The following is a 288358-nucleotide window of genomic DNA, read 5'->3' on the forward strand; positions in this document are numbered from 1 at the left end:
ATTCCGCGATAAGGCAGAAAACACTGCAAAGCCAAGCGGATGACCCTGGTTTTCGGGTGTTTTGTTTTGCGACGGGGTCTCGCTATATAGTCCAGGCTGGCCTCGAACTCGCCACGATCCTTCTGACTCAGCCTCCCAGGTGCTGGGATTACAGGTGTGTGCACTACCGAGCCTAGCGACCCAGTATTTTAAAGGAAAAAAACGAGCCTCGGCTTTCAGGAGTTCAGGAATCCCTGGGGCCAGGGAAGGGCTGGAAATCTTCCCGCAGAGCTCGACGGATAGACAGCCCGAGAGAAGTCAATCCCCGGATGGGGCCTCCTGCTTTAAAGCTGCCACATTTAGGCCATCAGGTACAGAGCAGGGGCCCGGCCTTGTCCAGAATCGAGGGTGCAGGACGCACCCCGCAGTGAAAGGGTACCTCACTGCCGAGAGTCAGCCACAGCAGACAGTCCGGCGACCTTGTAGAAAACTAAGCTGTCCAAGACGTGCGCCTCCCCACCGACTGGCCCCACCCCGGAAGTGCCCTCGTACTCACTTCTGCTTTCCCAAGCATCTGTGCTCTCGCGAGAACTGAAAGCGCTATGTGACCTGGACTAAGCGGAAGTCGGGTCTCTTTTTCGTGGCGCCTAGAGGGCGATCGGTAGCTTCGAGATGAAGGTAGGAAGTGGTGGTAGGTGCTGGACTAGACTTGGGGAATTTGGGTCGAGCCCCAGAACGTAGTGGTGCCACAGTCCCAGCGCTCCAAGATTCTGGCTTTAGGTGGAGTAGGGTCCGAGGCAGAATCAGGCTTGCTCTCCAGGGACTGGATGTCCCCGGGAGCGCGGATGGCGGTCGATTGCGCCGGAGTCGCGCCCGTGCCGGCTCGCCACGGTGGCGACCCGCGCCCGGCCGGGCAAACGCGGGCCCAGCTCTCGGTTGGCTGCCAGCCTGTCTGCCCCTCTTGACTCGCACGATCTGTCGGGCTGCTTGCTCCGGGACGGTGAATGGTTGCGCGGTGCCGTTGCCCCGACTTAATCCGCGGGGCTGCCTGGAAAAGGTGTCCCTCAGTGCGGTGCTCACACGCGCTTCGTAGTGGATAAAGTCAGCGTCTTAGTTTTCAGATTGTGTCAATGACATGAGGATTTTTTTGCAGTGAAAGTGTTGTGGGTGTTTCTGCAATTACCTGTTTAGTAATTACAGAAACCTTTCTTCAATTACCGAAAAAGCTCTGATTCCCCTTTCAACCGTAAGATTTCATCCTAAATTTTCACCCCCTCCCCTTAATCCTTAGCTGAACATCTCCTTCCCAGCCACTGGCTGCCAGAAACTCATTGAGGTGGACGATGAGCGTAAACTCCGTACTTTCTATGAGAAGCGTATGGCCACAGAAGTTGCTGCTGACGCTCTGGGTGAAGAATGGAAGGTGAAAAGTTGGCTATCGAATTACTGTGCCTACTTTAGTGAGAAATAGTAAGCGTTGTTGGTAAATGGACTTGGAACTGTCTTCTGACCATGTGTAATTCACTTGTGAATGTTACCTCGGAGCACCTGAAGGGAAGTGGTGTATATTTCCTTTATGACATGCTTTCAGGAAATGTCAAATACCTGTTCTGATTGTCTTCACGGAATTTTAAGTGCCAAAAAAGAATTTTTTTATTTGTTTATTGTTCATTGATTTCTTAAATATTTTTGTCTTCTTAATGTTAACTTCTAGTAAAACAGATTAGAGATGTAACGTGAATGAAAGGAATTTGGAAATGTAGACAGTTTACAAACTCAAAATGGTCTTACCTAGAATTATTCCTGTGATTAGTAAATGTTGGAATAGAAATAGTGAATGTTTGTCATTGTATATTCACTCGTGCAGGGCTATGTGGTCCGAATCAGTGGTGGGAACGACAAACAAGGTTTCCCCATGAAGCAGGGAGTCTTGACTCATGGACGAGTTCGCCTGCTGCTGAGTAAGGGGCATTCCTGTTACAGACCAAGGAGAACTGGAGAGAGGAAGCGCAAATCTGTTCGGGGTTGCATTGTGGATGCCAATCTGAGCGTTCTGAACTTGGTTATTGTAAAAAAAGGTGAGGTTTGTGTGCTTAAAAGTTTGATTTTCCTTGAAGTTGACTTACAGATGCTTTTCCATTTGCAGTGTCTGTGCACTGACCAATGGACTGGCTTCTTAACGAGTATAGTTAAATGAGTAGTCCAACTTTACAAAGGAAGTTATTGAATTAAAATATTTTGTTTACATTTGTTTCCTCTCAGGAGAGAAAGATATTCCTGGATTGACTGATACTACTGTGCCTCGCCGCCTGGGGCCCAAAAGAGCAAGCAGAATCCGAAAACTTTTCAACCTCTCTAAAGAAGATGATGTCCGACAATATGTTGTCAGAAAGCCCTTAAACAAGGAAGGTAAGAGGGATTGTGCAATTTATGACTTCATTTTAGTAATTTCCTGTGCACTTAGAAGGTATAGTCATTCCTTTTGGATTTACGGGTGATGGGAAAGATGGAAAATTGTGAGACTGAAAGTGTTTTTACCGTAAAGTATTTTAAGTAAAAGGGAGTGGGTGTAACATGGACCAGTGAGGTCCATGGCAGATACATAACATTAATAGTGAAATGTGTAATGTTTACATTAATAGGATGGATAGCATATTTGGTTTTCAGGATTGTTAATGGCTTACGCCTTTGCATTGTTACCTTGGTTTATGGACTTAATTTTACAATTTTGGGGAGGTTGGGTGCATTTGTGTTTGTGTGGGGGAGATGGCTGTAGTTATGATGTCACAACAGCCAAATTGTTTGCAAACAGAAGAGTTCTTGAACCAAGGCATCACAGTATTTAGCATATTCTGTGTCTGCACTGGCCTCATTCCAAATATTTGAACACCTGTCATATGCCAAGTGCTGAAGACAGTGATATAAGTAGTTAGGTTCCTACCTTTAGGAAGTTTATACTGCAGGAGATGTAACTGGCAAGTGCATTGCAGTGCCCCATAATCTGGAAACAACTGTTAGTGTTACAGATCTACTGGTGGGTGTTTTTAAAATGTGTCTTTGTAGTAGGTATAATTTAGTAGAGCCTGGGTAACTGAGCATTTACTTTTAGAACCTAAAGTATTACAGGTGACCTTGAACTAAAACTATATCTGAAAATTTTCTGCTCCAGAGTGCATTTACAACCCATAAGCAGTTTGGAGTACAAATCAGAAAGACTAAATGAAGGTGTAGCCACACTTAGATGTTTCCCCAAATTGACAAGATTTGTCATAGGAAACAGATTCAGGCCTATATGGGAACCTGTGGTGTCGGGTGAATGCTGTAGGTAATGCTTTTTACATAGTTTACTTCACCATGTAATAAAATGTCTAAAAATAATCCCATTTAGTACTGACACATGGTAAACATGTTAAAAGTATAATAAATTGAGGGCTGGGGATTTAGCTCGGTGGTGCTGCGGCCTGCTTCGCAAGCACAAGGACCTGAGTTCGATCTCCGGTACCAAAAAAAAAAATTATAATAAATTGAGTACTCTTCAGACAGATTGCAGTTTTCTATAATAGTATTTAGCTTATCTCAGATTTTTGTTGATGGGGCAGTAATTAAGTAGTACAGTACATCAGATTTAATTTAAAATGCCTCAAAAGTAAGTTTTCATAGTGCTACTAACTTAAGGCTTTTATGCCTATATGTGTGGGGATTCCAGCCAGGGTCATGTGCATGCTGAGCATGCAGTCTGCTGCTGAGCAAAACTCCATCCCTGAGTTTTTTGAGCAATGACTGCGTCACCTAAATTTTTAGGTAAGAAACCCAGGACCAAGGCACCCAAGATTCAGCGCCTTGTTACTCCACGTGTCCTTCAGCACAAACGCCGCCGTATTGCTCTGAAGAAGCAGCGTACTAAGAAAAATAAAGAAGAGGCTGCAGAATATGCTAAACTTTTGGCCAAGAGAATGAAGGTAAGTACAAGGTGGGGAGGGGGTAAAGCAGGAATAGCTTTGAATTTGCACTTTTCACCTGGACAAAATCTGAGTTGTGTTTTGTATTTTAGGAAGCCAAAGAGAAACGCCAGGAACAAATTGCCAAAAGGCGCAGGCTGTCCTCTCTAAGAGCTTCTACTTCCAAGTCTGAGTCCAGTCAAAAATAAGAATGTTTAAGTAACAAATAAAGTAGATCTGACCTCAGTTCTCCTTTATTGACTTTTCATTGGCGATGTAACTAGAGAGTAGAAGGAAACATGAGTCGGAGGAAATGAAAGTATGTATATAGTAACCCAGTAGGTGAAAGGATCAGAGTTGACACTGGTTGTTGAAGGAGTGTCCAGAACACAAGTCAGTCTTCTTTGGGAGATGAATGGCTCAGGAAAGAATTGTTAGGCCTTCACTGAGCTACATTCCCAGTCTTTGACCCAAACTTCTTGTGATCTTCCTGCCTCTCGGTGTTGAGATTACAGGTATGTGCACCACCATGTCCACCTTCAAAAAAAGGATGCGTAGCATAAAACACCGCTTCAGAAAGACATGTGATAATTTAGAAAAAATAAAGACTACCACTGTTAATCTTACAGAATTTGAGGATTACAGTTCAAAGATTTATGCTCAATATGGAAAAGGGCCCTCTTAAAAATGCATGTCATGTTTTCTGAAGAGCTTGTTAAACTGGAGTTAATGGAGAGTGGTTTTTATAACAGTTCACAAAAGCTTCCAAACCAGTGTAGATGTGTTAACAGCATTTTAGCTATGGTTATTTGTGCTTTGATTTTTTTTCTTGTACTGAAAAAAGGAGTTGCCCATCTATATAAAAAACTTGGAGGGCTAGGGCTATATATAGTAGTAAAGTTATTTGCCTAGAAAGCACTGGGCCCTGTATTCTATCCCCTACAGTATACCCAAGACTTGTATCAGTGAAAAAAAAATTTTTTTTCGTAAGGTAACAGTTTGTAGAGTAAGCTATGGTTCATTTAATTGCAATGTCTTGAATTGGGTCAAAATGTCTACCTTTCATGATCATTGGCTGGGAAAGGGCCAGATGTGGATAAAGAGACCATCATTTACAAGCCAGCCTTTCTGTTGGATGGCACTCAATGGCATCCACTACATTTTTGGAAAGACCAGAACTGCTTCAGAAAAATGACAAGAATAAATGTGTTCAAAGCTAGGGAGAGTATTTGAGGGGGATTAATGCCATTGTGTCTTACTCCAATTTGGGGAAAAAATGTAAACACCATATATTTTGATCCCATCATATATTTTAGCAGATAAGTAAAATTTTCAAAAAGCTTTCATCTTTTGGAGCCTAAAACTGCTTCACAACCTGAATGTATATAGGAATCACCTGGAGGAAAGGCTGAAAAACAACTAAGTAGATGGGTACAGGGTTTTAACGTAAGCTCCCAAGTAGGCTAATACTGTGACTATACTGCAGATCTCCATTTTTAAAATACTGATTTTTTTTTTTTGATACCGGGGATCGAACTCGGGTCTTTGCACTTGTGCAGCAAGTGGCAAAACCACTGAGCTAAATCCCCAGCCCCAAATACTAAATGAGAATAAAGCAAAAGGGAACCAGCATTTCTTGAAGTTACTCGAAAAGGACTGACATTACAAAGGGGTTAACTTACCACAAGAACAGTATGTGTGACTGAGTAATGTATTTAACCAGTACATCAGTTGGGCACAAAACGTGAAAAATACACAACATTGATTTCAAAGGATACAGCCATGAAAAGCAGATGTAACTCCTTGTAGTCTTTGTCCATGAATTGGGGATTTCTGGTCAGGATGGATGAAGATACTTTTATTATGCTGCAGAAATACTCAACACTGTACAACAGAAGTTAATAGCCTGTTAACAGTGGACCTTCAAGTTACAACTGGCCTGGTCACAAACAACTTCGGTTGTAACTGGACTTTTAACTGTTTTAGTCTTGAGTTGCAATCCAAATGACAGCTGCTCAGGCTTCCAGATGGTCTCAGATACAGATTTAACCCTTAAAAGAGTTCTGGAAGGAACACTGCAGTGTCCTTTCCTGTGGGGTTAATTGAGAAATCCTAGGCCAATGTCTAAGGTTGCTGAGATACGCCTGTAAGAAAGTATGGCTTAAAATTACACAGAGTCTGAAGGCAATTGACCCAGCTTGAGTTACAAGCAGCCCTCAGGAACAAACTGAGTTTGTAAGTCAAGGGTTCACTACCTATGTTCATTACGTTAGTCATTATGTAGTTTACTATGATCAACCTACAAAATGCAACTAGAGGCAATATCGAAGCCTAAACATTTTGGGTTTTTTGGTACCAGGGATTGAACCTGGGACCTTGTGCTTGTGAGGCAGGCGGTGGAACCCCTGAGCTAAATCCCCAGCCCAATATAAGATTTTTCTGAACAATCTGAACTAATTTGAAGGATTTGTGTGTGTGTTTGCTTGTGTGGGGTAGTGCTGACCACTGAGCCAAGGTCTTGCACATGTCAGGCAAGTGCTCATTACTGAGCTATATCCTTGGCCTGAAAGATTTCAAAGTTAAATCAGGATTAAAGCACCTTAGAGTGTTATGCCATTCTAGAGATTTAAGGTTTTGCACACACTACATACCTGGTAGGTTTTTTCCTGTAAATTTTTACTGTTTGTATAAGTGAAGAAAGCACTTACGAGATACAATACAGTCTCTTGCCAAGTGGAGTGGTGAATACCTGTAATCCCAGTACTCAGAAGGCTGAGGTAGGAGGATCACAAGTTTGAGGTGAGCTTGGCTTACACAAATTCAAGACCAGCCTGGACTACACAGACTGTCTCAATCCCTACCTCCCACCCCAGTCCCTACAGACATAAACAGCAATAGGCTAAGGTTTCCAAGATTATAAATGCTAAATCATTTAAAATGTTATAAAACGACTGTCAAAAAAGTTGACACCACTGAATTCTTTAGCTCACTATCACTGCAAAGCGTAATTCTTTTCCTATCTTTGATAAATGTAAAAGCTTACTACCTTACAGTTGATACAGCTTTTAGCTTTTAAATGTATAAAGATCTTCACAGATTTCTTTAAACAGGAAGTATTATGACAATTTTGTTCCACTTATGAAGACAAAAAAATGGCAAAACAATACTGGAATTCTAATAATCACACAAGTTCAGATTAATCCTACAAGATTGCAAGAACCTTAAAAATTTAGGCAACCCATCCGGGACCACGCCTGTCTCCCAGGAGTTATTTTATTCCTCTTATTCCTCAATAAATTTTCCTACTCTTTAATCTCTGTTGTTCCTTAGACAAACGCAGTATATCTGATATCTAGCATGATGGAAGTAACATCTATTCCCCCTATATCACCCCTTCTGTCTCTCTTAGAAGCTATCTTTCAATAAATCCTTTCCTAAATATATACATAATGAAGTACTATGCTCTAAAGGATAAATGAGTCATTTGTAGAAAAATGGAGGCACCCTGAAACCATACTATTAAGTGAAATACTATAAAGCAGACACAAGCTTAAATATCACATGGTTTCTCTTACATGAGAAAGCCAAAGTATAAAAAATTTAAAGAGCAAGTTAAAGATAGTTAATAGGAAACAGCTAGGTTTTTTACAAATGGAAAAGGTACCAAGAGAGATGGAGAGGAGAGGAAAAGAAAAGGAATTAAGATGTGTTTGTTATGTACAGGTACCAATTCCCCACGATGAATATAATGTACTGCGAACTTGTACTAATAAAAAATTTTTTAAAATATAAAATTCTTCCTCTGTTGTTCCTAGAATTCATTTTTTGAGTTTAGAGAACACGAACTCGGCATTTCAGATGTCTAGCAGGCATTGAAACCAGCATGCTTCAGGGATACCCGCATATCCACATTTACTACAGCACAATTCACAGTAGCAAAGACATGGAGCCAGCCGAGGTGCCCACAGACAGTTTCAGCAGATACAAAACACTGCAGCCCTCAGCAGACACGCCACTCCTTAGGTGAAGGCTGAAGACCAGGTATACATTCTGCCATCTCCACCTAGATGCAGATGTGCTGTGTCCTCGCACACACAACGCTTCAAATGGATGTTATAGAAAGGAGAAAAGACCACAAAGCACAGCACATTTTCCCAGTGCCAAGTGACCCGACAACACCCACACATCTGCCCTGACCAGTGCATGGATCCTGGCCACAAATATTTGCTTCAACCCCTGTACGTGCCAGACCCATTCCCGATCCCCTATAAAAATCCCTGCCTGTTCTTCGTTCACCACTGATCAGTTGCTCACCCTCCATCGACCTGCCCCTAGGTGAATAAAGTCTGGACCTCGTTGCCTTCCAAAAAAAAAAAGAACCTTAAAAATTTAACAGACAAGCACAGGAAATTTAAGATTATTTTTCATTTTATTCAACCTCAATTTTTATATGCAAAGTATTCCAAAATTTGTTGGGTCAGTAAGTGTTAAACTGTTAATTGCAAAAGTATGTACTCTTTATATAGTGCAAAAGGTCTACTTTGAAGATAATGAAGATTGTATATAATTTCTAACAAGACTTCACTTAGCCCTGACAGTAAATTCAGACTACATTGTGCAGGTCAGATTAACACTTTCAATGTTGAAAGATCCATACAATAATTTTTTAAAGGTTGTAACATGTACATATGAAAGTAATTATTTTGTGTATCAACATTCTTTTATGATTTAGTCATCTGCAGAATTACTATAAATGCACATATTCAACAATCAGCATTTTAAACCATGCAGAGAATTAAGGCAAACTTGCTCTCCTAGTGGATGCTTGTAACAAAAGGTGTGATAAATGTCAAAGTAAGGCAGGTGAGGCCATGATATTCTTAACCTTACAGGCAGTGAGCTCAGTAAGCTTTAAAATTTTAAGACTTCATTGATTCAACCTAAAAAACAGTATTTACAAATACACATTTTTACTCATACAAATTAAACATTATACATGAATACAATTTGTGTGTGCAGTGCAAGTTTATCCCACAGGTTGTTTTGCTTGTTTTGTTTTTTGAGACAGGGTCTCACTATGCAGCTCAGGCTGGACTTTAACAATGTAGCTCAGGCTGGCCTCAAACTTGTGGCAATCCTCCTGCCTCAGCCACCCAAGTGCTGGGATTACAGGCATGGGCCAACCACACCCAGCTATCCCACAGGTTTTTATGAGTGACCAATAGCAACAATTTACATGCCTGAACAAAGATTTCAGGACTGAAGACAATACACACCTTAGCATTTTAAGCATAACTTACCAATAAGTGTGACTTACGACATTTATTTAAAGCCATTGCAAATTAATGTGGTATTGGAAGAGGATAGAAGGAGGGAAGTACCTGGATATTTAAGATATAATTCATAATATAAAAGATGAAGATATATATTAAATTTAAGGTCAGAGGGAAGGCAGTTGTCATGATATTCAGGTAACTGTGAGATTAATGACTACAGATGATTTTACTAGTAGTCACCAGTAGGCAGTAAGACCCCTACCACAAAACTACTGTGACACGCAGTCTAAGAATTTTAATAAATACACACTGAAAACACATAACTACAAAGCCCCACATTTATAGTGTCACACAAGTAGTTGCTCTTGTGCTTGAGATATCCCATTTGCTTCGGGGGTAGCAAGTTTCCTTTGCCATTTCCCAAACCCAACAGCTTCAAATATAAACAGGTGCCTTGCATCAGTACAGTTGCTTATTACTTCTACCAACCTACTGCAAATATGAGAAATCCAAAAACAGTTTTCAGAACAGGCAGAGTTCAGGAGTTGAGAATCTTCAACATCAATAAACCTCAAGGTATTTTAATGGCATTTTATATTTTGAGACAATTCAGTGAATTACAATTCATTGTATATCATCCCCAAGTTTTACTTCATTTGTTTTCACCAATTCTTAGGACTGAAAAAGCCTTGAATGATTCCATATCAACTCCCCCGGCACTGTGTCAAACCCTAAAGAATCCTATTTACACAAGAGGTGCTCCGAAACACTTCCTACACCACTCCACACTGGTACTTAGTGGGGTGTCAATCTTCTGTAACTTTTCAAGAATCTGGGAAGATAGACTGTTGTATGCCACTCCATATTCATTGTCGAAAGCCTCTGAAAAACATTTTCAAAAAGCAGTAGTAATTTAATAAAGAAAAAAAGTGCATTTAAAAATGGTACTGAGTCAAAATATATGCATTTCAAGTACATATTTAAAAGGTAGAACTCTTTTCAGAGGCAAGTACTCACACACACCAGATACAGTCCTCTCCCCAGACCCCTTTGGTGCTGGGTCCTGAACCCGCAGCCTCAGGCAGGACAGGCAAATGCCATACCACTGGGCTCTTCCCAAGCCCACCAGCTACATTTATACTGTTAATTTTTTTTTTAAGGCAGGGTCTCACTATGTACCTAGGCTGGCCTTGAATTCACTATGTAGTTCAGAGTGGCCTCAAACTCACAGTAATCCTGCCTCAACCTCCTGAATATTAGGATTAACAGGAGTGCACCACCATACCCAGCTATACCAGCTACATTAAAAAAAAAAAAATTCTTTAGAAAATAAAACTAAGAACCCCTTTTGTTAGTGAATTAACCAACTTACCAATATCAATATTTTCTCTTCCAAGAGACACTAGTGATAAGAAGAGGATTTCTCTGTATAAACTCCTATAAAACAAATGTTTTAAAAGTTAATGGGTAAACAGCATACAAATACATGTACACAGACACAGGGTTGGTTTTTTTTGTTCCCTTAAATTCTTTTATTGGTACATTTTAGGTATACAATACATTTACATTTATCTTTGGGTGCTTGTATCTGTATATGATGTATCTTGGTTCTTATTTTTTCCCCATTACGTGTGCGCCCTTCACCCCCTCCAACTTTCCCTATTTACAAAGAATTTGTTTCCATTTTTTCCTTTTCTCATAATTTTTCCTTTCCTTTCTTTCCTTTCCCCTTCCCCTCCCACTTCACCTACTCGTTTGGACCTTTTCTTCCTATTTCAAATTATCTATTATTTATTTTAATCATTTTAATCCTTATTTACACTTTCAGTTTCTCACACTAGAGAAAATATTCAGAATTTAAACGTGTGTCCTATTTATTTCACTTAAGAGTATGGCCTCAATATGCATCCATTTAGCTATAAATGTCTCTAGTTTGTCATTCTTTATGGCTGAGTAGTACTCCATTTTAGAAAAAAGCCCATCTTCTTTATCCAGTTTCCAGTTGATGGGCACTTGGGCTGTTTCCAAGCTTTAGCTATTACGAACTGTGCCGCTATAAACATGGGTGCACATGTATCACTGTGGTATGATTCTTTTAATTCTTTGGGGAAGATCCCCAGCAGGGGAATAGCTGGGTCAAATGGGACCTCTAGTCCTAGTTCTTTGAGGTATCTCCATACTGATTGATTTCCACAGTGGTTGCACCAGTCTGCAAGCCCACCAGCAATAGAGAAGGGTTCCTTTCTCCCCACACCCTCGCCAGCATTTGTTATTATTTGATTTCTTGATAGCAGCCATTCTTTCTGGGGTGAGCTGGAATCTCAGCATTGTTTTCATCTGCATCTCTCGAATGACCAGTGATGTTGAACATTTTTTCATTTGTTTATTTGCTATTTCTCCTTGTTTGTCTGAGAAATGTCTGTTCATCTCAGAAGCCCATTTTTGGACTAGATCTTTAAATCTGGGAGGTCTGATTTTTAAAAGTTCTTTATATATATATATATATTTTTTTTTTTTTGTACCAGGGATCCAACTCAGGACACTGCGCTTGTGAGGCAGGCAGAGGAACCACTGAGCTAAATCCTCAGCCCTTTATGTATTCTACATAGACCTTTGTCTGAGGAAATGCTGGTGAAAATATTTTCCCACATTATGGGTTGTCTCTTCACACTGCTGATGGTTTCCCTTGCCGTGCAGAAAGCTTTTTAATAAGAGATCCCACTTGTTGATTGTTTGTGCTAGTTCACGTGCAACTAAGGTTTTGTTCATAAAATCTTTTCTTAAGCCAATGTCTTCTACCTAACTTCTCTTTCAGCTGGTTCAGTGTTGTTTTAATATTTAGATCTTTAATCCACTTGGTTATGTATGTTGTACTGGCATTATCATTTACTTGTAGAAACTCTAACTTCTTAATTTACTCTGTGACCCATTGGTAGTTCAAGAGGGTGTTATTCAATTTCCATGTGTTTGTGGGGGTTTTGCAGTTTCTTATGTTACTGATCTCCAATTTTATTGCACTATGGTCTGATAACATATAGGGGGTAACTTCAATTCTTTTACATTTACCTAGACATCAGACACAGGGTTTTTAAAATGATGAAAGCAGGTTTAAGTGCTGAAGTCTCTTTACCAGTTTTTTAACACATCAATATCCTGGCCTCCTGCTGGGGATTTAGCTCAGTGGTTCTGCACCTGCCCCGCAAGCACAAGTACCTGAGTTCAATCCCTGGTACCAAAAAAAAAAAAAGGTTTGGATTGTTCTTATTGGGCCAGGGATTTAGCTCAGTGGTTCCGCCGCCTGCCTCGCAAGCACAAGGACCCAAGTTTGATCCCCAATACCTAAAACAAAAACAAAAAACAAACACTGGGCTGGGGATTTAGCTCAGTGGTTTCACCTCCTGCTGCGCAAGCGCAAGGACCCGAGTTCGATCCCTGGTACCAAAAAAAAAAAAAAATATCCTGGCCTCCTGCTACACTAGTGGTACATGAAATCATAGCTCAGCCGAAGAAAGAGCAAGAGCACTGTGTAGTATTTTTGCACCCCCCTGAGAGTCCCTAAAATTTAAAAAATTTTGGCCAGGCGTGATAGCATACGCCTATTAATCCCAGCACTTGGAGGCTGAGGCAAGAGGATCACAGTGGGTTTGAGGGCTACACAAGCAAGACCCCGTCTCAAAACAAGAATAAGAAAAAACAAAAAACAAGAAACAAATTTTTAAAGTTTTACAAAAAGTTAATAGAAGCTGGAGGTATAGCTCAGTGGTGGAGCACTTGCCTAACATGTGCAAGGCCCAGGGTAACAATATAACACATAACTGTTTCAAGTCCAATTTCTAATTAAAATTGACAAAAAAAGAATTTTCTCTCATCCTTTGCCACTTAAGAAATTAACCAATTAATGTACTGAGTCAGGGGTCTAAAACCAATGAAATAAAAACAATGTGAAAAGTGGCCTTTTTATTATTTAATCCAGCAGGAAAGAATAAACCACATTTGGTTTGTGAACATAAAAATGTTATAAATGAACATTAAAAATGAGTTACCCACCTCAGCTGTTAAAAGATTTGGGGGAAAACTTAAGAAATGAATAGATTTACAGGGAATACATTAGAAGGCAATACCAATTCTAATAACAACTCGTGTAGCTTTCTTTAGAAGCTTCAGAGGCCATAATGTGAACTCTCCGACACTATTTTCCCCTGAAATCACAGATACACAAAGCAGGCTGCTTGCTACACTATGAAGGTCATCTCTACCTCAACAGTTGGGATCGCAAGTGGATTCATCTTATTCCATTATCAATGCTTGCCCTATCACTTCTGAGATTATCTTCAAAGATGCCATTTTTGAGGAGACTTTGAGACCCAGGAAATATTAGTAATGTTTGAAATGATTATATCTGAAGATTCTACTGCAAAATTTACTTATGCTGAAATTAGGATGAGCAGTGATCCAAACATGTTAGCAAACAATAATGAAGGGATCCAGACAGCTTCACATCCTATGTAATTCTCTTTTTTTTTTTTTGTACCAGGGATCAAACTCGGGACCTGGAGCTTGCGAGGCAGGCAGCGGAACCACTGAGCTAAATCCCTGGCCTCTTTTTTTTAAACAATTTTTTATTTTATTTTTTTGATGCCAGGGATTGAACTCAGGACCTTGTGTTTGCAAGGCAGGCATCGGCACCACTGAGCTAAATTCCCAGCCCTGCTTTCTTTCCTAAATCTACTTCAAATCTCAATTATTTCAGATCCAACAAGAAAAACTGTGTGGGTATGTATCACAGGACCTGAACAAGTAGTACACAATGCTAATGAAGCCACAGAAGGTTTCCAAGGAAGAGCAGCGGTGGTGTTTGCAAAATACACACTACATTGTAGATACCTGATTTAGCTTCCTAAAATTTATTCTACCAGACATTTTATTATGTGTTTGTGCTCAATTACAAATGCATATTAGGGTAGCGCTTATCATTGTTTTGCCAAGGAGTATATACTTGTTTTACAACTAGAGGGACAGTATTTACTAAGGAAGTAAAGGGCAGTACCAGGAACACCTGCCAGCTAGGCATGTGCTCCACCACTGAGCAACATCCCCAGGCCTTTCTGAGACAGGGTCTTGCTATACTGCCCAGGCTGGCCTCATACTTGAGATTCTCTTGCCTTGGGTTCTCAAGCAGCTGGGATTACAAGCGTGTTCCCAGCTAAAAGAGCACCAAGAAGAAGATACTGGACAATTACCTCTGTCTTCTCACATCTGGCTTCATCTGCTGGGAAAGCAGAGTGATGGGTTTAAGAACATCGTTGTGCTGAATACTCTGTGTGATAGTCTCTACTAAAGTGCTCATTGCTTCTTGTTCCTCAGACAGAAGACATAGTTTCTTTTCAGAATCTAATAAAAAGAACACAGTTAATAAGAGTAAGTTTTCCCCAATTATTAATAAAGTTACCTCCCCAGCACTGTCACTTTCTTTTTCTCTACTGAACATCACCTCTCTCTTGCTGTTATGTAACAATGTGCCAGCTAGAAAATACTCTTCCTGCTCCCTTTAGATAGGAGAGATCTGCCCCTGTCCTTCTTCCCAACTGAAAACTTCCTGAGGCTGGATGTGAAAGCTGGTACTCCAGCAGACACCTGTGACCATAAAACAAGCTTTATGGATGGTAAAATGGACACTAGAAGGAGCCTGGGTCCCTGCAGACAGAAGAATTGCAAGCCAGCCTTAGACTAACTCATAACTTCTTTTTTTTCTCATTTTTTTAAACTTGTAAATAAAAATAATATATGGTGTACAACATAATTTCTAACATCTTTATGTGAGAATATTTACCTTAATTTAAGCTTTTGTTCTTTTCTATTAAAATACTATTTAATCCTAATTAAAACACGAATAACTATAGAACTACTAAAAACACATTTATATGGATTTCACAGATTATAAAACTTTCAAAGCCAGGCATGGTGGCACATGCCTGTAATCCCAGTACTTGGGAGGCTGAGACAGGAGGATTGCCATGAGTTTGAGGCCAGCCTGGGCTACACAGTAAATTCAAAATCAGCTTGAAGTACATAGCAAGGCACCATCTCAAAAAAAATAAATAAATAAATCAAAATGAGAACAAAACACAGAAGTGTTTTAATGGTAGAGTGGAGCTGAATCATATATGAATATTTAAAATACAGAAATTAAAACCTGTATGCTTGGTCTGGACAAAGTGACCAACAATACAGGCAATTCCAGGAACCATACAATTTTACTTATACCCATTTTAGCATAAATAGGAAATATGTATCCAATAGTCCCCAGTCAGCTTCATCCTGAGTGCCTGTGATAATGTTGTATTTTTCATACTACACAGCTCCAAAATAAACTAGTAACACTTTATGACCAACCAAAGAAACAGCACAATTCTCTGATAAGACTACAAGAGGAAATACTGGCTGCTGTGGATTTTGATCTTAGCTCTTCTAGCTAAATGATGTTCTTTGAATAGAACTGATTTTCACGCTATGTATGACTTTAGAGCCTAACCCAAATATAATAAGCAACTCCACTATTTCTTCAACTCAATTTTTAAAATAGTATTTTATTAAAGTATAGTTCTCAAACCATACAATTAGCCCATTGAAAGTGTTCCATAGTTTTGTTTTATTTTTTTGAGATAGACTCTCACTACATAGACCAGGCTGGCCTTGAACTTGCAGCGATCCTCTGTTGGTACCACAGGCGTCCACCACCAAGCCTGGCTATAATGGTTTTCAAATGTGTAGCCATCAACATAATCAATTTTAGAATACTTTCAGCACCCCAAAAAACATGAACACCCCCTTCAACTTTCCAGCCATAGGCAAGCACTAATCTACTTCCTGCTTCTGTATATTTGCTTCTTCTAAAAATTTCATAAAAATGAAATATCGATGCTTTTTTGTGACTGGCTTCTGTGTTTTCAAGATTCCCCCATGTTGTCCCATGTGTCCGTACTTCACTACTCTTTTTTCTGTCACATTAAAATTCCACTGTATGGCTATAACATATTTTATCCATTCAAGAAATGAACATTTAGGTTATTTCCATTTTTTAGCTATTATGAAACATGCTACCAAGAACATTCGTGTATTAGTCTCTGTGTGGACACAGGTTACTGTTTACCATTTTGAGAGCTGTTGTTTTCCAAAGCAGGTACACCGTTTTGTATTCTAATTAACTAACAGTATGTGTGGTTTCCAATTTCTCTACATCCTCACCATCTCTTACTGCTTTTTATGTTTGTGTGTTCTGTCTTGTTTTTGTGCAATACTGGGGACTGAACCCAAGAACACTGGGCTACATCCCCACTGTGTGTTACCTGCCTATCAGTCACTTAGTAGTTGGCTTGGTTATCAGGCTGACTACTGCATTATCCAAATGCTTGTGTTCAAATAACCCTTATTTTACTTAATAATGGCCCCAGAGCCCAAGAGTAGTGATGCTAGAAATTTAGATATACCAAAGACAAACTGCAAGAGCACAGCAAGTTGTGGCTAAAGTGCCCCAAAACCTTGCTGTTTTTAATGAGTTTTGGCAGATTTTCTTGAATAAACGTTTCTTCATTTGCTCTATAGCCCTAAGACAATAATAATAATGTTCACCAGTTATGGTTGTTTCAATAGAAAGTGGGTCTGAGGAGCTCTTCATATTGTTATTCCAGAAGTCCCCTCTCCCTCCCTCCCTCCCTCTCTCTATATATACATATATATATACGTATATATACGTATATACGTACGTATATACGCGTATATATGTATATATGCGTATATATGTACGTATATACGCGTATATATGTGTATATATGCATATATATATAATTTTATGTGTTAATTCATCACTTAGAGCAACCAAACAAGCTTTTTTTTTTTCAAAAAGCCATTCTTGAGAGATATACATTTTTTCACCACTAATTTTAGGACATTTTACAATACTGCCTCTTCCAAAAGGTACAGAAGAGTGGGCATCGGTGGCATACGCCTATGATCCCAGCTTCTGGGTGGCTGAGGCAGGAGGATCACTGAAAGTTCAAGGCCAGCCTGGGCCACACAGTGAGTTCAAGGCCAGTCTAAACTACAGGGGAGGCCCTGTCTTATTTTAAAAAAAAAGGAAGTACAGGAAAGTGACAGAAGAAATGGCAGTTCCAATTCTATTCTTTTCCAAAATAAATTTCAATATCATTTTGCTCTTTCTGCTTAAAAAGCATTCAAAGGCCAGGGATTTAGCTCAGTGGTTTCGCCACCTGCTGTGCAAGCCAATTGAGTTCGATCCCTGGTACCAAAAAAAAAAAAAAAGCATTCAAAATTATGACCAGAATAAAAACCTAAAGGCAAAAATAGCTCATATTTAATCATATTTTGTGACTGGTATATTTCAAGGGACAGTATCAGATTTTTTTTTTCCAGTTTTAAGTTAAAAAAATTACATAGTGGTAGATTATTCAAAAAAGTTGCTCAAAAAATGGATCTTTTTCTTTTCCTGAGTAGTCACTATTAACAGCTTTAGATATATAGTTTTAGATGTTTTTCTTTTCTTTTACCATACTGGAGGTTAAACTCAGGGCCTCCTGCACGCTAGGCAAGTCTATGCTGCTGAGCTACAGCCCAGCCCTTTTTTGTCAGTCTCACTAAACTGACCAGGCTGACCTCAAATGTATCACCCTCCTATTTTAGCCTCCCAAGCAGCTGGGATTATAGGCATGCACCCTCGTACTCAGTAGTTTTAGACATTTTTCTATGAACTCATACATATTTTTTGACCCCACCCCACACTGAGGATTGAACCTGGGAGTTCACAGCTGCTGTACAAGTGTTCAGTCACTGAGCTAGACCCCAGTGGCATGCCTTTTCCTTTTTGAAAAGAATTTGAGGCTGTGTCTTACTCAGTAGACCAGCATGCCTTGAATTTGTATTCCTACCACCTCAGCTGTCTGTGGCTGGGATTATAGGCGTGCACCACTGAGCCCAGCTCCTATGGATATAATGAAACACAGATAAATATTTTTGGCTTTAGGGGCCAAGGATTTAGCTCAGTGGTTCCACCGCCTGCCTCACAAGTACAAGGACCCGAGTTTGATCCCTGGTACCAAAAAAAAAAAATTTTTTTTGCCTTTATTTTTCTACAACAAAGGGAAAAGATAATGTACTGTTGTGTAACTTGTATTTTTCCACTTAGTAAGAAAACAGGCTTCCACCTCTCAGGCACCTATCTGTAACGATGCTTTTTCTCAGCTGCCAGTATTTCATAGTGTGGATTTCCCATAATTCCCCTGTTGAATATGTACCTTAAAGTCTGTCACTATTACACAAAGCCCTACAGTAAACATTCTTGTACTGACAATTTCCGTACTGCATTTCTACAGAAGGGAATTGTTACTGAAATTCCTGAGTTAAAGCATACGTACACATTAAACTTGGATGTCTGTCACACTGTTCTTCAGAAATGTCTCATTTTACTTTTCACAGTCTTATCAAAAGGTCCTTCCCTTACATCTTCAACAATATTAATTTTTAAAATTTTTTGCCAAGCCTAAGTTTAAATTTCCTTTTTTGTTTGTTTTTTTGAGACAGGTTCTCCCTATGAGTTCAGGCTAGCCTTAAACTCACTATGTTCCTCAGACTGGCCTCAAACTTGCACTTCCAGCAGTCCTCCTGGCTCAGCCTCCTGAGTGCTGGCATTATGTACTGGCATGCACCAACATGCTTGGCTACATTTTTTAAATTAATTTTAAAAAGTAGTATTTCACTAAAAATTAATGTGATTAAGCATCTTTTCATGTTTATGTTATGAAAAAAATTGTGCCCCCAACCCTTCAAATTCACATGTAGACACCCTAACCACTAAAGTGACTGGATCTAGAGATAGGGCCTTCAAAGAAGGAAGGTGAAAGAAGGCCGTAAGAGTGGGAGGCTCTAATCCAAAATGACTGGCGTCCTTGTAAAGAGAGAAAGACACCAGGTGTGTACTCATGTGCAAAGGCAAAGAGAGCCTCGATGTGCAAACAAAGCAAGAAGGCAGCCATCTGCAGCAAAGGAGAAAGGCCTGGGAAAAGTCAACCTTCCAATGCGATGGTCCTGGGACTCCAGCCTCAGAGCCATGAAAAGTTAGCATCTCGGGTGCTAAGCCCAGCACTGTCATGGAGCCCTCGCTAACCAGTGTGCAGTGCTTCCCACGAGCTACCTGTTCATGTCATGTGCACACTTCTCCACTGGCTTCCACTGTACTTACTGATGCACATACTTCTGAAACATGGATGACGATGATTCTTTACACCTTTTAAGAAATCTTCTAAATATAAAACATTAAAAATGAACCCAGAATCTTTGAAATTATACCCACCAACATAAGTGAAATTATGATCCTATACCAATACATCTATATTACTCTTTCACTATATAAAATTTACCCTTGAAATACTCAAACAGAAAATTACTAAAAAAGTTGCTCTTCAACTTAGTTGAGCCCTGACACAGTTGAACAGGTCTATATAGTAGTAAACCAATTTGAATTAATTAAAAATTTAAAAATAAAGCAAAAAGAATTTTTTTTCTCATCTCTTTAATTCTATTCTTTTTTACTCATTCTTTTTTTTTTTTGGTACCAGGGATCGAACTTGGGTCCTTATGCTTGCGTAGCAGGCAGTGAAACCACTGAGCTAAATCCCCAGCCCTTTACTCATTCTTCTAATGAAGAATTACTATGTGAAGGGCCGAAGATTTAGCTCACACCTGCCTCATAAGCGCAAGGTCCTGAGTTTGATCCCCGGTACCGAAAACAAAAACAAACAAAAGAATTACTTATGTGAATGGATTGTACCACAAACCACAATTTGCTTATCCATTACTGTGAAAGAATATTTGAGCATGTAGAAGTTCATTCTTTTTCTCCCTTTCTCTTTTCTTCCTTTCTCTCTTTCCTTAATAAAAATTTCTCTCTCTCCCTATCTCTCCACCCTCCAACCTACCCTCTTCCCTCGCCTTCCTTTTCTCTTGCTCACCCTCCCTAAGAGGACAGATTGCCCAGGCTAGATCCAATCTCGAAGCACCCTGCCTCAGTCTCCTAGAGTGCTGGAATCACAAACATGTGCCACCATGCCCGGCTGAGTCTGCATCTTTAAAGTCATGTCTTCAGTTGTATTTCACTTACTAAAATTCCTCCACGAGACATACAGAGGTTCTCCTGGCTCCTGATGAAGGTTGATATTATCCCACAGCAGCTGAATATATACAAGTTTGCTATCTTGGGACAGAGACGACAGAGGAAGCTAAGAGAGCAATAGAAAATATTAGTATCCTGAACACAGTAATTATCCATGGATCTAACCAGCTAAGTAAGACAGATGTGTTCTCTCAAAACTCTGGATCTACAATTCTAAATAAAAATTTTTTAAGTTTCATTAATATCTGATGATAAACACAGGTTTCTTTTCTTCCCCTCCTTATCCCTTCCTTCCCCCCTTCTTTGTGTCTCTGAGTGTGTGAGTGTGTGTGGGTGTGTTTCACTGGGAATTGAACCCACTGCCTCATGTAGCCCCTTTTAAGTTTTATTTTGAGATAGGGTAACACTAACTTGCTCAGGCTGCCTCAGCTTCTCAAACAGTGACCTTTATGCTTGGCTTGACTTACAGGTTTCTCGGTTTGCCTTTCAAGGATTAGAATGACAACTTGCTAACTGGCACAGTAGTCACATAAAGCATTAACCATCAATCATTACAAGAAGACAAAGTTTAAATTCTATCTTACCAAGTAATTCTGTTTCATCTACTCTACTCAAAATAGTGAGTCAAATTACAGTTTATAACACTTTTAGAGTGTGTGGTGCCCCAGCTGTGTCGGTGATTTGGTATCTGTCATTATTCAGTATAATAAAAAACACTATACTCCAATGGAATCAGAAATCTCAGTGGAAGAGTAATTGGAGTTTTCAGAGCTAGGCAGTAGGACTGTGATATTAACTTTCCCTCACTTATTAGGCATGTGACCTTACAGAAATCACTTAACTTCTCTAACTTTTAATTATAGCATCTAAAAATATGGATAATAGGAGTCCCTTCAAATAAGGTTGTTGTGGGGATCTGGGTGAGAATATGACCTTCTCCAGCTCCCTTGTCAGCTCTATATGACCACACAACCACACTCGTGTCGAAACTCTATGCACAACCCCATGCGCTGAGGGTAAGGAAGACACACTGTCTCCATTCCCTTCTCCTTCCTGCTGACTGAAACATGACTGTGAGAGTCTGGAGACAGTGTCAGCTATCCTGGACCAATGCTGACTTGGGTAAAATGGAGGTGGCACACAGAGAAACAAAAGAAGAATGTCAAATCCTACCCAGGGACTTCTATTCAGCCTCTAATGCAAGAGAGAAATAACCTCTATCATGCTAAGCTCCTGTTTTTATGTACTCTCAGTAGCATGAAGCCTCAGCCCAAATACACCAGTCTAGTACATGCAGAGAAATCAGTCCCTACCTGGACACCTTCATTACAATGCTCAGACGTGAGGATGAGTCCTGGCAAGTTACTCGGAAGGTCCAACCGCCTGAAATACCAAACGAGGTTCCAGAAAATGATGGGGTGCTGATTGATGAAAGAGGAGGAATGGATCACCTGATCGCCTTCATTTTCTAGCAAAGATTCAAGTTCTTTACGAAGCACGAGGGGACTCAAGTAAGGCACGGAAACAGGAGAAGGATTGGGCCTCTTTCTCAAAGGGTCCTTTTGAACAATACAAAAAGAAGTAATGTTATGTTTAATTTTGTGTGCTTAACAGTATTTCTCAATGAGATGTTTCTCTATGCTGTTAAAATCAATTACTGCAAGATCATGTGGCACAATATCCTAATAGTTGATACTTTTGAGACAACTGGAAATTTGAGCAAAGACTAAATAACCTAATAATATTGTTTTTCTTTTAGTAAAATGGCATTGTGATATTTTTTTCTTAAATCCTCAGATACATACTGAGATATTTACAAATGAAATATAAGTCATTTGAAGTTTCCTTCAAAACAATCTACCAAAGGAAAAGTGAATGAAGATTTATGCCCCAAAACTGAAAATTACTGAAGCTAGATGAGTTGAGGGACTCCACTACCCACTTCTGTATTTGTGCCTATTTGATATCCTCTATATTAAAAAGCTTAAAAAGTTAATTTATTTATGGAAAATTGTTTATCACTTTTCATGTTATTAAAATGAGTGTACCCAAGAAGAATTATTTTGTACTACTATTAAATACATACAGGAATAGGCAGTATGATTGCAATATCACATACCATAACTTCCTGCAGACTATTTGGAAGACTAATTGTTGAAACACCATGAAAGGGTCGTTGGGAGAAGTCAATGTTTTGCAAAGGACCTCCAACACTGTGACTTCGAGTCAAAGATACACTTCGCTTGGATAAACTGGTGGGCACTGATGACATTTTCACAGTTTGGACATCTCCACTGGGTTTCTTCATTGTATCACTTTAAAAATGAAGAATTGCTTGTGTTAAAATCTGTAGAGACAGTATTATCTACAACAGGCTTTGAGTCTACTACATATATCTGAAAAAGAATCAGCACTACCTTGTAGTAACTAAATTTGGGACGGGAAGAATAGCTCAACAATAAAGTGTTTGACCTGTAAGTGAGAGGCCCTGAGTTTGCCCCCAGCACCACTCCACAACCCAAAAGAAAGAACTCACTTTTTTCTAGTACTTCTGTCAAACTGATCAGAAGAACAAATGGACTGGATGACTGGTGAGGGGTGGGAAGTGAACACATGGTATAACTTAAAAGATTAAGCACCTTTTCAGTTGCTTTACTGAAGCATTATTTCATTTTTATTAAATAAAATCATCGAGAAGTATACTACTAGATCCAAATGAGTAAAGTAGATTCTCTGATGTTTAATCTCTATTAGGCTATTATCCACTTAATGGTACAGGCCAGGTCTCATTTATTTTTTTTTTATTTTTAGTGCCAAATATAATGCTTAACATATAAACAGGCTCTCAACAAATGTGTGACTCAACCAGTGCTGAGGAGTAAAATATACACTTTACACTAAAAGAGAGTATGTCTCTGAAAATTGGAAATGACTACACAAAGGGGAAAATTATTTTTTACTGTTAAGAAGTTCAGTTTGTAAAATATCATTGAAAAGTCTTTGACTTAGTTCAAAAATGTTTTATCAAGCCAGGTATGGTGGCACATGCATATCATCCCCACACTCTGGGAGACAGAGGCAAGAGGACAGCCAATTTAAGCCCAGCCTGGGAAAACTAGTGAGTTTATGAGACCCCTCAAAAATAAAAAATGAAAATGGGCTGGGGCGGTAGCTCAGTGCAAAGGTCTTGAACTTAATCCCTTTTATCAGATTCATTCATTAGATATTTAAATACTATGTGGTAGTAAAGTGTCAAGATTAAATCTCTTTATAAAGCATTATCTGCATCTTATGGTACCTTGACTCAGTTGTGCAGCTTGTCTCTTCAATTATAGTCTCACTTTGTTTTGGGAAATCCATGAAGGTGATCAAGTCAGGTTCTGCTGAACTGCATACAGGTTTGTGCTCCAATGGTTCATCTGCCAGTGGAATGCTGGCACTCTGTAAACTATCACCAGAGGTACTCGGTTTCAAGAAAAAGCTAAATAGGGAGCAGGAAAGGGGAAAAAAGCCATTACTACTTTATGGTGAAGCAGTCATTAATGAATTAACTCATAAGGGAAATACTGCCTATTTCAAACATATACACGCTTCTACTCTCAATTCCTCTCTCCTTGTATCCTAATATTTTCAAAGGATCAGTCTGAAGTAGTCCAGTATAAGACTGCTTCAGTATTTGAGAACTATTAAAGAAAGCTATGAACGAGGGATAAAAGCAAAATATTTTACTAATTTCCTAAGTTAGAAAGAAAAAAAGAGGGAAGGAAGAAAAGAGAAGGAAGAGAGAGAGTGGGAAAGGAGAGAGGGAAGAAGGGAAGAGAGGGAGGGAAAAAAACAGCAATGTGTTAAAATATATCAACCTGTAATTGCTTATAATACCCTTTTTTTTTTTGGTACCAGGGACTCTACTCAGGACCTTGCGCTTGTGAGGGAGGCGGCGGAACCACTGAGCTAAATCCCCGGCCCTTCCTTTTCTCTTGATTATAAATCTCTGGTTTGTCTCTAGTCATCTCTGCTCATTATTTTATTTTCATCCTCTCCTTCTCCTTCTTTTGGATACTTAGGGTAGGGCTTCCAAGGGATATTTGAGAATTTTCTGAGATTATGCTACTGTTATGTATCTTGATAAGGGCCCGATTTGCACAAATGTTATGCATTTACTTTTCAAAATGATATATAAGATTTGTACATTTTATTGTACAGAATACTTGACTGTAGTTAGTAATATACATGCTGAAGTCTTTTGGAGAACAATACCTTCACCTCACTTTGTTGTTGTTCTGAGACAGGGTCTCACTAGGGGCAGCCTCGAACTCAATGGGGAGCCCCAGTCCAGTCTCCAACCTGTGACACTCCCAGACTCCCTCGTACTCAGATTATATGCATCCACCAGGGTTCATCTTACTTTTTAATTAATAAAAAATAAGATAAATTGCTGAAAGATGAAGAGACAGGTGGTAAAACAAGTATAGTAAGATGTAAACTGGAAAATACAGGGATGAGCATATCAGTATTCACTGTAAAAAAAATCTTTAACTAGCTAGGAGTGTGGGTCACTGGGGTAGAGCATATGCAGAAGATGCACAAGGCCCTGGTTTCAATCCCTGCCACCTCTGCCACCCAAAAATGGTCTCTAAACTTTGTTCTAAGTTTGACATTTTTCATTATGACATACTAGGAGGAAAAATCAACAATGCTGTATTTACTTAATGAGAAAATATGTTTAAAAGGTCCTTGTAACAGCTTAAAAAGCACAACAAAAAAAGGACAGGACACATGGAGAATAATTTAAAACTTTAATAAGAATCTATCTGGGGCCAAGGATTTAGCTCAGTGGTGCCACCGCCTGCCTCACAAGAGGAAGGTCCAGAGTTCAATCTCCGGTATCCCCCCAAAAAAATAATCTATCTGATAAAAATGAAGATACATTGTATCATACTCAGATAATACTGAAAAAAGGTCAATTTTCCTCAAATTAATCTATAAATCTTGGGCCGGGGATTTAGCTCAGTGGTTCTGGTGCCTGCTGCGCAAGTGCAAGGTCCCAAGTTCAATCCCCGGTACCAAAAAAAAAAATCTATAAATCTTATGCAATTTCAATGAAAACTCTAAATGGATTGCGTGTGTGTGTGTGTTGTGTATACACTCAAACTTACTCTCAACATTTATAAGAAAGAAGTAACTAAGCAGGGAAAAAAAAATCCAAGAAAAGGAACCTCCCTCCCATGAAGATAGAGCCATACCATGAAGATAGAGTGATAGAAACAACAGTGTGCACAAAAAGGACAGAAGAATGCAGAGCCAGTGAGGCATGTAAGGCAACCTAGTACCACTGAAGAAAGGACAGGTTACTTATAGATGATACAGGGATACCTGGCATGTTGTATGGAGAAAAATAAAAGCTGGATTTCTCCACACAAAGGTGGAGTTCAGGTGAATTAAACATCTAATTATCAGAGGTAAAATACAAAGAACATTCAGCATAGATGCACAAAGCCTTGCATTTAATCCCTGGCACTATGAAACAAACATAAGACAACAATACTCAAGGAGAAAATCTTAATATCTAGTCATGAGGAACACCTTTTTTTTTTGAGACAGGGTCTTGCTATTATATAGTTCAGGCTGGCCTTGAATTCATTATGTAGGCCAGGCTGGTCTCGAACCTGCAGTGATTCTCCTGCCTCAGCCTCCCCAGTGCTGGGATAACTGGTATGCACCATCACACCTGGCATATGGGGACAAACTTTTAAAATAACAAGACTCCAAAAGCACAACTTATAAGTAGAAAATTAATAGACAATGACATCAAAACTAATGGTTTTTCTTCATGGAATTAATACCGACAATATTCAAGTCAGACCAACATGAAAAGAAAAAGCTCAACAGAAAAGTGGACAAAAAATACAAAGAGTATAAGCAAGCAAGTCATAGAAAATGCTGGAATAACAAGTAATGAAGGTCTGGGGATTTAGCACAGTGGCACCACTCCTTCCTGGCAAGTGCAAGGTCCTGAGTTTGATTCCTAGCACCGAAAAGAAAAAAAAAAAAAAAAAGTGAAGACACAAACTTAATAGTATTCAGAGAGACTCAAACAAAAACAATGAGGTCATACTTTATACTCCATTAGAATGTGAAAATTAGAAAAGTGATAATATCAATTGCTGATAAGGTTATAAAGCAGTAAAAATTCTTGGGTACTAGTAGGAAAGTAAGAATTGGAAAGCAATCTTCCAGTTTTACTGAAATTATGTATAAAAATGACCCAGTGATCTCACTTTTGACCATTTTTTGGAAAGAAACTACAAGTCCAAACAAAATATGTATTTCATCATCAAAGGAATGCATATAGTAAGAGTACTAGATGCAACTGAAATGTCCAACACTAGGAATGGAGAAGTAAAATCATGTATTCATTTCATGCAGGAGAAAAATAAACTAAATGTACACAGAGTAGCTCAGATTTTTAACTGAGTAATAAAATGAAATTGACCCAAGGTCCCGAGTTTGATCCTCGGTACCAAGAAAAAAAAAAAAAGATACTGAGTTTTTTAAGCATTACTCTATTATATAAATTAAAATACACAATCATACAAAAAACTTCAGATTTTTTTTTTTTTTTTTTTTTTTGGTACTGGGGATCGAACTCAGGGCCTTGTGCTTGCGAGGCCAGCACTGGAACCACTGAGCTAAATCCCCGGCCCCTCACATAGTTTATACAAATATATAATCAAGAATAAATACTACACAGCAGAGTTGATGTCTTTGTTGGAAAGGGAGTAAGTGGGAATGGAAGAAAGAGGATCCATAAAAGAGGGGCCAAAGGGTCCTTGCCCAGACACAATGTTAAGTATGGCAGGAATTAAACAGTATGTTCTGTCCCTGAAACCAAAAGGAAAAATAGAAAGGAAACATCTCTACAACTAAAGTTTTATTTTAGTTTTTGTTTTGGGCAACTAAAGAAGCTCGAGGTAGCTCAGGGTGCATGTTTAGCATGTGCGAGCAATGCCCTGGGTTTAATTCCCAGCAATCAAAAACAAAACAAACTGAAAGTAGACAATAGTATAAGCTTTACTTGTTCTATGAAACAAATAAAATTTATAAAGTATAATTACTTAAGTCAGTATACAGTTACCAAACTCTCAATTATTTAATGACTGCTTACAGACCAGCTGGTCTCCGACTGCCTAAAATTCAATCATTTCATTATACTAGACAATGGTAGCAAGAGTGGAAACAATAATTTAAGAGGTCACCAAGGCAGAGAGCTTGAAGTAAAGCCTACACTTGATCTTACCCAAAAGGCCGAGAAGCGACTGAAGTAAAGCCTAACATTAGAATTTTGAGTTAAGTATAATGAAAGTTTCGTTTGAAGAATCAGCTGCTACTAATAATCATACATTAAATAAAATGGAAAGGCAGCCAGGCACCGTGGTACACTCCCTAATCCCAGCACTCAGAGGCTGAGGCAGTAGAGTATTGAGTTCAAGGATGCCCTGGACTACACAGGGAGATTCTTTCAATTAAAAGTTAAAAAAAGGAAAAGTAGTCTCCTACATTGCTAGTATTTTCTACTCAAACACTGAAGGTGAAGGAGAGGAAGAAAGGAAGGCCTGGAATATACTATGAATGGTTCCCTTTCGCCCTAGGAGTTGTGCTGATTTGAGGGTACTTACCTCTTGAAGGAGCTTTTATAATACTAACCTTGCAGAGCCTCTCAAATCTTTAAATTCTATATTGAGAAGAGGCAAGAAGTTGCTTTTACAAAACGGACAAGTTGTGTTCAAATTTGAGTCATCTGCTGTCCATCCAGCCATAATTTCTTCATCATAAACTAGAGCTCCGCAAGCTCTACATAGTGAACAACTTGACATCAAAACCTAAGAATAGGAAAATAAGGACACTGAGATCGCTATAGTGAAACAAATCTAACAGGACATTCTGGGCTGGGCGTGGTGGTGCACACCTGTAATCCCAGCACCTGGAAGGCCAGCCTGAACTACACAGTGTAACCTTGTCTCAAACCCCAGCTCCAAAAGGCCATGCTTTTCAGATAAACAAAATTTTTAATCTTCTGTTGATGAAATTTGGAACAGTTATACTACAAGCAAAGATATCGCTTGGTTCATGGCCTCACTTACATAAGATATCAAACAATTCAACAAAATGACATTTTATCTGTCCACAAAAGTCTCACAAAATTTTTTTAAATGCTATCATTAAATTAAAATATTTCTATAGCTTCTTTAGAATTGGCAGCATATAGAGCTTTTACCTCCATTGCACAATTCTGGTCGATGCTGGACATGCTGGTATTCTGAGAAGAGCCATGGTCTGATCTTTCAAAGCCCTGTCCCTTTGTGCCTCTTGGAAGTGGAACTTCACCTAGAGGAGTGAACATAAGAAGATTGAGTCCAGGCCAGGGATGGAGCTCACTGGCACTGGGCCTGCCTTGCAAGCCCAAGGTCCTAAGTTTGATTCCCAGTACCCAAAAAGAACAAACAAAAAAAAGAAGAGTATGTCCTCACGCTTTGGAAATACATGTTGAAGTATTTATAAGGTAAGTATCATGATCTGCAGTTTATTTTCAAACAATTCAATACAGAAACACATAGAGATGTATGTGTACACATAGATAAATTTAATATAAAATTAAATCTAGGCAGAGGATACATAATTGTTCATTATACAATTCAACTTTTCAGGATAATTGGAATTTTTCATTAAGAAGTCAGAGAAAATTTTTAATTTTTTAGAATAACAAAGCTACAAAATTTCAATGGTGCAGCCCAGAGATACTTAAAATCTGGTTCAAACACTGATCCACTCAGAGAAATAATATAATTAAAACTATAAGGGCCCACCCCACTACTTGTCTTAAAAGTTTTAGCCTAAGGCTTAGACATGTGTGTGCGTGTATATACATATATACACATATATACATATATACATACATGCACACACATACACATATATATATTTTTTTCTCTTTCTGGTACTGGGGACCAAATTCAAGACCTCAAGCTTGCAAGGCAGGTGCAGCGCCACTGAGCTAAATCCCTGGCCCACTTGTATTTATTCTTCTTTTTTTGGTACCTGGGATCTAACTCATGACCTTGCCCTTGAGGGGCAGGTGACGGAACCACTGAGCTAAATCCTCAGCCCACTTGTATATATTCTTAATCAAATTCCCTATATGATTTTAATGTATGCTAAACTTCAGAACTAATGATATAACCCACAAATATATATAATTAAAGTTAAACACAATTAGGTGACTGTACTCTTGGAGAACATACAAAATCAGAGTAATAGAAAGGTGTGGCTATTAAAAAAATCTATTATCCAAAAAAAAGAGAGGGCCAGGGATTTAGCTCAGTGGTTCCGTTGCTTGCCTTGCAAGCACAAGGACCCGAGTTCGATCCCTAGTACCAAAAAAAACAACAACAACAAAAAAAGAGAAAATCGCTTCTCGGCCTTTTGGCTAAGATCAAGTGTAAAAAAAAAGAGAAAAACAAAAAAAAATCCAACATCTCAACAAATGGGAAACACAGGGGTGGAGGGTAGTGGGCATTTAAACAGGAAGGAGAGGGATGGGGGGATGAAAACCCTTTCCCATACTTGTTGAATAATGTGGTTTTCCAATGTCTCCACTGCTGCTACTACTGCCAAGGCTCGTGTTGCTCTGGGTAAGTTCACTGGAGACCAATCCTGAGATACTTGTGTTGGGAGATACATTCTCCCCCAAAATATGGTCTTCTAGGCCAGCAGGGAAGCTGTAATCTTTATTTGTTTCTTCCTGGAATTGAAAAGAATGAAATTTCACATACATAAATGCATTCTCGATGGGACTACACTGATTTCACTTTTTCCAGAATTAAACAGATCTTAAAACAAATCACCTTAAATTTTCAAAATCAAGAATTTTCAACTCATTGCTACTTGAAACATCCTTTCCACTCTCGAACATTCAAGAAGTAATGTACAATACTTTACGACAACCTGTGCTATGCTAAGTGAGTGTGGAGCCAGAAGCTCAGTCTCCAATGGAGCAGAGCAGGCAGGCGTGGAGACAGCCTGTGGGTGATAATCTGGGTGCTCCATCAGTTGTTAGCATGTAACTGACAGAGATTACTGAGCTTCTCTTGTAACTTCACGATTTAAAACATGCAGGTATATGAACCTGTTCAAATATGGCTGCTCAGAGAACACTGGCTGGGAACCCAACTGTTCATAACAATGCCATCAATGTTAGAAGAAAAAATATGAATAGGGTTCCAAACACTAGCTCTTAATTTCTGTAACTGACTGAACTGTTAGTTCAGATAGAAAATATTTTAATAAGCAGTTTCCTTGTTTTTTCTTTAAAGAAGACAGACTTGTATCTCCTTTGGTGTAAAACCATGTAGATGATTTTTTAATTAAATACAGATACGAAAACAGAAAATGAAAGACATAAAAACAGCAGTCAAAGAGTACAGTCAAAATCTTGGTCTATTCTATTCATTTTTAAATATGCATATGTAATCATATAACAAACTATTACAAATTAGGATACTGAGTTTGGTGTTTTTTGTTTTTTTTTTTACAGGGTTTCACTATGTAGCTCCGTATGGCCTTGGGTTCACTATGTAGCCCACGCTGGCCCGGAACTTGCAGTGATCCTTACTGCCTCTGTCTCTGGAGTGCTAGGATAACAGGCATGCGCCATCACACACAGCTAGGACATTGTTTTTAACCTATATTTCTCATGTAATTTAATGTTAAGTCCTCACTCACTTTATTTTCTTCTGCATTATTAAACTCCTGTAAACTAATCCATAAATCCCCTATTGCTTAAACATTCAAAATTCTTTAAATCTTATATATATAAATTACATTGATGATTCTTTTAAGCACATATTCCTATTTCCTTAGATTAAACCCTGGATAAAATTTATAAACATTTCACAATTTTTACTTCATTCCTTCAGTTGCAAATATTTGTCAACTATACCTTATTTACCCTTTGCCCGTCATTGTTACAAGTGCCTGGCTATAGCAATAAAAAGATAAGATACACAACTATCTGTGCACTGTCACATATGTCAAGTCCAAATGACCATAAAAATATTTCTTGGCTGGGCATGGTGGCATACACCTGTAATCCAGCACTCTGGAGGCTGAGGCAGGAGAATGGCCAAGAATTTGAGGCCAGCCTGGGCCACAGTGACACTTTCTCTCAAAAAATAAAAAAATTGTAAAAATATTTTTAAAATACCATTAGATAAAATTTCAAAAATAAATGTTTCACTCTGTTCTTCATGATGCCAGATTAACATATTTTTGAAGTTATTTTGCCTTTCCTGGACTGGCTTTTGTGAACTCTTTAACACAAAATTCAGGTTTGGGATTATAGCTCAGTGGCAGAATACTTACCTAGCAAGCCTGAGGCCCTGGATTCAATTTCCAGCAACACACACACACACACACACACACACACACACACACACACACACACACAAACACAAACACAGTTTGTTGTAATACTCAATACTGTCGGGGTTTTTTTTCCAGGTACTGGGGATCGAACTCAGAACTTTGTGCTTGCTGGGCCAGGGATTTAGCTCAGTGGTACCGCACCTGCCTCACAAGTGCAAGGTCCTGAGTTCAATCCCTGGTACCGCAAGAAAAGAACTTTGGGCTTGCCAGGGAGGCGCAGCGCCACTGAGCTATATCCCCAGCCCTCAGTACTGTACTTTTAAATGAAGTAATATTCTGCATATAGTTTTCCTTCCAATAGCATACAAGTCATATTTGTCCAATCTCTTTTCCTGTGTCTCTACTTTCCATTTTGAGCTTTAGTAATCTAATATTGTATTATCTTGGAAATGTATGATGGGTTAAGCATCCACGTTTCTTCATACAATTCTCTCAAATATGCCATTCTGCCAGTTTATTGCTTTTACTAACTCAAAATTTCAAATTCATCCTTCAAAGTTCAACATAGGTATTATGTGCTTTGCTTTTTCTAGACAGTCCCTGAACTGATCCCCTTTTTTGGGTTTTCAATGTCATGTTCTAAGATATTGCTTCTAAGGTAAAAAGCATAGACTCCAGAGCCAATCCCTGTGACTTCTAGTTGTGTTATCTTGGGAAATTAATTAACCTCTCTAAATCTAACTCATCTATAAAATGAAGATAAAAGTACTACTACTTCATAAGGCTGTTATGAAAACTGAACATATACATATTTTGTCTATTCATATGAAAAATACCTGGAACATACTATTACAATATTAATAGCATTTACAGACATCTTTTTTCCTTCTAGAATAAAGTAATCCAATACTATACAATTCTATAAATTTATAATTCCATAAATCCATAGATTTCATATTGCATTATTTTTCTGTAAAGCAAGAAAAATTTTCCACTCCCATATTCATAAAAAGATCTAATGATTAACTCTATTTATGATGATTTTTAAAAGACCTAATCATTCTTGTAATAAAGAATGAAATCTATGGATTAAGCTTTGGAGTAACATCATATATTAGGGAGATAACAAAGGTAAGAATTACTTTAAAACGGAAGTGCTATTCAAATATAACATGGCATTATTATTAATTTCAAATACTAATCACTAGCGGTTTCAAATAAATAATGTTTTAGTTTAGAATGATCTATGGAATTAAAAATAATCATAATATTCTACTTCTCCATTATTAATTTCCTTACATATATGTTCAAGTCATCTTAAGAAAAAAACAAAATAGGCATAAAGTTTTGTTTTTTTGTTTTGTTTTCAGAACCGGGGATTGAACTCAGGACCTTGCACTTGCCAGGCAGGCACCATGCCACTGAGCTACATCCCAGCCCTAGGCATAAAGTTTTAAAAACTAAAGTTACCAGAAATCTCTAAATTTCACAGATATATGAAAGGTGCTACACCACCTATGTAAAACGGCCCCCACACATAAAATTTTCTTACCTCATCATCTGAGTAGCTGTAGGCAGATGCTACAGCCACCCACACCTTACTGGCTACTGTTGCTGCCTGTTTCATACTGGATTTGAGGACATCTATCTTGGGACCCGAGAGTATATTATCCAGCTTTAGCCCCGACAAGGAATTTACTACAGAACCCAGTGAGCCATGTGGAGAACGCATCAATGCTGATAAGGATGTGGAACGATCTTTGTAAGTGCGATAAGGAGTCTGATGCTTGAAACGAGCAGTGAAGGTTTTGGACCTGGACACTGCGGGGGGGCTCTTCTCACTCTCAGCGTTCTCTTGTGCTGGCGGAGCATGATCTAAAGGTAAGCTTGATCTCCTCTCTAAAGGGTGAAGAAATGCAGTAGTACTGCCAGATTCACCGTTTCCTTCTCCATGCAATTCCATACTGGAAGATTTACTACCCAGGGGACTTTTTAGGTTCATGTAGCTTTCAATTTCATCAGCCAGATTACGTGTAATAACTGGAGAGAACATCTTATCCTCAGAATCCAGAGTTTTTTCTTCTATACATTCAGTGGCTAAAAGAGACAAAGGATCTAGCCCAGTTTCAACATCTTCCCTCTCAACAGCTTTACCAACACCATGTAAACTGTTTCTCTTATTCACTCGGTCTTCGGTTCCTGGTTTCAAGTCTCTGGACTGACTGTTGCTATCGTTTTGTAGACTATCACATGCAGCCTCTGTCAGAGCAGTTTTGGCTACATTGTCACCATCCACAGGCTCTGGGAGCTCTTGGCTTTCCTCAAGCATCTCCAGCACAGGAGGCGCCCTGTGATCAGAATCCCAAGGGCTCTCAGACCCACGAGTCCGAGAGTCAGTCAGAGGACAGCTAATGTTCTCAAAACTATGGGTCCTTCTAGCACGAGGTGGAGAAATCTGAGGACAGGCCAGGGCTGCTGTGAGAATCTTGGCATCTGCGGCCATCATGATAGCCGCTTCACTTGAATTCAGGTCCAAACTGCTCTTCTTAAGTAACATTCCTGCTCGACTTTCAAAACTAAAACTACAACTTCTCTCTGAAAAATGCTTTTGTCTTTTTTCTCCTTTGTCACCATTCTTCTTAAGACTAGTAATTTCATCAAAGACTATATCTTCAACTGGATTTTGAGTAGAAAACAGCACATTTGATGTACTCCCTAAAAGGAATAGTAAAATATTAAAGATGAATCTCTACTTTCCAGTGTAACTTAGATAAGTTTCTTTTTCTGATTGTGAAAATGATACACATTAAAAATAAGATTCAGAAAATTCAAAAGGTACACAGAAAAAAGTAACCCCAAGAAACTATTCAACTCTGCCTCCCAGAGATAACATTTTAACATAAAATCTGCTTATATCTCCTATGCACAGATGTACCCATTAAAAAAATCATCCAATGGTTTTACTTATATCGTTTGCTAAATATATCACATTTATTAATAAACAGGTCTATTCTTATTTCTCACATTTTGAAGGTCAATTTTTTTGCTTCGTTTGGATTTTTTTTTGTTGGTACCAGGGATCGACTGAGGGTCAATTTTTTAAAAGAACGCTCTGAGTTAAACAGACTCAAATGAAACAATCTCCTCTACCTTAACTTTCATGTATGCAATTCAGCAGACTTGCCAGAGGGCTGAGGAGGTAGCTAAGTGGTAGTGTGCTTGCCTATCATCTGTGAAACCTTGGGTCTGATCCCCAGGCACCACAAAAAAAGAAACCCAATAAACATTTGGCAGAAATCTATTCTACACAAAGAAAATTTGTAATTATGGAGGAATGAGACATTTGTCACAGCCAAAACACTACCAGTCCAAAGTAAAAACTTGGACAATTCTAAGGTTTATAAATCTTGAGCAGTTAAACATTTTTGTTCATATATTTATTTCTTCAGCAAATATCTGAATGCCTAATAGTACTCACTACATGTAGTGCTAGGGCAAACAATAGCAAATCAGAGACGTGACTAGCTGTTAGAGAACAGTACTTGATCAAGTCAGAAAAAGTCCTGCAGTAGCCTAAGAACCTCCCCTTGCTTAAGGGGAAGTAAGTAATCTTTTATTCTTTACTGCTGTCCAATTTTTTATTCTCCAAGATCAAAAGCTATTTCCTATAGTTACTGAAACTTAAGCTCACCTATTAAGGAGGGAATATTTGTGGCCCCTCAAAATGTGTATGTTGAAATCCCAGCCGCCAGTGTGATTGTGTAAGGAGGGAAAGCCTTGGGAGATAATTAGGAGGTAGAAGTGGAGCCTTCAATGGTGGGATTAGGACACCAAGCACTTGCTCTCTCTGATCAGTGAGGGGTAAGAAGCAGGCAATCTACCATCTGGAAGAAGCCTCCAGCAGAACCACTGTGCTGGTACCTAATCCTGGACTTTCCAACCTCCAAACTGTAAGAAATTTAAACTTCAAAATTCTTTTAAACCTTTCAAATTAGTACTTATTAATTAACAATCATAATCCTATCAATCTGAGCTAATAATTTTTAAAGCTTTAGGGGAATTAAACTAACCTGTTTTACAACTCTAAAGTTTATATCTGCTTTGAAAACTACTTCCAACATATGAGAAACAGATCTCTGCACATACTACTGGCCTTCACTGTATTTCTGGGAATTAGCAGGAGACACACCACTCAGCAGCTCACTTCCCTTTCAATATTCTCAGAGGATTCGTGATGGAAGAAAACTTCTGCCCTCCTTTCTCCCACCCTCTTGCTATCAACAGACTGGGAAAAGAAAGATCCTGAATTTATATTTACATATAAATTACTTTCTCAACATCTAGCACCACACCTTTAGAACACTAACAGAAAAAAATCTTTTTTTTTTGGTACCAGGGATCACACTTGGGACCTTGTGCTTGGAAGGCAGGCGCCAGAACCACCGAGCTAAATCCCCAGCCAAACAGAAAAAAAAATTTTTTTTTGGTACCAGGGATCAAACTTGGACCTTGCACTTTTGAGGCAGGCAGCAGAACCACTGAGCTAAATCCCTGGTCCCCAGAAAAAAATCTTTAATGAGCTCTATTTGGTTATCACAGTATAAACAAAGTGAAAAAAACTTAAGATAGTCAATTTTAAAGAAATAAACTGTAGCTCCTACTAAGAAAGGGCGAGGGACACAGACTGATCTCACTAACCTTTAAAATACTGTATTTGATGCACACCTTCAGGGTATTGGAAGGCCTGCAATGTAATCTACAGCAAGAAACCTGAACCCAAGGGAGCCACACCACACACACAGTATGGCTGCTCATCAAAGATCACAGGGGGCTCTAGGTACCTACAACAAAGGTGCCAAAATCAAGGCCCCCTGGTACATTTGTGGCCAGTGATGTGAACCCTTTTCTTCAGCCGAAAGGAATTAACCTGCCAATCTTTAAGCCTTCCAGGATTTGATCACATCATTCCTTGTTCTTGAGTACAGGTGGCCCTTACAGTTCCCTCATTATCTACAATAAGAATAACCAAACTGAAACCAGTAACTATGACAGGGAAGACATTCCAAACAACAAGCATAAATAGCCACTGATGAACAAATTAAATGTAGGTTGTCCCTCCGTATCCATGGGAGACTGGTTCCAGGACCCCTACAAACACTAAAATCACAAATGCTTAAGATGCTTATATAAAATGGCATAGTATTTGTTATATAACATACATCTACTTGTATGCTTTAAATCATCTCTAGATTAAATTACCAAAAACAGTGTACATAAATATGTACATATTGAATATAGATGTAATTTTTTTTCTAATATTTGACCCAAGATTTGCCAGATGTGATACAGAGGGTCAACTGTACTTACTTTTTTGGGGGAAGGGGTGGTGCAGGGGATTTAACCCAAGGAGCTTTAAGCAATAAACTGTGGTCCTTTTAAATTTTATCTTGAGCCAGGGTCTCAAACACTCAGTACGCCTGCCTCGGCCTCCCAAGTAGCTGGGATTACAGGTGTGGTGCACTGTGCCTGACTCCAACTGTACCTTTCAATAACCGCATGCTAACTTTTTCTTTAGACCATTTATAGGAATCACATTTCTTGCCCTCTAGCATGTTCACTATAACTTAACAATTTAGTGTCGTAAAGACAAATGTGTATCTACAGATGTATATTCTAAATATTTAATAACCAATATATAAAAACTCACCAGTACTACTTTTCCTGTTGTTGATATCAAATATGCCAGATGGGGCTTTCACAATGCTGCTGCCGCATGAAGGAGGTTCAGGAGGACTCTGAGGCTCCAAACTAGGTTGTGAATGTCTCTCTATAAGAGCAGAGGCTTCACACACCTCTAGAAAAAAAAATACTTGGACATCATCATTCCTATTTTTGACAATATTGCAGAGAAATCATATATAGTTTTTGGGGGGTTTTTTTTTAATGTGCTTTTTTTTCTTTAAAAAAAAGGGTAAATGTAATTTCTGGTGTCTGGTTTACTTTACATCATGTGTCACCAGTACTGACTCACATAAATACTTTATTTTAGCACTCAATAACCCTAACTTGAGTATTCTTGACTGAATCACTTAAGTCTCTGGCCTTCGGTTCTACTTCTCATCATTCAGCAACCAGGAGAGGGACTTGTTTCTGCATAACATCATGAAAGAACATGGGGGTTTGTGTGAGAGAATAAAAGGGACATCATATTACCACAAACCAAAATGTTCCTCCATATTGCCATCAAGTGATTATAACAATTTATATCTCAATGAATCCCACAAAAAAAAAAAAACCCAGGAAAACACCACAGATTATTTTTAACCCACCCATGAAAAGCATCTACTCAATTATTTGAAGGGCTTCTAGTGAAAAAGCATTTTAAAATAAGAGGAAAATTGAAACACAGGTTTGATGACTCAAAGTTTGACAATGCTGGGTTCACCACACAGCAGCCATACAACTTTAACAAATGCATACCTCAGTGGACTGTACTTTCCTCCAAAAGTAAGGACAACCTACATTCTCTACAGGTCTGTTAAATTCTAAACTTCAGAGACTATCAAAATCTAATAATACTTTGTACTAATAATAGTACATGGTATCTTATGAGATAGACCTCATATTTCTGAAAATTATCACCAAATATCAAATAAGATAAACTTTAAATTATTAGTGATATTCTTCTATTTAATATTCAAATATCAGTACACAACCTTCTTTTCCCACTTTTGTTTTAGTTATCAATTCTTGTGCTACTTCTTCTTCAGGTACATGAATTTCATCCTTAATAAGTTCATCCTTAGACCCATATCCTTGGTCAGACTGGCCACCTGTTAAAAAGAATACAGGCTTATAAATATTTTTTTTTTGGATACCAGGGATCAAACTCAAGACCTTGCGCTTGCAAGGTAGGCACTGGAACCACTGAGCTAAATCCCCGGCCCCTTATAAATATATTTTTAATAAAAAAAAATTCCACAGATCAAGCCAGGCATGATGGCACATGCCTGTAATCCCAGCACTTGGGAGACGGAGGCAGGAGATCCCAAGAGTTCAAGGCCAGCCTGAACTACATAGTGAGACCCTGTCTCAAAAGTGGGGTGGGGCCCACATGGGGATTTAGCTCAGTGGTTCCACCTTCTGCCTCACAAGTGCAAGGTCCCAAGTTTGATCACTGGTACCAAAAAGGGGAGGGGGGCAACAAAAACAAAAACAAGAAAATTCCACGGTCTACACAATTGAATGTAGAGAAAAGGAAGACAATAAAGCTCACAGATACAGATAACATTTTAAGAACAATGATAAGCAAGTAACAGTAGAAATAGGAAGATCAAAAACTGAAGACCATTCTACATTTGAAAGTAGTGAACTTGAATTTCCTCATTTATAAATTGGAAGAGATTTGGGCAAGATGTTTTGAAAAGGCAGCAATCTACAGATACTCTCCAAGGTCTACAGATTGCTACTTATTCAATGAGAAAGAACTGCTTAATTTTACAAAAGAAAAGAATGGTAAATTAGAAAACAAGAAAAATGGTTACCTACAAATGGAAGAAAATAGGATGAAAAAATAGGGAAGAAACTTCATTAAGGATTTTACTGTGCTTTTATCTTTGGTGATGTAATATATTTCTACATATTCAAAAAACAAATCAACAGAGCTAAAACTGAATGCAAATGAAGTCAACTGTATTTGATATGAATTAATATTACCACATTGAAAAGGTCAAGAGAAAACTAATCCAAGTAACTTTTGCATATTAACCCTGTTTCTTACAGGGGTTGGGGGTGATGATTTTGGAATTATTTTATGAATATTGTAGGACTAAGCAAATGAGTAAATGTGATGATGTAGACAATATTCTTATCATGGGAGAAGACATTTGGGTTATTTCCCCCCCCAGTAATGAGAACTGGTCCTAGGGTTTCATACTGAGCTATATTCCCAACCTTTTTATATTTTCTCTTTTGAGTCAGGATCTCGCTAAGATGCCCAGGATGGCCTTGAACTTGCCATTCTCCTGCCTCAATCTCCAGAGTTTCTGGGATTACAACCATGTCGTACTATAACCAGCAGATTTTTGTTTTTTGAAAGAAATGAGGAAAGGTGAAGAAGCTTGGTGAGGTTGATTTGGAATTTGGAGATACTGTACTTCTAAACACACACACACACACACACACACACACACACACACACACACACGAGTCCAGGTTGTTTATTAAAAGTCTAGAAAGAGTTTACACCCTGGTATCAATGAATACAACTTCAGCCCAGATCCAGTTTCTAAAATCAATTCCTGAGATCCAGCTTTAAAATCTAAAAGAAATGTAAGATCCTTGAAGAAATGGCTAATTCCAGAGCTGAGGCTGGAAAAGTACAAAGATGAACCAAGAACAGTTTGCTGTGCCAGAAGGGAAGTGCCCATAAACATCAAACAAGTATATCTAAAGGACACAGGAACCAGTTTAAAGGAGCTTCTACTGGCCAAGATTGGGATAATTTGAGGATCAAATAAGGACAGCAGTAGTTTATAAATTCACTAAGTAAAACAGGAATCCATAATTTCATGCTCATAACAAATTAGAAAAAATAGGGAAGGGCAATTCTTCCAAACATTAGAATGCCATCATCTAAATGTGACAGTAAATCACCACTTTTAACCATCACAGTAAAGATTAGTTAGGAGAAACATCAATAAATCAATAAATTTAAGAGCACAATGAAGAGATTTTTTATCACATGGTCTCAGTGTCCCCTCACAGATAGTTTATCATCTTCAAGGGGTAAGATACTAACAATATACAGAGAAACCAGACTACACTGAGATCAAAACTAACATCCTGAGAGAAAGACAATGTTTCCTCTAGGATGTGATCAACTAGAAAGGATACAACATCACTTATGTAGTATACAGATGTATTCATAACCTAACCTAGGGGCTGGGGATTTAGCTCAGTGGTTCCGCTGCCTGCCTTGCAAGTGCAAGGTCCTGAGTTCAATCCCTGGTACCAAAACATAACCTAACCTAATCGTGTTAGATAATTTCAAATTAAGGAACATTCCACAAAATAACCAAAGTGACTTCTTCAAAGGTCAGGCTCATAACAGATAAAGCGGAGGAACTGTGCCAAAGTTAATGATAATAAATAGTTGAGATTAAAGTATAATAAAAAACATTAGAACAATTGACAAAACTGGAACATAGACTACAGATTCTGGTAGTATATCAATGTTTTTGCTGAATTTAGTTACTAAACTGTAGTCATATTAAAAGAAAATATCATTGAAACACTAAGAATAAAAGGCAAAAAATGTATGTAACCTGTTCATGTGACCTAAAAAAAATAAATGTATTTGCACACAGGATAAAAATCATAAAGAAAATGTAGAAAACTAAAAACCAGTGAATTTAGATAAAAGATATACAAGAGTTTTCTAAATTATTCTTGTAACTTTTTTATATGTGTATGTGGAGGGAGAGGGAGGAGGAGGAGCGAGGGAGGGGGAGGGAGAGGGAACTAACAAACTTCTGGTTTTAAGGGCACTCACTGGATCAGGCCACATCATTACAGCCTCATTTAGCTGTAATTACTTCCATAAAAGCCCTATTTCCAAATATAGTTGCACTAGAAGTTAGGGCTTCACCACATGAACTTTCAAAGTGGGCACAACATTTAGTGCTTAGTTGCCCTGCTCTTATGTTATCCAATGCTGGATAAGATCTTTGTCTAGATGGTGACAATTCATAGCTTGAAGTTATTTCAAAATAAGATTTCTGAAAAATCTGTTTTGGTTTTAAAGTTCTACAATTAAAAAAAACTAGTAACAGTGATAAAGTTATGAACGAAAGACACATAAAATATGCAGTACCTTCTGTTATCTACAACTTATTGCACTGCCACCTAGGATTTAGGTTTATCATATAACAAAAGAATTAAATGTCTCTAAATATTACTATTTCGAATGACTACCTTCAATTGTTTTCTCATTGGCCCTCTCAGAAAGTCTGATGTAGCTACATACTGCCAAGAAATGGACAACAGATTAGGAACAGAGTAAATTACTAAATCCAGATATTTCTCAAATAAGCTGAGTGATCAGTATTGAGTAGCAAGTAGAAAGATTCCACATGATAATCCAGAAGAAATGAGCAAGCTAAACATCTAGGCCAGAAGGCTTTCAAAAAGTACCAGTGCTATCACCTTATGGAGACTGGTGACCACTATGACATCCGTATCTGGGCTCAGTTGTTTGAAATGCTGCTAAAGCTGGAAGCAGTGGTATGTGCAAGGGATCCCAGCCACGTGGGAGGCCAAGGTGGGAAGATTTGGAGTTGAAGACAACATATCAAGACACTCTCCACCCAGGGAGGGACTAAAAAGAAATATATAAGAAAGAGATCCAAAGGTTCTTTGCAACTATAGATTGGGATCTTAATGCCAATTACCTGGATATTCTAGAATATTCTTTCCCATTAAAGCATCAAATTACCTTTATAATGAGACAAGCTTAAAAATATGGAGGAATAAGAGTCAAGGGAGTTTTATATTATCATCACTATTCCTGGTAAACTGGTTTAATACCACAAAATTACTTTCTTTTTTTTTTTTTTTTCATACATGAAGCCCATTTCTTCTAAAGCATTATGAAAACTTACTGGAGAAAATAAAATAAGCTACAATCAAAGTCTCATAAATATCCTATTTACAAGCATGACTGAAAATTTTAAAAGTTAATTATAAACAAGATTGAAACCTATAGCCTTATGTTGACTTCAATGATTTACATATATGCGTAATATTATGGGAAGGTAATTTTCAAACACAAAACTTCAGCAGAACAATTTTAGAAAGCAATGAGTACCTCAATAGCTGGAATAATGAAATTCTTTGGTGCCTACAACATTACATAAAGCAATGGTATTAAAACCAACCTCAAAATAAGAATTATAGCAGGGCATATTTTCAAATATAAATATGTTCTGCAAACTGACCATAAATGTTAGTTTGGTATTTTCATTAAAGACTACATATGACAGGGAGACAGATCTGCAAAAGGGAAGGGGATTTCAAGATGGAGGGAGGGGAGGAGGAGGAGAGGGGAAGATGATAAAAAAAGAATTAAGATGTTCCCCCAATGAATGCAAGCATTATGTACTGCAAACATGTATTAATAAAAATAAAAAATTTTTCAAATTTTTGTACAATTACCAAGGAAGAAAAAAAGGCAAAAAAGTGAAAATTGTTTCCCACCTGCAGTAATACTTAACACTTAAAATACAACAAAATATCTTTCCCCCACCCTTGTATGTCAGCAAAATTTAACCTAATAAATGGGAAATTACCTGAAATGGTTACTATTCAAAGGCAGAGTTAATGCACACGTGTTTCCACAGCTTCACGGCATAAAAGTCTGTCTGCACCCACACCATGACAGCCAAGGACAAATGCAGCACCCAGACAGCACAGAGCAAAAGCAGAGCAACAAAGAGCAGAGAAAAGGAAACTTCAGTCATTGAGACAAGTCCTTCAGATGAAGCACAGGAATTAGAACTCTCTTTAAAGGAAGACTTGAGATTTTAACAACAATGGCAACAAAACAACACAAACAGGAGGATGTGCAACACACATATATCTGCCCAATGTTCCACTTTAATTACACTTATTTCTAACTTCAGAGGACAGAGATTATGCCCATGCTTATGTCTATACAAGTAGCATCTCAGATTTTAAAATATATGTACAGTGTGTCCTTTAAAATAATGGAATACTTTTTTATCATGTTGTGTGACTTATTTTCTTCCCTCTTTAATATTTATAACCTCAATGTCTAAGGTGTATTTTCCATTTAATGAAAACAAGATTTGTGAGTTGTGCCACTAATGTTCAAGTTCACTAACAATTATATACTTTCACAAACTGATGATAAATACAAAGAAGCACCATGCTAAAGCACTGTGCAAAGTACTCCAAAGTTCAAATACTATCAGAAATAAAAGTATATAAAAAAAAAGTATAGTGGTGTAATTTCTTCCCTTATTAATATATACTATTTTAAAAGTATTTCATATTGCACAAACTCAAGGAGGGTAAAAGTTTTTGGAAGACAAAAAAGAAAGATTTAACGTGATAGAACTGAAGGGTTAGTAAAATCCAGATTTTAGTACCTGTGCTGGAGTGGTTGCCAATGGAATCGAGCCTGGCAAAGTCTCTGGCGAAGACCGTGTGCTCCCCACTGTTAGCATCATTAGAGCTATCCATGCTACCATGGCTCGCTGTGTCCCCATCGCTTCCACCTGCAGCATGCTGAGGAGCTAAGGGACAACAGTTCAGTAACTCATGCACTAATAATCTGAACATTAACAAGAACTACCCACAGTCCACTTACAGAACACTTTCTAAATTTCTAAAACGTGTAACAACAATAATAATTTTGGACTATGGTAATGTCATTGATTGTATATGAAAATATGAATCAGAATTTCATTTGTTTTCTACTTAATTAAAACTTTCTATCCCTATAAAGCTCTGGTTCAAAGAGAAACTATCTTTTCAGTCATATGCATTACCTGATATTGAGGAGACCTGTGATTTTTGTATGGTCTTTTTAAGCGGCTGCCTAAATTGGGCCAAGCCCCGTACCACATTCCGTACCTTCGTCCATAAGAAAATACCACTACGTGTGCTTGTAGGCCACGGGCTCTCCAAAACTACCTAAAGATAAAATAAAGGTAAAAATCTTTACTAGGAATATTTGATTTAAAAAATAATATATACATATATATGTCTGTGTAAGCAAACATGATTTTCTTTTCGGTGGTGGCTATTAGTATCTCAAGCCTTCCTTCAAAAATCAGTAATAGAGTCAATACACAGACATACAAAGAATTATACCAGCCAACTGGTAGATGGGAAAATGCTCTGTATCACTAATCATTACAGAAATGCAAAACCTAAATCTCACTTCACATGTTACAATAGGTATTATAAAAAGGAAAGATAACAAGTGTTGGTGAGGATATGGAGAAAAGGGAGCCCTTGAACACTTGGTCAAATGGATGTTAGTATAGCCCAGAGATGGAGAACCTTTTAGAGCTTTCAATGATACCAAACAGCCAGCTGCAGCACAAGTGCCATAGGTTTGTCACCACTGATACAGCAATTACGGAAATCAGTATGGAAGGTCCTCAAAATATTAAAATTAGACTACCATATGATATAGTAATCCTACTACTGGATATATATTCAAAGGAAATGAAATCAGTATCTCAAACAGATCTCTGCACTTTCATGTTCACTGCAGCATTATTCATAATAGCCAAGATATGGAATCAGTAGTGTCATCCATAACGACTGGATAAAGAAAATGTAGCACAGCTGGGCATGATTGTGCAAGTCTATAATCCAGGCTAATTTGGAGGCTGAGGCAGGAGGATTCCAAGTTTGAGATCCGGGAGGAGTGGAGGGGCAAGGGGAGGACTATTCAGCTTTAAACATGTACGAACCATTATGTTAAGTGAAATAAGCTGAACAGAAAAGACAAATACTGCATGATCTCACCTAAACATAGAATCTAAAGAAAATGAACTCACAGAAAAAAATGGTGGTTATGGAGGCTTGGAGTAGGGGCTTTGAGGTTAGTCAAAGGATATGAAATTTCAATTAAATATGAGAAATAAATTAAAGAGATCTATCTTATAACATGAAGACTATAGTTAATAATAATGTATTATACTTTGAAAATCAGTAAGAGAGTAGAATTTCAGTGTTCTCACCATAAAAAAAAATGAGAAAATATTTATTAATTAGCTTGACTTAGCCATTCCACAATGTCCAGTAATACCTTGGTTTACAAATGCTTCTGTTTGCAAACAATCTGGTTCACAAACAAGTGTTTGGCAAAATTTTGTTTCCGTTCAGAAACTCCACATCAGGTGACAACTCGACCATGGTCTTCTTTCCCACACAAACACAAACACAGCCCTCTTCCCCAAATCACAAACAAACTGAGTTCATAAGCCGAGGTACCACTGTACACGTTTCAAAACATCATGGTGTACATCACACATCTGTTTTGGGTTTTTTGTTTGTTCGAGGATAGGGTCTTTTTTTTTTTTTGGTACTAGGGATCGAACTCGGGTCCTTGTGCTTGCAAGGCAGGCGGCGGAACCACTGAGCTAAATACCCAGCTCTGAGATACGGTCTTGATATGTAGTCAAGCCTGGACTTGAATTTGTGATCCTCCTGCTTCTGCCTCCTGAGTGCTGGGATTACAGACATGCTCCATCACACCTAGCTTATATTTGTTTTCTTTTCTTTTTTTTTTTTTTAAAGTTTTTCAGTATTTAGGCCTTCACACTGAGATTTAATGCCAGCCTTATTTATTTTTTTAAACAGGGTCTCACTTAGTATATTGTCCAGACTGGGCTTGAACTTTCAATTCTCAGACTTGCAGACTACTAGGATGACGGGTGTGTGTTTGTGCCAGAAGACATCTGGCAATCTAGACAATTTTTATTTGTCAACTAAGGGAGAAAAAGGAATTATGTCCCTTAAAATTTCTTCTCAGAAAACTTCTGTGAGGGTTAGGGTTAAGGTTCGGGATAGTCTTGGAATTCAAGTACCTGAGTAATGGAGTGTGGGTACTATGGTTAGTGTTAGGGTTAGGGTAAGGTACAGTGTTGTAATTCAAGTACCTGAGTATTGGGAGTGTGGGTTTATGTTTATAATGTTATAAAAATTATCATCCTTAATAAGCAGCATATATTTCCTAATGTCAATCCTACTTACCTTGTTATAATAACCATAAGTGATAGCATTTGGCTTTATCTTAGCAGTTTTCATTTCAAATAAGACTCTCACTGCTAAAACAGGATGACTCCAAAGTCCACAGAGTTGCATTACTACTCGATAGCACACCTACAAGAAATAACACCAAAGCATTTCAGCACAGTGGTCTGTGACTTAAGATTTTTTAAAAGACTTTATTCAATTCTTTTTATAAAATTATAGGCACTATTTTACCTTTCATTCTAGTTTAAGCATCTTAGAAAATTATTTTTAAAACCTATTGATCAGCATTATTACTTCACAAAAGACCTATCAGACCATGATTGTTTAAGTCTACAAAAAGAGAATAACTGTTATAATCCATAACTTGAGAAAGAATTCATTCCTAAAATCAAGTATGATTAAAACAGCTCTCTCCCCAATCATTATGCTTTATATTGATTGTATGCCAAAAGAATTAAAGCCAGTGGCTCCGGGATGCCTGTGTAACAAACTGGATTTGTAAACTCATATCCTGGAAAGAATGAAAAACAATACACTGTAACATTATTATCAGAGATTTTTCATTTTAAATTCTAATCTGGTACCAGATACTATTTATAATTATCTTACCACCAAAAACAATTTCTAAAGGAGAAAATAACAAAGAGAAAAGCTAAATAAGTGCCTCAGTTTCCTCACTGCTAACTGGATAATAATAGTATCTACCTCTTAGGATGGTTTCTGAGGCTTTAGAGAGAATGCATAAAAATGTCTAGCATATTATTCACTGAGTGCTCACTGAGAGCCACACATCATATGTATATCAACTTATTTAACCTTAAAAATTATTAGTATATTTACAATACATAATCATTACATTCTTCTTGGGAACACATACACTAGCATTGATTATTTTTACAGCCCCTCCCCTCCCCCAGATCCCTTTTCTCTCTCCACAAACTACCTCCCTGTTTCCTATCATTTCTCTTTTCTTTTGCTCTCTAAATTATATTTTGGGTTTCTCATATAAGAGATACCAGGTAATATTTAACCTTCTGTGTCTGATTTACGTCACTTAGCTTAACCTGTAGAATGACGAAGGTACTAGTGACTATTACCTACACCAGTGGGTCTCCAGGGGCAATTTTGTTATCCAGAGGACATTTGGTAGTAAGATACTGTTGACTGTCCTGAACTATAAAGGGAAAAGGGGTATCACTGACATCTACTAGGCCGGCCAAGGATGCTACTAAACATTCTAAAATCGGGCCGGGGATTTAGCTCAGTCGTTCCGCAGCCTGCCTTGCAAGCACAAGGACCCGAGTTCGATCCCCTGTACCAAAAAAAAAAAATTTATCAACATTCTACAATCTACAGGTCAGTGCCTCAATATAATTAGTTATGTGGGCCAAATGCCAATAGTGCCAAAGTTGAGAAACTAGGAGCTAAATGGTCCAATGACCAATCTGAAACACAGGGCTAGACAACTCACCTTAGGACACTGGCCCTAAAATGAAAGCCACTTGCAAAAAGCTTACTCCCTACCTGTTCCTTAATAAAGTTACATTAGGAATAAAATAAAGTATTATGTTCTATTCATCGGGCAAACAATCTGGCCTAAGTGGGGAGGTCTTTGCTTTATTCTAAAGCAGTAATTTTTTAATAAATGTATTTTAAGATAAAAAATATAAAATAGCTCCACAAAAGAGCACCTATCCTGATTAATGAAAATATTTGAGCACACTTTAAAGCAACTAAGACCTAAATTTTCTTTCTTTTTGGTACCAGGGCTCGAACTTGGGTCCTTGCGCTTGCGCAGCAGGGGGCAAAACCAGTGAGCTAAATCCCCGGCCCAACCTAAATTTTCTTAAAAGTACAAAATTAGTACTTGCAGCAGTTGCTCAAGTTGTTTTTTTTGTTTTGTTTTGTTTTTTTGGTACTGGGGATCGAACTTGGGTCCTTGCGCTTGCGCAGCAGGCAGTGAAACCACTGAGCCAAATCCCTGGCCCTAGTTGCTCAAGTTGTTTTACTTGCCTCGTCTAGTGGGTCCACATCTGTTTTCCTCATCTTCATAAGTATGTCATATGCCTGCTGAAGCGCTCTGACCTTAGGATGAGAAACTCTAACATATGCTGGGAGACAGATGAACCATAAACTGTAACAATGACTGAACAGACACTTTGCCCATTGTGCTGGATTTATATAACATCTCTTCGCCAATTTATGAGCTGTTTTTATTTCCTAAAAGAGAATAAAAATATTATAGTATCTAATACAATTCATTAAGCCTGGGGAAGGGGAAAGGGAAAGAAAAAATTAATGTAAAATTTGACCCTAAAATCAAGCATTTGTTTTATAAGTATCCTCCTACTTAGTGCTACACAGTTCCCTAAACACTTATTTAACTGAAATACTACTTTATACTATTCTGCAACTACTTGTTGACAAGCATATATCTTCTAATAGACCGAAAATTCTTTAAGAGTAAATATCACAAATAATTGTATAATATAATGGTTTATAAGATTCTCTTCATACAGAAGGCACTCATATTTGATAGATGAAATGACAGCTAAAACCACAAACTCCAAATTCAGTCACTTATGGTTAATTCTTTTTTCTATTCTAATCTTGAAAAGCAATATTCATCTTACTCCTCTCCCTGCTGAAGTTGAAGATGTCCTAGGATACTGCCTGCCAAGATCTTCACTCTACGTATCACCCTCTCCGTCTCTTCCTGGATACAGTCCTGTTTTAATTCTCTCACTAATCCCTTGAAGACTTATTCCTTTGTAGTCAGAGTCTCAGAATAATCAAAGACTTCCTAATACTTTGACAGGCATGCTTTCTTTTTGATTTTCATTGTGACCAAGGTGGAAGAGAGACTAGGTATCAAAATCATTTGCTGGTGATTTATCAAACTACATACTCTGAGAAACTATAGAGTATGCCAGAATTGCATTGTATGCCTTGCAATACAGATTACTCTACTAGAACGTACTCTTAATTTTAAAATATTGGTATATTTACTTTCTTTTCTAACTCTTAAGAGATCTGAAGATACATTTGAAACTACATGCCCTTGTTTTTCTGAGATCCAAGGTCCTTTTCTTTTCCAGCTAGCCTAGGGAGGGGGATCTTGTGTAGTCATCACTGGCACAACAGCAGCCAAAATGGAGTTCAATCCCTTTGTGACTTCAACCATTGTAAAAGACATTTCAATGCATCGTCTCACATTTGCAGGAAAGATTATGCCTTCCCCTATGCCCATCTAAGAGGATAAACTTCAGGTTGTACGAGTACAATATACAGGCCAGCAGAGTGGCAAAGTAGTCCAGGATTACAAAAGAAATGTATCATCTCCACTGAATGGGTGCAGCAGAAAGGACCAATGACAACTGTCCTGTGCACATTCACCCAAGCAAGGTGGTTAACACAAGGCTAACACTCAACAATGAACACAAAAAGATCCCGGAACAGAAATCCAAATTTTGCCAGGCAGAAAAGGAAAAGGACAAATAAAAGGTAGAAGCAACTCAGAAAAAGTAGGACAAAGTAATCTTACATACAGCTGTATTAAAAACTACTAAAATGAAAAAAAATCTGCCAAAAATGAGATTGAGAGGCTGAGTAGTAAAATTATCCCATTTTAGAAAACTGCCTTCATTAAATGGGTCAGTTTTTTAAATTCTTTAGTTTTGCCTTCAGACTCATTGAAAAAAACATGAACTGTATGAAATTAAGGAATATTTCAGGTTCCTCTAGGATTTAGAAAATTACTCAAGAATTAGTAAAACCAAAACTAAGGTTTTCATTCTGAAATTTTCCATATTCTGAAGTACCTCAAAATGTCAGTGTATATATAAAAGTGCATATAAAAGATGTTTAATTTTTATGGAAACTTAAAGTTCTTTATGCCTAAATCAGATATAGTAATAAAACAAGATATGTAGGTTGTCCTAAGTTATCTTCCTTTAAGATGTAATAATTGGGGTATGAAGTATATTTTTACATTAGCCACCAGGAGAATCCAAGTCAAAAACATAATGAGATACCACTTCATACTCACTAGTTGGCTATAATAAAAAAGACAGAAAATAAGAACTGACAAAGATATTGTGAACTGTTAATTCTCATACGTTACTGGTGGGAGTGTAAATGGTCCAGCCACCTCGGAGAACAGCCTTTCCACATGACACAGTGATTCTACTCCCAGATAGATACCCAACAGAAATGACAACATACACCCACACAAACACTTGTACACAAATGTTCACAGCAGCATTATTCATAATAGCCAAAACATAGGAATCACCTACATGCCCATGAATAAATAAACAAAATGTGGTGTATCCATACAATGGAATATTATTCAGCAAGAAATGAAGAAGTGATACATGCCATAAAGTGGATGAACCTTGAAAACATCACACTAAGTGAAAGAAGCCAATCACAAAGGAACACATATTGTACAATTCTATTTACAAAATGCCTAGAACAGATAAATCTGTAGAGATAAAAAAACAAATTACCAGTTGTCTAGGGCTGTCTAGGGCTGTCTAGGACAGAAGTTATGGGGATTCATGGCTAAAGAATTCGGGCTTCATTTCTGGGTGATGAAAATGTTCTAAAATTAACTGTGGTGTCAGGCATGATGGCATATGCCTGTAATCCTAGCACCTGGGAGGCCAAGGGATGAGAATTGCCGTGAGTTCGAGACCAACCTGGGCTATATAGTGAGATCAAGGCCAGTCTGGACTACATAGCAACACCCTGTCTCAAAGAAAAACAATTAACAAATTAATTAATTTAATTGTGATAGAAGTTGAACATCCTATGGACATAACACTGTATACTTTAAATGGGTAAATTTATAGTATATGAATTATATCCCAATAAAGTTTTTAAAAACTATATTAGTTCCCAAAGATTATTTAGAGCATAAACATCCACATTTTAAAAATTCACCCTCAATATCTTAAGGAGGGCAGTTATGAAATCTAGTTAAAATCTGGAACACTCAAAATGGGTCTTCAAGCAGTTGCAGAGGGTGATAATGCTACCCTATAAACTCACAGCACATATACGTATTTTACACTTTAAATTAACATGTATTAGATAAAGAGTCTCTGACCTGTTTAGTTCTTTTAGCCATGAGAGCTGGGCTGTTTGTAACGCTATTCCCAGTAGGGTGTCTACTAAAACAAAGTTTCAACTCCTGTGGTCTGTCAAAAACTTTAAGATCCAGTCTTGGAAAGTATTTGTAACTAAAATAAAAAGCAAAAAATAGAACTGCTGATTTAAAATACATTAACTTTTCATACTGTTTCAATACTTAAGAATTTTTAAACTTCAAATAGTACCCAGTATTATTCTTTAAAATCCTTTGATTTTTTTTTTTTTCAAAACTATAAGATACCTATAGGATATGTATACTGCCTACATGGGAACACTGGCTCCTCATCTTCTTTGTTATTTTCAACCAATACCTAGAAAAGAAATCCCTCACATCTTACTTAACAGAGGAATCAATAACTCTCAACAAAATCTATGTGTTTAATGATAATTTATATTAAATGGAATAGTATAGTTTTTAAAATTTAAGTTTTTTTCATAAAATCATGTTGAGTCGGTATGTAAAAGAAGAAACCATCATATTTTTATTTTAGAGATGTACTATATAATTTAACCAATTCCTCACGGCTAGACATTATTATTATGTTATTTCTGAACTTCTGCAATTAAATATATTTATATGCACATCTTTGTGAATACTTTCTCTTAATTTCTTAGGATAAATGCCTTGTAATAGAATTTGTAGGTCAATGTTCATCAAGAGAATTAAAATTATTAATCACTATCAAATTATGTCCAGAATGATTCTATTGAACACATACTTCGATTAGTAGCATAACCTGTCCTCATGCAGTTAAGTTAAAAATACTTCTCCCCTCATCAGTTTGGTTTGCATTTCTTCAAATACCAGAAAAACTGAATATGTTTTCATATTACAGACTTTGGTTTTCTTTTTGGAAATTGTCCGTTTATTTTCTTTGGCCAATTTTCTTCTAGGCAATATTGCCTTTCCTTATTTGATTTTACCTTGTGTGTCAATACCAAATCATAACTCTATTTTTTGGGTTTTTTTTTTCGAGACAGGGTCTCGCAATGTAGTTCAGGCTGGCCTTGAACTCACTGTGTAGGCCAGGCTGACCTCGAATTTGTGGCAATCTTCCTACCTTAGCCTCCCAAGTGCTGGGATTACAGATATGTGTAACCATGCCTGGCTCCAAATTGTAACTTTAAAAAGTTAAGTGAAAGTTAAAAAAAAAAAAATTCTATTGAAATATAAATAGCTTTTAATTAAGCTACCTAATTCAGATATATATTCTTCATTCTCATGTAGTTCTGTTCAGATTATACATTAATTCTATATTTTAGGAAAGTATTTGTTTTATTTCACCTTATAGGAATTCTAGGAATACAGCCAAAGAAAATAACTGTACATGTTCACAAAAATATAGATAACAAAGAACTACAAACAGATACAGAAGAAACTATTTAAATAATTTCATACAATGTGGTCATTAAAAATTACGTGACAAAGAAGTTTAATGGCATAGAAAAATGTGCAGGTCATATAAGGGAAACAGGTTACAAAGAATATGTGTAAGATGAACTCATACATTCAATGCACATACACATGCATAGTTATTAGAAGTTGTATAGTACTAAAATGATGTATTAAGATTTCTTTTTTGTTCGATTTTTCTAAGTTTATTGAACTGTATATCATGATTATAACAATCATTCATTCTAAGTTCTTAAAGGATTCCCATACAAATCCTATTCTTCAGGTTTATTTTAACAAAGAATGACTCTTAGTCTTTTACTGTAAATTTTCCCTATCTTATTAATTAATAAGAATTCTGGAGTATTCATATTTGTAAAACTTTCAAAGGGAGTCAGGAGCTCACAGAAAGTTAACTTTTTTCTTCTTCAGAAGTGAAATGTTTACAGATTAGAATATGGTCAAATGTTTAGGTGAATTTATGATTAACATCTGGCTTCCTTTCTAACAAGACCATCCAATTCTTAAGTTACAGTACCTGGGGGCATCTCCATATAATATTCGTTTCTTAGTTCACTGAATTAATAAACGTATCTACTAATAACAACAAAAAACTGAAATAAACTATCCCATCTATGCCCCAGGAGCTCGTAAGATTTCTCGCTACCTGTACTTTGGAGACAGGTCCTTTCCATCATCAGGAGGCGGCTCAGGTGGCATTATAAATACAGTGTGCTCACTCTTCTGTGAATCATCTAGTTCTATCAACTTGGTATCTTCTGATGATTCAAAATCAATCTGAAAGTAATTATATCCTCCAATTAACCTGTGTATAAGAGCTAATTCTGAAATTTCAATACTGAAGTTTAAAAAAAAATACCTTATCTGTTTTCTCTATGCCTTTATCAGGAAACAACTACAAAAAGAGAAAAGAAATTCTCAGTGAAAATGTGGACTGTAAATTTAACAGAGATTTTTATCTTAAATCTCAATTTTTTAAAAAAACTATTTTTTTCAGAACCATACAGATAACAAAACATTTCACAATATATTTTCAGGTTCTACACTTCAAATTATAGTATTCATGTTGTGGCCAATATGACAAAATAATTTTAGTTTGATTAGTTCTTTCAAAAACCTTATTCACAAACAAAAGATAGCCAATCATAAGAGTAAGCTGGCTTTTCAAATAAAAAATTCATGGGCCAGGGATTTAGCTCAGTGGCACCGTGCCTGCCTCACAAGTACAAGGTCCTGAGTTCAATTCCTGGTACCAAAAAAAAAACCCAAATAAAAAATTCATCATACTTAAACTCCTGCATTAGTGACTGACATGACCTAAGCTTCTAACTGGAAGATGTTGGAGTATCAATTTTATAAATGAACAAAAATGCCAAAAATCGTATCAAGAGTTTTGGACAGAATGGGATAAAATCATTTACTTCTTGTAAGGCACAGAATTCTTCTAAGGCATATGAAATGACCATACATTATATTGCAAAGAAAATAAAACCTATGATCTCACTACAAAATCTTATGATTCTCTCTCAGCTATCATTTGTGCTTTCTTTTTTTTTTTTTAGATTTTTTTTTTTTTTTTCTTTTTGGTACCAGGGATTGAAATCGGGTCCTTTCACTTGCCAGGCAGGTGGCGGAACCACTGAGCTAAATCTCCGGCCCCATTTGTGCTTTCTTATCTTTTTAGAATGGCTATGACCTTCCATCTAAGGCCCGCCCATTAAAAAAATAAAACATAATATTCTACCTTTTATGGACACAATCCCAAATTTTATGTAATACATGGTTCATGTTAACAACTATCCATAAGATCTACTTAGCAAAAATAAAAACCATATTAAAAATTAGAAAAAAAAATATAAGCAAGGTATCACTCCTAGAAATCCATTTAAACCTCCTTGGGATGGGTAGTAAAGCGTTAAAATTTAACATACAATATTTCCAAATACTGCTCATGAGGATGGAAGAAACATACTAGCAAACGTATTTGGAAAGACATTAAAATAAAACAACACAACTTTCATTACCACTGAAACTAAAATTTTTAATTGGAAAAAAATCTCAGGGCTGTGGATGTGGCACAGTGCTACAGCATTTGTTTTGCATGTGTCAGGCCCTGGGTTTGATCCTTAGCACTGCAAATAAAAAAATGAAATAACGAAAGAAAGAAAACTAAATTAGGGCCAGGGATTTAGTTCAGTGGTTCCGCTGCCTGCCTCGCAAGTGCAAGGTCCCAAGTTTGATCCCCAGTACAAAAAAAAAGAAAACTTAATTATAAAACTAAATCATGCCAGGCACAGTGGTATGTGCCAATGATCCCAGCTATTCTGGAGGCTGAGTAGAAGGATTCTAAGTTCAAGACCATCCTGGGGAGTTCACTGAGACTGTCACAAAATAAAAAAATGAAAAGGGATGGAGAGGCAAATCAGTGCAAGGCCCTAGGCTCAATCCTCATTACCATAAAAAGCAAAAGCAAAAGCATCATTAAATCATACTGTATTCATTTAAATAAAAAATATAAGATTTAGGAAGCTTAAGACAATGGCCTTAGTACTTAATAGTTACAAAACCAAAGTGAATTCAAAGAAAAAATTAACTATGTATAGTGGAGACTAGATACAACAAAAGTAAATGATTCTTATATTAAGCCCAGAATCAATCTCACACACACACACACACACACACACACACACACACACACACACACACAGCCTTACGCTGTCTTTCTCATATTATTTTGTGCTAATAATGATGACAAAGATGATCATGATCATGATCACAATGATTATAGAGGTAAACCAGTCTATTTTTTCTTAACATTAGTATATAGAACAAATTTTTACCTTCTCTATGCAATCATCAAAAAATGCAAATCCAGTATCTTTATCACTCACAAAACTGCATTCTTCAATAAAACGAATGAAAATCTGTGTTTTGGATAAAAGCGTATAGAATTTTGTATATGCACGATCTCTACTTTTTAAAAATCCTAAAGAAAACAAAATTATAATTAAAGTCAAATTTTAAAGAACTAAATGTTGCATTTTAATGTTGCATTATTTTATATTTACCTACATTACATTCTTTAGTATATGTGCTGCTGAAGCGAGCACTACATTACATTCTTTATACAAATACACATTTATAGAACCTTCTAGCAACCACATACAGTTCTGATTGACTCAACCATGAAAAAACTTAGACCACTAACCTTATCCCCGAAATCTGAATCCACTCTGAGGAGCCTCTAGCACCTCGGCTCTCAAGCAGAAATTCTTCTGTTACTCTTTGTGTTTTTGAGCCAATGGGTCAATGTGCCACCAGACCATTAATATTCCTATAGTGTCTTGTAAAAAATTTCCACTCAGTTCAGTATCTGGTTAACCCACCCTTCCTCCTCTAATCAGTTGTCTACTGACATCAGGGACACTGTTCCCTCCCTTTAATGAAGAGCAGGGCTCCTGATTTACAGTCTCCACTAACTCATGCCATCATTATTCCCCTGCTCTGGTAAGCACAAACCATGTAACCCTTGGCTCAGAATTCCTCGATTTTCAATGATCCAATGGTCTCTCTCACCTCCAACCCACTGACTCTTTTGCCTTTGACCTATGCCCTCCTGTCTTTACTTTTCTGCCTTTCTAGTATTGATGTTCCACATCCATATCTATTATTTCAATTATTTCTTATCAATATCCTCAAGCCTTTTTCTCTTTTGTCTTTTTGGTCAAACCTACCTGGCATAATGGAGCTCTGGAGGAATGTATTGCCTGCTTTCCCTGAATCTACACTAGGAATGACTGAACACAAGTTATGGGTTTAAAAAATTTTCCACATTGGCCGGGGATTTAGCTCAGCGGTTCTGTCACCTGCCTCGCAAGCGCAAGGTCCAGAGTTCGATGCCTGGTACCAAAAAAAAAAATTTCCACAGCCTGGCAGATCAGAAACCTGGATTATACCTTTAATTCCTGACCAGCAATTACAACATTTTTGGAATCAATGTAGTCTCCTACCTGTGTTTTCATTACAATTTCCAATTTTTCAATGTTCTTCCATGTCCTCATCCCCTACCCCAAAATGACCATTCCTTTATATTACAAAGAAAATAAAACCCTTAAATGGAAAAAATTCCAACAGTCGTCAATGATTATAATAATTCTATGGGTGCTGTTGACAGAGTCGACCAACATCTAACAAGCTATCCTGTCATCAAAAAGCAAGGAAAACATAAATAAATAAATAAATACATAAATACATAAATATATAAATAAAATAAAAATAAGAACCAAGATACATCATTTAAAGGTACAAGTTCCCAATGATGAATGTAACTGTACTGTATACCTAAAATGTACCAAAAAACTTAATGAAAAAAAAAAAGCAAGGAAAAACTATTTATACATCTGGACCAAACAATATGGAATTGTCTGTCATTTATTCAAAACAAAAGGGTTCAGAAAGTCATTTACAATTTAGATTACATCTAATAGACCAAATCAGGATGGAGAAACACCAACCAGGACGTCCATCATCGACATCTTCACCATTATGTTTAGTGGGTAGTCACTTTATTGAAATTATACCACCCACAGAAAAAGAGGAAAGGCCAACATAACACCATAAAGTGTGCTATTAAAATAAAGACAACAATGCAAAAAGAATTCGGAAAAAGACTAGATTCTACTGTCCAGATTTGTAACGTTGGGATGTGTACTGAATGTTGGTTTTTGGGGTTTTTTTTTTTGTACCGGGGCTCGAACTCAGGACCTTGCACTTTTGAGGCAGGCAGTGGAATCACTGAGCTAAATCCCCAGCCCTATACTGAATGTTTTAAAATATACCATACATTAAAAAATTACTGAACAAATCTGATAAAACTCATTTTTATATTCCTGTTATATTATCTTATAAAAGTTAATAAAAATATGCAATTTTTGATCATCCTATATTTAAATAATTGGACTGGTAAGTGGTTAAATACCCTTCAAAAGCTTCCAATTACTCTTAGGATAAAGACTGAAATTTAACCCTAAAAGATCCTCCATAATCTGGCTAACACTCCCCCTTCCTTTTTTGTTTGTTTGTCTGTTTTTTTAAAAACAGGGTCTCGCTATGTAGCCCAAGCTAGCCTTGAACTTTAGGCAATCCTCCTGCCTCAGCCTCCCAAATGCAGGGATTTTAGGCGTGCACCACCATGACACCCACCCACCCCCATTTAAACAACGGTTTTTGAGTCTCTTTTCCCTCCAGCTTTTACTTGATGCCTCAAGGTATTCTACATGCTGTGGGCCTCACTCCCATCCCCTTGAGACACTAATTATAGAAAAACCATTAAATAAAATAGAAATAGTATTCTCCACAAGTAAGCAGTAGTACCTTTTTTTCTTTTATGCATCTAGATAATCAGCAAAGCTACTACAAACAACTGAGTGAAAGGCTGACAGAAAAACTAAATGAATGAAGCACTAAAAGGGACAGCCAAGCATGTATATACCTCCAGTACAAGGCACGATAAGGAGAAGTAGGAGGCGCCGTGAGTTTTGACACTACTTGCCAAGAAAACCGAACCTGACTGGATCTCCTGGATCTCATCAAGCCTCCAGATCTACACCGATCTATTCACCCACTACCCACATGTGGCAATTCAGCACTTCAAAAGTAACTGATCCAAACTGAGAGGGGCTGTTACATAGAAATTACATGTTGATGTCAAAGACTTGGTATAAAAAAAAAAGTAAATATTTTCTAAGTAATTTTTAAAGTTTGATTATATGTTGAAATACTATTTTGGATGTATTAAGAGAAAGTACATCATTAAAATTAATTTCCTTTAGGGCTGGGGATGTAGCTCAGTAGTGCCGGCGCCTGCCTGGCAAACACAAGGTCCTGAGTTCAATCCCCAGTACTGGGGGAAAAAATTAATTTCCCTATTTCTTACTTTTTTATTGTGGCTACTAGAAATTTATAATTATCTATGTGCCTCACAATATATTTCTACTTAAAAAATTTTATTTTTTTGGATCGGGGATCGAACTTGGGACTTTGCACTTGCAAGGCAGGTGGCAGAACCACTGAGCTAAATCCTGGGGCCCACAATATATTTCTATTAGACATTGTAGCTCTTGATCCAACCACAAGTTTACAGGAAGGAAGTACAGGTGGATAGAAGAAATGTCAAATAATACAAAGATACACTCAAGCAAATCCATATATAAATCCAGGAAATTTCAAAGGAATAACATAATTTATTATAGGAGAAATGATACTGTGTTTGGAATGTGCCTTAAAATGAAAAGGAAAGGGAGAAAAAGAAAAGAGGAAAGAAATGAAGGGAGGGAATAAGGGAGTGAGGGAAGGAAAGGAAGGAGGGAAAGTGGGCAAACACAGATGAAACAAAATTGTTAAAGATGAATGATAACTGTATAAGGGTATATTATTCTATTTTATTTGTAAGAGTATGTCTTATAAAAAGTTAACCCAAAATCACTAGCTAATTCCTATTCATTTTGAGATGCCTAATTTTTTTTTTTTTCTTTTTTTGGTATGGGGATCAAACTCAGGTCCTTGTGCTTGCACAGCAGGCAGTGAAACCACTGAGCTAAATTCCCGGCAAGATGCCTAATCTTGTTATTTCTTCAGGAAAATTTCTCTTACCAAGTTAGCAATCTCATTGGAATTAATGTTTTCCTCATATAATTAGTATTTGTATAATTTTATTGTCTAATATCTATATTCCCTAATCACTTTCCCATCAATAGGATAAAACACCAGATATTGAGCCAGGCGTGGTGGTGTGTGCCTATAATCCCAGCACTTTGAGAAGCTGAGGCAGGAAGATCCCAAAACCAAGATCAGCTTGGGCCAATTGGTGAGTTAGCAAGACCCTGTCTCAAAATAAAATAAAAAGGACTAGGGATATAGGTCATTGTGAAGACCCTGGGCTCAATCCCCAGTACTGGGTGGGCTCAAACCCCACAATTTAAAGGAGAGGTGGATTTTGGTCCCAGGCTTCCGCCAGTTCCACCCTTAGTCAACTGGCTCCAAGGCAGAAACAGCACAGTGCAAGGACCCGGTGGAGCTAAACTGTTCCACTGTGGCAGTCAGGAAGCAGAGAAGGGAGCGGCCAGGGAGAGGAACACCCCCTTCCAGGTCATCAGCTATGTGCCCCCACTTCTGAACACGTGAAACTTCACAGGGCATTTAGACTGAAATAACAACATAAACCAAATGCTGTACTCTTTACTACAAAAACCTTAGGACTCAGAAACTAAGTAAATATCTGTATTTCCCATTGGTAATATCATGTATCCAGAGAGCAAATATTAGTTAATCCACTACTGCCATTAGGGAAAAGTCAATATCCTTAGACTGGCCTTTCAGACTACCCATAACCTGAGACCTGATCTTGTTTTCAGCCTTATCTTCCACACACATCTACGGCTCTTCACTTCTGATGAAATCATACCAGTTTTTTTGATACATGCTGTGATGATGGGTTAAATTGTATTCTCCTAGAAATTCCTATGTTACCTCAGAACATGAGTGTATTTGGAGGTCAGGTTTTGAAAAAGACAAGTGAGTTGAAAGGAAGTATGACTAGTATCCTTATAAGAGGAACTGGACACAAACAGAAGCAGACCACAGGGAGAAAACATTATCTGTAAGCCAAGAAAAAAGTCCACAGAAGAAACCAACCCTATTAGCACTTTGATCTTAGTCTAGCCTCCAGAGCTGTGAGGAAATAAACTCTACTTGTGGTACTTTGTCACGGCAGCCCTGGCAAACCAATACATATGCCTCTGCTTTTGTTCCTGATGTATATTCCATTTTGTTATTACCACCAGTAATACTGTTTTCTCTTCAGATTGTATAAATCCGTCGCCTTTTATAACCACCAACAATACAACTAAATGTTATCACTATTTTAAAGTACTTTTATTAGTTGCTCCCCACATATTTTATTTAAAACTCACAACCATAAAATATTATTCCCATTTATTAATGTAAACCCAGAAAGGGTTTACAAATGACCAAACACATATTCTAAATTAGTTCTGAGTGGTTAATAGCTATGGACTTTTAGAAAGCTTTTTCCATTCCTCTCCATTCATTTTAAGTCTCCCTATGCTTCAAATTCACGTTTTTCTTTAATGAAGTCTTCCAGAATATGCATTTGGGAGAGTGTTTTTTTTCTGAATTATTGTGTGAAATCTGTTTCCTTGAGTACTTGTTCTACTTTTAAAACATTTTAGATTTTTTTTCCACTTAGAATTCCAGTTACATTTTTTAAATTTCTTTCCATCCCTACACAGTAACTAGTCAAACTCAATAAATGGTGACTGAATATGCGAGTAAATTATCCTGAAGCAGAAAGATAAAAGGACAAAAAGATTATTGGCAGTAATATTTTTTATAAAAAGTAACTGCTGAATAAAAGTACAAAAAGTAAAATAATTTTCATATGACTATCGATGTAGATGTAAAGTTGCTACTACATAAAAAAGTAACTGAATAACATAAAAAAATTTTTATAACTCTATAAAGTAACACACTGTAAAGAGAATGAGTACATATTCGCCAGGAAACAAAGTTACATTTGTCAGAATGTTTAAAAAGTGGTGGCCTCATTCTACAAACTAATGGTTAGGGAATCTTTCAAGGCAAGAGAGCATAATTCCAAGAACTATGCAAAACTGAGGAAACAACTAAAGGCAAATCACCAGCTATGTTTTACTAAACAACAGATCATACAGTACTTTAAATATGAACATCTTTGACTTTTCATAATTAAAGTGCAGTTTCAGATTTCTTAGGGAAATAAATAACAGGCTATAAAAATTAAAAGAAGACAGAAGCAGTGGCACACATCCATAATCCCAGCACTTGGAGGCGTGAGGCAGGATAACCTCAAATTCAAGGCCAGACCAAGCTATATAACAAGTTCAAGGCCAGCCTGGACTAGAGTGAGATCATATCTCAAAGAAAATTAAAAGTAAATAAAAATTCTTTATTCATAGATACATTACAAATTCATGGAACTGCATTATATTTTAATATAAGTCTCTAAGAACTTTAATCAACATTTCATGGTAACAATACCAAATAGAAAACATTTTTTACTTCAATCAAAAGGAACTGTATTTTCAACGTTACTCACCTTGTCGATCAAACAAAGAATCTACAGCTGTGGCTTTCTTTGAAGGAGCCTCTGTGATTGGTCTGAGATATGTTCTGTATCCTTTTAAAATAGATGCCATAAATCGCAAAAATGCCTCTTGAATTTCCATCTCAAGTTGCATCATTTTTTTTTGCCAGGAGAAATCTGCTTCAATTGGAGTCATCTCTACTGCAGAACCTTCTTGAGTTTTTCGGTGAACTGACAAAGTAAAAACAAAAAACAACGGCATTAATGCATAAAATTCTATTTATGTAATGACTACTGGTTAAGGAAAGAGTCAAACTACAATAAAGTTCACTACCTTTTGAAACTCCTCTCTGATTACCATAAGGAGATCACTGACAGGCTGGCAAAGTCTCAAACAAGCAGGGCACAGAAAATATGCTCAACATTCATTAATCACACACTGATTTCCTATTACTGGGACTTTGCTACATAACAAGATTTTTCTTAAATTCCACAAAATTGGGCTGGGGTTGGGCACAGTGGTACAGGTAGGGCATCTGCCTACCATGCATAAGGCCCTACATTCAATTCCCAGCACTGTGCAACCAAGCTAAAAACATCAAGTGGGGCAAAATTAAGTTTAAACTTAAGAAGAATTCTCTCATACACATTGTTTCACCTAAAATATTCGTTTTTTTGAGTGAGGCATGCTGGTGCACGCCAGTAATCCCAGCATGTGGGAGGCTGAGTCAGAAAGATTGTCGAAAACTGAAGACGGGCCTGAGCTACATAGTAAAGTTTAAGGCCAGCCTGAACTACAGTAAGGTGAGATACCATCCCAAAAGTTCCTTTTTTGAGTTTGATCCTCGGCACTACCCCGCCCCCAAATTCCTTTTTCCTTACATTTACCTGAAGATAGCTGAGGATATAATTTCCTTAAGGTGCTAAGGAGATTTTTGCATGGCTTTTTGGGAAGCTGCTTCCAGGTCATATTTTTCTTTTCGTCTGATCTATTAAATAAGAGCACAATTAGTAAAATCTGTTAATTTATAATCTGTTTTTACTAAGCAAAAATTCTGATGGCAAACTTAGAAAAAGAAAAGGACATTTGATAGCAGTTATAATTGACACAGGCAATCTGAAATAAGTGATTTTCAAGGCAGTTCTCTTTTCATTTCAACTAACTTCAATCAATTTGGTTTTCTCCAAACTCTCTAACACGGATTTTCAATGCTGGAGTTAGGAATGCAACTCTGAATCGAAGTCTTATTTCAAAAGTTACATTGTACAATTACAACATTTTAAGTATTGAATTAATTAATCTGAGACTTCAAATTACTTATTGGTGGGCTTCTAAAATACTATTGCCTAAATTGAAAGACTATAATTTAAGTAAGCATTAAAGCTATATTTAGTTCATGCAGTTCTATAGTACTTACTTAAAACATATATCACAACATCATTATTCAACATAATAAAACACTAAATAAAAACCCAAAGAGGCCAGGGGATTTAGCTCAGTGTTTCCAACGCCTGCCTTGCAAGCACAAGGTCTGGAGTTCAATCCCCAGTACCAAAAAAAACCCAAAGATACAGAAATGACTATGATATTACTAAAAATTTAAGTTTCCAGAATTTTATATTCCAAGAATATAAACTATAATGGCCATAATGGCTTGAAAAGTGTTCTTACAAAAGTTAGCAAAAATATAAAACATTCCTTTAAATTCATAGTTCAAGGCCAGAGGGAGTAAAAATGATCAAGATGAAATATGATATAACCCAAACTGAATGTAATCACAATGTATTACAAACAGAAACTAACAAAAAAATTAAAAATAAAATAAATGTATGGTTCACCTAGCAAAAATGTCAGTGAAGTAAGTCTTCAGGGTTGGAGAGTAATGCCCAATGCCCATCTGTCTCGAGGATTAACAGCGAGCCTTAGATTTTCTCAAAGGTCTCTAAAAGGTCAGGAGACAATCTTCATCCCTAATTAGGGTGTTGCACTCACACCTTCAAATAAAACAAACCCTTGAAATGCTGACACTATTGAGATTTCAACTGAGAGAGGAGGGATCTCCCCTTGAGAAACTGTAACTACAGGTTGCCAACAGTTAAACCTGTTTTAGGATGTGACTACACATTACTAGCATGGTCCAAAAAAGAAAAACTCCAAGTAAAGATTAACTTCAAGTACTCCCTAACCAGCAATCTCACTGACAGAGAAGCAAACATGATGCCCTGTCCAGAAGGGCAACTGATTAATAAAGTAGTTAACACTTCCTATGTGCCAGGTACTATTAAAAGATAAATATTTTGTTGTTGTTTTGGTTTTCTGAGACATGGTCTCGGTATGTAGCCCAGGCTGGCCTCAAACTTGAGGTGATCCTCCTGCCTTAGCCTCCCAAGTGCTGGGATTACAGGTGTATGCCACTATGCTCAGCAAACATTTTAACGTCTTAAACTGTAATGTATTTTTAAATTGACAGCATGTTACATTTAATTCTGATCAATTTCTTATTTTGTGTATTCTAATATCTTAGTGCTACCTTTTAACCCCCCAAATTAAACACTGTCATTACGATCTGGGCTATCATCGGTTTACAACCTGGTCCAAAATCTCCTATCTGCGTGACGTCCCACAAATCATATAAAGTGTTATTATATAGAGAAAATCTGAAATTAAAAATATGGAAAAATATACATCAAACATTAATTACTGCTGGACATGGTGGTGCACACCTGTGATCCCAGTGCTCAGGAGGCTGTGGCAGGAGGATCGCCATGAGTTCAAGGCCAGCCTGAACTACATAGAGACCCTGCCTCAAAAAAAAATAATAATTAATTAATTACTGTGGTAATGTCACAGAGTCGCACAAAGAACACTAAGGAGTTTTAAAAATCAAGTAGATGGGGCTGGGGATTTAGCTCAGTGGCACCGTGCCTGCCTTATAAGTGCAAGGTCCTGAGTTCAATCGCTGGTACTGGGAAAAAAAAAATAGATGGCAGAAATACACACCGAACTGAAAGAAAAAAAAAACCCAGAAAGTATTATATACCAAACAAGTGCTATGGGTAAAGCTACCCATCAGGCCAATATCATTTATAAACATGAATGCAATCATCCTAACTTCTTGGCAAATTTAGTCTACTTGAATATTTTAAAAATAGTGTAACAGTATGTATTTTGGGAATTCAAGGATTGTTTACTACTAATTTATTTTATAATACTGTGTCATTTACCACAGAGTTTAAAGGAGAAAATTTTAATGCTCATCTCAATATACTGAATTACAAAAAGCATTTGTAAAATTCATTATGTATTATTTTAAAATGCCAGGTATGCCTATAATCCCAGCACTAGGGAGGCTGAGGCAGGAGGATCACCATGAGTTCAAGGTCAGCCTGGGCTAATGAGACCTGTCTCAACCACCCCCCACCAAAAAAAAAAACAACTAACAATCATCTAGAAATAAAAGGAAACTTCTCTAAATTTATTATTACATAATTAAAAGCCTAAGATGGGGTTGGCAAACTTTTTACTATCAAGGGTAAGACAATGAATGTTTTAAGGTTTGAGAACCATGTTTTCTCACAGCTACAGAAACCTGCTATTGCAGCAAGAACACAGCCATGCACCACGTGTGAATGGGTAAGTCTGGCTGTGTCCTAGGAACACCTTTATCTACAAACACGAGCCCTGGGCTAGAGGTCCAACCCTGCTGTACGGCCATAATCATACCTACTAACGGGGAGCTACTCAAAGCATTCTCTCTGAAAGGAGAAGCAAGACAAGATGCCAGCTATCACCATTTCTTTTTTGGTTTGTCTCTGTTTTGGACACAGGGTCTCACTTTGTAGCCCAGGCTGGACTCAACCTTGCTACATCCTCCTGCCTGAGCCTCCTGAGTGCTGAGATTACAGGCGTGTGCCACCACACCTAGCTACCACTTCTGTTCAACATTAGGGGCTGGGGATTTAGCTCGGTGGTTCCGCTGCCTGCTCCCACAAGCGCAAAGACCTGAGTTTGATCCCAAGTACAAAAAAAAAAACAAAACCATAAGGGGCCGGGGATTTAGCTCAATGGCACCACGCCTGTCTTGCAAGCACAAGGTCCTGAGTTCAATCCCTGGTACAGGAAAAAAAAAAAAGAACGTAAGGTAGCAAGCAGTAGGTCTAACAAAAGACATGTATAATCTTTACGCAGAAGAGGTAAAGTTTATTAAAAACTAAAAAGATCAATCAAGTGAAATATTACATTCATAAGGAGACTTTATGTCAAAAAAATACCATTTGCACTAAATCAACCTATAAATTCAATGGAATTCTAAACAAAATAACAACATAGTTTTGTGTGGAGCTTAACCTGATGGATGATATTAAAATTTATATACAAAAGCAAAGGAACAACAGCCAAAACAATTTTAAACAAGAACGGGGGTAGAGGGGACTGGTAATCTCATAACTTTTAAAAACAGCTTCATTGAGTTAATTTACATACCATATAATTCATCCATTTGAACCAATTCCATGGCTCTTAGTACGGTCACAGAGTTGCATAACCACACCCATAGCCAATTCTGAATATTTCCATTACCTCAAAATGAAACCCAGACTCCCAATATTCCCCAGTATACTCTCATCCTCCCCACCCCACCCCAAGGGAACCAACTTACTTCCTGCCTCTCTAGATTTGTCTATTTTGAACCTTTCACATAAGATCTTTTAGCATATTATTTTCAAGGTTCATCCACGTTGTACACAGTCTAACCCTAAACTCATTACGACAGTCTAATACTGGGCAAGAGGCACACAGTCCAGAAACACATACAGACACTGGTGTAGTAGAGCTGACAAGGAAGACCAGTAGGCAACAGATTAACTTGCCAATAAGCAGTCTGGAGCACAGGTCTGTAATCCCAACACTGGGGAGGCTGAGGCAGGAGAATGACCATGATTTGAGCCAGCCTAGGCTACGGAGTTGAGTTTAAGGGCAGCCTGAACTGCACAGCGAGACCCTACCTCAAAAAAGAAAAGAAACCAAGTCTGTATGACAATTGTTTATGTGAAAAAATGGTAACAAGGGTATCACTATGTCACACCGTGTACTCTTATCAAATTTAACTGAATTAAAGACCTAAATGGAAGAGACAACAACTTTGCAACTAAAAATATGCATGACAGTATTTCATAACCTCAAGGCAAAGATTTCACAAAAAGGAATCACAAACACACACTGGGAATATAGCCCAGTGGTAGAGTATGTGCTTAGCACCTGTGAGGTCCTGGATTGGATCCCCAGGACTATAAAGAAAAAAAACAAAAGAACTAGAATCAGTAACCAATAAAGAAAAATTGAGGGTGAAGCAAGAGAAATACTTGAGCACAGGAGTGTGAGGGCAGCACAGGAAACACAGAGATCCTGTCTCATTAAAAAAAAAAAAAAGGAATATCCGACTAAAAAGAGGAATAGAATACCAAAGAGCAAAAATCTAAATGTTTAGCTGACTGGGGAAATGTAAATTCAAGCCACAGTGAGATGCTCTCACCGTCAAATTAGCAAGCAATTTAGTCTGACCATAATAAGTGCTGCAGGCACAGGACATGGGGATTCTCATCGGTGCTAGGTGGTGGTAACCCTGGAGAGTGCTTCAGGTTTGCTTTCTAGGTTAAAGGTGCTCACTCTCCACCACACAACCAATTAGCTCTTCCAGGCATAAGCATCAGAGGAATGCTAGCCCATACACTCTGGAAGTATGTACGGCCTAGTTCATAGCTGCAAAGATACAACCTACATACCCATCAGTCTTGCTGATCACAGAAAATGAATCTGGGATTCGAGTATTGATGTAAGAACATCACGAAGAATGCGGAGCCACTCACAGAAAACTACTGACATACAAAAAGTTTTAAAGCATGCAAAACAAATTCATCTAGATCAATAATACATAATAAATGGATATGAAACACATGAAAATTAACTTTATAGACCAAACCCAAGATAATGGTAATGGCCACCTCTGGGTGGACATGACATGATTGTGGAGGACTATCCAAAGGTTTCAAGTATATTGGTGATATTGCATTTCTTAGTCTGTGTGGCAGACAGATAGATGGGAATTATTTGCATTATTCTCTACCACTTTTAGATATCTGGAATATTTCATAATTCTCTAAGTACAACTCACAGTTAAAATAACTCACAGTTGGGCCGGGGATTTAGCTCAGTGGTTTCGCCGCCTGCTGCGCAAGCTCAAGGACCCAAGTTCAATCCCCGGTACCAAAAAAAAAAAAAAACAAAAAACTCAGTTATTTTAGAAAATGTTATTTTGATTAATAGAAGTTTTAAGTTATTCAAATAACAAAATTAAGAATGTCCACAGTATTATTTAGAATAGTAAATAAGGTAAAAATCTGAGTAACAGATTGGTAGTCGTTTTTTTTTTGTTTTTTTAAATTTTTTAGACAGGGTCTCACTTTGTAATTCAGGCTGTCCTTGAACTCACTATGTAGCCTCAAACTCATGGCAATACTCCTGCCTCAGCCTCCTGAGTGCTGAGATTACATGCGTGCACCACCACGCCAAAGGACTACAATGAAACATCTCAATAATAACTGTTTTTCAGAGTGGCTTACAAGTAACAAAATATATACAAGAAATATTTAATTCATGTAAGTGGTTCATTATTTCCAGGTTGTAAGTAAATCTACGGAGCTACTACAGCTATACTGTATAGCTTCAAAGCAGTGGCAGGTCAATTTGAAACTTACTTTTTTTCAAAATTACAACTTTTTTTTTTTTGACACAAGGTCCCGCTAAGTAGACCAAACTAGTCTTGAACTCATGGTGATCCTCCTTCCTCAGCCTCCCAAGTGTTGGAATGACAAGTGTGCACCTCTACGTCCAGCTTTTATTTTACAACTTATGTTTTTTTCCTTTCTGAAATTATTCTTTTGTTTTGCTTTAATATTGTTTATGATTTAGTAGAAGGAAGTAGACATTTGCTATAGTACTGTTTCACAATTTTATTTTTTTTTTTTAATTTTTGCTCTTTGAGACAGGTCTCACCAGCCTTGTAGTTCAGGCTACACTTGAACTCACTATAAAGCTCAGGCTGACCTTGAATTGGTGACCATCCTGTCTCAGCTTCCCTAGTGCTGGAATTAGAGGCCTGTGGGTCACCATGTCAGCTAACAATTACTTCTGTTGCTCATTTTCTGACATTCCATTCCAGTGAGAGCAGCACACTGTCAGCTTGGCTTTGTGGCTGCTAATAGTCATACTTCTTTGAAATGGAATACATTTCCAGTTGTTATCTAAAACAAATTTTGGTCATTATGTCATAAAAGTTGGGCTGTGACAAAGTTTCTTCTATAGGTGGCACAATGAATAGCCTCATAATTCTTTTATTTGCTCCTCGCAGAGGGTGGCCAGTGGCTGCAGGTCTCTCCTGAAATTATTCTTTTTGATTTATGTACCAATGTCTTCCCATACAATTCTATTCAGGCCTGACCCAAATTTGTAATCTGTTCGTTTTTCTGCCAGTCTCAAAGAGTAAAGAATAAAAGTGTTCCAGGACCTAAAAGTTGGCACCAAATCTAAAGAACTTCTAAAACTTACTTCCTCCCCTTCCCAACTTTTTGGGGGAATTGACTCTTAAGCATCCATCCAGAGATACTTCATTTATAAATGTGATATGCTATGCTTTGAACTCTCAGCTGTATCACTGCTGTACTTATTTTCCTTCAACGAACACAGACTATGATGGGGGGTTGGGTCTCGTATGTAGTTCAGGCTGGTCTTGAACTCATGATCCTCCTAGTTCACCCTTCCAAATGCTAGGAAGGACACCATCACGCTCAGCTCTACCTTCCAAGTGCACCAACATGCCTGGCTCTATGGCTTGTTCTTATCAATATCAATTTCTATGCAGTAAAGAACAGATCCTAGGCTGGCAAAGTAGCTCAATGGTAGAGCACTTGCCTAGCATGTGTAAGGCCCTGGGTTTGATTATTGGAATTGTGAAAGGAAGAAAAGAGGGAAAGAAGGAAGGAGGCAGGAAAGAAGGAAGAAGGCAGGAAAGAAGAAACTTCTATAAAATTCAAATCCTGATAACCAAGAAAATGGTGTAACATCATCCTCTATAGCAGTGACGGCGAACCTTTTAGAGCTTTCAATGACACGAACAACCTACTGTGGCATTCATATCATAGGTTCGCCACCACTGCTCTTATAGCAATTATACTTTACTTCAAATAGGTAAACCTATTTTACTTACATAGGGATTTTGTTTGAATTTTTTTTTTTTTGGTACCGGGGATCGAACTCAGGTCCTTGTGCTTGTGCAGCAGGCAGCGAAACCACTGAGCTAAATCTCTGGCCCAACATAGGGATTTTGTAGTAAACCTAGTAGGGATATCATCTCTTGAGTTCTGAAAGCAGTGATTAACCTTTTTTTTTGAAACAGGGTCTTGTTCACCCTGGTCTGGAACTCAGTATGTGTCCAGGCTGGCCTCAAACTTGCAGTGATCCTCCTGCCTCAGCCTCTGGAGTGCCCAGATTACAGGTGTGCACTACCATGCCTGGCAATTTTTTCAAATCCATATTCCTTTTTGATAAATCCAAATTCTCCTGCCTACCATTAACATTAACTGAATATTTTGAACATTTTCATTTTTAATATATTTTTTTCAAAATCACAGCTTTCCCATATCGATACTTTTCTTGAGAATTGTTGTACTGAAGATGAAGACTTATTAACAACTCCCCAAAACAGCTATTTCTAGATGTTTTCAAAGAGCTGTAACTATGTATGGTGAAAACTGCAAAGGTAGCAGATAATATAAAGTCAATCAACTTACACATATAACATGTTTGTATCCAAGTCAATGCAAACAACATCTTGTGGTGGGTCATGAAGATCAAAGTACCTTGAGTCGACTCCAACTATGAATGGTACAGGTGCACTGAGCACTGCAGCCAGTGACAGAGGACACAAGGGAATATACGGGCATTCCCAATGAAATGGAAAGATCATCTGGGGGAAAAGTTTTTAAACAGTTAACCAGATTTTAATTTGAATGAAAATTACTTAGTTAACTAATATTACTGAAAAGGGGCCCTGAAAAGCAGTGAAGTTCAGCTTTTTAAAACTTCATTCTAAAACTGAACAACTATATTACTAAGCAAAATTATAAACAAATGTGACTAAAAACTTTAAATATGACAATGATCAGAAGCACAATAAAAATGCCAATAGTTCTTGGCATGTGAATTCTTCTAGTACTTGTATAAAGCCCACATTCCCATTTTATGGAAAGAGTGAAAGTACAGAGATAAAACTGTCCCCCAAAAATCATAAAACAAACTTATGCATTTTAATATTTATGTATTCCATCCATCTATTCTCACAATAACCTTTGGCCAAGATCAAACTAAGAGCACTAAGGACTTCTTAAAATCTTGCCAGGCATGGTAGCCCAAGCCTGTCTGTAATCCCTGCACTCAGGAGCCTGAGGCAGGAAGATCGCTATGAATTCTAGGCCAGCCTGGGCTACATAGTAAATTCAAGGCCAGTGTGAACTACAGTGAGACCCTGTCTCAAAAAACCAAACCAAACAAAACACCCAACTAATGGTCCTGGAAGTATATAGCTCCGTGGTAGAATTCATGCTTAGCATGAAGAAGGCCCTGGGTTCAACCCCAAACACTACATTAAAAAACACCAATAAAAAAACAAGTGTGGTACCACACACCTGTAATTCCAGCACTCTGGGAGGCTGAGGCAGGAAGAGCACAAATTCAAACCTAACCCAGGCAACTTAGTGAGACTGTCTCAAAAAAAAAATATTTTTTTTAAAGAGTTGGGGATATAGGTCAATGCAAAGGCCTTGGGTTCAATCCTCAGTATCAATAATAATAATAATAAATTTAAATTAATGATTCTTTTGGGAATAGTAAGTCACTTGAGAATGTCAACAAAAAATTAGCTGTTCAAATAAACATTTAAAATAATCTACCGCCTGCCTTGCAGGCATAAGGTCCCAAGTTCAATCCCCGGTACCAAAAAAAAAAATCCAACTTCAGTGAAGCTGGACATCTCAGAAACAGTCAATACAAATTGTTCTGCAAGAATCTTGATGAATATAACTGTACTTTATATACCTAAAATGTACCAATAAGCTTAATGGGAAAAAAAATACAATAAAAAAAAATAGAATCTTTACCCTTTGTCTTTACAAAGATCTACTTTAATTATAACATGTATTCTTTAAAAACGAAAACACATACACAATTGTCTGTTAAGTTGAAAATTTCTAAATAATCAGCTAATATGAAAATGTTAATCACTGATAATAAATTTTTGCTCTCACAAAAATCTTCGCACTCTTTCAAAGTCTTGCTCAATTCTCTCATCCTTATACATCATCATTCACCCCAAAAGATGCCTCCAGCACTCACCACCTCTGCCAGTTACTAAAAATGGTTACTTAGGATTGGATTCAATTATTACTTTGTATCTGAGTACTTACTAGGTGTCCAGCACTGTTCTAGATGACAAGACCATAGCAGTGAATAAAACAAAGATCCCTGCCTTCATATCCAGGATTCGAATCTTTTTTCTATAAAACGTATTCAATTATTTTAAGCCTTCCAAGCCATACTATCTCTGTCACAATGACTTAACTCATTTGTCTGTCATGAAAACAATTATAGGTAATTTGTAAATAAATGCCTTCTGTTTCAAACAAACTTTATTATTTGGAAAAACAGGTGATAGGCAGAATTTGGCCATAGTTTGACAACACCTGATCTTAGATGAAAAGGTAGAAAACAAACAAAAGATGCAATAAATACAATATGAAGTGATATGATGTTATAAATAAAGTGTATATTATGAAGTGATGGAGCTATAGAAAAAGTAAGGCCATGTGAAGGTAATTAGAGTTTAGACAGGAAAAAGCAAAAGCAAATTATATAACTGTACTGAAACCGGAAGACAAGGGATTTAGCGTAGGGGAAAACATCTATGAGAAGAGTGCTTTAAAGAGAAGGAATAGGGCAAGAAGAAGTAGTACAGGCCTGTAACCCCAGCACTCAGGAAGACACAGGCAGGAGGAGTGAAAGTTCAAACCCAGTCTGAGCAACTTAGTGACCATGAGACCCTGTCTCAAAATTTAAAAAATTGAAAAGGGCCAAGGATGTAGTGCAGTGTAAAGGCCCTGGTTCAGTCCCTAGCACTGCAAAACAAAATCAAGGAATAGCCAGGGCAAAGGCCTAAAGTATAGGGATTGTTACAGTGGTAGCAAAAAAGCCAGTGGTGGTGGAAAGAATGAGCAAGGGACAGAGTTGTGGAATAACAAGTTGAGACAGCTGATGGGCAAACCACTAGAACAGGACTTCCTAAGGACTTACAATTTCCTTGAGTTAAAATTATCTTCTATTCAATAAAAGATCTTACACCCACAACCAAGAAATTTCAGAACAAAGCTATGTAACAGCCACATATGACATCCCTGTCTACTCCTTGGACTTTGCAACACATCCGTAAATAGGGTCATTTTCTAAAAAGCACTTAAAGATTTTTATCAATCTTTGCTTTGAGTCTTCACTCATTCTTTGATATTCAGATCATTTTCCTGTGGAAGGATCTGTCCTGTTACCATTCTTTTCAGTTGTTTGGTCTTCAAGTGGTAACTTGCCTAACGGCCACATCTTGATTTATCAATGATACTGTATACAACTCAGTTCTCCAACATCAGTTATCAAAGGAGTGGGGCGGGGACGACATAAAAAAGATTAAGAAGTGTTATGTACATGTACCAACTCCCCACAATGAATGTAATCATTATGTACTACAAACATGGACTAATAAAAATGGAAAAATTTTTAAAAATCAGTTACCACTGCTGGGCATAATGGTGCATGCCCGTAACCCCAGCACTCAGGAGGCTGAGGCAGGAGGATCGCCATGAGTTCTAGGCCAGCCTGAGTTTAAGGCTGGCCTGAACTACATAACAAAACCCTGTCTCAAAAAAAGAATCAGATACCTAAACCTTATATAACCTTGCATTTTCCCAACTATCCTTGCACTGTATTGCTGAAATCAGTCAAGAGCCTGGGTCAAAAGTTCCTGAAGATAGACACTTTCTGTTGTTTTAAAAGTATTTACTGAATACCTACTCCATGGTAGGCAAGTACAGTAAGTACTGAGAATAAGAAGTAAACAGACTTAAGTTCTTACTTGCAAGAGACTTACACTTATTAAAATGTGGAAGAGACAATAATCAATTACCTTACATTAATAAATGGGACATAGGCTTATAAAGTACTACATTATTATATTTTTAAGTACAATAAGAAGCCATCATAGTTTTAAACAGGGTCTGATTCAATTTTTATTTGTATTTTTTTATTCAATTTTTATTTATTTATTTTATTTGGTACCAGAGATTGAACTCAGGACCTTGTGCTTGCGAGGCAGGTGGCAGAACCACTGAGCTAAATCCCTGGCTCTCAATTATTTCTTGTTTGTTTTTCTGTTGTTTTGTTTTTGATACCGGAGATTGAACTCGGGTCCTTAGCTTGCGAGGCAGGCGGAGGAACCACTGAGATAAATCCTCGGCCTCAATTATTTCTTATTACAGAAGAGCTAAGTACTTTCTTATTATCCTACTCATCATCAAGTCCTGTATGCTACTAGATACTGTGATTAACATAAAATGGGTAGAAATTAACCATGTAGTTCATTTGCATAATTTATACTACAATTGGATGGAGCTTTTTAATACAATCAGCTTCACTTACAAGTTTTTTTGGAGTCAGGCTCTTGCTATGGAGTCCAGGCTGGCCCTGAACCAATGGTGATCCTCTGTTTCAGCCTCCCAAGTGCTAGGATGACAGGTATGCACCACTACACCCAGCTACACATTTTATTATTATGCAATCATACAGTTTCTACTCTCTGGAAAACTCTAAAATGAAAAATTAAGAACTGATATTTCTCCTCAAACAGAAATTACCTTTTTCAATAATATCGATATTTCTTAGCAATCCAATTATATTTATATTAAACATTTATTGGGCTGGCAATTTTTAAAGTTGCTTTCTTTGACGATTTCTCTTTGGAATACAAATTGTCAGTTATTTTGTTACAAAGGAAAACTCTATACTTACAGCTACAACAGCTTCAGCTACCCCAGTCAACACAGCTGGCCTAAGAGAATGCAGCAGAATTTTATTCTCAAGTAAAACTAAAAGCAGCAGTGTTGCACAATTCTCAGGACCCAGATTCATCAGTAAGGTGCTAAAGTTGGCTCCACTAAAAAAAAAAAAAAAGAGAAAGGATTATGAACCACTTTGCTAAAATGTATTAAGATTTGCTTATTAAATCATTTTCTCAATGTTAATAAACTGACAATCTAGTGTTAATTTCGAGTCTAGATAGTAATGACTCAAAAATAAAAAGCAGCAAATTTAGGGAAATAGTATCATGGGTAACTTAAACTCATCCTATGATAGGAGGTCCTGAGTCACACAGAACACGCCCAGTCATCCCGCTGCAGACAGGCAGGTCTGTGCACGCCCTAACAAGGTCCTGAGTCCCGCAGAAGACACCGAATCATCCCGCTGCAGACAGGCAGGTCTGTGCACGCCCTAACAAGGTCCTGAGTCCGGCGGAAGACACCGAATCAACCCCCTGCAGACAGGCAGATCTGCCCACACCCTACCGAGGTCCCCAGTCTCGCGGAACACACGCCGAATCAGCACGCTGCAGACAGGCAGCCACCTGATTCCACACTGCAGAGACGCAGAGGACACCAGACCACCAGACAAAGGTACTGAGACCCACTGTTCCTGGCCCAGAGGTAGGGGCTTCTGAGCCGTCGTCCCACTGCTCCTGGTCCAGAGGAAGGGGCTTCCCGGTCACCATCCCTCACGCTGCTCCTAGCACAGATGAAAGGGCTTTTGGGCCACCTTCTGTCCCGCTGGTCCTGGCCCAGAGGAAGGGGCTTCCGGGCCACCATCCCTCCCACAGCTCCCGGTCCAGAGGGAGGGGCTTCTGAGCCACCATCCCTCCGGCTGCTCCCAGACCACAGCAAAGGGCTTTTGGGTCACCATCCCTACCACTGCTTCCGGCCCCTGTCCCACACCTCACTCAGCTCAGAGGAGGTAATCCGTGCAGGCGTTAACAGCCCCCCGCCCCAGGCGAAATGAGAAAACACGTAAATAAGTCTCAAAACCAGACTTCCAGATCACCTACAGCAACCCCAAAGGGAAATCAGATGGAACACTCTGATACTCAACCACCTGGACCCACTGAACTGGCAACAAACGGGGATCTGGAAAAAACGAAATCAGAAATAATTTCTCAGATAACAGGAGAAATTGTGCCCCTAGTGCAAGACATGATTAATAAATCTAGAGAGGACCTCAGGAACATGATGGAATCCCAACATAAGAAACAAATGGAATCCATAAAACAGATGCAAATAGATTTACAGGACATGAAAAACTCCATTGAAAGACTACACAGCGGAATGAGCCAATGTGAGGACAGAATCTCAGATATATAAGATAAGATTGAAATTAGTGACCAGGAAAAGAAAAATTGCTTCAAAATTATAAGGGAACATGAGAAATCAATCCAGCAGCTGCTAGATGATGTAAAGAAGAATAACATAAGACTGATTGGGCTCAATGAAGAAACAGGAGAGAGTGCAGGTGACATAAAAAAATCTCTTCACAGAAATAATGGCAGAAAACTTCCCAAGCAGGGGAAAAGAGCTTGACATACAGATAAGTGAGGCATATAGGACTCCAAATAGCCTTGATCAAAAAAAATCTACACATAGGCATATAATTGTTGAGATTCCAGAAACACAACAGAAGAACAAAGTTCTCCAAGCAATCAGAGAAAAGAAACAAATCACATACAAAGGAAAGCCCATCAGAATCACAGCAGACTTCTCAACACAAACCATCAAGGCAAGAAGAGCTTGGAGTGACATATTCCAAGCCCTAAAACAGCATCCAACGCAGACTGATGTAACCTGCAAAACTATCTTTCAAAATGGATGCAGAAATAAGATACTTTCATGACAAAGAGCACCTTAGGAGCTTCGTGAATACCAAACCAGCACTCCAAAGAATTTTACACAATAGCCTAGGAACAAACATTGAGGATCACAACCCCAGGAAGCAAAGCAGAATGAACCCATCTAGCATGACAAGAAATGAAATGTAAAGGGGGAGAACCCAACAAAAAGAAAAAGTCATGGCAATGACAAGTCAGTATGTTTCAGTTATAACCATCAACGTTAATGGTCTCAATTCACCAATCAAAAGAAAGAGACTGCCAGAATGGGTCAAGAAGCAAAATCCAACAATATGCTGCATACAAGAAACACACTTAATTCAAAAGGAAACTCATAGACTGAAAGTTAAAGGGTGGAAAATAATACTGCATGCGATAGGAATCCGAAAAAAAGCAGGAGTAGCTATCCTCTTTGCAGATCAAGTAGATTTCAAACCAACACTGATTAAGAGAGATGAAGAAGGACACTACATCCTTGTAAAGGGAAGAATCCAAGAGGAAGAGATGACAATCATAAATATCTATGCACCAAACACTAGTGCACCCAACTATATAAAACAAATACTAACGGACATGAAAAGTCATATATGCACTAATACAATTGTAGTGGGGGACCTCAACACCCCACTGTCACTAACAGATAGATCAACTAGACTAAAAATAAGTAATGAAATACTAGAACTCAATCGAACTCTTGAACAAATGAACTTAACAGATGTTTACAGAGTCTTCCAACCCAAAAAATCAGAATACACATTCTTCTCAGCTGCACATGGGTCATTCTCCAAAATAGACCACATACTCACACATAGAACATGTTTAAGTAAGTGCAAAGGAATTGAAGTTATCCCCTGTATATTATCAGACCATAGTGCGATAAAATTGGAGATCCACAGCAAAAGAAACTGGAATAATTTCATAAACACGTGGAAATTGAACAACACACTTCTGAATAACCAGTGGGTCACAGAGGAAATTAAAGAAGAAATCAGAAAGTTCCTCGGAATCTATGGGACACAATGAAAGCAGTCTTATGAGGGAAATTCATACCAGTGAATACACATATTAGGAAAACAGAACAAGCCCAATTAAACAACCTGATGCTGAACCTCAAGCTTCTAGAAAAAGAAGAGCAGGACAACCCCAAAGCTCATACAAGGGAGGAAATTATAAAGATCAGAGGAGAAATCAATGCAATGGAGACTAAGAGAATGATACAAAAAATCAATGAAGCCAAGAGTTGGTTCTTTGAAAGAATCAACAAAATTGACAAACCTTTAGCCAACCTTGTCAGAAAAAGGAAAGAAAAGGCCCAAATCCATGCAATTAGGAATGAAAAGGGTGAAATTACAACAGACCCAGCAGAAATCCAGGGGATCATCAATACCTACTTCCAGAACCTATACACCAATAAGATGGACAACACACAAGAAATGGACAGATTCCTAGATACATATGAATTACCAAAGTTGAACGAAGAAGACCTAAAAGTTCTGAACAACCCAGTATCAACTAATGAAATTGAAAATGTAATTAATAACTTATCAACTAAGAAAATCCCGGGCCCTTATGGCTTCACTGCTGAATTCTACAAGACATTTAGAGAGGAACTGCTGCCACTACTGTTTAAACTCTTCAGTGAAACTGAAAGGGAAGTAATACTCCCAAATTCATTCCTGGAACCAAGCATCACCTTGATCCCCAAAGCAGAGAAAGACCCAACTGAAAAAGAGAACTATAGGCCAATCTCACTAATGAACATACATGCAAAAATCCTTAATAAGATAATGGCAAACAATGCAGAAGATCAAGAAGATCATACACCCTGATCAACTGGGATTCATCCCAGGGATGCAGGGATGGTTCAATATATGAAAATCAATTAATGTAATACACTATATCAATAGAGCCAAGGACAAAAACCATATGATTATCTCCATAGATGCAGAAAAAGCATTTGACAAAATCCAACATGCATTTATGATAAAAACCCTACAAAAAATTGGAATAGATGGTCTCTACCTCAAACTGATAGAAGCCATCTATGAAAAACCAACAGCCAATAGCATACTAAATGGTCAAAAACTGAAATCCTTCACACTCAAATCAGGAACAAGACAAGGATGTCCACTATCACCACTCTTGTTCAATATACTTCTGGAAACATTAGCCACTGCAGTTAGACAAGAGAAAGAAATAAAAGGAATAAAGATAGGTAATGAAGAAGTCAAATTGTCATTATTTGCAGATGACATGATACTCTATATAGAAGACCCTGCAAACTCCACCAAAAGTCTTCTAGACTTAATAACCAAATTCAGTAGAGTAGCTGGTTACAAGGTCAACACACAAAAATCAATAGCTTTCCTCTACATAAACAACAGACTCACTGAGAGAGAAACAGACCAAATAATTCCTTTCACAATAGCATCCAAAAAACTGAAATACCTAGGAATCATCCTAATGAAAGAAATCAAAGACCTCTTCTCTGAAAGCTGTAACACTCTGAAAAGAGAGATTGAAGATGATATCAGAAAATGGACAGACATCCCCTGCTCCTGGGTAGGAAGGATCAATAGAGTGAAAATGGCCATACTTCCAAAACTGCTATATAGATTTAATGCAATTCCAATTGAGATCCCAGCAGCATACTTCATAGACCTTGAGAAAACAATCCAAAAATTCATTTGGAGCAAGAAGAGACCCAGAATAGCAAAAGCAATTCTAGGTAACAGAGACATGGCAGGGGGTATCACAATCCTCAACCTGCAACTATACTACAAAGCTACTGTGATAAAAACAGCATGGTCCTGGCAAAGAAACAGACTTGAGGACCAGTGGAACAGATTAGAAGATGCAGAAACAACGCCAGACACACTCAGCCATCTCATCTTCGACAAAGGAGCCAAACACCCTCTCTGGAGGAAAGATAGCCTCTTTAATAAATGGTGCTGGAAAAATTGGGCTTCAACTTGCCAAAGATTAAAACTAGACCTATATCTCTCACCATGCACTAAACTAAAATCAAAATGGATTAAAGATCTAAATATTAAAATAGAAACTCTGAACCAGTTGGAACAGAGGTTAGGTAGAACCCTTGAAGACATCGGTGTAGGAAAAGACTTTATGCACAAAACCTCAGTTGCCCATGAACTAGCACAAACAATCAACAAATGGGATCTCTTCTTATTAAAAGGCTTCTGCACAGCAAGAGAAACCACCAGCAGTGTGAAGAAACAGCCCACAATGTGGGAAAAAATCTTCACCTGCTCTTCCTCAGACAAAGGTCTACCATCTCGAATCTATAAAGAACTTAAAGAGATCAGACCTCCCAAATTTAAAGACCCAATCCAAAAATGGGCATCTGAAATGAACAGACATTTCTCAGACAAAGAAGTAGAAATAGCAAATAAATACATGAAAAAATGTTCAACATCACTGTCATTTGAGAGATGCAAATGAAAACAACACTGAGATTCCACTTCACTCCAGAAAGAATGGCTGCTATCATGAAATCAACCAATAACAAATGCTGGCAGGGCTGTGGGGAAAGAGGAACCCTGCTCCATTGCTGGTGGGAGTGTAGACTGGTGCAAGCACTGTGGAAATCAGTATGGAGATTCCTCAAAGAACTAGGACTGGAAATCCCATTTGACCCTGCTATTCCACTGCTGGGGATCTTCCCCAAAGAATTAAAAGAATCATACCACAGTGATATTTTTGCACTCATGTTCATAGCAGCGCAGTTTGTAATAGCTAAAACTTGGAAACAGCCCAAATGCCCATCAACTGGAGACTGGATAAAGAAAATGTGGTTTTTTTATAAAATGGAGTACTACTCAGCCATCAAAAATGAGAAATTAGAGACATTTATAGCTAAGTGGATGCACACTGAGGCAATACTCTTAAGTGAAATAAATAGGACACACATGTGTAAATACCGAATAGTTTCTCTGGTGTGAGAAACTGAAAGTGTAAATAAGGACTAAATGTATAATAGGTCATGTGAAATAGGAAGAAAAGGGGCAAAGGGGAAGGAAATGGGAGGGCTAGGGGAAAGGATAGAAGGGAATGGGATTAATATGAGAAAATGGAAAAATAGGAACAAAATCTTTGTAAATAGGGAGGACTGGAGGGGTTGAAGGGAGGGCTGGGCAAGGGTGAAAAATAAGAACCAAGAGAGACTATGTAAAGGTGCAAATTTCCAAAGATGAATGTCATTATATTGTATACCTAAAATGTACCAATGATTAGAATGAATAATCGATAATGTAAAATAGGAAGAAAAGGTCCAAAGGGGTAGGGGTAGTGGGAGGGGCAGGGGAAAGGAAAGGGAAAGGAAAAAATGATGAGAAATGGAAAAAATGGAAATAAAGTCTTTGTAAATAGGGAAGGGTGGAGGGTGTGAAGGGAGGGCTAGAAATGGGGAAAAAATAAGAACCAAGATGCATTATATAAAAGTGCAATTCCCAATGAGAAATGTAATTATGTTGTATACCTACAATGTACCAATTAAAGAATTTAATACAAAAAAAACCTCATCCTATGATAAAAATGGTAATTAAACATCAATAGTTGGCAACAGAGGGGCATTTATCAGAAGAGATTTTCCTGAAGCACAACCATTTGAGCTGAGTTCAAAAGAATAAAGGTAGGGGTGAGATGGAAGGTGTGAGACAGTAATGTATACCAGGGTCATAACCAAGGACCTGTGTCATAAGGGAAGAAGTGAAAATAAATGAGACCAGGCTGAACCTGAAATAACACCATTACATTTGCAGTCTCAAAAGGATGCAAATAGAGACAAAAGGGTCAATCGAGGTGAATAATGAGCTGGGCCTGGTGGTTCATGCCTGTAATTCTAGCTACCCAGTGAGACTGAAAGTTGCTTGACTGGGTCATTAAGGAGACCCTGTCTCAAAATGAAAGATGAGAAAAGGACTGAGGATATACTCCACGGTACAGCACTAGTGCCTGAGTTCAATCACTAGTGCTACAAAAAAAGAGGTTAATAATGAAGTAGTGCCAGGCATGGTGGCACACACCTGTAATCCCAGCACTCAGGAGGCTGAGGCAGGAGGATCACTGCAAGTTAGAGGCCAGCCTGGGGTAAGTAGTTGAAGGACAACCTGAATTACAGTTCAATACCCTGGCTCAAAAACCAAAAAAAAAAAAAGAGAAAGAAAAAAAGTAGTAGTCCAGGTAAGTGATTATGCTTATGAAGATTACATATGAAGAAAAGCAAATAGATTCAACATTTAAGTTAAAATCACTTAATTTTATACATTTACTTATGAACTAGATATGGGAGAAATTACAGAAAGAATTACCCATATCCAACCTAGCAATTTTCTTATGACCATTTTCAAAATAGCATTACCACTTATCTAGTTATCAAAAATAGAAACCTAGGGCCGGGATTTAGCTCAGTAGTTTCGCCACCTGCTGTGCAAGCGCAAGAGCCTGAGTTCAATCCCCAGTACCAAAAAAATCAAAAAAACAAAAAATAGAAACCTAGTTTTGTAAAAGAATTTAATTTTGTTATCCTAACCCCTAAAATATTTTAAAACATTCTGCTCCAAGTGAATAAATATATCATTTAAAAAACCATTAACCTGGCCGGGGATTTAGCTCAGTGGTTTCGTTGCCTGCTGCACAACCGCAAGGACCTAAGTTCGATCCCTGATACCAAAAAAAAACATTAACTGGGTTATGGGTTTGGCTTAGTGATACAGCACTTGCCTAGCATGCTCAAGGCTCTGGGTTCCACCCCCCGCACAATAAATAAATACCATTAATTACCTTAGTGGTAAAGGTGTAGAAACTGGCTGTGACAATATTAGTGCATCATGGACTGACAGCTAAAAAAAAAAAAAAAGATAAAGTAACCAAACCAATTCTGAAATCTAAATAAATGAAGGATAAGTAGAAAATGATTCAACATGCAGACAAACTCCTTGAAACATACTACGATGTAAAATAACTGCATTCACTCAGAGATACTGCATTAGTTCTGTTAAACTTAATTTTGCAGAGTTTTGATTCAGTTAACTGGTTAAAAGGCAGTTAAAATTTTTAGAATGTAATTTTTGTATAAAAATCTCAAATTTACTCAGCAGGCTGTTAAGCATTTAACAGTTGCTTGGTATATATTAATACTTGCTGAACTGAACTGCATTCAAGATCAGTGTTGATAATCTCTGTGGAAAAACATTAAATAGCTTGCCTCTACCAACGAGTGTAACTCAAACTGCCAATATGCAAACAGTTGTGGTCCAGAAAGATATACCATAAAAATGAAAACCAAAATAATCTGGCAAGTGACCTCATGCCTACATCCAACAAGCAATTCATGCAGTCACTTATAACTAGGTCAGACCTGTTCATATCTACAACATCTCACCCAGTAAGCTGTGCATGTCACAAGTATATGCCTATCTAGCTTTGCCACTTATTAGAAAGAAAAAGAAACAAACATAGAAGTTTGAAAAGTTTCACTGTAGACTGTTTCATTCCCCCACCACCACAGTTCATTTCATATTTATTAGTTATTCTGATATTGAGAACATGACCATGATATAACTCTGGGTTTTACATGATTAAAATTAGCTACATAAAGGCCATGCATGGACCAATGATAACAACGTCATGAATCAAAAATTACAATTATTCCAATTCTGTGCATCCAGGATCCAAAAGCCCATAAGAATGTTGAGTAAAGGGCTGGGGATTTAGCTCGGTGGCACCACGCCTGCCTTGCAAGCTCAAGGTCCTGAGTTCGATACCCAGTACCAAAAAAAGAAAAAAAAAAAGAAAAAGAATGCTCAGTAAAACCATTAAAATAAAGGAAATTCAAGAACTTCATGAGTGTGTACTGCTCATCTCATATTCAAAGGGCCATGGAATTCAGACTGGAATGAACATAAACAGCTCTCCCAAAACAAACTACTTCTTGATTACCTGGACAAGAATCCTTGGTCTTTGTGGTGAAGGAAAAGGGATGTTTTGCATAAAATGTGAAATGTGCCTAGAAAACATTATGAAATAATGACCATAATTATTTTTCTAAGATGTTTCATTTACAGTATTTTAATAAATCTTAAATATCACTACATTATACCAGACACTAAAGCAATCAATTTTCAGGCTGAGATGTAGCTCTGTGGCAGAGTCCTTGCCCAGCATGCTTGAGGCCTTGGATTCCATCCCCAGCATGGGGGTGGGGGAGAATATGATATGGAATGGGAAGGAAGGAAAGGGAAGAAGAGAAGGGAGGGGAGGGAAAGGATTGGGAGGGAAGAGAGGGAAGGAAGGGGAAGGGATCGGGGAAGGGCGGAGAGAGGGTAGGAAGAATTGCAATGTAAATACACACCAAACTGAAATGCATAATGTATTTTCTAATTCAAAGTCTGTATTAACATCCTCTATTATCACCAGAAAAAGCCATAAAAATAAAGAAGTTAATTTTTTTCTAGTACAGGGGATTGAACCCAGGGCCTACACACTAAGCCTTTAAAAAAATTTTTTTTTATTTGGAGTCTAAGTCACTCAGTTGCCCAAACTGGGCTCAGTCCTGCCTCAGCTTCCCAAAGTGTCAGGATTATAGATGTGAATCACCATCTCTGGCTAAGAAGCTAATTTTTACAGCCCTGGTAATCAGTGCCTGGTTATCAGAGAGAAACTCTGATACAACAAATCAACAGTACAGAATTTTTTTTCAGGTCTAGGTATTGAATACAGGGCCTCAAGAATACTATGCAAGCATTCTACCACTGAACTACATCCTCAGCCCTTTTCAACTTGCCAAGTAGCTGAGATTACAGGCATGTGCCACCTCCCCTGGGATTAATACAAAATTTAATCCCAGATTTACTACTATAATTTTGGACAAATATCTACTCACTCTATTTTTCCAAGTAGAAATAATGTTTAAATTTCTCTAAAGTTCTGAACTCTTAGGAGCCATTAAAGACAACATCTTAACTGAGAAAAAAATCATATATACTTATTTTATTTTCACAAGCTATCAATACATTAAGTTTTTCAAGTTGGCTAACTTGTCACCAACACTGAATTTTATTTCAAAATTTTTTAATTAATTTGACAGCTGAAAGTCTAGAAATATGAACCATTATATGAGCATTCCAGGAATATAACATTAAAGTTGAAACGCTTTTTATATACCAACTTTTAATAAGTTTACACAAAAGTCTTGAAACTTTTTACTTTGGTTACCAGGGTACGTAAATTATATACAATAGTAAACAAAAGTCAGGTGTGTGTGGTGGTGCACATCTGTTATCCCAACACTCTGGGAGGTTCAAGCAGGAGGATCACAACAAGTTCAAGCCCAGCCTGGGCAACTTTGCAATTCAGCAAGACCTCTTGCAAAATAAAAATAAAAAGGGCTGAGGATGCAGCTCAGTGCAAAGGCTCTGGGTTCCATCCTCAGTATGGCAAAAGACAAACAAACAAATAAAAGTCAATGTACCAGAGAAATCAGAAAGGAGTTTTAAAAAGACAAAGCGGCTCCACATCTACTTTTCTTTCTTACAAAAGATTTCCATGAAAGAGAATTACAAATCAAAGGGGAAACATGAGGAATTCCGTCCTGTGCTAAAACCAAACCTTACTTACATGCAACATCAATGACTCACCCTAACAATTTCTTCACTGGTTAAATCGTGTATTACACTTAGAATATGGACTGGCCAATTGTATACAGGGTGTATGTGTGTGTGCTGTTATTAGAGAATGAATAGGAACATAGAAAACACAAATTTATACGCGTCACTTCCTCAGCTAAATTCTCAAAAGACTGATACTGGACTGCCCTTAGCACCACTCTTCAAGTTCAAAGGCAGTGATTCAAGTGAAGAAGGGATTAAGTAAAAAGTAGGATGACTATCCTCTCTTTCCCTTTCAATTGTGCTGCTAAAGGTTAGATAGACAATAAAGTCTGTATTTATAGATCCAGTTTTCCCACCGAACATTGCTCTAGTCATTGTACATACTTTTCAATGGGAAGAGGATGTGGTCCAGACACAGAAAGTTTGTAGATAAACATAAGAAATTTTCGAAAAGCCTCAAAAAAAGGCCAGTGTGAGAGTAAACAAATGCATTTGTTTGAGTTGATGGATTTGGGGACCACTTTTCTCTCCACAGGTGTCAACAGGCCCAGCTGCATAAGCTGCTTCTCTGTTAGAAGGTCCCGAGAGTAAGGTTCATAAAACTGGATGGCAGCTCCATAGACCTATAAAGTAAGGAAATTCTGTTACAAGATTGCTTTTAAAAATTAATTTCTTCTTTCTTACAAAGAAATAGCTGCTGGGAATGCATACTGTAGAGATGAATGAAAAGAAAAATCAATCTCACCGAAAATTCTACCCCAGGGATAAGCTGACTTTAATATAAATACTTCTAGATTTTTTCTACTCTAATTATACATTCAAGCATATATCTGATACAAAATGTATGGCGACTTCTTGGAGCTTGCTCTAATTTTAAACTAATAGTGAAATTCTGGGGCCAGGGATTTAGCTCAGTGGTTCCAGCGCCTGCCTTGCAAGGGCAAGGTCCTGAGTTCAATCCCTGGTACCAAAAAAAAAACAGTGAAATTCTGTACCTAGCACCTACCCTACAGAATGTATTCTAATGACCTTACTCAACTTACACTTGTTGTATGTGATTTTCTTTATTGTGAGAAAATACACATAAATAAAATTTATCACTTTAATTATTTTTAAGTGTACACTTCAGAGAGTGCTATTAACCTTCATGATGTTCTACGACTGCTACATTTCAGAACTTTCATCTCCCCAAAGAGACTCTCTATACCTCTTAAACAGCACCCATCACCCCACTCCCAGCCCAAGTCCATGATAATCTACTTTTTATCTATGAATCTGCCTATTCTAATGGTACCTCCTATAAAGTGGGATCATTCAGTATTTGTTCATTTTTGTGTCTTGTTTATTTTACTTAACATAATGTTTTCAAAGTTCATTCATGTTGCAGCATATATATGAATTTCATTTCTTCCTAAGGCTGAATAACATTTCATTGTAGGTACACATCACATTTTGTTTACCCATTTATCCACTGATGTACATTTGGGCTGTTTTCATCTTTCCACTAACGTGAATTATGCTGCCATAAATACTGGTGTACAAATTCTTTCTGATTCTTTGCTTTCAATTCTATTGAGCATGTATGTACCTAGACGTGGAACTGTTGGATCATACAGTAATTCTGTGCTATCTTCTGGAGGAACTGCCAAACTTCCACAGCAGGACCACCCTTTATATTCCCATTAGCAATATTCAAGGGTACCAATATTCTCCCCATTCTCAACAGTACTTATTTCAGGGTTTTTTGTTTGTTTTTTAAAATAACCACCCTAATAGGTCTGAAGTAGTATTTCATTGTGGTTTATTTACACTTTCCTAATGACTAGATGTGGAGCATCTTTTGTGATCTTATTAGCCATCTGCATTTCTTTGGAGAAACATCTATTCAAGTCTTTTACCTATTTTTTAAACTGTGTTGTTCAAGTTTGTTGAGTTGTAAGAGATCTTTACTCCTTCTGTACATAAACATCTTATTAGCTGGCATTGTAGCTCGGTAGCAGGACACTTGTGTAGCATGTTCCAAGCCATGGGTTTAACCCCCAGCACCACAAATTTTTTTTTTTTAATTTTTAAAGCAAAAAAAAAAAAAATCTCCCTTTCTGTGGGTTGTTTTTCACTCTGTGTCCTTCATGGACGAAAGTTTTTAATTCTGAGCAGTCTAATTTATACATTTTTTTTCTTTTGTTACCTATGCATTTGGTATCATAATGGAAATCACCAGCAAACCCACTGTGTCATGATGATTTCCCCTACCACTGACTTACATCTCCATCCCAGAGTGTTGTTTTGGTTTTGTTACGAGCTCAGGGCCTTCACACTGAGCTACATTCCCAGCCCATTTTTAAAATTTTTTTTAAATTTCAAGACAAGATCTAACTTGCTAAACTGCCCAGGTTGGGCTTCAACTTGCAATCCTGACTCAGCCTCCCAGATTATAGGTGCTGGGATTACAGGTGTGCACCACCGAACCCAGCTATGAGTTTATTCTTATATATGGTATAAGCCATGCCTGTTTTTCAGTCACATCTAAACTTTTTATTCCTTTTGTCCCTTCAGTTTCTTCCTAATTATGGGCTCCTATGTAGCCCTAATTACTTTCTTTTCCTAAATTATTTGGTCAAGTACCTTTAACCTACTGAAATCTCTGCTCTTTTGCATTAAGTACCTCTAATTTTTTACCTAGATCCACTACAATCTACTTTCTATTTCCAATAAAACAATCTTAACTCAGATCTCCAATGACTTTCTCGCTGCAATTACCTCCAGGGATTAACTTCTTTTGATCTTTCTATGAAACAAAATATAGCTAGCTGATATTCCTTTGTCTTGAAATTCTTTACTCCTTTGATACCTTTGACAATTCAAATTTCTCTTTTTAGTCTGGCTCATTTTCTCTTCCCCACAGCAGCTCCAATTAAGCTACCCATCTCTTCAACACTGGTATTCCCCAAGGTTCTAACTTCATGCTTTTCTTCTAATTCTCCTTGGAAAATTTTGTTCTCTTAGAATTTTTTTCTATAACCATTATATTAACAAAACACACATCTTTATTTTTGGATCTGTGTGACCCCTTTCCTGAACTCCAGACTCCCATTTCCAAACACCTTGGCAATCTCTCTACCTGGATGTTCCACAAGCACCATAAGCCATTCTTTCCAAAAGTGAACTCATTACATACATACTTCTCCTAAAGTTCTCAATCTCACTCAGTAACAAAGCTTCTCAATCTCACTCACTGACACCTCCCAAGACTCAAGCCAGGACAGCTCAAAGGAACCACTAAGCCCTAATTGCTCTCAGTGAGAAAAGGAAGTATATTTCAAAGTCCTTTTGGGTTAATGATTTGATCCTTCAAAAGCTCCCCATAACAGGTAAAATGTCATAGTCCATGTAAATGGCATGATGTTCTCAATTTCTGATAATATCTGCTGGTCATATTCAACCACACAGACCTATGTATATTATGGGGCACATATACTATTTCAAAATTTTGTGCCTTACGTTATGTTATACATTAGTGCTTCCTTTCACTACAAGGTACAGTGCTGTACCTTGTACTTTCATCTGCTGCTTATTTGTGAAACAAAACCCCAAACATCTTAGGGCCCTAAGGTGGAAAAAGGGGCATGGCAAGCAGGTAGGAAATCTGCCTGAAGATTCTATTAAACACTCTTTTACCAACCAAAAAAAAATAATAATAATGCTAAGGTGTCACTTCATCTGTGAAACACAATACCCATCCCTTCCTCCCAACCTCTTTGTATATGTCTAATTTATCGTTACACATATATTACAGCAACCCTTACTGATACAGATACATTATCAAATACAATTATTTCAAAATGATCTCCAATTTTTTAACAAGTAATACCACAAAAGCAAGAATATAAATTTCGTAAGTACTGACATTTACACTGGTAATCCCTGATTAATGAATGAGCCCAAGCAGACCAGTCAGTGTTCTCAATGGGGCTTTGATGTTCTCTACTGATCAAAATAAATTTGGTAACTGTTAAGTATTTGAAGATTTTTAAATTTTCAGTTATATTTATTACCTTCAACAGGAGAAACTAAATGACTATTAAGCTAAGAAGTTAGTTTAGTTGTAGGCAAGGCAGTTAATATAGTACTGACTATCATTATCTTCAGACACTATGCTGGATCCCCTATATACATCATTTTTAATATATTGGTCATAAACTTACAGAATGAGGCCACAGATGTACTGTTTGGTTCACAAGTCAGCTTTGGTTTTTTCAATAAATTTGCCTATTTTATCCAATTTTCTAATAAAGTTTATCATTACTGTTATATGCTTTTTATTCCTTAATATTTTTATTTTTCTTGTCTATTTTAATCATTTTATGTCATTATTATAGTCCTATACAATATATCTTTTACACAAGCAACTAATATATTTTCTCTATGATTTTGTTTTTTGTCTTTGGCATTCCATGGCTTCACTGTAACATGAAAGGGGGTGGATTTATTTATTTAATTTTCTGCTGAAGGTTCATCTTTAATTTTTTTTTTTTCAGTACCAGGGATAGAACTCAGGACCTTGCAATGCACGCACAGCACCACTGAGCTACATCCCCGGCCCAGAGTGCATCTTTAATCTAAAGACTTCCCATTAATCTTAGAACTTTCAATCAATGCTCTTACGATGTTGTCTCTTTTCTTTTCTAGTCTCCCTTTGGTAACGCAATAAATTATTATTGTACATTCTGATTCTGTCCTGTATATTTTCCAATTCTGTCTTATGTTTTACCATTTTCTGTATCACATTTAGGAAAATCTATCTTCTACTTTACTAATTCTCCCGTCAGTCTATCTTACTGTTGTTTAATCCATTCACTGAATTTTATTCTTTATATTATAATTCCTAGCTCCCCCCAGAAAACTCCAATGCCTTTAGAGTAGTTATCTTTTTTTTTTTTTTTGGCTGGTACTGAAGATTGAACTCAGGGCTTTTGCACTGAGCTACATCCCCAGCCCTCTCTGTTTGGTTTTGAGACAGTCTTGCTAAGTGCCTAAATTGCCCAGATTGGGTTCAAACTTGCAGTCCTCCTGCCTCAGCTTCTCATAGTGCTGGGATTACAGCTTGCCATATTCAGCCAGAGTAATTATCTTAACTTGCTACTAAAACATAATACAATTTTATAATAGAAAGGGAGAAAACTTGGGCTAGAAGAGGGCATTTTTGGTCACCAGAATTAAATTCTTAAAAATTCATTTTGGCGGGGGGGGGGGGGTTACCGGGATTTTTATTTTATACTCTCTATCTTTACTTTTAAATGAAAACAACATCAGCATTTTATAAAATACCTTAAGTTTGAGCCTGTAAAGGATTATTCCTAACAGAAGAGAAAACCAAGGCTTAGAGAAATTGAATATATGCCTTTCTCAGGATCTCGAGCTCACAGTGTTGAATTTCAGACTAGAAAATACTCAGCTCCTGAGACTTGGCCTCCATGTCAGGTTGGCTGCCATCAGCTGCCCTTCTAAATTTCCAAAGTTCCAAATCTCTCCATGTTTATAGGGAAGACTGACACCTCGGGTGAAAGGAAAGGCATGGAAACTCAGGGATTTGGCTCAGGACTGCCATCCCTTGAAAGTCATTTTTGTCAGAATTTAGATGTGCCTCCTCTTAGAAAAAAAGGCTTATTATACTAACAGTGGACGTAAACTTGACTTTTGATCAGAAGGAAGTGGGAGAGCAAGAGATGGAGAGAGGAGGGATGGAGGGGAGGGGAAAGGGATGCAAAGGGAATTAAGATGTGTTGTGTACATGCCCCAACTCCCCACAATGAATGTAGTCATTGTGTACTGCAAACATGTACTAACAAAAATTTAAAAATTTTGTAAAAAGGAAAATAAAAAGGAAGGAAATAGAGGAAGGGAAGAACAAATGGAGATGGCATGTTTGCATATGCCGCCTATAACCCCAGCTACTGAGAAGGCCCAAGTAGGAGGATCAAAATTTCAAACCCAGCCTGAGCAACTTAGTAACACCCTGTTTCAAAATAAAATTTTAAAATAAAATAAACCTGTTCCCTGGATTTTTTTTTTTTTTGGTACTGGGGATTGAACTCAGGACCTTGCACTTGTAAGGCAGGAGTGGTGCCACTGAGCTAAATCCCTGGCCCACCTGGATTTTAATTTTAAAGACAGTATTTCTAGTTTCTATACATTTAATTCATTTTCCAATTTGTCTTTTTTGGGGGGGCAATGCTGGGGATCAAACTCAGAGCCTCACACATGTTAGGCAAGCACTCTACTACTGAGTCACATTCAATCTGTTTTTATTTTCACACAGACTTTTGTTAAGTTGCTCAGCTAGGCTTAAAGTTGCAATCCTCCTGCCTAAGCCTCCTAGCTCCTCCTGGGATTACAGGCCCAATTCCTATATTCATTTTTAAAATATCTTATTCTTTCCCTGTTATTTTGAATCCCTCTATTTGATCTTGAATCATCTGTTACATATTCAATTCACAGCATCTTTTGATGTTGTTAGGTGTAATCCGGCTTTATATATTATGTCATAAGGATTCTTCCTGTCTTCCATTACTGTAATTTCATTTTTAGATCCAGGTTTTGGAAGTGTCCCTCCAGAGACTTTATATTTGCTTCTGTATGACAATTGCATGTTGACTTCACACCTTGGATATTATAGTATAAATTTAAATTTCTTTCTTCCAAGCAATTCTAACATTCAAATAAAGCTGTGTCATAGTAACTAATTTATAGGTAAAAACGGGCCGGGGATTTAGCTCAGTGGTTTTGTCGCCTGCTGCGCAAGCGCAAGGACCCGAGTTCGATTCCGGGTACCAAAAAAAAAAAGGTAAAAACATGGACAAAACAGGTTTAATTAACAAGACAAAATTATACCTTTTCAGCTGAAGAACCTGTCAGGACAAAAGTTGAAAAAACTGGAAGTGGATATTTGGTTTGAGGATCCCAACATTCAATAGTGGCTCCCATAGGAAGGCAGAAGAGGGGTACAGATTCTGAGAGTGGAAAGGACTCATAATCATCTTCTGGATACCTAAAAATTAAACCTTTTAGAGAAAGGAAACAATGATAAACATTTCCTTTAAAGGTTAGTTTTCTATAAGTTATATATGATACATGTTAATAGGATATTTTATTACCAAATTCCATGGGAGTATGTGTTTGTGTGAAATTTCAAATCAAATCTTTTCGTGCTATAGTAGAAATCAAAACAAACTTACCCTTTATATTTTACCTATGAACTCAGTTAAGTATAAAAACACCCTAAATATACTACCCTAGACTTGATTCAACCAATACTGATCAGCAATCTTAATGTATTTTTTCTACATATCCCAACACCTTGTGGAGAATGGTAAGACAGAGGAAAATTTACCAACAATTTCAGTTAGTCTTTGGGAAAAAAAATTCAGGGAAGAGACAAGTGTTATGAAATAATCCCAAGGCAACAGAAATTATCACAACCCCTATGCTCGTGCTGAGCAAGAAGCAGTGTAAAAGGCATGCAACACAAAAGTAAACTAAAGAGAAACCCCTGAGACTGAGTACAGAATATGTGAGACTCAGAAAGTCGGAACAGACAGTACTCTGAGAATGATTTTTAAAAGCCCCTTTACAATAAAGTAGCTCAATGGCATTAGTTAATTAGCCTCTAATGTTGCCTATATACTGATCAATTCTAAGTTAAAAACTTGAAAATCAGGATTTTGAGTCCAAATCAGTCTCCGAAACACGGTATTCTAAAATAAGTGTCTCATATCAAATACCTACTTTCGCAAAGCTTCTTTCTGCAAGTTTTTAAAGTGATACCTCCTCCCCACAAAAAAGACAATTTAAAAAATCACATACAATCAACACAGTACAGCAGTATTAGCTGTATCGTATTTTTAGATGATACTAAATTTATATCATTAGTGTTGCCTTTTTTATATTATAAATTAGTTTAATTCACTCGTATGAATTTTTATACGCACAATCAAGAATTTTCAGATATTTGCCTGACTTCCCTGAAGTAAAACTTCATTTCAAACACTGTGCATAATCAAAAAGTAATTGGCACTACTTCTTTTTACAAAGAAGTATTCCAGCATTTCTTCTCTTTACAACTGGAGCATACCTGTATTTTCAGTTTTTATCCCACCATACCAGTGGGATGAAGAGGTCACATTTAAATCTTTACAGCCCTTGACACTTTATTGTGCAGTAACAATATGGCAATAGCTTTCTCAAAAACTCCATGACAGAAAAGTTTCTCAGGCCCTCCTCTCCTCCATATAGCTGATTCTTTGCAACAAGGGAGAAAGGAAGCAAGTCCACCTTTCATGGCAAGTAACATATGGTTTCAAATCAGACACACAAAGAGAAGGAAATATAAGAAGTAAAGATGCAGTTTTTCACCTTTCTGATTGCCAAAATATAAAAGGTCAGAGAGTAAGTAGCTTTCCATTAAATTGTTAAATCTGTTAGTGTAGACCAAAAGCTTGAATGTTTTTAGTCCACATATGCTTGCTTTGGATAGAAGTTTAAATTTAATTAACAGTATATTTGGGGATGAGGGGACATATATCATAGTATATAATGAAGTAAAGAACTTATACTTTACATGCTGAAATTACAGACAATTCAATTTATGAATAAAGCAATTCCACAAACTACATAAGGGAACATAGTTTGTCTCTCCTAGCTAAATGTTAATGTGCACCAATAACTGCAGTAACAGAGACAAATCTTTCACTCACCAGCTTTATATGCTATTGCATTTGAAGCAGGCACAGACTTCTTATAACACAGAAACACACTGGAACCCCACTGTAAAACAGAAATTAAGTGTAAGAAAAGACAAAAAGGGCCGGGGATTTAGCTCAGTGGTTTCGCCGCCTGCTGCACAAGCACAAGGACCCAAATTCAAGCCCCAGTACCAAAAAAAAAAACAAAAGACAAAAAAAAGTGAAGGGAAATTAATTTTCTTGAATGTCATCTAAATATTTTGATTTTTCAGCAGAGTTTACTAAAAACCTATGCTTACAGGGCTAGGGATGTGCTTAGCATGTGCAAGGACTGTGTTCAATCCCCAGTAACACCAACTACAATAACAAAATCCTATGTTTATCAAACAGACTATATAGTATAAAATAGAGCAAAGCATTGTTGAGAAAACTAAAACAAGAAACACCAAAGGAAAAAAAGAGTAAGAAAATAGGACAGTCTCAAAAAGTTTAGAATTGTGTAATCATTCGGAGACTACTTCAGCTTGAAAAAGCACAAAGTGAGTGAGTACTGAGCCCAGAGCAGGGGAAAATGGAGTCAGGGTGCAACTATGAAGCCATCACCTGCAAGACTGCCATGCCTTCGCTAGTGGTCACAGATGCACATCATGTCTGCTGAACCAACCAAAAGACTTTAATCTGAAGATATTTTTCAAAGTAAATCTGACTCAATAGTAAACTTCAGCTTTATAAAACTATAAACCAAATATATTCCTAATTTTCTTCTTCACTTAAGTCCTTTTAAAATGTAACCATGCAAAAACACAGTATTTAAAATAAATAAATGTTGGGCCGGGGATTTAGCTCAGTGGTTCTGCCACCTACCTCACAAGCGCAAGGATCTGAGTTCGATCCCTGGTACCAAAAGTAAATAAATAAATAAAATAAAATAAATAGATGTAAAGGCACCTCTCCTCCATTGTCTTGAAGTGTCCTTTTGGATATTACTGAACCCAAAGCTAACAAAACTGCTATGTTGATATAACAGACAATATCAGGATTTACCTCCAAAAAAAGGGTAAAAAACTGACTTAAAATATTCTTTTTCTGGATTTTCATTCTGGATTTATTCTAAATCATCAGATAAAATTTTTAAGAATTATTATCAATCATAAAACTCAGCTAACAGTAATAAAAACAAGAATCATTATAAATATGACAAGAAACTATATGCTTAGGATCAGGATGAGCTATGTATATGTAGCAATCCTCCACAATGAATGTATTTACTATGTATTGCAAACATATACAGTACTAATAAAAAAAATACACATCTAATAATTAACAGGAGCCCAAAAAGGTATCCCTTTTGTCTTCAAGTGAAACTGAAAATAAAACAACTTTATTCTTACCATCCCACAATTTAAGTTTTTGTCAACTTTGCAGAAGGTATGAGGAGGAGTTTCTCCTTTGCTGGTCACAATAACACAGATATCAGTTACGGCCAAGGAATTCTGGGGTCGAACTGGAGGAGCCCTTCGATAAGTGATAAAGATTCTCTGTGAAGTGGTCGAACTGTTATTGACATTGGCACAACGACCATAGGGTGTAGCTTGGATCACTTCACATCCTGGAATAAGCCTTTCTTTCCCTTCATATAAAACTCTGCATGGCAGGGAGAGGAGGAAGAGAAACACAGACTTCAGGTTAATGTTAGTTTTCTTCTTAAACAAAAATCAGGTCTTTTCTATTGTTTCTCAAATCTAAATTACAAACCAAAACTAAAATTATTACATTAGGAAATATAAATCTATGAATTTTTTTTCAAAAGCTAGCATATAATTTAAGTATAAATAGAATCAAACCACTTAATTTTTTATTGCTTACTATAAAACACATATAAAAAAATACAAGGGTAACACTACAAACATCTTCAGGTCAATTCCTTTAAGTTAGAACAAGTATACAGATGTTTTCACAAAAAATTTCTTTATAACTCCTTTCACATTTTTTACCTTTAAAAATCCTCTGAAGCCAGATATGATGGCACATGCCTATAATCCCAGCATTCAGGAAGCTGAGGCAGGAAGATCACCATGAGTTCGAGGCCAGCCTGGGCTACACAGTGAGTTCAAGGCCAGCCTGAACTACATAGCAAGACCCTGTCTCAAAACAAAAACAAAAACAAAAAATCCTGACCAAAAACTATAAAACATTAAAGAAATTTTAAGTTATTAAATCAATAGACATCGTATGTCTGTGGAATGAAAGACAATATTGATAAGATAGTAGTATTTCCCGTGCTCACTTCAGGACCACATATACTAAAATTGGAAAGATAGTAGTATTTCCCAAACAGATCTACACAGACAGTGCACTTCCCAGCTGTTTTTCTTTTTTGTATGATCCTAAAGTTCATATGGAAATTCATGGGCCCCAGAATAGCCCAAGCAATCTGAAAAAAGAAGAACAAAGTTAAAGGACTCACACTTCCTTACTTCAAACGCACCAGAAATCTACAATAATCAGAACAATGCGGTACTGGCCTAAGAACAGACATGTACATCAGTGGAAAAGAATGGAAATTTAGCCCTTGTATTACACTCAGGTCATTTCAAAAAGATTTTCCATGGAAAGTCAATGGAAAACGAAGAACCTTTCAGAAACCGGTGCTGAACAACTGGATATTCACATGCACAAGTGTGAAGTTAGACCTCTTCCTCACACTGGAGACACACACACAAAAAAACTCAAAATGGGATCAAATAAGGTTTTGTGTGCCCTTTTCTGTTTTTTTGTTTTTGAGACTAGGTCTTGCTACATTCCTTAGCCTGGCCTCAAACGAAATCCTTCTGCCTCAGCCTCCCAATTATAGTCATGCAACACTGTGCCCAACAGGTTGTTTTGTTTTGTTTCCTTACAGTGTCAGAGATTGAATCCAGGGCTTTTGCACTAAGCTACATCCCCAGCCCTTTTTTTATTTTAAATTTTAAAACAGGGTCTCCCTAAATTGCTAAGTTACCCAGGCTGGACTCAAACATGTAATCCTCCTGCCTCAGCCTCCCAAAGTGCTGGGATTACAGGCATGTGCCACCATACTCAGCAAATGATCTGTTTTAATACAAATATCTAATATATAAACTAACATATCACCCTGTTTAAATTATACTTCATAGAATATAGTATTTGGTATTTCCATGGGCATACCAGGTTTTATAGTTCAACATCTCTTCCAGGAAAAAAAATAAACTATTACAAACATTCCTTGTTTAGTGACTAACAGTCCCGTGCCTCAGTCATTAAATGAATTGGTTGCTAAATGAAGAACTGTATATAATATATACTGCATATAATAAATACATTACAGTATTCAGAACAAAGAAATGGTCAAAGAGAGTTCTCACTTCATGATTTTGCTTTTATTTGCCTAACTCTTACGTGCCGTACTGTAGTGTATAACAGAACATATAACTACAGTACTGTACTGTACAATCTGAAAAAATTACAGTACTGTACAAACAAGGTGTACTGTACAAAAAGAGACATTGAGGGTCTATTAACAAGATGTATAAAACTGTACAAAAAAAGATGGGTTTTAAGTCCAAGCAGTGGGTTGTAAGTGCATTCATTAACTAGGTCCTTAAAACAAGGAATATCTGTATTTTTATAAATACCTCATCTCAATTTATGAAACAGTAAGTAACAAGGCTAAAATGGTGTTTCAATTTAATTGAATAAATAAGTGTGTCTTTTGCTGCACCAGGGATTAAACCCAGGGCCTTCACTCTGACAAACAACCCCCTAAGAGTCTCACTCAGCCACTAAACTGCCTAGGCTGGACTTGAACTTGTGATCTCTCGCCTGAAGTGCCCAAGAGCAGGGATTATAGGTGTGCACTACCACACCCAGCTCAGGTGTGTCTTTAAGGTGGCTGTTAGGTTTTACAAACCTCAAAAGAGTAAGGAAAGAATGTGGGTAAAGTGAGAAGAACATATCAAAATATTTCAGTAGATATTAACAATTATTTGACCTGGAAGAAACATTTATCACCACGGTTAGCTAAATAAAAGACAACCATACACTCTAGCAAACCTATTCCAGTAAACTACTGTATCAGAAAATATAAACCTTAGAAAACTGCAAGATGTATATGCATCACTTGTAACTTGAAAGCATCTAAAAATAATTATTGAAGTCATCATTTTATTTTTAAGTTGTGCCCCTAAAATACAAAGAACAGCAATCTTTCAGAGATTCATATTTATGACTGGTGTAGTGGGGTTGGAGGGTTCAAAGGTGGTCTTTAAAAGATGGCTAAAGAAGGGACAGTAAAGGCTAGAACACAAGCTAAGTACCAGACTGTGCCTTCAACTGACACGGAGAGTACCAAAAATGTACCCTCTACACGCCACACCCTCAGACCCCAGTTACATTTTCAAACCAGGAATGCTTCTTTGTTAAACAAGTTCAGGGCTTCATAAAAATGCAAGGAACTCTTTAAAGCATAGTGTCTTAGCTGGGTGCAGTGAAGATGCCTTAGTACCAGCTACTCTGGAGACTGAGGTGGAAGGATGACAAGTTCAAGGCCAGACTGAGCAAAAAGACAAGACCCTATCTCAAAAAATTAAAATTAAAAGTTTGTTATTATACCTTCTCATTCTTCTATGTTTAATTAATAAGCTTATCTCATAAGTACAGCAGAAATGAATTCACATTTCACAGTCTTCTGCCTTCATTTCATTTCTTTTAAAAGGCAATAATCTAACAGTTCAAGTGCAATGCAGAGAAATTTAGGAAGGATATGTACAGATATGCAATATGTTACTATGTTTGGTCTAAAATAACAAATAATAAAGCCAACAGGACTTCAAACTTCCATTACTATGGCACCAGCTTAAATGAATTTTATTGCCCTGACTATAGCAAAAAAAAAAAAAAAAAAGAAGTCACCATACCCAATATCTATAAGGGGTGGTTTATCTCTTCCTCTCTTGTAACACAGGAAAAGTTCTGGGCTTTTGAGACTTCCATAATTCAAGTTTGCTTGGAGAGCTGTGGGAGTGGCTTCCACACAAGTATACCCTTCAGGTACTTTTTCACCGGCTGATGTGATAATAATGGCAATATCTGTAATTGGAGCTTTAGGTCCAGCTGACTTAGTATCCAAGCGATTTATTTCTTGATCCAAAAGAGTAGATGTGTCAGTGAGACCTGCCACAACAAAGTAGTCTGTCACTCTTGGTCCTTTGTCTTCTATCATGGCTGCTATTGTATTTCCTAAAAGAGGGGTCGGGAGAAATAAAGTCAAATGAAATAGTTTATCATGACTCACTAAAATTAAAACATTCTTGAGTTAACAATAATCAATGAGTATATTCCCAGTTAAATTTATAATCAAACTAACACCTTATAGAATGCTTTTAACATCCTGTCAATTTTTCCTCCTACAAAGCATGTTAATTTCTAACACAACTATGATCGTTTCATGTGCTTCATTCTCTATGAAGTGTCAAGAGATGGCTTATGAGTATTGTCCTTTGAGTAAAATACACTTAATGAACAATACTCAGATCATATTTTTTTTAAATCTTTTAAGTTATAGTAGTCCTAGAGTTAAAACTTCACATTCAAACAACTTGAATGTATCATGAATTAGTAATGAACACAAAAAAATAAAGGAAACGGGGGCTGTTAAATATTAGTTTAGGAATAATAATATTTCCTTTTTTTTTTTTTTGGTACCAGAGATCAAACTCAGGACCTTGTGCTTGTGAGGCAGGCGCAGTGCCACTGAGTTAAATTCCCAGCACTCATTAAATATTTCATTTATAAATACCAAACAGAGCACAAGACACTTCATCCAAAAAAGATAAAATACACATTAAGAGATCAAGTACTACATGGTAGAGAATATGAATGCTGAGTCCAGCTTCTGTGTGTATGTGTGGGGCAGTGCAGTTGAACCCATGGGTTCACACAACGTAGGCAAGTGTACTGCCATTGAATTACAACCCCAGGCCTTTATTTTTGAGATAGGGTCTCAGGCTAGCCACAAACTTCTGATACTTCCTCCCTCAGAATCACAAGTAGTTGGGATTACACGTGTGCTACCACATCTGACAAGTCAAGATTTTTGTCTTTAAACCCAAAACCTGTAAAAATAAAATCAAGCTCCTGAAGTTTTAAATATTTATGTGCTTTATGAAAACAATTTTTTTTTTTGGTACCGGGGATCGAACTCAGGACCTTGCGTTTGGGAGGCAGGCGCCGAAACCACTGAGCTAAATCCCCGGCCCTATCAAAACAATTTTATTAAGATCTCGTTTAAACATATAATATAATGCATATACTGTATTTCTATCTCTCCGTATCCTCTCCTCCCCAGGCAACACATGACCTGTTTTCTATCATTATAGACTACCCTCTAGAATTTGTATAAATGGAACAATAAAATATGTATTCTTTGGCGGGGGGGAGTCTGGCTTCTTTTACTCATTATTAAGATTCATCCATGTTGGGCCGGGGATTTAGCTCAGTGGTTCCGGCGCCTGCCTCGCAAGCTCAAGGTCCCGAGTTCGATCCCCGGTACCAAAAAAAAAAAAAAAAGGCTTTATCCATGTTGTTCCCGTTATCATCTGTGCATTCCTCTTTATTGATGAGAAATATTCCACTATATGAATTACTACAGTAATTCAATTTATCCATCCACTTACGTCAATAAATACAGGCATTTGTGTTACTTCCAGTTTGTGGCTATTACAAATAAAGCTGTAATGAACACACATGAACAAGCCTTAAGGACACATGCTTTTAACTATTCCATTCTTAGAACAGAATGGCTGGATTATCTGATAGGTATATGTTGTTCTGAAAAATATCAAATACATTTTTTAAGTGAGCATACCATCTTAATATTCCTACCAGCATCACATAAAGGTTCACATCTTTTTCAACACTTTATAGTCAGTCTTTAGACATTCTAAATTCAATGTATGTACATAATAGACATGCAATGATATCAAACTGTGGTTTCAATCTGCATCTCTGATAACTAATGATGCTGAGCACATTTCCCACACAGTCGCAAGCCACAGAATGACATATGAGTCAACAGCAAACTGCATGTATGACAGTATTCCCTAAGATTATATCATCTAGTGACCTCATAGCTATCTTAGTTTATAAAACTACATTCTATGACTATAGAACAACAAAATTGCCTACCCAAATATTTCTTAAAATATATCCTTGTTGAAAAGGCTGTACTTGTTTTTCATGTATATATCTTCTTGGGTGAAGTTTCTGTTCAAATCTTTTGACCATTTTTTATCTGCATTGTTTTCTCATTACTGAAAGCTGAGAATTCTTTGTATTCTAGAGACAAGTCATTTTTCTGGCATACACTTTGCAAATATTTTCTTGCATTCTGTGGCTTGTCTTTTTATTCCTTTACTGTCTGTTAAAAAGAAAAGATTTTTTATTTCTAATAAAGACCAATTTTAAAAAAAAGACCAATTTATCAATATGTTCTTATTTGAATCATGCTAGTTTCATACTTAAGAAAGTATCTAATCTAAGACCACAAAGGTTTTCTCTTATATTTTCTTCTAAAGTTTTGTAATTTTAAGTATTCATGCTAAGCAGGCCAGAATAGCCTCAAACTCACGATCTTCCCACCTGAACATCCTGAGCAGCAGGGGATACACAGGCATATGTAAGCATGCCCAGCTTACTATGTGGTTTCATTTTTGTAACTTTATAATTTAGAAATGCCTAAAATCCCATGATTCAAAAAAAATCTATACTGGGCCAGGGATGTAGCTCAGCAGCACAGTGTCTGCCTGGCAAGCTCAAGGTCCTGAGTTCAATCCCTGGTACTAAAAAAAAAAAAAAAAAACTACACCAAGACAGCTAACAATCAAGATTCCAGAAATTCAACACAAGAACAGAATATTAAAAGCTGTTAGAGAAAGAAAAAAAAAAACACCCATCAGAATCACAGCAGACTTCTCAACATAAACCCTCAAGTCAAGGAGAGGTTCGAGTGAAGTATTTCAAGACCTAAAAGAAAACAACCTCCAGCCATGACTGATGTACCCTGCAAAACTATCCTTCAAAATCGATGGGGAGGGACTGTGAGTTCAAGCCCCAGTACGGGGGGAGGGGGGGAATCGATGGAGAGGGCTAGGGATTTAGCTCAGCGGCATCGCGCCTGCCTTGTAATCAGAAGGTCCTGAGTTCAATCCTCATACCAAAAAAAAAATTAAAAAATAAAAAAAATTGATGGAGAAATAAGATACTTTCATGACAAAGAACACTTGAAGAAATTCATGACCACCAAACAAGCACTTGAAAGTACTCTGAAGGACACTCTAGAAAGAGACAAGGACTCACAAACCCCAAAACAAGGAATCCACCACACAAAGCAAGTAATAAAACAGGGGAAAAAAGGGAACCAACAGCAGGAAAATAACATGACAAGGATAAGTCAATACATATCAGTTATAACCATCAATGTTAATGGTCTCAGTATCAGTCAATGAAATTGAAGATATAGTTAAAAATCTACCAACAAAGAAAAGCCCAGGCCCTGATGGATTGATTCACTGCTGGAGTCTACAAGAAATTTAGAGAAGACCTAATGCCGCTACTTCTCAAACTCTTTAATGAAACTGAAATGGAAGCAGTACTCCCAAACTCATTCCTGGAAGTATTACCCTGATATCAAAACCAGAGAAGGATCCAACCACCAAACAGAACTACAGGCCAATCTCCCTAATGAACATAGATGCAAAAAATCCTTACTAAGATAACTGGCAAACAGAATGCAGCAAATCATCAAGAAGATTATGCAACATAACCAAGTAAAATTCATCCCAGGGATGCATGGATGGTTCAACAGATGCAAATCAATACATATAACACGCCATATTAACAGAGCCAAGGACAAAAACAAAAAACAAAAAACAACCAGAGCCAAGGACAAAAACCATATGATCATCTCAACAGATACAGAAAAAGCATTTGACAAAGTCCAACACCCATTCATCATTTAAAAACAAAAAACCCTTCAGAAAACTGGAATGGATGGTCTTTTTTTTTTCTTTTTTTTTTGTACTGGGGACCAAACTCCGGTCCTTGCGCTTGCACAGCAGGCGGCAAAACCACTGAGCCAAATCCCAGGCCCATGGAATAGATGGTCTTTATCTCAATCTGTTAAAAGTCATCTATGACAAACCAATAGCCAACATCATAATAAATGGACAAAAGCTGAAAGCTTTCACTCAAAAATCAGGAACAAGAGGAGAATGTCCACTGTCATCACTCTTATTCAATATAGTTCTGGCAACATTAGCCAGAGCAATTATACAAGAGAAAGAAATGAAACAATAATAGGAAAGGAAGAAGTTAAACTATTATTATTTGTGGATGACATGATACTCTACACAGAAGACCCCAAAACTCCACCAAAGACTAGATTCTAGATTTAATAACCAAATTCAGTAGTATAGCTGGATATAAAGTCAACACTCAAAAATCAGTAACATTCCTGCATATGAATAACAAATTCACTGAGAGAGAAATCAGAGAAACAACACCTTTCACAAAAGCATCCAAAACAATGAAATACCTAGGAATCAATCCAATGAAGGAAGTAAAAGACCTACAGTACTCTGAAAAAGGAGATTAGAAGAGGATATGAGAAAATGGAAAGATAGCCCTTGTTCTCAGATAGGAAGAACCAATATAGTGAAAAAGGCCATACTACCAAAATTGTTATACAGATTTAATGCAATCTTGATCAAAATTCCAACAGCATATCTCACAGAATTAGAGAAAACAATCCCAAAATTCATTTGGAACCAGAATAGACCCAAAATAGCAAAGACAATTCTGGGCAACAAAGGCAAGGCAATGGGCGTTGCAATCCCCGACCTGAAATTATAATACAAAGCTACTGTGATTAAAAACAGCATGATACTGGGGGAAAAAAAAAAACAACAGATCTGAGCATCAATGGAACAGATTAGAAAATTCAGAAACAACCCCAAAAAAGCCTAAAATCTGGAGCCTAGTGCAGTGTGCACACCAGTCCCAGCCAGTACAGTAACTGGGAGGCTGAGGGAAAAGGATCACTTGCACTCAGGACTTTAAGGCCAGCCTGGGCAACACTGCAAGACCCATTCTCAAAAAATGTCCTGAAATCTATTAATGCTGGCCTTCAATTTTGTTGTTTAAACAAAAAACTAAGCTTTGACTATCCTCAATCCTTTGCACTTTAATAAGCATTTTAGATTCCGCCTATTTTTACACCAAAATAGAAAAGCCTACTGAAATTTTTTTAATTAAGGTTGGTTAAATCTACAGGTAAATGTAAGTACTGACGTCTCAGCAATATTGAGTCATCTAGTCCAAGAAGATTTACATCTACATTTATTCAGATCTTTTAAAAATTCCTCAGCAGTGTTTTATAGTTTACCAAGAACAGTTCTTTCACATGCTATGGTTTTGCAAGTGACTTCTAATGACCCATATATATCTAAAGGTCTGGTTGTGGCCTCCAATACTAAAAGGTGGTAGTACTTTTAAGTGGTGGAAGGCCTAGTGGAAAGAAATTAGGTCCCTGGGGCACCCCCTTGTAAGGGATACTGGGGTCCTGGTATGTGTGTGTCTTGTCTCTCTCCCTCCTCCCTCTCCCACCACCCCTTTTCCTGGCTGCCATGAAGTTAACAGACCTCCTGCTCCATGGGCTCCCACCATAATGTACTGCACTGCCATAAGCCCAAAGAAACAGGGGCAAGCGATCATGAAATCTCTGAAACCATGAACCACACCTGTACCTTTATTTGTCTAATTATCTCAAGTAGCATGTTACAGTAATGGAAAGCTGACAAACACACAGGCTTTGTCAGATTTCTTTCTAAGAACTTAAAATTTTAGATGCCAATATAAAATACACTTTTCTTTTAAGCTGAATTTCCAATCATTCATTGCTACCATATAGAAATGTAACTGATGTTTTTTGTTTTTGAGACAGGGTCTCACTATATATGGTAGTTCAACCTGACCTTCAACTCACTACATAGCTGGGGCTGACCTCGAACTCACAGTGATCCTCCTGCCTCAGCCTTACAAGTGCTAGGATTACAAGTGTGCACCACCAAGCCGGGCTGAAATGTAACTGACTTTATATGTGACTTTGCTAAAGAAATCAACTAGAGATTTTTAAATAGAGTCCATTAGATTTTTTACACAGGTAAACATCTGCGAATACAGATGTCCTTTATTTCTTTTTTCTTGCCTTATTATACCGGCTAGAATATCCAGTACATAGAGAAGAAACAGTAACCAAAAAAGAGATAACAAGTGGACAAGAAGCATATGAAAAGGTGCTCAAAATCATTAGTCACATTGAAGCAGGAGATCAGGGCATGGTAGGCTGGCTGGGAAAATCCATGATCAGAACAGTTCCCAAAGTCCTGCACGTGCGCCCTCAGAGAGTGCCTTCTTCACTTCCTCTCAGGTGAGCTTGTGCAGGTTTTCAGCAGGACAGCCTAGACCTGCATGAGCCTGAGGAGTGGGAGATACAAAAGTGCAGTCGTCACTGAGCTCTCTACTACTGTGCTCTTCCTTCCACAGTGATCTACTCTCACCCTATAGAATATACTCTTTTTTTTGGTACAGGGGATCGAACTCGGGTCCTTGCGCTTGCGCAGCAGGCAGCAAAACCACTGAGCTAAATTTCCAACCCTTAGAATATACTCTTTTTCCCTACTCTTACTTAGTTCCAAACTCGCTCTGCAGAGGACATTTTCTTTCCCTACCTTTAATAAATGTAAAACCTTGCTACCTTTTGTGCTTGTCCTGATCAATTCTTTATTTAGGACAAAAAGAATCTAGAGAGCCAGGGGTGATGACACATGCCTGTAATCCCAGCACTTGAGAAGCTGAGGCAGGAGAATCACTGTGAGTTCAAGGCCAGCCTGCACTACAAAACAAGAACCTGGAAACCACCTCTAGAAGGGGATCTAGCACCACAAACTCTAGCACTCCAAAATCTAGTAACAATACCAGTATTATTCAGAATAGCCAAGAGGTGACAAACATAAAACATGTATAAAATTCTGACACATGCTACAACACAGATAATCTCTGAGGACATTACATTAAGTGAAATAAGCCCATTATAAAAAGACAAATATTATGGTTCTATCTACATGAATTACCTAGAATAGTCAAATTCATGGAGAAAGAAAGTAGAATATACTGGAGAGATGGTTAAATATTACCCTTCTTTATCTTTAATAAAAATTAGTCTGTATTAAACAAAATTAATTAGTACTTTCCTCTCACATGAAATATATATGCATATAAAATCTTTAAATTTTTCTAAAATTAATTTATAAAAATGCTGATTGTAAACATTAGTGGTGTAGTGGTAATAGCATTTTAATGGTTTTTAAATTTTAAAATATTTAACTCATAAATAAAAACTATAAATATGCAAGATGTACAATATGATGACTAGTCACCTATATACACTGTATACTCATCAACCAGTCAAGTTAACTGATAAAGTCATCACCTCCATAATTACTCTTTGTGTATAAGGGGAAAGGGACACTTAAAATCTGCTCTTAACAAATTTCGAGTGAACAATACAAGGTTACTAACGACAGTCGCCATGCTATACAGACATCCCTGGAACTTATACATTTTATAAGTGAAAATGTGCACTCTTTGACCAACACCTCCCCATTTCCTTTCTCCCCTGCCCCATCCAAGGCCCTGCAACAAATCCCTGTAATCTCTGCTTCCTTGAACCTGACTTTTAGATCCTGCATGTCAGTGAGAGCGTACCATACCTGTCTGTGTCTGGCTATCTCAGAATAATGTCCTCCCAAGTTCATCCATGCTATCATTAATGGTAGCATTTCCTTCTTTTGCATGGCTGAAAGTTTCCATCACATCATAATTTTAAAAATTCATACATAGTAACTATGTTTTATGGGATACAGTGTGATGTTCCACTGCTTTTATAGACAGGTGATGATCAACTCAGGATATTTAGGTTTATCCATTGTTTCAAACCTCTCGTTTCTTTGCAATAAGAACATTAAAAAGCCTCTCTTCTAGCTATTTTGAATTATAAAATACATTATTGCTGACTGTCATCACCCTTCTGTGGAACACAGCATCAGAACTTAATCTTCCTATCTGGCTATGACTTTGTACCCTTCATTCTACCCATATTCTTCAGGGCCTAATAACCACTATTCTGCTCTCTACTTTTATGAGTTCAGTTTTTTAAAACTTCCACATGAAAAAAATAATAAAACTTCCACATGAGTGAAATAATGAGGTATCTATCTTTCTATGCCTGGTCTATTCACGTTGCCACAAAATACAAGGTTCCGTCCTTTTTGTGAGTGTATTTTTGTGGAATACTATATTGCACTGTGTGTAAGCACATGGTTGTGTAAATATCTCACATTTTCATCCACCCTATAATAGATACTATTACTTTGGCTACTGTGAGTAATCCTGCAATGAACATAGCAGGTCCAGGTGGTTGCAGATATCTCTTCATATATCATTTCCTTTGAATATACACCTAGAAGTGGGATTAGACTGTGGGTCATATGGTAGTTCTGTTTTTAATTATGAGGACTCCCCATACTATTTTTTATGACGACTCACCAATTTACATTCCCACAACAGTGTACAAAGGTTCATCCATCTCTACACCTTAACTCACTTTATATTTTTGTTTTGGGGGGGTTTTTTTGGTACCAGGGATCGAACTCAGGACCTTGCACTAGCGAGGCCGGCACCAGAACCACTGAGCTAAATCCCCAGCCATTAACTCACTTTATATTAACAAAAGCAAGGAGTTGGGGTGTAAAGGGGCTCTGGTGATTCCCTTTAGATAGCATTAAGATCAGTCACAATGGCTGGGTCAGAAAACTACAAAACTGAAGTCATTTCAGATGAAATCAGTTCCTCTTTCAGAACACAAAGCAATGTAATTCTCTGTTGCTGTTACCTGTCAATGAAAAGTTTTGCAAAGGAGTTGTAAACACAAATTCCTAAAGGAAGTCAGGTAGGATATGAGTCCTGGGAACTACAGAACACTGGCAGCTACCAATAGTTAAATGCCAAATGAACTTGGAAAAAGCATTACTTTTTGTTTTGTTTTGTTTGAGGCAGGGTCTCGCTGTGTAGTCCAGGGTGGTCTTGAACTCACTATGTAGTCCAGGCTGGCCTCAAACTCATGGCAATCCTCCGATTACAGGTGTGCGTCACCACACCTGGCTCTTTTTTGCCATTTTTTTTTTTTTTCCTGGTACTGGGCATCAAACTTGGGTCCTTGTGCTTGCGCAGCAAGCAGCAAAACCACTGAGCTAAATCCCCAGCCTTTTGCCTGTTTTTTGTTTGGCCGGTGGTGGTGGTGGGAGGGCAGTACTTAAGATTGAACCCAGGGCCTTTATACTGAGCTACGTCCCATCCCTTTGTACATTTTTACTTTGAGACGGGGTCTTGCTAAGTCACTAAGTCTTTTTTGCCTTTTTCAGAATAGCCAGAAATCAGGACTTTTCTAAATCTGCAAGTTTTAAAATAGTAACAAATTAAAAATTCTTCAGCACCAAGAAGTCCCAAGAAGAAAACTTAAATACAGAAAAAATATGTAGCATTTGAAGCAAACAATATTTACCTAACCGTGCTAGTTTTATGTTTTCATTATTGAATTAACAAAACTGTGATGTAACTATTTTGGGAGAATGGAGGGCCGGGGGATGTATGACAACAAAATCTTTATCTTCTATAATAGGAAGTCAACTGATCATGTCTGAAAGTGATGGCTCAAGAACTAACCTAAGAGCATGGTGCCTCATGGCAGAAGAACGAGCAACAAAGTGAGCAGTTACTGAGTCTGAGGGAGGCTGGGCAGTTCGTGGAGGAGTAAAGAGAGGGAAGAAGATCTGGGTTTTCATAAGCTTTTCAGTATTACTTGATTTTTAAACTTTGTCCATGTAACATTTTGATAAATTCAAAGCCATAAGAAAGGCAGCTGGCCCAATCTCTCCCTTAAAAAAAACTTCAACCAAACAAAACACGAAAGTAAGAACGGTTACTCTGGAGGTTATGTGTTGAAAAGGATGGGAAGAGGATCTGGGGAGGGGGGAAGACAGGAAGGGAGAGGAAGAACCAAAAAGGATCAGTATTCAATATATACACGTACCAACTCCCCATGATGAATGTGTTTATGTATCACAAACACATACTAATAAAAAGATTTTTAGAAAGAACAGCTTCTAAATTCTACAACAAAATATACTGACCTGGTTAAATGCCTAGCTTCATTAAAGATTCATGTGCCATTGAACGTTATAACCATACCAGGGAAACTTAAGAAGTAATCCAAGTAACTTTTGAAAATAGTATTTGACAGAACCGAAAAAAATCTTGACCTTTTTAAAGGTTTGTGATCTTTTTTCTTATTTGTTATTCTGGTCCAGTACTAGGAACTGATCCCAAGTCCTTCACACTGAGCTATATCCTCAGCCTTTTTTTGGTTTTTGAGACAGGGTCTCACTAAGTTGCTAAATTGCCCAAGCTAGGCTTGAATTTAATGATCCTCCTGCCTCAGTCTCTCAGAGTACTGGGATTATAGCCATGTATTACCATGCCTAGCTAGAAGGCTTGTTTTTATAGTAGTATGGATATAGCAATTCTGAAATCATTCTATACCCACTCTATAACTGAACAGGGTTCTGGCTGTAAGAAAAAAAGATACAAATATGGGATAGGAGAAGGCAAGTAAGAATCTGTACTGGAATGAAATTAGAGACATCATGTACATGCAGAATTTTATATACTAAATGTAATATGATGCCTTTAATTGGCTCTTAGAACAGAAAACGCATAATGTAAAAACTGGTAAATCAAAATAAACTCTGGACTTTAATTAATAGCAAGGTACCAATTTTGATCTCTTAATTTTGATAATTATGGCCGGGGATTTAGCTCAGTGGTTCCACTGCCTGCCTTGCAAGCTCAAGGACCCAAGTTCAATCCCCGGTACCAAAAAAAATTTAAAAATCCATAATTTTGATAATTACATCAGTAATATAAAATGTGGACCAGAGAGAAATTCTTTGTACAGTCTTTCCAACTTTTCTGTAAATCCAATTATTCAGAAATTTAAAATTTATTTACATGTATCAACAGTATTGATGATAGTCTTCCCAAAAGAGAAAGATCAAAAAGAAACAGTCCAAATGTCCATTAGTTAATGAGTAGGAAAATAAAATATGCTACTACATATCTGTATAATGGAGTATCATTCAGCAATAAAAAGTAATTAAGTACTGATACATGAAAAAATAAAAGTACTATACATGCTACAACATGGGTGAACTCTGAAAACATTACATTAAATGGAAGCTAATCACACAAGATCATCTATAGTACGCTTCCATTTATGTGAAATGTCCAGAAGAGGCATATTTACAGAAACAGAAAGTAGGTAAGTTGCAGTCTCAGACTGGGGGAATGATTCAGAGGAAGCCAAGGGTGATTGCTAAGGAATAGGAGTTTCTCTTCAAGTGACAAAAATATTCTAAAGTTGATTGTGGTGACAATGGCGGTGCAATTTTCTGACTTCACTAAAAATCCAACTATGATTTGAATTACAGGTAATCTGTGCAGTATATGAATTATTTTCCAAAAAGCTATTAAAAATGCATGTAGGTATGTCTATTTGTATACATCCATATATCTCCTAGTGTATCTCCTAGCTCGCTAGGGAAAAAAGAAAAATAGAGAAAGTGTTAGCAGCAACAAAGATACCTATTACCTAAATCTTTGTTATGGTAAAACCATTCCCTACTAAAACATTTCCCTTAGTGAAATGGCAGCACTGGACAAGGTAAGCAAGGTACATGTAGAAGCCAGGCGTGGTGGCACAATCCTGTAATCCCAGTACTCTGGAGGCTGACGTGGTAGAATCACCCCCAATTTCCAGGCCAGCTTAGGTGACATAGTGAGTTCAAGGGCAGCCTGGAATAGCAAGGTGAGACCGTATCTCAACAAACAAACAAACCCCAAACATGTAAAATATCACATATGGGGCTGGGGATGTAGCTCAGTGGCACAGCACCTGCCTGGCAAGCTCAAGGCCCTGAGTTCATTTCCTGGTACCAAAAAAGACAACATCATATGCAAGGTAGAAAAGAAAAGCACTTTACAAAGACTAACAGAGTCTTGTCAAAAGGACACAGGAATTAGCCTTAAGAGTCTCCCATTGGTCAATCTGTACATTCAAAAATTGGCAAGGAGTAGGCCTATAGCTCAACATAGAATGAATACTTAGCAAGGCCCTGGGCTCAATCCCCAGCACCCCCCCCCAAAAAAAGAGCAGTAATGGATTCATACATTGATTTTTTTGAAGTCTTGAGCCCATACTGATACTATAAAATAAAATGAATAAATGCCAACTGATAAACATAGAAAGAATGACAGAAAATAATCATTTTACAATTACATATCCAGATTTGAGAAAGAATTATTAAGGGATTCTAAAACAACTAGCCAGAAGTGTGTTGGAAAACAGAAAAGTTATAAAAGAAAATAGGAGAGTTATAAAATCTCAAAGTACTATCCAGAGATACAAATAATCACAAAGGAAAAAAATCTATTATAAGAGAAAGTTATTATTAATAATTGCTCAGACTGACATTACAAGCCTTCTGATAAGACTCACTAAAAGCACAGTTATACAGTAACCCAATAAAAATGCAAGGCCATAATCTAACTATGAGCATTTAAGCAAACAAGCCCAAATTAAAAGGGAAAAATTGTGCTCGTGTTTAGCTTAATATAAATACAGTACAAATTCTTACTAAAGGAAGATTTACAGGTGTATGTATATGATGGATGAGCATACACAAGTGTACCTCCCTGCTCTGTAAACCAGGGGGGCTTAGAAGCAAGGACATCTCAGTAACAATAAGCTTACCTAGCAACCAAATCTTGGTTCTAACACTCCAATAAAAGGAATCAAGGCTTCTCGAAGAAAAGGTTGAGTATATGACTCGGTAGGAAATACACAAAAGAGCATTTGCAGTGCCAGAAGAGTGTTCAAAAGTAAATATACAAACCTATATTGATGAGTACATGAAAGAAGCACAGAAGACAAATAAAAAAGCTCCCAATATGCAAAGGTGGAACAATTGAGCAAATAAAGTAGTATTTGGAAGCCAGATGTGGTGGCACACACCTATAATCCCAGGGCTCAGGAGGCGGAGGCAGGAGGAGGCAGGAGGATCACTGCGCGTTCAAGGCCAGTCTGGGTTATACTGTGAGTTCAAAACCAGCCTGGACTACATAGCGAGACTCTGTCTCAGAAATAACAAAAATTAATTAATTAATTAAAGTACTATTTGGTTACAACCAAAAGAATAAAGTAAGTATCAGTAAGTCCATACTGATACAAATTACTCTTGCCAATAATAAATGGGGAATAAGACAAATCTTCGAAGTAAAGCAGTTCTAAATAATTCCTGCCTTCAAGGAGACAAAATGTATCTCCCTGCTTCTTAGGTGTGGAATGAGCTTAATGGCTTCCTTCCAAAGAGGGAGGGGCTGGGGACCTACCTCAGTGGTACAGCACTAGCCTACCAGCACAAGAGGTAGGGTAAATTCTTAGTAGAAAAATATAAACAGTATCTCAGCCAGTTAAGATCAATATCAATGGGGCATGGTAGCACACACCATAATCCTAACACCTTGAGAAGCTGCGGCAGGAGTAAGGCCCAGATTAAGAAATTTTTTTAAAAGGCTGGAAGATAGCTCAGTGCAAATGCCCTGGGTTCAATACCACCAAAAAAATTTAGTATTGACAGTCATAATTGACATTGATAATATGTCACCTTCATATGATGAAAATGGCACTTTTAACTGTGATCTTCCTCACAAAAAACTCTAACACCATTCTGACCCAAAGAAAAGCATCAGGGCCGGGATGTAGCTTAGTGGCACCGTGCCTGCCTGACAAAGAAAAGCATCAGGAAAATTCCAACAGAAGGACATACCTTTGTAACGCCTGACCAGTACTCCTCAAAAGTATTATGATCATCAAAAACAAAGAGTCTAGCCGGGGATTTAGCTCAGTGGTTCCGGCGCCTGCCTCGCAAGCGCAAGGTCCTGAGTTTGATCCCCGGTACAAAAAAAAAAAAAAAAAAAAAAACCAAGGAGTCTGTCACACCCCAAAAAAGCCTAAAAAGACATGACAACTAAATTCACAGCATCTGAATGGGATCCTGGAACAGAAAGGAACATTAGGTAAAAATTAAGAAAATATGCCAGGTCTGGTTGTGCACACCTGTAATCCCAGTACTCAGGAGGCTGGTGCATTGCTGTGAGTTTGAGGCCAGCCTGGACCACACAGTGAACTCAAGGCAAGCCTACATTACAGAGTGATGCCCCATCTCAAAACAAAACAAAACAAAAAAATTAAAATCTGAATAAACTACGGACTTTAGTTAATAGTAACATATAATTATCGGTTCATTGATTTTAACAAATGTACCATATGAATATAAAATATTAGTAACAATAAACTGGTTCTGGGATATAAGAAACTCCAGTTTTTCAATTTTTCTGTAAATCTCAAACTGCTCTAAAAAATTAAAGTCTATTTCTAAAAGGAAAAAGAATGGAAAAAGATATAATGCATACAGTTTAATCATAAGAAAGCTTGAGTGGCCACATTAATAACAAGCAAAGAAAGATTTTAAAGCACGGATTTAAGAAAATTTCATGGTAACGGTAAGAGTCAATTATTAAAGATATAACAAGGAGCCAGGCATGGTAGCACATACCTGTAATCTCAGCACTCAGCAGGCTGAGGCAGAAGGAATACTGAGAGTTCGAGGCCAGCGTGCACTACAAAGTGAGACCCTGTCTCAAAAACTAAAATAATAAATGAGTTTGGTAACAGAATAAAAAATCAATATATAAAAGAATGAGGTCGGGTGTGGTGGCACATGGCTGTAATTCCAGCACTCAGGAGGCTGAGGCAGGAGGATCACTGTGAGTTCAAGACCAGCCTGAGGGGCCGGGAATTTAGCTCAGTGGCACCTCACCTGCCTTGCAAGCACAAGGTCCCGCATTCAATCCCCAGTACCAAAAAAAAAGACCAGCCTGAACTACACAGTGAGACCCTGTCTCAAAAATAAAGACTCAATTATATTTTTATATACCATGAACAAGAAAAAGAAATTTAAATTGGCAATACACAGCATCAAAAAACATGAACAACAACAAAAAACATGAACTACTTAGGGATAAATTGAACAAAATAAGGTCAAGACCTGTAAAAGGAAAATTACAAAAACACTGCTGCAAAAAATTAAAGAGACCTAAATAAATGAAGAGAGGTACCATATCAAACTACATGAAAATTCAAATTATTAAAATGTCAATTTTCCCAACAGGTTTTTTTGTAGAAACTGACAAGACGTCTACAATTTATATGAAAATATAAATGTAAATCTGTCTTCCACAAACATTGAACATGTTGTACACAAAAATGCAAAACAATTTTGAAAGAAAGGCACTATTAGAAGACACATACTGATTGCAAGGTTTGCCCTAACAAGTCAGTAATAATGACAATACAGTATTAGTATAAGGAGACATATAGAACAATGGAACAGAAAAAGACTAAAAATAAACTTATAAAAGGTAAAAAGGAGTCAGAATGCATATAGTTGCCAAATTTTAAAAAGGGAGCAAAAATGGAAAAGGAACAAAGAAAAAAAAAAAGAAATCCTATAGAATAGCAAAATGCTGACAGGCAATAACTAATCTCCCTAACTAGACACTAGGACTGGCTAAGAACTCTGACAAAGCATCACAGAAATGGAAATGGAACAGTAATCAGATAAAGACCCAAGGGAGGACCAGGGATGTAGCTCAGTGGTGTGGCACCTGCCTGGCAAGCTCAAGGTCCTGAGTTTGATCCCTGGGATGGATGGATGGAGAGATAGATAGATAGATAGACAGACAGATACATACATACATACATACATACGGAAAATAAGGCAGAGAGGGGACTCAGAGACAGAATCTGAAAGTAGGCTGGAGGGATAGGTGTACAGTGGAAAATGAAAAAATAAAGCTCAAGGGATAAGGTCTGTATTATATAATAGTGTAATGTTTGTACTATATAATAGTTCTCAATCCTATCCTTTTTTCCCCTACCCTTCCACTCCGGTTCTCAATTCTCACTAAGATCGAGTAAAGATCTAGCTGATGAACCTGTAGCCTCATCAAAAATGCTCTCCCAATCCATCCCTCACAATGGAACCAAAGATATTTAACAGCTTTTCCTGACAATACAGGATCTTCATTTATTTTTACTTTAAGAGCCTTCATGACATAGCCCCTACTTATCCCTCTAGCTTAGTACTCATATCCCTCCAAAATTACCTGTGCCTGACACTAAATTACTTGCATTTTAATACAATCTATTACATCCTTTCACTACTTTGTACCTTTTCAGAATATTCTATTCTTTGAGTTTTACATCAAATATCTCCTAGTAGGTAATCTTAAATCAATACACAAGTGTTTCCGCCTGTTTCACCTTTTGCTTTATTCTGTATGTGTTGTTCTATAGTTATGGTGCTTATTTATAGGACTGTACTAGCTTTCCCATCACTGAAACACAATACCTAACACCCACACCTTAAAAGAGAAAAGGTTTAATTTAGCTCAGCTTCAGAACTGGGGTCCACTATCCCTAAGGCTTGGATTGCTACTGTTCCATGGCCTGTTGGGAATCTGGCTGCACAAGAGGCGGGCAGCAGGCAAGCCAGCAAAGCTTCATTTGAGACAGCTTTAGATCTCCCCATCTCTTGCATTACTGCCTGAACACTGCTTCCTGTCAGATCACCAGCAGCATTAGGATTTCACAGGAGAGGGAACCCTACTGTGAACTCCACATAAAAGGGATCTAAATAGGTTGCATGCTCCTCAGGAAAATCCAGTGCTTGATGATCTGAGGTGGAACTAATGCGTCATGCTAGCACTGGAGAGCAGCTGCAAATACAGATGAACACTGGCAAAAGTGTGACTGCATTTAATGTCTACCCAAAGCCTCATGAGGTCATACATGGATGGGGCTTTTCCAAGGTGGGTGATACTGGGATTAAGGGTGTGTAATTACTAAATTGGTCCAATGATCAGTTTGGCATAGTTCTAGGTGTGGATAATGGGAAGGCCCAGCCTGAGTGGGAGTGCTATCTGCTTAAAGGTGTGTAGCCTGGATACAATATAAAGGAGAAAAAGAGGGCTGCTTGCTGCTTCATTACTTTACTGCTTTCCTGTCTTCTGTGGACTCTTTCTCCTCTGTGATGGCTATCTGCCCTGCCATCTTGGCTTGGAGCCAGCAGACTATGGACTGAAGCCTCTACAAACTGTGAGCTACAATAAACATTTCCTCCTTTAACTTTGGCTGTCGGGTATTTTGTCTCAGTAACGAGAAAGTAAGAAAGACACTGCACAATAAAAATTTAAAATTGATCCCAGACTCGTATCAAAACCCCGCCAGTAAGTAATAAGCTGTATCTAGTGATAGGTTTTATGACTCGATGTACTTCAACTGTACACCTGCATCTGGTGGAAGGCTTTAGGTCAGAATTCAACACTTACTTTAGTCTACAGGGAGTCTACCCAATACAGTACAACTTTTCTGTCCACATCTCTTTCCTGCATTGCACATTGTTTTGGTCAGATTTTTGGTTTTTTGTGTGTAGACTTCCAGGAAGATGGCGGTGTGGGAAACAGTAGAGAAAGAGCCTCTTCAAGATTTGGTGTCCTGACATGGGACTATAGCAGTGCGAGGAGGAGGGAAATGGGTCCCTAGGACCCAAGAAGGATCTCAAGTGAGAACTGAAGTCCACAGGGAGAGAGAAGAGAGAGACTTCAACGAACAGAAGGGAGGTAGCAAGCAGCAGTTTCTTCCAGAGCCCGGACTCACAGTGTGGGAATGGCAGGTCAAACCTGCAGACACAGTAACTACTGACAATCCCAGAGGCCTCCACAGAGAAACACACTGGTGGAACAGGGCAGTGGACACAGTGGGCTGCAGTGGCTGGTTAAGTTATCCAGGTACAGATGTCCCTGAGGAGATAGCAATAGGCTCGTATCGATCTTGGAGAGGGGCCAACTGACCTCAGAGCTCAGAACACCTACTAGCCAAATCCTTCTAGTGGCTCCCAGTGGCTCCCAGAGGGGAGTTCAAGACAGCAGGAGGTCAGGAAGCAGAGCTCAAGTTGTCAGGGAGGCAAGTTCAAGCTGGCAGGAGGCACATGGACTGTCGCAGGCTCAACAAATCTAGTTCCAGCCTCACAGCCAGAAACCCACCTGAACTTCAGGGGAACTAAAGGTGCAGGTTGGCTGGGATTATCCACTATTCCACTGTAAAGCTATGGCTGGCTTGCTAGGATTAATACTTGGATCTGGACTCTGTCTGCCCACGTTGTCTACCAGTGACAGCAAAAATACACCTCAAATTAGACTTTTTTTTCTTTTCTGGTTCTTGTTCTTGTTTCTTCTTGGCTGTTTGAACATGGTTTCTAGTTTTTTGTTCTGTTCTTGCTTTCATTTCTTCCTTTCTCTTTCCCTCCTATCTTCTTCACCAGTTTCCGAAAGTTAGTATGATCTTCCTTTTCCTCTAGCCTTGCTTCTAATCTCTTCCTCTTCTATTTCTCTATTTTTCCCAACCCGTTTTGTGTGTGTGTAAGAGAGACAGGATCTCGCTCTATACTTCAGGCTGGCCTTGAACTTGCAGCGATCACCCTGCCTCAGCCTCCCAAATGCTGGGATTACAGGCATGTGCTTCTGTCAGTTTTGATTAGCCCAAAAACTAACCCTAGCCAAAACAAGCAAAAAAAAAGAAAAACTGGATAGCTTCTTTGAGGAGAAAACAACCAGTGATAAGACAGAAGACTCTAAGACTGCCAACAAAAAGAAACCTCCATTTAAAAGAAAATACCAAGACTCCTACTTGAATTATGGGTTCACTGCCAATAGGTGACTCACTTTCTCCAAGCCCACAGCTATTCAATGAAGCAAGGCAACCCTTAAAACTGCTTCAACACACGGAGACCAAGCACCCTGCCTTAAAAGACAAGCCTTTGGAACACTGTATATCAAAAGGAAAAAATATATATAAACTCACATTCTGCATACTAGTAAAACCAGCAACACATGGACAATGCTAAAGTCTACAGCAAAAGCAGGAGACAGGCCCCCTCGGACCATGGCTATGAGTGCCTGGATGGTGATACAAATCCCAGGAAACCAAATCCCTAGGAGGTCCTTCTCCAGCAGAGGTCTCAAAGGCTTGACCCTCCCTCTCCCCCTCCCTCTCATTCTCTTTCTCTCTCTTTTTGTGTGTGTGTGTGTGTGTGTGTGTGTTTGTCTGTTTTTACTGAGTACTCTTTAATGAAAGTTGGTGCTCATGAGGATGAACTCAATTTAGCAGCACAGCAGTAAATTACATTTTTTCTTCCAGAATAAGTCACACTTTCTGCTTAAGTACATTTATCACAAGTGTGACTTTTCATCCTTTCCATTTTGACCTTGCTTGATCTTGCTTAGTGTCGTAAGCTTTCTCTCCAGATTGTGATTTTTCAGCCTTCTGAAAGCCTTGAGGACAACTGAAGGCTTCTCTACTTTCCTTATGTTTATAAGTTTTCTTTCCACCTTCCTGATTCTCGTAAGTTTTGCATACAGCATCAGCTCTGAGGGGCAACTTCTGGGATGACTGACAAATGAGGACAACCCTAAAAAGGGAGATTTCACATGGTGATATTCAAGAGGGAGTTTTCTTCTTTACAACATGCTCTGGTGTCTGGTTGAAGATTTCTCCACATTGACTACCTTCATTATATTCACCTAGTTTGTCTACATCTAGACTTCTTACAGTGCTCCTGAGATTTTTGTACCCATCTTCAAAGTTTGGGTATTCACATTTTTGTCCTATTGCATTCACATTTTTGTCCTATTGTTCCTGAGGGTTTCTGGCATTACATTTCTGTAGAGTTGCTTTTGGGAAGGATCCAGCAGAGCCCGCTCCCCTAGGGTGAAGTTCACAGCCACATCCTTAAAGGCCACTGGCTCCTGCTAAATATCTGCAACTCAAGTTCATGTTCTCTAAAATTGAAGAATGAATTCTAAGGACAACAGAGAGTTAAGACTAGGAAAAAATTTAATGAGAAAGATGGCTTCAGTCTGAGAGAGACAGAATGGGGACCAGAAAGTGGATTGCCCCTCTCAGTTTTTTTGTTTGTTTGTTTTTTGTACTGGGGATCAAACTCAGGACCTTGTGCTTATGAGGCAGGCTGCAGAACCACTGAGCTAAATCGCCGGCCCTCAGTTGGTTTTTTGAGACAAGGTCTTGCTATATACCCCAGGCTGTCTCAAAGTCCCAGTGATCCTTCTGCCTCAGCCTCTCAGGTGCTAGGATTATAAGCGTGCACCACTAGGCCCTACTCAGGGACTCTTAAATGAAAAGTTGATATTTTATACCCTTGAGCTAATTCCTGAGATGCCCTCAAGGCATCTTTCTGCTTATCCTTGTATAGCACTGAGGCGGAAAATGATTTGAGCAAAAAAAAGGTTTTTCCTTTGGCTAGCTGACCTAACTGAAAAAAAAGCCACCTCCAGCTCATACCCCCTCCCACACCTAACACATCCTCCTTCGCTGTCTTTTGTTCTCAGAAGTGTCTGTATCCAGTGTACTTTTCTATCAAATCATGTAAACTAAACGTAACTTCCTCAACCAATGAACTAATGATAAATGCCTTGCTTCTGTATCCCCATCCCCCTTCCCTTAAACTATATAAACCCGGTTCACTGCCAGCTCTGGGCTGATTGCTTTGCGGAGAAATTCCTGATCAGTCCACTGGCATAATAAAGCTGTACACTTGCCTCCAACCTCCAGGTGCATTCCAGATTCTTCTTGGCCTGATCCTGCTAAACCACTAAGAGCTGACACACTGTAGACTGTAAGTCTGCCATTGCAGTACAAAGTACCATACTTGGTTTCTTTTTAATGGTGCTAATCTTTTTAGCAGCTACAGCTCCTTAGGCTCCAACTTTGCACATGGTTCCTTCTGGGCCAAAATTTAAGGTTTTCAAATTTTTTTCTTCTGCCCTTTGCCCCCACTTCTCACTATACATCTTGCTAAGAGAAGCTAGCAGTCCCCATTACCACAGCCTAAATGTCAAGCTGTCTTAAAATTTCCTCTGTAAGAGGGGTCAAAGGGAGGGGAGGTGAACAGGAAAAAAATAAACTACATATATCATGTACAGGTACAAATTCGCTTTGATGAATGTTATCACTATGTATATCTAAAATACATCAATAAATGTTTTGGTACAAATTCCCTTTGATGAATGTTATCACTATGTATATCTAAAATACACCAATAAATGTTTTGCTTCAAAAATATTCTTCCTCCAAATTAATTGGTCCACCATCCTTAATCTAAGTCTCCTGCAGAGTCTCAGGACATGGGCAAAATGTAGACAAATTTTCTGCCATCATGTAACACATATGGCAGCCTCTAATTCACATGCCAGTGGAGTCCTTGTTCCCAATGGAAACCTCCTGAGCCTGGCTTTTACTAACCCCATTCCTGCCAGCACTCTGGTCTTCTGAGCTCTGATCAAAATCATTCATCAGGCTCTGCTCACAGCATTCTAGGGCTTCTCTAGCCTACACCTCTTAATCTTTCCAAACTCCTCCAGTAAACCAGTTCCAAAAATTTCTACACCACATGGTCAGATACCGTCAGAGAAATAACCCCACTTCTCCCCATGTGAACTTTCTGAATTAGTTTTCAGTCACTGAGACACAATATCCAACATCCACAACTTAAAAGAAAGATTTAATTTAGCTCATTGTTTCAGGAGATTCAGTACATAGTTGGCAGACTTAAAGGCAGAAGCCTCAAGGTGGGAGTGTCGGGGGCAAAGATGCTTCATTCATAGAGGCCAGGAAGCAGAGCAGGGGAACACTGCCAGGGAGTAACAGGCAAAGAACCATATACAGAATTGTATAGTACCAAGGCCAGACCTCCATGACCCAACCAGAAACAGCCAGGAGTGTGCTACACTAATCTGCTAAATTTTTTCTTAATCCAATGAAGTTGACATATCAGGATTAACGGTTATATAAGACTTTATTCTACTTGACCTTAGTATTCACTATTTTATATTGTTATTCTTTTTTTTTTTTGGTACCGGTGATCAAACTCGGTACCTTGCAATTTCGAGGCAGGCAGCGGAACCACTGAGCTAAATCTCGGGCCCTTGTTATTCATCTTTTAATTCCTAGCAACTAGAAGAGTATTTAATAAAACTTTTTTCTATAATTAAAAAAGATGCATACTATTATGGTTTTAGCATCCAAGCATCACTAAATTAAGAGAAATGACCCTCAACACAATACAAAACTAGATTCAAGGAATCCTTTAACATGTTCCTGAGGGCTTGAACTATCAGTGGTACATGCAGGACTGTGCCACTGGGCACATTATACCACCGATGGTACAAACAGATCCAATCACTTCTATCAGTCTTTCTACTAATAAAATTAATAAAGAGCTGCCTGATGGGACAGTCAGGTATGTGCCACCAATGGTTAAAGATCGCTAGCAGCAGGCTGGGGATTTAGCTCAGTGGTTCCAGCGCCTGCCTTGCAAGCGCATGGTCCCGAGTTCGATCCCCAGTACCGAAAAGAAAAATCCCTAGCAGTAAGACATACAAATTACACCCCCATCATGAACATGTGAAAATATTTGAGTCAGACATGGAGGCACATGCCTGTAATGGCAGCACTCCAGAAACTAAAGCAGGAGTATCACAAGTCCAAGGCCAGTTTAGGCTACAAAGCAAGTTCCAGAGCAGTTTAGACTACAGTGAGACCCTGAATCAAATAATAATTGCTATTATTATTCTTGAAAGGTTTTCAAAACTGTGTATGATTTATCTTCCATAAACCAAAAAACAAATCTGGATTTGTAGATATTAGGTTTGATTGAAACAAAGAACAGTAAAAAACATTTAAATAACACAATATTACTGGAATAGAAGAATTAAATTTACTTCTTATATCTTAAAATTAACAGACACAGGGCTGGGGATTTAGCTCAGAGGTTCCGGCGCCTGCCTTGCAAGCGCAAGGTCCCAAGTTCGATCCCCCCGGTACCAATAAATAAATAAATAAACAAACAAACAGACACAGAAACTTGTAAAGAGTTTGTCAGGAGAATTTTTGTTTTGCAAAGTTTAATTAAATAAAGGTAAGAAAAGAAAGAGGCTCTCTAGAGGGCCAAGTAAAAGTAGGAAAAGAAATACATCCTACAATGTGAAAGTGGGCCATCCATGCAAGACAGAACACAGTGACCTGTCAGAGAATTTTGAATTCATAATTTGATTCCTACTCAATGAAATCAGGTCATATATGCACATACAGTTTTTCATCTTGCTTCAATTCTGTTCTCAAATATAAGACTAGTACTAATAGCTCACTGCAAAGAAAGTACTTAAAAGAAAATGTACCTTTTTTTTAAAGTTCAAAAAGTAATTTGTAGCTCAGTGGGAAAGCCAGGGTTTAATCATTACTACCACCCTCCCAAAAAAATTTTTTTTCAAGTGTCGCTTAAAAAAAAGGGCTTCTTGGGCTGGGGATTTAGCTCAGTGGTTTCGCCGCCCGCTGCGCAAGTGCAAGCACCTGAGTTCAATCCCGGTACCAAATTACCAAAAAAAAAAAAAAAAAAGGGCTTCTGGGCTGGGGATTTACCTCAGTTGGTTCTGACACTTGTCTCGCAAGTACAAAGTCCCGAGTTCGATCCCCAGTACCAAAGGGGGGGGCCTTCTGTTAAATTAAAATATGTTAATATTTTAATAATTGTTAATTTTAATTTAATATGTTAAATATGTAAATTAAAATTTACATATGTAGCTCTATTACCTACATATATGAAAAAAAAAATCTAAGCTTATAGCCAGGCTTGATGGCACATGCCCACAATACCAGCACTCAGGAAAGCTGAGGCAGGAGGAATGCCAAGAGTTCAAGGCCAGCCTAAATTACATAGCAAGACTCTGTCTCAAAAACAAAAGCAAAAAAAAACATAAACATCTTCCAACAATACCAAATTATAAATTATAAATACAAGTAATTTTAAAATGCTGTATAATATGATGCTAATGACCTACTGTTTCATACCAGCTATACTATATGAAATTCTTTCCCCAAGTTTTAGCTCTTAAGACCATTTCCCATTCCAACAAGGCATCTCATGACTACAAGTTTGTCAAACTGAGTCAGAAAGCAGAACAATATGTGGCACTAGCTTACAGAAGGTAACATTTTAGTTCATGTAATATACAAGCTTCTTTACCCTAAGCTTCGGCAAGCATATTATATTGGAAATTCAAACTCTAACAGAAATTGTGTTCTGTAAATTAGAAAGATCAGATGAGACAACCTGCCACTGACTCGGCAACTTTTTCACTTTACAACCTATACTTAAAGATGCAAGCAAATGACTGAAACTTGACTTTTAAGCAGCAAAACCCAATTCAAAATCAATATTTGTTTTAGCAGGAAATGCCAATGAAAATACAAGATATTCTGGTTTTAACTGGCAAAGGTGCTCTGTTATTTATCAAAATCCCATGTGGATAGCTACAAATTAGCTTTTATTGCATATACTTAACATGTTTCTTTATAAAGAGTTCCTCAACCAAATAATCTTCCAAGTCTGGAAGGATGAACTGTTACAGTCTTTACACCATTACAGTTCCTTGTAATTTAAAACATTTCCTTTTCAAAAGTCTCCACACACCAACTCTGCTGAAATTTCTTCAGCTAAAAACTCAAGTTGATACTATAACATACTATATTTACTCTCAACAACAGAATGCATTCATTTACAAATTATACAGGATTTAGTCCAACAGACAACTTCAACATTTCTAACATCACAGCTTTTCTGTTATTCAAACTAATAAGTCTAAACAGTTGGATACTAGTCAAAGTGCTAGTAGCTGAAGTCAACTGACATATGATCAATTTCCTAAAACCAATGATACAAAAGATTAGATCCTAATCTCAATGAACTATTTTGCAAAATCGTCAACAAATAAGGATGGGGGAAAGTGTCCACTGCGTGGCAGAAATCTCCCAGCATTACTAGAAAAATGAGTCAAAGCAAGCCTAAATGAGTGGCAAATCAAGTTCATGAATACAAATCTAAGTTTATTTTTGAGTTTCTAGTTTTATACCAAGAAGGCAACTTACGGACTCTTTTAATACAATGAACTTGGCAAGAAATATAGGGGTTTTTTCATGGTTATAGTGATCAAGAACAGGTATCCTTTAAAGTATAGAGATGAGGTTTTCCTTTCGCAACTAATTTTGCTTCTACTGCATGCACAAAAATCATACATTCTGCATTTCCGGTAGCTTAATACACATTATCGGCTCAAATCAAATATTTATTGGGAACTTAGCACTTTAGAAATAAGGACCTCCTTCATCTTAATACACACCCTCGGCTAACATGCCACCCCACGTTACCCCGCCCTATATTCTCTAGGGCGCACTGTACTACTAATTTTCCTCTTTTTTACTCGGCCTAAGCTTGCTCTGCAGAGCCAGTTTCTCCCTTACCCTTCACTTTTACTTTTTTCCTACTCAAATAAATGTGAAATTTTGCTACCGTTAAAAATATATACATATACAGAGCCGGGGATTTAGCTCAGTGGCACCGTGCCTGACTTGCAAGCGCAAGGTCCTGAGTTCGATCCCCGATACCAAAAAAAATACATATAGATAGATCTGTACAGATATATATATATATCCTCTAAATTGGCGTCTGAAACAATCTAACACCGGTGTGTAGACAGTTACGAAGGCTCGATGGGTCCATTTTTCAGGCTACAATTCTGGCAAGCTCTCTAAGGCACGAAGCACACAGCCGGCTCGAGGATTCACTACTGGGGGTGATACTTTCCCTCACATCACCACAAGTAACTACGGTAACTGCTCCAATTTTTTCCCCTGTGAAACAAACGCGAAAGGAGGGGGAACTATCTGAAAACTAGGTCATTCCTTATTTGTTCTGATGCAGCACGGTTTTCGGGAGGGACAATGCCTAGGAAGCAGAAAGAAGTGGGGAAAAGAGACTGCGCCCACGAGCAGGAAAGCTGCAGCTCTCTCAGCAGTCTGCACCTCCGCGGGCTTCCCGCGCGCCGCAGCCCCTGGGGGTGACCCGAAGCCCTCCGCGCAGAGCCGCACCAGCCCGGCCGCACCCCACACCACACCTGCGGGGACCCGCCCTGCCCTCCCGCGCTCCGCGCCGTTGCCTCGCTCTCCCGGGGCGGCCGGCGGCTCTGGCCCGGGCCCCGCGCACGCAGAGGCTCCCGGGGCGCGGGCGGCCCTACCGTCGCCTCCGAGGCTCGGGTTGCCCAGCCCGGAACCGTGGAGAAGCAAGGCCGGACCCGGGACGCGCCCACCCCGCGGACACTCACCTGCCGCGCCAGCCAGGAGCGCCGCCCGACGCCGCTCCACCCGGGCGCGAGGCTCCGCGGCCTGGGCACTGGCGGGGCAGGCCGGGACGGCTCGGGGCCGCGCGCCACGCCGCTCTGCGTCTGCGCGCTCCGGCCGGGTCTCGGGGCGCCGCCGCCGTGAGGGGACCGGGGACGTGAGCCCGTGAAGGGCCGGCGAAAGGGGCAGTCTAGGAGCTGCCCGCGGCACTGCGAGCCCGATGGCCGACTGCCAAGTTCCGCTCCTGCTTTCGGTTCTCCCGGCCTTCCGTCCCTCTCCACAGAGCCGCACTTTCCTCCTTTCCTCCGCCGCTCCGTTCCCTCCCTAAGCGGAGGCGGCAGGGGAGGGTGGAGGCTGTGTGGGCGGGGACACACTCGAGTTCCGCCCCCAGGGAGGTGCGGTCGCCCCTCCCCGCCCTTCCCCGACGGCGACCCCACGGCCAGGCTGCCGGCGGGGCCTCGCGCACGCGCGGAGAAAGCGTGGCGCGGACGCGAAGCTGTGGGAGGCGCACCCCGGGCCGCTGGCCCTTTGGCTGGTGCTCGTCTGAAGGGCCTCAGGCGGGAACAGCTGCTCCGCTCCAAATGTTCAGGCCCGGAAAGTGACGTGGAGTGGGTCGGTCCCTGAGGAGAGTAACGCGGGAACGTAGGACTTCTCCGCGGGTGGAGTGGGGTTCCCGCCTGGGCCGGGGCAGGGGCCGGGGTAGGGGCCGGGGCCGCAGGCCGGCGCTCCTCACGGCCGCGCCCCAGCGCCTCAGGCCGGGCCGCTCGGGCCTCGTTCCTGTGTGCTCGGGCGGCGCCGGTCGGCTGAGCACACATCGGGCCCGCCTCGGAGGCGGACCCCAGTCTGCGCGTCAGTCCGAAGCGAAACGCAAAATTTGCAGGATACTTTTTCACAGTGTTTTAAAGTTATCATAACCGGGCCGGGGATTTGACTCAGTGGTTTTGCCGCCTGCTGTGCAAGCAAAAGACCCGAGTTCGATCCCCGGTACCAAAAAAAAAAAAAAAGTTATCATAACCAACCAGGCGGCAAGTGGTTTGAAATCAATCAGAACTTTTTAAAATTAACTTAGTCCTAGCCCAAAGATACCAGCCAATGACACTGATTCCACCTCGGATCACAGTGGAACTGGTTAGATCCGGGCAGATCTGGTGAGCATTCCCGTATGTAATGATCACTGTCCTGAGATAACGCTCTCTTTAGTCTATAGTTTTGCTTAAAAAAAAAAAAAAAAAAAGTGTGAGTACACCTGGTTTATAAATGCCCTGTTCTCAATTTTTTTTTCCTGAAGTTTACTGCACGTACGGATAATTTGAGGTTTGTATTCAGTAACAGAACAATGTCAGGATTCCGAAGACATGCACATCATTATTTAAATATAGTTTGGTCGGGCTTGTTGACGCACGCCTCTCAGCTACTAAGGAACCTGAGGATCGAGGGTCCCCAGTTTGAGGCCAGCCTGGCACTTTAGTGAGACCTTCTCTCAGAGTAAAAAGGCCTTGGGATGTGTCCCAGCGCTCCCTAAATTCAATCCTACTCCTGGGGAGAGAGGGACAAGAGTTCACAGTCAGTTTGGACCTCTGGAAACCATCATTGATAGTGACCATAGAGACAGAAGTTTTTTAAAGAATCTGATATTTCAAAATTTAGTTTGAACTTCTTGTCCATCCTTATGAAAGTGCAAATTAATTTAAATTGCAAATTAATAATTTAAAAATGTTTAATTGGAGCTGAGGATATAGATCTCTATAGGTAGAGATCTTGCCCAGCACCACACTTGCACACAAAAAAATGACAGTTAACAAGATTTCTTAGTGGGTACGCATCATTAACCCTCAAGGTTGAGAATTCCTCTCTCTCCTATACTGTTGAAAAATGGAAGAAGCCAGGATCATCCATTTGATTGATTTTGCTCATTTTGCAATTTAGATTTTGACAAATTCTTTAATATTTCTTAGTGTTTTAATTGTCCTATAGTTTTATCATAGATTGCCATTTTCTTGCCAAAATTTCAGAGAACAAGTTTATATGCTGTGGACTTAAGTTTTCACTAGAGGTCTAGAAGTGCTTGATTCAACAACCTACTGAACTGCACTGTTACATGCCCAGGGCTTAATTAAATAAGCTTGTTTTTACATTTAATATGTAAATATTTCACTGTCTTAAAAGTACATAGAGAACTAGAGAAGCCACTAACCACTTTACTGTGGTAATTACAGCATCACAGTTCAGATGAGCCTATAGAATGCACAGGAATGGAGGAGAGGGTATAGCTCAGTGCACAACATAAGGCCCTAGGATAATCACTGGAGCCCATTGGAGAGACGAACATGTTCTAGTAGAAAGCTCCTTAATGCTTTCTGATGGGCATGGTCCCTGCAGACTGCTATGGATCTGGAAGGCAAAGGAGCTAAATGTATACATTGAAAATTGTCTTAAACTAAGCAAGATAGTTTTGGTAGCTATCTTTAATGTGGCAGCAGACCCCATCAATTTTATCATTCTACATATTTGTTCTCGTAGCATGGTGGCACAGCCTGTAATTCCAGCTTCTCAGGATGCTGAGGCAGGAGGATTGTGAGTTCAAGACCAGCCTGGACAACATCATAACACTGTCTCTAGAGAAAAATCCAAGCTGGGTATGGTGGCCCATGCCTGTAATCCCAGCACTTGGAAGGCTGAGGCAGGAGGATAGCTTCAATTTTGAGACCAGCCTAAACTACATAGTGAGATCCCATCTCAAAAAACAAAAAAAAACACCAAACATTTTTAAATTTAAAAAATTTTTTTAAATCCTAAGCATTGCCCTGTAAGGGCAGTGTCACATATATGTGTTGACATATCATGTGCTGTTCTAGGAGCCTAGAACCTAGCATGGTAGCACATACATAGTGGTCTATCAAAAACCAATTGATAGGGCCGGGGATTTAGCTCAGTGGTTTCGCCGCCTGCTGCGCAAGCACAAGGACCAGAGTTCGATCCCTGGTACCAAAAAAAAAAAAAACCAATTGATAGGCTGGGTGTGGTGGCACATGCCTGTAGTCCCAGCACTTGGGAGGCTGAGGCAGGCAGACCTTGAGTTTGAGGCCAACCTGGGCTAAATAGTGAGACTTTGTCTCAAAAAAAAATTGATGGAGGTTGAGAGAGGGGTAAGGCTCTTAACTAGCATGTGTAATGCGCATGAGTTTGATCTCTAGCACTGCACACACACACAAAAAATGGGGAATGACGCATATATCAGTCTCCACTCCTGGGCTAGTTTGGTTTTCCTCATGTGTAAAGTGAGTAGAATGATATTCATAAAGAAGACATTTATTAATTAACAATAAGCTATAAGTATTAATCCAGTTCAGTAATACTAAGCACATATGATACATAATATCTCATGTATACAACAGTCTTTGCCTCGTGTTATTTATGTCTCTGTTTTTGTTTTTGTTTTTGTTTTTTTGGTTTTTGGTTTTCTAAGACAGGTTCTCCCTATGTGCTTTAGACTGGTCTTGAACTTACTGTATATCCCAGGCTGGCCTCGAACTCCCGGCAATCTTCCTGCCTTAGCCTTCCAAGTGCTGACATTATAGGCAAGCACACCATGCCTAGTGTCCTAGAATTTGTATCTTTGTGTAGTTTCCTCATATTGAATTTTAATGAACTTACTGTTTTCTGCTACATGGAGTACATTGAAAGTGATAATATCTCTAACAAGATGAAATTGTAAAAAAGACTTCTAAGCTAGGTGTGGTGCACATGTCTGTAATCCTAGCACTTGGGAGGCTGAAACAGAAGGATCACTGTGACTTCAAGGCCAGCCTGGGCTACAGCCTGCACTGCAAAGCCAGACCCAATCTCAAAAAGACCAAAAAAAGAAAAGAAAGAAAAAGCACTTCTATCTTTTTCTCATCCAGAGAATAAGCTCACTGGCTTGCTCTTGGAAAACCAGCTACCATGTCCCCAGGCAGCCCTAAGAATGAGTCTGAGAGCGCGTCCCAAAGTTGAACCCTGAAATGACTATAGCTCCACACAATACTTTGGTAGCACACCCTGAGCCAGAATCACCCAACTAAGCCGCTTCAGAATTCTCTACTCACTCTCTACTCACATGGGATAGTAAATGCTGCTTCTTTCCAGATGAAGAATTCAAGGGTAATGATTCCACAGCAGGTGACCAGTAGTGAAATAACACATTGTGCCTGGAAGATCACAAGTGCTCATTAATGATAGAACTTTTTAAAGTGAATGTAAGTGGGTTTGTTTAGCATTTAACGTAGCATTCTATAGGGCTGATCCAACTTACTTTACTACTTCAGTGATAGTGTTTACAATTGCAATACAAGAAGATACTCGGAAAAAGTGGAAAAATTGATTTCACTTGATCTGCTGTTTGTAAACTACCTTTGTTGAAGAAATTTCATGAGAATGTATTTTACGTGATGTTTACAATTTGCCTAAAAACTGCACAGGGGGAATGAGGGGAGAGGAAGGCTCTAAATACAGAATGGACACACGGAGTGTGCTGATGGACACTTGAGAATTCCTTACACTGTTCTTTAGTTTGCATGTCTTTTCAAAAATTTCCATCATAAAGAAAATTGTTTTTATCTGGGCCTGGTAGCACATGCCTGTAATCCTAGCACCATTGAAGGCTGAGGCAGGAGGATTGAAAGTTTGAAACCAGTGTGAGTAATTCAGTGATTTAGTGAGACCGTATTTAAAAATTAAAATTAAAAAAGGGCTGGGGATGTAGCTCATTATGAAGGCCCTGGATTCGATCCCCATTAACACAGACAAGTTGTTTTAAGTATTTTATGTACTCATAAGTTTGGTACTGAGAGCAATTTTTAGGGATCATCTGTAAAAATAACTCATTTGCTAAGTGCCTAAACTGCTGAGCTAGGCTCAAACTTGTGATCATTCCTGCCTTGGCCCCCAGGTCCAAGAATTATGAGCATGCATCACCACATCTGGTTTAGACTCACTCAATTTCATGACATCTTTTTTTTAAATTTTGATTTCACATATGAGAGAAATGTTTAACTCTTGTGAATCTTATTTTCTGTATACTTCCACCTACTCCTCTCCCCTCTCTGTTTGAAACAAATAAATATCAGAGAAAACCTCCAGTGCGGGAAAAAAATTTTACCAGCTGTTCCTCAGACAAGGTCTACTATCTAGAATATATAAAGAACTCAAAAAAATCAGACCCCCCCCCAAATATAAAGACCTGATTCAAAAATGGGCATCTGAAATGAACAGACATTTCTCAGACAAACAAGTAAAAGCAGCAAATAAACGTGAAAAAATGTTCAACATCACTGATCATTTGAGACGTGCAGATGAAAACAACACTGAGATTCCACCTCACCCCAGAAAGAATGGCTGCTATCAAGAAATCAAGCAGTAACAAATGCTGGTGGGGCCTCTGGGGAGAAAGGAACTCTTCTCCATTGTTGGTGGGAGTGCAGACTGGTGCAACCACTGTGGAAATCCGTATGGAGATAACTCAAAAAACTAGGATTAGAGGTCCCATTTGATCCAGCTATCCCTGTGCTGGGTATCGTTCCAAAAGAATTAAAAGAATCATACCACAGCGATATATGCGCACCCATGTTTATAGTGGCACAGTTTGTAATAACTAAAACTTGGAAACAGCCCAAATTCCCATCAACTGGAGACTGGATAAAGACGATGTGGTTTTTCTATAAAGTGGAATACTACTCAGCCATAAAGAATGAGAAACTAGTGACATTTATAGCTAAGTGGATGCACATTGAGGCCATACTCAAGTGAAATAAGTAGGACACACATGTAAATACCAAATAGTTTCTCTGGTGTGAAAAACTAAAAATGTAAATAAGGCTCAAATGGTATAATTGATAATGTGAAATAGGAAGAAAAGGTCTAAAGGAGTAGGGGAAGTGGGAGAGGTAGGGGCAAGGAAAGAAGGGAAAAGAAGAAATATGAGAAAAGGAAAAAAATGGAAACAGTCTATAAATAGGGAAGGGTGGAGAGGGTGAGGGGAGGGCAGGGAAATGGAGAAAAAATAAGAGCTAAGATACATCACATAAAGGTACAAGATCCCAATGATGAATGTAACTATTTTATACCTAAAATGTATGAATAAACTTAATGAAAAAACAAAAAACAAATAAATATCATTTCAGAGGCAGATACTGTGTTGCACAATTGTAATCCCAGCACTCGGGAGACTGAAGCAGGAGAATCACCTTCAAAGGCAGCCCAGACCACATAGACCAAGGAAGGAAGGAAGGAAGGAAGGAAGAAGCAGAAGAAAGGGAGGAAGGAAGGAAGGTAGGTCTTGTTTATCATTTCTCATGTTGCTTTGGGTTCTTTGGAACAAGGTCTTGCTATATAGCCCAGGTTGGACACTCTAATTTTCCATCCTCCGGTTTGGCCACCTGAGTGCAGAGTACAGATACTGTATACCCTGTGCCCAGCACCATAAGGCCTTCTTAATATGGCCATTCCCAAATTTATTTTAACCACAAGGTAAATTAATGATAACTTTCTTTTTTTTAACTTTCTTCAATAGCAAAACATTTATTGGTACATTTTAGGCATACATAATGATAACACTCTTTGTAGGGAATTTACATCTGTACATGATACCTCCTGCCTCTTTCTTTCCCATTCCCTACCTCTCCTAAGCCTCCCTCCCCTCCCTATATACAAAAGCTTTGTTTCCATTTTTTCCTTCTATTTTCACTTTTTTTTTTTGGTCCTTTTTTACCTTCCACCCTCTTCCCTTGTTCCCCTTTCCATTTGAACATTTTCTTCCCACTTCCCAATATCTATTACACATTTTCGTCCTTATTTCCAGTTTCAGTTTTTCACACCAGAGAAACAATGTGGTATTTAAACATGCGTGTCCAATTTATTTATTTCACTTAAGAGTATGGTCTCAAGGTGCATCCATTTAGATGGAAATGCCTGAAGTTCATCCTCCTTTATGGCAGAGAAGTACTCCATTAGGTAAAAAATCCACATCTTTATCCATTCATGGGTTGGTGGACATTTGGACTGTTTCCAAGATTTAGCTATTACAAACTGCCACTATACACATGTGGATGCATATATTGCTGTGGTAGAATGCTTTTAATTTTTTCAGAACAGTACCAAGAAGAGGGATAGCTGGGTCAAATGGAACCCCTAGGTTTAATTTTTTGAGGAATCTCCACACTGATTGCCACATTTGTTGCACCATTTTACACTCCCACCAACAATGCAGAAGGGTTCCTTTTTCCCCACAGTCCCTCCAGCATTTTGGGGGGTTTTTTTTGGTACTGGGGATTGAACTCCGGTCCTTGCGCTTGCGAGGCAGGTGGCCAGAACACTGAACTAAATCCCCAGCCCCCTTCAGCTTTGTTATTGGTTGATTACTTTATAACAGCCATTATTTCTGGAGTGAAATGGAATCTCAGTGTTGTTTTAATTTGCATCACTTGAATGACCAGTGACGTTGAACATTTTTTCATATATTTACCATTTCTACTTCATCTGAGAAGTGACTATTCATTTCAGACGCCAATTTTTCAATTAAGTCTTTAAATTTGGAGCATTTGATTTTCTTGAGTTCTTTATATATTTTAGATAGCAGTCCATTGTCTGAGAAATAGCTGACAAAAAATTTTTCCCATACTGTGGGTTGTCTCTTCATCCCATTAGTGGTTTCTCTTGCTGTGCAAAAGCTTTTTAATAAGATGATGTCCTAATTATTGAACCTTTGTAGTATTTCCCATGTAGTCTGGGTTTTCTTCATGAAATCTTTGCCTACTCTTGTGTCCCCAAGCATTCTGCCTATTCTCCCTTCCAACAGATTTAGTTTTTCTGTTTTAATATTTAGATCTTTGATCCATTTCAATTTTAGGCTAGTGGATGGTGAAAGATATGAGTCTAGTTTCAATCTTCCACATGTGGAAATCCAGTCTTTCCAGCACCATTTATTTATTTATTTTTCCAGCACCATTTATTAAAGAGTTTATCTTTCTGCCAGTAGAGGTATTTGGCTCCTTTGTCAAAGATAAGGTGGCTGAGTATGTCTGGAGTTGTTTCTGCATTTTCTAATCTGTTCCACTGATCCTCAGGTCTGTTCTTTTGCCAGTACCATACTGTTTTTATCACAATAGCTTTGCAATATAATTTCAGATCAGAGATTGTGATGCCCCCTACCTTGCCTTTGTTGCCCAGAATTGACTTTGCTATTCTAGGTCTTTTCTGGTACCAAATGAATTTTAAGGATTTTTTTTCTAATTCTGTGAGATATGCTATTAGAATGTTGATTCAGATTACATTTAATCTGTATAACAATTTTGGAAGTATGGCCATTTTCACTATATTAGTTCTTCCTATCCAAGAATAAGGGATATCTTTCTATATTCTCATATCCTCATCAATCTCTTTTTTCAGAGTACTATAGTTTTCGATATACAGGTCTTTTACTACCTTAATTAAATTGATTCCTAGGTATTTCATTGTTTTGGATGCTTTTGTGAAAGGTGTTGTTTCCCTGATTTCTCTCTCAGTGAATTTGTTATTCATATACAGGAATGCTATTGATTTTTGAGTGTTGACTTTATATCCAGCTATGCTACTGAATTTGGTTATCAAATCTAAAAGTCTTTTGGTGGAGTTTTTGGGTCTTCTGTGCAGAGTATTGTGTCATCCACAAATAATGATAATTTAACTTCTTCCTTTCCTATCCTTATTCCTTTTCATTTCTTTCTCTTGTATAATTGCTCTGGCAAATGTTTCCAGAACTATATTGAATAAGAGTCATGACAGTGGATATCCTTGTCTCATTCCTGATTTTAGAGTGAAAGCTTTCAATCTTTGTCCATTTAGTATGATGTTGGCTATTGGTTTGTCATAGATGGCTTTTATCAGATTCAGGTAAAGACCATCCATACCAATTTTCTGTATGGTTTTTATCATGAATGGGTGTTTTGTTGATTCCCTTTGCCAGTATCTTAGAGAGGAATTTTGCATCTATGTTCATTAGGGACATTGGCCTGTAGTTCTGTTTTGTGGTTGGATCCTTCTCTGGTTTTGGTATTAGGGTAATGCTTGCTTCCAGGAATGAGTTTGGGAATATTGCTTTCCTTTCAGTTTCATTAAAGAGTTTGAGAAGTAGCAGCATTAAGTCTTCTCAAAATTTCTTATAGAATTCAGCAGTGAATCCATCAGGGCCTGAGCTTTTCTTTGTTGGTAGGTTTTTTAATTACATCTTCAATTTCATTGACTGATATTGAGTTATTTGGAATTGTTATATCTTCTTGATTCACCTTTGATAATTCATGTGTATATAGGAATCTGTCCATTTCTTCGGTATTTTCCATCTTATTAGAATACAGGTTCTCAAAGTAGGTATAAATCTTCTGGATTTCTGCAGGGTCTGTTGTGATTTCACCCTTTTCATTCCTAATTGCATGGATTCAAGTATTTTCTTTCCTTTTTTTTTTTTTGATAAGGTTTGCTGAGGGTTTGTCAATTTTATTTACTCTTTCCAAGAACTAACTCTGCGATTCATTGATTCTTTGTATTTTTTTTTTTTTAGTCTCCATTGCATTAATTTCTTCTCTGATCTTTATAATTTCCTGTCACAAATGACCTTTGTGCTTGACTGGCTCTTCTTTTTCTAGAAGCTTGAGGTTCAACATTAGGTTGTTTATTTAAGCCTGCTCTGTTCACCTGATATGGGTATTCACCACTATAAATTGCCCTCATAGGACTGCTTTCATTGCATCCCAAAAGTTCCAGTATATTGTACTGGCATTATTGTTTAAGTACAGAAACTGTCTGATTTCTCTTTTAATTTTGTCTGTTACCCATTGACTATTCAGGAGGATGTTATTTCATTTCCATGTGTTTATGAAGTACTTTTTTTTTGGTATCAGGAATCGAACTCAGGACCTAGTGCTTGCAAGGCAAGCAGTATGAAGTTCTTGTAACAGGAGGTTTTTTTCCCATTGATTTCCAATGTCTTTTTTTTTATTCTTAAGTTCTTTTATTGGTACATTTTAGGTATACAATACATTTACATTTATCATTGGTTGCTTGTACCTGTACATGATGTATCTTGATTCTTATTTTTTACCCATTACCTGTGCGCCCTTCCCTATTTACATAGACTTTGTTTCCATTTTTTATTCTTTTCTCATAATTTTTCCTTTCCCTTCTTTCCTTTCCCCTTCCCCTCCCTTCACCCCTACCTCTTTGGACCTTTTTTCCTATTTCAAATTATCAGTTATTCATTTTAATCATTTTAACCCTTATTTACACTTTCAGTTTCTCACACTAGAGAAACTATTCAGTATTTACATGTGTGTCCTATTTATTTCACTTAAGAGTATGGCCTTGATATGCATCCATTTAGCTATAAATGACTATTTTCTCATTCTTTATGGCTGAGTAGTACTCCATTTTATTTTTAAAAACCACATCTTCTTTATCCAGTTTCCAGTTGATGGGCACTTGGGCTGCTTCCAAGCATTAACTATTACAAACTGTGCTGCTATAAACATGGGTGGACATATATCGCTGTGGTATGATTCTTTTAATTCTTTTTGGAAGATGCCCAGCAGGGGAATAGCTGGGTCAAATGGGACCTCTAGTCCTAGTTCTTTGAGGCATCTCCATACTGATTTCCACAGTGGTTGCACCAGCCTGCACTCGCACCAGCAATGGAAAAGGTGATTTCCAATTTCTATGTACTATGGTCTGATAATATACATGTGATACCTTCAAATCCTTTACATTTACTTACTCATGTTCTATGAGCTAGTATATGATCTATTTTGGAGAACATCCCCTGTGCAGCTGAGAAGAATGTGAATTCTGATGTTGTAGGGTGGAACACTCTCTAGACATCTACTCAATCCATTTGTTCAAAAGTTTGGTTCAGTTCAAATATTTCACTGTTAATTTTTTGTCTAGATGATGTGTTTATTTGTGACAGTGGGGGTACTGATGTCCCTCATTATAACTGTATTAATGCTTATAAGATTTTTCATGTCTGTTAATATTTGTTTTATATTGTAGGGTACACTGCTACTTGGTGCATATATATTTATGATTCTTATCTGTTCCTCTTGGATTGTTCCCTTTACAAGGATACAGTGAACTTCTTTGTCTCTCTTAATCACTCTTGGCTTGAAATCTACTTTATGTGCAAATAGAATAGCTACTCCTGTTTTTCCCCGGTTCTTGTTGTGTGGAATGTTGTTTTCCAGCATTTGATTTTCAGTCTATGAATTTCTTTTTTAATTAAATGTGTTTCTTGTATGCAGTATATTCTAGGATCTTGCTTCTTGATCCATTGTGTCAATCTATTTCTTTTGATTGGTGAATTGAGACCATTAACATTCATGGTTATAACTGACATGTATTGTCTTATCTCTGTCATGTTATTTTCCTATTATTGGCTTCCTTCTTTCTTTTTCTGTTTAATTTCTTGCCTTGCCTAGAGAATTCATTTTATTGGGGTTCATGGAGTTGTATTTTTTTTTGTCCCTTTCGAGAATATCCCTCAGAACACTTCAGTGCTGGTTTAGTTCTCATGAATTTTTTCAGGTGTTCTTTGTCATGGAAGTATCTTATTTCTCCATCAATTTTGAAAGATAGTTTTGCAGGGTATATCAATCTGGGTTGGAGGCTGTTTTCCTTCAGGACTTGAAATACTTCACTCCAAGTTCTCTTTGACTTGAGTGTTTGTGTTGAGAAGTCTATGATTCTGATGGGCTTTTCTTTATAGATTATTTATTTCTTTTCTCTAATAGCTTTTAATATTCTGTTCTGTTAAATTTCTGAAATCTTGACTGTTATATGCCTTGAGTAAGATTTTTTTTTTTGGTTAACTTCTTTTATTGGTACATTTTAGGTATATAATACATTAACATTTATCATTGGTTGCTTGTACCTGTACATGATGTATCTTGGTTCTTATTTTTTCCCCATTACCTGTGCACCCTTCACCTCCTCCACCCTTCCCTATTTACATAGACTTTGTTTCCATTTTTTTCTTTTCTCATAATTTTTCCTCTCCCTCCTTTCCTTTCCCCTTCCCGTTCCCCTACTCCTTTGAACATTTTCTTCCTATTTCAAATTATCAGTTATTAATTTTAATCGTTTTGATCCTTATTTACACTTTCAGTTTCTCACACCAGGGAAACTATTTGGTATTTACACTTGTGTGTCCTATTTATTTCACTTAAAAGGATGTCTTCAGTATGGATCCATTTAGCTATAAATGTCTGTAGGTTCTCATTCTATATGGCTGAGTAGTACTCCATTTTATTTTTAAAAATTCATCTTCTTTATCCAGTTTCCAGTTGATGGACACTTGAGCTGTTTCCAAGCTTTAGCTATTACAAATTGTGCCACAATAAACATGGGTGCGCATATATCACTGTGGTATGATTCTTTCAATTCTTTTGGGAAGATACCCAGCAGGAGAATAGCTGGGTCATATGGGACCTCTAGTCCTAGTTCTTTGAGGTATCTCCATACTGACTTCCACAGTGGTTGCACCAGTCTGCACTCCCACCAACAATGGAGAAGGGTTCCTTTCTCCCCACAACCCCGCCAGCATTTGTTATTTGTTGATTTCTTGATAGCAGCCATTCTTTCTGGGGTGAGGTGGAATCTCAGGGTTGTTTTCATCTGCATCTCTCAAATGACAAGTGATGTTGACATTTTTTCATATGTTTATTTGCTGCTTTTACTTGTTTGTCTGAGAAATGTCTGTTCATTTCAGATGCCCATTTTTGAATTGGGTCTTTGAATTTGGGGGGGTCTGATTTTTTCAATTCTTTATGTATTCTAGATAGCAGTCCTTTGAGGTACAGCTGCTAAAAATTTTTTCCCATATTGTAGGTTGTCTGTTAGCTCTGTTGGTGGTTTCTTTTGCAGTGCAGAAGCTTTTTAATAAGATGAGATCCCAGTTGCTGATTCTTTCTGCTAGTTCCCGTGCTGCTGAGGTTTTGTTCATGAAGCCTTTTCCTATGCCAATGTCTTCAAGAGTTCTACCTAACTTACCTTCCAGCAAGTTTAGTGTTTCTGTCTTAATATTTATATCTTTAATCCACTTTGGTCTTAGTTTAGTACATGGTGATAGGTATGGGTCTAGTTTTAATCTTTGGCAGGTTGAGATCCAGTTTTTCCAACACCATTTATTAAATAGGCTATCTTTCCTCCAATGATGGTGATTGGCTCCTTTGTCAAAGATGAGGTGGCTGAGCATGTCTGGAGTTGTTTCTGGATCTTCTAATGTATTGTACTGATCCTCAGGTCTGTTCCTTTGCCAGTACCATCCTGATTTTATCACAGTAGCTTTGTAGTATAGTTTCAAGTTGGGGATTGTGATACCCCCAGCCATGTCTCTGTTGCTTAGAATTGCTTTAGCTATTCTAGGTCTCTTCTGGTTCCAAATGAATTTTTGGATTGTTTTCTCTAGTTCTGTGAAGTATATTGTTGGAATTTCAATTGGCATTGCATTGAATCTATATAGTAGTTTTGGAAGTATGGCCATTTTCACTATATTGGTTCTTCCTACCCAGGAGCAAGGGATGTCTTTCCATTTTCTTGTATCCTCTTTGATCTCTTTTTTCAGAGCCTAGCACCATTTATTAAAGAGGCTCTGTTTCCTCCAGTGTATGTTTTTGACTCCTTTGTTGATGATCAAATTGTTGAATGTGCCTAGTGTTGTTCCTGCTTCTTCTGTTTCATTCCATTGATCAACATTTCTGTTTTTGTGCAAGTACTATACTGGTTTTATCACTGTAACTTTAGAGAATAACTTCAAATCTGGAATTGTAATCCCTTCTGCTTTATTATTGTTACTCAGAATTGCTTTTGCTATTTTGGGCCTCTTCTGGTTCCATATGAATTTTTGTATTCTTTTCTCTAGATCTGTGAGGAATGCTGTTGGCATTTTTATTGAGATTGTGTTAAACCTATATATCAGTTGGGCCAGGGGTTTAGCTCAGTGGTTCTGCCACCTGCCTCACAAGCACAAGGTCCAGAATTCAATCCCTGGTACAAAAAAACCCACAAAACCCCCTACATATCAGTTTTGGAAGTATAGCCATTTTGACTTTATTGGTTCTGCCTATTCAGGAACATGGGATATCTTCCCACTTTCTGTTGTCCTCTTTAGTTTCTTTATTTTGGTACCAGGGATTGAACTTGGGACCTTGAGCCTGTGAGGCAGGTGGCAGCACCACTGAGCTAAATCCCTGGCCCCCTCTTTAGTATTTTTTCAGAATGATGTAATTTTCTTTGTAGAAGTCTTTCACTTCCGTGGTTAGGTTAATTCCTAAGTATTTAATTTTTCTTGATGCTACTGTGAATGGTATTGTTTTCCTAATTTGTTTCTCAGTGAGTTCATTATTAATGTATAAGAATGCTATCAATTTTTGTGTGTTAATTTTATATCCTGATACATTCCTGAATTTGGTTATTAATTATAGAAGTCTTTTAGTGGAATGTGAGAAACTTCCCTGTTGTTTATCCCCAAAGAAGGGCATAAGCATTGCAGGCTGTAAAGAGTTAACCCCACAACTGGCTTGTTTTAAAAAGTGAGTCTGACCAAAGACTATATGACTCATAGGACGATGTAAATGGTGCACAGGTTGGTACCAACCCCCCTGCCAATGGCCATGGCAGAGGCCAGAGAAAAGGTCCATGAAGCTGGGGGGCTTGATAGAAGATAACATGACAGCCAAGGTCAAAGTGACTCTTATCCAAATTCCATTCCCAGAATTAAAACCTTCTTAACTGAAAAGACAAAGTTAATTCTTTTTTCTTTTTGAGGAGGAACCAGGGATCAAACGCAGGACCTTGCGCTTGCGAGGCAGGCATGGGGCCACTGAGCTAAATCCCCGGCCCTAAGACAGGGTTAATTCTTAACCTCAAGCTACATCTGATCTGTTCTGTTCCTAACACAAGAATGCTTTGTCCCTTCTTTTACAAGCCTTGCCTGCATCAGCAACTTCTCTCTAGCAACCACACCAACCCCCTCACCCCTACCTAACAATGATTGTGTCACCAATAAATATCGGTGATTCTGGCTGTTCGGGGTCTTAGCTTGCTTATCTTTGACCATCCCAGTTCCTTGTTTCTTTCTCTAAATCTTTTTTCTTGCCTTGTGTTGTAGCACTGAGCAGGACATTGGGACCCTCTGCAGGGGTCTCTGGTTTGGAGTTTTTTGGATCTTGTAAGTAGATCATGTCATCTGCAAATAATGATACTTTGATTTCTTCCTTTTCTATTTATACATCAATTTTATTTCTTTCTCTTGCTTGATTGCTCTGGCTAATGTTTCAAAGACTATGTTAAACAGGAATGGTGATAGTGAATGTCCTTGTCTTGTTCTTGATTTTTAGAGGGAAAGCTTTATTTTTTTCTCCATTTAATATAATGTTGGCAGTAGGTTTGTCATAAACAGCTTTTCTCAGATTGAGATAAGATCCTTCTATATCTGTTTCTTCAGTATTTTAATCAGGAATGAATGTTGGATTTTGTTTTTCTGCATCCATTGAGATGATCATGTGATTTTTGTCCGTCCTTCTGCTTAAATGATGAATTACATTTATTGATTTACATATTCTGAATCATCCTTGAATCCCTGGGGTAAACCCTTCTTAGTCATGGTGTATAATCTTTTCAATGGTCTGTTGCATTCTCTTGTTGAGGATTCTTGCATCTGTGTTTATTAGAGAGATTGGCCTATAGTTCTCTTTTTTGGTTGGATCCTTATCTTGTTTTGGAATCAGGGTAATGCTAGCTTCCAGGAATGACTTTAGGAGTACTCCTTCTCTTTCAATTTCATTAAAGAGTTTGATGAATATTGGCATTAGAGCCTCCCTTTTTTTTTGAGACATAGTTTGGACTGGAGATTTAGCTCAGTGGCACAGCGCCTCCCTCAAAAACACAAGGTCCTGAGTTTGATCCCTGGTATTGAAAAGAAAAAAAATGGGATCTGGATATTTTAGGGCTAGGGATTTAGGTCAGTGGCACTGCACCCGCCTTGCAAGTGCAAGGTCCTGAGTTTGATCCCCAATACTGCAAAAACAATTTTTTTAAATCTTCAGTTCTAATGTGTAATTCATGCTGAACTCACTATGTAGCCCAGGCTGGTCTTGAACTCACTGCAGTCCTCCTGCTTCAGCCTCTGGAGTGCTGGTATTAGATATTTTTTAATATTTTGAGGAAAACTAATTCTTGATTCCTTCCTTTTTTTCATACTCTCACTTTATCAGGAAATCCTTTGTGTTCTATCTTCTAAATATATCCAAAATCCATTAACTTCTCTTTATTTCCATTGCCACCATTACTAATTTAAGCCACTGACATATTATTTTTTAAGGAGGGGAACACTTCTTGTAGAATTCTCTTCAGTGTGTTAGATTTTAATATAAAATTAGGCCTTAAGACAGGTTTCCAAAATATATTTTAAAATTCTTACAACTCAACAATAAAAAGACAAATATTTCATTTAAAAATTGGCAAAAGATGTAACTAGACATTTCTCCAAAGAAGACAGACAAGCCTAGGATTTAGCTCAGTGGCACCATGCCTACCTTGCAAGCACAAAGTTCTGAGTTCAATCCCCAGTACCAAAAAAAAAGTCAAAGCAACAGCAAAGAAGACAGACTAGTGGCTGGTAAAGGATGCTCAACATCAGTAGTTATTACTGAAATGTACACAAAATGTACACAAAAAACACAATGAGATATCATTTCATACCCACTAAGATGGCTATAATAGAGAAGCAAAGGAAAATAGCAAGTGTTGGTGAGAATGTAAAGAAATTGGAACCCTCATGTATTGCTGATAAAAATGTAAAATTGGTGCATTTACTTTATTATATGGTCTGGGAGTTTCAAATTTTAAATATAGAATTACCATATGACTCAGAAATCCTACTCCTACATATAGATATATGTATCGGTTATGGGTTCACTAGAAAAACATACTTAATATAAAAAATATATATGATTATATAAAGAGTTTGCTAAGCAGGCTTAGAATGGCCACCTCAGGAACTGTGTAGCAAAATGCAGAATGGCCATCTACACGCCAGGGAACCAGAGGCTCCAGCCAAAGAGCAAGACCTAGAGCCCACTGCAGAGTTGCCAGTGTGAGTCCATGTCAGAGAACTGAAGGGTCTGCATAGGAAGACTGAAGAGTCTGTACTGAAAGCCAGAAGAATATCCAAAGATAATGGCAAAGACTAGAGCTACTCCAAAAAAGAAGAGGAGACTGCCTTCCTCTTTCCCTTTTTATTCCATCCAGGCTGCAAGCCTATTGGTTGGTGCCATCCACATTGGAAGTGGCTCCTCCTTCCTCAGCTTGCAGCCTATGTGTCAGTCACCCATAGACACATGCAGAGCTTTACTAATCTGCTAGGCAGTTCTTATTCAAGGCAAGTTGACATAACACAATTAACTATCACAAAATATATCCAAGAGAATTAAAAACATATAGCCACACAAAAACTTACACATGAAGTTGGGTGTGATGACACGTGCCTGTAATCCTCCAACTTGGGTGGTTGAGGCAGGAAGATTGCTGCCAGTTTGAGGCCAGCTTGGGCTACATAGTAAGTTCAAGGCCAGCCTGAACTACATAAGGAGACCTTATCTCAAAAAACAATAAAACAAAGGTACACATAAGTGTTTATAACAGTATGATTTATAAGAACCATAAAGAGTGGAAACACAAAGACCCAAGTTCGATTCCCAGTACCAAAATAACCCCAAAAAACAAACAAACAAAAAATTGGCAAAGAAAAAAAAAATTTTTTAAACAGAGTGGAAACAATGCTAATGCCAGTTAACAGATGAATGGATAAACAGAATGTGTATGTCCATAAAATGGAGTATTGTTCTTCAGTAAAAAGGAATGAACTACTGATATATGTCACAATGTAAACCTTCAAAATAATATGCCAGTGGCTATAGGTGTAAGCTCAGTGGTAGAGTGCTTGCCTAGCATGCAAGAGGCCTTGGGTTTGATACCCAGCAATGCAAAAATTAAATAAAAATAAAACATTTGCCCAGTGTGGTGGTGCACACCTATAATCTCAGCACTCAGGATGCTAAGGCAGGAGGATCACTCCAAGTTCCAGGCCAGCCTGGGCTGCATAGTGAGTTCAAGATCTGCCTGAACCACAAAGCAAAACCCTGTCTCAAGTAAATGAATGAATGAGTTGCTAGGAGTTTGTTACATTCAAAACAATTTTCCTACATAAATAAAAATCAGTAAAAATATTAGAATCTATGACCTGTGAGGGTAAAAACTTGAAAACAACAAATGTGGGACCACTTAAATAATTATAATTACTCTCTTTTTCCCAGGGCCAAGATACCTGGATTCAGCCATAGAATGGTGTGGATGGTATGTCACAAGTCCTGTGAAACCTCTTCCCTCTGGCCAGCACTGCCCACCACTGCATTCCTTAAGGCATCATTTCCTGCCCTTCCTGGTTGCTGAGTGCTTTCCAGCCTCCTTCCATCCCTCACTTCTACCCAAAGTGCCTTCCTCCCAAGTAGCTTCCAAGGCTACCTTCATTCCCTCAGGTCTTTTCTCAAATGTCACATTCTCAGAGAGTCCTTCTCTTCCTCCCTAAAAAGCATTCAACATTGCTCTTTATTATCTGGCCTGTTTTACATCCCCCCATGCTCTTGTCCTGACATTTAGTATGTTTATTTCTTATCTATATCCTCTATTGCCATATTAGTTCCATAAGGGCGGGAACTTTATTTATTTATTTATTTTTATTTGTTTTGGTACTGGGGATCTAACTGGGGTCATTGCACTTGCGCAGCAGGCAGTGAAACCACTGAGCTAAATCCCCGGCCCTACAGGAACTTTATTTTATTCACTACTGTATGCCTGGTACCTAGTAAAAATTCACAAATATTTGTTAACAAAGCCAGGTGTGGTGGTGCACATCTGTAATCCCAGCACTCAGCAAGGCTGAGGCAAGATGAGCTTAAGGCCAGTCTGGGCTACATAGTGATACCCTGTCTCAAAAAATGAAAGTTCAAGGCTGGGGATTTAGCTCAGTGGTTTCACTGCCTGCTGCACAAGCGCAAGGACCAGAGTTCAATCCCCAGTACCAAAAAAAAAAAAAAGTTCATGGATCAATGAAGTTCATGGACACACTGAGAAGTCTGTTCTCTCTCCCAGCCTTCAGCATCCCTGTTTCTGGTTATTGTTCCATCCCTGGGATTATTTAAACCCTAATGCAGGTGTAGTAGTTCTGTGGGCCGCACATCTCTAAGCCTGCAGATATCCCTGAAATCTCTGGGGCTTTTATCCATATTTGTTCCCTGTGTAGATTTGTAAAACAGTTCTCTGAGTAGAATCTAGAACATTCAAGTCGTCCGCACACACTTCTCTGAGAGCAGAAAACATTAATTAACGAATGCCTAAAAATAACAGCAAACTACCATATTCTGGCTTTAACTGACTAGAGTGATGTGTTAATTCTCAACCTTACGATTTATTTACTACTGCCTGCCACCTTCATTAAGGATTATTAAAGTAGTGGGGGGGGGGTTGTCAAAAGGAAAATTGTATTTGTGTTTAGTCACCAAGTTTTTGTTTTCATTTTTGTTTTTTTGTTTTGTTTTTTGTTTTTTCACTTTTGTTTTTAATGGTACCAAAGTTTTATTGAAATAGGAAAAGCAACAGGCTCAGCAGAGCAAGTTTGGGCCAAGTAAAAGTTAAGAAAAGAAGTACGGCCTACAGCCGGGAGGGCAGCCACCATGTGAGAGGAACACAGGCCCAGGCACAATTTCAATTGCTATTTTAAATACTCTTTTGAAGCACTAATAGCTCCTAATGAAGATCATTGAGTAAGAAACTAAAAGAAGGCAAGCTTTGGGAGAAATTCTAAATCTGTTCCCACTGCTCATCTGAACTCCAGATCTGCATAATCTGGGACATGCTCTTCATTTCACCTACTTCTCCACAGTTAAACTCAACCAAAACTGTAGAAGAGAGCAGACAAGGCTTTTGAATCTTAGTAGCTATTAAAGTTCTTTAATATACCTAAGGCTATGATTCCTTACCCATAAAATACCCATTTGTGAGCAGTTTAAGGTTAAAAGTTGGGGCACTGGGTGGAGTAGTGCAGCCCATAACCCTCCCACTCTGGGAGGCCAAGGCAGGAAGACTGCAAATTCAAGCCCAGTCTGGGCAGTTTAACAATGTAACAAGGCCCAGTCTCAAAATAAAAAATAAAAATACTGTGAATGGAGCTCAATGAGAAGGCCTTAGATTCAATCCACAGTACTGGGTGGGGGTCACAAGTTGGAGGCCAGCCAAGGGTACAGAGCCATTTCAAGGCCAGCCTGGACTATATAGCAAAACCCTTGTCTCAGAAAAGACAGAGATTAAAAATTGGGGCTACCAGCTATTTCCCTTCTTGGTATCTTCCCAAAAGAATTAAAAGCATCATACCACAGCCATATATGCACACCCATGTTTATAGCAGCACAATTTGTAATAGCTAAATCTTGGAAACAGCCCAAATCCCCATCAACTGATGAATGGATAAAAAAGATGTGGTTTTTCTATATACTGGAGTACTACTCCACCGTAAAGAAGGATGAGCTTCAGACAGTTATAGCTAAATGGATGCACCTTGAGGCCATACTCTTAAGTGAACTAAATCAGACACACATGTTTAAATACCACATTGTTTATCTGATGTGAGAAACCAAAAGTGGAAATAAGGACTAAAATGTATAATAGATATTGGGAAATGGGAAGAAAATATTCAAATGGGAAGGGGAACAAAAGAGGAGGGAGGGTAAAGGGAAGGAAGGGACAAGAAAAAAGTGAAAATAGAAGGAAAAAATGGAAACAGCTTTTACATAGGGAGGGGAGGAGGCTTGAGGGGAGAAGGAAATGGGAAAAAAGAAGTGGGGATATAGCATGTACAGGTGCAAATCCCCATGATGAGTGTTATCATTCTATATGCCTAAAATGTACCAATAAGTGTTTTGCTATTAAAAAAAAAAAAAAGTAAAACTAAACAAACCAGAAAAAAATTGGGGCTACAAATGTATCACAGTGGTAGAGCACTTGCCTAGCATGTGGGAGACTCTGGATTCAATCCAAGCACACACACAAAAAAACCCAAAAACATATTGTTGTTTTACCTGCACTGGAGATTGAACCCAGTACCTCACACTGCGGTGTGCACCCAGCACTGTTTTATTTGTTATTTTGAGACAGGGCCTTGCTAAATGGCTGAGGCTGGGCTTTAACTTGGTACCCTTCTCAGCCTGCAGGTGGAGACCACAGGAGTGCACTGCCCCACCCCACCCTACTCACACTGAGGCTGCCACTCCAGCGCCAAGGGCCAGTCACCATGCTGGATGCTCAACCTTCACTCCCCACTCCTGGGCCGAGGTTGCATCACTGTAGCGTCCCCCAGGTCCTGTGTGTAAAGTCTGCACAGTGACTGCCATGTGGTCAGGCACAGCTTGGCACGCCAGCCTTCACACCAAATCCAGTCTGATGCGTTTCTGTAAGCTGTATGCTGCAACAGAGCAAGCACATTTGTTTGCTATTGTTCATGCCTGGTTTTGTACTATAGTGGCAGAATTGAGGAGTCATGATGTAGACTACATGGTCCACAAAGGCAAAAGTGTTTTGTATCTGATCCTTTACCTGGACTAGAGGACACCAACAAAAGTTTGATGCCAGGGCTGGGAATTTAGCTCCATGGCACAGTGCCTGCCTGGCGAGCACAAGGTCCTGAGTTCAAGTCCCGGGACAGGAAAAAAAAAAGTTTGATGCCAGGCATGGTGGTGCACGCCTGTGATCCCAGAACTCTAGGAGGTTGAGGAAGGAACATTGCAAGTTCAAGCCTAGCCTAGGCAGCTTGGACTTAGCAAGACCCTGCTTCAAAAAATAAAAAAGGGCTGAGGGTGTGGCTCTGTGCAAAGGCCCTGGGTTCCATCCCCAGTACCACACACACATACAAGATATAAAGGAGAAAAATCTGTCTCTTGTGGGAAATCTTAGGAGGGAAAAATTATCCTCAGTTGACTGGGCACAGTACTGGGGGTGAACCTGGACTTTTGCACTGAGCTACATCTCTATCACCAAGCTTTTGTTTAATTTTAATTTTTGAGACAAGGTCTCTCTAAGTTGGCCCAGCTGGACTGAAACTTGGATCCTCCTACCTCAGCCCCCCCAGAGGCAGGAGGGTACAGGCATGCACTGCCACACCCAACTGACAAGTATATTCTCATATGTAAAAGACCCCTCAGTATGTCCTGATCACAGATCATTATAAGCCTGTTCCAACAACACATGTAAATCTATGTCTAAACAACTGCCAGATGTGGCACACACCTGTAATCCCAGCATTTTGGAGGCTGAGGCAGAAGGATTGCCACAAATTCAAGGCCAGTCTGGGCTACATAATGAGTTCAAAGCCAGCCTGAACTACACAGCAAGATTCTATCTCAAAAATAAATAAACAAATAAGTAAATACTGTACTAAAAATAAAAACCTAAAACTCTGGGTTGGGGATTTTGGCTCAGTGGTAGTGTTTACTAAATACACATGTGTCCTTGAGTTTGCTCCCACCTCTGAAAAACAATGTTGAAATGTACCTGTGAGCCCAGCCTAGGCACAGGGCAGTAATCCCAGCACTCAGAGAGGCTCAGGAAGGAGGGTCTCAAATTTAAACCCAGCCTGGGCAATTTAGAGACTTAGTGAGATCCTGTCTCAGAGTAATAAAAGGGTGGGGATGTAGCTCAGTGTAGAGGTCAATCCCTAGTCTTGCAAAAATATGAATAGGAGATGTATAGAGAAATGTGCAGCTAAAAATAATATGCACCAGAAGATCATTATTAGTAGTATTACTTTTGACATGCTAGTGATTGAACCCAGGCCTTTCAAATTCTAGCCAGCCTCCACCAGGGCCACACCCCTGGCTGTCAGAGATCACTTTCAACATCTGTGGGAATATCAATGCACACCTACAGATGTGCAGAAACACTATCACCATGGCCAGTGAGGTTGTGCATAATTCATTTTCTTCAATTTGCTTAACTATCTTCAATGAACACATTTTCAATCATTGAACAAAAGCTACACAGTGTGGCTGGGCACACACCTGTAATCCCAACCCTTGGGAGGCTGAGGCAGGAGGATTGAGAATTGAGGCAGGAGGCCAGCCTGGGCTACGTAAGGGGACCCTGTCTCAAAAACCAGAATAGATAAATACAGGTATAAAATGCTTAAATCAAGAATATGTTTCAAGGGCCGGGGATTTAGCTCAGTGGTGCCGCCACTTGCCTTGCAAGCACAAGGTCCCAAGTTCACTCCCCGGTACCAAAAAAAAAAAAAAGAATATGTTTCACTATAAGTTAAAAAGTAAAGTCTATGAGAAGTAGACTGGAAGAAACAAAAGCAAACAGAGAAGTTGGATTTTATTGGTGAGAAAGGTCTGCTTTTTAAGGAGAACAGAAGATTACTCGTGGATTTGGAGATGGCTGTGTCAATACAAGGATGTGTTTTTGTGCCTATCTCTTTATTCTCCTGCCAAGTGGAAGGAGCACAAAGCTGGCAGAAGAAACTGATAAGGACTTTCAGCTGACTGGGCAAGGGGTTTCTGGGGAGGAGGCAAAGAAAACTAATTCTTGAAGTCATTTTGTGTAGCAAGAGAAAAGTCTGGACTTGATTAAGATGGAGAAAAACGTCACTTGAGCTCTTGTTTCCAGAGGAAGTTTGAGAGTACATTGGCCTGAAGTGCGGGGATCCTCTTGACAGGAAATCTTTTCTGAGAATTATATTCTGGCCACCCAAGGTGGTGAGGACTGTAATCCCAGCACTCTAGGAAGCTGAGGCAGGAGAATCGAAAGTTGGAGCCCAGCCTGGACAACTTAGTGACTTGGTGAGACCTTGTCTTAAAATAAAAATAAAAAAGAAGCTGAATGTGGTGGCGCATAACCGTAATCCTAGCTCTCAGGAGGCTCAAGCAGGAGGATCTCTGTGAGTTCCAAGCCAGCCTAAGCTATACAGTTAGACCCTTTCTCAAAACAAAACACAACAAAAGGCATGGCTCAGTATGAAGGCCATGGGTTCAAGCCTCTGTATCAGAATAATAATATATCATATTATTATATGGTCTTTATTTTATTATTATACTCATATTATATAGTATTACATTCAGGGTCAGTTAGAAGAAAGCCTTCTTACTTGGTCTGTGCTTAAATCCAAGATGGTTTGGTTTGATTTTGTTTTGTTTTGCTTTGTTTTGTGAGACAGTCTTGCTATGTACTGTATTCCATGCTGGCCTTGAACTCACTATGTAGCCCAGGCTGGCCTGAAACTCATGGTGATCCTCCTGTCTCAGCCTCCCCAGTGCTGGGATTACAGACATGTGGCCCATACCCAGGTCACATGGTAATTCCTTAACAAATCTCCAAGTGATTAATCCCACCAAACACACACACACACACACACACACACGCACATCTCCAAGTGATGGCCTCTTCCAAGGGAGTCACACACAGACCTCACAACAGAAAATTCATTCTCAGGAATTCCTCCAGAAGCAAGTACTTAAACGGATGTAGGTACACTAATTTACTTGCTTAATGCTGCTGTACCTCTACTGGCTGATATAACCCATAGTATACTGTGTAGGCAGATAACAAGGTTGGTTGCCTTCGGCCAAATGACACATGAGGTAACCTCATCTCCTACCCAGCTTTACCCAATCCACTCATCTAGGGAACTGTTCACATTTTTGACCCTCTTAAAAAAATATACAGAAGCTTTATTATTTGATATCAGTCTTCCTGGATTCCCTTTGTATTCTGAATCCTATTATTAGCATTTTCTGCTTTAACCCTGATATGTGAGCTTAGCTTTTGATTCTGGTTTTATTTGGTTTCTCTTATTTGTTTGTTTGTTTGTTTGTTTGTTTAGAAGCAGGTTTTCTTTATGTAGTTCAGGCTAGTCTGAGCTCCTGGTGATTCTCCTCCCTCAGCCTCCTGAGTGCTGGGATCACAGGCGTGTGCCACCACTCCTGGAAAGTTTCTCATATTTTACATCTTACCTTTGGTGTATTCTTCTACTTTTGTTCTGTCCAGGGCTTGTACCTTATTCAAATTCCTAAGCTTGACATCTCCACAAGCTCCACCCACATACCTCTTGAACTGAGATATTATTAAATCCTAGAGAGGAAACCACAGGGGAAATTCTTGATCAGCTAGAAAAGCATCTTTCATAGTCTCTCGATATGATCTGTTCCTAGGTGAAGGGTCCTCACATAAAACCCTAAATCTGTTAACCCAAAACACATTCTACAAGAGTTATCTGTTTATACAGCCTTTTCCCTAGAAGGGACAAGAACCTGCTAGACCAGTTGCCACCCTGAATTTAAAAAAGCCTTCCCTGTGATACATGCATACTTGGAAGCAGTATGCTCCCTGCAGTCGCCCTCACACTGGTCACCAGATGCAGACAGACACACTTGCCTGCAGTGCTGTCCAGTTCGGTACTAGGTTAGCAGGAGGAACAAGGTCTCCCTGTCCATTGGCTCTGTGCTGCTGTGGCCTCGCCGTCCACCTTTCCAGATCCTACCCCTCTGTCAGTCTAGGTGTGGTGGGCACACAAGTGCACACTTGTGTGGCACACCGGTACACACTTACCCAACAGGAGTTTGTGAAAGCTCTCTTTTTTTGAGACAGGGTCTCACTATGCAGTTCGGGCTGGCTTTGAGCTCACTCCAACTCAAGGTGATCCTCCTGTCTCAGCCTCCTGGGAGCTGGGATTACAGGCATGCAACACCACACCTGGCTCACATACCCTCATAAAATCTTATCATGGGTACTGAGTTATGTCAGTTTGTATTATAATGTTAAATTAGTAGCATAATTAACATATAACATTATGTCATGAACCTGGAGCTGTTAGAACTACTTAACTTTTTTTGGTACTGGGGATTGAACTCAGGTCCTTGCACTTACAAGGCAGGCAGCAGAACTGCTGAGCTAAATCCCCACCCCATACTTAACTTTTGAGTATCAAATAATGCTGTCTTCTTGGAAATACACACACTTTGATACAATTTGAGAAGACTAACTCCCTAATAAATGTCCCATCAGCCTGCCACAAATTCCTACTAGTAGGGGCTCATATCCTTGTGTCTTAGTGGCACACATCTGTAGTCTCAGCACTCAGGAGGCTGAGGCAGGAGAATGATGAGTTGAGGCCAGCCTGAGCTACAGGTAGTAAAACCTTGTCTCAATAAACAAATGGGCCAGGCATGGTGGCACACACCTGTAATTGAGGCTGAGGCAGAAGCATCACCATGAGTTCAAGGCCAGTCTGAACTGCACAGCAGGACCCTGTTTTTTTTTTTAAAAAAAAACCCAAAATAAGAAAAACCAAACAAACAAAAACAGGCACTGTGTAAAATAAGTGAAACAGAAATAGAGACACACCCCCAAGGGCTTAATAGGTAAGGTTATACAGTAAGAACATTGAATTCAACTTCTTTATTTTATTGTCTAGATTTATATTATTTTATCTATCACTTAACAAGATTAATTAGGATTAATCTATACTCTGTTGGGCATGGTGGCAGATGCCTGTAATTTCAGCTATCTGGAAAGTTGAGGCAGAAGGATCACAGTTCAAGCTCAGCTTGGATAATTTAGTGAAACACTGTTCCAAAAGAAAAGTTTTTTAAAAGCTAGAGATGTAGCTTAGCACCCCTGGTTCAATTCCCACTACCCCCCACACACACACGCACACGTGTGCACATGTGTGTGAATTGATGGAGCTCACACCAGATCAGGTGGTACATACCTATAATTCCAGCTACTTGGGAAGCTGAAGCAGGAGAATCACAGATTCAAGCCCAGCCTGGGAAATTTAGCTACTTAGTGAAACCTGTCTCCAAAAAATGGGTGAGGGGATTCTGGGAGTGCAGCTCAGTGCAAAGGCACTGGGTACAGTCCTGAACTGCAAAAGCAAAAAACAAAAGATGGGATGTAGCTGAAGGGTAGAACACTTGTTTGAGCTATAGTACTGAGAAAACAAAATTGATGTGTAGTGTGGTGACTGAGTCTTGTAGTGATCTAGGGATGGTGTAGGACCTCCAGATGATACAAGGGAAGTACAGTGGACCCCTGAGTTAGGACCAGCATTTTAGTTTTCACTTACAAAGTCTTGAGTTACATCCCAAATGCAGCCGCTTGTGCTTCCAGATGGTCTCAGGTACAGATTTAACCCTGAAAGCATTCTGGAAGGAACATTACAACGTACTTCCCTGTGTGGGGTTAATTGGGAAATCCTGGGCCAATATCTCTCTAAAGGACACTGAGATCTGCCTGAAAGAAAGTGTGGCCCAAAATTACACAAGAGAGAGACTTTGAAAGCAATTGACCAACTTGAGTTACAACCAGCCCTTGGGAACAAATTTAGTTCAAAAGTCAAGGGTCCATTGTATTATAACTCCCAACCTGTTAGATGTCTGATACACCAAGTTTGTGTTCTCTAAATTAAAGAATGAGTTCTAAGAACAATGGAGGTTAAGAGTAGGAAATATTTAATGAAATTTTGGGGGCCGGGGATTTAGCTCAGTGGTTTTGACACTTGCTGCGCAAGTGCAAGGATCCAAGTTCGATCCCCGGTGCAAAACAAAAAACAAAAAAAACCACTACAAAGCAATAAGAAAGACAATTGGGCTGGGGATTTAGCTCAGTGGTTCTGGCACCTGCCTTGCAAGCTCAAGGTCCCAAGTTCGATCCCCGGTACCAAAAAAAAAAAAAAGAAAGAAAGAAAAAAATCAGAAGTTAAAAAAAAAAAAGAAATTTTGGAATTTTTTTTTTTTTTGTACCAGGGATCAAACTCAGGACCTTATGCTTGCCAGTCAGGCTCAGTGCCACTAAGCTATATCCCTCGCCCAGGAAATATTTATTGAAGAAAAGATAGCTCCTAAGAGAGACAGTAGGGTCCCCCCCAAAAAAACTGAGTTGCCCATGAGAGACCACTGCTCAAAGAAGTTTTATAGAGCAAAATCATGAGGTAGACATGAAGTGGAACAAAACTATGGTCAACCAATAAGACTCCAAGTATAGTCACTTGGGTAGTATTGTTCATGGAAAGAACCTTTCCTGGAAGGGCTGGGTCAGGAGGTCTTGGTCCCCCACCCAGGTGACTGATGCCTATCTAGACTATCAGTCATTATGGTTTATCCCTGGGGAAGTAGTAGTAGTCATTTCATCTTTCTCTTGAGGTTTGGCCTTTAATGAATTCAACTCTGCCTACTACATGTGTTCTTTTCTTCTGCCCTGGCTTCATTGAGAGCCTATCCCTGACTGCCTGTAGTATTTCTTAGTTATCTATAATAGGGGTTTTCTCCATCACGAGGTACAGGCAACATGGCCACTGTCTTTGTGAAGCTCTGTGTGCATGTAGTAGTGGGGACTGATCTGCTAGGCATGTACTGACATCATGTGTGTGAGCAGAGAAGAGACCACCAGGCAGGCACTGTGTGAGCAACAAGGTGTTTATTTCTCTCCAGCAGGAGTGGGCTAAGTCCAAAAAGGAAGTCAGGAGCCAGGGAGGAAAACAAAGGCTTTAAGGGGGAAGGAAGAGGTTGCTGCCTCAATGGATTTGGGGCAGAGAGGGTGAGGTCACACTGCTTGGACCGGCATGTAGATGTGAGTGTGATCACGTTTCTCAGGACGGTGGTGCAGATGTTATCGAGCTTCCCGGAGCCAAGGAGCTGGGTCGTGGTGTCTTGTCTTTGTTCTTCTTTGAGATTTCCTGCTGTCTGCCAAGGCTCAATGGCCTGGCCGCACTCAGCCTGCTCGGCTGCCGTGGAGATGAGCCTTATCTGTTGGGCATGACAGTGTGTACCAGGCTTGTGGTTCTTCAAATGCAGAGGAATGAAGATGAGAATCAAAGGGGAAGGTTAGGAGAGTTTCTATTGGAAATAAGGAGGAGAACAGCTCCTGGATTGCCAGGAGGGGTCCTGAATAGAGTTGCCACATGCTCCCCCACCCCACCTAGAGCTAATCACAGATAAAGCAAGAAATTGCTCAGTTTTGCCAAGTTGGTGGTACAGTCCTGTAATCCCAGCGCTTGGGAGACTGAGGTAGAAGGAGCACCACAAGGAGGCCAGCCTGGCTACATAGTGAGTTCAAGGACAGCCTGAACTGCATGGCAAAAACTCTGTCTCAGAAAAAAAAAGAGAGAGAAATTCCTCAGTTGTTCAGTGGTCACCTGTCACATGTGGCTCTTTGGATTTATAGTGACCAATTGGGACTCAGGCTTTGACTCAGTTCTTCAATATGTAGGGTTTACAGGAATCTGGGATCTTAGAAGATACTGGTTTGGGCCGGGGATTTAGCTCAGGGACACCACACCCACCTGGCAAGTGCATGATCCTGAGTTCGATTCCAGTACAAAAAAAGAGAAGATACAGGTTAACTTGCAATATAATTTCCTCAAAGTTCAGGGATTTAGTATGGAGTGGCTGCACCTCCCATTAGTAAGGGGTGGGGTGCATCCCATATTCCCTGAGGAGATTCACTATTTGTCCGAAGTCCTAGTTCACTGTCTATTCTTAATTTTTGTCTGTAAGACTGGTCACTCAACTCTATCTCAGGCTCTTCTGTTACCGGGTTTGGGGTGCTGGAGTCTCCTTCTGGAAGTGGTTTCTAGGTTCTTTCTGTCCTGAGCAAAGAATTGGTCAAGACAAGTGCAAATGGTAACAAAGTTTTATTAAAGGTAGGAAAAGAAACAGGTTCTGCAGGGCAAGTTTGGGCCGAGTAAAACTGAGAAAAGAGGGCTGGGGATTTAGCTCAGTGCTTTTGCCTCCTGCTGCACAAGCAAAAGGACCTGAGTTCGATCCCCCGTACAAAAACAAAAACAAAAAAACTGGGAAAAGAAGTACAGCCTTCAGTGTGAGGGTGGCCACCATGGGAGAGAGAACACAGGGGCAGAAACTCAGTGTGGACATCCTGTTGGTATAGCCCACGCCCCAGGCTGAGGTCAGGTCCAGGTATCCTACTGAAAACCTGCTCAAATTCTCTTGAGAAATCCACATGCAGGCTTTGGGAACTGCTCTGCGCATGTGTCCTGTTACTTCAAAATTAACAGTTCACATCTGCTTCCCAGTCGGCTTTGCCATACCCTACTCTTCTGTCTCACTTCAGTAGCTAGAGGCCTTACTCGCAAACTAACTAAATACATTATTTTCTACAGTACCACTGACCTACATCCTCACCTCTGTTTCTAAATTTTATTTTGAGACAGGGACTAGTCTTATGATCCTCCTGCCTCAGCCTCCTGATTCTCTGGGATTACAGATGTTCACCACCATGCCCAATTTAATCCAAGCTTTAATGCATAGACAATTGCCAGGGATTTTATTAAAGTGCGGTTAGAGCTGATGTTCTACATCTCTGATAAAATCACAGCCCATGTTTTTGGTGCACAGACCATACTTCTAGTACCACACACTGAGTGAAGAGAAATTGTCTCACTGAAATGATCTCACTGTAGTTCAGACTGGCTTTGAATGTGATATAGGGGGAAGAGATGTAATTCCCAAAACTGCTAGAGGTCTGTCTGAAATGTGAGTTTGTGTTCTCTAAAATCGAAGAATGAATTCTAGGAACAACGGAGGTTAACAGTAGGAAGAATTTATTGAGAGAAAGATAGCTTATCTAGACAGATGGAAGGGTGACCAGAAGTGGGTTGCCCACAACCCTGCTTCTCAAAGGTGTTTTATGGGACAAAGCCACCAGGTGAGGCGGGTTCAAGGTGGGACAAAACTATAGTCAACTAGTAAGATTGCAAGCACAGTCACTTACGTAATACTGATCCAATGGCAAATCACAAGGTGGACAAAACTCATCAACCAATAAGGTTATAACAAGTATAGTCACTTAGGTGATATTCATTAAATGGGGATCCCGTGGGGAAGCAAGCCACGTAGCAAATGCACAAGGATTTTTGACCAGGGATCTTTCCTGAAGGGGTGGGTAAGATCTTGGTGTGGTACTTCATCCTCTTTTACAATGCTGGCCTTCAGTGAATGTTTCTCGATTGTCCTCCATGTTGGCTCCGCACAGGCCAGCCCTGTCTAACTGCCTACAAGATATCTAATTAACTTACCTATCTACAATAAACTCACTATGTAGCCCAAGCTGGTCTCCAATTTGTGGTGATCCTCTTGCCTCAGCCTCCCCAGTGCAGGGATTACAGGCATGTGCCACCACACCTGGCAGAGAAATTATCTTGGGCCACATAGAAAATAGGGCCAGAGATGTACCTCAGTGGTGCTGTGTCTGCCTGGCAAGTGCAAGGTCCTGAGTTTGAGGCCCAGTATGAAAAAAAAAAAAATATATATATATATATATATATATATATATATATATGCATGTGTTTGTGTATATGTATGTTTCATACACATAAGTAACACAAAACTTCCTTTTATATTTCTTATAAAAAAGAAAACGCAAGCCCAAGTTTAGTAACAGAAAACTTACACATCACTAATAATCATAAACACCTGTCCTCAGGCATCCAGGTGTAGGCCAGTTGAAATAACACCAGTTACTGCTGCATTTTACTCACCAGGCCTCACTGTGCTTGTAGCAGCGTGGGCAGATTCGCCCCACTCTGCACCCACACGACAGTCCACACTGGCGCTGTGCAACTGAGTCACGAACAGTGTCACAGAGTCGCATGAGCCGGACACGGCACAAATGCTGTGACCACCCTGGCCAGCAAAACCTCTGCGTCTCCTTCCCGAGACCTTGTAGATGTGTGAAGACTTGGTCCCCTGCCTTTCCCCGCTTCTCCTGGGGTGCTCCTCCTCCCTCCCCTGGGGTGCTTATTAACCAGGTCCTGTATTTGTATTTATGGACCATTAACTGTCTTTATTTGAGAGATAAGAAAGATCGGTGAAAGCAGCTGTCCTGGGGAGGTTTGGGGGAGAATCCGAAAGCGGAGGCAGCGGCGGGGTCCCAGGGCCTAAGCTGCCGTCCGCCCCTCCCGAATCAAGGAAGGAGCCGAGTGGCCCGCCGCCCTGGTCCTCCCTGAGGCCTGAGTGAGGCCCAGGGGCGAGAGCCGGCCCGCCGCGTCTCCCCCGCGTCCTAGCCGGAGCGCAGCGGCAGCGGCCCCGCAGGAGGAGGAGGAGGATGTCGGACGGTTTTGATTGGGCTCCAGAACAAACAAGGCCCCTGAGAGCTCCACCTAGCTCACAGGATAAAATCCCCCAGCAGAACTCAGAGTCAGCAATGGCTAATCCCCAAAAGGCTGTGGCTCTTGTGTTAATGTCTAAGCTGTCTGCCAACGCCCCCGAATTTTACCCATGAGGTTATGCTGCTTATACAATGTCGTACTGAATATGAAGTTAAAGATCAAGCTGCTTTCATGCATTTGTACTCTTTCTGGGAGAACTTTATCTTAACCTGGAGATCAGGGGAACAAATGGACAGGTTACAAGAGCAGATATTCAAGTTGTTCTGTGTGAACTGCTGAACACTCTCTTCTCTAATCCAGTGGATGACAATTTAATTTGTGCAGTAAAATTACTAAAGTTGACAGGGTCAGTTTTGGAAGATGATTGGAAAGAAAATTAAAGACTGATATGGAAGAAATTATTCAGAGAATTGAAAATGTCCTAGATGCAAACTGCAGCAGAGACGTAAAACAGATGCTCTTGAAGCTTGTTGAACTCTGGTCGACTAACTGGGTTAGAGTCCATGCAACCTCAACATACAGAGAAGCAACACCTGAAAATGATCCTAACTACTTTATGAATGAACCAACATTTTATACATCTGATGGTGTTCCTTTCACTGCAGCTGATCCAGATTACCAAGAGTAATCTCGAGTTACTTGAAAGAGAGGAGTTTTTTCCAGATTATGAAGAAAATGAAACAGCTTTATCAGGGGCTGGTGATCCATACTTGGATGATATTGATGATGAGATGGACCCAGAGATTGAAGAAGCTTATGAAAAGTTTTGTTTTGGTTTTTTTTTTTTTTTTGGTATCGGGAATTGAACTCGGGTCCTTGCACTTGCACAGCAGGCAGCGAAACCACTGAGCTAAATCCCCAGCCCATGAAAAGTTTTATTTGGAATGAGAACATAAACGAAAACAGTAAAGTTAAATTTCAGCACATCAGTTTTATAAAACAATTTACGTATGATGATTTAGCAGAACACAGGAAAGCAAGAACACATGTCATACGTATACCAAATTAAGGATGCTGAGTTATGTTACTAATGTATGCAACTTTAATTTTAACACTATCTGCCAAAATAAACTTTATTCCCTGTAACTTAAAAAAAAAGAGAGAGCAGCTGTCCTTTGTTCAGACCATTTCACCTTCCCTTTATGCACCCAAAGTTTGCTGTTTATTTTGTAGGTTTGAGAAAAGTGATTGTAGCACAGGGCTTGTTTTGATCTTTGTTCCTATTCCCTCAGTGTAGGGTGATTGGTAAACATTTCAGAAGCCAGTGGCTGCTGGGCTCTATTTTAGCTGTCTGAGAACCATAGAATTATAGAGTTTTTTTGTTTTTTTGTTTGATTGATTGGTACAGGATTGTAGTGCATGATTACATTCATCATGGAGAGGTGGCACATATACATACATAGTTTTTCAACTTTTTTTGCAAACTTATTAGTGTAGGGCCAGGACGCCCTGTAGGTAGGGAAAAGACAGGATGAAGGCCTCATTGAGCTTTATTAAAAATTAGTAAGTGGACCGGGATTTAGCTCAGTGGTTCTGTTGCCTGCCTTGCAAGCACAAGGACCCGAGTTTGATCCCTGGTACAAAAAATAAAAAAATAAATTAATAGGCAGTTTAGGCCTAGGTAGCCAGACTGGAGCAATTAGAAAGACAAAAGCTCTGGGAATGTCCCAGGTAGCGATTAACATAAGAATTGCACACTTCCCCTTTACTTAATCCTTAACAGTAAACTACCTGTCCAACACACACACACACACACACACACGCGTGCGCGCTCAAGGACCGAGAATAGCCTGGCCTGCAGAATCCAAGGTCAAGGTGAAGGACAGGCCGGGGAGCGGGTCGGACTCCAGGAGCCCAGCCGGGAAGGAGCCCCGGAAAAGGAGCTGGAGACCGCTTCCCAAGCACCCCCCTCTCAGATCGCCCTACTCCTCTCTCTTCCCCCTCTCCCCCACCTTCTAATAAATCGTCATCTGATTTTAAACTCTGTTTCTTTAGCTCTTTTACGGATGCTGGGTTTGGGGCCGAGGCGTGGGTGCAGCGCCCTCAGACGCGGGTTGTGGTATTGCAGCCCCGTGAGGTCGGTGTGGGCGGGCGCAGAGCTCGTCTTATCCTCTTTCACCCCTTTCCGTTTTCTCCCTCTCCCCTCCCCCATCCCGCGACCCCCTTTTTGGTACATGTTTGCAGAACATAGTGTTTACATTCCTTTGGTACACGTAGTTAACACATCCCAATTCCTTCCCTTTTTGGGATAATCTATCTCCTACTTCCTATTATCTTTTACTTTGCTTTTTTTTTGTACCGGGGATCGAACTCAGGTACTTGTGCCTACAAGCAGTGGAACCACTGAGCTAAATCCCCTGCCCTACTTTGCTCTTTAACTGCGGGTGACTCACAAGATAAACAATGTGATATTTAAGCTTGTACCTCTGATTTATCCCACTTAACACATCATAATGCTTTTTCATCAACTTCATCTCCTTGCCTTCCCCCCTCCCTCCATCACTTGGTCCTCTTCCTAAAAAAAAAAAAAAAAAAAAAAAAAAGGATGACATTTTAAAAAAAGGGCCGGGGATTTAGCTCAGTGGTTTCGCTGCCTGCTGCGCAAGCGGAAGGACCTGAGTTCGATCCCTGGTACCAAAAAAAAAAAACATGATGACATTGGTCCCCTTCCTTTTTGGAAAAGATCTATCTCCCTATTTCCTATTATCTATCTTTTATTTTACCATTTATTTATAATTTGGGTTTCTCATATAAGGGAGATCATGCAATATTTAAGCTTGTGTGTCTGATTTATTTCACTTAACATGGTTTCAAGATGCATCCATTTTCCTACAAATCACTCAAGTTTATCCTTTATGGCACAGTAGCACTCCACTGTGTATAAATGCCACATTTTCTTTATCCAATCATCTGTTGATGGCCATATAGGCTGCTTTCAAGATTTAGCTTTACTGGGCTGGGGATTTAGCTCAGTGGTTAAGTCGCCTGTTGTGCAAGCACAAAGACCCCCGTTCAATCCCCGATACCAAAAAAAAAAGATTTAGCTTTATTATGAGTTGCATTGTGATAAACATGGATGTGTGTGCATCACTATAATATGATGTCTTTAATGCTTTTGGGAAGATACCTAGAAGGGGAATAGCTGGGTCAAATGAAATTTCTAGTTTTAGTTTTTTAAGAAATCTCCATAATAATTGTACAACTAGTTTACATTCTCACCAACAATGTAGAAATGTCCCCACCCAACCCCACATCCTCACCAGCATGTTATTTGATATCTTTTTTTTTTTTTTTTTTTTTTTTGGTACCTGGGATCAAACTCCGGTCCTTGTGCTTGTGCAGCAGGCGGCAAAACCACTGAGCTAAATCCCCAGCCCTGTTATTTGATATCTTGATAGACATTCATCTTGATTATAGCCATGTTATTCCAGTGTGGTTGTAATTTACATTTCTCTAAGTGGCCAATGATGTTGAACATTTTTTCATGTATTTGTTGGCCATTTGTACTTCTTCTGAGAAGTGTCTTCATTTCAGTTGCCCATCCTTTGATTGGATCTTTTATTTTGGGGAGTCTAATTTTTTTTTTAGTTCTTCCTATATTCTAGAGGTTGGTCCTCTGTCCAAGGTATAGCTGGCAAACATTTTTCCCATTCTGTATGTTGCCTCTTCACTCTGTTGGTTGCTTCCTTTGCTGTGCAAAAACTGTATATCTCTTGGTGTTTTGTGTGTTTTTTGAGACAAGTTCTCACCATCAAGGTCAGGCTGTCCTCTAACTCCTGCCTGGGCCTTGCAAGTGCTGCATTACCACACCTGGCTCCAGAGCAAGTGTTTGATAGGACAGCCTCGCCCTAACTGGGCCTGCGGAGTAGGAGGAACTCAAGGACTCTGAGCTCCCGGCGGGGTGGGGGGGTGTTGGGTGCTCTTCTCTTCCAGCTTTTAACTGGCCCACACTCGCTCTACAGCACGTTTCTTTTCCTGCCTTTAATAAATATAAAAGCACCTTTTGTGCTTGTTTTCCCTAATTCTTTGCTTAGAACAAGAATTTAGAAAATCTCTGGAAGGAACCCAGAATCCCAGGCAAGTGGTAACACTTGCTTACACCTATGTCTTCAAGAATTTTACCTATGTAATCTCACAGCAGATTAAGTGCTTGACTGTTTTAAAATTATATCTTTGATGGTGTGAGATATGGGTCTGGATCCAATCTTCTGCCTGTGAAAAGCCAGCACCCTGTACTAAAGAGGCAAAGAGGCTGTCTTTCCTCTAGAGTGTGGTTGGCCCCTTTTTCAAAGATCAGATAGCTAAATGTGCCTGTGGTTGTATCTGCAGCCTCTCTTCTGTTCCTTTGAGCTAAATGTTTCTGTGCCAGTACCATGCTGTTCTTTTCACTTTGTAATTTCACTTGAAATCCAGGATTGGGATCCTCCTTGTTGCCTAGGGTTCCAGTTAAGGACTTTGACATTAGGCAGGGACTAGTAAGGAGCTTTAATGGAGCACCTGAACCTTAGCCTGAGACTACTGAGTAAAGCCAGGCTGGATTGCTGAGACTCTCACACCTTCACCTGTGCCCTGTGAACCCTCAGATGCTGCTTAGCCTTGCCCTGCCCAGGTGTTTTTGTTGGTAGGGGTGGAGGCAGAGCCTTCCTCCCCGCTCCTCATCCAGAATGACTCTATTTATAACACTTTGTCATGCTGCACATGCTAGCAAAACTTTTTTCTTTCTTTCTTTCTTTCTTTCTGATACTGAGGATTGAACTTAGGGCCTTCAATTTGAGCTACATCACCAGTCCTTTTTAAATTTTTTATGTTGAGACACAGTTTTGGTAAGTTGCCCAGGCTGGGTTCAGCCTTGCAACACTCCTTCCTCAGCCTCCAAGAGTGGTAAAATTACCGGGTGTGAGCTGTTGTGCTCGACTCCTATACTAGATCTTAGAGCTGGGGATGAGACCAATGACAGAGGCTTGTGTAGCATTTGCAACCCCCTGGATTCAAGCCCAACACAAAACAAACAGCCAAAAACTGTTTTAGGCTTTATTTGAACAATGAATTTTATACCCCCTCAAAATTAACCAACCCCAAATTAACTGGATGTAGGGGCACATGCCTGTAATCCCAGCACTCAGGAGGCTGAAGCAGGAGGCTCGAGTCTGAGGCCATCCTGAGATACAGAGCAAGACTCTGTTTGAAAAAACAAAAATTAAACCATTTTATTTCACCATGCTACCAGAAAATTATTATTATTATATTAGTATTATTATTTTGACAATACTGGGGATTAAGCCTAAAGCATGGGCACTGAACTATATCCTCAACCCTTTTTTATTTTTTTGCATTTTTTTAATTGGTACATTTTAGATATTTATAATGATAACATTCATCATGGGTAACCTGTATCTTTTTTTTTTTTTTTTTTTTTGGTATTGAGGATCGAACTCAGGTCCTTGGGCTTGTGCAGCAGGTGGCTAAACCACTGAGCTAAATCCCCGGCCAGGGAACCTGCATCTTACATGATACATCCTGCCCCTCCCCACGTTCCACTCCCCTCCCCTTCCCTCCCCCAACCTCTCCCCCTTATTTACAAAAGCTTTGTTTACGATGAGATTCCACCTCACTCCAGAAAAAATGGCTGCTATCATGAAATCAACCAATAACAAATGCTGGGGGAATGTGGGAAAAGAGGAACCCTGTTCCACTGCTGGTGGGAGTGTAGACTGGTGCAACCACTGTGGAAATCAGTATGAAGATACCTCAAAGAACTAGGACTGAAAGTCCCATTTGACCCACCTATTCCCCTGCTGAGTGTCTTTCTCAAAGAATTAAAAGAATCATACCACAGTGATATATGTGCACCCATGTTCCTAGCAGCACAATTTTTTTTTTTTTTTTGGTACCAGGGATCAAGTTTCGGTCCTTGCGCTTGCGCAGCAGGCCGCTAAAACACTGAGCTAAATCCCCAGCCCAGCTGCGGATGCCCTACCGAGGTCGCCAGTCGCGAAACGCGCCTGGTCGGCCGGCTGCAAGCAGGCAGCCACCTGGTTCCACACTACAAAGACGCAGAGGACACCAGACCACCAGACCACGGTACTGGGTCCCACCGCTCCAGCCCGAGAGGCAGGGGCTTCTGAGCCGTCGTCCCACTGCTCCTGGTCCAGAGGAAGGGGCTTCCTGGCCATCATCCCTCCCGCTGCTCCCAGCCCAGAGGAAGGGGCTTCTGGGCCACCATCCCTACCACCACTCCTGGCCCCTGTCTCACCTCTCCCAGCTCAGAGGAGGTGATCCTCATGCGCACCAACAGCACACCCTGCCCCCCGAATCGAAATGAAAAAACACGCAAATAAATCTCAAAAACAGACATCCAGATCACCTACAGCAACCCCAAAGGGAAATGAGATGGAACACTCTGATACTCAAACCACCTGGACCCACTAAACTAGCAACAACAGGGGATCTGGAAAAAATGAAATCAGAAATAATTTCTCAGGTAACAGGAGAAACTATGCCCCTAGTGCAAGACATGATTAATAAATCTAGAGAGGAGCTGAGGAACATGATGGAATCCCAACATAGGGAACAAATGGAATCCATAAAACACATGCAAATAGATTTCCAGGAGATGAAAAACTCCATTGAAAGTCTACACAGCAGAATGAGCCAATGTGAGGACAGAATTTCAGATATAGAAGATAAGATTGCAATTAATGACCAGGAAAAGAAAAATTGCTTCAAAATTATAAGGGAACATGAGAAATCAATCCAGCAGCTGCTAGACGATGCAAAGAAGAATAACATAAGACTGATTGGAGTCAATGAAGAAACAGGAGAAAGTGCAGATGACATAAAAAAAACTCTTCACAGAAGTAATAGCAGAAAACTTCCCAAGCAGGGGAAAAGAGCTTGACATACAGATAAGTGAGGCATATACGACTCCAGCAAGCCTTGATCAAAAAAATCTACACATAGGCATATAATTGTTAAGATTCCAGAAACACAACAGAAGAACAAAGTTCTACAAGGAGTTAGAGAAAAGAAACAAATCGCATACAAAGGAAAGCCCATCAGAATCACAGCAGACTTTTCAACACAAACCATCAAGGCAAGAAGAGCTTGCAGTGACATATTCCAAGCCCTAAAAGAAAACAGCCTCCAACCCAGATTGATGTACCCTGCAAAACTCTCTTTCAAAATTGATGGAGAAATAAGATACTTTCATGACAAAGAGCACTTTAGGAACTTCATGAATACCAAACCAGCACTCCAAAGAATTTTACACAATATCCCAGGAACAGACATTGAGGATCACAACCCCAGGAAGCAAAGCAGAATGAACCCATCTGGCACAACAAGAAATTAAATGTAGAGGGGGAGAACCCAACAAAAAGAAAAAGTCATGGCAATGATAAGTCAATACGTTTCAATTATATCCATCAACGTTAATGGTCTCAATTCACCAATCAAAAGAAACAGACTGGCAGAATGGGTCAAGAAGCAAAATCCAACAATATGCTGCATACAAGAAACACACTTAATTCAAAATGAAACTCATAGACTGAAAGTTAAAGGGTGGAAAACAATACTCCATGCAACAGGAACCGGAAAAAAAGCACGAGTAGCTATCCTTTTTGCAGATCAAGAAGATTTCAAACCAACACTGATTAAGAGAGATGAAGAAGGACACTATATCCTTGTAAAGGGAACAATCCAAGAGGTAGAGATGACAATCATAAATATCTATGCACCAAACACTAGTGCGCCCAACTATATAAAACAAATACTAACAGACATGAAAAGTCATATATGCACTAATACAATTGTAGTGGGGGACCTCAACACTCCACTGCCACAAATAGATCAACTAGACAAAAAATAAGTAATGAAGTACTAGAACTCAATCGAACTCTTGAACAAATGAACTTAACAGATGTTTATAGAGTTTTCTACCCCACAAAATCAGAATACACATTCTTCTCAGTTGCACATGGGTCATTCTCCAAAATAGACCACATACTCACACATAGAACATGTTTAAGTAAGTGCAAAGGAATTGAAGTTATCCCCTGTATATTATCAGACCATAGTGCGATGAAATTGGAGATCCATAGCAAAAGAAACTGGAATAATTTCATAAACACATGGAAATTGAACAATACACTTCTGAATAATCAATGGGCCACAGAGGAAATTAGAGAAGAAATCAGACAGTTCCTTCAATTAAATGACAATGACAATACAATATATCAGAATCTATGGGACACAGGGAAATTCATAGCAGTGAATACGCATTTTAGGAAAACAGAATGAGCCCAATTAAACAACCTGATGGGGGGCCGGGGATTTAGCTCAGTGGTTCGGCCACCTGCCTCGCAAGCGGAAGGACCCAAGTTCAATCCCCAGTACCAAAAAAAAAAAAGAAAACCCGATGGGTGAACCTCAAGCTTCTAGAAAAAGAAGAGCAGGACAACCCCAAAGCTCATACAAGGGAGGAAATTATAAAGATCAGAGGAGAAATCAATGCAATGGAGACTAAGAGAATGATACAAAAAATCAATGAAGCCAAGAGTTGGTTCTTCAAAAGAATCAACAAAATTGGCAAGCCTTTAGCCAACCTTGTCAGAACAAGGAAAGAAAAGGCCCAAATCCATGCAATTAGGAATGAAAAGGGTGAAATTACAACAGACCCAGAAGAAATGCAGAGGATCATCAATACCTCCTTCCAGAACCTATATGTCAATAAGATGGAAAACACACAAGAAATGGACAGATTCCTAGATACATATGAATTACCAAAGTTGAACGAAGAAGACCTAAAAATTCTGAAGAACCCAATATCAACCAATGAAATTGAAAATGTAATTAAAAACTTATCAACTAAGAAAAGCCCGGGCCCTGATGGCTTCACTGCTGAATTCTACAAGATATTTAGAGAGGAACTGCTGCCATTACTGTTTAAACTCTTCAATGAAATTGAAAGGGAAGCAATACTCCCAAATTCATTCCTGGAACCAAGCATCACCTTGATCCCCAAAGCAGAGAAAGACCCAACCGAAAAGGAGAACTACAGGCTAATCTCACTAATGAACATAGATGCAAAAATCCTTAATAAGTTACTGGCAGATAGAATGCAGAAGATCATCAAGAAGATCATACACCCTGATCAAGTGAGATTCATCCCAGGGATGCAGGGATGGTTCAATATATGAAAATCAATCAATGTAATACACTATATCAATAGAGCCAAGGACAAAAACCATATGATTATCTCCATAGATGCAGAAAAAGCATTTGACAAAATCCAACATGCATTTATGATAAAAACCCTACAAAAAATTGCAATAGATGGTCTCTACCTCAAACTGATAGAAGCCATCTATGAAAAACCAACAGCCAATAGCATACTAAATGGTCAAAAACTGAAATCCTTCACACTCAAATCAGGAACAAGACAAGGATGTCCACTATCACCACTCTTGTTCAATATAGTTCTGGAAACATTAGCCACTGCAATTAGACAAGAGAAAGAAATAAAAGGAATAAAGATAGGAAATGAAGAAGTCAAATTGTCATTATTTGCAGATGACATGATACTCTATATAGAAGACGCCAAGAACTCCACCAAAAGTCTTCTCGACTTAATAACCAAATTCAGTCAAGTAGCTGGTTACAAGGTCAACACACAAAAATCAATAGCCTTCCTCTACACGAATGACAGACTCACTGAGAGAGAAATAGGGCAAATAATTCCTTTCACAATAGCATCCAAAAAACTGAAATACCTAGGAATCAACCTAACGAAAGAAATCAAAGACCTCTTCTCTGAAAACTATAACACTCTGAAAAGAGAGATTGAAGATGATATCAGAAAATGGAAGGCATCCCCTGTTCCTGGGTAAGAAGGATTAATATAGTGAAAATGGCCATACTTCCAAAACTGCTATATAGATTTAATGCAATTCCAATTGAGATCCCAGCAGCATACTTCATGGACCTTGAGAAAACAATCCAAAACTTCATTTGGAACAAGAAGAGACCCAGAATAGCAAAAGCAATTCTAGGTAACAGAGACATGGCAGGGGGTATCACAATCCTCAACCTGCAACTATACTACAAAGCTACTGTGATAAAAACAGCATGATACTGGCAAAGAAACAGACCTGAGGACCAGTGGAACAGATTAGAAGATGCAGAAACAACGCCAGACACACTCAGCCATCTCATCTTTGATAAAGGAGCCAAACACCCTCTCTGGAAGAAACATAGCCTCTTTAATAAATGGTGCTGGAAAAATTGGGCTTCAACTTGCCAAAGATTAAAACTAGACCTATATCTCTTGCCATGCACTAAACTAAAATTGAAATGGATTAAAGATCTAAATATTAAAATAGAAACTCTGAACCAGTTGGAACAGAGCTTAGGTAGAACTCTTGAAGACATCGGTGTAGGAAAAGATTTTATGAACAAAACCTCAGTTGCCCATGAACTAGCACAAACAATCAACAAGTGGGATCTCTTCTTATTAAAAAGCTTCTGCACAGCAAGAGAAACCACCAGCAGTGTGAAGAGACAACCCACAATGTGGGAAAAAATCTTCACCTGCTCTTCCTCAGAGAAAGGTCTACTATCTCGAATCTATAAAGAACTTAAAAAGATCAGACCTCCCAAATTTAAAGACCCAATCCAAAAATGGGCATCTGAAATGAACAGACATTTCTCAGACAAAGAAGTAGAAATAGCAAATAAATACATGAAAAAATGTTCAACATCACTAGTCATTCGAGAGATGCAAATGAAAACAATGCTGAGATTCCACCTCACTCCAGAAAGAATGGCTGCTATCATGAAATCAACCAATAACAAATGCTGGCAGGGCTGTGGGGAAAGAAGAACCCTGCTCCACTGCTGGTGGGAGTGCAGACTGGTGCAAGCACTGTGGAAATCAGTATGGAGATACCTCAAAGAACTAGGACTGGAAGTCCCATTTGACCCTGCTATTCCACTGCTGGGGATCTTCCCCAAAGAATTAAAAGAATCATACCACAGTGATATATGTGCACCCATGTTCATAGCAGCACAGTTTGTGATAGCTAAAACTTGGAAACAGCCCAAATGCCCATCAACTGGAAACTGGATAAAGAAAATGTGGTTTTTTAATACAATGGAGTACTACTCAGCCATAAAAAATGAGAAATTAGAGACATTTATAGCTAAGTGGATGCCCATTGAGGCAATACTCTTAAGTGAAATAAATAGGACACACATGTGTAAATACCGAATAGTTTCTCTGATGTGAAAAACTGAAAGTGTAAATAAGGACTCAATGTATAATAGGTAATGTGAAATAGGAAGAAAAGGGGGAAAGGGGAAGGAAGTTGGAGGGCTAGGCGAAAGGATAGAAGGGAATGGGATTAATATGAGAAAATGGAAAAATAGGAACAAAATCTTTGTAAATAGGGAGGAATGGAGGGGTTGAAGAGAGGGCTGGGAAAGGGTGAAAAATAAGAACCAAGAGAGATTATGTAAAGTTGCAAATTTCCAAAGATGAATGTCATTATATTGTATACCTAAAATGTACCAATGATTAGAATGAATAATCGATAATGCAAAATAGGAAGAAAAGGTCCAAAGGGGTAGAGGTAGTGGAAGGGGCAGGGGAAAGGAAAGAAGGGAAAGGAAAAATGCTGAGAAATGGAAAAAATGGAAATAAAGTTTTTGTAAACAGGGAAGGGTGGAGGGGGTGAAGGGAGGGCTAGGAATGGGGAAAAAATAAGAACCAATATGCATTATGTGAAGGTACAATTCCCAATGAGAAATGTAATTGTGTTGTGTACCTAAAATGTACCAATAAAGGAATTTAACAACAACAACAACAAAAAATCCCCAGCCCAGCGGCATAATTTGTAATAGCTAAAACTTGGAAACAGCCCAATTGCCCATCAACTGGAGACTGGATAAAGAAAATTTGGTTTTTTTATAAAATGGAGTACTACTCAGCCATAAAAAATGAGAAATTACAGACATTTATAGCTAAATGGATGCACATTGAGGCCCTGAGGCAACACTCTTAAGTGAAATAAATAGGACACATGTGTTAATACCGAATAGTTTCTCTAGTGTGAGAAACTGAAAATGTAAATAAGGACTAAAAGGTATAATAGATAATGTGAACTAGGAAGAAAAGGGGCAAAGGGGAAGGGGAAGTGGGAGGGGTAGGGGAAAGGAAAGAAGGGAATGGAATTAATATGAGAAAATGAGGGCCAGGGATTTAGCTCAGTGGTTCCAGCCCCTGCCTCGAAAGCACAAGATCCCAAATTCAATCCCTGGTACTCAAAAAAAAAAAAAAAAAAGAAAAGAAAAAATGGAAACAAAGTCTTTGTAAATAGGGAGGGATGGAGGGGTTGAAGGGAGGGCAGGGGAAGGGGGAAAAATAAGAACCAAGAGAATATGTAAAGGTGCAAATTTCCAATGAATGTCATTATATTGTATACCTAAAATGTACCAACAAAAGCTTTGTTTCCATTTTTTCATTCTCTTTTTTCCCCTTGTCTCTTCCTTCCCTTCCCTCTCCCCCCTCCCTTATTCCCCAAGCCCTTTTTTATTTTTTGAGACAGGGTCTTGTTAAGTCACTAAATTGCTCATACTGGCCTCAAACTAGTAACCTTCCTGTCTCAGCCTCCCAGAGTGCTGGGATTACAGGTATGCACCACCACACCTTGTCTACATGCTGATTTTTTATTTGGAGACAAGATCTCACTATGTCTTTCAGACTGGCCTTGAATTCACTATGTGGGCTAGGGTGGCCTTGAACTCATGGTGATCCTCATGCCTCAGCCTCCCAAGTGCTGGGATTGCAGGTATCACACCACACCCAGCTCTGCATTATTTTTTTATGATGGAGAAACACATTTGTTAATTGCTTCATGTGCTGCTTACATACTTTTATTATTGAGCATTGGTGTCCTGGACCCACAACTCTGCAAATTCCTCAAGATCAGGGACTTTTAAAAGGTTTTGTGAGGGCCAGGGATTTAGCTTAGTGGTATCACTGCCTGCCTTTTGAGCACACTGTCCCGAGCTCGATCCCCAGTACCAAAAAAAAAAAAAGGTTTTGTGATATTCTAGACATGGTAACTGCTCATTTTTTTTTTTTTTTTTGGTACCGGGGATCGAACTCGGGTCCTTGCCCTTGCACAGCAGGCGGCGAAACCACTGAGCTAAATCCCCGGCCCCATTTTTTTTTTTTTTTTTTTTAAATAAATGATTGGGAAGAATCATAGGGTGACACTGCCTGAGAGTGACGGCATACTCAGGACACAGGATTTTCAGTGCTAAAATGAGCAAAGTCCCAAGCAAATTAGAATGAACTGGTCACTTTAGGAATACATGAATGAGTGCCTTTTCCTAAAGAGAAAAAAATTGAACGCAATGGTGAGTTTGGGGTTTTGGGGCCCATCTACCACTGCTTACATCATAAATCTACAAATTTTAAGTCCTGTTAAAGCTCTGTTAGACTAGGGCGCGGCCCAGTGGTGCTGCACTTGCATGGGAAGCTCTGGATTTAACCCGAGCACCTTGTGGAAAAAAACCTTTTTTTGCTTTTGTTTTCTTTGATACCAGGGATTGAACTCGGGATCTTACATTTACTTGTGAGGCCAGCAGCAGAACCACTGAGCTAAATCCCCAGCCTGAAAAAAACACTTTTTTTAACCTTTGAAGTTGTGTTTATGTTTTTCCCTCAAGTGAAGTCTTTTTTTTTTCTTAAGTGAAGTCTTGAGCCCAGTACATACAAAGCAGCAAAACTAGGTGCTCCTTGAAGTGTAGAAGGTGGCAGACGCGGAACTTCAGTTTTGGTCTTCCGTTTCCTTCCCTCTCTTCCTTCAGAGGCCTCCAAAAGCACCTCGGAAATGCCCAGCCACTGCTTTGAAAGCCTCCAACCTTGTAAATCACAGCCCTGCAATGATCCCAGGAAGTCCCCGACATCTGAAAGTTTGGCTTCTGTTGTAGTCAGGGTTTTGGCAAGGGAATACACTTAGTGCAGGACACATAGTTTACAGGATCATTTTATGATGTTTACTCAGAAAGTCAAATACAGAGGAGTGCAAGCGATTAGCCACAACACTAAAGGCCTAAAGAATCCAGGCAAGGGCCTGGATCCCATAGCAATGTCCCACACAAGTCCAGCTGAAGGACTAGAGTCCAAGGCAACAATCCTCGGATGGGCCCTCCATGTCCAGACCACACTGATTCAGTTCAGCTGGATGTTCCAAGTTGGCCATTAGTTAGTCCACCGAAGCTTCTCTATCTTGTGTTCTGGAGCCTAGAAGCTCTGTCTGACAAGGCCAAGGCAGGAGGACTGGAAGGCAGGTGGACAGAGCCCCGGCAACTGAAAGGCGAGAAGAAGCAGCAGGAAGAGCTGGGCCAGACCCTGCAGGCTCAGAGCAGCAGGGGCACTCATGAAAACAAGCCAGCAGCAGCAGCAGCAGCCGCAGGGGCAAGGAGAGGGAAGCAAAGGGGCCATTGGTTTGTCCTGTCCATTACAAGTCAGAAATGGAATTTGGAAGCATTTTATCGATCCTGACCATTTCAAGAGAAAGTGCTCTTATATAGGTTAAAATCCTCAATCTTTGTCCCAGTAACCACTTCTAATAATTTCCACTAAATGTGCAAAGACATATACAAGATATTCATTGCAGTTTGTCTTGTTTTTTTGTTTGTTTGTTTGTTTAAAAAAAATCATTTATCTTTTCTTTCTTTTTTTTTTCTTTTTTTTGTTACGGGGGATCAAACTAGGGTCCTTGTGGTTGCACAGCAGGCGATGAAACCACTGAGCTAAATCCCCAGCCCTGTTTTTTGTTTTTTTGAGACAGGGTCTCACTATGTAGTTTAGGCTGTCCTTGAACTCTCAATGATCCTCTCAGCCTCCCAAGTTCTGGGATCACAGGCCTGCACCACCACACCTGGCTTCACTGCGGTTTTATAACTAAAGGTCACCAAGAGTGAGTGACACTTGAGCTGAGTGGAGGATGAATAGGAGTTAGGCAAGCATAGGGCTTGCATCGGAAGAAGGGAAAGTGGCCCAGTAGAGAGAATCACAGGTGCAAGTTACAGGGATGTGGCGTGTGCTGGAAACTTTGAGAAATCGCTTGTTGCTGGAGCAAGGGATAGGCCATGAATGGGGGAATGGATGAGACAAGAGAGGAAGAAGTCAGCGGCAGAACAGAATTACAATGTCTGTCTTCTTTTATTTTGTTTTGGTTGTGGAACTGGAAATTAAACCTAAGGGCATATACAAATTAGGCAAGCACTCTACCACTAAGCTACTCCTTCAGCTCTATAATGTGGATTTTAAAAATCACAATAGTTTTACTTTTTTGAGTGAAAAACACACATGTACAAAAAGAAAAATAAGAAATCTATCTGCTGGGAGTAGTGGTGCATGCCTGTAATCCCAGCACTCAGGAGGCTGAGGCAGGAGGATCGCCAAGTAAGTTTGAGGCTGGCCTGGGCTACATAGTGGGTTCAAGGCCAGGCTGAACCCCATAGCGAGACCTTATCTAAAAAAAAAAGAATTCTAACTCAGTATGCAGGAAATTTGAACCAAGGGGAGCAATGAACTATCCTTGAATTTAAATGTTATCTGAAATAATAAAATAAAGAAGATGAAAGAGCCCACTGCTTTGATGTCGGATGAAATCAGCTCTGTATTGGGCCTTGCTCAGAGTCCAGGAGCCGGCAGCTCTGGATACAGGGGAACACATTCTGTGTCCATGTTGACCATGAAACATTGCTTATTGTTATGGACTCACATACTCATTTACTTAACTGTAATACCCATTTTTTTTTTTCTTTTTTGGTACCAGAGATCAAACTTGGAACCTTGCGCTTTGGAGGCAGGCAGTGGAACAACTGAGCTAAATCCCTGGCCCTGCTCATTTACTTAACAAGAGACCGAACCATGTCTGTCATCATACAAGCTCAGTGGCTGATGTCGCTGCCGCTTGGAGCATTCTCAAACTCCAATCATTGCTACTTTTTACTACTTTCTGCTATTCCTCATCTTTTTGCTATGTCTATGCTAAATAATCTCAGAGGGAGTCTCCTGTCCCTGCTCTCCCTCCACCAGGACAGCGCTCTTACCTCCACCCATCAGATGGAAGGTTAAAAGAGGCTTCTTCTCCTTCCTCCTGGGTTCTCCAGCTGGCCCTGGACATTAAACAGACAAAAGAGAGAGTAACAAGAGAAAAACACAATGTTTTTTCACACGTTCAGGGGATATGCCCACAGGAAAAGCTCAGTGATGAATAACCAGGGGCTGGGTGGAGAGTTTTCCAACTTAATCAAGAGCAAGTCATTTCTTGCCAAGGATGGTGGCACAAGCCTGTAATCCCAGCACTTGGGAGGCTGAGGCAGGAGAATCAATGCAAGTTCGAGGCCAGCCTGGGTGACACAGTGAATTCAAAGCCAGCCTGAGACACATAGTGAGACCCTGTCTCAAAAAACAAACAAATGAAGAAGAAAAAAGTGGAGGGGAAGTGGTTAAGATTTTTAGGGGCAGCAAACTTGGCAGAATATATATGAACAAACTAATGGAAGATACCTTTCATCTCAGTGAAATTCGTTATGTAGAGTCCTCTCAGTGCCTTGTCTGATTTCTGGGCTGATAAGAGTTTGGGCTGAGTCTAGAACTATTAAGAGTTATTCTTTTCCTGAATGAGGAGATATACTTTTACAAAAATAACTTATGTCCTGCTTTTAGTCAAATAGGAGAGAATGCTTTTTTTTTTTTTTGGTACCAGGGATCAAACTCGGGTCCTTCCACTTGCAAGGCAGGCGGTGGAACCACTGAGCTAAATCCCCGGCCCCAAGAATGCTTTCTTAAGAGCGTCTTCTGCTCAAAATAATCCTTATGCTGGAGTAGCATATTTAGGATATCTTTTTTTAATTTTTAATTTTCTTTTTTGGTACCAGGGATCGAACTCAGGTCCTTTCACTTGCAAGGCAGGTGGCGGAACCATCAAGCTAAATCCCTGGCCCTTAAGTTTTAATTTTTAAAGACAGACTTTTGCTTTGTAGCCCAGGCTGGCTTCAAACTCCCAATCCTCCCACCTCAGCCTCCTAAATACTGAGGTCTCTTACTGGTGTGCACCACCACATCCAGTAATGTGGCATACTCTGTTTTCGTTTTGCTTTCTTTTGAGAACTAGGCATTGAACCCAGTTCCCTTGCAGGGACCTACATACCCAGCCTTTAAAAAAAATTTTCTTTCTAATTTTGTGACAGCATCTGGTTAAGTTCAAAGCTGCCCAAGCTGGGCTTGAATTTGTGATCCTCCTGCCTCAGCCTCTTACAATGCTGGAATTATAGGCATGGGGACCAGGCCTGACTAAATAAACTCTTCTTATTTATTTATGTATTTATTTTTCCATTACTTTCTTTAATAAACCCTTCTTTTTTTTTTTTTTTTTTGTACCAGGGATCGAACTTGGGTCCTTGCACTTTCGAGGCAGGTGACGAAACCACTGAGCTAAATTCCCAGCCCAGTACAGTTTATCAACAAGCACCGGGTCAGTGGTAGTACTTGCTCACGGGTAGGTTATTGGATTCACCCGAAACAATTACGTCTTCAAATGTCCCTCTGCGTACCTGAAACAGTTAAAAATATAACTGGTTCCAAAGGAATACTTCGAGGTGGAAGAACCAGTCTCACAACTTGCCACAGTGGCTGTAGCAGTTTAGAGGTGCACACCAGCCTACATTTCAGAAATTATCTGATCTTGTCACTTCTTATGGACAATCAGCTGAAGGCAGGAAGACGACATGCTGCCCGTGTGACCGTGAGCAATGTATTTATCTTCTCACTTTTTAATTTATTAAATTGATCTTAGCAGTACCATACCTCAGAGAGTTACTGCAAGGAATAAATAATACAAGTGAAAGACTTAGCAGTGCTTAGCCCAAATAAATCATTCAGGAAGTGTGATCTGCAATTAACTGAGAGTCTCTAATACCTGTGGATTTTGGTTTTGCAGTAGACTGAGAGGGTAGGACTAAGGTAGTACAGTTGGGCTGTGCAGCCCTGTCCTCCCTGACAGGATGCAGGAGGCAAGGAGACCTACATGCAGGGGAAATACCCAACCTCCTTCCACCCAAGCTGTGCAAACTGCATCTTATTCCTTGTATTTCTGTTTCAATAAAAGTTACACTGGCTAGGCAGAGTGGCATTACTCTAATTCCAACTACTTGGAAAGCTAAGCCAGGAGGATCACATTTGAGGCCTGCCTGGGCAATTCGGCAAGTCTGAGCTCAGCCTATGCTACATATAGCAAGATCCTGTCTTAAAACACTAAGCAAGAAACCCCTTAGTAACAAAAATAGCCAGGTGTAGTGGCTCACATCTGTGAGGCTGAGTTGGCTTCAGCAAGAACTTATCTCAAAATAAAATTTAAAAAATAAAAATAAAAATGGGACCAGAGATGTAGCTCAGTGCAAGGCCCTGGGTTCAATCCTCAGTTCCAAAAAATAAACCAATAAACCAGTTTTAACAAGATAAAAGATACTGTGATGATGTCGCAAAGATCACTTTGTGTCTCTGTTGTTATGGTTTCAAAACAAAGACAAAAGCTCTGAAGTCTGCAGGACAAGATCGGCTCGTGACTGCAGGCTCAGAGCCAGGACAAACTTGAGGTATTCAACTGTGAGGAAGACGACAATGATCTTTGAGGCTAAGAGAAAGGGGGTCTTCAGATGACTCATGTTCAGGACTGGCTATGGACCCTCTTGTGCTCTGTTTATGGAGAAACAAATCCTGTGATTTTGCTTCTCTGTTTATATTTTAATTATCTGAGGAGTTGGTATGTTTTGGATCCTGTTGATGACTAGTCAGTCTATGATTGTCACATTTATTGCCTAATACTTTTCTGGGTAACTGAACTTTCATGATTGCTGAGCTACCATTTATTGAGAAAGAGGACCTTAAAGAGTTTTTTCACCCTCATGTCTACCAGGCTTGGGGTTTATTTTGGTTTCAGAGTCAGGATCTCGGGACACTGCCTGGTTGACTTCTAACTCCCAACTCCTGGCCCTGGCTCCTGGGTAGCTGGGATTACAGGCGCATGCCACTGAGCCTGCTCAGATGGGATTGTACCCAGGGCTTTCATGCTGAGCTATAATCCCAGCCCCTTGTTATATTTTTATTTTGAGACAAGGTCTCACTGAGCTGCTAAATTGCCCATGCTGGACTCACACTTGCCATCCTCCTGCCTCAGCAGCAGGGACTACCATGCCCCTCTCCAAAGGCTGTTGGGTGGTTACTGCCACACACTGAAACATGCGGGTGAGGATTGGTGTATTTCAGATGCAGGTCTCTGACACAGCTCTAATTTTCGGTGAATCCTTTAAAAACTTCTTTTGTGTGGTACTGGGGACTGAAGCCAGGGTCTTCAAACAGCTTTATTCAATATCCTCCTGCCTCGGTTTCCTGAGCAGCGGGGATTACAGGTGTGTGCCCCAAAATGTGGAAAATAAAAGAAGATGGTGTAGGATATTAAAATGTTAAATGAGTGAAATAATAAGCTTATGATGTATTTTCTACAGGGTTAAACTATTATTAATGGCAGTCTCAGCTGGGGTTGGTGCACAAGCGTGTAACCCTGGCGCTCAGTAGGGTCACAGCCAGTTGGAGGCCAGCCTGGGCTACATAGTGAGTTCAAGGCCAGGATGAACTACATAGTGAGACACTGTATCAGGAAAAGGGAGTCTTGTTTTTCTGCATTTTAGACTTTCCCAAAATAAAATGTTTAGATTTATAAGTACTATATCAGACTTCAATATCTAAATCCCATGCTCTTATTTACATCTCACCTTTTCAAGTGTCACTAAGTTAACACTTTCACTATATGAAATAGTTTTTAAACTTTACTCTTTTTCCCCTGCTTATCCTGGATTTTTGGCCACTGACTCCCTTCTGTCCAGCACCGTGGCCAGAGCAGGCATGGTTCTTGCCCAGTATGCACAGAGACCAATCAGGGGCTCAGCAAAGTCCGGGGTCCCAGCTGGGAAGGGTAAGGGGGTTCTGGCTGGATGGGAAGACCCCACACAGCCCTCCTCTGGCCTCTGTGCTACCTTTCCTGAGGCTGGTGCTGGGTCTGGCTGCCTGGGGCCTGCAGGAGGGTTGCTCAGGGGCACCCCCCGCCACAGGGAAGCCCAGGTATGCTGCCTGAGGGGTGTGAGGCCATGCATGCATTTCACAGGCCCAGCTCACAAGTGCAGCATGGCCACCACTGGGGGCACATACGGAGTGATGAATCCCGTGTGCCCTGTGTGGAGCAAAGTGCAGATGACTCTGGGGCACAGAAACAGGCTTGTGGTGTCCATGGGCAGGAAGCACAGGACAGGCTGAGTTCCTGGCTGTGCACGTCCGAGGATGGTCGCAGGCAGGGTGCTCCACAGCAGCCCTTCGAGTGCCAACTCACATCTGAAGGGCTTGCTTCTCACAGTCATTCCCATTCTCTTCCGTGCTCCAAGATCCTATCGCACACCACAGACTGCTTTTTCTCTGGGGGCTCACGGAAGAGCTCAGCTGTCTCCCACTGGAAGGCCTGCAGGGTCACCCAGGAGTCTGCCCACTCCGGGATCAGCTCCTGTGGGTGCTGTGACAGAGCGTTGAAGGCTCACTTCTCATCCTGGTCAGGCAGTGGGACATGGCCCAGCCCGCCCTACAGGCTGAAAGTCTCCACAGCTTGGCAGCCAGGGTACCATGGAGAAGTTCATGGCCAGAATCACCCTCCAGCTTCTCTCTGCTGCAGCCTGGCTGAAGGAATCTAGGCAGACCCCACTGTCAGTGCAGGTGCTTCCTGAACCAGCTGTCAGCCCGAGGCCACACACATGGCCCCTCTGCCCTCGGTCTCCTGGTCAGACACCTGGCTCTTGGTGGCACTGTAACTCTGTGTGATGACACCAGCCACGGCACCTGCCCCACGAGCAGTGTGTTCCAATGGTGGGAGCTGGAGCTATTGGCTTCAGCCTTGGAGTCTTCTTGTAAGATGACCCCAGTGCACTGGCTTCCTTGGAGACCTCCTTCTTGGTGGAAGACAGTAACACATGGAACATCCAGCCCTGGAACACCTTCATGTCTATTTCCGCCTCACCTAGGCCTTCACAGCACACACATATGGGCAACAGGAAGGTGATGAAGGCAAAGCACTTGGGCTTCCTGGTTAGGCTGCCACTCGAGTAATGGAGCCAAGAGAAGACCTTACACAGAGAAGAGCTTACTCAGGTCCTCCTCAGTGCTGGGGTAGGGTAGGCTGCACACAAGGGCCTTCCCGGAGCTGGCCAGGACCTCATCCTCCTCCTTCTCCCCAAACACCCAGCCTCCCCAAGGTCTGGAGCTCTTCTCCAGGGGCCACAGGGACCTGCTTCTCCCTGAACACCTCCATGTAACATCCACCCATGCATTCCTGGTTGCATTTTAGCACTTTCATCACTTCTTCTTCACTGCTAAAATCTGCACAGATGTGTCCTGTTTTGCTCCTATGAGCATTGTTCACTATTTGAATGGCCACTGGCTTCAGAGATGCTAGGAATTCCGTAATATTTTTCTCTATGATGTTGAGTAGGGTGCTCTGTAGCTTCATGGTGTAGGAGTGGTGGCTTCTTCTGGTTTTCTGGCTTCTCCATTTCGACCCCAGCCTCCTGGAGTTTCCCATGCCCAGGCAGGGCCCCACTTCTTGGATTGGCCCCTTTGCACCTTTCTTCTGGTGGGCTATGTGGTAGAGGACTCCTCTTCCTCGGCCACTCCCTTCCTCTTCACTCTCCCCTTCCTCCTCCTCCAAGAAAAATGATGCATCAGCCTGCATCATTTTGGGTTTCAGGCACCCACATCTGGCCAATCCTCTGCACAGCGCTCTTGGTTTCCAGGCCTTGCTCCTCTTCCCTTGCCTCCTCAGTCTGTTGCCAGAGTTGTATTCCAAGGTCAGGGGTTGCTGGCTGGCTCTTGCTCTTTAGGGAGCTTGGTGTCCAGGGAGTCATTGCCTGTGGGAGCTCCTGCGTCTGCCCCAGTGAACCAATGGGAACTCCTGGAATTTTGTTATCTTCCTTCGGGTTCTCCAGTTCACTCTGTGCCCTTTTCTTCCTGTCATCTTTCTTAGTTTCTGGGGGAATGCAGTCTTTCTTGTAAAGGCTTCTTGGGCTGTCAAGTTTTCTGAGCATGTTTGCTCCAGGCTCGGGCTCGGTTGAGTCCCCAGATGGTTGACAGAGGTGTGTAGATGAGGCTCTTGGCTCCGTACCTTCTGGGGCTCCTCCTCTGACCTGAAGCTGTAAAGCCACACTGTAAGAACTTGCCCTCTTTGGTGATCCTTAGGTATGACTGGTCAGTGTGCCGAAGGCAGATAACCGCTGCCAAAGTGAAACGCTCCTCTTCCATCCACTGGGTTGGATGCTCAACAGTCAGGACATGGTGCAGTGTCCTCACCATGTTTGATTGCAGGAAGGGGAACAGCATCTTCCAAGGACTGTAGTTTCCTGCTGCTGCCTGGGTCTGCCATCTTTAGGAGCCAAAACAGAGTCATGCAGCTCACCTTTCAGCCCATCTCACTCTGACGTAGAGGGGCCAAAGCTTCTTTTGTTATATAGGCTTCTGACTGGATCTAGGGATCCAATTAATATAGGAGCTGATTAACAAGAGAAAAGCATAAAGTATCTATTTATGGAGACACTTGGGAGTGACAAATAAGACAGTGGCAATAAGAAAATCCAATAGCAGACCAGGGATTTAGCTCAGTGGTGCTGACACCTGCTTTGCAAGCACAAGGTCCTGAGTTGGAACCCCAGTACCAAAAAAAAAGAAAGAAAAAGAAAATCCAACAGAAGAATTTTAAGATGTGGTTGAACTGTCACAGAAGTGAACAAAAAGAGTATTTTAGTTTGGGCTGGACTTGAACTTATGAAGTAGGCCAAGATGGTCTTGAACTGCTTTGATCCTCCTGCCTCAGCCTCCTGAGTGCTGGGATCACAGGTGTACAGCACCATGCCTGGCCAAAAGTTTTGTTAATCTTACATATACATGGGGATATTCACAAGATAGTGAACTCTGAAGATGTGATGAATGTGTGATTCTTTTATACTTTTTTTTTTTTTGGTTCCGGGCATTGAACTCGGGTCCTTGCGCTTGCGCAGCAGGCGGCCAAACCACTGAGCTAAATCCCCGGCCTGATTCTTTTATACTTTTTAGATAACGAACTATGTGAAGGGATGAGTGGTGGATGAAGGGTGGATCTTGGACTACAGTAGGAAAGTCCAGGGATTTTATCACAAGGTCCTGGGGTGTATGGAAGCTCTTGGAAGATAAGGGTTGCCTCAACGTATTTGTTCAGGTTTGCTGCCTCCTCGATTACCGGTGCCCGGTCATTAAAGCTATTTCCCAGCCTGTGTATGGAAAGGGTGGATATTCCTCCCAAAGGCTTTCCCCCCAGGAATAGGGATGGAAGCCCAGGTGCATGGTAGGCAAGTGGTTTAATGACAGGCTCTGCCTCAAACTACACCCCAGCTCCTGTGCAGCCTGTAGGGAGTCAGGCCACATGGGCTCCTGGAGTTACAGTTCAAGTGATTTCAGCTTAAAACAATTGACAGACTCATGGCGTTTCTGAGGTCCCATGTCCTTAACACAGTCAGCAAGCATGTGACTGTAAATGACATATGTAACACGTCACAATTTTAGTCTGTTTGTCATATGTGACATCTGTAACATGTTACAAACATTTTACTAAATTTCATATTGATGATTCTTACCTCTATATTTTTTATTCCACATGGTGAAAAATATTACATATAGTGAAAAGGAAATCTTTTGCCTAGTCATAATGCCTGTCTCTTGGTTCTCTTAGCCAGAGATGACCACTAAGCCCAGTTCATAATATATCCTTTCAAAAATATTCAGTGCATTTTTATGATATAAGAAAGCAAGAGCTGGGCACAGTGGTACAGGCCTGTAATCTCAGTACATAGGAGGCTGAAGTAGGGCGATCACTGGGAATTTGAGGCCAGCCTGAACTACATTGTGAGACCTGAGTCCCTGTCTCAAACAAAAAAAATTCAAAAGAAAAGAAAAATTTTAAAAAGATGATGGTGATGAGGAAGAAGGCTACGACAGGAGAATTGTCTCGAGTTCAAGACCAGCCTGCACTACAGAGCAAGACCCTGTCGAAGAAGGAGGAGAAGGAGAAGAAGGAGGAGGAGAAGGAGGAGAAGGGGAAGGGGAAGGGGGAGGGGGAGGGGAGGGGGAGGAAGAGGAAGGGGGGAAGGAGAGGAGGAGGAGGAAGAGGAGAAGCAGCACAATTTCCATATACATTACTGCTTTGATCCTATAAGGTAGACCAAAGAGATTTCCTGCCCTGTCATGGAGGTGAAAATAAAGGCTTGGAGAAGTTAATTATTGTAACCCTGCTGATAGCTAGTAAGTGGATTGTGCCGCCAGTTAAAGTCTGTATTGTGCAACTATTGTGACCAGTCATCGAGTTAAGGAGTAGAGCCCGGACTGAAATCCAAATGAATTACACCTCTGTGTTGTTTCTCAAAGAGGCTGAGGCAGGAGGACCACAAGTTTGAACCTAGCCTAGGCAATGTAGCAGTTTAGTAAAACCCTGTCTCAAAAAGTAAGAAAGGGCTGTGGATGTGGCTCATTGTGAAGGCCATGGGTTCAATCTCCAGTGTAAAAACAGAAGCCAAAAAAAAAAAAAAAAAGCAACTGAAAGTTTTAAAATTTCAAGAAGCTTTCTTGTAATTTAAACACAATTAGTCGAGAAAGCTTAGTTTACAGGATATAACATGCCCAACAACATTTCCAACAGTTGAGGACAATGGAAAGAGAAGAGTAAAGGTTGGCTTTTCTAAATATAGTATTTGCCTGCTAGGCATGCTAGGTTTCCCTTGTAAAGATTTCTTAGCAAACTCCAACTGTTACCAGGAAGTGCCACTCCGGTTTAATGGTTTAATATTTTACCCTCTTAGCGTGCTCCACCCTTAAATGATCCTAGTGACTAATAGGCCAGTCCTCACTCACCAGATGGGAATTCCACTTTCGAACTTGTTCTTTGTGTCTTCTGCTAATTTGCAGTGATAGACAAAAACAGATTAAATAATTTCTCAAACTAGAAGCAGCAATGAGCAGTGCCCTTTGTTTCCACATTGGCCCAGCACAATGGCCTCTGCAGGGCTCCTGGGGTCTCAGGCCCTGAGGGCACACACCCATCCCCTGCAGCCCATAGTGACTCAGAGGATAGTTCCCTGGGGCAGGAAGGCCTGAGGCTCGAGCAGCTAGCCAAAGGCCTTCACCAGAACAACAGAGCAGGTGAGGCATCCCACCCCCAGATTTTGCCTGTTTATTTTGGCCTTTTTTGGGGGGGGGGGGTTACCGGGGATTGAACTCAGGTCCTTGCACTTGCACAGCAGGCAGCGAAACCACTGAGCTAAATCCCCGACCTTATTTTGGCCTTTTTGTGACAGGGTCTAGCTGTGTTCTCCAGACTGGCCTTGAACTCGAGGTTACAGGCATGAGCCACCATGCCTAGCTTCCCCCTAGTTTTGTGATCATCTCGGATTTTTTTTTTTTTGTCCTCAAACTGCATTAGATTTTTTCTTTGACCTAATTTTGTCTGTGCAGAAATGCTTTCCAAAGGGCCTGCCGGGATTTTGTCTAGGCCTGCCTTGTTGAAGAGGGCCTACAATCTGTGTGCACACAAAGAGTAGAAAAAATGTTTCTATGCTTCAGAGATTACTGAACACACTCTTTCTAAAATGAATCAATTCCCCTCAACAGGAATTGTGACCAGGTTTAGGGTGCCGGAGTCTCCTGTGGGGGATCTGGGTTCCTTCTGCCTGAGCAAAGAATTTGTCAAGACAAGTGCAAATAGTAACAAAGTTTTATTAAAGGAAGGAAAAGAAACAGGCTCTGCAGAGCAAGTTTGGGCCAAATAAAAGTAGGAAAGGAGCCAGGTGTGTGGAACACGCCTGTAATCCCAGCACTGAGGCCTGAGGATCACTGCGAGTTCGAGGCCAGGCTGGCTACAAAATGAGATCCTGTCTCAAAGAACAAAACAAAACAAAGTAGGAAAAGGAGTACAACCTATAGGGGTTGGGATTTAGCTCAGTGGCACCTCCCCTGCCTCTCAAGCGCAAGTCCCTAAATTTGATCCACAGTACCAAAAAAAAAAAAAAAAGAAGTACAACCTATAGCGTGAGGGCAGCCACCACAGGAGAGAGAACACAATGGCAGAAACAGTGTTGACTGTCCTTTTGGTACCGTCCACACCTCAGGCTGACATCAGGTCCAGGCATGCTACTGAAAACCTGCTCTAGTTCTCATGAAACGTCTTCGTGCAAGACTTTGGGAACTGCTCTGTGCATGGGTTCTGGAATCTTGTCATGCCTTCTTTCCCAGTCAGTTTTAGCCACACCCTACCTTCCTGCCTCATCTCCCCCTGACAGACACCTATCCCCATAATTCTTTATGGGGTGCTGAGAGCAGAGGTCTCTGTCTATAGCTTCTTCTGGCTGAAAGGGGCTGTAGCCCCCACCTACTGGAGATTAGGTGCGGTCCAACCACCTTGGGGTGCTATGGGTCATTGGCTGGGTTGAAGAGAACAACTGTTAGAAGACAAGGAGAAAAGAATTAGTGATCATTGAGCTGCCTGTTCAATAGGAAAAAGAAAGTCACTGCACTATTATGTTGGGGATATAGAGCCCAAATATGAAGAGCAGGTCAGATTTCCATGCCTCTTGTGCAGGACAAAGTATGGCAAAGAGAAAGGTTAGATAAATTATTGAAAGCCTGAGAGCCATAGCCTCAGCCAGATTACCCACACAATGGGTCTACTATAAAGAGGAGCCTCAATTCAGGTTTCCATTTAAGCTGTGATGCATCAGGGTCATTAGTGACTCTGCTTGTCTGCACCTGGAGCAATACTGGACTTGAAATGCTTCACTCAAAGCTCTCCTTGACTTAAGGGTTTGTGTTGAGAAGTCTGCTGTGATTCTGATGGGCTTTCCTTTATAGGTAATTTGCTTCTTTTCTCTAACAGCTTTTAATATTCTGTCTTGTGTGGTATTTCTGGAATCTTGACTATTATATGACTTGGGGAAGATTTTTTAAATCATGGTTAATTGGAGTCCCATATACCTCACTTATCTGTATGTCAAATTCTTTTTCCCTGTTTGGGAAGTTTTCTGTCATTACTTCTGTGAACAGATTTTTTTATGTCATTTGCACTATCTCCTGCTTTTTCATTGACTCTGTTCAATCTTATGTTATTCTTCTTTGCATCATCTAGCAGCTGCTGGATTGATTTCTCGTGATCCCTTGTCTTTTTTTGTCTTTTTGGTGCCAGGGATTGAACTCAGGACCTTGTGCTTGTGAGGCAGGCATCAGCACCACTGAGCTACATCCCCAGCCCATCCCTTGCTATTTTTAAGAGATCTTTTTAATGATTGCTAACTACAATCCTGTCTTCTATAGCTGATATTCTGTCCTCACATTGGCTTATTCTGCTGCTATATACTTTTTTTTTTTGGCACTGAGGATCGAACTCAGGACCTTGTGCTTGCCAGGCAGGTGGTGGCACCACTGAGGTAAATCCACCCACCCACACCCACTCCCCCACTCTTGCTGTATACTTTTAATGGAGTTTTTAATCTCCTAGATATGTTTGAATCTGTTTCATGGTTTCCATTTCTTTCTTATGCTGGGCATTCATGGATTCCAGCATGGTTCTGAGCTCATCTATTTTTTAAAAATCTGTATCTGCTCTAGCATCACTAAGCATGTCTTTCATTCTGGTCACCGTCTCTGTAGTTATCTGAGAATTATTTCTGCTTTGATTTTTTTCTAAAGCTTCATTCATCTGCTTTGTTATTTCTGGTGTTACCACTTCAGAGTCCAGGTGGGTGGCTTTGGAACTGTTCCACCTCATTGCCCCTGGGGTTTGCCTCTGGTGAGCAGAAAGTCTGGGGGTAGGGGTTGCATCTTGTTTAAGTGTCCTCTCATTTTCTATTTTTTTTAAGTTTGATTCCTGGGTTGATACCTGTAAATTGCTTACCGTGAGTAGCTTTATTGTCCATATTCAGACCCCTTAGAAAATGACTACTTCTCAGAAGTGTCTTCCAGGTGTAGCTAGCTCTTGGGTTTTGAGTCTGTTGCAGGATCCTACCTCTTCAATTTATTGGGGATGAGAAGTTTCTGCCTACTTGGTCCAGCTGCCAGTTCTTTGGCACTGACCTATAATATTTTTTTGTTAAGGCCCTTAGGCAATCTTAGTCTTGGTGTACCAGGAGGAACAACTGATTAGCACAATTATGTCACCTTGTCTAAAGTGGCACAATTAACAATAACAACAGCATCAAATACAGCCTAGCAAATGACAAGCTGTGATACTGATAAATTTGCACCTTTAACTGTATGAGCTAGACTTGTGATTATATAACAATCTAGAATGAATCTGAAAATTATATGCAGTAAATCAGCCCTTAATGTGGCAATTTTACGCACAGGGGAGAAGATTTAAAAGGGAGGAAAAAACAGAAATAGAAGAAGAGGAAGAGATCAGAAGCAAGGCTGGAGGACAAACTTTAGGAAACTGCTGAAGAAGTTATACCAAGGGAAGGTGAAAAGAAAAAAATAAAAACAAGAGTAGAACAGAACAACAACAAAAAAAATTAGAAACCTTGTTCAAAGAATCAAAAAACAAAACAAAAGAACCAGAAAGGAGGGGAAAAAAAGAAAAAAGAAGGAAAGTAAAAAGAAAAAGAAAGTCCAATTCATGCTGTGTCTCTGCTGTCACTGGTAGACAATGTAGGCAGAGTCCAGACCCAACCTGATTAATCCCAGCAAAGCAGCCACAGCTTCATGGTGGGGTGGTGGACAATCCCAGCCAGCCTGCACCTTTAGTTCCTCTGAAGTTCAGGGCAGTTTTGACTATGAGCCTGGAACAGGATTCCTTGAGACTACAACTGACCTTGTGGCTCCTGCTGTCTTATACTCGGCACCTGTAGGGAGACACCAGGAGCCACTAGATGGAATTGGCCTGTAGGTGTTCTGAGTTCTGAGCTCAGCTGGCCCCTCTCCAAGATGGCTACTACCCAATCACCCTCTCTTGGGTGAGGTCTGAACCCGGATAACACCAGCCACTGCAGCCTGCTGTGTCCACTGTCCTGTTCCACTGATGTGTTTCTCTGTAGAGGCCTCTGGGATCGCCAGTAGTCACTGTGTGTCTGCAGGCTCAACCTGCGGTTCCCACACCTTGAGTCCAGGCTCTAGGAGAAAGTGCTGCTTGTTACCTCCCTCCTCTTTGTTGAAGTCTTTCTCTGCTCTCCCCATGGACTTCAATTCTTAATTCAGATCCTTCCTGGTGCTGGGGACCCTCTTCCCTCCTTCTGTTCTTCCAGCAGCTATATTCCAGTGTCAGGACCCCAAATCTTGGTGATGCTCTTTCACTGCTGCTCACCACTCCACCATCTTCCCACAAGTCCCATTTAAAAAAAAATAACTTTATTGGTATACTTTTGATACACATAATGATCACATTCATCATACGGAATTTGTACCTGTACATAATATATTTTGATCTTTTTTCCTTATTGCCCACCAACCCTTTTTTAAAATTTTGTTTTTAGAGACAAGGTCTCACTATGTAGTTCAAGCTAGCCTTGAACTCACTATGTAGCCAAGGCTGCCCTGGAACTCGAGGCAATCCTCCTGCCTCAGCCTCTGGAGTGCTGGGATCACAGGCATGTGTCACCACACCCAGCCCTTCAACCCTTCTTCCCCTCCTTATTTACAAAAGATTTGTTTCCATTTTTTCCTTCTATTCTTTTTTCCCTGTCCCCTCCCCCATCCCTTGTTCCCTTTCTCATTTGAACACTTTCATCCTACTTCCCAATATGTACCTCTGGTTTGCTCTTTGTTTACCCTTTGGGTTTCTCTCAAAAGAGAAACAATGTGATATTTAAACTTGTGTGTCTGATTTATTTTACTTAACATTATGGTCTCCAGGTGGATCCATTTACCTATAAATGATGCAAGTGTATCCAAGAAGGGCTTTCTTAGGTCAGGTATTCCATTACACTGTGCAGCAGGATCCACCTGCTGGCTCTTTAGGTCAGGGAGACCTGGCATAGTCCTGGCAGGTAAAATCTGTTTCACCTTTCCCTGAATTTGAGAATTGCCTCAAATTTGGCTAGTAAATCTCCTCCTAGCGAGGGAATAGGACACTGTGGGACAATTAAACATTTGTCCTTCAAAGTGACACGTGAAAGCAGGGGTCCCCTGGACCCTGCCTATGACCGTAGACCTCTAGGAGGGTTTTCCAAAGAAGGAAGTCAAAGCAGAATGAGGTAACTGATTGGCCCACCTGTAACGCCCAGTGTGACCCAGGGCTCCTCATTGAAGGTTCCCTTGTTGATGAGCAGGACTTGAGGGCTGTGCTTCGAGCAGACATCCCCTCCAGTGCCATGGGCCAGGCACATTGGCCACCTCGAAGTTGCAGCAGGCCCAGGCAGTGGCTTATCGTGGCCGAGTGCCATGTGCAGACTTCTCGCACGCACTCATTCTTGGTTTCCCTCAGATGATGGGGCAAGTTCACAGCATCACCAACTGGAAAAGCTCTACTCTTGCTTTCTCTCGTGACTCTGCTCCAGATCCCGACTTGTAGAGCATGGACAAGACCACGTCCCACAGCTGGGTCATGGTTATCTGGGGCCCCACTGGAGTTTCTTCATTAAACAGATGAAAGAGACAGGCAGGGATCCAAGGACAGGACCAACAAGATAGCTCTGTCTGGGCCAGGGATTTAGCTCAGTGGTTTCGTTGCCTGCCGAGCAAGCACAAGGACCCGTTTGCTCCCTGGTACCAAAAAAAAAAAAGAAAAAGAAAAAAGATAGCTCTGTCTTCCTCAGGGGCCCGCTCTAAATACCATGGGCTTTTCTGACTTTTCCTGAGGTAAAGGGTCGCAAAAGCCTGAATATGCGGGATTTCACTCCACCTTCTATGTTTTTTTTAAAATATAAGTTAAGGGGCCAGGGATTTAGCTCAGTGGTTTCGCTGCCTGCTATGCAAGCATAAGGACCCGAGTTCGATCCCCGGTACCAAAAAAAAAAAAATATATATATATATATATATACATATATATATATATATATATATATTAAGCATTTCTACTCTGAAAATCTGAAATACTCCAAAATCAGCTTTTTGAGTGCTGACAAGATGCCACAAATGAAAAATTCCCTGCCATGAAACTGTCTTATGCACAAAATTATTAAAAATATTGTAGGGGATTTAGCTCAGTGGTTCTGCCGCCTGCCTCGAAAGCGAAAGGTCCCGAGTTTGATCCCTGGTACCAAAAAGAAAAACTGTATATAATGACCTTCAAGGATATGTGTAAGGTGTATATAAAACAAACTTTGATCCCATTCCCAAGACATCTTAATACATATATGGAAGTATTGCAAAATCCAAAAATACTCAAAATATGAAAGATTTCTGATCCTGCAGTTTAGGTAAGGGATACTCCACCTGTATTGTCTGTAACAGCTTGGGTGAGACATGAGATGAATCATATTCAGGCAAAATTCTTCTTCATTTCTGTAAGACCGTGTGTCTCACCAAACGCTCCGAGGAGCTGACTACAGCGAAGATCACCCGGGAGGGAACACACCGGACAAGTTGTTAAAGTAAAACAGACCTTTATTAGTCTGGCCAGACGGCACTCTCCAAGCTCCAAGCTTAGAGAGGCACCTGGCTCAGAGCCTGAGGTCCTTTTATAGGAGATGTTAGAGGGAAGTTGGCAAGCAGAAATACAGAAGCGGAGGAGAGAGATAAAACAGACCTTTTACACATTGTCCTTAAGATAACATATTCAGATAAGGAGTTGGGCGAGCGTGACGGAACACTACACACACAACAGAGCTTCCTGGCACAACAACAAGCACATCCCTGGAACTCGATGTCTACCTGGTGATCCGTAACAGAAGCAGACAAGTTGGGGCCCTATTACAAAATGGAATAACTGTTGTTCAGTCTCACAATTTCTGCTTGCAGAATACAACATACTTGAGGAATACAATGGTGGAACCAGCATTGGATAGATATTTCTATTCCAAAAGAAACTGAAAAGGACCCAAGAAAGTCTAAAACCTAGCAAGGCAAATTCTATTTGATTTTAAGGGCTGGATGAGAAAGGTCTTAAAATAGTCAATTAAGAAAGGCTTTTCCTGGGCCGGGTATTTAGCTCAGTGGTTCTGGTGCCTGCTCCGAAAGTGCAAGGACGAGAGTTTGATCCCTGGTACCAAAATAAAAGAATTAAAGAAAGGCTTTTCCTGGGTAGATACTTAGATATCCATGAACTGTTCTATTTTTTAGAATACTTGACTGGGAACTATATAGTCAGCTTGTCTGGAGCAAGCATATCCTTTAATAATTGCTAGTCCTATGTTGGAAGTGGGTGGGGGGGTGGGGGGGTGAGTAGTCTGAACACCAGGCTCAGGAGCTGCAACTAAGAGCATCCTGGGAGAGAGCAGTTAGAGAACCTGGGCAGCACAAACAGAATTTTGTGACTATTGAGAATAGATGGGAAAATGTAAATTGGATTATGAGACAGTAAACACTGATAACTCCTCTTATCTCAAAGGCATTCTGAATTATCTTAATAAACACTGGTAGTCTGGGAATAAATATAATTCATACCACTCTTACTTTCTCCGTTTAGAAATAGCGTATCTATATATTCTTAAATTAACGGCCTTTGTCCTCCTCTTTGCATGGCTCTGACAAAAGAACACTGATTCACTACAAGAAAATTGGGTTGCTTGAAATAAGGCACCAGTTGACGGGTAGATTCGCCTTGGTGTTGTGAAGGCTACATAAAACAGGTAACATTTGGTAAGGAGCAGGGACTGCGTGTGGACTTTCATTTCCGCCCACGCTCTCCAGTCCTGGCACAATCATTAAAAAAAAGCGATCTTCGGTGACGTCTTCTGCAACGACCGTGGGGACCGACTCAGGGTCTCAGAGTACTACCTTCCGCGGCCACATTTGCAAATGCTGTGGGAGTGAGAGGGGAAAAACCCAACTTCCTTGAGAAAACCGTGGCAGCCGTGACTCCAGCATCAACCCCAGCACAACTCCCTGAGTGGCTGCGGGAGCAGAGCAGCTTGGAGGCTGGGGGACTAGGCGAATCTGGTCGTTGGCTTCTAGCAATCCGCTTCCTACGGCAAGCAGCAGGAGCCAATCGCCACCGCTCCTCTCTCCCACCTCCGGCCTCTCGCTCGAGGCTGTCGGGTGCTCTCTCCAGGGGCCGCAGGCGTCGTGTGCGTGCGTGCGAAGGGCGCTGCGTTCGTGTTTACGCGCCGTGCCCGCGATCAGTTTGGGCGCCTAGTTGTCACCTGTCGCCCCGGTCGCCCGCGGCCCCCTTTCCGCTCCCCCGTGAGAGGGCCAAGTCTGCAAGGCCCCGCGTCAGCCTCTGGGAGCTAGGGAAGGCGAGGCGGTCAGCGCAAGCCGGAGGCGGAGCCCGGCGGCGCAGGCAAGGCAGGGGCGGGTCTAGGTGTCTCGCGCAGGGGCCGGGCGCGGTGCCTGCTGCGTGTGTGGTAGGGATGGTGAGGCGGCTTCGGACCGGGAGCCGGGCGGTACCTGTTGCTGTTTGCCTGCTGCTGGCACTGAGGCGTTCTCCTGTTCTCGCCAGCTCCTTGCTCCTCCCTGACTGGACCGGCAGCGCGCCCCCACCTTCTAGGATCCAAGCAGAAAGAGTTTAACTGAAGAATAATCTCACGATTTAAACTGCGTCGCGTCACTCGCCAGTCCCCAGTTCATTACGCGCCCAGGCCGCGCGCCGTCAGTAGTGGCCTGGCTTTTCCTTTCTCACCGGTCAAGGGTCCGCCCAAGGGCGCGGCCAGCGAAATCCGCGGGGCGTGGTTCAAGAGGTTTCCAGGGCTGGGGCTGGGGCTGGGGCTGGGGCTGGGGCTGGGGCTGGGGCTGGGGGGGGGGGGGGGGCTGAGGCCAGGTCTTGGGTCCTTAGGGGATGGCGTCCCACGCACGAGGAGACCCATGAGCTCAAAGCATTCGTGAGGCTCGGTATTCACCAGGCAGATGTCTCTGCCTCAGTAGGGTGACGGCACATCCTGATGCCTCCTTTACATCCAACCACTGGCTAGGTCTGGGAGGCCCCTGAGGCTGAAATAAGGAAACCAATCCATCCCTTCGCAAATAAGTTTGCAAGTTGTCTTAGTCACTTTTCTCGTCGCTGAGACAAAATCCCCAACACCCACTAGTTAAGGGAGGAAAGGCTTATTTAGCTCACAGTTTGCAGAGGTCTCAGCCCACAATCTGCTGGCTCCAACGCAGAGCACGTGGCAGAGGGGCATCGCATAGAAGAAAGAGACCATAGCAGAGTAAGGTGGGCAGAAGGCAGGAAGCAGAAAGCAACAAGCAAAGGCAGTGAAATACCAAAGCAGAAGCCTTCTCTCTGCCCTCTGTATTCTATCTGGGCTCCTGCCCTTGTGCAGTGTCACTCACACCCAGGGCAGGGCACCCTTCATCCTAGCATCACACCCCAGATCCAGCCAGCTCTGAAAAACCCCACGTATGAGTGCACGAGGCTTTAGGGGCACATAGAGATAAAAGCCCACTCACTCCCATTACAGAAAAAGAATTTTGAGTGTGCATTAGTGAGAGGCACAAGAAGGGTTTATTAGGCAGATATTTTAGGACACACAAGAGCGGGCCCTCAGAAATTGAGACACCCTTTTTTATTTTTTTATTTTGAATGGAGTGTCAGTAAGTTACTAAATTTCCAGGCTGGGCTCAAACTTGGAATCCTCCTGCCTCAGCCTCCAGAATGCTGTGACTAGAGGTGTGTGCCACCACACTCCACTTGCACAACTTATTTTTATGCAGGAAATCAATTCAGCTAAATCAGACCTCACAAGCTTTCATTGCCAGCATGATCTGAAGGAGAGATTTTTGTTTGTCTGTTTTTGAGACAGGATCTAACTATGTAGTCCAGGCTGGCTTGAACTCCCTAATTATCCCAGGCTGGCCTCAAACACTTGATGATCTTCCTGCCTTAGCCTCCCAAATGCTGTACAAGTGTACACCATCACACCCCAGCTCCAAAGGAGACTCTTAATGCAAAGGGAATAAGAGGTGGAGAGGGGCGGAATAGAGGGAAGGGGAAAGGGGATGTAGAAAGAATTAAGATGTGTTGCCTATCTGTGTTATCAGGTAGCTCCTTCTAAAAAGCTCCTTTAAAAAATAAATGTTACCAGATCTTGTGCTCATGTCTCTTCTGGAGCAGGTTTCCTAGTTCTCATCTTAAACATAGAATTGGGTAAAATGAGCAAAACACAATGGCCAGGTTTATTTGAGAAAATAAAAGTGAAGAGTGAGGGGGAAACTGGCTCTGCACAGCAAGCTTGAGCCAAGTAAAAGAGAAAAAAGCAAGATACACCATCATACCCCAGCTCCAAAGAGAGTCTATCATGAGGAAAGCCACATTAGCAATCTGTTGGCATCTGTGTTCTTTTATATTGTCCAAATCTCAACAAAACCCATGAGAACTTTTACCTTCAGGTCCAAGAAGTGGTGCTGGGATCCCACACCTCAGGCTGAGGTCAGGTCCAGGGCATCCTATTGAAAACCTGCTCAGGTCCTCACGAGAAGGCCATGTTCAGGGCTTTGTCAGCTATTCTGTGCATGCGTTCCAGGATCTTGTAATTAACAGGTCATGTCTACTTCCCCAGGCAGCTCTGCCCTGCCCCATCTCCTGTGTCACATGTACTGACTCCCCAAGCTGAATATAATCATCACATACTGCAAACATGTAGTAATAAAAATTTTGAAATAAGCAAAAACAAAGAGAGCCAAGTGTGGTGGCATAAGTCTATAATCCCAGCACTCTGGAGGTAAGGCAGGAGGATCGCTGTGAGTTCGAGGCCAGCCTGCACAACACAGCAAGTTCAAGGCCAGGCTGAACTACATACTTTCCTGTCTCCAAAACCCAAAATCCAAACCAAGCCAAAACAAAGCAAAACGAAAATAAAACATGAAAGGAGAGTTTTGGAGGAGAGGGTAAATGTTATTTATACTTCCCCTGTCCCAACTCTGTTTTACCCCTCTCTCCTAAAACCCCATTTCTGATCATGTTCTGTTGTTCCTGAAAGGAAATAAGGGAAAGAATGAGAGCTAAGAAAACAGGAGTGTTTTCTCCTGATTGTACAGGTGTGGGACAAGGCTGATTTTAGAAGGCAATGAAATAGTTGTGGAAGAATCATAAAGCTTGAGCTGGACGTGGTGGCACACGCCGGTCCTAGCACTCTGGGAGGCTGAACCAGGAGGATTGAAGCGGGGTTGAGGCCAGCCTGGGCTACATGGTGAGTTCAAGGTCAGCCTGAACCACATAGCAAGACCCTGTCTCAAAAACAGCAACGTTGGGGATGTATCTCAGTGGTACAGTGATGAGGCCCTAGGTTCAATTCCCAGGCATCATAAGATCAATTTGGAATAAAATTGCTGCTTTTTTTCTTTTCTTTTCTTTTTTTGTGGTAGTGGAGATTGAACCTGGGGCCTTCAAACTGAGAGCTACATCCTTAACCTTTTCTTTTTCTTCTTCCTCTCCTCCTCCCTCATGCTCTCCTTTGTTTTTGTTTGTTTTTATGAGACAGGCTTTCACTGTGTAGCCCAGGTTGACCTTGAACTTGCAGCAATCCTCCTGCCTCAGCCTCCAGAGTGCTGGGATCACAGGTGCCACCATGCCTGGCTCATCCCTAGTCCGTTCTTTTATTTATTTGTTTTATTTTGAGACAGGGTCTTGATAAGTGACTAAATTACCCAGGCTGGGATCAAATTTAATGTTTTATTTTGTTTTTGTGATACTGAAGATTGAAGCCCCCTGGGACTGAGCTATGTCACCAGACCTTTTTGGTTTTTATTTTAAGTCAGGTTTTCACCCCTATTCCCTCTCTCTTTTTTTTTGTTCCTTCCTTCCCTTCTCCCTCCATTCTCCCTTGTTCCACTTCTCATTTGAACATTTTCTTCCATTTTCCCAATATCTGGTACACATTTTGGTCCTTATTTTCAGGTTCTCACTAAGTTGAATCAGGCTGGAGTCAAACTTCTGGTTCTGCTTCCTTAGCCTCCCAGAGTTCTGGGCTTTTGTTTCATTTTCCGATTTTATTCAATGGCATGGACCACAGGAATCAATTACTTTTATTTTACTCACTTTTCCCATTTTTCAAAGAAAAGCAGTAAAGCTTGCTTTGAATCTGGGGCTGACGCCCACTCCCTCCCCCTCCCCTCACTCTCCCTCCCCTCCCTCTCCCTCCTTCCTTTCTTAAGGTCCTGGGATAAACAGGGGCCTTGGACCTGGCTGCATCCTGTCCTTTTACTTCACTTGATCTTGGCCAAAAGGCCCAGAAGGATTCCACTCTTTTACTCGAACACAGCCTTTGGCTGAGTCACTCGGTCGCCCAAGCTGGGCCTAAAGTCAGGATCCTCCTGCCACGGCCTACAGGCCACAGGAGGGCGCTGACACGCCAGGTTAAACTTGCTTCCTTTTAAAAAAAATTTAATTTTATTGGTATATTTTAATATACAATATAATGACATTCATATTGGAAATTTGCACCTTTACATAATGTCCCTTGGTTCTTATTTTTTTCTCCCTTCCCCTGCCCTCCCTTCAATCCCTCCATCCCTCCCTATTTATAAAGACTTTGTTTGCATTTTTTCATTTTCTCATATTAATTCCATTGCCTTCTTTCCTTTCCCCTACCCCTCCCACTTCCCCTTCCCCTTTGCCCCTTTTCTTCCTATTTCACATCTATTATATCTTTTTTTTTTGGTACCAGGGATCAAACTTGGGATGGTGGGCTTCTGCAGCAGGTGCCGGAACCACTGAGCTAAATCCCCGGCCCTATCTATTATATCTTTTAGTCCTTATTTACACTTTCAGTTTCTCACACTAGAGAAACTATTTGTGTGTCCTATTTATGTCACTTAAGAGTATCGCCACAATGTGCATCAATTTAGCTATAAATGTCTCTAATTTCTATTTTTTATGACTGAGTAGTACTCCATTTTATTTAAAAAAACACATTTTCTTTATCCAGTCTCCAGTTGATGGGCAATTGGGCTGCTTCCAAGTTTTAGCTATTACAAACTGTGCTGCTATGAACATGGGCACACATATATTGCTGTGGTATGAGTCTTTTAATTTTTGGGGTAAGGTACTCAGCAGGGGAATATCTGGGTCAAATGGGATTTCCAGTCCTAGTTCCTTGAGGTATCTCCTTACTGATTTCCACAGTGGGTGCACCAGTCTACACTCCCACCAGCAGTGGAGGAGGGTTCCTCTTTACCCACAGCCCTGCCAGCATTTGTTATTGGTTGATTTCATGATAGCAGCCATTCTTTCTGGAGTGAAGTGGAATCTCAGCGTTGTTTTCATTTGCATCTCTCCAATGACCAGTGATGTTGAACATTTTTTCATATTTTATGTGCTGTTTCTACTTGTTTGTCTGAGAAATGTCTGTTCATTTCAGATGCCCATTTTTGGATTGCGTCTTTACATTTGGGAGGTCTGATTTTTTAAAGTTCTTTATAGATTCTAGGTAGTAGAACTTTACTGAGGAACATCAGGTGAAAATTTTTTCCCACATTGTGGGTTGTCTCTTCACACTGCTGGTGGTTTCTCTTGCTGTGAAGAACATTTTTAGTAAGAAAAGATCTCACTTGTTAATTGTTTGTGCTAGTTCATGGGCAACTGAGGTTTTGTTCATAAAATCTTTTCCTACACCAATGTCTTCAAGAGTTCTACCTAACCTGTGTTCCAGCCAGTTCAGTGTTTCTGTCTTAATATTTAGATCTTTAATCCATTTCAATTTTAGTTTAGTGCATGGTGAGAGATATAGATCTAGTTTTAATCTTTGGCAAGTTGAAACCCAATTTTTCCAGCACCATTTATTAAAGGGGCTATCTTTCCTCCAGTGAGGGTGTTTGGCTCCTTTGTCAAAGATGAGGTGGCTGAGTGTGCCTGGAATTGTTTCTGCACCTTCTAATCTGTTCCCCTGGTCCTCAGGTCTGTTTCTTTGCCAGTACCATGCTGTTTTTATCACCAGTACTTTGTAGTAAAGTTTCAAGTTAGGGTTTGTAATACCCGCTGCCATGTCTCTGTTACCTAGAATTGTTTTTGCTACTCTGGGTCTCTCTTTTTTTTGGTACCAGAGATTGAACTCAGGATGTTGCACTTGCAAGGAAGGTGAGCTAAATCCCCAGCCTTCTGGTTCTCTTCTTGTTCCAAATGAATTTTTGGATTGTTTTCTCAAGGTCCGTGAAGTATGCTGCTGGGATTTCAATTGGGGTTGCGTTGAATCGGTATAGCAGTTTTGGAAGAATGGCCATTTTCACTATGTTGATCTTTCCATTTTCTGATATCATCTTCAATTTCTCTTTTCAGAGTGCTATAGTTTTCAGAGAAGAGGTCTTTGATTTCTTTTGTTAGGTTGATTCCTAGGTATTTCAGTTTTTTGGATCCTATTCTGAAAGGAATTGTTTGCCCTGTTTCTGTCTCAGTGAGTCTGTTGTTTGTGTAGAGGAAAGCTATTGATTTTTGTGTGTTGACCTTGTAACCAGCTACTCTACTGAATTTGGTTATTAAGTCTAGAAGACTTTTGGTGGAGCTCTTGGGGTCTTCTATATAGAGCATCATGTCATCTGCAAATAATGACAATTTGACTTCTTCATTTCCTATTTTTATTCCTTTTATTTCTTTCTCTTGTCTAATTGCTGTGGCTCATGTTTCTAAAACTATATTGAACAAGAGTGGTGATAGTGGACATCCTTGTCTTGTTCCTGATTTTAGTGTGAAGGATTTCAGTTTTTGACCATTTAGTATGATATTGGCTGTTGGTTTTTATCAGATTGCGGTAGAGACAATCTATTCCAATTTTTTGTAGGGTTTTTATCATAAATATGTGTTGGATTTGTCAAATGCTTTTTCTGCATCTGCTGAGATAATTATATGGTTTTTGTCCTTGGCTCTATTGATATAGTGTATTACATTAATTGATTTGCATATGTTGAACCATCCTTGCATCCCTGGGATGAATCCCACTTGGTCAGGGTGTATGATCCTCTTGATGATCTTCTGCGTTCTATTTGCAAATATATTATTAAGGATTTTTGCATCTATGTTCATTAGTGAGATTGGCCTATAGTTCTCTTTTTCGGTTGGGTCTTTCTCTGCTTTGGGGATCAAGGTGATGCTTGCTTCCAGGAATGAATTCAGGAGTATTGCTTCCCTTTCAATTTCATTGAAGATTTTAAACAGTAGTGGCAGTAGTTCCTCTCTAAATGTCTTGTAGAATTCAGCAGTGAGTCATCAGGACCCACGCTTTTCTTAGTTGTTAAGTTTTTAATTACGTTTTCAATTTTATTGATTGATATTGGGTTGTTTAGAATTTTTAGGTCTTCTTCGTTCAACTTTGGTAATTCATACATATCTAGGGATCTGTCCATTTCTTGTGTGTTTTCCATCTTATTGGCATATAGGTCCTCGAAGCAGGTATTGATGATCCTCTGGATTTCTGCTGGGTCCATTGTAATTTCATCCTTTTCATTCCTAATTGCATGGATTTGGGCCTTTTCTCTCCTTTTCCCGATAAGCTTGGCTAAGGGTTTGTCAATTGTGTTTATTCTTTTGAAGAAGCAACTCTTGGCTTCATTAATTTTTTTGTATCATTCTTTTAGTCTCCATTGCATTGATTTCTGCTCTGATCTTTATAATTTACTCCCTTGTATGAGCTTTGGGTTTGTCTTGCTCTTCTTTTTCTAGAAGCTTGAGGTTCAGCATCAGGTTATTTAATTGGGCTTGCTCTGTTTTCCTAATATGAATATTCACATCTATGAATTTTTCTTGTAAGACTGCTTTCATTGTATCCCATAGATTCTGATATATTGTATTGGCATTGGCATTTAACTGTAGGAACTGTTTAATTTCTTCTTTAATTTCCTGTGTGACCCATTGGTTTTTCAGAAGTGTGTGGTTCAATTTCCATGTGTTTATGAAATTCTTCAGTTTTCTTTTGCTATGGATCTCCAATTTCATCTCACTATGGTCTGATAATATACAGGGGATAACTTCAATTCCTTTGCACTTACTTAAACATGTCCTATGAGCTAGCATGTGATGTATTTTGGAGAATGACCCATGTGCAGCTGAAAAGAATGTATATTCTGATTTTGTGGGGTAGAACACTCTGTAAGCATCTATTAAGTCCATTTGTTCAATAGCTTGGTTCAGTTGTAGTATTTCATTGTTTGTTTTTTGTGTAGTCGATCTATCTATTTGAAAAAAATCAGACCCCCTAAATTTACAACTGTTCTTTTTTTTTTTTTTGGTACCAGGGATTGAAATCAGGACTTGGGCTTGCAAGGCAAGTGACAGAACCATTGAGCTAAATCCCCATCCAGACCCCTCAAATATAAAGATCCAATTCAAAAATGGGCATCTGAAATGAACAGACATTTCTCAAAGAAGTAGAAGCAGCAAATAAACATGAAAAAATGTTCAACATCGCTGGTCATTCGAGAGATGCAGATGAAAACAACACTGAGATTCCACCCCACCCCAGAAAGAATGGCTGCTATCAAGAAATCAACAACAAATGCTGGCAGGGGTGTGGGGAGAGAGAAACCTTTCTCCATTGGTGGGAGTGCAGACTGGTGCAACCACTGTGGAAATCAGTATGGAGATATCTCAAAGAACTAGGACTGGAGGTCCCATTTGATCCAGCTATTCCCCTGCTGGGGATCTTCCCCAAAGAATTAAAAGAATCATACCACAGTGATATATGTGCACCCATGTTTATAGCAGCACAGTTTGTGATAGCTAAAGCTTGGAAACAGCCCAAGTGCCCATCAACTGGAAACTGGATAAAGAGGATGCGTTTTTTTTATAAAATGGAGTACTACTCAGCCATAAAGAATGAAAAACTAGAGACATTTATAGCTAAATGGATGCATAGTGAAGCCATACTCTTAAGTGAAATGAATAGGACACACGTGTAAATACTGAATAGTTTCTCTAGTATGAGAAACTGGAAGTGTAAATGAAGATTAAAATGTTTAAAATGAATAATTGATAATTTGAAGTAGGAAGAAAATGTTCAAAGGGGTAGGGGAGGTGGGAGGGGAAGGGGAAAGGAAAGAAGGGAAAGGAATAATTATGAGAAAAGAAAAAAAAATGGAAACAGAGTCTATGTAAATAGGGAAGGGTGGAGGGAGTGAAGGGCCCACAGGTAATGGGGAAAAAATAAGAACCAAGATACATCATATACAGGCACAAGCACTCAATGATAAATGTGAACGTATTGTATACCTAAAATGTACCAATAAAAGAATTTAAGCAAAAAAAAAAGAGGAAAACTCTTTGGAGCACCACCACTTTTCCCAAAACACTTGCACAATATTTATATTGGAGCCTCCAGGCAGCGTGAAACCTGAATGGAAGGAGGTTATTACCCTGCTTAGTAATGAGATACTGGCTTGGAAGTCACCTGATCTGTCCTTAGTCACCTCAGGCTACCAGTGAGGCAAGACCAGATCCCAGCAGATGACCTGCCTAGTTACCTAATCTCTCTTTGTTTTTGCTTCCTCATCTGGAAAGTAGAAATAATAGTTCCTCATGGTCTAGGTAAGGTTTATACAGTGTTCATTGTGTTAAAGTTTGGGGTACAGGGGTTGAAGGTTAACTCAGTGGTAGAGGATTTTCTGAGCTGTGCAAGGCCCTAGGTTTGACCCCCAGCACCGAGGGGGAGAAAAAATAAGGAGGGGGTATCATGCAGTAATGGGAGAACAGCATAGAAAGTGCACACAGTCCAGCCGGGATGGGCAGCTGCTGTGAAAAGTAGGTGTGGCATTTGCTGTGCAGGCTGATGCCACTGGAAAGGACACCAGGGTCCTTTTGGATGCTGATATTGTTTCTTATTCCGGGAGCTAGTTACATGTGTGTGCTCTCTGTGAAAATCCGTCAAGCAGTACACTTGTGTGTTCTGTATTCCTGTTACATTGCTAACACAAAGTTTTAAAACGTTCAGGAGAGCCTGGGTTGTGGTGGGGACTCAGCTCTTGGGAGGCTGAGTCAGGAGGAGTGGAGTTTGAGGCCAGCCTCAGCTACAGTTTGACTTCATTATTATTATTATTATTATTTTCTGGTACCGGAGATCGAACTCAGGACCTTGTGCTTGCGAGGCAGGCACTGGAACCACTGAGCTAAATCCCTAGCCCTCTAAACTACATTTTGAGACCCTGTTTCAAAACAAAACAAAACAAAAACTTGAGGGAAACAGCAAAAATAATCTCGTTTACTTCACAGGGTTTTAATGACAGGCATGTAGAAATAGTAGGTCTTATTAATGTTTTTTAATCACGTCCAAAAACTGGAAGAAAAAAACAACAAACAGGCATACAAACAAAACCACCTGCAGGGCCTTGGTGCGGAGGCCTCCCGGGGACTCCCTGCCTTGCTCTGCCCTGGAGAGCTGGGCCTGGGAGCGGGGAGGAGCGGCCGCAATGTGCGGACAGGCGACAGTTCGTCTCAGTTCGCCTCAACGCGTGTGACCGCCTTACCCGCGGTTCAGCCGCAGCTGTCTTCAGGTGTGAAACTGATACAAAGTAACACTGAAGCAGCAAGGAAACCAAGGCACCGCAGAGCCCGGGCACACCTGGGTTTCTCCGCGCTGCCCCAGTCTCCCGGGCCCTGGTTCCCTTCCAGGCTGGGAATCTGCAGCCCTCCCCCCGTGCTGCGAGGCACGGAGCGCCCGCCTGGCCCTGCGGTCCGCGGTAACAACGGGCACAGCCTCCACCTCGCGTCCTCCAGCCCTCCCTCCTCCCTGGGCTGCCCCCCGGGGCCTGGCCTCCCCAGACCGCGGCTTCCCATCCTCACAGGATAGCTCTGCGCACCCAGAACCATCGCGTGCGCCCCTGAGTTTTGGGCACTGCCGGCTTTCTCTAGGGCCAGCCACCCGGACTTTGTTTCCAAAAAGCCAAACTCTTCTCCCCATCTGAACTCCATGTCTTTTTTTTTTCCCCTTGGTATCCGGGATCCACCTCGAAACTTTGCCCTTGCTAGGCAGGCTGCAGAACCACAGCCCTGAACGCAATGTCTTTTAGCTACTCACAGCCCTGAACGCAATGTCTTTTAGCTACTGATGGCCTCTGCCTATCGGCTTCTCTACCCGAAATAGTTAACTTAAGTAAAACTGTTCAAAAGATAGACTTAGTCAGTTTCAAATACAGTTTTCATCTACTCTTCTGCTCCATTTTGTAGCTAGCTTTGTAGATTTCAGAAGTGATAAACAATTTATCCCGTGTGGTTACAGCTTAGTGTAATTTTTATTCTCTTGAAAAGAATACATGCCAATCAAAACAAAACAAAACAAAACAAAAAGGCCAGTCCTGGTGGTGCACGCCTGTAATCCCAGCACTCAAAAGGCTGAGTCAGGAGGATCCCCACAAGTTTGAGGACAGTCTGAGCTGTATAGTGAATTCTATACCACCTTGAACTACATAGTGAGATGCTGTCTCAAAACATAAATTAATTAATCAATTAAAATAAAGTACTACATAGCAGACATGGTGGCACACACCTGTGGTCCCAGCTACTAGGGAGGGTGAGGCAGAAGGATCAAGAGTTTGAGGCTAGCCCGTGCAATTTAGCAAGATACTGTCTCAAATATTAAAAAAAAAAAAGAACTGAGGCAAGCCAGGAATGATGGCACACACTTGTAATCTCAGCTCTTAGGAGGCTGAGGCAGGAGGATCACTGTGAGTTTGAGGCCAGCCTGGACTACATAGCAAGACTGTCTCAAACAACAACAAAGTAGGAAGAAGGAAAAGAAAGTGGCAAGAATGACAAGGCAAGTGTGTTCAAAGCGAGGGGGAGCATTTAGGGGAGATTAATGGCAATATGTCTTTTACTGTAATACTTTTTTATTTAGATATTAACCATATTTTGCTATCGTACTTCGTAGTGCTAGGCAAAAAGTAGGGTGTTATTTGTTGAGCTGGGATCTCACTGAATACTCCAGGCTCACTGAGTAGCATAGGCTCTAATTTGCAGTCCTCCTGCCTCAGCCTCCCAGAGAGCTGGGATCACAGGCATGAGCCACCATCCCCAACAAACAGTAGGTTTTTAATTTGTATTTGCTTTTCCCTTTTAATTTTGCTTTGATCACAGAAAACAGCTCACTAAAATCTGGGTCACAAGAATCATAGAATTTTTTTTTTTTTTTTTTTTTTGGCGGCACCAGGGATCGAACTCGGGTCCTTGTGCTTGCGCAGCAGGTGGTGAAACCACTGAGCTAAATCCCCAGCCCGAGAATCATAGAATTTCAAGAAAGAAGAGAAACCATTGGCTCTCTTCAGTGGGTGTCTGTGTGCTAGAAAAAATAAGGGGGCTCCTCTCCAGAGATTCTGATTTTACTTGATTTAGGACACAATCCAGGAATGACTAAAAAGTAGCCCAGGCTGCTGGACACAGTGATACAAACATAGCTACCTACAGCAGGATCTACAGCCTCAAGGTCAGCCTGGTAGAATGCTTGCTTGGCATACACAAGGCCCTAGGTTTGATCCCTGCCACAGGAAAAGAGAAGAAAAAAAAAAAGAAAAAGGCTCAGGCTGGTTTCCAGGCCTCAGGGTATCAGCCCGCAAGTGCAGGAGCAGAGCCAAAGGCTAGGATAGCTGGGGAGCACAATAACTGCTGACCACCCGTGTCAGTATCAGGCATCCAGATTTTTCATGCCTGCCTTCTCACTCCACTCTGTTATGTAATTTTGGCTTCTCACAGATAATCATGGGCTTTCAGAGATGAGAGGAAATCATCTAGCATTTAGTTTGGTAAATGTTTCAGATAAGGAGAGAGATTGAGAGGAGGAGGAGGATATTGGAAACAGTTTCCTTTACTACAGTATCATTTTATTTTGGAGCAATAAAGGCTCTTTTGTTTGATTATGAAAATAATCTATGAAGAGTCAGGCATGTATTCAAACCCAGTGGGAGGGAAAAAGGCTAAGGATGTAGCTCAGTGAGAAGGCTCTGAGTTCAATCCTCAGTACAGAAAAAAAAAATATATATATATGAGATATATACATGAGATGTATATAATATCTATATGACATGTTTATGGGAGAAAGCTTTCGTTAGTGTTTCGGCGGGTGCTGTACCAATTAGCCACCTCCTCAGCCCTGAACTGCCATGTTCTCCCTCACAGTCAGCCCTGTCTTGTTTGTCCCATAAAGGCAGGGAAGGGTCTAATTGAGCATTCTGTGACCACAACAAATCTTAAGCTACTCACATTAAGTAAATGATCTGGCTATCTAATTCATAACAGTTTCCTATGAAAGATAAAAATCAAGAAATGGAGAATATTTCCTGGAAAAGGAATGACATAGGGCACCAAGTAACCCAAACAAGCAAAAATAATGCAAACAAGGAAAAGAACTCCCAACCTGAAATGAGAGTTTGTGTTCTCTAAAATCAAAGAATGAATTCTAAGCACAATGGAGGCTAAGAGTAGAAAGACTTTATTATGTATGTGTCACAGTCTAGTGTATCCTTTTATACAGATAGCCCTCCCTGGTATCCCTGGGGGTTGGTTCTGGGCTCCCACTAGGTACCAAAATCATGTGGGTTTGTTATATAGTGGCACTGAGAAATGAAGTAGCTGAACTGCTGACCCAGGCCCACAGCTCAGCACAGGGAGCCTGAGGCCTGAGGGTTGCAGGTCTGAGACCATCCCCGGTGATAACATGAGGAGACTCTGTCTCAAAAAGTAATTCATTTAAAAAGAAAGAAGTATACTATTTGTGTAGGGTTTTGTTTTGCTTTTTTGTGTGTGGTGTTAGGGACTGAACCCAGGGCCTTGTGCATGCTAAGTAAATGCTCCATGCGGAGTCACTTCGGGGTTGTTATTCTCATTTCACTGCTGACGTGGATGGTTTGCTGCAGAAGCTTCCATGCTGTCTCGCCTCTCACCCGATCCTTTTCTACTCCAGCATTTGAGTCCAAAAACTCCACAGAAGAGCATAGATGTGGCTTCCTGTGTGGACCGGGGTCGCCAGAAGCCCACAGAGCTGCTCCTCTCCCTTCCCACCTCCTGCCCTCCCTGGATCATCCGAGCAGCGCTGTTCTTGGACAGATGGTCAGACAGACGTCAGCCCTGCTGACCGCTTTCCTCTGAAGCTGCAGTGGTCAGACACACTCGGGGTGGACAGGCAGCCCCAGACCACCTGGTAGTTTCCTCCCACAGCCGTGTGGACCAGCACCTCGGGCAGCTCAGCCTCTGGACCTCTCTCTCTCTATCTCTCTCAGACCCTTTTCTCAAGTCCCTTTTACCTGGATCTTACTTCCTTAGCCCGAAACCATCAACCAGGTCCTCTCATAATCTAAGAACAGCCAAGTGGGGTGGTGCATACCTGTATTCCCAGTTGGGCAGCTGTGGAAGGCAGGAGGATCATTCAAGTTTGAGGCCAGCCTTGGCTACACAGTGAGTTTAAGGCCAGCCTGAACTGCTTAGTGAGATCCTGTCTCTAAAAAAAAAAAAACAAAAACAGAAAACAACCCTTGAGAATAACAGTACATGCCTGTGTGTCGTAACTGTGGCCCCCGTGGCAAGGTGGAGGCTGTGGGCACCGCTCTGAGGGCTGGCGAGGGTGTAGGGCCGAGCTGGAGCCTGTGCTGCACAGACCCATGCAACGTGCTTCCTGCCCTCAGAAGCGAGTCGGATGTGACAGTGTGCAGTGCATGCTCACCGTGTGCAGGGCCACGGTCCAGGTTCGGCCCCAAAGTGAGAACACAGTGCAAGGGCCCAGGGGAGAGGGCTGCACAGAGCAGGCAGCACCGGGGACCAGGCATGCGGGAGTGCAGTGGCAGCTGGGGTGGGGGCCAGGAGGGAGAGGTGGGAGGTGGGCTGTTAACAGTGGGTATAGGTGAGCACCTCAGGCACTGCTCTGGCAGAAAGGGGCTCAGAGCACAATCCCCAGAGAGGGAAGGTGGCGGATCCACGCCTCGAACACGTACACAGGGCAGCAGGTTCCAGACACTTTGGTCACCAAGTGCTTTCTGCAAATGTGTGAGATGTGTAGCCAAGGTGGATTAAAGCTCAGTGCTCTGGCTAGGGCAAGGGAGTGAGCCTGGTCCCCGCCCCCCAGATTCTGTAGGAGCACAGTGCTCCCCGACTCTATGTCCTGCTGTGAGGATTTTGCAGTCAGGCTGCAAAATCAAGTGTTTGCCACTGTGGACCTTTGCAGAGTTTGCTGCCCTCCTGTCTGCACTGGCTGCTCAGAGTGCAGCCTGCACACCTGCACCGGTGGGATGGGCCTGTGCTCACAGAAGTGCAAGGCAGGGAAGGCCAAGGGGACAGTGGGAACCAGCAGTTGTGTGGTGGGCTAAGGGTCAAGGAAGAGCCCAGAAAGAAAAGAAGGGATCCACGGATGCAGCTCAGGCTTACCTAAGGCCCCGGATTCAGTCTTTGACACCAGAAAGTTAATAAGTTAATGAAGGCATATTCTACTTTTTATTTTTTTCTTTTGAGACAAGGTCTCGCTATGTAGTTCAAATCACATGTAGTACAACTCAAACTCACTATGGAGCCCAGGCTGGCCCCAAACTCGCCTCAATCCTACTGCCCCAGCCTCCCAAATGCTGGGATTACAAGTGTGCTCCACCATGCCTGGCTAAAGCACATCTTGCTTTAAATGTTGACATAAATGCCAGGAAAATTACTATACAAACTCACGAATGAACACATTTTTACAATCCCAACCCTTATATTCTTACTTTTCACTCTGAATATCTTGAAAAAGCTCTACAGAAATCTGCTTTGACTAGTTTTAGTTTGCTTTAAGAGGTCTTCCTCAAAGCTGCTCCCCCCACCCAGGGTCCTGAGAGGCAGGAGGGGTCCCAAGTGGGTAGCTGGGAACCCCACTTTACAAAGGAGATTTATAGGGTGAAATCCACGTAGGTACAATGTGGGCCACAGCTGTGATTATCCAATAAGGTTACAGTATAGTCACTTAGGTAATGGTGGTCCAATTGGGAAACAAGTCATGTAACAAGCGTGGATGGAAAGAACAAAGATTCTCCTAGGAAGTGGTGGGTCCAGAGGTCTCTGGTCACCCACCAGGGTGGCAGATGTCTATCTAGACTTCATTAGGCCTGGTGTCTGTCCTTTGAAAAACCATGCAGGCCTGGTCATCTTGTCTTTATCTTGAGGCCTGGAATCCAACAGATGCGTCTGTAGCCACAGTTGCAGTGTGTTTCACCTTTGTCCTGACCCTCTCGAGGACCTGGCCTTATCTGACTGCCTGTACTATTTCTTTTTTTTTTTTTTTTGGTACCAGGGATTGAACTCAGGTCCTTGTGCTTGCGAGGCAGGCAGCGGAACCACTGAGCTAAATCCCCAGCCCCTGCCTGTACTATTTCTACCTAGGTCATCTATCTATAATAACAGCACTCTGAGAAGCTGAGCCAGGAGGATTACAAATTCCAGCCTAGCCCAGGAAAAAACCTATCTCAAAATATAATTTTAAAAAGGGTTTCAGACACAGTGGGTTCAATCTCCAGCACTGAAAAAAGGGGGCAGTTTTAACTCTAACTGTATGCGCTAATAATATTTACGAAATATTTAGATATCTAAAATAGAAGTGAAAGCCAGGCATGTTAGTGCACAACTGTAATCCCAGCACTTGGGAGGCTGTGGGTTCAAGGCCAGCCTGAACTGCATGGTAAGACACTAATCAAATATGAGTAGAGTAAAAGGATTATTAGGTCTACCATTGGCAGAGCTCTCTCTATTCATAGTTTCAGGGAGTCAGATATCTAGGTGAAAGTTCACAGCAGAACTCTTGTCACTACAGATGCGAACTAGAGCAAAGTTCACAGCCCAACAGCCGGACGCGCTACCCAGCCACCTAACAAGACCAGTACTTTTTAGTGCCACTGGGGTGGGTGTAAAGTTTTAAGAGGAAATGACTCAGCTTTAGAGGATAGACGGTCTCAGGCACAATGAATGGTTGCACAAGAGAAAAATGACCCAGGCTGGGTGTCACAAAAGATGAGGCACGGTGTTGCTTGCTCAAGACGCATGTGTGGAGTCTTGGCCTCGAGGTTTAGCAAGACCCTGTCTCAAAACCAAAGCTAGGGGCCAGGGATTTAGATCAGTGGTGCCACTGCCCGCCTTGCAAGCACAAGGTCCCAAGTTCGATCTCTGGCACCAAAAAAACCAAAAAAAACCAAAACAAAACAGAAACACTAAACTTGCCCAAAGAGTTTCTGATAGAAATGAAGGTTCCGGGCACCATGTAGACCTCGATTCAGTAGGTCAGAGGGAGACACTCAGGTTGTACCTCATGGCAGAGCACATGCTTAGTATGAACGATGCCCTGGGTTAAATCCATGTTGCCAGAAAAAAAAATGCAATTAGAGCTAGATGTGGCAGTGCACACCTGTAATCCCAGCACTCTGGGAGGCTGAGGGAGGAGGACTGGAAGTTTAAACTCAGCCTGGACAGTTTAGCGGTTTAGTGGAAATCTGGAAATAAAGTGAAAAAAAGGCTGGTGGTGTAGCTCAGTGGGAAGGCCCTGGGTTCAGCCCATAATACAATCCTGGAGGCAACTAGACAAAACCCTGAAGCCTTTATGGCTAAACGACATGCCCCAGGGCTGCTTCCCTGTACCACCCTACCTTGCTGGGATCTACACACCTCACCTAGAGGCTGTTCTTGTCCTCGTGGGTTTGTGAAGTGAACTGGGGACATGAGAATCTGGTGTGAGCTGGAGGAGTTCGCCCACCTGGAGAGGAGGGTCATGAGTTTGAGTCCAACCTGGGCAATGAAAGATTTAGTGAGACTCTGCCTCAAAATTAAAAAAACAGGGTTGGGAATGTAATGTAGCTCAAAGAGAAGGCCCTGGCTTCAATCCCCAGTACTATGAGTGGGCTTGGGGAATCTGGCCCAGACTGGTCTCTGGGGCCTTCTCCTCACAGGCAAATAAAAGCAAAGGAAACTTGCTCAATTTTTAAGGGAGAAATGACTGAGAGTCTTATGCAAGGAAAAGACAGAGGCATTTTGTAGGTGAAAGTGGAAATCTGATAGGAAATAAAAACGTCAGATTAGCAACTGGTCAGAGTAGTGGTGGAATCACAATAGGCAGAACAAGCATTTGCTAGAGCAAAGCTAGAACATACAACGCCCAAAATTAAAGAAAAAAAGTAATAATTTGACTGTTTTATGCATTGTAGTTGTCAATGGGGAAAAAACTACACAACTTTTGGACCTCCATATACTTACTTTTATTGCTTAGTATTGTATATTTTTATTTTGAATTACAGAGAGGGGGATGTCAGGCCTGCCCTAAACCAACAGGAGAAAGCAAATAGGCTGCTTTTAGCAAACAAAAGTAGCTTCTCAGTAAATAGGGCAAATGGACTCAAAATGAAGTATACAACCCCCTGGCATGGAGAGGTCCAGTAACTGTGTACACACCTTAGCAGACCGTCTTTGGGCATCCAAGACATAAACATTTCACCCAGATTCCTTAGCCCCTATAATACCTACACAAGCCCAATTCCTTTGCCAGTTAGCTGCTAATATCTCTCTCCTGGTTTTAGCCCATCCACTCATGGATGAAATCTCTCCCAGCTAGCTGCCACTATCTCTCTCTCTCCCAATGTCAGCCATCTACAAACGGATGTGACAAACTCGGCTTTTCCCAGCTGGCTACTAGAATCTCCTGATTTTAGTCTCCCGATTTCAGTTTGTGTTTACTTTTTTCTCAAGACAAAGAGCCTGTTTTTTGACAAGTGGATTCTTTATGACAAGTGATACAGTGAATTTCTCGCTGAGGATTCTAGATAGTAATTAGTCCTGTGAAAGGAGTGTTTCTAAGGGGTCAATTTAGGGCTTTAAATGAGACAAACAGCAGTTGTGTGCATGCAACCTTGGTTCAGGAGTCCAGGGGAACGCCTCTGAGGGATTCGCACTTCAACCTCCAGCATAACAAACAGCTGGTTCCTGTCCTGGTCTCCCCACTCAGCTCCTCTCCCTTCCCCATAGGCAGGGGAGTCTGAGGGGGCTTTACCTCGAGACCTCGGAGGGCGTTGAGCCCTGCCGGCCCTGGTGGCTGCACCACTGTGTGCTCAAATCACCCTGGAATTCAGATGTGGATGATTTAGATTTTTAAAAAAATTTACTGCATAACCCACACATTAAAAAACAAAGTTGATCATCTTGCATAAAGACCCTGCTATCGTTCGGGGGTGACGTGGAATTAGGTCTTGGGGGGAGAAGGAAGTGTTCCGAGGCTCTTTACACTGCGCTCTGAAGTAGAAGCAGGCAGAGGAACGCAGCTCAGGGCGCGGGTTGAGTCACCGTCCGCGGTCCCTCCCGCCTCCGCGCCCCGCCGGCAGGGGCCACACTGAGGCGCCGGGCTCCGCAGGGCGCGTGCGCGCGGGTACAAAAGCCGGGCGCGGCGGGCGAGCGGTGTGCTTGGTTCCGGCCCTACCTCCGGCTCGTCCCGCTAGGTCGGTGAGGGGCTGCTCCCGGCAGGCCTCGGCTCCTCTCCCCACGCCGCCGGCTTCCTCGGGCTCCAAGCTCCGCGTCTCCCTCCGCCCCGCGCGGTTCCTGAGCTTGGTCTGTGTGCCTCAGCCGCCCTCCCACGCCCGACCGACAGTCCCGCTGTCCCGGGGCTGGGAGCTCCCATGCGGGGTTCGGGTCCTTCGAGTCGCTCCCCAGCTTTGCCCTGGCAGTGACCGCTAAGGCGGGGTCCCTGGCTCCCCAGACCCCCGGCTCCCCCCCTCCCCCCCTTCCCGCTCCCTGGCTGCCGGCAGGCCGCGCCTGAAGCAGCTCCTCCCACAGGCCGCGCTCCCGGAGGAAGACTATGGCTCCCGCAGCGGTGGGTCTCCCTCCGGCAGGCGCGTCCAGCGGCCTCGGGGACGTGAACGGCGCCCTCTGGTTGCAGAGCTTGGCGGCCCGGGTGGCCGGCCTGCCCCTGCTGAGCTCCGCATGCGGTCTGTTGAGCGCGGCCTACGGGGACGCGAAGGGCCGGCATCGCTACCTGCGGGCGGCGTGCGAGGCGGCGGAGCGGGGCGTGAGGGCCGCGGCCGTGAGCGGTGTGCTGCCCGTGGTCCAGAGGCTGGAGCCGCACGGTGAGTTCCGCTGCCGGGCCGGGGGAGCAGGGCTCTGGGCCCGGTCCACTTCCGGCTGAGCCACCTTTTACTTTTATTGTTGTATTTCTTGTACATTACGTGTATGAAATAAATTGATTCCGATTTTTTAAAAAAGGAGTGAGCCCTAAGCACACGCCTGCAACCTCAGGTGATTCTCAGCCCTCCCGGGCGCACTGAGGTCTTCCTTTCACCTAGAAACCACCAGCAACCCTGACTATCGCAGAAGGCTGCGCCTGCCCAGCAGATGCCCATTCCTAACACGTCGCAGGGCAAGCTTAGAGCAGTCGGGGACATCTGACATTCCTGCAACTGTGCAGAGGATACGGACTTTCCATCTGCACAGAGATGAATTAGCATGCCACACATCCACCCACTTCAGATGTACAGTTCCGAACATTTTCCTTACACCGGAAAGAAACCTCCTACCAACTTCTGGGCTGATGGGAAGGCTGTGGAAAAGGGCAGTGGTGGTGGCAGTGAACTTCATGCCTCCTCAGTTTATAGTGGCAGGGTCTGGGGAGGGGAGGTCGCTCAGTGGAGGACTTGCCTTGCATATTTGAGGCCCTGGGTTCAGTCCAGAGTCACAAAATAATATCTTTGCTAGGTGTGTTGGCACACATCAATAATCCTCAGGAGGCTGAGGCAGGAGGATCAGTGTGAACCATCCTGGGCTACATGGTTCAGGGCCAGGTTGAACTATGCATCGAGACCCTGTCTCAAAACAAGAACAACAGCAAAAAGGATAAAATGGGAACATTCGTGGTGTAGCCCTGTAATCCCAGCTACTCAGGAAGTTGAAGGAGAGTACTACAATCTTGAAGTCAGCCTGCGCAATTTAGTGAGAATGTCTCGATATAAAATAAAGGGCTAGGATGTAGGTCAGTGGCACAGCACTTGTCTAGCATGCTCGAAGCCCTGGGTTCAATCTCCAGTACCAGAAAACAACCAACAACAAAGAAAAAAAAAGATTTAAATCAAATAATTCCCTTCAAGGGTTAAGTCAGGGACTTTTAGGAATATAAGGGGAAAAAAAGCAGTTATTCAAACAAAGCTAATTCTCAGGTGGATTTGGTATGAGTACTTTGCATGGTCATCTTTGAGGGGAAGCTTGTACTAAAACATGGGCCTTTGCTGGGCGTGGTGGTGCACACCTGTGCTCCCAGCACTCGGGAGGCTGAGGCAGGAGGATTGCTGTGAATTCGAGGCTGCCTGGGCTACATAGTGAGTTCAAATCCAGTCTGAACTACACAGCAAGACCCTGTCTCAAAAAACCAAAACCAAAGCCAAACAAAAAAACTAAATCTAAAACCTGGGCCTCTCAGGGAGACCACAGGTGCTTTTCATGTACTGTTTCCTGGTGAGAATCCAAAGTGTTCTGCTGTATGCTGGGTTAGGTAGGTAAACTAGCATGGAGAGGCTAACTTAGAGGAGGCTTGGAAACCTTATTCCTTGAACAAAGGTTCTCGGAGTCACTCCTCCTGGTGTTAACATGACGGCGATAGATGAGGAAGATGCTCCTTAGCCAACTTTCTGCTTGGCCTGTGATGCCTCTGCCTGCTGTCTTCTCCACCCCTTGTTTCCCTTTTAGAGGAGGAAAGTTGCCAGCAGTTTGCTTCTTCCTGTCTGTGCCAAAGAAACCAGGCGATGCATTTTTGTGGTAAAAGGTCAACATTCTTGATGTTTTTCCAGTGAAGCTAAAGGTATCAGGTGTGCTCATGTGTGCATTTTATGCCTACACTCTGACATTAACATTTTCCCGTGTGGTTCTCCCAGTTGCAGTTGCCAACACTTATGCCTGTAAAGGCCTGGACAGGATCGAGAGACTGCCCATCCTGAATCAGCCAACAGCCCAGGTGAGCTTGGGACCAAGGTGCCCCAGCCCGTGCATAGCCACAGACCTGCAAACACTTGTTCTCTTTTTTTGTCTTTTCCTTTTCTTTTGGTGGTGGTATTGGGGATTTAAATCAGGGGCTTGTAGGTGCTAGGCAAGTGTTCTTCTGTTGCGCTACATCCCCAGCCTTGGGTTTAGTTCTGAAAGAGTAATGGCCACTATTTTCCTGTGCTGTCGTCAGGTTGTATCTTGTCACCTTTGGCCAGAGCATGCATAGTCTGCTCTCTGTGTGACTTCGCCTCTGCCTGCAGAGCAGTAAAGTGGGCCTGTTACGTAGCCGCTTCCTGGGCAGTGTTGGATAAACACAGTGGTGTGTTGGTTTCATGCAGGGCTGATGGGGACCACCGTGCATTATGGGCAGCTAGCCATTATTGACAAAAATGAGCCTCATCAACCTATGGCCTTTTTATTCAGATAATGTCTTAAAGTTTCCTTTCAGATTAAGAATATAACATGGAACCAGGCAGGACGCTGAGGCAGGAGGATCAGGAGGCCACCCTGGACTACATAGCTAGTTAAAGGCTAGCCTGTATACAGTGAGGCCCTGTCTTAAACAACAACAACAAAAGGCACACAGCATAGTCTGAAATTATGTCATTCAGGGAAATTTCTGGCTCTGTCTTTCATGATTTATTTTATTTTATTTATTTTTTTAAATTTAGTTTTCTTTTTTTTTGTCTTTCATGATTTAAATAGATACAGTTTAGGGTGCAAGCTTTAGAATGCTTGTATGCATAACTTTAAATTTTCACTTATATTGCTTGAGACTACTCTAATGGTGAGAGTTATTTTCTGTTTTTCCATTTTAGGTATTTTCTTTCAATTTTGGTGACCTGTGTATAATATTAAAAAAATCAACTTCCTCATTTAAACTTAAACAACAAGTTAGATGAGGTGTCTCTGTAAATAATTTCCCCTGTGGTAGAACAAGTAACTTAAAGATTTCTTGCCAGTGTTCTCTGTGGCTGTCCTGCTGCCATGTCGTCCTTGTTCCTGTCCCTCCCCTCACATGTCTCCCTTAACCTAGATGGCTCTGGGCTAGTGAGAGACATCTGAGACTATTTCCAGCAGGATGGGGAACTGGCCAGCCAGGCATGGTGGTGCACGCCTATAATCCCAGCACTTGGGAGGCTGAGGCAGGAGAATTACTATGAGTTCAAGGCCAGCCTGAGCTCCATAGTGAGACCCTGGATGGTGTACTGATAGCCCCTCCTATGTGTTGTGTGCACAGGGTACCTGGGATTCGCTCTCTCTCGGGCAGGTCTGAGCTGCACTCTGCTATGAGCATGCCCACAGGGAAAGTGGCACTTCTCTCTAGATAAAGTAACTTTGCTTGAAGCCACACCCCTAATATGTCCAGTTGCATCCAGAATAACCAGCATGCCTTGACTAATCTCTCACCTTTGACCTGTTTGCACCTTGGACAGTCTTTAAGAGTGGCACAGGTCTGCAGACACATGACAAGGAGACTCAGGCGCACTAAATGTCTGTGACTTGGCCAAGACCAGAAGTCGGGGTGAGAGCACTGGATTCTTCACCTCGTGGCTCCAGTGGTCAGTGAGGCGGTTTGCTTTTCCACTTGCAGGTGGTCGCCAATGCCAAAGGTGCCGTGACTGGGGTGAGAGACACTGTGACCAAGACTGTGATGGGGGCGAAGGACTCTGTGGCCAGCAAGATCACAGGGGTGGTGGACAGGACGAAGGGTGCAGTGAGCGATGGCGTGGAGAAGACCAAGTCTGTGGTCAACGGCAGCATCCACACGGTTCTGGACAGTCTGGTGGTGCGGCTCATGAGCAGTGGCTTGGAGACTGCACTCACCACGTCGGAGCTGCTGGTGGACCAGTACCTGCCTCTCACCGAGGAAGAGCTCGGTAATGGGAGCTGTGTCTTGCAGTAATGTTTTGTGTCTTAAGCAGTCTTTAAGACATAGTTTCATCTAGAGAGACTGTATCCCAAAACATTCACCTATTTGCAGTCTAAATTTTCAGAGCTGTGCAGCTATTGCCACAGTCCAGCGCTAGCCTGAGCTTCTCGCCCTAAGATACCCTTCATGCCCGTTTGTAGTCAGCCCTTGTGTCCCTTCCCAAGCCAGTATTAACTTGCTCTGCCAGTGTGGACCACTGTGGCCTGAGCATGCCTGTCCCACCCTGGGACTGCCCCACGCCCGATGGATGGTCACGCAGGCACCAGTGGTGGTTTGGAGCGCCCAGCAGCTAGACATGAATTACAGCCCCATTGTGGACATGTTAATCTTTCTGTCTATAGATTTCCTTGTCAAAGCAATCTTAAGTTTATTATTGACTTGAATATAGTAAGTTTTGAAACTTCAAGAGAAATTAGACTCAAAGTATTTTATGTAAAAGATTATCATTAATGGGTTGCCTTTCGGAGTCATCATTAGAAAGACTCTTCACTGATTGAGGCAGATTCGTTTCTATAGTGGGCCAGGCGTGCATTGCTCAGCAGCTCTCGCTCCCATGTGCAGACCCCTGTGCTCTGTCCGAGGTGCTGTAGTGTGTTCAGGGCACTCAGGCCCAGAAGCTGGCTGGCACACAGAAGTGCATGTTTGCCAGGGGGGTGGGCAGAACCAACAAAGTGAAGACCCAGGTTAGAGTTCAGGCCTCCTCACCTATAGTGTTGAGCCCTTCAATTTCTGTTGTCCCTGATTTCTAACTTCAGAAAAAGAAGCAAAGAAAGTAGAAGGATTTGATGTGGTTCAGAAGCCAAGCTGTTACATTAGACTGGGATCCCTGTCCATCAAGCTCCGTGCCCGGGCCTACCAGCAGGCTCTCAGCAGGGTCACAGATGCCAAGCTGAAAAGCCAGGAGACCATTGCTCGGCTCCACTCCGCTGTTCACCTGGTGAGTACAGCGCAGTCAACCATTCGAAGGACGCTGGTCTGTCTCCAGAGATTAGAGGAAATGGGATCATGAAAACCAAGAATTCTGATCTTACAAGCAACCTAACAGAACACCGTGGGCAGGGAGTGCGCGGACAGCTCATAGAAAAGCAATAAAAATGGCTGAGAAGATAGATGAGTTACGATGGTCTTAACGAAGGTATCCAGACACCTCGCTTGTCCTGCAACACCAATGACATTTGATGTTGGTGTTTTCTTTTTTCTTTCTTTTTTTTTTTTTTGTACTGGGGATTGAACTTGGGACCTTGCACTTGTGAGGCAGGCTCTGGAACCACTGAGCTAAATTCCCAGCCCCTTGATGCTGTTGGTAACGATAGAGAGCAATACTTGTGTGCTTCTGGAGATTTAAGGAGGGGACTGGCTCAAGGGACTACTCTAGAAAAGTTATTGCCCATCTGTACCTTGGCCAGCTGTAACTAGGAATTTTCCTACAGATAAACCTTAGGTGTGTCTGTTTAGAGTTGCAAGAGACTGTGACAGTCACACAGCTGAGAGCACTCATAGTGCCTCACAGTGGGCTGTTGTAGCTGAGGAAGATTGCCAGGTTGCAGAACAGGATGTGCTGTCTGCTGCACCAAAACCCTTCTTGGAAGAGGAAATGGGTGGCTGGCAACAGGAAAGAGGAAGGTAGAATTCCTCCCTTTTCTTATAATTCAAACTTAACCCTGACACATATACAGATTGTTTTTTAGTTGTCTTACCTGTGCTAAACCAGAGGTAAATTTTGAGTCAGTGTTAAATTAGTTATTAGTTATATAGGGGCAGTAAAGAGCTACTACAGCTTGGTTGACTTACACATATTGATAATAAATAACAGTGAAAGCAAGGATAGTCCTCATTAAAATCTTATAGATATTTTTGGGTTTTATTGTATTTTTTCCCTCCCTCCTTACATTCCTCCCTCCCTTCCTCTGTTTTCTTTCTTTCTTTTTTTTTCTTTTGTGGTACTGTGGATTGAACCTAGGGCCTTGCATATGCTAGGCAAGTACTCTATCACTGAGCTACATCAGCCCTAATTTCCGAGTTATATCAGAGCTGTAAAGAGGCTAACTCAAATGTCTGGTGTGTTCTCTGTCTTCTTTCCCTGTGTTCTAGATTGAATACGCCAAGAGGAACATGCACAATGCCAACCAGAAAATCCAGGGTGCTCAGGAGAAGCTCTGTCTCTCATGGGTGGAGTGGAAGAGAAGCACTGGCCACAACACCGCCGACGAATCCCACTGTGCAGAGGTGAGGTGACCAGGACAGTGTCGCCCTGCAATTCTGGAGTTCTGCCAGACTTCCCATTGCAACTTTCCCTCCTCTTAGAATAATTTCCTTCTAGCTTTAGCAGTATTGTGTATATGAGTTGCTTGTTATGAGGAAGAAGCAGATGGGAGGAAGTGGCTTTGTCTGACACCTCAGAGGCACTGTTGCCCGCATTGCTCCACAGTGAGTGCGAACAAACAGCGAGTCAAAGCTGGTGTTGGGCAGGCAGGGCCCAGTCCCACCACAGCGGGCAGGGGCTGGTGAGGCCGCCGCCTCTGGGAGATGGGAGCCAGATCTGCACACCGAGAGTGAATGCCGCGGATGGAAGGGCAGCGAAGGGATGCATGCTCCAGACAGGAGAAGCAGCATCTGTGGTTTGTGACCCCAGAAAGTGCTTCTTTGTGTCTCCAAAGCTAGTATGCATTTTTTAAAAATTTTAAGTTAATTTTATTGGTACATTTTAGATACACAATGAAACATTCATCATAGGGAATTTGTACTGCATTGTCTCTTGAATTGAGTATCCACTGTGTATTCATATCATGCCTTCTTGTTTGAGGATGGAAAGTGTAAATTATGCTACTAGCATGGAGTATGTTTTCATTCTATGTGGAGCCTCCTGCCAGCTGTGTTTCTTCAGGCTTAAGATGAGCTTTGGACAGTCAGGCTTTACCTCAGAGCCCTGCTCAGCTGAGCAGATTAGACTGAGCTTGTGCTCAAGCTATGAAGTGTGAATAAACTTCAACACTCCATGTTGTGATGAGAGTTTAAAAAGGCAGCGAATCCATCTGTGCAGTAGATTCGTGACCAGCATACCGTGACTGAGATGTTGCACGTGCCCCTGTTGGATCCTCGCTGATCCACAGGTTTCTTGTTTCTAGCGCATCGAGTCTTACACTCTTGCCATTGCCCGAAACCTGACACAGCAGCTGCAGACTACATGCCACGCCCTCCTGTCCAGCATCCAGGGGCTGCCACAGGGCATTCGGCGCCATGTCGAAGATGCGGGCCTGATCGCGGGTGACATCTTCTCCACGTTCCGAAGTGCCTCCTCCTTCATGGAAGTGTCTGACAGCCTCCTGACTTCTAGCAAAGGGCAGCTGCAGAAAATGAAGGAGTCTTTAGACGATGTGATGGATTATCTGGTTAACAACACGCCCCTCAACTGGCTGGTTGGTCCCTTCTACCCTGAGCTGACTGAAGCTCAGGATGCTCAGAGCCAGGGTGCAGAGCCAGGCCAGCCTGGGCAGCAGTCTGGGCACAGAGCTCCTTAGTGCTGTCCCTATCCCAGCTAACTTGGGTTACATGGAAACTTACCTGACAGCTGGCTCCCATTGGAAAGCAGAGAGCTAGGAGAAGGGGCTTCAGGTATAGTCGTGTGCAGCTATTCAGAGATTTAAAGTTCATCAGGTGGTAAGAAAAACATGTTAGCCGAGTGAGAGCCTGGCCAGGACTCGGATCAGGCACTTTATGGTCTTATTTTGTGGCCATTGTGTTGCTACTGTTAGTGTCTGTTTAAACTAAATAAAACTACCTTCCCATGGGCTCTGTGTAAACTGTTGGTTGCCCTGGAATAGTCTGAGTGGGCTTTCTTGGTGGTTTATCTAATGATGCATACTTGTACAACTTGATTTTAGTTTTTAGTCTTTATAAAGGAACACTGCCTTTGAAATCAATAAAATTTCAAGTAGATCGGTTTTTGTTCCAGGTGCTTTGTGTATTGCTTTTATAGAGCTGCTTGATCTGCATGGCAGAGTTACTGACACATCAACAAATTCCAGCTGGCCTGGTAGGGAATTTGGCATGGTGCTAGCAGTGGAAGGCTGATGTTACAAGTAGAGTGTCTGGTAACAGCTTTCAAATTAGAGTAATCAAGGTGGGTACAGGGCTCACTGCTGTACTCTCGGCTACTTGTAGACTGAGGTGGGAGGATCACTGGAGGCCCCAAAATCAAGATCAGCCTCGGCAACATATTGAGACCCTCACACAAAGGAAGAAGCTGGGCCTGGTGGCACATGCCTGTCATCTCAGCATTCCAGGAGGCTGAGGCAGGAGGATCACAAGTTTGAGCCAGCTTGGGCAACTAAACCACTTAAACCCTGCCTCAAAATATAAAAAAATCTTTAAAAAGATTGGGGATGTATCTCAGTATGAAAGCCCTTGGTTCAGTCCCAATCCTGCAAAGAGAGAGAGAGAATGAATGAATGAATGAGTGTGTACATTATAATTTTACTACATCGGTGATTGTTCCTTTCATTTGCCAATTTACTGGCTTCAAGAGTGGATTTTTAGGGCCGGGGATTTAGCTCAGTGGTTTCGATGCCTGCTGCGCAAATGCAAGGACCCGAGTTCGATCTCCGGTACCAAAAAAAAAAAAAGTGAATTTTTAAGCCAGTGAAAAGAGCAAGTAATGGCTGATTGCCTTGCAGACAAGGAATCAAAACTGAAAGGAAGCAGTGAGTGGGTAACTCATTGTATCAGTTTCACATAGACACAGGGGCCAGTTATGAGTAAGCCAGCCAGGCCGGTGGTATGTACCTGTAATCCCAGCACTCAGGAGGCTGAGGCAGGTGGATCACTGGAGTTCTAGGCCAGCCTAGTGAGACCCTGTCTCAAAAACAAAACAAAACAAAAACCAACAACAAAAAAAGCATCAGGGCCAGGGATTTAGCTCAGTGCAGTGACACCATGCCTGCCTGGCAAGTGCAAGGTCCTGAGTTCGATCCCCAGTACTGGAAAAAAAAAGTATCAGCCACAGATTGTCCATTGTCCATTTTCAGCTGGCATGAGCTTGCTGTGTTACAATTTTGGGAGGAAGTAACTACCTAGAGGTCTTGGTGAGGCCAAGGAAGGTAATTAGAAGTAAAGAGCATTTGGGCCTCCTGAAGAAAGGGCTCTTTACCTCCTGGAGGCATCAGCCTCTGGCCCCTTGTGGTCGTCATGAACCTGACCATGGAGCTGCGGTGCAGCAAACTGACCCAGAAAGCAAATTACAGAACTGACAGTGCTGCAGCTGGCGTTTGTGCTGCTCAGGGTGTCCTTCAATTTGCCACCCTCTAGCATTTCTAAATATGTTCACCTATTCAAATAGAAAATTAAAATGATGTATAGAAAAAAATGTAGATTGTTTTTTTACAATTATTCATTTATTAAGTTAAAAAATACAGTAATCTACAATGTTACTTACAGTAGAAAATTTAAATGACCCATGGAGAAAAATTCAGGTAATTTTTGCCTAGATTTCTTCATTATATTAAATATATACTTTATTTTCCTTTCCTCTGTTAAAATGATGACTTTTGGGGGTGGATCTTCCAATGCTGAACCAACACTGCCATCCCTATAACAAAACCACTTTCTATATCCTGCCAGATCTGACCTCTAATAGTTTGTTTTGTTAAACACATTTCTATCTATGTTCATACTTTTTTCTTCTATTATCTTCATCCAGTTTTAGGATTAGCACAATGTTGAGTTCCTAAAATGAGGGGAGAAGTGTTCCTTCTTTTTTCTGCTTTGTTTGATATAACTTATCAGTTAAAATGTTTATGAGCCTGCTGTTGTCATATAGGTAGGTTTTCAAGCTAGGAATATACTTTCTTTAATAGGTGCTATTCAAAGTTTGTATTTCCTCCAGAGTTAGTTTCATTAATTTGTTTTCCAAGTTACTTCTTAGAAGTTGTCAAATTTATTTCAAAAAAGATTTTTTGTAATATGGTTTCTATATCCTTTTAAATTCTGTAAAATCTGTGGTAATGTCTCCTAGATCTTAATATTGTAATTAAAAAAATGTATAGCTGATATTGTGTAACAGGAAGAAAAGGTCTAAAAGAGCAGGGGAATTGGGAGGGGTAGGGGAAGGGAAAAAAGGGCAAGGAAAAAATATGAGAAGAGGAAAAAAATGGAAACAAGGTCTTTGCAAATAGGGAAGGGTGGAGGGGTTGAAGGGAGGGCAAGGGAAGGGGGAAAAACATAAGAACCAAGAGACTCATGTAATGGTACAAGATCCCAATGATGAATGTAACTGTATTTTACACCTAAAATGTACCAATAAAGTTAATGGGGAAAAAAAAAAGAAATTTAAATATATAGTTTAATTATGCTGTGAAATTTCTGCACTGTCTTACAGCTAGAAAGATATGTTTCTGGGACCCCAAGGCAGAGTACAAGCACTGACTCTTCTCCAGGCGTGGGTGACATGTGTGTAGAAACCACTCAGCAAGTTCGAGTGTAAGCAGCCATGCCGTAGAGATGCACATAGGAAACCTTAGCTTACTAATGAGTCCGGTTCAAAAGAGCCAGAAATTAATTACATAATTTATTATGGTCCTAATAAATAGTTCACTGATGTAAGGAAACACTAATAATCATATTAGTGATAACATTTTAAAAAATTCTTTACAAAACATTACAAATGTTGCCAAGAGTGCATACAGTAGAAAATGAGATAACATTTTTTTTTAAAGAACATAATAAACTGCAGATGTAGCAGTCATATTTGGATTTGCTGTGTTAAAATGAAGTAAATTGTTACAGTATGATTTTTCTTTTGGCTAACTATGTTCAGTAAATTGTTACAGTATAATTTTCCTTTTGGCTAATCGGGCAGACTGTGCTGCTCACTGAGCAGAACTGCCTGCCCTTCAGTCAAACCAAGGTCTTTTTTTTTTTTTCTCTTTTTTTGAGATAGTCAATTGTTATGTAGTTCAAGCTGCCTCAGCCTCCTGAGTGGTGGGGTTACTTACAGCGTGTGGCCACTATCCCTGGCTAGGCACCTACACTTTTAAAACAAAACATCCCTTAAAAAAAAAAAAAAAAATCCCTATTGCTTGTAATGCAGATGATCCATTGACCACCGTTTAATAAGTAAAGGGAATATGAAAAAAAATGATTTTTAACCTGAAATTAAAAGGGGTGGGGGAGGGGAGGAAGAAAAAGAAAGGGATGGAGTGGTCTGTGGCCCTTTCTTTTTTCTTTTCTTTTTTTTTGGTACCGGGAATCAAACTTGGGTCCTTGCGCTTGCGCAGCAGGCAGCAAAATCACTGAGCTAAATCCCTGGGCCTGTAGCCCTCTTTCTAAACAAGATCCTCAGTATAGGTTCTCTAAAATGCCTTAAGACAACCTTGACCAAATGTGCAGTCCCAAATACTCAGCAGGCTGAGGCAGGAGGATCACAAGAGCAAGGCCAACCTGGGCAATTTAGCAAGATCCTATCTCAAAAGTTAGAAGTAAAAAAGGGTTGGAGATTAGCTTAGTGGTAAAGAGCCTGCCTAACATGTGCGAGTCTCTGGGCTCAGTGTCCGAACCACAGAACATTACTTGAGTGGATCACATCTGGGGATTGACACTGACTTGGTGAACGCCGTGTGACTGAGAACAGTCATTTAGTTTCGTGTCATCAATGCTCAGGCGCCCCCAGCCTGGGAACTCTAATGACACCTCACCTTGTTAGAGAAGAGCAAACCTCAGGGCAGGCAAGGTGCATGGCTCTCCAGTTGTTCAGTAACCAGTGAAAAGAACAGCACAGCTAACTGGCAAACACGCAGTTGAGCTGCACCAGCGCCGGTGAAAGGTTTCTGTTAAAACCCAACTCTGCCTGTGATCCTAGCACTCTGGAGGCTGAAGCAAGAGCATCGCCATGAGTTTGAGGCCAGCCTGAACTACATAGAGAGACTGCCTCAGAAAACAAAAAGCAACAACAAAAAAACCCTAACTCTGGGCCGGAGATTTAGCTCAGTGGTTTCGCCACCTGCTATGCAAGCGCAAGGACCCAAATTTGATCCCAGGTACCAAAAAACAAACAAACAAAAACCCCTAACTCAGAGTTAGTCTTTACACATTTGGCGTTACAACTAACCATTGCCTCTTTCCTGATCCTATTATAGCCTTATACATTTGAGTTACTTTTTTATAACACACTAAACATTTAGGGTTTTTTATATCATTATTTATACTCTAAAAATGAATGAAATTTTCTGATCCTGTGTCATGTTTATTCACACTGCATATGGACTCAGCTTTGTCAGCAAGTTAAATCGTCACAGATGGTGTTTCTGTTTGTCCAGTAGCCTCTCCTACCCAGAGCGTAGGGCCACCACTAACCCATGTTTATGAGTAAGAAGAAACATATTATAGCCAATTTCGGCACACATACCTGTAATTCCAGTACTCTGGAAGGCTGAGGCAGGATTGCAAATTCGAACCCAGCCTGGACAACTTAGGGACTTAGACACTGTCTCAAGATTTCAAAAGTCTGGGGATGTAGCTTAGTTCCAAGAGTTTGGGTTCAATGTCCAGTACTTCCACCATCTCTGGAACAAAACAAAACAAAACTCAGAAAAAATGAAAACAACCCCCTGCATCCTCGACATGTTTAGCTCCCTCTTCTGGAAATCAGTTGTAATAACTGGATCTATGAAGTCTATGGTAGGCTCGGTGCTCCTACGAGGAACATAGTGAACAACCCCACAAAATGGGCAGGTGACCCTGGGATTCTAGCACAGTCCTTGGTTATCTTGGAAGGATATGGTGTCCGCTTTCTGTCCTTGAAGGGAGGGCCTGTGGTTACCTCGCCAGTGCCGCAGATTTAGGCCTCTGTCCCTGACAGGTGTTCTCAGCAGGATACGCATTACCGCTTTGATGGCCCCAGGCAGTTCTTGTTTGCCTCCCTGAAACGGAGATTTATTTTATAAACCCTTTCAATGATTTTCTTGTGCCACATTTCTAAAAGCCCTGTGGGGTTGGTCAGACGAGACCCCAAAGTATAAACAAGAACTCCACGACCCCTTAGCCCCTCGTGGCCCATTTCCTTCCGGGCCACAGGGTCGCAGGAGTGTGGTGCCAGGCCAACACCAGAAATCGCTCAGTGGAACCGGCCCTGGACCCATGCTGCACATGTGGGATGGTGTGTTAGTCACCACCCACTCCCAGAGTTAAAGGGGGAGGCTTTAGGTCACAGTTTGTAGAGCTTTCAGCCCATAATCGGCTGCTCCACGGCAGGGTGGCAGAGGGGCAACAGTTTGTGGCAGGCAGAAGGCAGCCAGAGCAACAGGGACCTTAGCAGCGTCCCCTGCCCCTTTTATCTCACTCAGACTACTCCGGTTGGGCAGTGCTCACGACCTTACTCCTAGTGTCCTTGGGCCCAGCCCCATGAATCAGTCACGCTCTAGATTCAGCTGCCTGGAATAGCCCCAACCCATTTTCGTGAGGCTTTGGGGGGCGTCTAGGCACAGCGTTGTCGGCTGAGCTGTACTGTGGCTCTCACAACATCCTGGAGGCTGGAATGACTTTTTGGCGGTGCCTTAGAGGCTCTGAGTGTGGAGCCTCGATATTCTGCAGAGAAATCTGCTTTGCCTGGCCCATCCATGACTCTGGAGGGGTGTGTGTGTGTATGTGTGTGTGTGTACACTCAGGAATTAAATGACTGCTGGGCCTTAGGAGACATGGCCGGGGAGGAGGCCTGGGCCTTCGGCCTGAGAGCAGCGGGGTGGGCAGCAGTGCAGGCCCCGGGCCAGACTGGAGCAGGGCGAGGAGCCCCGTGCTATCTCCCTGCATGGCCCTGAGCGGCCGGCAGAGAAGGGGGAGGCGCTGACAGGCCCGGGGCAAGGCAGGCGGCCGGGAGCGGGGATGGGGGGGCGGTGATGAGCGTGCTCCTGGAGCTGAGGGAGCAGCAGGAGCTGCTGGGGGAGCCCGTGGCCCTGGGGGGACATCCGGGAGGTGCCAAAGCTGGTGGAGAGTGGGGTGGATGTCAACTCTCAAAATGAGGTCAACGGCTGGACCTGTTTACACTGGGCATGCAAACGCAACCATGGTCAGGTGGTCTCTTACCAGCTAAAATTAGGAGCCGACAAAGAGATCCTGACCACCAAAGCGGAGATGCCAGTACAGCTGACATTGCAAAGAGAGATCAGGAAGATCATGGGAGTGGATGAGGAGGAGGCTGACAACGACCTCCCCCAGCAGAAGAAGTCAGAGCTGCCCTTTGTTCCCAACTACTTGGCCAACCCACCCTTCCCCTTCATCTACTCCCCTGAAGCGGAAGATTCAGCCCTGCTACAGAATGGAGGCCCCTCCACCCCTCCACCGCTCCAGCCTCACCTACCCCCTCCGAAGACAGCTCCCCTCTGCTGCTGCCCCCGGGGGGAGCCCCCCCCCGGGGGGCTTTTCCAAGGGACCACACTTCTTTGGCACTGGTGGAGAATGGTGACATGGCTGCCCCTTCTGCTGTCCTCGAACACCAGAAAGCACAAAACTGGGGCCTGTTTGTCAGCCACCATTGAGTCAGAGCCGCTCCCTGTTCTCTTCTGTCCCATCCAAGCCACCTGTGTCTCTGGAGCCTCAAAATGGGACATTCGCAGGACAGGCACCAGCCTTCCAGCCATTTTTCTTCACTGGAACATTTCCATTTAATATGCCAAAGCTGGTACTTAAGGTGAGGATTCAGAACCTGTCCCTGCAAGAAAATGATTTCATTGAAATTGAACTGGACTGACAGGAGCTCATTTACCAAGAGCTGCTCAGAGTGAGCTGCTGTGAGCTAGGTGTCACCCCAGACCAAGTGGAAAAGATCAGAAAGCTCCCCAACACTCTGCTATGAAAGGACAAAGACGTTGCTTGACTCCAGGATTTCCAGGAGCTGGAACTGGTTCTAATGATAAGTGAAAATAATTTTCTGTTCAGAAATGCTGCCTCCACCCTGACTGAAAGGCCTTGGTGCAACAGGAGAGCTTCCAAGCTGACGTACTAACATTAGCAGCAGGGACTTCTATTACTGAGTATTGTGACAGTGCGTGTCATCTCTGAGCCAAGGACAAGCCATTGATCCAACACTGTTCTTCCAAGGCAGGAAGCCCTAACCTCACCCCAGTAGTGGTGCCACGCTTTCAAACCTCTTGGTGCACAACAAACCTATTGCTTGAAACTGAACACCTGGGAAGTGATCTGGAGAGCCGAAGTGAGCTTCTCCAGCCAGTGCGCTTTCTTTCCAGAGAGGAAGAAAGTGTCTGTGCAGATGCGGAGAGTGGAGCCGGTTTCCAGCCACTCCTGTGCATGGTGCCCTGAGGGCTGGGCTCGCTGCCTTCCTGTCTCCATGTCGCAGGCTCAGGACTGCCAGAACTGTGAACCAACCGACAGGAAGGTTGGGGAAAACACAGGCACCGGCCAAAGGGATGAGTGTGATTGTGGCTGTGAGGTTTCCTATAACGTATTTTAAATGTTACTCAGGTTAAAGTGTTTAAGAATATAATTACCTAATTGTAAATAGGCTGTTTAACCAAAAGAGCTTCCCCTCCCCCACTTCCCTTTGTGCCCCCTCAGCCTGCTTCTGTCCCCACAGTCAACTCTGCATCTTCTCCCATCACATCACTAGAGGGCTCTCTGCTGCTTTCCGTAGGAACCTCTGCTGTCCCCTCTGAGACGCTTCCTGTCACTCCTGTGTTAACTGCACTGTCCGAGATCCCCACTCTCATCTTCCACTAGAAGTGAAAAGCAGTTTTTGAGCCTGAATCTGTTGCTATTTTAGAGGTTATTGTGGGAAACTGAGCTAAAGGAGTTAGCATCTTTATTTTTGTATCAAAGATAAAGGTTATTTTGAAATTATTAGGATTTTTACACAATTGAAATCTGTTGCTTTTGTAAACCAATTGTTTGATCTTAGGGACTCCTCCAACTTCCACCACCAAGACACTCAGCAAAGCGAGTTGGGAGTCTACCGGACCTAAACAAAGGCAGGAACAAACACCTGGTCAAACTCTTAAGCATGACATCAGAATTTTTTTCAAGAATGCATTCAAGGATTCTTTTCCCTTTCCTCAGTGTCAGTCATGGTGCCAGAAAAGCCAGCGTCTTGTTGAAACCAACAGCTTAGCCTTTGAGCTAGGAGCCCATACAGGTGCCGGGAGAGCGGGGTCGAAGCCAGCCGAGGAGGAGCACCCCTGCTGTTTTAGGACGCTCTCTCCCCATAGTGCCTATAGTTTCCAAAGAAACTGAACTTCCTGATAATTTTATTAGAACACTGCAGTTAGCGGGAACATGCAGGAAATGTCATGGAGGAGACCGTTGTGGTGCCCGAGTGCCGCCATGAGGCTGAGGTATTCTTCTGGGCCAGTTGTTCGAGTCACTCTGTTCAGTGACTTGGGTCCCACTGGTTCCTGCCGGCGACTCCCTCGCCCTCTCTGGGTGTCTGCATTGCAGGGTAAAGGTCTATTGTCACCCCCTCAAGTGCTTTGAAGAAGACCCCTTTCTTGTGTTCCATCCAATACAAAGCTACTTTAGATGTACTGACCTTTTTTTTTTCCTTCGCTTTGAAAAAAGTCACAATTTGCTAATACAATTAAGTGTGGTTCTATCCTGGAAGAAATAAATTCAGTATTAATTCATGTCTAAAAAAAATGACTGTGGAGCACTTTCACAAGCAAGGCCCTTGTCTCCTTTATTCTGCACCTGCAGCTCAGTCAGGTGTTTTCCTCACTCTAGGGAAGGGAAGGGAAGTTGAAAAGGCCCCAGTGGTAAGGTGTGAACATCATCTTACTGATGTCAAAGTGCATATTTTCTCCATCCTAGCATTCTAGCCCACTGAGAGGAGAAAGTACAGCTTGATTCCTTCTTTGATGGCCCAGAAAAATCCCTCTGCTTATATTCTCTGTGTTGTAGCTTTGTGTTTATTGAGTAAAAACAAAGACAGGTAATAGATAAGCTTTAATAAGATAGTAAAGTAGATAAAAATTAATAGATATTAAGAACAAACAAGTAAGCCAGGTGTGGTGGCACACACCTGTAATCCCAGCACATAGGCAGGTGGCTGAGGCAGGAGGATCACCATGAGTTCAAGGCTGGCCTAGGCTACAGAGTGAATTCAAGGACAGACTGAACTACACAGTGAGACCCTGTCTCAAAAAAAAAAAAAAAAAAAGGGCCGGGGATTTAGCTGAGTGGTTTTGCCACCTGCTGTGCAAGCGCAAGGACCTGAGTTCGATCCCCAGTACCAAAAAAAAAAGAAAAGAAAAGAAAAAAAAGACTAAAACCAAGAACAAACAAGTAGTTTATTGGATGTTGAAATATACATGTAAAAAAAAAAAAGAAGTATACATGTAATAGAAATAGTTTATTTATTTATTTTTGGTGGTGGTACTAGAGAGTGAACCCAGGACCTTTGCACTGAGCTATATTCCCAGCCCTTTTCGAAAAAAAAAAATTCTATGCATGATACATAATGAATATTATAAGAAATGAGACAGAGGATAGGCTTTGTGGAGATACAGGCCCAAGGGCCGCTGCCTGGTGGTCCCTGCACAGCGGCCTGGGTGCTGTCATGGGGGTGGCAGAGAAGGGAGCCTGGAAGGAGCTAGGGTCGGGGTCCCCTTCGGGCTTGGGCTTGCTAGTGCCCCTTCCTGCTGGAGCCTCCCATGTGGAAGAGTCAGTGTCAGGTATGGTCGGCCGGCCCCGCGCAGGACGCTGGTACAGTGTGGTCTTGAGGCCATGGGGCTGTGGGAGGGTTGAAACACGGGCAGGCTTCCTGGACTTCCCTTCAAATACCTTTGCTGTGGGGCATTGGTGCATCTGAATCTTAATCCTTTTCACACCCGTCCTCTCTCCTCCTTCTTATTCCTACCCTCATTCCTTTCCTATGTTTTATTTTGATATGTGGTCTCACTAAGGTACTAAGTTCCCCAGGCTGAGGACCTGCTTCAGCCTCCCAGAGTGCTGGGACTACAGACATGTGCCACGTGGGTGTTTGGGGAACGTACAGTGAGAACCACAAATAGCCAGATAAGGGGCTGATGCAGGAAGCAAAACTCTTGTCTTTTTGTGTGCTTGTTTTGAGAAGGTCTTGCTATGGAGTGAGGACGGCCTCAAACTCACTATGTAGCCCAGGGTTTTGTTTTTTTTTAAATTTTTAACCATTTTGTTGTAGTGTATGTGTGGAACTGATATTATACATATTGTCAAATTTACCATTTTATTTTATTTTTGATTTTTTGAGACAAGGTGTCTCACTGATTAGCTCATATTGGCCTTGAACTTGCTATGTAGGCCAGGCTGGCCTCGAACTCATGATGCTCTTGCTTCAGCCTCCTGAGTACCAAGCTTATCATTTTAGCCATTTTTATTATTTATTTATTATTTATTTTGTACTGGGGATCGAACTCAGGACCTTACACTTGCCAGGCAGGTGCTGTGGCACTGAGCTACATTCCCAGTCTCATTTTGGTTTTTTGAGACAGAGTTTCCCTATGTAGCACAGGCTGGCCTCCAACTGGCCTCCAACGCATGGTGATCCTCCTGCCTCAGCCTCCCGAGTGGGGGATTACAGGCTTGTACCACCACACCCAGCATTGTAACCATTTGTAAGTGTATAATTCAGTGGCATCAAATATATCCACAGTGCAGTCCCACTGTGACCATGACCTGTTTACAGAACTTTATGTCATCCCAGTGTAAGTGCTGCGCCCATTTACTCTGAGTCTCCCTCCCTACACATTAACCCTGAGTCTTCCTTCCGTTTCTTTACTAGCACATGTATGTGGTACACAGTGATTACAGCCCCTTTGGGGTCAAGTGTTTGTGTATCACATGCGGTATCTTGATTCTTTTTATTTCCCTTCTCCTTCCTTCCCTTTCTGTTTTTTGAGGTTTTTTGTTGTTGTTGTTGGTAGTTATTTTGACCCTGTTAGGCAATCAGCTACTTTTTTTTCTCTCTACTATCAAGATTCCAGTCTTTAATAATCTATTATGCCTTACTAATTTCCCTTTTTTTTTTTTTTTTTTGATGCAGGGCATCCCAGGGCCTTGCTTGTGCTAAGTGCGTACTGCTATTGTGCTGCACTCGGCTCCTCGTGGGGCTTTCTCACCCATCACAGCACCAGTCACTCCCTCAGTTCCCCAGTGTTTCCCAACAGAGTGTGTATTTTTGGAAGGGACAGTTACATAAAATGGAATATTACTGTTTTTATTATGGAATATTATTGTTTTGAGCAACCAATCAGTAGATAGCCAGAGATGTTTTATATCTTCCTTTTTTGTTTTTTTAAAAGCACTGAATATATTCTGCCACTAGTTAGTTACTAGTTTCCTTGTAAAGAAAAATTTTACACTCAGGCAGCAGAGGCAGGAAGATCAAGAGTTCAAGGCCAGCCTGTGCTACATAGCAAGACCCTGTCTCAAAAAACACAGAGAGAGGGGCTGGGATTTAGCTCAGTGGCACTGCGCCTGTCTCACAAGTGCAAGGTCCCGAGTTGGATCCCTGATACAAAAAAAAAAACCCAAACCACCCACCCCTCAAACAGAACAAAACACAGAGAGAGACAGACAGGTTTCATTAGCGCTTTCATAATAAGTGTGGATTGGAGGAATAAGACTTCAAATATCTTTTTGTTCTTTTAAGCGTGACTTGCACAAAGCAGTTTCCCTCAGGTCAGTGCACAGTCTCTTAGAGCACCTGTGGATCTAGCGTTCACTGGCTAGTGCTCAGAGCCATGTCTTTTGCAGGTGCTTGACTGCACTGCCATGGACTTGACATCAGAGACGGATGAGATTCCAGATGTTGTACCTTTGGAGGAGAAGGATGAAGGAAATCATCCACAGGTCAGGGCTACTGACCTGTCTTCTCAGGGCAAAACCCTGAATAACTAACATAAGGAAAAAATGCTCCTTTTTGGCTGAATATAAAATTTGTATCACATTAACCTTCATGTTTGCTCATGTGTTTACTCCTATGGCTTTTGGGAGTGTTAATCTATGTTTTGGTCACTTGATTTTAACTGCAATGAACCCTGATTGATCTAAACTTTTGTAAGACAACTTCTGTGTAATTCTTCAAAGTTTAATTGTTGTGGCTGAGTGTGGTGGTGCATTCCTGTAATGCCAGTACCCTGGAGGCTGAGGCAAGAGGATCACCGTGAGTTGGAGGCCAGCCTGGGTTATATAGTGAGTTCAAGGCCACCCTTAACTACATAGTGAGACTGTGTCTCCAAAAAAAAAAAAAAAAAAAAAGCTTAATTGCTGAAATACCTGTAATAAGAACTAAGCTGTGTGACCTTGAGTCAGGGTGGGGCTCTGGTTTATTTGTTTTTGTTGGACTTTTTCTTGGTTTCTAAGGATTCAATCCTGCTTCTTCTTTTTTTTGGTACCAGGGGTGGAACTTGAGACCTTGTGCTTGAGAGGCAGGCTGCAGAACCACTGAGCTAAATCCTCGGCCCAATCCTGAGTCTTGTAATAATAGTATATGTAAGACCGAGGGCCTTACCAAACGCTCCGAGGAGCTGACTGCAGTGAAGCACACCCGGGGATCCCAGCGGTGCCTCCAAAATGTAAGACTGAGGGCCTTACCAAATGCTCCGAGGAGCTGACTGCAGCGAAGAACACCCAGGAAGGAACACACCGGACAAGTTGGAAAGTAAAACAGACCTTAGTCTGGCCAGATGGCACTCCCAAAGCAAAGTAGCTTAGAGAGGCGACTAGCCCAGGGTCCAAGGCTCTTTTATAGGGGGTTGCAGGGGAAGTTAACAGGTGAAATTTACAGAAGAGGAACAAAGGTTAGTGGTCAGCTGACACGTACTGATGGTCAGCAGATGTTTGTAGATTGTTCTATAGATAGCGGTGTTCAGAGCATCAGTTTCGAACAAAGAGTTGAGTAATTTACTTTGGGACCTTATGGCTGATACAGATCTTATCTAGTGTCCCGGAACTAACAAGCATCTTTATCTATTTACTCACATTCACAGTTGGGGCTAGGGGAGTTTTATGATTACAGAGTTATGCAGTCCCACAGTATATACAACCCTTTGGGGATCTCAGTGGGTCTGCTGGTCAAGAGCTTTTGCTTTTGCTAGGTGTGGTGGCCTATGCCTATGATCTCAGCCTTCTGGGAAGCTGAGACAGGAAGATCACAAGTTCGAGCCCAGCCTGTGAAACTTAGTGAGGCCCTATTTCAAAATTAAAAGCAAAACTTTTTTTTTGTTTTGTTTTTTGAGACAGGGTTTTGCTATGCAGTTCAGGTTGTCTTTGAACTCACTATGGAGCCCAGGCTGGCCTCCAACTTGCAGTGATCCTCCTGCCTCAGCCTCCTGAGTGCTAGGATTACAGGCTTATGCCACCACACCCAGCTCAAAATAAAAAAATTTTGAAAAGGGTTGAGGATGTAAAGGTCCTGGGTTCAAACCCCAGTAAGGGTGGGGGTAGTTTGCTTTCCCTTAGCCTGGGAAGAGGAGGGCATGTGAGTGAACAAAAGGGGGTCCACTGGGGGAGAAGCATAGCATGATGGGTAAAGGCTCAGACTGTAGAGTATAATTTTTTGTCTTTTGAGACAGGGTTTCACTATGTAGTTCAGCCTGGCCTTGAACTCACTATATAGTTCAGAACTCACAGCAATTCTTCTGCCTCAGCCTCTGGAGTGGTGAGATTAAAGGCATGCACCACCATGCCTGGCTGTAGGTTATAATCTTGCTCTGCCACTTACTGTGGTGACCTTGATCATGTTACTTAATATCTCACTGTCTCAATTTTCTCATCTAGAAAATGAGAATGGTACTAGGTTTGTTAAAAAGATTAAATAATTAACATTTGTGAATGCTTAGAGCAGTGCCTGGCCCAAAACAACACTGAATAAGTCTAAATTATAAGTAAATTGCAGAAACACTGGCCAACTCAGTACCTGTGAATATCCCTAGTGCCCGAGGTTGTGGTCACAAAACACTGCTCCCTGATAAGAGAAAGCAGTTCCCTGGAGAAATGTCTGACTCCAGGTCCGAGACATGAAATTACAAAATGAGTCTTGAACTTCTTGAAAGAGCCAATTTGACGAGATTCACATTGGCTGAATATGGAAAAATATGGATAAGATATAGAATAGATTAAATCTCATAAGTACATTTAAATCCATGAGTTAACTCTTTGTGTGGTAGAGAAGTGGGTTTAATAAGGGTTGGGTTTTGCCAATAAATCTGGCAAAGAGAAAGGGACTAGGGAGCTGTGATGTGTTCAAGTTAATGATTATAACAATATAAAGGGAGTAAGAAACACTACAGAGAGAAAAGGATTAGTGATTCTGGTGTTTCAAGGACTGTTACAACGAGATTTAGAGGGACTGAGCTAGAAAATTAGGAGGAGGCTGTAATTGAGATTATGAAGGTGTGGTAGATGTTGATGAGGTTTAGGGTTATGTACCACGAGAGTGGGGGGCCAAGGTAGAATAGATATGGTTATTGAGAGGAGGTCGATTAACTGAGAAGTCAGGGTATTGAAAAGGTCACCTACATGGATATGATATTACAAAAAACTCCCAGAAGAGATGTTGTGGAGACAAGAATTAAGTTCTGAATCTTCTCAAAATGAGGTCCAGCTCTCTGGGAATTACCTCCATAAAGATAGATGACTTCCATAAAGAAGACTTATTTATGTAGGTGATTTCAGAGATGCATCGCAGGAGACAGTAACTGTCAGAGATGGCAATGTGGAGCGAGACACCCACCCCACGTCCAGGCCCTGTCGTTCATGAAGCATGTGCGAGAAATGAGCCATCAACTGAGTGCTGCCCGGGAAGCTATGTGTTCATGGGGGAGCAAACAAGGTGAGAGGAAAACACACCCTTCTTCAGAGCATAGATTTTGCTAATGACATAGCTGAGACTCGGAGGTTAGCTGACTTGTTGAGTCATACAACATGACTTTCTCATTATACTGAGCCACAGTACTCCATCTGATCATATGTAGAATGAGGAGAAATAACTGAAAACGGAGAATGGAGAACGGCGAGTTGGCCGCGGAATGCACTCTGGGTCTTGTAGTTTCTCGCGGGGCATAACGGGAAGGTAGGAGGGAGGCCACTTTGCATGGCGGGAGACGTAGCCCTCCGGAGAAGGCCCTCCTCCCGGAAGCCGGGCGGCGCCTGCGCGCACGGAGCTTCCTGAAGCGCGGGAGTCTTGTTTTGTGGTGGGTTCGTCGAGGCTGCTCTCGCTGCACAGTTTTTAGAGGCTCCATTTCCTGGCGGCCGTTCGGCTGTCTGACGCGAGATGGCTCCAGGCGAGGAGGAGCTGGTGGTGAGGGAGGGTGCGCTGCAACTCCCAGCCGCCTGTGCTGAGAAGTCCTAAGCAGAGCCCTCGCCGCCTGGGCCTGCGCGCTCCTCCTTTGAAGTCTCTGCGCCTGCCGGGAAGATGAGCTCGGCCCGGGTCACGTCTTTCGAGAAGCAGCACCTCTGGATGTACCTGCGAGCGCTCGGCTTCGAGCCGGGCGCAGCCACCGTGGCTTCCGGGAAGATTGCGTCGCACACGCACCTCGGAGTGTAAGGGGCCGGGTGGGCCGGGCGGGGCCGGGCGGGCCGGAGCCTCGGAGCCTCGGAGCCTCAGAGTGGCGGGGAAGGCCTGGGAAGTGTAGGACGAAGCCTTAGGATGGGACGCTGTAGGACGGGAAGCTGCTGTAGGGTGTGATTTTTACCTTTTGAGTAAGAACACTAACGCATGCCAAACTCAGCAAAAAAAACCAAACAAAACAACAGAGAAAGGTATTAAGATGAAAAGCAAAAAGCTCCTTCCCTTTTGCTACTTTTGGTATGGTTATGACCAGAAAACTAAATATTTTGTTTATGTGACTATCTGTTATCTTTCCCACTAAAGGCCAAGAAGATTTGGGGCACATTGTCCATCTCCTATTCTCCCAACCTATTTGAATTTTTTTTTTTTTTTTTTTTGGTACTGGGGATCGAACTCAGGACCTTGCTCTTGCGAGGCAGGCGGCGGCGGAACCACTGCGCTAAATCCCTGGCCCCTATTTGAATTTTGTAATTGTATAATTTCAGTTCTTCCAAGTGACTTTTTTTTTTTAAGTGTGTTTTAATAATGTGCTTAGACTTTTCCCCTCTTTGGTGCTAGGAGTTTGGGTTTGCATGTTTTTTAAATGTCTTCTCATTTTCTATTTTTTTTTTTAGTGTAATTTCTGGGTTGATGCTTGTAAATTGCTTATGGCATGTAGCTTTATTGGTGGTATTTGAACCCTTAGGAAATGACTGCTTCACAGAGATGTCTTCCAGGTGTAGCTGGCTTTTGGGTTTTGAGTCTGTTGCAAGATCCTACCTCTTCAATTTATTGGGGATGAGAAGTTGCTGCCTATTTGGCTTTGGCACTGGCCTATAGTATTGTTTGACCCTTTGGCAGTCTCAGTCTTGGCACACCAGTAAGAGCAACTGTGTCACCTTGGCTGAAGTAAAGTAGTACAATCAGCAACGACAGCATCAAATACAGCCTAGAAAATGACAAGCTGTGATAACTATTAATTTGCCACCTTTAACTGTATGAACTATAGTTGTGGTTATAAAACAAAATCTAAAACCAGAAAATTGTGTATAGTAAATATGCCCTCAGTATGATGATTTTAACCTGGGGAGAAATTTTTAAAGGGCAGAGGGGGAAAAATAGAGAAGTAGAAGAGGAAGAGATTAGAAGCAAGGCTGGAAAACAAAGGAAGATTATGCAAACTTTGGGAAGCTGGTGATGAAAACAGGTGGGAAAGAAGAAAAAAATAAAAACAAGAACAGAACAACAACAAAAACCAGAAACTGTTCTCACTCATGTAAAAATAAACAATCAAGAAAAAACAAAACAAAAACAAGGAAAAAAAGGAAAAAAAGTCCACTTCAAGGCAAAAAAGTCCACTTCTGCTGTCACTGGTAGACATAGTGGGCAGACAGAATCCAGATCTGTGTTGATTAATTCCAACAAACTAGCCATAGATTTTTGGTGGGGTGGTGGGCAGTCCTAGCCATCCTGTGCCTTTAGTTCTGAAGCTCAGCCTGGTTTCTGGCTATCAGGCTGGAACCCATTTTGTTCAGCCTGCAACACCCCATGTGCCTCTTATTGGCTTGAACTTGGCTCCTTGATCTCCTGTCAACTTGAATTTGGTTCCTCCTCACCTTGATGGAGCTGGCCCTCAGCTGCCCTGAGTTCTGACTTCAGTTGTCCCCTGTCCAAGATGGCTACTGGCCAATTGCCCTCTCTTGGGGGACGTTTGGACCTGAATAACTCAGCCACTGCTCTGTTCCACTGATGCCTTTCTTACTACATATTAACAAATGTCTAAGGAGAGTACTATGAGCAAATAATGGGTTTGAGAGGTGGACGGGAAACTATCCAGTTTTTTGTATTCCTTCTTTTTTTTTTCAGTTTTTTGTATTCCTTGAGGAATTAGAAGCATTGTAAGGAATAGTAATGCTGAGTTAAAGATTCACTTGATCTGATTCCCTGCAAATAATTCATATTAGCATATAAATAATTCATATTAACTTTTGGGGGGCTGGGGATGAAACACAGGACTCTCATGCATGTTATGCAAGAGCTGTATCATTGAGCTATTGCTAGTTGATTCTTCTTTTTGGTACCGGGGATCGAACTCGGGTTCTTGTGCTTGTAAGGCAGGCGGTGGAACCACTGAGCTAAATCCCCGGCCCTAGTGGATCTTTTTATATTGTATTTTTTTAGACTTTGTTTTGACTAGGGAAATCTGAACACTAAAACTAATGAATTAGCAAGTATAACAATAAAATGTAGGAGTAATGAGCCTAGATTCTAAGATCTGGTGACATTTCAAATCAGTGCTTTTCCATTTTTCTGTCTGAGATTTTGGGCAAATTTCCTAAGTTCTCTAAGTTCTCTTATCTGTATGCTGAGAATAATCAAGCTATCTAGTGTCATTAAGATTAAATAAAATAGGGCCAGGGATTTAGTTCAGTGGTTCAGGCGCCTGCCTTGCAAGCACAAGGTCCCGAGTTCAATCTCCGGTACAAAAAAAAAAAGATTAAATAAAATAGAGGGCCATAGATGAGGCTCAGTGGCAGTGTGCTGGCCTGGCAAGTGTGAGGTCCTGAGTTTGACCCCGGTACCGAAAAAAAAATGTTAAAGCAAATGATACTTAATCTTATATGATAGGAAGATTAAATGCCTATGAAACAATGTCTGGCAAATAGAAAACTTAATAAATGGTAGCTATTTTTATTGTTTGGTCATTGTTGGTTGATATTTTATATATATATATATATATATATTTTTATATATATATATTTTATTTTTTGGTACCGGGGATCGAACTCAGGTCCTTGAGCTTGTGCAGCAGGCGGCAAAACCACTGAGCTAAATCCCCGGCCCCAGTTGATATTATTTGTTTTCATATCCTAGCAGTGATGGCAAACCTTTTGAGCTTTCAGTGATAACAAACAGCTTGCTGCGGCCTGCGTGCTGTTGTCACCGCTGTTAGGGTATGTTTTCTCTCTACAGAGTATTTTCACTGCAATAAAACAAGTATTTTCTTCTGTTAGATCTGTATTTTCTTTTTTTTTGGTACCAGGGATCGAACTTAGGACCTTGTGCTTGCTAGACAGGTGGCAGCACCACTGAACTAAATCACTGGCCCTAGATCTGTATTTTCTGAATTAGACAATAAAAGCTAATATGTTTTTCTTTCTAGCACTTTTTTTTTTTTTGGTACCGGGGATCGAACTCAGGTCCTTGGCGCTTGCGGGGCAGGCGTCGGAACCACTGAGCTAAATCCCCGGCCCCTAATATGTTTTTCTTAATGAATTATAAAATACATATGAATGTGAAAAATTAATTTGCCTTGAAGTATTAAGTGAATGAAAAATATTTGTGTCAAATTCTCATACAGCTTTTGATGTTGTTTTATTAACCTCTATTTTTTCTCTTCCTACTTTTTAATTTTAAATCACTAGGAACATGTTTGACAAGCTGAACCGTGATGCCTTTCAAATAGTTGCTTATTTTTTGTTTCAAACGCTAGACCAGTCGCTCACCAAAGAAGTTTTCAAGTAAGGAAAAATTAGTTGACTTTCTTGCCTTAATTATTTTCAGATTTAAAAATGGACTATGCTTTGAAGTAAGCCAGACTTCAACTTTGGCCTTTAATTCTTGTTTTGAAAGGATGCCACAAAATTCAGGTTTGAAATTTAGTGTATCTGGGTGGGGTTTGTTTTTTATTTTTTGGTACTTAACTTCAAATTATTGTATATTTCATAGTCAATATAGATTTAGTTTCATAAAACTAGTTCTTAACATTTTTTTGGTCTTATCATTTTTTATGGTCTTAGGCAAAACAGTGAAGTGATAGTGTTTATATATGCAACTTTGCCCTTTTTTTTGTTTGTTTTTGTTTTTTTTGGTACTGGGGATTGAACTCGGTCGGTCCTTGTGCTTGTGCAGCAGGCAGTGAAACCACTGAGCTAAATCCCTGGCCCAACTTTGCACTTTTTTACATTGTACCATGCCTTACTACTTTTTCTTTTCCTTTTTTGGAGACAGAGTTTCACTATGTAGTTCAGGTTGACCTAGAACTCACTGTGTAGCCCATGCTGGCCATGAATACACAGTGATCCTCCTGCCTCAGCCTCCTGGTGTGCTGGGATTACAGGTGTGCACCACCACACCTGGCTATAAATCTTTATTATCTATTTAGTAATAAATATTAAAGTGTCAGTTGCTGTAGGCAAAAATCATTCCTATTAAATTTAGCCTATTGTGTAGGCAGTGAATATTAAAAGATTTAGGAAGATAAAGATGTGAACACCCATTAGTCTTTGTTCTAAGGTATTTTGAGTATCATTTTGGATTTCTTCTGTCTGAAAAAGTGTTCAAATTGTTTTGATATTTATATTGTGCCAACAGACTATATAGAAAAGCAACAAATTATTAATTCTTTTTTTTTGGTATTGGGGATCAAACTCTGGACCTTGCTCTTGCGAGGCAGGTGCTGGAACCACTGAGCTAAATCCCTGGCCCCTAATTCTTTTTTTTAAGAGATTAATCAGTTTATTTGAAATAATTATAGTAAAAGAACTGATGACATTTTGCTATTTGTTTTCTAGATGTCTTATACTTTGTTAGAAGGGAAGTTCTCAGGCTTCTGTGTTCCCCAGTAAACACAAGTGCTTAGAAATGTCCTAATTTCGTAAATAATTTATACCTAAAATTGAAGTCTGTGTTATATCACAACTAAACTCTTTTATCCTAACCATTCAGGTTGTTAGCTTGTCTTCCACATTTTTTGGCAATGTCTGCTGCATCTCTGGCCAAAGTTTCCAGTTAGGCATAACTAGAGATGAGTGTTTTGCATCAGTTGTTCAGAAAGTTCCATCATGTCTCAGACCAGACATACCTAAAAATTTTTTAAATAAGGTCCACTTAGCTCCCTTTAAAATTAAAGGATTCCAAACTGGAAGTACAGAATACTACTGCTTTAAGACTCTCCTGTATTGCTTCTGGAGGAGAAGAGGGAAAGGCAATTCACGATATAGTAACCTAATGCTTCTTGACATCTTAAATTGCAGATTTCTTAATTTAGCATCTCTCTGATTTAAACTTAAGTGATTTCCAGAGTTTTGATAAAATTGGTTCTGAGAATTTCTGCTAATTTTCCAATGTTTCCATAGAAGATGAGGCTGCTCTGCCATTTTACTGATATTTGCTTGTTTTTTTTTCCTCTTGTCGACTGTTATCTCTCCAAAAGATGAAGCCCTCGCAGGATATAGGTAGTGAATGACTTAGGATTTTCCTTGTTGGAAGATAGGTAGAACTCTCAAAGACATTGGCATAGAAAAAGACTTTATGAACAAATCCTCAGTACGATGGGAACTAGCACAAAGAATCAACAACTGGGATCTCATCTTATTAAAAAGCTTCTGCAAGTTTGTAAAGGTTTCAGTCCATAGTTGCCTGCCTCCAAAGTAGGGTGGACAGTAGAGGGGCATCGCCTAGGAGAAATGGTTCAGGCAGAAAGCAGCAAAGGAGCAAGCAGCAAGCTGCAAGCCTGGCTTCTTTCTGTCCCTTTAGATTCTTTCTAATTATTAATTCTTGATAATTTATTCTTTTTTTTTTGGTACCGTGGTTCGAATTGGGGTCCTTGGGCTTGTGCAGCAGGTGGCAAAACCGCTGAGCTAAATCCCTGGCCCTTAATAATTTATTCTTATGTTTTGCTTTCATTTGAAGTTATAGGTGCCCAGGACAGCACATGCATTTGAAACAGTTTTTGAAATCTCTATCATTAAGATATAGGACTTCCTTTGTCTAAATAAAAATAGGCTTTCTGATATTTTCCACTGGTAAAATGGCTGTGATGATCCATCCCTGAAGTCTCAGCATAAAGGAGGCTGAGGCAGGAAGATCCTGAGTTTAAAGTCAACCTAGACTACATACTGAGACCCTGTCTCAAAAAAAAAAAAAGGCCCCCTTTCAGATGTCACATTATGACTCATTTTAAGCACTTTAGAAAATATGAAGAATTTAAAGAAGGAAGTAAAAATCATTCCTAAATCTACCAACCTGAGAATATTGCTGTTGATATACTAGCCTTTTAGTCTTTTTTTCTGTGCATATTTTTTCTGAGAATATGAAACATCATAGAAATATAAAAAGAATGATTTAAACAAATAAGTATTCCTCAAAAATTTGGATGACACTGATTATTGGGAAAATAATAGGTAAATTTTGAAGTCTAGTATTTTTGACCAAAGCTGAAGCAGAACTTTTCTTTTTCTTATTTTTGTATCTTGTTTAGTCACAAACACCCACAGACCATGATATAGATTTTCTCATTAGAGTAATACTATCATGTGCTCTTCTGCTTATCATGTATATTCATTTATATGTTTCTCCTACAAAATTGTTTTTTTTTCAGGCTTACTGTATTTATACATCTTTATGCATTTGTCTAGTGGATCTATTGAGAGTGTTTTCTTTATTTAGTTTTCATTAATTTTAGTAGCTGTTCATTTTTCCATTTAGGATATAGACTCTAGTTATTTGCACTAACCTGGACTCAACCGTACAGATACAGACCCAATTTTTCAGATTTGGCGTCCTCAGCTACAATTTTAGAATGCTAGCTTTAATCCACTGTGCTTTTACTATTTCTGGTATAGGAAATAAATTTGATGTATTTTTAAATTTTGCTGAGTTTGAATTTTTTGATCCATCTTATCTAATTTTTTTATTTTTGTTTTTAAGGTTTTGCTGGCCTCCATTGGACCAAAAAAGGGACACTGAATTCCGGAAACACTGCTGTGAATGGTTAAAAAAGATTTCTGTAGGTATTCTGTGTTTGGAAGATGCAGACTTTAAGAAGTTAAAAACTGGCCTGGGGATTTAGCTCAGTGGTTCCACTGCCTGCCTCACAAGTGCAAGGACCGAGTTCAATCCCTGGTACCAAAAAAAAAAAAAGAATGGCAAACCAGGGTTGGGAGATCAGTGACTCAGAGCTACCTGGTGGGCTAAATTGCCTAGGATGGCCTTGAATTCGTAATCTTCTATGTACCTTTTGAGTAGCTTGCATTATAGGCATGTTACCACCATGCCTGGTTAAAGAATACTTGTTTGTTTTTATTTTTGGTGCTGGGGATTGAACTCGGGACCTTGTGCTTTCAAGGCAGGCGGTGGAACCACTGAGCTAAATCCCCGGCCCTAAAGAATACTTTTTGATCATAGACCATTTCAGCTTGTTTCCCTTAACAGTAGCAGTAGTTGTGGCTTTATTATTATGATTATGTGTTGTGATTGATTTCAGTTAGAATTTAGAAAAAAACCAAACAATTCATCTATGATTCAAACAGGTTGTGTGTGTGTGTGTGTGTGTGTGTGTGTATTTTTTTAATACACATTCCTGCCAGCTTGAACCACTGATGGTGCATGTGTGACTGTCCCATTGGGCGACTTGAACCACCCATTCTACATGCATGTCTGTTCCATTGGCTGCCATGGAGCAGTCATGTTTATATAGCCCATTGTGAATGTGTTACAGTTACAGTACTGGGGATTGAACCCAGGAAGAGCTGAGCTACATCTCCAGCTATTTTATTTTATTTTGTTTTGTGGTCTTGCTAAGTTGCTCAAGCTGACCTGAAACTTGTGATCCTCCTCTCAGCCTCCTGAGTAGCGGGGATTGCAGGCATTTGCCTCCATGCCCAGCACAAACAAAACAGTTTTGATTGATCACTTAAACAGTCTGATGTGAGGAGGGAGCAGACTAGCGGTGCTGGCTGGCCAAGTCTGCACCCTCTCTGGCCTTTCCATTCTTTGGTGGAATTGAACATATCCAAGCCATTGTGCCATGATGAGGGTGTGCTGATGGTTCATGGTAATGGTCGTGTGGTTGCTGCCCTGCAGTGAGGTTTTCGTGTGTGGGGCCTTTACTGCAAGATTGCTGCAGCCTATATAAACAGCGTGATGCAGTGTAAGTGTGAGAATTACTATTGTTAAGGTTTCCACCTCATCGTATCTCTTTCTCCATAGGCTGAATGTGGAAGTAGCTTTCCTCAAGTTGTTGGCTCACTGTTTCTTTCTCCTGGCGGCCCTAAGTTTATTCATCTGATGTATCATTTTGCAAGATTTGTTGCAATTAAATATATTAAAGCCAATTCCAAAAGTAAGTAAAGCTTATAGTAGAACTTACTGTTGATCCTTAAATTGTTATTGTTCTTCATGATTTTAAAATTAAGTGATTTTAATGAAGCTAGATATATTAATTTTTTAATAGCAAAACATTTATTGATACATTTTAGGCATACATAATGATGACACTCATCATAGGAAGTTTGCGCCTGTATATGATATATCTAGCCTCTTTTTTCCTATTGTCTCCTCCTCTCAAGCCCCCTTCCCTCCCTATGTACAAAAGCTTTATTTCCATTTTTTTCTTCTTTTTTTTTTGTTACCAGGGATCGAAGTCAGGACCTTGCGCTTGCGAGGCTGGTGGCAGCAGTACTGAGCGAAATTCCCGGCCCTATGTTTTGTTTTTTTTTCTGAAGAGAGAGTCTCACTATGTAGTTCAGGCTGACTTGGAACTCATGATAATCCTCTTGTCTCAGGTGCTGGGATTACAGGCATTTGCCACCTTGCCTGGGTTGCAGATTATATATGACCTCTAATGCAGTGTGTTAAATTGTTTATTTTGGTTTTGATTTTACTGGCAATGTGTTGGAAATTTCTGTTTTCCAAGGGATTTGATTTATTTACTAGTTCATAGAAACAAAACAGTTGGATTTTTCCAGGTAATACTTAGTAGAATTGTGTTTCTAGTTTATAAAGTATGCTCCTCTGTTTAATTGAGTTTTGGTCATAAAACATAGGAATATAGTAGGAAAATTGAGGTACTAACTTTTATCTGTCCCCTGATTTCCTGAAACTACCATTGGTTTTTTTTTTTTTGTACCAGGGATCGAACTCAGGATCTTGCACTTGCAAGGCAGGTGCCATGCCACTGAGCTAAATCCCCAGCCCCTTTTAGTGTTTTTTTTTAATGCACGTATTACATGTTTATGTATGTGTGTATTTATTGCTGTGCTGGGGTCAAATCCAGGGCCTAGAAAATGCTAGGTAAGCGTTCCACCACCAAGCTACACCTCAGCCACTTTTGAATACGCAGTATATTCTCTTGGATCAAAACTCAGAAGATGAAAAGTCTGATTTCCATCTCTGGTGTCTGTTTTGTTTCCTTTATAGAAGCAGCAGTGTAATCTAATATATATATATATATATATATATATATATATATATATATATTTATTTATTTATTTATTTATTTATTTTTTTAAGTTTCTTTTCTTTCTTTTTTGTGGTACTGGGGATCAAGCCCAGGAACACAGAACTGCTTCCCCAGCCCTTGCAAAGGTTCTCATGAAGTACTGAAGTGTCCAGGTGGGGCTTGTACTCATGATCCTCTTTCTCAGCTCCCCATGTAGCTGGGTTTACAGGTGTGGACCAGCATGCCTGCCTCATTTCTTTTTCTTCTTTTTTTTTTTTTTTTTTTTTTTTTGGTACCAGGGATCGAACTTGGGCCCTTGTGCTTGCAAAGCAGGCGGTGGAACGACTGAGCTAAATCCCCGGCCCATGACTCACTTCTTTTTAAGAACATCACAATTGAAATGTAAATCAGGTTCTGGATTTTTTTTTTTTTTTTTTTGGTACCGGGGATCGAACTCAGGACCTTGTGCTTGCGAGGCAGGCAGTGGAACCACTGAGCTAAATCCCTGGCCCTGGATCTTTTAAATTAATAGTGTATCTTGGAGTTCATCTCATATCGGTTCATAGAGCTTTCTGATTCTCATTTCTATTTCTTTAGAACTGATTAATATTACACTGAATAGGTACCTCATAATTTATTTAATCAATCTTCCACTGACAGACATTTGGCTTTTTTCCCCTGATGTTTTGCTATAAAAACAATACTACAGCGCAAATTAAAAAAATATTTTCTTTGAGAGAGGTTCTTCTTGCTTTGTAGTTCGGACTGGCTTTGAACTCATCACGTACTCCAGGCTGGCCTCAAACTCAGGGCGATCCTGCTGCCTCAACTCTGAGTGCTGGGATTACAGGCATATGTCACCATGCCTGGCGTTACAGTGCAAATTTATACATATATGTTTGTGTATGTTTAAGTATATGTATATACATAGGTAATTACTAAAAGGTGATTTGTTTAACCAGAGGAACTGTGCAGTTGTAATTTGCTAGTTATTACCAGGTTATTTTCTGAAGAGGTTAGTCAGTTTATACTTCCATTACCAGTGTATGGGGAGTAATTACTTTCCCAAAGGCATTTCAGCATAGTGGTGATCAGACATTTAATTGAAATCTGTGTGGTTTTAAATTTGTAAAATTTCTGCAAAACTTTTTATTTAAAGAAATATTATGCAAATTAATTTTAGATGTACAGAAAGTTGTAAGATAGTGTAGAGTTAGTTACCATATGTCCTTCAACTTGATTCCCCTAATAACACGTTATATAACCATGGAATGTTTATTAACATGAAATAATTCACATTTTATAATACCATTAAATATATTTAAGCTGGGTGTGGTGGTAGACGCCTGTAATCCCAGCAGTTGGGAGGCTGAGGCAGTAGGATCACTGTGAGTTGAAGGCCAGCTTGGTCTACATAGTGAGTTCAAGGCCAGCCTGAACTTACATAGTGAGACCCTGTCTCAACCCTGGCCCCTCAACCCCCCCAAAAATTTACGTTTTCCTTTTTTTTTTGAGGCAGGGTGTTGCTACATAGTGCTATCTGCCCTTCAAGTCACTGTGTAGCCTAGACAGGCCTTAAAGTTGTGGGGATCCTTCTGCCTCAGTCTCTTGAGTACTGGGAGGTATCAGGATTACAGAGGTGTCCCACCATGCCCGGTTTTTGGCTGTTTTTCTGTTCCAGGTTCTATATTGCATTTAGTATATTTTTTCAAAAAACATTGGAAACCTTTCTAGATACAGTTTTAATTTGTATTTCTTTTATGATTAATTAGTAAAGTTGGAAATTGCTTCATGTTTAAGAGCAGTTTGTACTGTTTTGTACTCTATGCTCATGTCCTTTTTCCATCTTTCTCTTAAGTTACTGTTTGTTTATTTATGGAAGCTGTTAATTTATTTTATTTTATTTTTTGGTACCGGAGATCGAACTCGGGACCTTGCACTTTCGAGGCAGGCACCAGAACCACTGAGCTAAATCCCCAGCCCTAGAAGCTGTTACTTTTGCCCTTTTTTTTTTTTGAGGCAGGGTCTCCTCCTGTAGTTCAGGCTGGCCCTGAACTATGTAGCCCAGGCTGGCCTTGAATTCTCAGTGATCCTCCTACCTCAGCCTCCCGAGTACTGGGATTACAGGCGTGTGCTACCACATGCTGCCCCTTCTTTGTAATGTGACATACAAACATTTTCCCCAGATTATCTTTTGTGCCTGATTTTTGAAAACATGTACGTGACCCTTTACAAATATTTATATATTTAAAAAAATTTTTTTTTTTTTTTGGTGCCAGGGATCAAACTCAGAACCTTGTGCTTGTGAGGCTGGAGGTGGAACCACTGAGCTAAATCCCCGGCCTCTATATTTTTAAAATGTATTTTAAATTTAATGTACCATAAGCATTTTGGCAGTTTAAAAAATTAATAGATGAACTACTGCAATTACATGTAACTAGAACTTTTTTCCGTTAAGTATTGGTATATTTTAGATATACAGTAGTTACATTCATCATTGGGATCTTGTCCCTTTACATGATGAATCTTGGTTCTTATTTTTTCCCCATTCCCCTGCCCTCCCTTCACCCCCTCCACCCTTCCCTGTTTACAAAGACTTAGTTTCCATTTTTTTTCCTTTTCTCATATTTTTTCTTTTCCCTTCTTTCCTTTCCCCTACCCCTCCCACTTTCTCTACTCCTTTAGACCTTTTCCTATTTCACAATATCAATTATACATTTTGATCCTTATTTACACTTTTAACTAGAACTATTTTATGTGAAATATATGTGTGTAGATTTATTGTGAGACTTCTAAGCATGGATTGTCCTTTTTCTGATTTAAAGCAATTTCAGTCAACATTTTCAATCCCTAGAGAACTACTAATTCAGTAAACTCATTTCCTGTTAAATATTTGGAAATTGTGGTTGTTTCTTTTGATGTGCTCAGATGTGAATAGGTAATTTTAAGTGCAGTGTGGAGTCCTTTCTTTCTCGAAGATCCATATCTTTACTGTATTGAGTAATGTTAAAGAAACACTATAGGTAAAAACCTAGAGTCTGAAACATTTGTCTGGGTCGTTCTCAAGGTCTAGTTTGGTCACTAGTAACATAGCTGAGAATTACTTGAAAAAATGCAGAATGGCTTTATTTGGCTGTCTTATCCTGTTGGACTTACTAAGTGGAAAAGTTAAGCTGATGGTATAATGATGGTGATTGGATTTTACCTCTCTCTGATGTTGGGGATTGAATGATGGGTGTCAAACGCTGAGCAGGCCCTCTACCATTGAGCTGCATCCCCTACCATTTTTTTCATATTATTTTGAGACAAGGTCTTTCTGAATTGTCCAGATTGGTCTCCAACTTGGGAATCTCTCTACCTCAGCCTCCCAAATAGCTGGGATTACAGGCATGTGCCACTGCCCTCAACTGAGTTTTAATTACATGAAACAACTCACCTTCAGATAGCCTTTTTAATTGCCTATTTTAAGAAGTCATCCTTTTTTCATTAACATTAGTTTTGTCTTTTTTGTATGTGGTATACTACCTTTTAAGGAGTTGTTAATTATGTAAAATTCAATTTTAATTTCTTAAAATTTAATCTTTTTTTTTTTTGGAGGTGGGATACTCCGTATATTCCCTAGGCTGGCTTTGAACTCTGATTTAAGCCCTCCTGCCTCAGCCTTCTGAGTGCTGGAACTAGAGTGTGTGTTACTGTACCTGGTTAACTTTAAACATGTTTGATACTTATAAACCTGTTTTCTGTAATCTTGTCGTCCATGCAGATTCTTCTCTACATTTTACAGAAACATTTAATATAAAGACACAAGATATGCACAAGTGCCTTGCCAGATGTCATATAGCACGTAACAGATTTTTTCAAATTTTACAGAGACAAGATTATGTTATCCAAAAATACCAGGAAAATGCACAGTAAGTTACAAGATAATTCCTTTCTTTTTTTTTGGTACTGGGGATCGAACTTGGGTCCTTGCGCTTGCGCAGCAGGCAGCAAAACCACTGAGCTAAATCCCTGGCCCTAATGCCTTTCTTTTTGAACAAATGTCATTAATGTAACTTCAGTAGAAATAATCTATGGCTACTTGAAAACAGTAGCTATCATGGTTGCATTTTAAAGTCAGATAACTTCTGAATAAATCTTTACAAGTTTAGGTATATTGTAACTGACAGTTCAGAGGAAATTAGTTCAAAAAGTTCAAAGTTTTATGTGCTTTTCCTTTTTTAGGAAATGTATTTTTTTTTGGTACTGGGGATCGAACTTGGGTCCTTCTGCTTGCGAGGCAGGCGGCAGAACCACTGAGCTAAATCCCCGGCCCTAGGAAATGTATTTTTAAGCTGTAATTGTGATCATATTTTAATTTTTTTTTTTTTGGTACTGGGGATCAAACTCGGGTCCTTGCGCTTGCGCAGCAGGCGGTGAAACCACTGAGCTAAATCCCCAGCCCTGTGATCATATTTTGTATCCTTTTTGTCTTGAAATTTTATTCTGTAAATTTTTTGTATTACCATGGTATATTTTGTGTGTTGGGTAGATATTTAATTAAATACATATTTTTTTCAACTAGTTATTCCATACTTTAACCATTTAATTGTATTTTATATTTATACTCATCTCTTCAACCAAATTTTTTTTTTTGGAGATAGGGTTTTGCTGTGTATTTCAGGCTGGCCTTGAACTCACTGTGTATCCAGGCTGGAATATGGAGCAATCCTCCTGCCTCAGCCTCCAGAGTGTTGGGATTACCCAACATCATGAGTTAGGGATGTGCCACCATGCCCAGCTTAACAAATATTTTTTGGGAGTTCCTTTTGTGTGCCATGTATTGGTGTCACAGCATTAAATAAGAAAGGCAAGGTTAATATTGTTAAGGAATAGGCTGTGTCCAACTTTTTATAATGATAACAGTAACATAACTTTTTTAGTGTTTTTTTATGTTACTAAAGGTATAGAATCCTTTGAAATTACCTTAAAATTAAAATATTACTGGGCATGGTGGTGTATGCCTATGATCCCAGCACTCCAGAGACTGAGGTAGGAAGATTATGAATTTGAGGCCAACCTGGACCATGTAGTGAGACCCTGTTTCAAAAAGAAAAACAAACAAAAAAACCAAAACAACAGAACAGCTAAATTGAAATTTTTCTTACTTGTATTTATTTTTTTGTGGTTCTGAGGATTGAACACAAGACCTTTGCATGAAGCTACATTCCCAGCCCTTTAAAAATGTTTTACAATTTGAGAAAGGATGTCTCTAGTTGCTAAATTGCCCAGTCTGGGCTGGAACTTCCAGTCCTGCTGTCTCACCCTCCCAGAGTGTGGCATTACCATACTGCCCCCATAAGGCTTGAGCATATGTATGTAGAGGAAAAATGCCAAAGTGGGCGATATTAATTAGGTCACTGCACTGGAATTATAGTTGTATACATTCTCTTGTAGATTATCAATTAAGCAAGTCCGGAATTTGAGGTCAGAATGTATAGGACTGCAAAATCAAATAAAAAAGTAAGTGACTTTTACAGTTGGAATTTGTCTTAGATATTAGTTTAGCAAAATCTCAGAAGCATTAATTGAAATAATATGTAAATAGCTAGAGAGGACTAGAGCATAGTTCTGACTCCTAGTCCAGTTCTAGAGAAGTATTCTTGCTTTGAGCTTGAATCTTACTATTTTTTAACTGGTTTATTATTATTATTGGTTTTTTTTCCAGTATCTGGGATCAAACTCAGGACCTTTTGCTTGTGAGGCAGGCGCAGCGCCACTGAGCTAGATCCCCTGCCCTACTATTTTTTAATTGGAATGGCTATTAGGGAGTGGGTTTGCAGACCAGTTAGCTTTTTGTATATTAAATTACTATTTGATTTTCTATTGACTAATTAGATTATTTAATTTTTACTAGAATGGAGCCCTCTGATGACCAAAATAATATAAAAGAGAAAATTCAAAAGGTGAGATAATTTTGATGGGACAAATTTAACCTTTCTTTGTGATATATAGTGTTAACTTAATCAGTTGAACTTCATATTTATTTTATTTTCTTTTAAGAGATAGGTTCTTGCTATGGTGCTCAGGCTGGTGCTGAACTGGTGACGTCAAGCAGTCTTCCTGTCTCAGCCTCCCAAGTAGCTGGGACTATAGGCATGTGCTGGTGTGTCTAGCAGTTGGACTAAATTCTCTTGCCTTCTTTTTACTTTTTAAATTTCACTTGTTAATAGGTGCTATATAAAAAGATACCAATAGGTGCTTCTAAAACCCTTGAATATAATGGAATAAATCAGCTTATGATTTATATATGTGTATATATATGTGTGTGTGTGTGTGTGTGTGTGTGTGTATTCCCCCCCCCCCCCAAGACATCATCTTGCTATGTAGTTTAGACTGGCCTTGAGCTCACTGTGCACAGCGGTCTACAGTCCACAACGGTCTACAGTCCTCCGCTATACCAGCTGAGATATGAAAGGGTGCACTTGAGCTCCCTATATAGCTCAGGATGGCCTTGAACTCGTGGTGATCTTCCTGCTTTAGTCTCCTAAGTGCTGGAATTATGGGCATGCACTACTACACCTGGCCAGTTTTAAATATAGTTTCAAGTCCTTTATTCCATCAAGAAAAGTTCTGCTTGATTGCAATTTATTGGGTTTTTTTTGGTACCAGGGATCGAACTCGGGTCCTTCCACTTGCGGGACAGGCGGTGGAACCACTGAGCTAAATCCCCGGCCCCTGCTTGATTGTAATTTAATCCATGATATTAATTTATCTAAATAAAATATATTAACTAAAGGGGGATAGTAAATATGGTAGGAAAATGAGAAGCCAAATTGAGCTGCATTGTCAGGAGGGAGGAATCGGGTAAATGTAAATGATCTGAGGCATTTAGAGGCTGGCTTTGATGTGGGAAGAAAGAGTTGTTTTAAACTTTATTTTTGAGTACACAAAATCCCTCTCAAGCTCCTTGTGGTTCTCCGATTTCCAAACTGCTTTGGTATTAACTTGGCGCTTGAGACTGGGAAGCTGAGTGCTGTCTTGAGGAAAGCTTCCCTCAGAGAATGTGTACTGGTTGGCTGCAGTGTGCCGGTGACGGTGAAGACAACAGACAAAGTCACCTCTCATGGCGCTTTCTTGGTAGCGCGTAGGACATTCCTGTTAGTGAACACAGTATCTCTGATTGTCAGTTTAATAGGTTGGTGTGAAACCTATTAAAGTTTCTACATCCTTCTTTCCCGAATGTGGTTAATACTCATTTTCCCTGAGTCTGTTCTTCTTTGAGCCAGTGACACGACAAAATTCAAGATTTTAGAGTTTGAGAACCAGACCCTGGATGGTTATAAATTCATCAGGGAACACCATCCTGTGAGACCACCACACTGCCAGCTGAGTTGTTTTAGGAAAACCTTTACCTTGCCATGCAACACTATTCTTTTGTTTTGTTTTGGTATCGGGGATTGAATTTAGGACCTTGTACTTGTGAGGCAGGCGCAGTGCCACTGAGCTAAATCCCTGGCCCTACTCTTTTTCTTTTTCTTTTTGGTTTTCTGAGACAGGGTCTTGCTATGTAACCCAGGCTGGTCTCAAACTTATTCTCTTTCTGCTTCAGCAGTGTGCCACCATGACCTGTTTCATGGTATAGGGGATTAAACCCAGGGCCTTCACCCTGAGCTATATCTCCCGCACTTTAAAAAATTTTATTTTGATGGACTGATTTTTTATTTTGTTTTTGTTTTTTTTTGCAATACTGGGGATTGAAGTTAGGGCATTTTCACTGTATCTCCAGCCCTTATTTTTTTATTTTAGGACAGGGTTTCACTAAGTCACTAAGTAGCCCAAGCTGAGCTTGAACTTGTCCTCCTGCCTCAGCTTCCCAGAGAGCTGGGATTGATTATAGGTGAACACTATGGTGGCTAGTCATGTACCACTTTTTTTTTTTTGGTACCAGGGATCGAACTCGGGTCCTTGCGCTTGCAAGGCAAGCGACGGACTCACTGAGCTAAATCCCCAGCCCTGTACCACTTTAATTGGAGATGTTCAGTATCTTATTTATGTCATAGGAAGACATAAACACATGGGAGTAATTATATTTTACCATCCCCTCCCCATTTCTGTGAATTCTTTTGAAACATACATACAAAAAAAATGTGCAAATCATAAGTACATAGCCTGACATTTTCACAAAGTGAACACATCCATGTAAACAGTACCCCATTTCAGAAATAGAACATTATCAGTATCTCAGAATCTTTGTCATGCCACTTCATTTACTTTACTTTCCCCAAAGGGTAAGCATTAAGCGCACTTATGCCATGGATTAGTTCTGCTTGTTTTTTCAACTTTATATAAATAGAAGTTAATAGAATGTCTTCTTTGTGTGACTTTGACTCAGTGGTATTTGTGATATTTATCCATGCTGTCGTGTGTAGTTTTAGCATGTTCATTCTCATTGCTGTGTAGTGTTCGATTTTATAAATGTAGTAAAAAATAACCTTAGGGCCGGCGATGTAGCTCAGTGGCGCTGCACCTGGCTGGCAAGCACAAGGCCCTGAGTTTGATCTCTAGTACCGAGAAAAAAAAAAGCCAAAAGAAAAATAGCCTTTGTATTTGTGTATTTGTATGTGTGTGTGTTGCCTTTGTACTGGAAATTGAACTCAGGGTCTTTGCACTGAGTTATAAGCCCAGCCCTTTTTTTCTGTTTTGAGATAAAATCTTTCCAAGTCACTAATTTGTCCAGGACTTGGACTTGCCATCCTCCTGCAGCATCCCCGATTGCTGGGATTATAGGCATGTTCTACTATACCTGGCCTTAGTTGTAATTGATGCGTAATAATTATTGCTATTTATAGGGTATAATATATTTTGATCTCTATACTTTATAGAATGATTCAGTCAGGCTAATTAACATATCCACAAATCATTAATTTATTGTTTTTTGTGATGAGAGTGTTAAAAATGTGTTTTAGCAGTTTTGACATATGCAAAACATATATTAATAACTGACCTGGCCAGTATACAGCACAACAAATCATTGACAGGTTTATTCCTCCAGTCTAACTGGAAGTTTGATCAATTTCCTTCTGTGAATATTTTTGTACATGAATTTTAGTGGACATATGTTACTTTATGCCGAAGATGTTTGGAGGAGGTGGTACTGGTTATTGAACCCAGGGCCTTCACACTAGCTATATCCCCAGACCTTTCATTTTGGGACAGGGTTTTGCTAAGTTGAAGAGTTGCTGAAGCTGGAATTGAATTTGCCATTCTCCTGTCCCAGTTTCCTGGAATGGTGGGATTACATGTGTGCCCCCACCACTTGATGAATTTTTGCTCTTAAAGAATCTTGCTTGGGGGGCCGGGGATTTAGCTCAGTGGTTCCACCGCCTGGCGCCTGCCTTCCAAGTGCAAGGTCCCGAGTTCTAGCCCCAGTACCCCCTCTAAAAAAGAATCTTGTTTGTTTATCTGTTAACTCTTATGCTTGAGGGACTTAAAATTAATGTGTAGTAGTTTTCTTCTTCTTGACAATCTTTTTTTATTAGTTCTTCCTGAAAAATCTTCATTAGATTGGTTGCATGTCAAAGTACAAAAAATGATAATCGTATCTTGGTAATATAAAGATTTCTTAGATTTGTTTGAAAATTATAGTGAGCTAGAGTCTCCTAAGAAATTTCTTAGTTTTCAAATCCCTTTGGAAGTAATATCAGTGTTTTTAATGCAACTGTTTCTTTTCTTTTCTTTTTTTTTTGGTACAGGGGATTGAACTCGGGACCTTGCGCCTGCACAGCAGGCGCCGGAACCACTGAGCTAAATCCTCGGCTCCAATATCAGTGTTTTCAAACTATAGTTATTTAATGTTCTCATCAGAAATCAGCCCAGGAATATTTTATTTGTTCCTAGGATTGAGAAAATATTTATGCTGGTATTTCTTTAATATAAGTAAAGATTATGGAGTTTTACATTTTGTTTTTTTTTGTTTTCAAAGGTTCGATCTTTGTGGGCCTTAGTAAATGAAACACTCACATTTTTGGAAAAAGAGAGAGATGTTATTAATTCAGTTCTTAGTCTTGTTAACCAATATGAATTAGATGGAACTAAGGTTGTTATTAATATTCCAAGTCTCTTACTTGACAATATCAAGAAACAGATGTGTCAGGTAAGTATTTGATACTAAGGAAACTTTTGTGAAAACCATAATTATTTTATACATTATTTATTTTCTCCTCCATATTTTTCTACTGCTTTTAAAATTAACTTTTTGAGTGTGCTTAGTAAAATCTTTATAAAAGGGGTACTGTTAAAGGAGTGTATATTTATATCCATCCGCTTTTATTATTTGTCCATACCTTGTGTGGGCCTACGTCATACTGTGGAGAGTACAAATGCGTTAGTAGGAAGAGAACAGAAATGACTCATTGCTAAATGTCCTTTAAGAACTTTCCATCTCTGGCTTCTCTCTTATTTTGATCCTGTTAAGAATTTCTCTTAAAGACTTTTCTTCCTTTACCTTTGTGATGTCAGTGTCTTTTTTTTTCTGTGGTTTTTCAGACTAATTTCATTTTTTTCTGCTGATTTCTTTAATGCTCAGTTTTGTTTTTTTTTTGCTCACTACAAGTTAACTAATTAATTAATTTTTGTGGTACTGGGGATTGAACCCAGTGCCTTCTCACAGAGCTATATCCCCAGCCCTATTTGTTTGTTTATTTATTTATTTATTTTTGAGACTGGGTCTTGCTAAGTCACTAAGTTGTCCAGGTTTGTTCAAACTTACGATCCTTCTGCCTCAGCCTCCCAAAGTATTGGGATTATAGACATGTACCACCATGCTTGGTTTATGTATTTTTTTTTTTTCTTTTACCAATTCCGTGGCTTCAGTGCTTCCTCTACAGTAGTATTATCAGTCTTTCCCCTTTAACCCAAACTTCATTTACTTATTTCCATTCTGTTTGTTTGGTTTTTTTTTTTGGTACCGGGGATTGAACTTGGGTCCTTGCTCTTGCGAGGCAGGCGGCGGAACTACTGAGCTAAATCCCCAGCCCCTTATTTCCATTCTGTATGAGACATTTCCACTTGGGTAGCAAACTGTTTTCTCGTTAGTAAGCACATTTAGCATCTGATTAGAATATAGCTATTGCAAAGATAAACTGTTGTGGGCCGGCGATTTAGCTCAGTGGTTCTGCCGCCTGCTCTGCAAGCGCAAGGACCCGAGTTTGATCCCCAGTACCAAAAAAAAAAGTATTGACAGCTAATTCAAGTGATTTTATTTTGGTTTTTTTTTTGGTTTTTTTTTTGGTACCGGGGACCAAAATTGGGTCCTTGCGTTTGAGAAGCAGGCGGCAAAACCACTGAGCTAAATCCCCAGCCCTTCAAGTGATTTTAAAACATTGGAACTGTGCGGGCCAAATAAACATGTCGTAGTTTTTAGGGGTCATTGATAACACAGCTTTTTTAAAAGAATTTATGGGCCAGTGATTTAGTGCGGTGGTTCTGGTGCCTGCCGCATAAGCTCAAGGTCCCAAGTTTGATCCCCAGGACCAAAAAAAAAAAAAAAAATTTATAATCTTTTCTCTAAACCTACTCTTTCACCTAAATCTTTATTTTTTTATGGTTTTTTTTGGTCCTGGGGATTGAACTCGGGACCTTGCGCTTATTTTTTATGTTTGATATTAAAGAAACTTTGTGAAAACTCCATGTAATTATTTTTATATATTATGTATTGTTTTTATCAACTATTTTTCTTTTATTCTAGTCTTTAACCTTTTGCATGACTTGTTAATTCTTCCACAGTAGTTTTCACTGGGTTGGAATTATATAGTTTTATGTTTGGGTGGTATTTACTTCTTTCTTTCTTTGGAATTTGTATATAATAGTAAAAAAGTATAAATATATTTTGTAATAGTTTATTCTCTTAAGATTCTATAGTTCTCTACTTTTTTCCCCCTCTGAATCTTTAGTTGCACATAGGAAATGTTTATGAGGCTGGAAAATTGAACCTTTTAACAGTTATTCAGTTGTTAAATGAAGTCCTGAAAGTAATGAAATATGAACGTTGTCAGGCTGACCAAGCAAGATTTACAATAGATCGTCACTACCTTGAAAAAGAGACCAAATTTCAGAGGGAAAGATTATCAGATCTGAAGCGTATGAGGTACACTAGAAAGATTTTCTGTTATTTTACTGCGGGAGGAGTAGGGTGATTTTCTCAGTAAATCTCCTGTATAGTTAACAACTCTTTTGCTTTGTCAAACAAGTGTGAAAATTTTACTAGTATTCAAAACCTTACGTGATGAGAGACATGAGGTAGAAAGGAAAAATAATAGTTTTTTGTTTATCTGGAATAAGTTGCTTTGAGTGATAATTCTTCATTTTTATATTTTGTAATAGTTTGGTAGTACAAGGGTTTGAACTTAGCGTGTTTGCACTGAGCTACATCTCCAGCCCTTTTTTATTTTTATTTTTATTAGTACATGATGATTACGTTCATTGTGGGGAGTTAGTACATGTACATAACACATTTTAGTTTTTACTTCCCTGTCCCTTACTTCCCTCCCATTTATTTATTATTTTGAGACAGGATTTTGCTAAGTTGCCAGGCTATCTTAAACTTGCAATCCTTTTGCCTTAGACCCCCAAACAGCTGGAATTACAAGCACAAAGTACTGTGTCCAGCTGTGAAATAATTTAAACTTTTTTCTAGCCTATCTTTTGTTACATTTAATAATAAAAGTGAGCCTCAGAAGTTTTTTATTTTAGCTGAAAGAGTGGGAGTTAATGGGCTCCTTTTAGGAATAGGCAGATAGTAGAAGAATTTCTAACTGACATTTACAGCTGCAGGGGGGAATGTATTTTAAAAATATATGGTGTTGGGCTGGGGATTTAGCTCAGTGGTTCTGCTGCCTGCCTCACAAGCACAAGGTCCCGAGTTTAATCCCTGGTACCAAAAAAAAAATGTGGTATAAAAATATATGGTGTAGGGCAGGGAATTTAGCTCAGTGCCACCGTGCCTGCATGGCAAGCACAAGGTCCTGAATTGGATTACTGGTACTGAAAATAATTAAATCTATATGGTGTAATAAATGTATAATTGCTTTCTAGTTTTAAAAGAAGAAGGCTGGGGATTTAGTTTAGTGGTGCCGTGCTGGCTTTGCAAGCACAAGGTCCTGAGTTCATTCCCCCTACTAGGAAAAAAAAAAAGGAAGAAAAGGTATTTTAGGTTCTGAATAGTCACTTGTGAGAGTTTATTCATTTTATATGTACCTTAGTGGTTGAGCTTTCGGTTATATTTCCTTCTCCTTTCTTACTGCTATTGTTACTTTCTTAAATTTTGCTCCATGCTTTTTTGTGTATTCATGTTTTGAATGAAATTACTTTTTATGCTACCATAGGTGTAAAATAAAAGAAGATCTCACAACTATACAACATTCTGTTGTTGAAAAGCAAAGAGAATGGCATAAGAAATGGAAAGAATTTCTTGGTGTGTCTCCCTTCAGTCTCTTTAAAGGTTGGACTCCAGTAAGTAATATTGACTTGCCTTTTGGAGAGCAGTTTAATTTTGTCAGTCTTGATTTACCATGTTACCAGTGACCTAGAAATGCTATGAATACACGTGTTTATCATCTTTGCATTTCTATCCAAAGTTCAGTTGTTTTGGTTTTGTAATTTTTCTAAATATGCAATAGAATTTTCATGTGTTGCTGTTGCCGTTTTGTGTATGTGTGTGTGTGTGTGTGTGTGTGTGTGTGTGTGCAGGTGTACATGTGCATGTATGCATGTATAAAGTCAGTCACATTTCACAGTGGGGTATAGTTAATATATTTAAATTCAGAGGGTTATATTGAAAAGATTTTAGTGTCTTTTGGTGGTTTGGGTTGTTTTTTAGAGACAGACTTGCTGTATAGTCTGTGCCAGCCTTGAACTTGTTATGTAGCCCAGGCTGGCCTTGAATTTACTGTTTCTCCTGTCTCACCCTCCAGAGTGCTAGGATTATAGGCATGTGCTACCACTCCAGTTGAGACTTCCCTCTTGATGTGAGAAACTACAAAATTTGAGACAAAGTTGGAGAACAAAGTAAACACCTTGTTTTTAATATTGTACTCTGGTTTAAAAATAGTTACAGGATGTATGCGTGGTAATTCTTAGGAGAAAATTTGCAAAAAAGATCCATTTATGGATTAATTTAGCATTGTTATTGTACTGAGTGTTTATTCAAATTGTGAAATCTATTTTAAGGCTGTGGATCTTTTACCGCCTATGTGCCCCCTTTCATTTGATCCTGTCTCGGAGGAAGTATATACAAGGAGTGTTCTTTCTCAATATCCTGCTTCACTTCCAGGTTGGTTATTTATCTTTTTCTTTGTTTTTTTTGGTACCGGGGATCAAATTCAGGTCCTTGTGCTTGCGGTACAGCGGTGGAACCACCGAGCTAAATCCTTGACCCTTATCTTTTTCTTTTTAAAACCTTCCTCTTTTCATTATTTCCCCCCCCTTTTTTTTTTTTGGTACCAGGGATTGAACTCGGGACCTTGTGCTTGCGAGGTATTTCTCATTATTATAATAGTTATTTTTATTTGTTTTTTTCTCTCAATTTTTATTGTGGTGAAATCGACATAGCATATAGTCACCATTTCAGTCATCAAAAAGTATACCACAGAGTAGCATTTAGTAAATTCACGGTGTTGTGCACTTATCACCCTTGTCCAGTCCCAGAACATTTTCATAATCTCAAAGGGAAGTTGAGAAAACCTCTAGTCTGGGATTATAGCTCCGTGGTAGACCACTTGCCTACCATGCCTAAGGACCTTGGTTCAATCCTCAGTACTACCAGAAAGGAAAACAAAAACAAAAAAAGAAAACCCTTCCCTTCTTTATCTGTATAGTAATCCTTGTTTTTATTGAGATAATATTATTTAAAAAATTTATTTTCTGTGATGCTGAGTAGTCACTTATTTCATCGTCTCCATCCCTGGCAGCCCGAATATGAGGTCTGATCAAAGAATATGATGTGTGTTTACATGAAAAAAGTTACTACCATACATTTCCATTAGTCCCCCTCGAGACTCCCCTCACTTTGAACACATTTATCTCATTGTTCTTGCCACTTTCTGAACCAGTTTGAGTCCTACAGTGTCTTTAGTTGTGCTGTCACAGATACCTTAATGTCCTGAATCAATTAAAATATCCACCCATCACAGTCACTGTGACTTTTGGGAAGAGCCACAGTCATAGGTGCCAGATGCAGTGGATGAGGTCAGTGAGGACACTGCGTGCAGTTGTATGAGCCCGACTTTCTGAGGGATGGCACTCAGCAGCAGCATTCACTGTATTTATGATCATACCTTATAAAGACATGAGAGAGGACTTTGAGAACTCCTTCAGTAAGTGGCAAGAATGATGGGATAAGTGTTCGAAGTGAGGAGAGGGAGTAGTTTGAGGGAGGTTCAGGGAAATGTGTTGTTTACTGTAATAGCTTTTTATTTTTTATTTATTTATTTATTTATTTTAAATGGTTCTAGTATTTTTTTGTTTTTCTTTGGTACCGGGGATCGAACTTGGGACCTTGCGCTTGCAAGACAGGCACCGGAACCACTGAGCTAAATCCCTGGCCCAACTGTAATAGCTTTTTAAAAATTTAAACATTCACCATATTTTTTATCACCCCTTCTATATTTTTTGCCTATAGGAATTTGCCTCTTTTACATGTTTCATCCAATTGAAATTTTGCAATATAACTTTTGTATCTGGCTCATTTGCTTGCCCAGTTTTTCATTTTATCCATCATGTTTTCAGGGTTTAGCCATGTTGATGAATGTATATATCTGCCCCCATTTCTTTTTTGTTGTTGTTTTGTTTTGTTTTGGTTCTGGGTATTGAACTCAGGTCCTTGTGCTTGTGCAGCAGGTGGTGAAACCACTGAGCTAAATCCCCGGCCCTGTTGTTTTTTGAGATGGAAGGGGTCTTGCTGTGGTGCCCAGGTAGATCTCAATCTCCTGGGCTCAAGTGAGCCTCCTGCTTCAGCTTCTGAAGTAGACAAATTTTTTTTTTTTTTGATTGTTTGTTTTTTTGAGGCAGGGTCTGACTTTGTAGTTCCGGCTGGTCCTGAACTCACTATGTTAGCCCAGTCTGGCCTTGAACTGGTGGAGATCCTCCTGCCTCAGCCTCCTGAGTGCTGGGATTATAGGCTTGCCGATTCAGTTTCTGTCACTTCTTTTTTTTGAGACATGGTCTTGCTATGCAGTTCAGGCTGGCCTTGAACTCACTGTGGAGACTAGGCTGGCCTTGGACTTGAAGCTATCCTCCTGCCTCTGTCTCTTGGGGGCTGGGATTACAGGTGTGTGCCACCACACCAGGCACTTGTTTGGAATTTGTACATGCCTTTTTATTCTGAAGGCTCATATCTTTAGTTATAGAACGTTATTTTTATTTATTTATTTATTTATTTATTTTTTGGTACCGGGGATCGAACTCGGGACCTTGGGCTTGCGAGGCAGGCAGCAGAACCACTGAGCTAAATCCCTGGCCCTATAGAATGTTATTTAGTAGTACCTTTTGTAATATTGCTTGTCTCATTCTTTTTTTTGTTTGTTTGTTTTGTTTTGTTATGTTTTGTTTTTTGTGCCCAGGGATTGAACTCGGGACCTTGCGCTTTTGAGCCAGGCACCGGAACCACTGAGCTAAATCCCTGGGCCACTTGTCTCATTCTTAACGATTTTTTTCCTTTTAGAACTTCAGTTGGGGCAACTCATTTGGGACCCTTCTTGTCTCTTAGGAGCTATTCTTATCCCATGTTCCTATACCTCAATAAATTTTCCTACTCTTAAAAAGAACTTCTATTGCTAGGACTTTTAATTTTGTCTTTCACATTTTTTTTTTTTTGGTACTGAGGATCCAACTTGGGTCCTTGCGCTTGTTTGTGGGGCAGGCGGTGGAACCACTGAGCTAAATCTCTGGCCCCACATTTCTTAACTTCTCATTTTTATTTACATTTTTGTATCTCTGGGCTTCATCGTGGGTATTTTTCTTAGATCAATAATCTGTCTGTCTGTCTCTTTACTGGGGATTGAACCTAGGGCCTTGAGTATGTTAGTAGGCAAGTGCTCTACCACTGAGCTATTCCTGCAGCCCATTTCTAAACCCCCATATATGTGTGTGCGCGCGTGCGTGTGTGTGTTAGTGGGGATTGAACCAGGAACACTGTATCACAGAGCTCTCTCCCCTAGTCCATTTTAAAAAATAAAATTATTTATTTATTTATTTATTTTTACCTGGTACTGAGGCGTGAACCCAGGGGTGCCCTTGTGTTTTGTATCTGAGAAAGGGTCTCGGTAAGTTGCCCAGGCAGGCTAGCGTGGGAATCCTGACCTCCTGTCTGCTCACCGTGCTGGGATTCCTGTCCTGTGGACCGTGCCAGCTCCCTTTTTTGTGGCTTTTAAAAGATTACCTGTCCTTTTTCACAGTGTTGTTTTCTTTCATTGGTTTTTTTTTCCTTCTTGGCTAGTCATTTTAAATTTGCTAATTTTGAAGCTTTTCTAATTTGCATCACAGTTGTTTCTGTTGCTGTGTGCTCTGCTTAACACTGCTGGTTGTTTGCTTCTAGTTGAAGCTCTGGATTGATATCTCAACTTCCGTGGGTTCTGCACTTTTGGAGGGACCTTGTGGGGCTCGCTTGTAAAATGGTCTCTATGTAGTTCCTTGGGTCCTAGGCGTATCCTCTGCATTAGGGCAGTTAATGTCTTGGTGTAGGATTGTTTTTTTTTTATTTTTTTATTTTTTTAATTTATTTTTAATTTATTTTGTTTTTGGTGTAGGATTCTTGTAACAAGAAACCAATATAATTTTGGATTTTATACCTTCTTTTGAGAAGGCTGGGTTTTAAATTTCTTCCTCTTCCTTTTTTTTACCCATGTAAATAGCAAACTTCTTTGGTACTTCCTTGATTCAGTTGGAAGAATTTGTTACTTACTTTTTTTTGTTTTTGTTTTTGTTTTTTGGTACCGGGGATTGAACTCTGGACCTTGGGCTTGTAAGGTAGGCAGCGCAACCACTGAGCCAAATCCCTGGCCCCTACTTTTTGTTTTGGAGACAAGGTCTTGATAAGTTGCTGAGGCTGGGCTCCAACTTGGTGATTCTCCTGCCTCAGCCTCCCTGGGATTACAAGTGTGTACCACTATGCCTGACAAGTTGGCAAAATATTTGTAATACCTTTTTCAGAGTTGGAGCAGTCCTTGCAGTATCCTGGCCAGTGACAGTCTCGTTTCAGTTGTGGGTCCCAGCCGTGTTAGCCACGTGGGGAGTTTCCCGGCTGGGAGCCTTCCTGCTGTGTCAGATTTGGTTTTCATTTTGGGCTCACCATTCAGATGAAGTTTTCTGTCTTTGATTCTGGCTTCTGATGGTTTTTATTTGTTCTTTTGACCATTCCTTTCTTTTTCTTATATTTTATTTAGCAGTTCTGGTGTGTTTATGGTAGGAGTTAGTGTCTGTTTTTGTTGGGTTTGCTGTGTTGTGCATTTAGCTTCATTTTTATCTTTCAGGTGCCTTGCTTTGTTTGTCTTCTCCTGTTTTCTTACCCTGGTGTCTCATTTCTTATCTGAAATTGTTTTCTATGACTCTCAGTGGTCTTTCTGTAATATAAGTATCCCCTTACATTTTCTGACACAGAACACATTAACACTTTCTATCAAGTGAAAAAAAGATGTTTGCATTTTTTTTCACAACCAGGGAATGAACCCAAACCCTCTGCACATAGCTATGTCCCCAGCCCTTTTTATTTATTTTATTTTATTCTTTTTTGAGTCAGGGTCTTGCTATGTAGTACAGGCTGGCCTTGAACTCACTGTGTAGCTCAGGCAAGCCTTGAACTCCCTGCAATCCTCCTGCCTCAGCCTCCCTGTAAGCTGGACTTACAGGGATGAGCCACCATGCCCGACTCCTCCCCACTCCTTTTTAAAAAGGAGTCTCACTAAGTCATTACATTGCCCAGGCTAGGTTCCAAATTGTAGTCCTCCTGACTTATCCTCACAGAGTTCTGGGATCACAGAGTTCTACCCCCAGCTTCACTTACCAGCTTACACATTTTTTTCATAGCAGAATGAGCCATGTTTCAATTTTGACTGCCTACCAACAACATATAGTGTTTATAGTTCTGTGTAATACTTTTTGTTTGTGATTTTCTACTAGTTTTGTGGTAGAGTTGTTTGTGTTTGTGTTTTTGTTTTTGTTTTTTTTGGCAGTGGTGGTGGTACTGGAGATTGAACCCAGGAATCTAGGCAAGTACTCTACCATTGAGATACATCTCCAAGCCCTTTTGGTATGTTTTATAAACATTAGTAAATTCCATTATAATCAGTAGATTCAAAAGTTGTTGAGAATGCTATGAGGTGGCATAATCTTAGGACCGATTAAGAGGAAAACCCTACATTGGTTCTTTTTTTTATGTTCTCTTGTAAAATTTTATTTTGTTTTGGCTATATCCAGAAATCTTTTCCTACATTTCTTCTTACACTGTGATACAGTGGTACTTCAGTTCACGAACTTAATTCTTTCCACAAGTCTGGTTGCATTTGTATAATATGGAACCAGAATCATGGAATGAATTTTGTGACCAGAATCATGGAAAGAATTAAGTTTGTGAATCGAGGCATTGCTGTACTTTGTACAATACACATGTAGAAATAGAGAAACCCTTTCAGAAGCTAACATGGTGAAAGAGGAGTCGTCCCTGGAATCAAATCTTATGTAACAGCTGGGGATGTAGCTCAGTGATGCCATACCTGCCTCACAAGCTCAAGGTCCTGAGTTTGATCCTTGGTACCGGGAAAAAAAAAAATCTTCTCTAACATAGTCATGGATTTCATCGCCAGTCTGATTTCCTGCCATGCTCCATGGTGTATATCTCTTAACTCACTGCTCCATTGTACAAAACTTGTATCTTATTCTCAGTACTTTTCTGCTTTTTTTCCCACTGTCCTTCCTTGCATTTTTGGTTTACTCCTGTCATACTGTAGCAGAATAACATAACATTTTACTCATCGTTGTCTAGATGGACTCTTTGGAAGAAGAGTCTCCATCTTTTATTTTTTTCTCCCATTGTTAGTACAGTAGTGACATAATTGTTCAGTGATAGGATGATGAAAAATATTTATAGGTTAATTGTTATAAAATCTGTCCTGAAATATGCAAAGTACTATAACTTTTTGACCTTTTCTTACATATGATCTGTGCATTTAAACATGAAGCATATAGTTATATAACACTGGAGAATATAACTATGGAAGTCTAGTGTGAGTTACCAGTCTTTTAAGTCTTTTTTTGTTTTTCCCTTTTGTGGTGCTGGGTGTCAAACTCAGGGTCTTGCATGTGTATTAGTCTTTATAAATCCTACTAATAGATATTTTGTATTACTTTACATTTTATCCTAATAGTCGGATAATTATCTTTGTGAGTGTGTGGTACTGGGGATTGAGCCCAGGGCCTCGTGCTAGGGAAGTACTCCACCACTGAGCTACACCCCTACCCCTTTAAAAAAATGTTTATCATGAGACAAGACCTCACTGATCTGCCCAGGCTTGCCTTGAACCTGTAATCTTCCTGCTTCAGCCTCCTGAGTAGCTGGATTACAGGGGTGGACCACTCTGTCTACACTATCTTTTCTTATTGTGTTATTTTTCTGTTATTCTTCTGTTGAGAAGTTGTTCTAGGCCTTGGGTGTAGCTTAGTGATAGATTACCTAGCATGTGCAAAGCCCTGGGTTTAAACCCTAACACTGCCAAAAAAAAGTTCTACAATGTCAAGAGATCCTTGAATATCGGAGTGTTGGAATATATAAGCATAATTAAAGAATAATTTTTATGCTTCTTTAGAAATAGCTAAACAGCATAAACAAGAAAATGGTTGCCGTGGAGGCACTGGTACCCTGGGAGCTATGTGTGATACAGCCAACAGGTAAAATAAGTTTGTTTTTCGTTTTGATTTCCTGTATTAATTTTAGTCCCAGTTTAAGCCAGTTTCTAAGCTTCTTTACGGTGGAATAGTGCATACTCTCCTGTCCCCCAGCTAGACAGTATTTTTCTACTTCAGGCCTAGATTTTCACATAAGACTTAACTTTATGATATATGAACATTTTTTCCCTTCTCTTTAAACACGGAGGTTCATGGGGAGTATCTGAATTTTGAAGAAAAAATATATGGGAATTATCTAAGGTAAGTTGGGGAATTTTGCCATTGTATATGTTTGAACTTTTTTGAAATCACTCTGTTGCCTTAAATAAGAGTTTGGGAGGCTGTGAGATCAGCTAGTCTGGTAGTTTTCAGACCATTCTTCTGTGCCCTGTGGTGCTGTGGCTGAATCTACTCCGGCCTTTGGTTGAGCCAGTGCTTTCCACTTCAGTCTGAGCAACTTGTTCTTTTTGGTACCGGGGATCAAACTCAGGACCTTGTGCTTAAGAGGGAGGTGCAGTGTGGCTGAGCTAAATCCCCAGCCCCACAAGTTGTTCTTTTATCTTTATTATCTATTGATGTTTTTGATAAGCCATTTGATAAAGAACCTTGTTAAAAATTAAAAGACTTATGACTAAGTCCAAAATTTAACGTAGAAAAATCTGAGGCTATTTTGTTTCAACTTCTTTCAGGAGTATTTCTATTTTCTTTGTTGCCTGTTTTATCTATTGTCATTTTGGCACTTAAAACTAATGCCAAGTCATAGAAGCGAAACATCTCCAAATTAAATGTATTTAATCCACTTGGGCAATATATTTATTCTTTATGGACATTAAACATTATAACGTAGCAATCAAACACATACTAAATAGATCCCTTTGTTTTATTTTGTTTATTTTTGAGTATTTTTGAGTCAGGGTCTCACTGTGTAGCTCAGGCTAGCCTCGAACTCAGGGCAATCCTCCTGCCTCATGTTTTGTTTTTGATTTCCATTTGTTGTAAATAGGTGTCTTTCAGTCCAACTTCCCCAAGTAGTTAAGGGTGGATATGAAAATAAAATACTTAGGAAAATCATAAAACAAAACTCTAAATTTTAAGTGAAGCACTGTTCATTTCATATCGTCTTGGTACACTGAAATGCTATAACCAGAGTCAAAACTTTTATGTGAAATTGAGGCCTTGGCAGTTGCCTCTGTACTCATTTTCTGCCTTACAGGGGGGCAGGACTAGTTGTGGAAGAATTATGCTTTCATTCTTATGTGTGGATTTAATGTTGAGTTTTTTGAGTACCTAAAGAAAAATAATGAACACTCAGACATATTATCGAAGGAATAGTAAAGTTATTGGCTTTTCCATTTTACCCTCATATCACAGTTGTTCTTACAGCATGACAAAAACCAGTCATGTTAAATACCTTTTGATATCTATCATTTTTTGATAGGTTTAAAATATATGGAGTTGGGGCTCAGCAAGAGTGCCTGCCAAGCATCCGGGAGGTGCTGTTCCATGTGCTCATGCGCGCACAGGCGCACAAAGGGTTTTTGTTTTGTTTTGTTTTTGAGACAGGGTCTTGCTGTGTAGCCCAGGCTGGCCTTGAACTTGCAGCGATCCTCCTGCCTCTGCATGCCTCCCGAGACCTGGGATTACAGGTGTGCACCACCACGTCCAGCAAGGCTTGGGATATTAAAGGGAGTTAGGGGAACGCTTTTGGTGGTAGGGGTAAATGATTTATGGGATAGGAAAGATTAGTATTGCTAAACAGAGAGGGACAGAAGATCTATGAGGTCGACTTACTGTGTTGTGGAAGTGATCATATTGTTCAAACACATTCCTCACTGTTAAAAGTATTTGTAATTAAATATTTCATCAGTAATGTATAATGTGGGTAGGATACACTTAATGAACTAAAAGTATCTCATTTTGCATTTAGCTCAGCAATATAGTTAATTGGGAAATTTATATGCAGTCATGATCAGTGTAATTTTAAAATTAAAAGCCATGGAAAAGCTGGCAAGGTGACACACCAGGAATCCAAGCACTCTGGGAGGCTGGGGCAGCAGGTTGCAAGGTGAGCTCTGCCTGGGCAATTTAATGACTAAGACCCTGCCTGCAAAAAAAAGAGTGGTGTGGGGTAGGGTCATTGCTCAGCGTGAAGGTCCTGGGTTCAAGCAAACAATAAAACATGGAAGGAGTAATTTTTAGAGCAAGTGTGTTATTATCCCTTTCTCATGCAGTTTCATTCACTGGTACCAAAATCTAAGTAGTTGCCATAAATCTCATTGCTGATTTTTTTTTTTTTTTTTTTTTTTTGGTACTGAGGATTGAACTCAGGATCTTGCGCTTGCGAGGCAGACGGCGGAGCAGAACCACTGAGCTAAATCCCTGACCCCAGTTTTTTTTCTTGGAACTGGGAATCAATGCTAGACTTCTTAATTTTGTTAGCATCTGTTTGTGATACATGATGAATGTATTCTTTGTGGCATGCTGGTACACAGATACTGCATCTTGGTCCTTTTTACTTTCTCTTTCTCTCCCTTCTCACCACCCCACCACCTTCCCCAGTAGTATCTTGGCAAAAAGTTAAATGCCTTGAAGAACACTCCAAAGCTGGAGTACAGTTTAAAAACAAACTCAGCTAACTAGAATTACACTATTACCATGTCTTTACTCAGAGTTCACATCACAGAATTTCACTGTAGCACAGATTTTAAGATTCTTTTGATATTTCATGGCCAAAATCAACTTCTCATGCCTGAACTTTGCTCTACAGCAAATATGTTACAGATATAGCAAAGTCATTAAGGTTATTCAGAGTTTTAGTTTTCAGTATCCTACACGTTTTATTGCTTTGCTTAATGTTTTAGTTCCCTTGCCCCTTTGGATAAACATTAAAACTTCATGTATCTTTTCATGATGATGTTATTAAAGTTAAAAACCTTTAAAAAATGATAACTTTAAATAATTTTTATTTTGATCTGAAAAGATCTTTTAAATTCATAGTCAAAAAACTTCTCTAGGTAATTAGAAAAACAATTACCACAGAAACCACTGCTAACAGGAAGCATGTTGGTGCTTCACTTTCTTTTTATAGCCAGAAATACAAAATTAACAGCTGTGCAAATATTTTATATAATAAATATATGTTGTCAAGCTTTTCCAAACACGCACCCTGGACTCTTCACCTATCCTCTAAACATAATTCAAAATCACTGTAACTGCTTAAGCTTCCATTTAGCAGAATATAACCCAGATACCAAAGGCAAAGGACTGTATTTTTTTCCAAAAAGTTTATGTTAAAATTCACAAAAAGCCCTCAAAAAAAAAGCCAACCTATGAAATGATGCCACTAAGGCCATGACGAGCTGGGAAGACAAGTTGCACAGTGTCTGTTCCCAAGGCTACTCACGAGGGCTAGCCTGGTGCTTGCAGAACAATTCGTAATTGGTGACTGATGTTCTGACCACCAGTTGGTGAGTAAATGTCACTGGAGGATGGGCTTCTACAGGTGACAATAAATATTTCTATTAAAGTATTGTTGTAGAACCTTGTAATGGAAATGTGTTTTATACTCTTCCCCTGTCACATAGTTTTTTTTTGGGTACTAGGGATTGAACTCGGGTCCTTGCGCTTGCGCAGCAGGCGATGAAACCACTGAGCTAAATCCCTGGCCCAGTGCAGATTTTTTTTTGTTGTTGTTGTTACTGGGGATCCAACTCGGGTCCTTGCACTTGCGCAGCAGGCGGTGAAACCACTGTGCTAAATCCCCTGCTCACATTTCTGAACTGGCAGCATGCTACGAGCCCTACTACCGTCACAGCCAAAGATAACTTAAAGCAGACTGGCTCCATTCTTGCTTTATCACTTGCTCTGGCAAGACTGAGGCCTGTGAAATCCTAGCACTGAAACAGATCCAGAGTGTTGAACTCACTATGGGAATTTATCCTAAGAAAGGAAAACATCCAAAAAACTAACAACATGACATGCTTTTAGTGTACATAAGAAAACTGGGAAAACCTAAATGTCTAAAAACACGTATACCTCAATGGTATAGTGCTTGCCTAGCAAGCATGAGGCCTAGTTCTAATCCCAGCACCACAGGGGGAAAAAAACTGCACCATGGCAATTTAGGAGGGGGAAGCAGCAAGACAGCAAGTTGGAGGTCAGCGTGTGCAAAGTAATAAGCTCCCGCCTCCACAGTGTAATAATTATAATGATGACAATGATGTTACAAAGCTGTTGTAAGTGGAAATTGGTTGATAAAATGTTAAACATACACAGACACAATTGTCTGCACTATATTAATATTTAGGAAAATCTGTATCTTGATATAAGAATATGCTCTAATTAGTATTAAATTTACATGTATTAAACTTAAAGAATTTGGAGTAAAATCTGACAAGTGATTTGTTAGAAATGTTATCCAATTTTTTCATTTTTATTATTGTTACAATACATCTACAATTAGGGAAAAATAACAAATAGAAATTATAAAAACATAAAGATGAAGCCAGGTGTGGTGGCCTGTAATCTCAGCACTTGGGAGGCTGAGGCAGGAGACTCACTGTGAGTTCAGGGCCAGCCTAGGCTACATAGCAAGACCCTGTCTCAAAAAACCAAAAACAGGAAAATGAGATTGGAACTCAAATTCTTTTTTTTTTGGTACCAGAGATCAAACTCAGGACCTTGTGCTTGCGAGGCAGGTGTGGCACCACTGAGCTAAATCCTCAGTCCAGAACTCAAATTCTTGCGTAGGATGCTTAGTTAGCATGTATGCAAGATCGTACTCCCTTATCTTTGGAATTTGGTAAAACAAAATGTTGCAGTAAGTGTAAAGAACAACAGCATCATCATAAAATATATATAGTGAGTAAGTAAAATGTTTATAATTGGGAGGCAGATACATAAATTGAGCTGAAATGCTGCTCTAATTGTCACGATACCTCCCAAGAATAAATTGCCTTTTGATGACCGGGACGAATTGAGTGAAATCGTAACGGACAGATACGGGGCAGACAGTTTCTTTAGAATATTTAGATGCATCAAGTGAATGGAATTCTTTCCTAATTATAGCTTGGATTTGCTGTCTTTTTCCCTTTAGTTCTGCCTCTTTGCTGTTGAAGTCAACTTCATCATCAGAGACAAGCAGGGTTACACTACCTGAAAAGGTATATTCTAACAATTTTAAATTCTGACTGCACTAAATTATTATTATTATTATTATTATTTTTTTTTTTTTTTGGTACCAGGGATCAAACTCGGGTCCTTGGGCTTGCAAGGCAGGCAGCAGAACCACTGAGCTAAATCCCCGGCCCCTGCACTAAATTATTATAAAATATGATTTGTTTTTGTTGATAGAATAGTTTAATGAAATTCTATTTTCATATTTCCTAATTTTGTGCATTTTGTGTCATTTGTGTTTATACATTCTCCTTTGCTAAGTAGAAATATTGGAATTATTTAATTTTGCCAGTGAATATGTAATTTCATATAGTACTAACTTTATAGTTTAATAATCATGAATCTCTGGTGAAGAAAGCTTCAGAATCAACCATGATTATTAAGCTTTTAACATTACATGCCTGTTTTCAGGATACAGTAATGATGAGAGCTCCCAAAGAGAAAGATGAGGTAATTTCTAAGGAAGTGCCAGAATTTGAAGGGGAAGACTCTCCATTGTTGGATATTGCAAACACAGACAATAGTGTCTCTGGAGGATATCTGCCAGCCCAGAAAAGTGATCCATTCCAAAAAGAACAAGATCATCTGGTAGAAGAGGTTAGAAAAAGAAATAAGTATATTTAAATATCTTTTATTTTTCTCAGTGGTGTTGGTAAAAGTGAAATGCAGTCAGTTGTTGAATAACTGAGGTCATCTGTGAGGGGAGGGGTAAGAAGACACAGATAATAAAAATAATAGTTGAAGCAAAATCGGCCCTCCCAAAAAGTAAAAATAGATTTCATAAACTTATTTAGTTAAGATTACAATGGTTTAGAACTTACTTTTCATTCTAGAAAATGTGAGTATAAAAATAATTTATGTATGATATATTGGTAATTAACCTTTATATAAATTGTTAGGTAATGTACCCAATGAGTGTACTTACTAAAATACTTTGTCAGTGTTGCCTATTTCTTAGCTTCCTCTTTCTGAATATGAGAACAAAGAATAAACAGTGTTATATTACAACTGAGTGAAGGTTGTTTTTTTTTCCTAAATATTTCAAAAGTGATTTAAATGCATTGTCATTCACAAACTTGATTTTCTTAGCTCGACCTGTCCCTTGTTATTCTACTTTTCACTGGTGAGTGATCACAGAATACTGCTGTTGTTCAGTACTGTAGAACTCAGTTTATACAAACTGAGTATTCAAGCCATTCACTACTTTTATTTTACTAACATGTTTTTCATAACATACCTTAGCATCATTTTAATTTGGCTAAGTAACCAGAAAATAAAGCAGTTGCTTTTTATTCCTGAGTGACTTAAAGAAAAATTTGGTTTAGGGAATATTAATTCAGGTATTTCAGTTCTCTCCTTTATCCCAATCCTAATCAAACTGAGTATTGTCCAAATAAGAGAATTGGATGGCATTTTTCTTGTTTGTAACATAAGTGCCAGTTGCACATGCTCTGAATACTTTTAAATCTCTAAAGGAAAGATGGTCAGTTTTTTTTCTTACCTAATTGTGAATAAAAGGCCCATTTTATGGTTAATAGAATTTAGATTAGTGGTAGAATGGAATGGGATAGAGAAGCAAAGTCCTAAAATCTTGTAAAATGAAATTAATTTGAATTATGTTTACAATAAGAGATAGTTGGTGTTTTAATTCCAAGACCTTTGTTTTCTTGAGTAGTGTATTTTCAGGAAATTTAGTTTTTAGTGATCACAGGGATAGGAAATTTTAATTTGTATGATTCCCGCCCCCCCCATATTTTAGCTAATAGAGTGCTATTCCATTTCTTTGTTTTGTTTTGTTTTTGTTTTTGAGACGGTCTGACTATGTATTTCAGGCTGGTCTTGAACTCACCGTTTAGCTTAGGCTGATCTCGAACTCACAGCAGTCCTGCCTCAGCCTCCCAAGTGGCATATGCCACCACATCTAGCTATTTTCATATAGTACATTTTCTTTTCTCTTATTTTAGAATGCATCCTAATTCCTTGTTTACTAATTTAGATCTGGTAATGAGGCTTCTGGCAAGGAAGTATGTTGTCAGAAGGTATTCTTTTTGTTAATAGAGATGTTACTTTGCAAATGCAGTATAAGAATCTGCTTGCTGTAGAGTAGCCATTTTAGTGGGTACAGAATGGTCAGACTGAAAGATGTGGCAGTTAGCAGCTTAGGTCATGGTGCAGTCAAACTGCCGTAAGTCTTCACAAGTATAAGGACTCTTCTCTGTTCTCTCCTTTATAATACCTTATCCATTTATTTATTTATTTTTGGTACAGGGGATCCAACTCACGTCCTTGCACTTGCACAGCAAGTGGCGAAACCACTGAGCTAAATCCCCGGCCCAGCTTAACCATTTATTAACCAAAAAATGGTTTTGTGTTCCATGTCGCTTTGCAGGATTGTATCTACATGATTCATTCAGAGTATTTGGGCAGTTCATTCTTGTCTTGTTTTAGTGCCATGTGCGGTAGGAGGTGCTGTTAACTGTGAACTGCTTATTGTTATCAGAGCTTCTGCTGTATTCCACCAGTGGGCTTGGTAATTTTTTGTTTTTTCTCTTCTGTTTTAGGTCACTAGGGCAGTCTTATCTGATTCACCACAGGTCTCTGAAGGAAAAGGAGTAAAATTAGTGGAACTAATTGACTCTGTAATTTCTAACCCCTTCTTATCAAGGAAACAGATTCCCCGAACTCCGGAAAGCTTGAGTAAGTTAATGCTTTCTATTCCATTTTCCCTGACTTACACATTACTGGTATTAGATACATGGTCTGGTAGATCTTTTGGAAACATATTTTAAAACTCTTTTCTGTATCTTTCAATTTATTGGCAATGGCTCTTTCTTCTGATTAAAGGGATCTTACGGAATTCAGGATGGGCACTCACAGAGCAGTCTTTCCTCAGTACTATTTTTTGACTTTAGTGTACTTATACAAAAGTGTAAGTTCTACACTTGATCTTAGCCAAAAGGCCGAGAAGCGATAAAAGTGTAAGTTCTTATAACAATACAATTTTGTTTTTGGTGTGTTACTTTGGGCTTTTTTTCCTGGAAAATATTTTATTTGACCACATTTAAGAAATCTGCCTTTGGGCCGGGGATTTAGCTCAGTGGTTTTGTCACCTGCGATGCAAGCGCAAGGACCTGAGTTCGATTCCCAGTACAAAAAAAAAAAAAAAGAAATCTGCCTTTGACCTGTGATCCACATTTAGAGTATGGAGGCGATACTCTCCTAGTTACCAACCTGAAGCATTAGCCAAAAACTGTGCACAGATCTTTACTCCTCCCGAAACAGAGTGCCAGATCATTTTTGAATCTCTAATTCGAGTAGGCCAGTTCTGATACTGGTTTCATTATGCAATCAATGCAGATTATCTTGGTTGAATGATTTAAGTATAATTTCTGTTTTGCTGCTGATTTAATTCAGGCTTAACTGAGCCACAATCTAGATTGGTGGTCAGCAAATGGCTGGCTGTGAACCAAATCTGCAATGTGTTTTTGTAAATAAAAGTGTATTGGACATGACCTTGCCTATCTGTTTACTTATTGTATAGCTTATTACATGCTACAATGGCAGAGTTGCACAGTTGTGATAGACTGTAAAACTAAAAATACTACTGTTTGGCCTTTTAACGAAAAAGTTTGCCAAGCTCTGGCCTCGACAGGCAAGAAAATGTCTTTAATACATATAGTTCATATGTTCTGTATAAAAGTATATACACATTTCAGGAATATTGTTTGTCTAGGTGCTGTGGTACATGCCTGTTGCCTTAGTTTTCTCGTTACTGAGACAAAATACCCAACACCCAAAGTTAAAGAGGAAGGGTTTCTTTTGGCTCACAGTTTGTAGAGGTTTCAGTCCATAATAAGCTGGCTCCAAGGCAGGGTGGCATGGCAGTGGGGGATCATAGAGGAGCAACAGTTCATGGTGGGCAGAAAGTAGCAAAGCAAGCAAGTGACAATAGCTTCTTTCTGTCCCTTTTCTGTTCTATCTAGGCAGCCCACCTTCTGCCCTTAGGATGGGTAGCACTCCCATCCAGAACAATGCCAGACCAATCAGTGGACTGATTTAGTAATCACACACCCTTGATCCTAGCACCACACACTCTAGATTTAGCCACTTCTGAAAAAGCCCCACCTATGACCGGCAGGGACCTTGGGGACATCCAGACACAACACCTATAACCGCAGCTCTTTGAGAGGTTGAGGCAGGAGAATCACAAGTTTGAGGCTAACTTGGGCAATGTAATGACACCTAGTCTCAAAATGACAAAACAAATCCCTGAAAACAGGAACAGCTTTTGTTATGTGCTTACTTTGTATTTGACCAGTTGGAATTATGTTTTGGGATTTGTTCTATCAAGGAGGCTTGCCATCCAACCCGTATATTTTGGGAACATATATTGAGTCATTAGTTTTTTAGCACAAGAAATAAAATGTTTAATTTCATTCTCTGTTTTGGGAATATTAGTAAATTGTGGGTTATTTTCCTCCTTTAATTAGTAACTGAAATTAGGAGCTCATGGAGAAAGGCTATAGAAATGGAAGATGTCAGAAGTACAGAACCAGTTCACATGGATACTGATCATGGAGAAATATTGCCTGAATCCTTGCCTGTGTTGCACAATCGAGAATTTAGCATGGCCAGTTTTTTCTCGGATTTTGACCAGTCGTATTTGCCTGAAGAGAAAATTGTTTTGGACTGTCTGGAGGATGTGCCTCAGAAGCATGTGGTGACCAGTCATACAGGTAAACCTCCAACAGAAGATAAGTCAAATTTGTTAAATAAGAAAATAATATGTAAGCAAGATTTAGAATGTAAAACTTTACTGACCACGCTATCAGAAACCAGCCCAATAGAGGCATTCTCTCCTTCTGTACACAATAGGACCGATGTGATGATGGATAGGAGTAAAGATAAGTATATTAAAACATCGGACCACTCACAAACTTATAATGAAACTTCCATGCATAAAACTGTGTTATGGGACTCTTTTCCAACATTGAGTGGAATTAGTTCTAAGAGTCTTAATATGGATTTTGGCATATTACATGAAACTCTTCCAGAAGAAGTTGGTCACCTAAGTCTTAATAGCTCTAGTAGTTCTGAGACTAATTTTAAACTGGAATCAAATAGCTCTGTGCACAGTGGCTTTTTTCTGGATGATGTTATGGAAGAAAGACAGACTGCTCCAGAATCAGAGTTCAGTTTACAGGCTATTCACAATAGTTATGAGGCTCTAAAGAAATCTCTTTCCAAGACAAGGGGAGAATCTCACCTCTCTAACTTTGAAACACTTGAAAGACACAAACCAGAAGTAAGTCCTACATCCAGAAACTTGCAAGCAGACAATATGCTTCACTTTTTGGACACTGATGATTTGCTCATTGACTATGCAAAGGCATCTTTACGCATGTCCCTTGGTGAAAGAAAACGGTCCCTGTCACCATTAATTAAATTTTCTCCAGTGGAGCAAAAATTGAGGACCCCAGTACCGTGTAGCCTTGGAGAACCATGTAGTCTTGGAGAACTTCGGCCTAATTTAAAAGGTAAGATTTAACTAGGTATGTGCATATTTACCTGTTGAAGTTTTCTCTAAACCTTCATAAAAATAGTACACAGTGAATGCTGCATAATACTGGCTGTTAATGTGACAAAATGTGCTTTACATTATGCTTTTTTTTTTTTTGATACTGGGGATCAAACTCGGTCGGGTCCTTGCGCTTGCGCAGCAGATGGCGAAACCACTGAGCTAAATCCCCGGCCCTATGCTTTTTTTAAATGCCTTTATCTACAGTGAAAACCCTCACTATATGGGTACTTTCAGAATCTACTGATGTGTAGTTGTTTACAACTGGTTTGGAGCAGGGTGTAAAAAAGGTTTTTCTTTTTTGAAATTTACTGCTTTTGTAATATAAACCACTGACTAAATCTCATCGCAATGTTTATCTAATGGAAAATGACTTAAAAAGTTGTGAAACACTTTTAAATATCACTGTTGTAAGCTGGGTGTGGTGGCACATGCCTGTAATCCCAGCATTCAGGAGGCTGAGGCAGGCAGATCACCCTGAGTTTTGATTCTAGCCTGGACTGCATAATGAGTTCAAGGCCACCCTGCATTACAAAGTGAGACCCTGTCTCAAAAAAACAAAACAAAAATTATTGTTGTAGGGTCTGGGATTTAGTGCAGTGGCACTGCTCCTGCCTTGTAAGCACAAGGTCCTGAGTTTGATCCCGGTGCCGCCAAAAAAAAAAATCAAATCACTTTTGTAATGGTGTAATATATGAAGTTCCGTGGTGAATTTGGTGGTGGGAATGGGGAATAGAAACAAAACAAGGTTGCTTTAGTATTCTAGGGCTGTAACAAAGCACCCCAAACTGGGTGGCTTGAAATTTATTGTCTCTGGAGACATTAACTTCTAGAGGATAGAAGTCCAAAATTCTTGTGTTTTCTCCAAAGCCATTAGTGGAGGATCCTTCCTTATTTTCTCCCAGTGTTTGCTTACCCTAGGTGTTCCTTGACCTGTGGCATCATAACTCCAATCTTTGCCTGTCTTCACATGACTTTCTTCTCTTTTGTGCCTGTCTCCTTACAAGGAAACTAGTTATATTATAGGGCCTACCTTATTCCAATATGACCTTATTTATAGCTAACTATATCTGTAATGACTGTCTTTCCAATTAAGGCTATATTCTGAGTTACGAGGTTAGAATTTCAACAAACTTTTTTGAGGGACACAAATCAACCCATAATTATTAGTATTAGTAATTGAAGCCATATATTAGCTATATTGGATTAATTATAATTCTATTCACTTTGTGTGTTTGAAAATTTTCATCATAATGAGTTAATTGCTCTTATCAAGTGTTAGGACAGATTTAGAGTCAGTAATACACTCATTACATATCATTCAATTTTTTTGTTTGTTTTTTTTTGGTACTGGGGATCGAACTCGGGTCCTTGCGCTTGCGCAGTAGGCGGCAAAACCACTGAGCTAAATCATATATTTCATATATTTCAATTTACCTGTGATAAACACTGGCATTTTGAAAAGTATTCTAGGAAGAACCTGTTACTCTCTGGAGAAAGGTACTTCATTGAGAAAAATGGTAATTGTACCATAGTTTGAGTATTTCTATAAGTGTGAGCCTTTTCAAATTAAGGAATTTGCTTCTAATCGGAATCTTTATGTATATTTTTTTGTAATGTTTGCTTATCCCTTTCTTTTTTAAATCAATTTTACAGAAGAAATCTTGAATAAGAGCCTTGATGCAAAGGAATCTGACTCGACAAGCTGATGCAGTTCCTGGTTAATTTATCTATGATGCACTTAAATTGAAGCTGTGTTGCAGACTAGAAACTGATTTATAACTTAAATACATGTTGGAAGTGTAACACTATTTTTCAAAGATGTATTAAGATCCTAAATACCCTTTAGCCTCTTGTAATGCTTTTAAATAAGGAAAATATGTTTGGATTTTTTTCTTTTTTTTTTTGATTTTTTTCTTTGTAGAGATAGGAAGTTGAAATGTGAAGTCTTTGGAAAGCAAATGTCAAGTTATGGGATGCCATTTTGTTATCTTGAATAATCTTGTAAGCCTTAAGTAAATAAAAAAGTAGTTTAATTTGTTATAATTTTAGTTTATTACCATAAAGATGAGTTGCTTTTGATGTACTTTCACTAAGTGATGTTTTTGGGGGAGGACTAGGGTGCCATTTTTGGGAAAACAACTAGTTTCAATTTGTGGTACTTTACTGCTCAAACACCATTAAAGTTTTCAAGTGCCTACAGAAAGGTTTGAAAATATCTTGTGAGAACTGAATTTGGGTTTAAGTAACTTACAACATTTATAGTTGTTTGCCTCACTCTTTAGGCTCAGAAATGGGTTTGTCTCTGGTATGCAAATGAACAATATATGTCATCGCCTCTGTGAGCCAGGAGGAATGGAACAGGCACTGGAGGGTGATCACCTTCAGTGTCCTCTAGAGCTTCAATTTGTTGGTTTATGGTTCACCCCGTTTTTTATTTTTATTATTATTATTATTATTATTATTTTGGTTCCAGGGATCAAACTCAGGACCTTGTGCTTGTGAGGCAGGTGGCAGTGCCACTGACCTAATTCCCCGGCCCCTAGAGCTTCAGTTTGTAACCATTAAAATCTTGTTCTCTAACCCCTACGAGAGAAGTTGGAGGGAAGAATTTTGAAAGTAGATTGGCTTAATCATCTCTCTTCACTTGGACTGCCTTTCCTCTCTTTAAGTTGCTTGTTGTGTCCCAGTTTGAAAACCAGTCTTTTTGGGAGAAAAGGCAGAAGAAAACACATATAAAAGTAACTTCTTTGCAGTGGAAAAGAAAAGAAACAAAAAGCTTCTAAGGTTCTGTGTTAGTATTTTATCACTGTGGCAAAATACCTGAGAAAAACAAATTAGAGGAGGAAACACTTATTTTGGTTCATGATTTCAGAGGTTTCAGTCCATGGCAAGCTGGTTCCATTGCTGTGGGCCTGACGTGAGGCAGAACATCGTGGTAGAAGGGCATGATAGACCAAAGCTCCTCACTTTATGGCAGCCAGGAAGAAGAGAAAGGGGAAAAGTCAGAGAGGAAGGGGCTGGGGTCCAGATACAGTCCCCAAGGTCCTGCCCTTATGAGGCACTCCTTTCCATTAGGCCCCACCTTCTGTTTCTTTTATCCCTTAATGCCATCAGATTATGATCTCATCAGTGGATTAAGCCACTTGGTGAAGTTAGAGCCCTCATGATCCAGCCATTTCTCAAAAGCACATCAGCTGGCAACCAAGCCATATACATTTGGGGAACATTTCAAAGCTAAACCATAACAGATGCCATGTTCCTTTATTAATCAACACAAATTAAGGACTTTGCAGGTCTAATTGGTAAATCATTCTCTAGTCTGCTGTTTTTTTTTTGTTTTTTTTTTTGGTACCGGGGATCAAACTTGGGTCCTTGCGCTTGCGGGGTAGGTGTCAGAACCACTGAGCTAAGTTCCCAGCCCCTCTAGTCTGCTTTAAGAAAACTCAGTATCTATAAATCCTAAATAAGTATATTTTGGAGGAGGTAGGGCTATCATATTAGGATCTGCAAAGTGCCAGGGCTACTGCTAGATACTTCGTACATATAAATTCATTCTATTATTATAACTGTTAAGGCGGTACTTACGGTACAGTAAGTAAGTTTTCCTGAAGTCAGGAAACTTAAATGACTTGCTTTAGGGGAGTGTTGCTCAGTGGTAATGTTCCTGGGTTTGATGCCCAGTACTGGAGAAAGAAATCTATGAACACTGCATGTATAAAAATCACACTGAGGGCCAGGGATTTAGCTCAATGGTTTCGCTGCCTGCTGTGCAAGTGCAAGGACCTGAGTTCGATCCCTGGTACCAAAAAAAAAAAAAAAATCACAGTTTTACCTGTGATAGGCTGAAAGTCTGATGTTCTTTTTTGTTCTTCCTGTGCAGAACCATAAACAGTCTTAAGTCTGTTGCCCTTTTACAACCACTGATTCAGTTTGTTACTTTCCACCTCTTCGCTAGTCAGTATCTCCTGCACAGTTGCTTCTTTTTTTTGGTACTGGGAATCAAACTCAGGACCTTGCCCTTGCAAGACAGGTGCGGTGCCACTGAGCTAAATCCCTGGGCCTTGCACAGTTGCTTTTTAACCGTAAGGAACTGCTTTGACATGTCACTTCCTTGCTTAGAAACATCAATGGCTCATTGCTAATCTAGAAGAGTTCAAATACAAAGGAATATAAAATCTCTTCTGTTGATTTCCTCTATTTGCCCTCTTCCACTCTGATGTCCCAGTTTTTACTGATTTTTTTTTTTTTTTTTTTTTTTTTTTTTTTGAGACAGGGTCTCACTTTTGTAGTTCAGGCTGGCCTCAAACTTGTGGCAATCTTCCTGCCTCTGCTTCCTGAGTGCTGGCATTACAGGCATGTCCCACCACTCCTGGCCTCTGAAATGTTTAATTGAATACAGGTCTTTAGAAATCTTTTTTTTTTTGGTACCAGGGATCGAACTCAGGTCCTTGCGCTTGCGCAGCAGACGGCGAAACCACTGAGCTAAATCCCAGGCCCTAGAAATCTTGATTCACAATTCTGAAGTTTGAGTACCTTATTTTGCTCTTCAAGTTTGTCAAAAGTATATAACTCTAAGGGTCAGGAAAAAAAATTGCATTTCTACCTTGAAGTCTTAATTTGACCTTTTCCATATTCATGTGCCTATTCCCTGAAATCTAATTTTTCTTTTATTCATTTTGTATTTCATTAATTGCTTTCATTATTTTTTCATGGTTTTATCTGATTTCTTGTTATACTTATTTGCAGTACTGGGGTTGAACCCAGGGAGTGCTGAGCTATATCCTCAGGTTCCTCCCCACGTCCGCCCCCCCCCCCCTTTTATGGTACTGGGGATCAAACTCAGGTCCTTGTGCTTGCGAGGCAGGCGGCAGAACCACTGAGCTAAATCCCTGGCCCTCCCACCCCCTTTTGAGATAGGGAGGGCCTCACTACATAGCCCAGGCTGGCCTTGAATTAGTGATCTTCCTGGCTCAGGCTCCTGAGTGCTGAAATTACAGGCATGCACCACCATGCCTGGCCCCCAACCCTTTTCTTTTGAGACAAATTTTCACTAAATGGCCTTGAACTTGCAATCCTGCTTCAGCCTCAGGAGTAGCTGGGATTACAGATGTGCTCCATGTCTGGCCTGTTGTTACACCAGTTACATACATACACACATACCTATGTAGATATGTGTAGAGTATGTATATGCACCCACATGCATACATATACCCCAATACCACGTGTCATTAGTAAATATTTAGATATCAGAATTTTGTTTCCCCCTACACAATGGTAAAGAGGGCTTATGGGTATAGATATATTTTTTTCTCATCCATGTCAGATTACCTAGAAGGTACCCTGCTTTCACTGTAAGATTTAAAGGTGTATATGCTGACTTCTACATCAAGTAGATAACACCAACATGTCCTAATTATTATTTTCGTGATGCAGGGGATTGAACCCAGGGCCTCACAAATGCTGAACACATATTCTCAACAATGAGCTACACCCTTATCGCTATTTATTTTAAATGTTTAAGGGGGATAAACAGTAATGTTGAACATGAAAAATGTTATCAGGTAGAATAAGGAATAATGAGGTAGGATTAGGAATAATTCAAGTTACAGAAAAACATCTGGGGAGAATTTATAGAAAACAAAAATATTGACAGGTATTTTGAAATCTTTTCTTTGCCATTATGTTTCTTAGCCATAAATTATGATGAAGTCAGTACATTATCTACAGGAAAAACAGGAATTCTTGAGACCTTTATTAAGGTAAAGCAAACTCTAGCTGAGGATGTAGCTCAATGCTATAGCACCTGCTTAGCATGTTCAAGGCCCTGGGTTTAATCCTCAGTATCAAAAAAAACCCAACTAAAACCAAAAAAACCTCACAAAACAAACTGCATCTTTTCCCTTTTCTGAGTATACTAAACATAGGTGTTAAGGACACTTAAGTATTTATTAAAACAAAATTTCTCTTGGATAAAGTTCAGATAGTAGCTTTAAAGATCACCTTTTTCCTTGTGCACCGTGAATTGGCACCTTGTTTAAAACAGTTGCAAGTGCTGTAAAGACTATTTTAAATATTCTTGACATATTGTCTTGAGTAAATATTCAGTATTATACCATCTGTCTCTGGACTTTCCTACATCAGAAAGAACTGTACCTTGCAAGCCATAAAATGATCATACAAAGTTATAACAACTGATCAAAATAAATTTGAGAAGTTCAGGTAAGGGTATTTGTTGTTATTCCCATTTGAACTACTAGATTTGCCACATGCAGCATTTATAAAATTGTATCTATGCTATAAGTTTTTATCATCTGGAGATTGCCAGTGGCCATACTTAGATGATTTTTATACTTTACATCTTAAAAGCTTGCTCTTCATGGGTAGAGATCCTGTTATCACATATGGTGCTAGTGAGGATTTAATAAATGTTAAATTTGTAAGGCCTCAGAAACTCTACAGACTTACCATTTATATTTATTCTTTCTACAAAAATACTGCTTCATCTGTAAAACAAGTTGGTCAGAGGTCTCTTGGCTTTAAAATACTTAAGATTCACTTAAACCAACCTATAAAACAGCTATTACTAGAACTGGAATGGTACATCTTCGGTTTGTTTCCTAATTTCAGTTGTACCACATTGGCAATACCAAATTAGCTACCTCAGAATTGTTTCCTGAAAGTAGGTAATCTAAAATAATCTGTTCAGTGTCACCAATTTCCAGATTATATGAACGGGAAAGTGGTCTTGCCCAAAGTGAGCAAACACTGTTCCTTGAAAAGACTTATTTAACTTTCTGGGTTAACTTCTTCAGTTATGTGAAATTGGAATTATATGAGGAAATAATCTACATCTTAAAAAGTAGTATTTTTGATTAACTTTTCTTCAGTGGAAGGTATAGTGGGGTGTAGTGGTTAGGCGGGGGAGTTTAGTCAGATTCCCTTGATTTATCTATTACAACAGATAAAAGGATAAAGATAAATGCACACTAAGTACTTAAGAATACCTGGCTTTATTTATTTTTGAGACAGGCTCTCACTCTGTAGCCCAGGCTGGCCTCATACTTGCAGTTCTCCCACCTCAGCCTCCCCCAAGTGCTGGGATTAAAACATATACCACTACTCCTAGCTAATACCTGGCGCTTAGAAGGGCTCAAATACATATTTAAGTAGGGCCAGGCATAAGGATTGCTGCAAGTTTGAGGCCTGTCTGGGCTACTGACCATAGTGAGTTCAAGGCCAACCTGAACTAGTGTGACCCTGGCTCAAAACAACAAAAATTTAACCTGGACTTTACATGCAGTAATTTGGGGGAGGAATGTTTCACTAGGTGGTAATAACAGCTAACTACAGATTATATGCTAGGCGCCATTTTGAATGCTTTCTACGTTTTATTAGCTTAATCCTCCTAACATCCTATGAAGTAGTGGTATTTTTATTCACATTTCACAAATGAGGAAACAAGCTTGGTGAAATTAAGTATCAGAGGTAGTAAGTGAAAAGACCACAATACTAACTCAGTTCATGTGGTCTGGCTCTAGAGTCCATATTCAACTACTATGTGACAGCTGCTATCAAACCTCACTAAAATGATGGGGCTAAGTTTACAAAATCAAGTTGGTCAGTTAGCAATATTTGTGGGGAGTAAGAATCTTTGGAGTCACTTATTAAATGCCTTTAAATTATTTCAAATAAGACCATATTTTAAATTGCTAACAGTAAATGTTTATTAATGATTGAAACCAAGAATTTTGTGAATGCATTTTAATACCTTGTTGATAAAATAGTAACATTACATCTTTGCAATCTGATAATACAGAAGATATTGGTAAAGGCTTTGATGTGCATATCTATTATAACCAGGCAGTCAGAACACACACAAACCACCTACTTTAGTGTTACATCACAGCAACTTTTCAGAAAAGCCATCCTGAAGCTCTACTGGATAGCTGAGTAAATAGTGCCCAATATTTGGGGAATAGGAAGAAAGAAATTGAAGTAGTAAGCAGCACACACCTCGAAGCCCACTTCTAAGCACACGACATCATGAATATTAAAAACAAAGGATGCAAAAAAAAAAATTACTTTCGTAAAGAGCATTTGGCAATATTCAACGCATGAGCAGACTATGCTTGGGGCCATCCACTCTCTCCAGCTTCTCAAAGTGTTTCCTGGCATTGCGAATGTTGATCAGAGTAGCTGCAGAAGGAATGGATGGATCCGACATAACAACCATCACATACGTGTTTGATGTGAAGATGTCGATGAAAGCAGCGAAGTTAGAATTCCTAACTTCCATGCTCTGGAATGAAGCGGCCAATTTACTGCAGCTCAACTTGAACTGCTTAATGATGTTGCTGATCTTTTCAAAGCGGTGGACGTCACGCTGCTCTTTACACTGGTAATGAGAAATCACCAAGAACGTAGCTCTCTCAAACAGCAGAACTTCATCAGCCTCAATAATTTGAGCAAAATTCCTCAGGTTCATCTCCAGCTGCTGAACGTTGGGAATCAGCTGATAGACAATACTAGACCAGGCCTTGTAGAGTGTTTCATCCCAGATAGATGTTCGAAAACAGGCGCACTCCAGGGGGCGAGACAAACGCCTCAGGTCTTCCTCTCGCTCTTTAAAAATCAGGTCACGCTGATCCTCCTGAACCAGATCCATTTTGTGCACCAGGCAGAAGATTTTGGCATCAGGGGAGTTCTGGAGAATGGCCTCCAGACATGACTGGTAATAATGCATGTCCTTTTCCAGTTCGCGGCTCTCGACATCAAACACGTAAATCAAAACCTCGACATTACGGAAGATGTTGTCTCGCTGGCTGGTGAAGTAATTTTCCATAAAGGTGTCCTGACCGCCACAGTCCCACAGGTTCAGCACCAGGTTCCCAAGGAACCGGACGTGGGAGTGCTCCACGTCAATGGTGGCACCCAGACGCCTGGTGTCGCGAGCAATGTAGTTTGCAAAGATAATCGACCTCATACTGGTCTTCCCCGACCCGCTCTTCCCCATCAACAGCACCTTTTTCTTCATGGCTGTATTTGGCATCACCCGCTGAGGCCGCCGCGGACTGGGCCTGAGGGCGCGGCCTAACTGCAGCACCGAGGGAGGGCGCGGAGGGCTCTGCAGGCCGGGCCACGGTCCGCACAGCTGCGAAGTCGGGGAAGCCAAGAGCGCGAGTTCGGGGCCGGAGAGGCCGCGGCAGAGCAGCTCTTCCTCAGAAGAGAGCGCCCGGGAGAGCCAGCTGCCGCCGCTCTTAAGAAGCGCTAGCTCTGCACGGAGGCGAACTGCTACGTCTCCGCAGCCACCCACTACCGTGGTGATTTCGCGAGAACTCTCGGTCTCGCTGCCGCCCCCTTCCGGCGACGATCTCGCGAGAACTCAGCGCTCGGCAGTCACTACCTTCTGTTCTGAGACTGTACTGCTTTAAATGAAACCTAGTAGGGGCGACAGGAGAAATGAAATGAAAGGGAAACCCGAGAATTCGGGTGTTTTTTTCTGTTTAATGTGAGCGTACTGTTGGAAGGGGGTTGTCGAGAGAATGCTGCCCTCTCGTGGCCAGAAGCCCCACAACACCACTACTGCGCCCAACTCGTTTGAGCAAGGTGGGTCTGGCCGTGAAGTGGAGCAAAGGCCTGACTTCTTGGCCCACGTACGGAGGGCAGATGGAAACTGTACAGACGAAGAAAGAGACCGCGAGAGGCTAAATGACATCCCCACTCCCAGTTTGATTTTCTCGTAACGGCGAACTTGAGAATTCATAATCGGAATTCCAAAATAGTCGGGTTAGTGGTGCAGACCTGTACTCCCAGCACTCTGGGAAGCTCAGGTAGGAGGATCACAAGTTCTAGCCCACCAGGAGCTACTTAGCAACTTAGTGAGAACTTGTCTCAAAACAAAACAAGCAACAAAAATATTGTAGCTCAATCCCCAATACCTTAAAACAACCAAACCCCCAAAGCTTGAGGAAGGCATAATATGGAACACCATGCATTAGCTCCATCCTCACGGTAACCCTGTGAATAACTATATTCAAGTGAGGAAATAAAAGATCAAGCATCAAATTCGATTAATACTGTCTAACTGCAGAGTTGACTCCCCACCCCCCCCATATGATTCTGTTCTTGGTCTTCAGGTAGGTAAATGGATCGGTGTCATTCATATTATTCATTCAGAATAAATCAGCACTATCAGGATATTGAAGCCGCCTAAGTTAGGATGTTCCATGCCTATCTTAAAGCCCTTTTCAGGTTGTATAATATACTGTATAAATGCAGATACTCTATTGCATTCATTCAAAACGTATTTGAGTGCTTAGTATGTCTAGGGCACTGAGTTAATTTGTGCAAGAAGTTAAAAAATGGTCCCTGCTTTTAAAAATGAAAATAGGGTGAAATGTCATAATGCAAAATAGTATGTGGGAATCTCTCAGTATATTCAAACTCAGTTTCATCTCCTTGGGGACTTTTCTTCTGCAGCATTGGAATCTGCTGCATAGGTGCTCTCAAGTCTTCTCACCATCATTCTGGGGTTTCCCTTCTTCCATTCTTTTGAGTTAGGTATCCTTTTTCCTCTGTCCTATGTCATCTTCATTTTTGGCTAGTTATTTAGTGGAAGACACTTTCTAATAATTTTCTGATAAAAAAAGTATGAAGGCTCTCTGGGTATAGTGGCCTATGTCTAATCCCAGCACTCAGTAGGCTGAAGCAGAATGAATGGAGTTTGAAGCCAGCCTGGGCTACAAAGGGAATTCCATTCCACTTTGGAGCACGAGGTGAGACTTTGTCTCAAAAATAGATAAACAAAAAAAATGAAGGTAGTAAAAAATTTAAGACTTTGTATGTCTTGAAGATGTCTTTGTTTTTTACTCACACTTGACTGGAGATAATTTTTCCCCAGAGTCTTGGAGGCCTTGCTCTATTATATTTGTTTTTGTTTATGAAACTTATATGTACCATTCCTTCTTCTTTGTATTTGACCTATTTTTTTTTTCTGTCAAAAAGTTATTCTAGGGGCCGGGGATTTAGTTCCGTGGTTCTGGTCCCTGCCTTGCAAGTGCAAGGTCCGGAGTTCAATTCCCGGTACCAAAAAAAAAAGTTATTCTATTCTTTCATCATTTTTGGTGTCCTGAAACAATGTAACAGTGGCATAGCTAGGCCCCAGTGTTCATTGTGCTGGATCCTGCAATGTGTCTTTTAATCTGGAAACCATGTCTTTTAATTCTGGAAAGTGTTCTTGAGTTTCTGATAATGTATATGTATTTTCCCTGTTCTGTTTTCCATTATTAACACTCCAGTTATCTGACATTGGACATTCCTCTAATGTTATTTCTCTTTCTTATTTCTGTATTTTTGTTCCACTTCCCAAGGAAACTTCTGTCATCTTGATCTTCCAGTTCTTCTTTGGAGTTTTAAATTTGGTGTAATTTTTGTTTGGTTTTTGAGACAGGGTCTTGCTTTGAAGTCTAGACTGGCTTAAACTTGGGATCCTCCTGCCTCAGTTTGCTGAGTGTTGAGAATTCAGGTGTGTGCTACCTCACTTGGCTTGGAATAATTTTTATTTTCCACAGATTGTTTATTATTCTATTACTGATTGACTGATTGCAGTACTGTGGATTGAATCCAAGAAGCACTGAGCTACATCTCCAGTGTTTTAAAAATTTTGAGGTAGAGTCTCACTGAATTGCTAGGGTAGCCTCCAACTTGCAATACTCTTAGTAGCTGGGACTAGAGGCATGTGTGACCATACCCATGCTGATTATTAAAAAACTTTTTTTTCTTGGATTAAATATCTTCTGTTACCTCTCTAATGGTAACATTAATTTTTTTCATGGTCCTGGGGACTAAATCTAGGGTCTCATGCATACTAGGTATGTACTTTACCACTAAGATATACCCCCAGCCCCTAAAAATGTTTTCATCTTTTTAGTCATAGTTTCTTGTTAGTTCCTTTTGTTTATATGTTCTTTTGTTTTGGTCTTTCTTTTCTATATTAGACTGTCCTCAGTTGTCTAGCAATGAGTGATCTTTGCTCTCATTTAAAATTACTTATAGCTTGTGGGTTGCACTAGAAGACTATGAAGTTCCTTGAAATGGGATGTTTCTTGGAAGAAACTTGTTGCCTGCATCTTTAGATCTGTTTTCTTTGACTAGTTATGACACAGGGACTACGGTGGTGGGCCAGATAAAATAAAATAAGCACCTGGGCACAATA

At 40.2% G+C, this 288358-nt stretch overlaps 5 protein-coding genes, 1 long non-coding RNA gene, 1 other non-coding gene and 3 pseudogenes across 12 annotated transcripts; 7 read left to right on the top strand and 3 right to left on the bottom strand.

Annotated features, from left to right (window-relative positions):
- The first annotated feature begins 467 nt into the window (after nucleotides 1-467).
- On the top strand, nucleotides 468-4163 carry Rps6 (ribosomal protein S6). Its single transcript, XM_004838336.4, has 6 exons — nucleotides 468-657; nucleotides 1271-1402; nucleotides 1847-2057; nucleotides 2242-2388; nucleotides 3781-3938; nucleotides 4031-4163. The coding sequence occupies exons 1-6, from the start codon at nucleotides 652-654 to the stop codon at nucleotides 4124-4126; spliced, it is 750 nt and encodes a 249-aa protein (XP_004838393.1). The 5' UTR covers nucleotides 468-651; the 3' UTR covers nucleotides 4127-4163.
- Nucleotides 4164-8327: 4164 nt separating this feature from the next.
- On the bottom strand, nucleotides 8328-126690 carry Dennd4c (DENN domain containing 4C). 4 transcript variants are annotated; one of them, XM_004838332.3, is made up of 34 exons: nucleotides 126359-126690; nucleotides 101960-102191; nucleotides 99691-100012; nucleotides 96148-96400; nucleotides 94769-94838; nucleotides 92907-93076; nucleotides 86400-86638; nucleotides 84346-84412; nucleotides 83188-83246; nucleotides 75465-75609; nucleotides 71150-71325; nucleotides 63194-63294; nucleotides 62318-62536; nucleotides 56004-56149; nucleotides 54023-54058; nucleotides 53810-53940; nucleotides 51706-51838; nucleotides 48606-48812; nucleotides 46590-46718; nucleotides 44369-44513; nucleotides 43967-44113; nucleotides 38513-38629; nucleotides 37504-37650; nucleotides 33349-34511; nucleotides 29997-30174; nucleotides 28651-28760; nucleotides 28080-28255; nucleotides 23674-23856; nucleotides 22495-22690; nucleotides 21689-21934; nucleotides 20364-20481; nucleotides 14434-14584; nucleotides 10566-10630; nucleotides 8328-10075 (listed from the first exon to the last, which is right to left on the bottom strand). In XM_004838332.3, exons 3-34 carry the CDS (start codon nucleotides 99993-99995, stop codon nucleotides 9939-9941), a joined length of 5865 nt encoding a protein of 1954 aa, XP_004838389.1. In that variant the 5' UTR covers nucleotides 99996-100012; nucleotides 101960-102191; nucleotides 126359-126690; the 3' UTR covers nucleotides 8328-9938. The 4 variants fall into 4 exon arrangements, with proteins under 4 accessions (XP_004838389.1, XP_004838390.1, XP_087039546.1 ...); XM_004838333.3 differs by lacking the exon at nucleotides 101960-102191; XM_087183420.1 differs by lacking the exons at nucleotides 75465-75609; nucleotides 83188-83246; nucleotides 84346-84412; ... (5 more) ...; nucleotides 101960-102191; nucleotides 126359-126690 and adding an exon at nucleotides 68492-68539 and having other exon boundaries at nucleotides 71150-71280.
- Nucleotides 126691-126875: 185 nt separating this feature from the next.
- Nucleotides 126876-157783, top strand: LOC110347735 (uncharacterized). 2 transcript variants are annotated; one of them, XR_015439917.1, is made up of 3 exons: nucleotides 126876-132680; nucleotides 144746-144785; nucleotides 147688-157783. It is a non-coding gene; the product is annotated as an uncharacterized LOC110347735 (long non-coding RNA). The 2 variants fall into 2 exon arrangements; XR_015439916.1 differs by having other exon boundaries at nucleotides 126876-127522; nucleotides 132533-132680; nucleotides 144746-157783.
- A 95-nt stretch (nucleotides 157784-157878) lies between these two features.
- On the top strand, nucleotides 157879-160837 carry LOC101696681 (polyadenylate-binding protein-interacting protein 1 pseudogene; annotated as a pseudogene).
- Nucleotides 160838-179363: 18526 nt separating this feature from the next.
- LOC101696319 (putative RNA-binding protein 19 pseudogene) lies at nucleotides 179364-180460 on the bottom strand (annotated as a pseudogene).
- Nucleotides 180461-206437: 25977 nt separating this feature from the next.
- Plin2 (perilipin 2) lies at nucleotides 206438-219663 on the top strand. The gene is made up of 8 exons (XM_087184160.1): nucleotides 206438-206521; nucleotides 211074-211376; nucleotides 211705-211891; nucleotides 213686-213765; nucleotides 215389-215674; nucleotides 216483-216664; nucleotides 217819-217953; nucleotides 218853-219663. The coding sequence occupies exons 1-8, from the start codon at nucleotides 206438-206440 to the stop codon at nucleotides 219243-219245; spliced, it is 1650 nt and encodes a 549-aa protein (XP_087040286.1). The 3' UTR covers nucleotides 219246-219663.
- Nucleotides 219664-225611: 5948 nt separating this feature from the next.
- LOC101721766 (ankyrin repeat domain-containing protein 40 pseudogene) lies at nucleotides 225612-231900 on the top strand (annotated as a pseudogene).
- A 2900-nt stretch (nucleotides 231901-234800) lies between these two features.
- Nucleotides 234801-278233, top strand: Haus6 (HAUS augmin like complex subunit 6). Of its 2 annotated transcripts, XM_004838329.4 has the most exons (17): nucleotides 234808-235245; nucleotides 238678-238773; nucleotides 241964-242042; nucleotides 243245-243377; nucleotides 248239-248386; nucleotides 249912-249977; nucleotides 250372-250420; nucleotides 254440-254610; nucleotides 256409-256602; nucleotides 257840-257966; nucleotides 258684-258786; nucleotides 265310-265391; nucleotides 270484-270550; nucleotides 270975-271160; nucleotides 273125-273260; nucleotides 275054-276100; nucleotides 277798-278233. In XM_004838329.4, the coding sequence occupies exons 1-17, from the start codon at nucleotides 235118-235120 to the stop codon at nucleotides 277848-277850; spliced, it is 2865 nt and encodes a 954-aa protein (XP_004838386.2). In that variant the 5' UTR covers nucleotides 234808-235117; the 3' UTR covers nucleotides 277851-278233. The 2 variants fall into 2 exon arrangements, with proteins under 2 accessions (XP_012925207.2, XP_004838386.2); XM_013069753.3 differs by lacking the exon at nucleotides 270975-271160 and having other exon boundaries at nucleotides 234801-235245.
- Nucleotides 270273-270403, top strand: LOC147825896 (small Cajal body-specific RNA 8). Its single transcript, XR_015440166.1, has one exon.
- A 5657-nt stretch (nucleotides 278234-283890) lies between the features above and the next one.
- On the bottom strand, nucleotides 283891-285496 carry Rraga (Ras related GTP binding A). Its single transcript, XM_004838328.4, has one exon. The coding sequence runs from the start codon at nucleotides 285191-285193 to the stop codon at nucleotides 284252-284254; it is 942 nt and encodes a 313-aa protein (XP_004838385.1). The 5' UTR covers nucleotides 285194-285496; the 3' UTR covers nucleotides 283891-284251.
- Nucleotides 285497-288358: the final 2862 nt, after the last annotated feature.

This window comes from Heterocephalus glaber, unplaced genomic scaffold, assembly GCF_053883595.1.
Source record: "Heterocephalus glaber isolate CG9 unplaced genomic scaffold, H.glaber_assembly_v1.0 deba00001481, whole genome shotgun sequence".
Classification (NCBI taxonomy): Eukaryota; Metazoa; Chordata; class Mammalia; order Rodentia; family Bathyergidae; genus Heterocephalus; species Heterocephalus glaber.

Bases quoted from the DNA above. Each gene is read 5' to 3' on its own strand.
- Rps6 (XM_004838336.4), top strand. The intron at 1,403-1,846 runs GTGAAAAGTTGG...TCACTCGTGCAG, and splicing joins CTCTGGGTGAAGAATGGAAG to GGCTATGTGGTCCGAATCAG. The intron at 2,058-2,241 runs GTGAGGTTTGTG...GTTTCCTCTCAG, and splicing joins CTTGGTTATTGTAAAAAAAG to GAGAGAAAGATATTCCTGGA.
- Dennd4c (XM_004838333.3), bottom strand. From the start codon at position 99,995: ATGATAGAAGACAAAGGACCAAGAGTGACAGACTACTTTGTTGTGGCA. The intron at 48,813-51,705 runs GTCAGAGACTCT...ATTCTCTTTTAG, and splicing joins TGGCTAAAAGAACTAAACAG to GAAATAAAAACAGCTCATAA. The intron at 28,761-29,996 runs GTATGGGAAAGG...TCACTCCTCTAG, and splicing joins AAAACCACATTATTCAACAA to GTGAAGTTCCACTTCCAAGA.
- Plin2 (XM_087184160.1), top strand. From the start codon at position 206,438: ATGCAACGTGCTTCCTGCCCTCAGAAGCGAGTCGGATGTGACAGTGTG. The intron at 213,766-215,388 runs GTGAGCTTGGGA...TTCCACTTGCAG, and splicing joins TGAATCAGCCAACAGCCCAG to GTGGTCGCCAATGCCAAAGG. The intron at 217,954-218,852 runs GTGAGGTGACCA...TCTTGTTTCTAG, and splicing joins ACGAATCCCACTGTGCAGAG to CGCATCGAGTCTTACACTCT.
- Haus6 (XM_004838329.4), top strand. From the start codon at position 235,118: ATGAGCTCGGCCCGGGTCACGTCTTTCGAGAAGCAGCACCTCTGGATG. The intron at 257,967-258,683 runs GTAAGTAATATT...ATCTATTTTAAG, and splicing joins TCTTTAAAGGTTGGACTCCA to GCTGTGGATCTTTTACCGCC. The intron at 258,787-265,309 runs GTTGGTTATTTA...ATGCTTCTTTAG, and splicing joins ATATCCTGCTTCACTTCCAG to AAATAGCTAAACAGCATAAA.
- Rraga (XM_004838328.4), bottom strand. From the start codon at position 285,193: ATGCCAAATACAGCCATGAAGAAAAAGGTGCTGTTGATGGGGAAGAGC.